Consider the following 288,358-nt stretch of genomic DNA (forward strand, 5'->3'; position numbering starts at 1 on the left):
TGCGCACACGGAGGCAGCTCGGTTTCAAATCCTAATGTAGAGCATCATAAATTAGGCGACCGTGCAACGAAACAACGCACAATTCAAGTGCAAATAACAAACTGTTATTCAAATGTGTTTGTGATTGCTTTATTTTTTTAATACCCTGCATCTTGGATCTGATGATTGTAAAGTATGCAGATTTACGTGGCTAGTAAATCTAGCCCAATAAAGTATGCTTTTTTGGTGAAAAAAGACGAATATGTACATTTCAGCATTCGACAATACATACAATATATAGTTTCTTAAAAATAGGCTATAATAATAATAATAATAATAATAATAATAATAATAATAATAATAATAATAATAATAGTGTGTCTTAACCTAACTTTGCTTCAACTACTCCGAGTACTAATAACAGATATGTATGTTTTAGTAAATCGGACACTTATCTAATATTACACTGTCGATCTGCATAGAATATTTAATAATCATTAAAAGATAGCGGTGCTCATCAGCAGTTGGCAAGGTGTGTATTTTGTGATAAATCCACATGTCATCCAACTACATTTGCAGTAGTAGTAGTAGTAGTAGTAGTAGTAGTAGTAGTAGTAGTAGTAGTAGTAGTAGTAGTAGTAGTAGTCAGAAGAGGAAGAAGAAGAATTTACTCTGTCAATCTGAATTGTACATAAATAATGCAATCTTTTTTTTTCTTTTGGTGAAATAATTACCACAGAGAGGACGGCCATATGAAGTTGTTCAGTATGATAAAACTTAATGTGCTTTCACGTGATGACCGACACACACACACACATAGATATAGATATGTAGACACCCACGCCAAATAAATACAATTAATTGTGCAGTAAATAAATACATAAATGTTTACAGCGCCCCCTCCAAGAATATGCGTTGAGATACAGAGATAGAGAGAGAGAGGAGAGAGAGAGAGAGAGAGAGAGAGAGAGAGATAAAGGTGGTTGCGTTAATTTGAACACATTGAACACAGAGGATATACAATATATATGTAAAACTTTCTAGAAATCAGATTAATACTGATGTAAAATGTGCAGACCAATTAAAAGACCAATTTAAAAAGCAAAACAATCAAACAAACATAAATGCATCAGAAGGAAAACATTTGTTTTGCACCTTAATAGATGACATAGTAGATTGTGAAAGCATACACGAAGACCGATATGGTTTAGATCTCCACCCGCTGTAAACTAACTGAAGGGAATATATAGTGCAATATTCATACAAAATACACTTTTCCCCGTTGGATTCTTCAGTCATTTTAAAACAATTGTTTTGTTACATAGTCAACATGTCACATCGTCATACTTGAAGAGATTACTTTCAACTGTTTGAGATTGTTATAATGTGCGAGCAAACACCCAATAGGATCATGTCAATCACGGGGGATTTTAAGATAAACGAGGATGTTGAGAAGTGAGAAAGATTTCTAGGAAGTATAGTTGGTCGCACTTCGGTGTAGCCTAAATTATTATGATTATTATGATTATTATGATTATTAGTATTGATCTTAATTATTGGTTTTAATTATTGATTAATTTGTAAATTAAGGTGTAATTTCACCAGATTTAAATTTCGTCAATGGGCTTTAACCACATGGCAATTCAATTAAACAGTTGGACAAACCGTGGAAATCCACTTTAAATGAAATAAAATAAAATAAAAAGATTTTCTAAAAAGTAATATTGTTTAATTATATTGCATCAATTTAATTGAGATATAATAGTCCTTCTGGAGTTTTATTTCAGTCGTTTACGTTTTCTGTCTCATTCTGTCTTATTGGATGTTTCTAATAAAAACATTCAAATGCGTTTTCGTCTTATTTGTTTATTAAAAAAAAAAATTTGGTTGATGGTTATTCTCTCCTTCCTTCCTTCATCCATCTATTATCCATCCCTTAATTCATTCATTCATTCATTCAACCTTTAAAGAAAAAAATACATTGAATGTTTTAATCGTCACTACTTGTGAAACAATCAGGTTTTACTGTACTGTAATCCTATAAGTATTAGGGTTAATTTTTAATTTGTCCAGCCAATTTACTAAATCAATTTAGGATCAGCTCGTATTTTAATGACTAAACTATGAATTAGTATGAGAATAAATCAATGATAACTTAAATCGATATTTTATTGTGGACAGACAACCAGTTAAATGACAACACAATACACCATTCCTGTTGTACAGATGTTTAAAAGAATGGAGGAGTAACAGGTTTGTGTTTTGTATCCTTACACACATGTCAAAGTCATATGTAAAATGGTGTGAACATGGAATTGCAGTTTTGATACAATATTCAGATGTGTGCCAGCAAAACACTGTGCCAGGAACAATTTTAAGAATGATTCCCCCCTCCTTCCTCTCCCTTTACACACACACACACGCACACACACACACACACCCTAGAAGTATGGGAACACCGCTCATTACTGGAAACGGTCACCCTGAGCAACAGCAGAAGTCCAACAATGACCAGTCCTGCCCCCACCCAAACAGTCCCTACGCTGGCAAGGGATTCTCCTCCCCTCATCTCTCGGGGCAGTGCCCAGCTGTGGAATGGTTCCAGTGTGGGGGGGGTTGCCTTGTATAAAATACAGCTACCAAAGGCCTGCAAGTCTGGAATTGAGGCCAGCCCATGTTATTGAAACTTCCATCTCCAAGGAATGTGTTGACCAGTCTGTGTTATTTGTGTTTGAATTTTGTGTTCATAATTTTGTTGATGCCCCAGTACAGGTACACCATACAGATAAGAATGGCCTACTGGGTCTCCACTTCGCCAAGACAAACAAAGTGCAACAGACCATGGGGAAATTCTGAAATTGTGATATAACATACACCCAGTACTGCAATCCCTATTCACCTCCAAACCCTGTTATTATTGTCGGTAATCATTCTGTGGCCAACCATACAGCTGCTCCCCATTTTTACTCCTTCACCTGTTAATTACGTTCAAACCGCTTTTGAGAATTCGCCTGCGCGCCTGAACCGTTTTAGGTTTTAGGTATCAAAGAGAAACGGCAATAATAATAATAATAATAATAATAATAATAATAATAATAATAATAATAATAATAATAATAATAATAATAAAATCACTGTGCTCTGTATGTAGTAAGATGACTAGATTAACCTCTATTGTCAGTAACAATCTCGAGGAAAATAGACCAGAGCTCACCCCCCCTTCAAAAACAAACAAAAAAAAACAAAAAACAGGACAGATGTCACCCCTTTCATGTGTGACAATCGTGGCTCAGTGCAGGCACAAAAGCATCCCCTGCTTGTGCTATTCAAGGGGAGCTCAGAGGAACCCTATGTGAACCAAGCTGGGGAGGGACCCTCCAGGGTTTGAGAACAGCTCTGCCTCCTCCCTCCTTGCCCCTGCCCACCTAATTCCTTGGTATATAATTAATAGCTTTCACTCTCAGCTTTTTGCCCCTTTGCCTTTGATTCCAACGGCCATTAACATCTATTAATTTCGCCTCTGGCAATTAATTATATATTGCGGGCCCTGCTGAAAAGAGGCATTAAGCAGTTGGAGTTTTTGTAGACACTCAAGGTGTGAAGCTGAGTTAAAAAGTGACTATTGTCCCCTTCACTGGATCCAGCTAACTGATGTTAAGCCCTTACACAAAAGAGGGCACCGTAATAAGCCAGCGTTAGCTATTTTACTGGTCATGAAAAATAAAAAAAGACAAAGAAGGGGATTAGGAGAATGGATTGGCTGCCATCCTTTTTTTTCTCGCACAATTTAGAGCACTGGAATATGTGTGCTGTACAAAACTGTGCAGAATGCAAGGAACAGCATGGAGATTCGTATAGCTATTGCATTTTGGGAAGAAGGGAAAGGAGAGTAAGGAGGGAGGGGTGGTGGGGGTGGGGGGGTAACTATAGAAGAGGACCAAATAAATGAAACAGGCAAAGTGAGCAAATTCGTATTTTATCAGAAAGGCACGGACAAAAGAATTAGCTGCCTCACGAAGCAACCACCCCCCCCCCCCCCTTACAAAAGGGCAAAATCTTAAACCTACATGAAGTGTCTTTAGTAGAAAGCGCACAAAGGCTGGTAATACTTTAAAAAGCCAAATTAGAGCGAGTGAGGTAAAGAATCATTTCAATTCACATCTTGAATGGCTGCTGATTTTGCACATTATGGGGTATTCAGTGAGCTCCTCACATGAAAAGCTTGTTCTGGGCCTTCATAATCCCATTTTTCATTGTTGTGCGATTATACACAGTAGTTACCCACTCCTGAGGTTGTGTTTGAGGTTCTGCTTGATTTTTTTTTTCTGTATAACTCGCTGCTGTTTACGGGATAACACCAATTGCATGCCAATGTGTTCTGACGCCTCTGTGATGCCTTAGTTCTGTGCATTAAGAGAGCCTTTGGGATTCAATGTTGTTTTTTCTTCAATATTTGAATCTTTTAGTGTTATCAGACACTTCAGACTTTGCCAGGATTAGACAGAGAGAAAAACAATCACAGTATGGATAATACTGTAGGCTTCCATAGGTTACTGCAATTATAGAGGAAGTCTTTGTGTAAAATGTAACCCCTCTGTTGTTTTGATTTATTCTGGATTGGCACACAGCTAATAAACACGTTAAACATCGTCTACACAGCTAGTGTTATGAGTGGGTCGTGTACCCATTCTTCCTGAGAATATAGCGCCCCCTTGTGGATCAAACTAAACGTAAAGGGTGCTTCACGTCGCACAGAGCGCTTCAAACACAATGGCTTTGAAAAGATGGAGTCCTGGCTTCAATCCACCTCTGGGATGAGCCGGAACGGTAAAGTTGGACTAGACTGCAGAGAATGAAATTCAGTCAATTCACTGAACTGAAATACACCGTAGTGTACACACATTACAACAATAAACAAAGACATGAATCACACTTAAAACAAATGTATGCAGTACAAGTACAGTGCAAATAATGATTGCAGCTGCTATTCAGCTATTTTGCTTAATTACACAGGGAACACTGCGGAACACTAACACACAGGGAGATCATTGGATGTCTTAAGAGGTATTACGCTTTCAGATCTTCAAAATTCAACTACAGGACACATTTGTTATCCTCTGTGTTTGTCTTCAGGTCGTTTCAAGGATCTGAAGTTCTTTTTTGTTCAAAAGGAAATGGCATGGGAGTGTTCCCTAAACAGTACAGTCACCCTCTCTTTGTGAATAACCTCCCCAGTTTAGTGCAGGTATCAGTTATACAGTGCAGATCTTCCGTAATCTTTAGTAAACACTGCAGGCACACTTGAAGGAGCATGAGGTATTGAAGCAGATGTGCCTCAATTGTCCGATTGCCTCACAGTAACCCAATACGGAATTGCTCATTTTGTTTCCATACAGATATGTGGGTCATGCACACCTGTTTCCGTCCACCCACAACTTTAAACCTTCCTTTAAAACTGTGTAGGTAGGTACATTTCAATATTTGAAAAAATACATATATTATTGTTGTTGTTCATTCTATGATTTAACCAGTTTTAGGCATGAAACAGTCTGAGGATATCAAAAATAAGAATGATTGGAAATATGATATACATGTAATTATTTATTTATCTGTATATTATCAATATCTATCTATATAGTATATTATCCATCCATCTATTTCAGGAACATAAATAACTATATGTGTCACTCATATGACAAAACACAAAGCCTCAATTTAGCCAGCATGCTCATTTCTATTGAAATGTCCTGATAGCTACAATGGTTTTCATTACCCTAACATAATGATAATCATTATATATAGAAACAATTATTATACAAAATACGAGCATTATTGAGGTTGTATGTATTGTAATGTATTGTATGTTGTTTCCGATTAGTAAGATGACACCATTCCAATTCTTTCCTCAGAATATGCCGTTTTTACAGCTGAAGGGACATATTAGCACTGCAACTGTGAATGTAATGATAGGAGAAATGTTGGTTTAATAGTGCAAATAACAAAAATGGTGAGAGACCAGAGCAACTGTCAGTCAAACAGATCAAACCAGAGTGTGTTTTTGTTGAATTTCACTTTACTTAGATGCTAGGCTAACTAATAGTCTTCCCGTGCCACGTTGACCCTGTCATTATGATTTTTTTAAATGTTTTGCAGATTTTTTTCTCAGCTCAGGTTATATGTTACTCATTTATGTTCTGATATTAAAGTAACGCATTCCCAATCAGTAACAAGGTAACAAATAAAGTAGCATAAATTGGGTTTAAAATCTGCTCGACTATTAGCCTGAAAGCTATAAAGCTATAGAGACAGCATATCAACTTTAAAACTAAATTACTGATTTTTTATCCTGTGAAAAAGATCACACTTCTGTTCTTGTCTTGCACAAACATGAATGCCTAATAATGAATATTGCTAAGTGTAATGCATTTTGCACAATGTAACGGCTGTCAATCTTAAATTCTAAGTGTTACACATTCTAATTTTTCTTTCTCAGCAAGTAGAAAACGTAGTCTGTAAAACCATTATTTTTGTATATTGCATTTGTGTGTGAACAGGATTATACTGTCTTATTTGTACATGCCTATGAAAATATATATATATATTCACAGTGTACTTAAAAGGGATAATGCACTTGAAGCTTGCACATATTAGTTACATTAGTCACATCTTATTGGGTCCTATCTATGCTCTCCAAATGCAATATTCATTTCAAATGGGTGTATGCACACATTCAGAAATATGAAGGTAGAAAATAATATGGAGAATTCTTTAGGGAATATTCATCTGGGAATGTGTATATATTTAATCTATTTTGAAAAGATTGAAATCATCTATCTCGCTCTTCTAAATATAAACTCTCCCCTACAGCCTATACACGCCAGTTACAGCCAAGAATTTCAGCTGAAACTGAGGCACAATGTCAGTCATTGCTTCAGTGCACCTGGCTTTGAAGGAACTCAATACTGTGCTAAGTGAAGTCCGCGATACCTTGAGGGATAGCTAACTGTACCAAAACAGCTCTGCTGTGGCCAAGGGGCAGCTGATGTCTTCATATGAGTCCATACAGAATTGTTGCCTGCCTACCCTAAACAAAATAGCAGCCCAGTGCCCTTTCAACACCTCGGTGACTGTTGACACACTGAAGCGCGTTAAAGCTCATCTGCCCTTCCCTGCTTTTAGCTCCCACGATCAATTACAACCATTAGAGGTAAAGGGGTGGATATCAGCCACATTGGGAAACGCGACTTCTATGAGGTCTATTCATAACGTGTAAAGCAAATATATCAATTCCACTGAGGGACTTAATTCAATTGTAAAGTAGTCAACTACAGATATTGTAAAATAACCGTTTAAGTATTGTCTCCATCTCTAATTGTGGCTATATTTTGTGTGTATGTTTAATGGCATTTATAACTGATCGGTATTTACACCTTGAATTGTACGGCCAGAACTTTTCATTTAACATTTTTTTGGAATTAAGAATGTGATTTTGAAAACTTTGTTCGCGTGAACTGAAACACACTAGTTTTTGATTGTTTGATGCTTTAGGGATTGTCAGCTGCGAAAGTGAGTCAATATAACATCATTACCTGGACCTATAGCAAGGAATTACAAAGTTCCTTCGAGATATTTAGTATTACTGAAAGGTACGACATTGCTATCACATTGCCAAGGAATACAATTATCGACATAAACGACAAAAAAAGCCTAGCCCTGGTCACAGACGAACCCGAGATGTTGAATCCACATCACCTGCCCGGAGCTGCAGGTCCCAGACGCGCATTAGCAGCTGAAAGCGCTCCGGCTGCGGCACATCGGCGCGGTTTCGATCAGGCAAAGAGGTTTCACTCGGGGTGTCGTGGGAAAGGTTTCCCCTTTTCAAAACGATCATAAACGGTCTTTCATGAAAACCAATAGAGAAATGCAATACAATCAAATGCCTCCAAGTTAGCCTAGTAAAACTTGCAAATCTGTCTTTTTTTATAGTCGTGATTGTTATAAAGTAAATGTCCTCAATCCGTGTTATTATATGATTTTTTAACATGTGTAATATAAAAATTAACCCGTTACTAAAAAAAAAGTTAAATTCAATAGTATCTGCGATTAAATCCAATGTATTAATACTGTATTAGCTTTTTCGAGAGACGCTTAAGCTGTCAGGCGCATGTTTGCTCACTTTTATGCATGGTGTTTTGTCTCAGATATATCCCCGCCGGCACTGCGTGTTTGTGGACACCACTTCTATCAGTCACCAATGCAGATCCCGTTGAAATGTCCTAGCCGTGTGTTGATAGTGCATACTTAACTAACAAAGTGTAAGCCTTATGGTTATGGTTAGATATTGCAAGTGGAAAATGTTAATTTACACACAACAGTGAGGGATAATAAATCATAGATAATAAATCATATCTATAAAGAGTTTATTTCTCTATCGAGCTAGAAGACGCTGGTGCTAAGAGTCGCAAAGGGTAGCCCAAAAAGCTCTAGGCCTCCACACCTACAGAGATAACCATCGTGATTTGGTTTGTAATCGCTTGTAAACCACGCAGCTTATCGACTGATAGAACAGCCTTCAATGAAAAAAGTTCTCAAAGTGGAAACATAAAGATGATTATCTTCTTTGCCTTTGTTTTCCTTTTCTGCCTTCAAAGGGATTACAGGGTTTGACGACAAAGAGATGAAAACCTGGATCTACTGCAAAGCCACAAGTCTCACCCTGTTGGGTTGTATTTAGCCGATGTATTGATTGATTTAGCTCTCACAATGCGGAGCTGGGGCGATTGTGAACTCGTACCGCAGGAGCTGCACTGACTGCGGCTGTAGCCTCCAGTAAGCAGTGTAAGGATAGTTTACAGGCTGTATTATAAAACCATTTCCTACACCCATGTTTGGGCGATTTTAATAGTAACCCGTTTTAACTATAGTTATACTATAGTATAGTTAATTTCACCAACAGAATAATCAGACGATATACATACCACTACATCACCTATACACCGCAATTAGCACAAATGAAATATTTTGTTCAAACATATAATGATAAAATCAATAGAAACAATGGATAGCATATATATATATATATATATATATATATATATATATATATATATATATATATAGTCTATAATAATGCACACGACGTATATAATGCTATTCAGTCACTACGTGGTTATAAAACTGTAAAGTGTAATAACTGGAAAATATTTGTTTCCTAATGGATTTTTGTATCGTGCTACAAGCATACACACACATTGTATGTATACAATTACTAGGCTGCATCAAAATAATTGGAGAATATTATTAATGTATAGCGTTTAATATTAAAGATAATTTTATATTAAATGTGTACATTATTTAATACCCACGTTATTATAAATGTATACCTTTGTAAATATGTAATTTATAACATAATTGAATGTACCATGATACTCATTCTGCAAAAAACTAAAACTGCAGGCAGTTGTTCGATTTTTTTTTTTTTTACACATTTTTTTTTTCAATTAAGAGGTAATCCAACAGTAAGCCAAAAGTTTTGTCAAATATATTTTGTTTGCCCGTCATTTAATTTTCCTCCCATTAAACAACTAAAATAAAATTCTACTCAACACAGACATCACCGCTATTAGATAAAGACAAATATTTAGGTGTAGTCTGCTTCCAGGATTAAACATGAATAACACTTACACGTTTTGTCAGTTTAAACTTTTATTTGAAAAGGAATAAGGCAGCGCAAATCCACACAGTGGAAGAACCTGAAATACCCTGTACAGTGAATATACAGTCTTGTTTAACAAGAATTAAGTACATACACTATTTTGCACATAGCATAATAACTGTATGGTTGAGAGAAAAAATATAAATCAACGATATACATATAAAAAAGTCAATATAGAGTGGCTTATAGTCCTGATTTATCCTCTCAAAATGGCCACGAATTGCCTTCATCCACGGAGATGAGCTCGTTTTCTTCATCTTCCCCGCTGACGGCGGAGCTGCTGTCCGGGCCGGGGCTGCTGTCCCTCTCCTGCGGGCGGACACCCTTGTCCTCCTGGGTCTTCCTCCACCTGGTCCTCCTGTTCTGGAACCAGACCTTCACCTGCGTCTCGGTGAGCTGCAGCGCCGAGGCCAGGAGCACCTTCTCCGTGCCCGTCATGTAGCGCTGCTTGCTGAACACCTCCTCCAGCCTCCTGAGCTGCTCGTCGGTGAAGATGGTTCTTATCCTGCGGCAGGTTCTCCGCACATAATTCTTCTTGGACATCAGTTTCCCATTCGGATCATAACCTGAAGAAAACGCATGCAATTGAATTAGTTACAAGCGAAGTCCTGCCCACTGTAAGAACTGTTCATATCCACAGAAAAGCGAGCAGACCTGCTAAACTACATTATGTTTTGTATTGCTTTTGTTAGTTTGCATGTGTTTAAGAATATGTACCAATCTGCGAGATCTGTAAAATCACATGGAATTCCAGCTTGACATCATTATGTAGTCGGTTAAACACAACCGATTAGTGAATATAAATAAATATCAAATAAAGACCCGGCTCACCCTTGCTCAGCAGCTGTGGCTGGTATCCTGTGTAATAGTGGCAGTAGGGCGCGCTCGGCTGGGAGGGTCCCGCTGGAAGCCACAGGGGCAGAGCCGGCGTGGCCGGGTAGCTGTGCCCCCGCTGCTCACCCCACACCGCCGGGCTGTGCTGGACGAGCTCCCGGGGCCCCATGGAGAGGATCGCCTCGATGCTGAAAGGACTTTTGTGCGTCATTCTGGTCGCTGGCACTTTGATGGGAGCCCACGGCGCTGGGTATGATGATGCGTTATGGGATGTTGCCTTCATCCTCCAACCCGGTTTCTGTCCGCCACCGGTTGCTTTAGTCCCTGCGAGTGAGTGCGCCGCGGTTTCCTGTGACCCAGGCTTTATACCCAGCCTCTCGGGCTCTGGAGATGCCCCCGGGGTGCCGCTACAATAAGGGCGACAAATCCCTTTGAAGAGATTAGCGTTAAATTGAGTGGTTTGATTAGAGCGCAGTTTCAGGTAGGCTACTGCTAATGGGTCACCTACGACCTGTTAACCTTTCAATAAAAACTACAGTCGTCAAACTACCGAGGAAGTGAGAATGTGCTCAATTAAAAAAGAACCACAAATATCATGTTTTTATTTTTAGTTTTGGCGATCTCGTTGGTAATGTGGGCTTTTTAATTAAAATTACGGTCGGGGAGTTGATAATCACCCACATTTCTGCAAAGGGTTACATGCGTACACAAATTGCTTGTCATCGTATTTTATTTAAGTAAAAGCTGGAGAAACAAACCTCAGTTATATGTGTGTGTCACAAATAAGGTTAAATTAATATTTACAAATGTATCATTTTAGAACTTATTATATGTGTGTGTGTGTGTGTGTGTGTGTGTGTGTGTGTGTGTGTGTGTGTGTGTAAATTAGAACAAACAGATGCTGTGATAACTAATTCAGATTAATAACGGTGTGTTATTAAACCTGGTTCAGATAATGTGACAACATGGACAAGGCCTAATGTGCTTTGGAAACAAGGGTGATTAGAAGTGTGTAGTCCAGACTTGAGACCACCTCTTAACGATGCAAATGAGGTTCGGTGTCAAAATTGTAAATTGGACAGTAAATGTAACATTGCGTTGCTTGGACAGTGGTAATCCACAACCCTAATGACTGCTTGGGTATTCCGATAGAGCTGTACATTTCAATTTTAGATTTAGTCTTAAAAATAGACCATACGCGTTGATTTCTCAATTTAGCAGTTAATACTTATCTATCTAATTATTTGTAAGAAATACAATTCCAGCCTTCATTATTTTAAGATTGGCACCCCACCCACAGCTATATATTGTATGGTGTTGGTTCATTTATACATCACTTATTTTGTTCATGTCTGTGTGTGTGTGTGTGTATATATATATATATATATATATATATATATATATAATGATATTGGATATTAATATAGATATGTATGTATTGCATGTAGAAATGTATGAATTAGATTTCGATGCAGTCAGAAACATAAAGTATTGGTGTTGAGTACATTAACCTTGCGTATCATAATGTATACGTTTACATTATATTAATCTGAATGGTTATCAACACTTGAAATATAAAATGGCAATTTAAATGAGCACTGTGCCAAAAACATTTGCTATAATTTAATTGGAGATTATCAGAAAGTGAATTCAATAGGATAAATAGGAATTTGATTAAATGGTCAAAGGCAATGTATCACTTAATAACTTAATATATCACTACATATTTATATATATATATATATATATATATATAATTAATTTAATTAAAAGCCTATGTATATCATATTCCTTTGCATTGCCACGAAGACTCTTTGCATTAAACCCAGGCTTCTACCTACTTTATTTTTTAAGAAACAAATAGTGGGAGGCGTATGCCAGTTTCTTATTTAGCACAGGATACAGATTGATTTCCATGACCTTTAATAGAAAAACTGCCACTTCAAATGTTTTACATAATTTCTGACTTTGCCCGCATAAATAAATAACTCGTTTACAGCAAGGAGGTAGAACTTGTTTTTTTCACACCTTATAAAAAAAAAAAGTTGAATGGGTGTCGCAATGTAAACGGCCATATTCTTATTAATGCTGTCCGTCAAAATGTGGACAATAGCCTATCGAGATCAAAGGCTCGTTAAAAGGCTAATTTGCTGCTGTTCACAAGACCATTAGAATTAAACAGACCTGGGACAATAGGCTGCTCAATATGGACCTGAATTTTAGGCTATAAATCCGTTTGCCTTTCTACAACTTTTCTATATTTTGTTTTCTTACCTTACATTGGCGGCTATTTTAAGTTAGTTTCCCACAAAATGTACAATAATTCAGAGTGCAGAGGCCAAAGGGTGCTATTCCTACGTTAATAAACAAAAGTCCATCACATTTATAGAAAGGTAAAATAATGACTTTACATTTTACGTCTCAGACTCTACATATTGTACGCACAATTTTTCGTGATTGGTTTTATTTCTGTGTAACCCCAACTTCTGAGAATAACATAATGGGAACTACACATTTAGTAAAGTAGTATACTAGTGCCATCTAGCGAGTTTCAAGTGTGCTACAAAAACTTTACAAATGAAACTGAACTTTGCATGCAGTGCACAGCGCTTAAAACTAGTCTCATTGCAGACTTCATTAATAGATAGGGAGATTTACCATCTGACATTTTTACATAGAACTTAACCCAATGTGGGTAACTTTGAACATGATTTCTAAATATATATTAGAAAATAAACTAGCATTAGTTCACATTTGGCTTTCTGTCTCAGAAGTAGTATATGATGGATCATTTGCACTAAAGGAAGAAGTGTTTTTGCTTTGTATACATCACAGATTTTGTCCTGCAATTCTGAAAGCTAAAATAAATGCCCTTTACTTCTCCTTTATCTGAGGCACCGGTTGGTCCCAGCAGTACATTCTTGTGAAATTTGCATTACGGTGAATGGGGGGGAACAGCATTTAATCTGCTTTGGAGTTAGAGAAATTAAATTGGCACAATTCTCTTTTCAGGTGATACAGCAAGTTCTGCACCAAAACAATTAGCTCCCCCATATATCAGACCTCAAACTTGTGTCTGGGCAGCGTTCAAACACTGTATGCACACGCTTATACATTTTAATTCCTCCTTGATAACATTGTTGTATTTCACACACTTCCTAAATCCCAAGACAAAGAACTTTTAGAGATTTAAAAAAAGAAGGGTTCATAGAGTGTTCATAATTAAAGACAGCATTTAATACAAAACTATTTTTTTCAAACCAGAAAGAGCACGCACGTCCGATGTCTCAGAAATGCGGCTTCATATAAATACTGTGCAAATAGTCACCGTACCATTTTCTTTCTGATTTCTATCTACCGGACTGATGAAAGCAGAATTGATAATGCCTGGTGTATTTCACCCATCACTCCTGCCACTCTATCCCAGCAGAGGTGCTCTGTGCAAACCTGACAAGCTATGAATCAGAATGTGTGCGTTTTTTTTGAGAGACCAGGAAAAAAGAAAAGTCCACCTTTAACTCTAAAATGAAAATGGGGCATTCGAAGGCCATTTCATTGGGGGAAAATTGTGTTAAATTCAATAATATGCTCTACAAAAGTACTAGGAAAAGCACTCCCAAAATATCCACCATTATTCGCTGGGAAAGAGGGCTTATCACTCCAGGTAAAGCCACTGAAACCAGAAACCCTTACAAAAAGGACACATTAAAAATAAATCTAAACCCTTGTACGATATAAGTGCTATTTTACCATGTCCCAAATACAAAATTCTGCATGTTTGAAGATTTCAAACCACCTATAGAAATTGACAGTCCCTTATTCAAGTCTGTAGATATATAGTTCAGGCAGTTGTAATATATATTGTAATATAACCATAACTTAAAATGTAAAGCGAACAAAACAAAAAAAGTTCAGTATAAATTATAATACTGCGTGTGCCAGCTTCTCTGTCTGACCACATCACTTTGTCAAAGTGTCTGGTATACAATACGCTACAAAAGAGATTTCCTTCGAAGAGCAGGGACCCGAGGGCAATCCGCAGCTCTCCTAAATTAAGTTGCTCTTCGGTTTAGCACTGAGCGCTCCCGTTCATGCTCCCCAATCCCTCTGTCAGTTGAGCAGACACCACGGGGTCTCGGTCTGGTCACACTCCAGGAGAATGTTGATGACGGTGCAGGGGGCACCCCCGATGGTCATCTCCTTTCTGGATTCCACTCTGTATCGCAGATTCGTCAGCCCCCCATTTGTGTCCACTTTGAACTGCTCCTGTTGCCCGAGAGATTTCAGTCTTTAAATTGCACATGCACACAAGCTCTCTAGTAGTACGTTATGGGCAGTGTGTGTTAGTAACTTTGTAGCCTCGGTCCTGGGATAATAAAGGATTTGTAATTTACACACAAACTAAAATTGAGGGTCCTCAGATTCACTCCTTCAGGGATACAAGATCTTCTGGTTTTGTACTGTGCCTGAGGTTTAAATGATGTAACTGAACTGCCTGTTCAGTCTTGGACTAAGCTTGTGTTAGCTGGTTTAAATGTTTAACATAACCCTTCATTTCAATATTTCTTCTTTATTAGACATTTTAACTTGTTTTTCAGTTCATAGCTATACTATGAAAAACTGCTTTCATTAGAAAACAACTATAAAAAACTAATTAAATCAAATCATGATTGCTCAAGGCCTTAATCAAGTGCCTTATAAGCAAAATAAACCCTCTCTGTTGTGTAAGAATATGATTTTAACGAAGTTTTTCACTGCCCACCATTACAGATTACAAACATGAACATATTTAATGTATTTGGTTACTCTTCCTATCTCTCTCTGAACATACTCAATAGAGGGGAACATCCATGAACACCCCAGCCCTTTGTGTTGGTTTATTTGAACCCTTTAAGTTATTTTTTAAAGCTGCACTTTCAAACTGTTATTCCAGGGAGCCACTGCTATACTCTTTCTGGGACCAGGCAGTGGGACTTTCAGTATTACATAACATGCAGGGGTAGTGAATGTGCTGCACATCTCAGTTCAACATAGAGAAGGTGGGAAGATCTTTCTGCTAATGTAATTCCAGACTTAAGGATCCAGTACTGGCTGCGTACCTGCTTCTGGGCGGCCACTCTCTTCTGGTCCCGCTTTCTCCAGGCCGGGTCGTGGATGTGACGGAACGTTTCATACCCCGTCGTAATGCCAGTCGGTCGGAAAAGCTGCATTCAGGAAAGAGCTTATATGAAAATCAGGGGAATTAAGTGTACGGAGACAATATTACAAAGATCAAAAGAAAAGCGTGTGCGTATGTGTGCGTGCGCACATGGGGGCAGAATGGAATCGACATGCGTGTTGACTTTTTTTTTTTTTAAAGAGTGATGTCCCAGGCGAGAATACCTGTAAGCCTGCTGTTCTCAGCCTCCTGTAAAACTCATCGTCTTCTCTCCCCCAGCCCCAAAACCGGTTGGACATGCCATTGCACTGGAAAAGACAGACAACCATCATTCAGTAAGAACACCAAAAGGGAACGAATACATGAACATAGGTGTCCACCTCCCCTGTTCTTCAGTAACATTCTGGCACTCTCCATATGAAAGGGACACAAAACAAATTAAAGTGTATATTAAGGTGGTCAAGTCTCGTACAGTACAGTTTTGAACTGCATGTATACATGTTTTACCATCTGGTAATGCTGCTTTGTCAACAGCAGAATTCCTCCCACGTAGGTCTTGTAGTGATAGATGGGGTGCAGCTCTGGGGAAGCAATGTGGAAGGGACCCGATTCAGGAAAGCCATAATCTAAAGCGATGTTTTGAGGCAGGAGGTCCACATCGTGCATGGCGATGTAATCGGTATCATTCCCGCTCTCTGTGAAGCCGACGTTGATCAGAGACGCTCTGTTGAACCTGGGGGAAAGAACCAGTATGACATTGACCATCATTCTTCATAAAAACTTAGCTATGCTCCAGTTATCGTTCTATAGGGAGATCGCAAGTAAAACTATGTAAAAGAGAGGGGGGGGGGGGGGGAGTCTTGCTTCCTAATATACACCATCTACAATCTAACAAGAGCCCACCTAAGAAAGAAAAAAAAAGAAAAGAAAAACGAGATGTTATTTTCTTATCTTTTGCAAATGTTTATCCTTTTTTCACTTTTTTCACATGCAGGCCTATTATTTTTTGTGTGAAGAATTAATAGTACAGATTTGCTTTTGGTTATTTTTGCTTTGCATTCATTACTCTGATTTTAATGATTGATGTTTCTAAACCATTGATATTTAGATTTGAAAATTGATATTGATATATGCAAGTTTTGATCATTTGAATAGAAAATAAATAATTTTAAACAAAGAAATGTAAAATAAAGTTTTCAGCTCGGTCTGCATCCAGAATATTTAAACAACTCTCACAGTAAAAAGATCCATCTCATTCCATTTTCAAGATATATATTTTTTCTTTACAAGCAACACTTGTAATAAATAAAATGTTCCACACAATACAGAATTTCCTTTCAAAAAGCAGCAACATGTTTAAACGGGTTCAAATGCGGCCTGAAGAAGACCCTATCACCACTGTATATTTTTGGCTACTCCAAAAAAAATGCATTGTGTGAGAAACCAGGTTTATGTTCTGGTGAGCTTTTTGATACCAATGAACAGTTACAATGCACTGCACTTTACCTATAGTGATCCACCTGGTTAATGACCAAGATCTTGTGTCGGATTTTCTTATTGTTCAGGTAGGCGTGCATGTAGGGCACGAACACCAGCAGCTCCTCGAAGCGCTCGCGGAACGGGATGAGGAGGGCCATGCGGTGAGGGCCCCAGGAGGGGTCGTCGGCCGCGGCCACCAGTCTGCCCTGATGGCAGGGCTGGCGGGGCAGGGCGCTGTCCACCACTGCCCTGTTCATGTCTCCAGAGCAACTGAGCTGCAGCCACAGCAAGGAGCCCACCACCACAACCGTGCAGACGCAGAACAGCTTGAAGACCGTGCATTTCCTGGAGAGGAACCTGAAAGGATTGCGGAGTCACTTAACTGTGTTTGCTTGGGGTAAACGCATTGATTTTCAAAAGGACATGCACAGGTTTAGCATTTTAACAGAGTTTTATACTTTTTTTTTTTTTTTTAATTGTATTTTATCATCACAGACTAGCAACCACTGTCTACAATAGTGCAGACACTCCCACAGAAACAACACCAGGCATTGTTAATGATCACTCATGCTTCTCTGTCCACAAAAGCCCTATAAGAACACAAGATGGAAAAGAACTTGACCTGAGAGTTTCGAACGGATCTCCCAATAAACAAACGGACACACCTTTCGATTGTGAAGGAAGGACAATAATTACATATACAAAAACTGAGACTTTCCTATCTGCTCTATGCTCTACTCAGACATGCACTGTAGTCCATACTGAGGCAGGTGCTGTGGGGGAACAAAAAAAAAAAAAAAAAAAACACTGGGGAAAAGCCCCCCTGTGCAATTTTAGCAGGCACAGGCTACACTCAGCACACCATGATCACAAGATCTGAAAACAGTACATGCCAAACATACCTAAGCACTGTCCAACCCAAAGAGACAGAGTTCACAGCAGTTTCCACTACAGAAACCAGTCTTGCCAATCCTGCCCACTTTTTAAGATAATTATTGGTTTGTGTTTGTGCACATGGATCTTGATCTTTCAGTTAGTACTTAAAACACAAACCGAATTTATTCCCGTCTTTATCGATTTTCCAAACATGTCACAGCAAACAACTGTCTGCCAGAACGTGTTTTGACTTGTTCAAGTACTTTAATTTTTGCAAAGTGGTGGCTTTTGTTTGTGCCCTGCTGGCCATTCTTAGATAGGCATGAAACCCCTCTTTAAAAGCGACTATTTAAGAGCCATTAACACCCAATCTACCAATTAAACAGGGCATTGTTTGCTGCGGCAATGACGCTTTCTGAGGAGCTGTATTCATGTCGAACAAACGGAACTTCTTCAGAGAATATCCGTTTAAATCGTAGTGCTTCACAAAAAAAGTACACATCGGTTTCAGATGTCTAGACTAATGTGGGGGGGAATTATATTGACATGCACGGCTTTATTTCTGTATTTCATTTTGGAAATGTTGCTTGGACGCTCTTGTATTGTCAATCAGGCATATAGCTGCTCATGTTACTCACAGACCGTCCCCACGACAAGACTGCGCTGTGGGGGTTTGGGATCTGCTACAAAGAACGGCAGCGTGTTCATTTGAAGGACACAACAAATAAGGGGGGAAACAAAAACACATTACATGTAGTTAAATATATTCTTTCCTGTACAATTACGTTACAACTTGAGAAAATGTGTCCGGCACTTCATTTAAACCGTTCTCCATCGCATACGATAGTGCAGTACAGTGACGTTTAAGCATCATCAATGCTGTAGTACTGGTCGTGGGTGAATAAGGAATTTGTTTATCGATTTAATAAGCATGTACCCCGAGTAAACAATACTGTTTTAATTTCTGGCAATGTATTAACAGATTGCTGTACATTGTCATGTTGTGCAAGTTATACAGCCTACTGAACGTATGTCTATGTCTGGCCATTATAAATATAAATAATGCAATGTAGGCTGTTACCTACCTTCTGTCTTCTTTGAAATACAGCACAGGTTTTCTTCGAGAGGAGTGCATCATCTTGCTGATCTTCAATGTGAATGTATTCGTCTTAGAAACTGGACCACGTCTTGTAATAAAGCACCAATACTATTCCCGAAGCGTACCGGTTATAAAACTGACACTGTCTTTCACTCGGTTTCTAAAGTAACAACAATCCATGTTTTACTTTCTTTTTATTGCCTTTTTCCTTTTACCCGCATCATATTGTCTCTTCTCTTCCTCTTTCTGGCCACGTCATGGTTTTACCGACACTATAGATACGCATCCATTCTGAATGCCACCTTTTTTACTTCGGCGTTTTCATTTTTAAAAGATGTATAATCTACCTCTTAATATCGTCAGGATTGTTGAATCTCTTTTTAATAGCTAATTAAAAGTGGATATTATTTAAGACGCTCGACTTCATATCCACCGTTGACAGAACATACTAATCCACCGACCATCGCCAAATGAGGCCTTTCTGAACATACATACGACTGAACTTTTTTGCTTTTAAAACAAAGCGACTGTTGTTCGTATATTATTATTTATAGTCGTACAAATCCCACATTATCTGGGATAATTCTACACGCTAGCTATTTTCAAGTGGAGTCCGTCGGAAAACCGCCCCCCCCCCCCGGAACACTTGAGACACAGACAAAGGTTCCTGTGTTTGGTAGGACCACATTTGAAGCTGCATCACAGAGAGGAAGTCTGATGCATGATAACTTTCCCCTCAGACTACAGGATGATGCAAATTGAAACAATTAATGCACAGCCGTTATTGTGGCGGGCAATAGAAAACAGAAGGAAAGGCAATCTGTTACTTTAGGTATATTTCCTTAAGCTCAACTCAAATGATGGATTTCAAGTTTAATTGCACATGCATTCTGGCTATTTGAAGTTAAAGGGACGATTGGGACAACAGTGTAAATAATAGCAAGTAATTTACAGATCCTCTGGGAAATTACTGTAATAATACACACAAAAAAGAGGTAGTGGTGCACTGTTAAAGTTGTATGACTGTTTTGAGGAGATTTAATTTAAACAATCTTTTTATGAAAAGGCTAATAGGCTACAGGATTGTACTTGGGATCCCATCATTGTGACTGTCACAATTGTGCCCCATCAGTGGTTAATGTAGTTTTATTCATCTTTTTACTACCCCCACCCCCACCATCAATGTCATAACTTGGTCATGTTAGTGTCCTGCCACTGCTGCACACCTCATCAAAATAGTCAAGTGTAGGCTATCTATAGAGTATGTGTGTTTAAACACAAACATTTTTAAACACTACACAGAACTTTGCAACCATGGTCAATGTAAAAAATATTAATGTCTTAACATTTTGTGAAGTAGACAGTACACTAAATAATGGTTTTGATGGGGACAAAGCAGCTTATTCCAGAACTGTATAAAACACTGGTAAATATGGGTGGTCTTAATTACTTATTTTTAGACACTCTTCCCAAGGCAAATATTTGGTGGTGCTTTGTGAAAAGCATCAACAATCCTGAACTTTATGATTGAGGCAGTCTATATGAGCAGGGTACAGGAAATGAGCTAACAACTTGTTTGCAGTGCATTCCACCACCCGTTATTGTTCAGATTTTTAAAGGGTAGGATTTTAGTGTAACATTGATGCACTTGCAAAAGTTTATGCATGCCGTGTACATGCAATAAACTAATTACTAGGGTGACCTTTCCCTAAAACTGAGACATGATCGTCTCAAGAATTCAAGGGTATAAAAACAATGTTCTAGCAGACAGCTTTCTGGATGTTTATTAAAAAAAAATGCTGATAGGTCTAACTCTCCATGGGGTTTCAAAGCATCATACTGTCAAAGCATGCTGTATCTTAACAGCAACAACAAAGACAAGGGTCTCTTTCGAATCTATAACATTTGACTAATATAGCCATTAACTGAACAGAATGTCAATTTTTAGTTGTTATGGAGCTGGAAGCACTATTTCTAATTTCTTAGGTCTGGGTACAGTATAAGCACATAGTCCCACTTCTTAACCAGCAATACATGTTGAAAAAAATAGACTTGGTCTACTCAAATGTTTTTTTTATACAGACATTAACTTGGCAATAAATGAAAATAAATAACATGAGGCAGTGATCCATGTGCTGGATCTTTGGGCACTTACTATGCAATTTAGTCTTTGAAGGCAAGTTGCCACCCAAACTGAAATCAGGACAGCAGAGTCCCTGTTCACCTTCTGACGATTACTCAAGACACACCTATTCGGACTGTATCCGTATCTTTGCTGATATTCACCAGTTAAATTGCACTTTGTCTAGTTTTCATTGTACTACTTGCTTTTACATTGCTAGTACTCATGTGGTTTATATTGTTTACTCCTATGTCCCCTTCCCCTGGGCTATTAACTATGACTTCACATATTGTCTGCAATTAGTAGCTCACAAATCTAGGATGTAGGAATTGTATAACTACATTTTCTTATGCAATTATGTTATTTTGCACTTGTAATCTGTACTATGCTTTGATCTGTAATTCTAGATTGTATTGCACATTTATAATGCTCTTTTTTTGTAAGTCACCCTGGATAAGGGCTTCTTCTAAGAAATAAAAACTTAATTAATTAATAAAGTCAAACACAAATGTACACACAAGAAAATTAAAAGGAAGCAAATAAGAGAAATGTTTTTATTTAGAAGAGTCATATCACATAAGGAATTGTCATCACCAGAACCTTTTAAGGATTACAGAGAAAATGCGACACCAGGAATGTCACAATCCTCATCCCTAGGCATTCAATGAAAGGTTTTCAAAAACAACTGTTAAACCTAAACTGGACTGTTATAAAGAAAACTAAAAATGTGGAGTTACTCAGCAATAAATTGTATTAAAAACCAATGTGGTTGGCAACAAAAAACTGAAAGAAAAATATGTTTGCAGCAGTTTGAACCATTTGTTCTGTATGAAACAGAACTGTATGAAAATGGTGCTGATGAAACAGAAGCAAATATGTTATTATCTACACACATTGGAAATAATATCCAGCTAGGGGTTAGCTTACATACAAGAACATGCAGCTCATGAAATGTGAAATGGCTCAGACTGTGGTGCAAAGTCTTAGTTCTGCCCATGAAAATTAGATGTTTTAATCCCCATCAATGCAAGCCTAGATATTGTATAACGCATGTAACATTGTAAACTTACAATAAAAATAAAATTAAAAAATGCAGCGATGACGTTTGAAGCACACATGCATAAGACAGGTTTAAACAAATACCTAGCACACTTGTAAAAAGAAGAGAGGAACAGACACAGTCCATGTAAATGTTTGAACTTGCAGATCTCCCTGGAATTTGGATACTTGTTAAACTGCAAGGTTAACAAAAAATGTCAAGGTTTCTTGATTGAAATAAACGTATTCCTTACAACAGAAATTCAAAATATACTAGTCCATACTAAACGTTCAATATTATAGGCCAAGGGTTCCCAGCTACTGGTCTCTTCGGGTACTTATGAGATTTATCATAGCAGTTTCTTTAGTGCCTGAACTCATTGACAATTATATTGATATCAAGCAGCTGGTTGCAAAGAAAGAAGAAAACAAACTGCATTGCAATACAGGTATCATGGTTAGGAAATCCTATCTTGGACTGATCTTAGTGATTTTTAATCAAAATTTAAGTGGAAAAAGAAAAGGGCGAAAGAATACAAATAAACCCCATAAACTTTACAGCAAATACATTCAAACGTTTCACAAACTATTTAAAACTAGCCTTCAAACAGTGCCATTTAGTCCCAGATTGTAAAAGAAAGCATAGAATAGTTTTTTCTCTTTAAATCTTCAGTACATAAAAGATCCCCTGGTCGGTCACAAATTATTTCCATTCAAAATCACACAATGAAGAATCTCCACTATCTGTACTAAAGATCTCTATTTTGCCAGTACGAATAAACCTTCCACTCTCATACTTCAGACCTAAACTGTGTCAAAAAGCAGCACTTAAACCATGCATTACACTGCAAATCAACATAAATTGGTGAAGGGGGGCGGGGGCGGGGGGGACACAACAAAAAGTTACACAAGAAGAACATTACATGTAAACCCAGTATGCAATAGCAACCAGACATAGAATGCTTTAGTAAGGGTCATATCAGTGTTTGTTGATCCTGAATCTAATTTCTAGAAACTACTGCTTAACAGATTCATGAACATCAACATCCATCTCTCCCACTGCCCCACCCCATACAGAGCAGAGTAAGGAGAAATAACACTCCCACCGCCTCAGTACAACTGGATAATAGCTGGAGTCACCATCCCTTGGCTTTTCGAAGTATTTATGTGGTCCATTCTTTTTTCATTTTTCCAGATTTTTCAAAGATTAAAAAGGTAATCCACCTTGTGGAGGAGTACATAGATTTAACTGTTAGAATAAACTGTAAGGAAACAAATTGGACTCCCACTACTCGGGCCTTCCCCAATTTATGACCAACAGGCTCCTCCACTGCTGAAGTTGAAAAACAACAACCTAAATCCACGTGCTGATTTACTTAACAGAAGGGGGGTTTCAAATATCCAGCACCTAGAGTTGACTTAGACAAGATCCTGCAGCTCTTCTCAACAGAGTCTGATCAACCCTGGCCTCCTTAACATGGCAGTTTGATTCTCTGTGCTTGGTATAAGATATGGAATACAGCAATTGCAATAAATGGCAGAATGGCACTCTGAATGAAACTCTGGAAAGCAAACACTTGCAATCATTTTAGCTGCCGCACCTCCAAGATTGTCAAACGAGTCGCATATGGATGACGAAGTCCTCAGAATGGCATTTAAAAACACTGACGTCAGCTATCTCAGACAGCTCCCGGCCACACTGGCATCATCCACAAGAACGGTTTGGGGAGCCGTCTCTTATTTCAAGGGGTAACACATAGGAGCAGATTTCTTGCTGAAGCTCCAATAGTAGCAACATACCTTCAAACACATGCTTTTATTCATCATGAATAGGGCATCGTGATGTACAGTTGTTCTCTTATGTACGGTTGGCTATTCAAACTTTATATACCAATACATCTTTATGAGAAAAAAGAAAAACAACCTTCCCAAAAGTAAACTAGTTGCAACTAACAGTACTGAATTCCATTTCTGCAAACACGTGATTCTGTCTGCCTTTTACAGCACTGTGACAGTGACTTCAGGACACATTGTAATAGTTATAGATACAAAAATCAAAAGTGTTTGTCAACAATTCTTTATTTTTACTTGAGAGGAACAAAACCAATTAATGTTTGCCCACATAAGGGCTGAGGAATTAAGCTTTACTCTCACTTATTTGGGTTCAGTATAATTTCTGGTTGAATTACAGTACTGCAGTGCAATATACCTTGCTTCAATTTTATACATATATATACATACACATACATATACATTATATATATATATATATATATATATATATATATATATATACACAAACACACACACACAGACACACACTATAAGATAAAACTCTGGAAAAAAAAAAATCAATTGGTTAAGCAGTGAAGTTAACCTTTAGAATATGAAAAACTGGGACAGACCATTCAGATCCAGGCAGTAATCAGAAATAACTATCACAGTTGATAAAAAATGGCTTCTAGAGATAACAAAAATAGAGGGGGGGGGGGGGGGGTGGGAAGAAGCTCAAACAAGGTATTTAAAAAATAAAATAATCTGGCAGTTCATACTGACAACTTCCAGTGTAGAACATTAATAAGAGATTTCAAAGTATTTAAGCCCAGAATAGAACAAAAGATATATATACCACTGAAAATGGGAAAGGGGAAAAAAGTCATGAGAACTCAAAGGGGGGGAATCTCATAGTAAAAGAAACTGAACAGTTTAAAGGTTCTCACCACGCCATGCTTCATGTTCTTTGGGAAAACAAGGAACACTATGCTGCCCTTTTGTGTGTTGTACTGCATGACCTGCAAACGCATAAACAGGAAAGAAGAATGCAATCTAGACGAGTTTCTTGGCCTCGAAGAAGCTCTTTAGGTGTTTCATCTGCCAGAAGCCAATGGCCACCAGGATCAGGGTCTGGACGATGGACCACCACAGGACTCTCTGGTTGGTGCTCTCACTGGTCTGTCGAAAACGCTCCTCACGATACTGCAAAGCAAACCGGGACACCCTCACTCTGCTGCTCAACACAGAATTGCATAAATAGCAGAGCCAAATTCCGTTTCTCTCTAGGGATCGTTTGAAGTTGCTCATGGACTCTCTCGCTCTACTGGGCTGAGAGTATGGTTGCAGATCCATGGCCCAGGTATTACTCAATAAAGCAAAAGATAATATTTATTTTGCAAGTCATGAAATCCAAGGACATATTTGTGAGGTTTTAGCAAAACTGGTGACCTTGTGTGATGGATAAATACATGGATGCATATATTTTCAAAAGGTGCTACAATATTTAAAGCATACTCCTTGACTTAAAATTCACAGAACCAAAACAAATATATTAAATGTGAAATTTCACTAAATTCCACTAGAATAGTAGTAGTTAATTTGGTTCCAACTAAAACACAAGCCCAAAGACCTTCAGTTAAATGCAATTCCTAAGCTTCTTGGGTCTGGACCACAGTGCTTTCTGGTTCTTGCACAAACTGGCGCTCTCGATCACTTATTTAACCTAGTTACCTGACCAAACGGACATATATCAAAATGATTAAAGGTCTTTTACGATTCATGTCTTGATTCGAGGTACATCCCTGCCCTGGTAACCAGCTAATATGAGAACTATGTTACTGGGAAGCTGGGTTGGCAGAAATGACAAAAGACCGCATGCTCCTCCTCACCCTCTGGTAGTTCTGCTCTTTTTGGATCTGGTCAACCTGCTCGATGAGCTGTCGAACCCTCAGCTGCAGCTCGGTCAGCTTGTCCTTGGCTGCAATCTCGGCGTAGTTAGTGGCATGTTCACCAACTTGGATATCCAGGTGAACCCTCTGGAGAAGTAAAAAAGAATCAGCATCCAAGTAGTAACCAATTATTTTTTCAATTCCATTTACAAAAAGAGACTATGTGGTTGAGTGATTAAGGGAAAGGCCTAATTATAGTGAGGATCCTACTTCTGCCTCCCTGTGCATTAAGCTTAGCAAGAGACTGTTTTTGTTTCAAAAGAGACGCCAACACAAAGACCACAGACTATCCAACGTATTATTATTACTCCTTCATAGCATTTTCACAACACCTATTTTCAATACACCCATTACACTGGTGCCTACAACAAGAGGCCATCATGCAAAGACAATACAAATATCACACAGGTAGTACAAACCGATAAAGGAAGAACTATGAAATGAATGCAACCTTCACCCAAACTATTTCTTGGGGGACTATTTAATGACAAACATAACATTAAAGCACTGAAAAGTAATGGCAATAATGTGGACATTTCCCCATCTTTAAATCCCTTACCAGCATTCCTCCAGCAAAGAGAGCAAACTTGGAGGAGTTGGAGTGCAGGCAGATCTGGTGCTCTCCAGGGGTGTGGGATGTGAAAGTGAACCTGCCTTCTGACCCATACTGACGGGAGAGGATCACCTGTGATTGTAGGGAGAGAGAGGGGGAGAAGAAAAGATGAATGCAGTATCTACCATTACCATGGAGTACAAATCATTTACCTTGCATCTGCCCAATAATAACTGGAGTAGCAGCCTTGGTGACTGACTAGCAAGCAGGTGAGTAGTACAAACTGTTCTGTTTACCCTGCTCAAAACGGACAGCAGCTGAGATAAGGTCTTATGCAAATTACAATCGACCAGAACCTTGATACAAAACCGATTGGGAGTTAAAAACAGATTATTGATCACATGGAAAAAAAGTATATATATAGCATAACATTTCCGTCTCATTTGGTTACCTTCTCATCTGGGTCTTTAACTTCGACAAACATCCCCAGTCCTTGTGTAGCAGGCATGTACTCATCTCTCTGTTTGTCATAGAGCTGAGTGCGGTAATTTCCTACAGAATTAAAATACATACATAAATACAATTTTGAAATCACTGAGAACAATCCTCAGCCTTCCTGTAGAGCTCAGAAGAGCACTGTTAGAATTGATGGTTGAAATGTCATGGTTTCTCCACCATAAAATGTTAGATCTGTGTATTTTTTAATGTAATTCCAATACATCTTTGACATGATGCAGGCCTTGCTATATTTGGCTGGCAACTTTATACAAGCCGATTTACAGTTAAAACTGTCTTTAGTGGAACATAAACTCAAAGGTGACTGACTGACACACATATGTTTAACAACCCATTGCCCTATGCATACAGATACACCCGGCATACTTCCTTGTTCTTAATGTACAGAATGTAATCCATACGTGGACTTAGACTACATAACGTCCAGCATAAAGATTATGGTTTGTGAACACTATGAATAAAAATAATTAGGGTCTCTGGGTTATTTGATAGTCACCACATATTTCATTTTGAAAAACAAGGCAACCACCGTCCAGTCAATTCAATCGCGCTGAGTGAATTAGCTAATAATAACACTACATGCAATTACAATACTGTTCCTTATCTTAAAGTCCAACCCAATTAAATGCAAATAGTTGTTTCAGGTAACAATTATATTCGCGATTTACACTGAAGTACAAAAGCTGTCGTGCTACGCTTCCGTCCCACTGAACTCCGGAGTTTGGAGATTAATGCTGTCTGGCAGACATGCACAGCTGCTATGCAAGTTAAATACTTTTCCAAACATTACCTATAACCATGGTTTCGTCTGGGATTTCCTCTATGAAACATTTTTTCTCCGTTTCCCCAATGTGAAAATAGAGGGCCGAGGTTAAACTGTAGAAAACGTTTAACAACAAAACAGTGAACACGCTCAACTTCATTTTAGCAGCCATTTCTACAACCGGTTACAGAGCACAGGTAGTACAAACTGAGTCTGCGCAGGGAAATCTATGCCACGTAACCTCTTGGCCAGCGTCGGCCAATCATCACCCGCGAAACTAAAATCAGCTGCATGATGGGAGTTGTAGTTATGTGAGAGATACAGCGCGATAGCAAGCAGAGTACTGAGAGGCATTGAAACGTGTCAAGCAGGGCTGTGTTTGTGGTGTGGGTTGGGCAATGCGGATCTTACAGTCCTTAGAAATACTCTTGGCTTATATGACTATTTGATCTCAACTTTGAACATATTAGGTTATATCTCTCAATTTCCTGCATCTTCTTCTATGCAAAGCCCACCCTTTGCACACACCTAGGCTTTAACTGTATTGTCTGCACTTTTGAGGTAATTGCACAATAATGTATGCTTATTGTATTTTATACTGATTTTTTTACTGCATTGCTTTGAAAAAGTTTATTGTGTAAACTGTAAGATGCCCAGGGTAAGGGCATCTGCTAAGAAATTAATATATGAACAGATATTATATATGTGAAATGCAAAAATTATCATTGCAACCTGAATACTGAGGGTGATTATAAAAGTAAATATATATGATTCACATAACGACCTATGCTCATACAATCCATATCAGCATAATTGAAAACCTCTAATATTACCCCAGCCCCAACCAAACTCTAGACCTGCTATAACTCCCCTCCAAACCAGGACATGTTTCCGGCCTTATTTGTAACCCTGTCCCTATTCATAGTCAATGCCAGTAAATACCTAAGAACTGCAGCATGATGGGTGTGTTTGCACTTCCTCATTTCAATTTTAAGTAAGACTTATGTGGTAGAGTAATGTCTAGAAAGCTGACCCTCCGTTGTCAAATAAAATCAAGACAAGGCTAAAATGGAAATTTAAATTACTTTAATTATGCCCAGAACCATCCAATCTCCATTTCCCATTACATCAACAGCAGATTACTACACTGGGTTCAAAGGAACAACTCAACAAGAAAGGCCTCAAAAGACAATTTCTTAGATATGAAGAAATTCTTTTGATAAAGTGTTATTCTAAGATTTTCACGATAGACATGACATTACATAAACAATCTTTAAAACCCAGCCCCTTTAAAGCCACCATAGTCTTGAGAATACCATCAGTGTTAGGCAATATTTGCAGCAATGTGTTTTAAAATGTATGTAAATCATACGAATGGAAGCTCTTGATTGAATCAATACATAAGGGACACAAATCCTTTCACAATCAACCACATACTTTCTGGATACTGTTCTGTACTACAAAATGTGCTCCATCAACAACTAAAAGATATGTAATTGCAATTAGTAGGTATAGATTTCCAGTAGTAAATAACCATAATTTAATATTCTGCGGTGAAGGGATGGACGACTTCCTTTGATTTTGACCTACAGTTTCAGGTATACCACCACTGTCAGAAAAAATCACAACTTAAAAATCTTCAAAAAGGGACACAAATAATTTAGTAAACGTTCTTGGACAGGATAAAAACAAAAAACTTCCATAACCTTAAAACCAAATTACCAATTGCAGTAAAACCACACAGAGCATGATTCATTATTAGGAATAAGATTCACACTTGTAAAGTTAAATTTTTAAATCTATTTAACTGTAATAAACTAACAAAAACAAAACAAAAAAACAGTAAACCCACTTAAAAATACTGATAACAGAAAAGTGGACAATGCATCTTGCAAACCCAAATAAATAGATTGTTTCTATAATCATTTATCAATCATTTACCAAACTTACAGATTTAAATGTGTGTTAGATTTCAATCAATATCACACAAAAGTAAATTCCAACTCAAATTTCAAATTAATTAAATGTGCAGGATTTTGTTTCAGTCTGAGGTTATTGGAAAGTCTGGTTTAACTCTTGAGATTGCTAGTGCAATATTGCCAAACAAAACTCTGGCAATTGAAATTGAAAAGTAAATAGAAAACATGCATACCACATTCCTCCCCAAGAGGAAAAAACAAACATATACTAGATCTGATAAGGGTTTCAAAAGGAAACAAATATTGAAAACTGCTTTAAAAGTTTCCAGCGTTTTGTTTTTTCTAAACATCAAGAAAGGAAAATACATGACATTTAACACACATCCTGGATATCAATGTATGATTATTTAGAGGCAGGAAGTAGTACATTATCACATTTTACCAGGTTGACCCCTCCCTTACCAACCAATCAAATTATCAACCCCCCCCCCACCACCAAATGTGTTTGAAGAGGTTTTTCTTTTTCAAAACATCAGTTTAAAGGTTTAAAATTCCCCCTTCCCCCCAATTAATTAAAACAGAACCTGCATTAAAAAATAAAACCAGCATTAGTCTTCACATTAGTAGTTCTCAACTGCAATTCCTGGTGAATGCAGACAGACCCAGTTTCGATTGTAATCAGATCAGTTATCATTTTATGTCAAAGTTTATTTTATGTACAAAATTCTGTACAGGTTGTATACAGTTATTTTCGAAGTCATGTTAATGTGTAAATATATAATTTTTTTTTGCATTTCCAAAGTCCGTCACCTCCCAGTTCAAACAGGTTCTGCAGTTGAGAAACACTGCACAAATGTAAACAAGATGGATCATGGACAGTGCATGGATAAAAATAAAAAAAAGGGAAAAAAAAAAACCTGATGAAATTAACGGATTATTCATCTATGCAAGACAAACTGAAGGCAAAGATTCAGAAAGATCTTTGATTTAGTTTCTTAAGTAAATCTCAGCTTTATTCATGTTTTTCAAAAATACATCTTCCTTGAAAAAGAAAAAAAAAGACTTTTTAATCTGCTTCTCACTTTTTTTCTTTTTTAGATGTCACAAAGCTGTCTGGCTCTAAAACACAGCGAGTTCTACCTCATATCAAATATACGCAAAATCCCATAAGTTAATCTCTCGCTCTCTCCTTCCAGCACTTTTACAGATATAAACACTGCGATTTACAGCGAATTTAATAAAATTCACATTAATTTCTTGAAGCGTCGCCGGTTCTGTCCATCAGTAAAATCGCTTGTTTCTTTCTTGACGTTTCTGGAACACAACAGCGCCCACTACTGCACAGACCACGATGCCCAGCAGAGCGCAGAGCAGCAGCAGAAACACTTTCCAGCCAGTCAGAGGGGTGCTCCGGAAATTGCCCGTTGGATCGTCGATGTTGTCTGCATTAAAAGACACCAACCAGTCACTATTTTCATTCCGTGTCCACAGCATTTAATCAGCAACAGAAAATTAGACAAAATACAAAAAATGTTGTACAGAGCTTTCATAAAAAACTAAAAACCTTTCAGGGATCTTTCTTATGCTGCACACTTATGCAATTATTTAGAAGCATTTCTTGATTGATTGATCCTGACAAGGCACAAATCAAAATCAATGTGATACCTTTGGGTGACTTGAGTAGGCTGACACTGGGCTCAATCTTGGTCCAGTCCACACTGTCCTCTTCAGGAGGGTGATCCACCATCAGCTGGTACAGCTTCATAGAGATGATGTCATGGTTATCTAGTAAGAAAGAAACCATTCATTATATAAACTGAGTTTAGAGCAGCCTCAGTTTTTTCTGTATGTAACAAGCAGATGAAATGACCAACCAGCAAGGTCCCCTGTAGCTGCTGAAGACCCAAAATAGTATCCGATGGGAAGCCGGACTCCAGAGATATCAAGGCACTCTTTCCATTCATTCTTGTCTTCTATATCAACCATAACCTGTTTAAAACAGAGCAGATGTTAGTATAGTATTCTAGAATTTTTTTTTTTACAACTTGTATTGTTATACCCATCATATTTCTTTAGCAATCTTGGGATCTAAAATACTATCATATGATCTATTTCTGGTTCCATCACAACCCCTAATTCTGAGGCACAAAGAAGCCCTTGTAGACCGTTTTCAATAGCCAGGTAAGCAGAGCATTGATGGAAACAGAAAATGGCTCCAACAGCACAATGCGACTTTTCAAGGGATTTCAAGTGAAGGCTAGAGAAAATTCAATCCAAATCCTTAGTATGCACCTATGCCTCACTCAGCAGCTATCAATATTGCTCCATTTATTTATTTTAATACAATACCAGATTTTGACAAGAATACACTCCAACAATGATTTTGCTTTACAAGACAGTCATAGTATAACAGCCGTGTGCATTTCTTACTGTGAGTCTACCCTTGGAGTAGCGGATGGCCAGGTAGGTTTCGTGATCTCGGTTCCTGATCTCCGCAGAACAACCCCCGAGTTCGGACATTCGCCCATCCTTTCCATGGTCATACGCCAAGGAGCCATTGTTTATCATGGCGGAGATGTAAGGGAATGAGCGCTGAAGGGGTAGAAACGGGTTAGAATTAATAAATTGTTCCACTTTACCAGGAGTATTGGATCTAGCTGGCGACCACTGACAGTCTTGCTGACCTGTTTTAACTTACCATATTCAACGTATTGATTTATGCATTTTTAAGCACTGATTTCACAAAAGGGAAGAAACAAAAAAACTTCCAACCCTTCAGTCCTGAGAAAGCATTCTTTTAAAGAATAACTGCAGTATTCCATTTCAGCCTTCTCAAGTTCAACATGCATTTAAATCCCATTAAGGTGTGAAAAACAAGAACACACATCACTCTCATAGCCGGCAAACTAAGCTCTGTCAGTTTCAATGATCTCATATTTCTCCATTGAACAGTTGCCTACTGTTTCAGTTACTATTAATGAAGTTTCTTGTTTCCCTGACAATTCATATTAAAAACTAAAAACAAACTAATTTATTTCTTAGCTGATGCTCTTATCCAGACTTTTAAATGTACAACAATTTTTAAGTACCAGAAGAAGCATGTTGCTTTGTTATGCTATGTTGTGTTACATTACACAGCTGTACAACTGGCCTGTAGTCAAGATTTGTAGTCTAATTTCTAAATGTTCTCCTTATACAAAGAGATTCAAATGAAACGATGACAAAATGCAATAAAACTGGTTGTGTAATGTGGAAGTAATTACTTCTTCAAATAAGTATTAAAAGAAGCTGCTATTTTGAAGGGGCAAAGCTACATCTATAAAGAAGAGGCAATGTTTCTTCTAAACTCTCAGAAAGTAAAAGCAAAATAGCTGACAAACAAAAGCTGGTTATGGCAAGCAATACTTTAGTCATATTTGTGTTGATGCTGTATTTATGGAGGTAAGCTTAGAATGCACGCAACATTAGGCAAGCAGTAACAGATTAAAGAGGTTGTTGCTGGTGTTAAAAACAAAAGCGTAAAGAAAGTGTGCTCAGGCTTCTCTCAATGGATTCAGAAGACTTCAGTGAATGGTAAACTGAATTGAATTTGATGGTCAAGAAAGCAAAAAGATTTAATTCACAAACCAAATTAGGAACAGCAATAATTTTCCTCTGTAGACTTGTGGACTGAATTTGTGAGAACCTTCATTAGTGTCAAATATACTTCTGTCCAATTTTAGCCACTTTTTTATGCTTTGGAATTATTTCCCATGATTTACAAAAAGGAATCATTGTGAGCATAGCGAACAAAATGACATTTTCTGAAACCTGATCAACCTCATTATCAGATACAGCCAAGATTATGGGTAATATGTAAAGGACACTTTCAACTCTAGGGTGCCTTTTTTATGGTGCTGTGAGGGGAACAAGAGATGGATTATTTCCAAAATAGCAGCAAATCATTTGAGGTGTATTCACTGTACCCGTAGCCACCTTAGTGTGTGCATTCTGAATCCATTGCTGTAGGAATAAAACCCTTCTCGCAAAAAAAAAAAAAAAAAAAGCCGCAAAGAATCAAATTCTGCCCATCACTCACGTCAGAAGAATCATCATTAGGGTATGTGTCTATAAAAATGGCCAACCCATTGAAGTAATCTTTGCTTCCAAACACAGGCCCTGTAGAGAGAAAAGTTTCATTAGTAAGTCAAATAACAGACGCACTTACATCCATTCCGTGAATGTCGTTGCGGAATGTATCCACAAAAATCCCAAGGCCCACAAAATGGTCCCGGTTTCCAAAGACGGGCCCTGGGTGAAGGCAGAGACAAAAGTCAAACACCATTCTAACAAAAACTTTGGAATTCTTCTGCACATATAGCAACAGTATAAATCAACCACAGAACCGACAAAAGAGCAAAAACCTTGTTTAGTCAACTTTGACATGCAGGATACATTTAAGGGGAGGAAAAATAAACCTGTTCAGGTCTACACAATTGTAATCTGTATGCCAATTTCTGCATTTTGAAAGGTTTAAAATTGTATTGTGCCCTTTAGAAATCAACCCTACTCATAATAAAATCATTATCAAATCTAATTTATCTTAAATGCTTCAAACAACATGTTAATTTAACTTAAAATGATTTAAAGAGTCAATCCACCATATAGCAAGGAATGAGATGCCATGAGCTTTGATTAAAAAACAATAAAATAAACAAACAAAAAAGCATGCATTTCTTTAAACTACAGTCCAGAGGGCTGGAGCTCAGATAAATTACCCGGTTGTAGTCTATCTTTGGTGTACCAGATGGCAATGCCATCACCGTGGAGATTCTTCTTTCCTGACCCATGCACTTTGAACTGAACATGCATCTCCCAGTCCTTCAGGAAACAAGGCTGTAACCACAGGGAGGGGGGAAAAGCACATGTGAAATGAACATAAGTTCAATTAAAAAATATATAATTTCTTTTGCACTGTCTTATTTATTTTTTAAACAATCAATTTTTCAAAGCAATCTCTATGTGATCATACAATTGGCTCTCCCTTCACATTTAAAAAAAAGGTAATTCAACTGGACTTATATTAAAACTAATTTGCACCCTCACTATATAAAAAGATCTATATATTTCAAGTCTATGTCTCTCTACAGAGAGTCGATCTCTCACCACTGTGTTCCAGATGGAGCCCTGCTTGCTTCGCTCATCCGCAGTCAGGCGAACATACTGGCTGGTCACTAACGTGCTTCCTCCAAAATCCCACTGAGCTGATGAGCTTCCCACCCCTACAACATTGGATAAACCACAAAGACATCTGATTAATTCTAAGGGATAAAATAAGTTATTTCTTTCCCTAACAAAGATAGGAAAATATTGAGATTTAAATGTCAACTATACTACATCAAGACTACTTTATTTAATTTTATGGAAATAGATAAAATAAAACATACTTTCTTTTAAGTATCTCAGAAGATCTGTCTGTTGAGCTGGGTTTTGATGGTGGGAGGTGTGTTGAATGATTAGGTACAACTTTGACTTGGGATACGAAAGATTGGAATTAATTGAACTGTGCATGTCACTAATCAGTTGTTTTCGATTAAGAATAAATACATATTGTGCATATACATATAAATGCAATATCTTGACCTTCTTGTTATATGTGCCAGCATCCAGATATTTTATATTTTTACCTTATTTCACAAAATGAGTACTGGCAGACAGGGTTAAAACTATGGTACATGCATTTAGTTTTCTGCTTCCTTATTACCATTTACATATGGGGCTGCAACTCGAAAATCATCTCAAGTTTTTCTATTCCATTCCTTTCTGAATTAAGAATATTTTGGTAATTGTGGAGGAAAATAGAAACAATTTTGTGCTTCTGTGCTTTGTGTGCTGTGACCCTGGAGGTTTCTGGAAGGAACTATTAATGTGCCTGCATTCTTTAAATTAATTATGAGAACCTGTTATTTTCTAACTTCTCAGTTACTCCTTTTTAGTTCATCAGCAACTTACATTCTCAACTTGTTTCTTATTAAAGTTTAATTGTTTCAAACCTGTCTTTGTTATAGGCAAATTACCTTCTAAATGTAACTGGCAATTTAGAGGATATTAATTATTATTCATGAGTAATAACTGTAATAATATTGATGAGATGGGTAGGCTTATTTTAGAATACCAGTGAAGTTACGATTTTAGTTATTTAGATTACCAATCAAACACTGTTTGTAAAATGTCAACCCCCTTGAGAGTATGTCCTAAAATGGGAATAAAAGCTATGCATTTCCTTGAACTCTTCGGAAAAACAACATTATACTTGTTTAATACTTTCTGCTAATACACGTAATACATTCTGATTAGGACTACCGACTCCAGATCTTTCTTCCAACATGGTAATTAAGGCTGATCTCTTTAATCTCTTCCATTACACAGTTATATACTCACGATGAAGACGACAAATAATAATAATGAAAGTGCCGTAACGCTATGCAGTATATAGAGCCCCAGCCAGATCACAATCTCCTTCAATGTAAATGAACCCAATTCTAGAAAAAGTTTAAGTACAGATTAATAGAAACACCGAAGACAAAGTATTTATTTGCATTCACCTAAAGAAAAACAGATACCAACACACTTCATACGAACTGCAGCCACAACTATATCCGGGGGGGAAAAAAGTTACTCACCTTGGTAGGGTTTGATAAGCGAGTGTTCCCGTTTCAGGTGCTCACTATTGCCATCAGTTATGTCGGCATGGACAACAGACACTGGGCACACACCCAACAATAGGAAAATGTAAAATATTTCCCTAAATAAATTAGCCTTGTCAGAAAACAGAGCCCGAAGCCACAGAGAAACTACACTGCTCCTCACCCCCGACGCCATCTTTCAGTCCAGTATGAAAATAAGCACCTTCCTGTGTCGCATTGATTCTAACCGTCCAGAAACATCTGACATTTTTACACACACAAATGTTTCCAGTGCACGTAGATTGGTTTAAAATACAACGACACATACGATTGTGTGAACTTTTGTTTAATTAAATAAATCAGAATTAAACGTTAGCTAAAATATGATATGAAATAAAAAAAATCTTTTATCGTATGCTTTGAATATGTCGCCAATGCTCTATCTGTTATTAAAAAAAAATTGCATTTGTAAACGCATTCCTCAAAATAACCACAGTCACTACGACTTGTTTTCTGTAATTTATATATATTATGTGGTAGAAAAAACTTAGTTAATATAACTTAGTTATATATATAACTAATTAGACATCAATAAAGAGAAGTGTGTTGTAGTACGGAATGTTTTGACTAATGGAACACGCCGCTGAAGCCAATCAGAAACCAGCACATAAGAACGATTAACTTCAAAACAGTCCTGTTGTGTTGGCTGTACTATTTAATTTAAAGGCATTTGTGAAATCTTAAAGGGACATAAAACAAATCTTTAAATGACATTATCGCATGGTTTCAGACCATCATCATCAAAACCTAATAATCATAGTATCAGTAACAGTGTCAGTGTCAGTAGTTTTATTGGTAATGGATTTATAGTAAAGGCATTTGATTTTGATTTACTTTTTATTTTTTACTTTTTGATTTTAACTGACTTATTGCTTTAAATTAACAACAGTTTTGATGAACAGATTTGGTTTAATACAAAAATAAACAGATTAGTAACATAGTAGTATAATGTGATCAGGTCTGCTTATTTTGCAGTTCATATCATATCATATCATATCATATCATATCATATAAAAAACTCAAATTCCAATGCTCAGCACTCTGTTGAAGAATATACTAATACTGTATTGTATACAGAAAGTGAACTATAAATGATGGACATGTTGTGTGATTGTATCCACTAGGTGTTGCTATGAGCCCAGTCAACTGCTAGCAGCTGATCCCCTGAAAGCACCATGAGAGCATGAAGAAGGGTTACATTTGAAGACGTATACAGCGTGATTTTCAAAAGCATTCAGTCCAGATGTTCGTAGTCATTTTTAAAGCCTGTTTTATACCAAATAATTTCATGTATATTGTTAAATATGTAGACTATGTATACGTTTTTGAAGTGACCCGGAAGAGGTTTTAGAGATTACTTGCAAACAGCTTAAAAATGTTAAAAAGCACAAACACATTAAAATGCAATAATGATTACACACATTACATTGTAACCGCATCAGTGTATGGATCTCTAAATGTCTATAGATACTTTTCATGTGTGGGAACTGGGAAGGTATGCAAAGTAGTAGCCTAGAAGTAGCAGTGGCATGATTTAATGTGACCTAGCAATAAATACATGGATAGCATGATTACATCATTAAATGCAGTGCTTAATGCACGCACACACTAGGTTATTTATTTCACTTCAGTGATTTCTTTGGTTAACATGTGACTCCTATGCAGCTGCTCTTCAAGGGTTACATAAAGGGAGTGGTGCAACAGTTGGATATCACATTTTGCAAAGATCACAGAGCAAGTTGGATTCAGGCTAGGTGCTTGTAAAGCACTGAAACCACCTTTGCATTTAGCAACATAGCACCATAACATCGTTGTCTGGTCTGTGAAACCCATCTAATTGGCCTCTCTATGTACTCCTCAAGTTGCCCTGCATGTTAATTGTGTACCTGGAATTGGATGGAGGCGGCTTGTGAATCTGCCAATCTCCGCTGACCTTTGAAGTGGTCACTGGGGAGTAGCAAGATCTCCCAGCTTTTAATCAAATTGAACAAATTTGTGTGTGCGTGTGTGTGTATGTATTTTTGTGTTTTTTTCTGGGAGTTGGTTCCTCAATAGGTGAAAATCCATGTACGAACATTGTGTAACTGGATAAATTAATTGGAATAAGATTTAACCGGCACCTACAACTGATTATTTTGCAATTCCATATTGTACATGTGGCTAAGAGCAATATTGAGAACAGTCTTACTGATTGATTCTAGACAATGTCAAAAATGGGTGGAAGAAAATGTAAAGCTGAGAAGATGACAGAGAGATATCTAAGAATTTAAAAATCACCAACTCGAGACATATAGTAGAGGCTAATTTCCAATATTTATCCTAATACCAGTGAACAGGGCTGGCCCCAGCCTTTTGGGGGCCATAGGCGAGATTTGATTGTGGGGCCCCCCACCTGAAGAACATTTAAGTGGTGCCCATCTTAATGGCGGAGAGAAAATGTTTATGTAAAACTAAAAGACACATAAATAGTGCACATCACAGAACATTTATTACTCTTTAACATACACTGTACATGTTGAAGAAATAGATTTAGTAATAAATACAAATGTAAATAGTGCACCGCACACTGATGTTCTCTAGATAAACTCCTCAGCAACATACACTTATATCCATCATATGTATTTTATTTAGCATACATATCCCTGACATGTGTGTTTTGTTGACCTCACTTGAGACACTATGCTCGAGTCACAGATGAAATGCACCTCTCCCTCTCGGGTTTACATGGGACTGGATTAAATCAAAACTTTGACCCACCTGCTAATAGCAAACTACAAACCTGTACATCATAGCGGTTACATTTCTAATTAGAAGAAAGTGGCATCTTACTAAAAATGAAGTACAGTTCTGTAGTTTTCTGTTAGCGGGTGGGTCAAAGTTTTGACTTAATCCCGGCCATGGTCTTAGTTTATTGCACTAGAGAGGAGCTGCTGTTTACCCGCAGCCACAGTAGGGGTTGTAGCATTTTGTGGTCTGAGGTCCGGACCACAGCGATCGAGTCAAGACCTTGGCACTGTGGTTCAAATAGTGGTCCATGATCTGCCTCCTCTAAACCCATGTTGACTATCACCAAGAATATGGTTTTCATTAAGATGCTCCTAAATTTTCTGTTTAATAATTTTTTCTCACAATTTTACAGGTGATGCAGGTGAGACTGATTGGTCTGTAATGGCTCAGTTTTGTCCCCTTTCTTGTGGATTGGTATGACATTTGCTGTCTTCCAGGCAGTTGGCACATCCCCTGTTCTAAGTGTCAATTGGAATATTTTAGTTAGAGGCCTATAATTATTTTCCCTCATTTCTTTAGTACTTGTGGAAATATGTAATCTGGCCCAGGTGATTTGTTCATAAAACATCTAGCATAAAATGGAACAGGAACAAACACAGCAGTATCTGGTAGCATGACCTTGTGCATCATTTGGCACATCACTGGGATGGCAATTCAAACAGCTGGTGCAGAGATAACTATCGGGACAATAGGACGATTCTGCTATGTTTGAAGGTTGCCTTCTTTCTTTAATTCAGTACTTTATCAGTTTATAGGTTAACCAACATATATATATATATATATATATATATTTTTTTTTTTTTACCAAATTAGTTTCTCATAACACTGTTTTTGAAATTGGCTTTAAATTAGATTTCCCCTTGGAAAAGGAAAAGGCGCAAAAGGAGTCAGACTTCAAATGTTTTGAAATCTCTCTCTTTTTAATTTCACAACGGACATAAGCCACAGGTATCTGAAATATCTGAATTGACAAAAAAGCACTGTCTTGAGTAGTGTTGCCTTTACTTAACTTTCCACTTTAAGTCCTGGCAGCAATTGGTGGTTCATAAACTGTGTTATTAAAGCTGCGGACAGCCAGCATACTTCCCCATATCTGTGTTTTACTCCCAGTGTGGCATCTGTTTTCTGCCAGACAGCTTGGAGTTGTTATCTGTAACCACTAGTATCTCACTCTTGGTTCTCAGCAATTTATTTTTTGCATGTTTTATTTTATTCTGTAAGTGTATACATATATATATGAAGGGATATGAATAAGATAATGTAAGATAATTAAAGATAATGTGGTTATAAAAATAAAAAGTATACAGGACTTTTAAGTTCAAACAACTGTAGGTGATGCTTAAAAACTTCAAACCTCTCTGACCTCCAGTTGCACATTTGCCAAAGCTGGGAACCCCACCATTTGCTTCACACAGATAACTCACACAGAAATAGAAACACATTGACAATGAAGAAAGCATGAATGAAGAATAATAAAGCAGTGCTTACAATGGTTGAAACTTTCGAATTTGTGATTATTGAACTGGAAGGTAAAGCTTTGGAGGAAGTCAGATGTTGTGGCAGTTCGCGTTTTTTGGAGCTCAGTAAGAGACCACTAACCTTGTCTCTCTAATTCTCCACCAATGCCCGCAAACATAGAGGCAATAGTGATGTGATAGAATATATATTCACTTTTTCTCAAAGCCATTAAAATATACATCCATTCCCAGGTGACCACGTTTGAAAAATCTATAGTGTGAAAGTGGTTCTCAAAGCAGCTAAGAATAAATGTAGGCTACATAATTAAAAAACCCAGAATCTGTTACACGAAAGAACAGGAGCTGATCGGAATCAGGGAGCGGATGTGATTTTATACACTCCTATCTGGACACAGGGTATCTGCACCCCCCCCTTTGATTGGCTGGAGGTTTGTGTGAAGGCATTAGCTGGACAGCAGTGGCAGCTGCAGGCGGCAGATAAGGAGCCCCCGGCGGCCCGTCCTCCACACGCCGGGCTCAGACACTGCATTCCCCGAGGCTGCGGCACCGTCGCCCGAGCGCAGACCAGCAGCACACGGGAGATAGAGCCCACGCTGCAGACAGGAGCCGTGCGATGGGCATCGTTTCATTTCACCTTAGAGACGAGTAAATAACACCCATCTGTGTTTTAATAGGGGACTCCAGCTGACCTGTCTTTTATTTTATTCTTTTTTTAAATCGGTGTGTAACATAACAAAGTGGACGCATGTGCATAGAAATCAGGTGATATATAGTTACAGTTGTCTCCCTGGATAGCGTCTGCTAATAATAATAATAATAATAATAATAATAATAATAATAATAATAATAATAGGGCAATTAAATAAACAATGTGCGCCGGTAACACAGGAACATTGAATTCAGCTAATGAGCAAACATGTCAGATGTTCAATGTGTGACAACATCCACGGAGGGAATATATTACACTATAACTATGCATATTACCTTCCGCTAGTCTACTCAACTGCTGTTTCGCCACTGTACTAATCTCTTCAAATAACCTAGCAAGATTTAGTTTCTCAGTCCCCCAGACGCACATATGCCACAGTATAGACAGAGCAAATTGGCCATAAGGACAGCCGTCAAAACAACATTGTTTCTGTTAATTAGGCCTTCATCCGGGATAATAATTATAGGAGAAAAGTCGTCTTACTATATCACTATCACTATAAATTCCCGCAACTCTTTAGCGCTACCGATGTCAGTGATACACCCAGGGCTATGACAAAGTAGCCCACACAGCACACATTGTCTTACACACATTATTAATAATATTAATATTATTATCGATTCCCAGTTTGCGTATCTGTCTATCTGTCTGTTTAATAGTTTATTCTTATTATTACTGTAATTCCTTATTATAATATTCAATACAGACGTATAGAAAGTTCAATGATAACACTAGTCACTCTAGAAACCATATATTATATATAAGATATGTATATATATATATATATATATATATATATATATATATATATAAACTGGATAAAAGGAATAATATTATGTTATGCTGTGCCCATTTGAACTCCTAATCAGGGGTGTTTTGCACCGACGTATATGAACCAGATGTGAAGGTCTGGTTAGAATATTATTTTAGATATGTATTTTTTAAATGCAATTTCCAACATGGTCTTTGAATATAATAATAATAATAATAATAATAATAATAATAATAATAATAATAATAATAATAATAAAAAAACATCTGATTCTGGACACAAATGGGTAAAAACTGGTTCATAATTAGAAATTATTATTATTATTTATTATTATTTAAGTGGAAAAGAACTTCGTACTGAAGAAAAAGAGCCTTTCTTTGTTCATGTATCCAATATTTATTTTCCAGTCATCGAGCAGCTCTTCATAATTAAGCATTTCTCCAGAATAAATATTTATAGGGCCACCCAACACAAATAGGAGTCTTGTACCAGTCAGATGGCGCAACAGGTTGTGAGCGCTGCTAGGGTCGGGTTCTGTCTGCTCAGCAAATCGTAGTTTGTTTGGTAAAATTACACCTTGAAAATGTATGCAGTACAGTACTAAAATAAGTACACCAATAAATAAATACATAAAACTGTCAAATTGTTTATTTTCCTTTCCGTCATTTCGGAATTCTGCAGAATTCCGAAATGACGGAAAGGAAAATAAACAATTTGACAGTTTTATGTATTTATTTATTGGTGTACTTATTTTAGTACTGCATTTTGTTTCTCTGTCGATAAACATGCCTACAACGCGAAAGTGGATTTTATTTCTTGAAAGAATACAATATTTATATGAAGCTGTCAAACACAAAAGGCACGTCAGTTACAGATGGAGGCTTGATCAAACAGAAATAAAAGTATTGCCTGGACGGTTCATAGGTACACTCAGATTACTCGATGTGATACTCCAAGACCGCGCTGATAATACGGCTGCTGTATTCTGCTGCACTGCCTGGTTTAAAAGCGCACATATACAAGCTTATAAAGATCATTCAATCAGGATGCCATGCAGTGACAAACAAGAAAACACACACACACACACACACACACACACACACACACATATATATATATATTGGAAGAAAACTGGGGGGTTATGTAGACGTCACCTGCCAAGATAAGACCATGCAGCAGCAAAGCAAGTGTGTCAAACAGGCAATTCCCCGCAGACACGTCCCTCGGATTGACAGTAATGCTTTGGAGCAGTTGAGTATAAAGCACATGGTTCTCATTCCGCTTTCTGCGCTCTCCTGTTCAGCACACACATGAAACGCAACACGCATAAACACAACGGGGTTTAATTTGTCATTCTAACCGATATTGTCAGGACATTTCTACGAAAAAAAACCCAAAACATAATATTTTATTTTTTAATGCAGCCATGCCTAAGCATACTGCCTATCCAACTATCCTAAGCATTGCTTGTGTACGCTATTGTAAAAAATCCATAACAGTAATATTAATATTAAGCTGTTATACATATAATAATAATATTAATTTGTTCGTGAGTTATAACACTTTCAATTTGGCTCTTTTAAACATTTCATTAATGGGGATAGGGTCATTGTTTTCATTATAAATTGTAAAGTCAATTACATTAAACAAAATAAAGTACACTAATCTACACAAACAGGTAACAGGAAAAGAGGGAGTTATTCTTCCTCCATTTCTTATAATTATTAGTGTTATGCAATTGAATAGCAGATGCATGCAGGCAAATATGTAGCCTACAACTGGTGAATTGTACATGGATACAGGAATCAGACATGGACTCTCATTAACCATTTAATTAAAGTGTGTGTGTACATATCTTATTTTAATTGTAAATCTGCATAGGCATTTTACTATCTTGTTGTTTCCCTTTCATTTGTTTAGAGCTGCTCAACTTAATTATTGGTAGGCTATATGAGAGCAGTCAAAGGCAATTCATGTTTTTCAAATGTAATTGTGCTGTGCAACGCTGCCTTGCCAAAAAACAATTGTCGCCCTGTCAGCTCTGGTTAGTTAGAACTAAAATCAGCCCTGTAAGTCCTTTCTCCAATTATGAAGGACGTTGAACGCCTTTAATTAATCGCATTTCTATCTAGGATTAAGGAGGGGGAGGAAAGTAACTCACAGTGAAGGAAAATCAAAGGTAATTCTTGTGATTTAAAGTATGGTTTTCCACGCTGTGAGGCACCAGTACATTAATTCATGCATTATTATTTTTATTATTATTTATTTCTTATTTACAAAGTGCAATAATACAGTGCAGTTCAAGGCATAATACATTTAACAAATTCAAATTGACACAAGTGTGTACGAGATATACAGTAAACAATATATAATCCTAGATTATAAAAGCTGGTAAGATGTCACAGTCAAGGGCCAAGGGAGAGGGGGCATAGGGGAAATCAAAATAAACAATACAAGTACTAGTAACGCAAAGCTAGAAGTATGACAAAACATTGTATAAGTGCAATCTTACAGGAGAGTAACTTACTAAATTACAAGTAGAGTCTGAAAAGATGCATCTTGAGTAATCACCGGAAGGAGGTCAGGGACTCTGCTGTTTTGACTTATTTTTCTCTCTCATGTCCCTTCCTGGCTCTGTAGAGTATCTAACAAAAACACTGCACAGAAATGTATATCAATGACAGGACTATTTATTTATTTCAATTTCTTTATGCATTGGACTCTCATTTCCTCCGTAGCAGGGATGCTAATTTAAAAAGGTGACCCAAAGTGCAAATACAAGCAGTAGAAAGTATTTATTTCTTAGGGGACAAGAAATACAATCCTTCAGACATAACATCCAAAGGTTAAATTCCATTTAAAAGCACACAAAAAAACACAGAGACATATGACCTGGTGTGCTTATAAAGCTAACTCAGCTAGCAGGATAACAAATCAACGGGGTCTTCCAAACATTAAAACCAGGAATTATGACAACATAGTTTGCCTTTGAGGGGGAGCCATAAATTGCAATCGTTTCTTTGAGGCTACCTTGCAATCAGTTATTATGAGAGCTCTGCTGCAACTGAACCTTGTCACCCTGGAACAGAGGAGACTACATGGGGACTTGATTCAAGTCTTCAAAATCATGAAAGGCATCGACCACATTAAACCAGAGGAGCTTTTCCAGATCAGCAGGGACACACAGACCCAGGGACACAAATGGAAATTGGGCTTCAAGGCATTCAAGACAGAAAACAGGAGACACTTCTTCACACAGAGAGTTGTCACAGTCTGAACAAACTCCCCAGCGATGTGGCTGAAGCTGAAAATTTGGAAACATTTAAAAATTGGATCACTTTGTTATTAATGGACACCAAACGAGCACGATGGGTCGAATGTCCTCCTCTCGATTGTAAACTTTATGTTCTTATGAGTTTCTTATTCAGAGTCTCTAGATAACCACAGGAGATTAGGGTCCCAGAAGTCTTTAAATATCCTAGTCTAGAGGGATTGTTTTTGTTCTTTTGATTTCCCCCAATTTGAAATGAAAGCTTCAACCAATTTAATCTTAATACAAAGGGCCACAACTCTGATCTGGGGCCTGATATAATGAAAAGGGGAAGGAGGTGAACTAGGGAGAAATGTCTTACTGAATTCTTGTGGGACTCTGGGGAGATTCCCTGCTATCCTATAAGGGGATATCTACAGTCAATGTGCAACAATGATGCAGAATTGTTTGTCTTTGTTCATGCTGGGTGGCACATTGCATTCCAATATTCCAATATCAATGCACTATGAACTCATACAGGGTGTGTCTTTGCACTGTCGAGGATTAAGGAGCTGCTGCGCCCCATCCTCCAGCCCCTATCTTTCCTTTCCTTGTGCTTACCTTTCTCATTTAGCTTTTACAGCAGCTGGCTTTCCTTAGAGTTTACATTTTTTATGATTTCCAAGAATTGCTTCTCGAAGAGCGCAAGCATTTCAATTTCATATAAAGTTAATTTCTTACATACACACTAGGAATTGACTTTGGAAGATGGAAAAGGAAAAACATAAGACAACTAAACAGAAAGTCAGATTCCTTCAAACAGCTGCGTTTGGACTGAATCATGCGATCAGGTACCGGTCTGGAAGCGCCCTGCCTTTTTTGGTGAATTGCACAAAGTGGAAAACACGTCCGTTTCACTCTGCAGAGCGTCTGTCCCAGCTTTGGCTTGGGAGAGGGCCACACAGCAGGCAATGCTTATACATGGTTAAAGACAGAACATCACTCTTGACAGAACAGCTTTTCATTAGAAGTTGCCCATCCATGGACTGGCAAAGTGTGTTTTGACCCCAATCCAACATACCATTTCCTAAACCTGCTCCTAAGAATAACAGAATGAGGTGCATCCTCTTGCTTTCATAAGGCGCCAAGCATATATTACATTTTACCTGGAGTAACTGTTTAGCATGTTCAGTCTTATTGATCAAAGCAGAATAAATGCAGTTTATGATGAATGCAAAATCATCTTCAGTTTCATTGAGCATCAATACACAGCCAACTGTGAATGTAAATTCTCTGCATAAGAAAAGAAAAATATTCATCACCACATTAAATCACTTCAGAAAGTCCACCCATGCTCTATACAGTTAAGGAAAGCTTTCATGTGAATAGAAAGAAACCCTGTCAAAGTATGCAGGAGAATTAATTATAAAATACAAAAAAGAAATTCAATGGACTATAAAAGGAGAACTGAAAGAGCTATTAGTTTGTTTCAGGTTTGTGTGGGGTAGGATGCCTACTGTTAGATTCAGAATTGATCTGTTATATCTGTTGATCATGCACTCACCCAGCAATTGTGGTATCGCCTGCATTGTCATGCTTGTGACGCAATTGTCTGGGTGAAATGATTTTATGATACACTACAGCCTGGTGAAAATTGATGTTGTTTAAATTTTCACTGCTGGCTATGAAAGCAGTCTCTGGGTTGACTGCACATTCTTCATTCTGTTTTCTAATTTTAGTCTGGAAAGCTTGTGAAGCTCTCAGTAGGGGCGAGGTAGGCATTCATACAATTCTGAATGAACACATTCTGCCTGGCTGGAGGCTGCATTTGAAAAGCTAAGGGGCCACACATAATCATACTAGCTTTCCACAATATTGTGAATTTCAATTGAACGTGCACCTTTTCGGTTTGCCTCTCATTTGTGCTCATCCCATGCTGGGGATCCTTACACTAAACACAGACATCACCGTCACTTTCCCCTTATTATTCCCACCTCGCTCTTACTTGAAGCTAATTGGGGTAGACAATTCTATCTAGACAGCATCAAATCAGAAGCCTTGATGTAATATGGGAGGGAATATGGAGCAAAGCACTAAGCACAGAAGGGAGCAGAAACAAACAACAGGACCTTGCAGACAAGGACTGCAGCGGAAGCACACGCAGAACATATTTATATGGCAGATGTGATTGCAATGTGGGATAGCTGGACAATTCCACTCCTATGGAGGGAGTTTAATTCAATATGACTGGACTCTGTATACAGCCAAGGTTTATTATTGAAAGGATTTAATTACATCCAGCCTATTTTCCCTTCCACTACACTGGTAGCCAAATATGGCATTTCCCCCTTGCATGATGGAGCTAGGTGGTCCTAATGAAAGTTCACCTGTATCTCCTCCAGCAGAAAGACCAGAGCGCTCTATAGAACAACTGAAACAAAAAGGAAGCATACAGAAACACATACACACAGACAGACAGCTAGCTGTGCATTTAAATGAGGCAAGTTAAACATTGCTAGAAATATGCTCTCTATGTTTTTTTTTTTTTTTTTTAAGACTCCAAATATATTCTCAGAAAGCTGAGAATATTATTATTGTAGTTCAACCACAGTAGGAACAATATGCACAGGGCAGCTAATCATTAATGCATTGAATCTGTTAGAAGCCACTGATGCAGTCTTGTTCTGCACTCCTCAGTGTAAAGCACAGGGGTAAACTGGACCAGGGTATTGAAAATGCTCACCTCAGTTTGATTTGTGTGATTTTCATCTTCTCCACATCAATGCGTTGTCTCGGGAGTTTTGTCAATATCAGGGGTGATTCTAGGATTTTTGAAATGGGGGGGCCATAAGGGGGCCATGATTATTACATAGGGGCCGATACCTGTTAGGGGGGTGGGGGGGCATGCTCCCACGTGAAGATTTTTCTGTAAAATGGGGTTTAAAAACTCAGTTTGTAAGCTAAGATTTAAGCAAATTAAAACGATAAGCTGGGCTTTTCATAACATTTCAGCAAAAAATTATGACCATATTTGCTACCATTTGCTAATGAAAAAATATTTTAAAATCAACATTAACACAATAGACAACAGTGATACCTTATTGTCATTAACATATTGTCATTACCACTGCCTCCCCCCCAAAAGTGCTTCAATATGGACACATCCCTGAGCATTTGTTCAGTGCAAGAGGGAATGGTATTAGTGAACAAAATAGGGTCCCCTTAATATAAAAATAAATAAATAAAATGCCTGATTGGACAGAAAGGGTACACCCCCCCCCCCCCCCAACATCACTGGAATGCATCTTTAACACTGTACATTAAGAAGCCCCATTTAAACCATTAGCTAAAGATTCTGCTCCACTGTTAATGAGTTGAGATAAGGTTTCCATATCTGAGCTTCCAATAAGGAGGACACTCCACAAGGTGGGGGGCTGGAGGTGTAAACAACAGTGTTATGACCTCAAACAAATATTTACATGCATTTGTTTTTTATTACTGTCTGAACAATAATTTATGAGTGTAACATTTAATCCCTGGACCCTTATGTACCATTATATCGCAAATATATAAAAATAGGTAAAATAAAAAACAGCAATTATTTGTTCAATATATGGTTGTATGGCAGAAAGGTGCTAAAATGCTTGACCAAAAAAAAAAAACACTTGTGAGCTAAACCATAATTTATAACAATCAATAACAAGCAATACATAATGTGAACAATTAGTATTGTTGTGTTTGTTTTAGTTAATAAATTAATGTATATAAAAAGTATTAACTTTGCAAAATAACGGAATTAAATGAAAATACTTTTTAACACTATAACAAGGTAATCTAGTACAAATAAAAAAGTATTAACTTTGCAAAATAACGGAATTAAATGAAAATACTTTTTAACACTATAACAAGGTAATCTAGTACAAATATAACTCTGAAGAAACAACTAAATACTAGTGATGTGAGGAAGTGTGAGAATATGTCCAGTCTGCTGGGACCTGCGCCTGTCTCTGCTGTCATCCTTTCTTCAAAGAAAATCTCTAAAACATACTGATGACTTTCTATTCATAATTGACTTTTCTCTGCCTGTCAAACTCTGTCCTCTCACTCACACTCTGCCTTCTCGTCTCAACCGAACTTTCCTTTTGTAGATTGTTAATGCCAAAACTATTTTTTTTATGGGTTGGGGGGGGCACTCAGGGGGCCAGTCAGATTTCAGCAGGGGCCAGTGCCCCTGTGCCCCCCCTGGTCAATATGGCTCATTTCAACTAGTAGGGGTCTGGTCCCCATGGCCAGCTCATCATTTCTTCAGTCAAAGGACTCAAGGCCAGAAATAAATTCAAATCGGTCTATTCCCTGTCCTCTTCCTAGGGGTTACATAAAAACTCGTCAACAATTATATGTTAGTTTATGTTTAATGCTTGAATGAATAAGAGAAAAAGCATCTTTATACCTCTGTAGTCTTCCATTCTGCCAATGTACTGGGATGGTGGTCCTGATTTGGTGACTCTTCCTCTAGATTCAGGATACTGACGGTGACCCTAGACTTCCTGGGCTCTGGATAGTTGACCTCAATTTTTTAGTACATACACTAGACAGTTAACCGAGTTCTGGTAATCTGACTCTGTCTGCCTGGAGAGGAGGCAACCATTAGACCTTGGACACCCAGAGATGTATGTTCTTTTCTGTGAGTTTGTGTTTTTCTCTCCTCCATACCTAAGGGTTTACATCTACTTTACGTCATGTATGCATTGACTTATACTTCATGTAGACATTCCCTGTATAGCGCTTGGTGGCAATTCAGTCGAAAAGGGTGCCATTTACACAATATAGTTTTCCTTGGATAGACAGGAAGTAAACCCCTGCCAGATTAGAATGAGCAGCCTATCCAAAGAGCACCATGCATAAAGCAGGTCTTGTGAATCTTGCAAGGCTAATCTTAGTAAGCTGATATTAGTACCACAGGCAGTGGTAAGTGATTTGGAGATTATAGAAAATTCCAGTAAGTGTGGGTGCGCTTATTCTAAAATGGTGAACTCCATAATCACGCTTTGAAAAATATTTTTCTCCACATGAGGAGCATGGGTGGCTGGTCCTACATTTTCTGAAGAAAACATGAAAGCAGAAGTATGGGTGTTAATATGGCAAGTAATTATAATTGATTTGAATCATGCCCCTTGAGATTTCATCATATAAACCTGACCTAAATGAGGAGCTTACTCAAAACAACAGTCCTACATGTATGTGTGTGTGGGAAAAGAGCAATGTTACATATACATTTGGAACAGTTCCCCCTTTCTTACAAAGGTTGTGAAAACAGTAGATCATTCATCAATGATAGAATCTGAATTTATTTGAATGCCTTGTGCAGTTTCAGATTTCAGAGACGGCTGTAACATAGGTATCATTTCACTGGATGATCTGTGCGTCTGCTGTGTGTAATGGTATAGACGGGACAATTAATCACCTAAATTAACAAGATGTCACTGAGCAAAAATGTGTTTTGTATCTCTACTGCAATTTTCCACCCACTGCGGTTCAGCCACACACTTATCCCTTATTCAGGTGAAAGCAAGTGAAATGACATCACTCTCAATAATAAAACGACCCAGCGCTCCTTTTAGCTTCTTAACATCTCAATTTTTTTAATTTTTGTTTTATTATTATTATTTATTAGAGCTGTCACATAGCAACAGAAAAAAGTAATACACTTAGCTCCCTGAAAGAGAAGCTTTTACATAAAAATACCCATCTTATTCCATTAAAATAAATACTGAAGAGTTACCAAAAAAAAAAAAAAATCCTGTACAATATCTTACGAGATTTACAGTTTGTTCGTGCTGTGAATTCTTGCCCTTTCATGGGGTTAGAGGAAGCTCAGTGGTAGTGTTTGGGGGTGGTGATGGGCAAAGTGCAAGTCAGGTTTGTCAGTGCTTATTTTGGGGATGAATTGTGGTACCTGCAGTTTGTCCAGTTACCTCAATGCTTTTCATTTTTCTTGGAAGGTTCATGTAACTTAAACACATGTTTTGGGCTTTGAAATTGTTTTAGAGAAAAACACTTATTCATATGATAAAATATGTCAATTCTTCATATTATTAATATTAATCTCTTAATATGCCAGATGACTGATTTCCATTTTGTGCCTCTTCACTGTAAGAAAGTGGTACATTTACTCCCAACTGATATGGGCTTGTTCAATGACTCATCTGGATAATCCAAACAAGCAGACGAAGGCCATATAAACCACACTGTCCAATAGTTTCTGAATTAGCCGTAATATAATCTAACTCTTAAATATCCAGAATATGCTTATATGGGTGCATGATTGTCTGATTTCCAAATGTTTGCAACTTGTGTCTCAATTAGCGCATTGTTTCTTGGTTGGCTGGTTTATGCGTCTGTTAGGGAAAGCATCCTGGACACTCACACCTGGTCCTTACAGCCACACAGCCAGCTGAGCAAGGCCGCAACACAGTCTCTCTTCTCTTAATTGGCCAGAGAAGTCTACCAATAAGCAACCGTTTCAAATTCACAGCAGGAACCGAGAAGGCTTGCAATTGACAGTACAGCCCCAGTTAACATGGTTAAGCACAGAAACAGAAAAGTTTACCAACGGTATGGAGAACACCAGAAACAATAGCATTTCTCTCTGTGAGATAGGGATGCCAGGGGACTGGGTAAAGGGCACCAATTGTGTAGAGCAAGGTAAAAAGACAACACAAACCAAAGCCATCACAAGCAAGTCAACTCACCGTGGATAAGCATGTCTGCTAAAAACTATCTCTCCAGGAGTATCTAGTTAAATATTTGTTATTCTTCACATGCATATATAATTTTACTTTTACTTCTCTACTTTTCTATGTTTCCTGCACCAAAGAGTCCAGAGTGTATATGCAGTATGGATGCTTGAAGTATAAACATACTCCTGGAGAGTTTTTGAGCGGAGGAATGGAAAATGTGTGTGCAGTCTGGTTACTCTGATCTTAAGCAATCAAAGAAAGACCCATTTACCTGAATACTTCAACATTATATCAAGTGCTTTCATTTATACTCCTGTTTATAATCTTTTTAAAAATGTCATTAAAAAAAAAATATATATATATATTTATATATTATTCAGCGTGGTGTCCACATCTAATGTACTGTGCAAAACCTGTCTGCGAATTTCGTTACCTTGATTTCTGGTGTTCTGTGGCATGGGCAGTGCAAAAATCTGCCTACTTTAATAGTTGTTAGGGAATTTACATTGTAAGGGACTTTGATTTTAAAATCAAAACTACATAGGTGTTTCTGAATGTTTTAAGTCTTTTTAAAATCTCTGTTCAAAGAGCAGGCTCAGCTAACAACATTGTGAAGCTGTTCATTTGATTCTGAACTTCTTTTGAAGCATGTCTTTCTTTTCTTCATTGAGCTAGTGGGATGTTAAGAGTCTGCATTTCATAAAAGAAGAACAAAGTGTATGCACTACAGTTCAACAGCACAGCACTGGAGCATAAAAATATATCAATATTTACATTGCTTTTGAACATTAAGTCCCATGTTTAACCTCGTATGGTGTAAAGTTAAACTGCTATTATTCACAATCCTCTCTACAAGATAAATATATTACACATCCTTTTACTATTATTATGCTTAAGAACATGACAGAATGTTAAACTGATTGTTACAACAGTAACAGTGAATTGAATTGTTCACAGAAGGCAGATTGAGGTAAGCAACATCCATAAATGGAGACATTTCGAGAGAGCTTTGCATTTTTGTGGCATTAGAAAATCAGAAAATCTTATGAGATTGTATGGTAGCAGGATTCGAAGAAGCTATTTTGTTTTGGGGGATGTTTATTATCCACTATGGAAAAAGTAACCAGACTGCACCATATTGTCCATCAGAGAGTGGATATTAAGGAAATCAATCACACTTTTTCACAAAATCCTTTCCAGTTTACTCACCATAAATACAAGTTACCCTTGCAAAGGCCTCAATTCTACAAATACTTTGTATATAGCCAATACGATGTAGAAGACGTGATAAATAATCTGCTTAGTGCTTTTATTTTGTAAACGAATATATCGCAGACTAAAGGTGATTTTCTGTGATAATGTGCTAAGTAGGCTGTTGTAAATAACCAACATTGACTTTGAATACGTGCTGCTCCAAGTATTTATAACTACTATTTGCAAACCGCAGTACGTAGTACGTGTTTCTAGCCATTTAACGTTCACAAATTATAAACATGATCTTTTTTGGACTTCAGTAAAGGACACACAAGGTAACCATTTTGCCTTAGGCAGGAATATAGAAAAGATAAAAATATATATCTGTTGACTTGACATGGTTTCCTCAGTTAATTACAAAGGCTGTTGCTTTGCTTGTAGGTTATGGTGATTTCTATTAGCAATACTGTATTATCACGTCAGGGGGCTGGAAGGTATGTAGGCAGGCAGAAACCACTTTAATTGAATTATTCAGATTATGTTCCATTAGTGTTCTCTCTTGGCCCCATAAAATGCTTACACTCACCAGAACAAAAAGTGCCAGATAAGTAAAATAAAAATGCCAAAAAATGTAAGAAAAAAAAACCAAACATGTTATATATTACAAATCCTCACAACTGAGTGAAGTCCATGTCCCAATTTCAGAAAATACAATGTGTATTCTGAAGATCCATCCCCTTTCCTAACCAGGACTTTAATGTAATGGATATGACCGTCAAACTGAAAGGCTGCAATTTGTGACATGCCAGGAGGGTGTCATTAAACCACAAGGAAAATGAGTCATCCTATAGAAAAATGTACATTCGCAAAGAGCTTTCCTTCAGGCCGGCGTGAGGGTGATAATTACCAAAGCACTTTACTTTTTAAGCAACAAGGAAGTCTGTACAGTTGGAGGATTTTTAAAAATATTGTTGTTGAACAACTTGCACATATTTTGGACAGAGGAGTTGGGGCGACTGTTTTTCTTTAACAATGCACAACAATATATAATTGTGGGGAGTAGATGGGGGGGATATATAGGACTTTCTTATGAGGAAGAAAAAATAAAATCCACTCGCCACAGATCATACTGTCCATTTGTCTCCCTTTTCCTCCAGGACACCTGCATTTTCAGGTTTTTGTGTCATAGTGTTAAAGTACAAGAAAAGGGCTTTTGAAATGACTGCTTCACTTGTTACAAGAATCAGTTGCCCCCTTAGAAACAAACTGAAACACTGAGTAGCATTTGGCACCTTAGAGCCATTCAGCCAACGTTATTATACATAGAATTAATACTAAAACATCAAAAAATGAAGAAACAATAAAAGGGAGAGCAAAGAATAATAGCTAAGCTTGGATGCAGAAAATCAGATATGGGTAAAAAAAGAGGGTGAAAGGATTTAAATAAATAAATAATAAAACAAAATCAGGCAGTAGGTAGTCTCAATGCCAAGTGGTGAAGAGGTGAAAAAACAAGGCCGAAAGAGTTCTGGTTATAAATGGTGGCACAGATGGCTGTTTTCGGGAGACACTGCTAGTGGGAGTTGGGATGGATTGAAGGGAACGTCAGTCACACCCAGTTGCACATCAAGTGCATGCAGAGCCCTGATGCAGGCAGGCAGGCAGGCAGTGTGACAGAGTTTCCCTTTGGTTTGCATGCCTTAGACCCAGTTAAGGCACTTTGCATTGTGCCACGCTGAATTAGCAGCTCAAAAGCCCAGCCTCACAGGGCAGAGCAGATACAAATTGGCAGCCTGCGTTGAGGTGAACCAATTAGACAAGAAAGACAAATTCAAAATAAACAAAATGGCACTCAGAGCGAAATAAGAAGGCTAAACACTTCTGAGCCACTAGTGTTGCCATTAAAAACTGTACAGACAGACTTTTGTGTCGGTGTCAAAGCGGATTCGCCAACGAGGACGGAAAGGGAAGGAGAGGCTCAAAGCATGAAGAAAAGGGGAAAGAATTGTCATTGTGATGACTCAATGTTGAACCAGCAACCACCAAAAAAATAAAATAAAAACAACAGGTCCTGGTCAATAAATTATCCAAACACAACAGCCAAAAAATTATTATAAAAAAAGAGAAACAGATTAATTGTACATTAGTTTTATCTTGTTCGCTGGAGAAATTACCACATTATATACTCATTTTGTATTTAACTTAATTGACTTAAGAGTTTAACCAAGTCATTTTCCAGAGGATGCCACAAACTCCCTGCAAGATTGTTTCGTTGGAACAAAAAAACAAAAAAAATAGACATATATAGCAGAGGGTAAACAGAGAAGATTTTGGCCTAGATTTGCTTGACTCGGCCATGAGGGCAAGGTCATTGCACCCCCATATGAAATGAGCCAAGGAGCTGCTGCAAAGCTGGTGTTTGGGGTGGAGGAGCCATGGGAAGCAATATATGCTGGGAAGGTGTGTTCATTGCTGGATACTTATGTTTGGGTTGGCAGAAGTCAGGCATGAGGATTGTCCTCCTCCTGAACTTCAGTTAAAGTCCATTAAGAACTAGAATAGTTTTGCTTCAGTTTAAAATAGATGTGAAAATGTAGGGCTACATTGAGCAACAAGGGCACATTTTTGCAGCGCTTGTTCTTAACAGAAAGCAAGCAAATTTAACAGGATAATATTGTACACAGGCTACTTTATCTGAACACAAGAGCAGGGAAAGAATGCAGCAACTATTGAGGATATTTGTGGCACCTCACTCCATTGTGTTTTGGTCAACTACTGATCGTTTTGGTGAGTTTTGATCGTGAGTGAAAGTATTTGCAGTAGACACTGCAGTAAACATTTGCACGAAGAAAAATACTGCTGGGGAAATCAAATGAAATGTATTACCTTTGGCAAATATCATGTAATAGCTCCAGAGAACCAATAAGAGGGGAAACAGAGAGAGGGTGAGGTATAGGATTGGGATTGTATTCGTCGGCATTTGATATATGTGTGTGTGTGTGTATATATATATATATATATATACATATATATATGAATGTTTCCTAATTGTTTTTTTGTCCTAATCAAAGGAAGATTCAGAAACATGTCATGAGTTCTGTGTATTAACTTTTTTTAGCTGCTCATTATATTTAATAGCTTTGGCAATGTCCTTTAAATGGTGATGCAGCTGATGCACCATTGAGATTGGAGTCAGTATCACATACACTCAGAACTGAAATCCCATCGTAGGATTCGAGGGGGGCCTCAGTCTGTGAGCTGTTTGATGTCAGTGGGAGGAATAATGCTTTCCTCTCCGTGGGCACCAGTCTCAAGTCTTCGCCTTTCCCTTCAGCATGTCATCACACTGCAGGGTGGAAATAGCCTTGTGCTCAGAAACAGGACTCCTGGGACTCGGTGTCGTTCTGGAGGGAGAGATTCTCTTGTTCTGTGTGACTGCCGTTGTGGAGCACTGTATACCTGCAAGACAAAGTTCAAGGAAGTCTCAACATCAAGGCTTAAAAGCAGTTTTTAACCACCTCAACCTTAGATAGGTCTAAATCATTCACATTTTGCCCTGTAGTAAACTATTTTGCAAATTACAAGCTGCTCTGTATGTAGTGACACATTCATTTGTTTTTAATTTGTTTGGTCCCAGAAAGAGTGGTCATGGTTGGGCAACCATGTTAAAACTGAGAAATCTCATCAAAATCACCCTGCGTGATCCATTCAACCATCCTTCGAATCCAGTGTAGCGTTATGTTGGGTGTATTTGGATAAGAGCATTTGGGCTCTGAGCTGAAGCACTGATCTAAAGAAGACCTCCCGCCCCCCCAAAGTTATCAGATTTCCTTAGCTCATCAGCTTGGAACTGGTTTGCATCAAAGTGACAGTTTTGGGGAGGATGGCACCGAGAAGAGGCCAAATAGTTTGGAATTCTGCTATGAGATGTCTGGAGAAAGGGGCCTGTAGGTGATAAAAACTCTTTGAAGTGGATGAGAGCCGAAATCCCGATATAGAGCTACGAACCCAGGCCAACCGGCATTTCCAAAAGATGGCATGGATTGACATCAGTCATAAATCAAGCCCCCCTCCAATAGGACACTGGGGGCTGAAACCGAAATCCAATCTCAAGAACTCAGGGACCAATCACCTATTGATCTGACAGACTATAAGGAACAGCGGACAGTCTTTCTCTCTCTCTCTCTCTCTCACCTGAACCAGAAACTCGCTGCCACAGCTCAACCTGTAGCTCTGTTGCCAGAACCGGAACCAGAAACCAACCAAGTCTTTGCCGGCAACAGAAGAGTTCAACTGGGAGAAGGAGATTGAGCCATACGAAGAATTCTTTTAAAGGACTTTATTAAATAAAGAACTTTACAGACTGCGCTGCCCGCCTGTGCCCACCTGATCAGTGGAGTTTTACACCTGGACAATTGACTAAGTCAACTGTATACGAAAGTGTCAGTCATTTAAATAGCTATTTGAGTCTTAAGAAACTTGACCCTTGGAACAAACAGGGCCCTGCTTTCCTCAAAGACTTCGTCTTCAAGTAACTACGGTGGAACCCTGCTTACAAAGAAGATTTTGTTCACAACCTTGGAGCCTTCAAACCAGTGGAAAATCTGTTTGGAAAAGACTCTACATTCGCGAAACCCCAACTTCCAGGTGCATCGACTGAGTGGAAGTTCTTGGACAAAGCCGAACCGGACTGCCTTTGTTCCAAACCACACGGACCTCGTGCCGTGTGCTGTTATCTGAGCCCGAAGACAGAGAGGCCTCTCTGCGACGAAGTTCAGATAAGTTTAACAGTTTGGAGTTTATGATTCATGACATTTGAGAAATCAATTAGAAATGTTAATCTGTGATTCATAACTCTAGAATGTGTAATATCATTTAGTTTTCTTAAATATAAATGTGTGTTGCATTAAACTGTTTTGTTGATAATTTTAGAAATAAAATCTGTCAACGCCGAGAAATATCTTCTCATTCCTGTTTAACTGTTTAGTCTGAAATTGACACACGTTAATAGACATTAGATTATTGGTGGCCCTGCCTATCCTTAATCATTGAATAATAATCAGTTAAGGGAAATTGTGGTAACAAGTAATGATAGGATCTTTCTCGGCACCTAAACCTAAATGAGACTGATATATATATAACGAGAAGTTACCTAACATAAATACTAACCTGCGTAGTTATTTAATGTCTGACTAATAATACTAACGAGAGACTCACCTTCATCTTACTAACCGGTATTGTAGTCAATGTGTTTATAACCTTTTTTGTTTAACGATTTGTGTTATCATATGCGATCCCATGGTCTTTGATTTGGTCATGGAAGTGATCTGTCTTTGATTTGTTGATCTAGAGTTGAATTTTAATTAGTTTCTCCCTTTTGTATAATTAGTGTAGTGCTACATTTAGTCTTTGTTTTGAATAAATTTGACAATTTATATCTTTGGAATTGGTGTCTGCGTCCAATTATTACAGAAATTGAGTTCTACAAGATTCCAGGATTCGTGATAAGGTGATACTATAAATTCACTTCTTTAATTGAAATTTATAAGTGTACCTTACGCTACACCAGGAATGGACTGACAATTTAACCTGCTAATGCTGTTGATCAGATGAGGCTTTGACTGTCTAGCTAAAACAGACAAAATATCCGTAATTAGTGAATTCATGATCATGTGCAGAAAGGGCATTTGAAGTAGTGGGAAATAAATGGTTCTGTTTGTACCACAGCGGTCAGGCCGGTTGCACAGTCAAGCTGGTACTGTGGCACATCCTTGCATTATGTGGCTCTCTCTCTGGCTTTTCGCAAGGTCATCTCTTCTCCATGGCTTCTACTGGTCTCGCATTACATTGGCAATATAAAAGCAGTGCAGGTAATATCAGCACTATTAACCTTCCGCCCAATGCGTTTCAGTAGCCTTCACCTTTTCAAGCATCAACCGATGAGAGGTAATGGAAAAACGCCAGCCCCCGAAATGGAAAATGAAATCAACGTCAATGGCATGTATAAGCCCAGCTATTCATTACCAAAACATCTGTTCCACTGCGATACCTCGGCTAGCTGCCATGCATCATGCTGTTGCCTGTCAGCTTAGGACCCAAATGAAATGAATACGGTGACCTGGACCATAGCAAAGCTACGGCTATTTGTCCACATCAACAAATATCCTCACATTTCAGTGCATGAGAGTGCCTGCTGAGTTTACTAAAGGTACATAAATACACACTTACTCCCTAACCCCCTTTACTAGGTGCTAAAGGAATCCCCATTGATTAGACCAGAAACCAGCTGATCAGAGAAACAGTGACCCTATTTTATAATAACACCAAGCAAACCCTTGGAATTGTAATTTAATTTGATTATACAGCTCTGGAAAAAATTAAGAGAGCATTACAAATTTGTCTTAAATCAGCATCTCTACAGGTATGGCAGCCATTCCATTCCAGTGTCTGTTGAATTCCAGCACAGGCACACCTCATTCTACTGAATGAGCTACTGACTATGTGATCACCTGAACCAAATCTTATAACAAGGAAAAGTATAAAAACACTGCTGTTGTGATCACTATCTTCTTGCAATAGGACCATTGGGATGGCAAAAATAGTGCTAGTAGTACCTCAAAAGTAACTGGAATAAAAAATAACTATTGACCATGCCAAAAGAGTTGAAAAGGACAGTTTTAAGTGAAGTGTTCAATTCTGGCATTACTGGCAGAGGGATACAGTGAGCGTCAGGTTGCTTCCATCCTTAACATTTCAAAGACGGCGGTTCATAAGAACAAGGTCAAGCAGCAGACATTGGGGACAACAAAGCTACAGACCGGCAGAGGGCGAAAACGACTCTCCACTGACCGGGATGACCACCAACTCATTCGAATGTCACTCAACAACCGTAGGATGACATCAAGTGACCTATAAAAAGAATGGCAAACGGCAGCTAGGGTGAAGTGCACTGCGAGGGCGGTTCGAAACAGGCTGCTAGGGGCAGGGCTGTAGTCGTGCAAAGCTAGAAAAAAGCCCTTCATCAATGAGAAGCAAAGAAGAGCCAGGCTGAGGTTTGCAAAAGACCATAAGAATTGGACTATAGAGGACTCGAGTAAGGTCATCTTCTCTGAGTCCAGTTTTAAGCTTTGCCCAACACCTGCTTGTCTAATGGTTAGACAGAGACCTGGAGAGGCCTACAAGCCACAGTGTCTAGCACCCACTTTGAAATTTGGTGGAGGATCGGTGATGATCTGGGGGTGCTTCAGCAAGGCTGGAATCGGGCAGATTTGTCTTTGTGAAGGACGCATGAATCAAGCCATGTACAAGGTTGTCCTGGAAGAAAACTTGCTTCCTTCTGCTCTGACAATGTTCCCCAACTCTGAGGATTGTTTTTTCCAGCGGGACAATGCTCCATGCCACACAGCCAGGTCAATCAAGGTGTGGATGGAGGACCACCAGATCAAGACCCTGTCATGGCCAGCCCAATCTCCAGACCTGAACCCCATTGAAGACCTCTGGAATGTGATCAAGAGAAAGAAGGATGGTCACAAGCCATCAAACAAAGCCGAGCTGCTTGAATTTTTGCGCCAGGAGTAACAAAGTCACCTAACATCAATGTGAAAGACTGGCGGAGAGCATGCCAAGACACATAAAAGCTGTAATTGAAAATCAGTGTTATTCCACCAAATATTGATTTCTGAACTGTTCCTAAGTTAAAACATTAGTATTGTGTTTAAAAATGAATATTAACTTATTTTCTTTGCATCATTCGAGGTCTGACAACACTGCATCTTTCTTGTTATTTTGACCAGTTGTCATTTTCTGCAAATAAATGCTCTAAATGATCATATTTTTATTTGGAATTTGGTAGAAATGTTGTGAGCAGTTTATAGAATAAAACAAAAATGTTCTTAATTCTTTCCAGAGCTGTATATATATATATATACACTCACCTAAAGGATTATTAGGAACACCATACTAATACTGTGTTTGACCCCCTTTCGCCTTCAGAACTGCCTTAATTCTACGTGGCATTGATTCAACAAGGTGCTGAAAGCATTCTTTAGAAATGTTGGCCCATATTGATAGGATAGCATCTTGCAGTTGATGGAGATTTGTGGGATGCACATCCAGGGCACGAAGCTCCCGTTCCACCACATCCCAAAGATGCTCTATTGGGTTGAGATCTGGTGACTGTGGGGGCCAGTTTAGTACAGTGAACTCATTGTCATGTTCAAGAAACCAATTTGAAATGATTGGACCTTTGTGACATGATGCATTATCCTGCTGGAAGTAGCCATCAGAGGATGGGTACATGGTGGTCATAAAGGGATGGACATGGTCAGAAACAATGCTCAGGAAGGCCGTGGCATTTAAAAGATGCCCAATTGGCACTAAGGGGCCTAAAGTGTGCCAAGAAAACATCCCCCACACCATTACACCACCACCACCAGCTTGCACAGTGGTAACAAGGCATGATGGATCCATGTTCTCATTCTGTTTACGCCAAATTCTGACTCTACCATCTGAATGTCTCAACAAAAATCGAGACTCATCAGACCAGGCAACATTTTTCCAGTCTTCAACTGTCCAATTTTGGTGAGCTTGTGCAAATTGTAGCCTCTTTTTCCTATTTGTAGTGGAGATGAGTGGTACCCAGTGGGGTCTTCTGCTGTTGTAGCCCATCCGCCTCAAGGTTGTACGTGTTGTGGCTTCACAAATGCTTTGCTGCATACCTCGGTTGTAACGAGTGGTTATTTCAGTCAAAGTTGCTCTTCTATCAGCTTGAATCAGTCGGCCCATTCTCCTCTGACCTCTAGCATCAACAAGGCATTTTCGCCCACAGGACTGCCGCATACTGGATGTTTTTCCCTTTTCACACCATTCTTTGTAAACCCTAGAAATGGTTGTGCGTGAAAATCCCAGTAACTGAGCAGATTGTGAAATACTCAGACCGGCCCGTCTGGCACCAACAACAATGCCATGCTCAAAATTGCTTAAATCACCTTTCTTTCCCATTCAGACATTCAGTTTGGAGTTCAGGAGATTGTCTTGACCAGGACCACACCCCTAAATGCATTGAAGCAACTGCCATGTGATTGGTTGGTTAGATAATTGCATTAATGAGAAATTGAACAGGTGTTCCTAATAATCCTTTAGGTGAGTGTATATATATATATATATATATATATATATATATATAATCAACATCACCATCAGCCTATATTGATCCAGTGCTGGATGAAGGCTCCCCAAGATGTTTCCACATGCTTCTATCTACAGGTTCTCTTTTCCATGTCATACCTGCAGAGTTTATGATTTCATCTACCCATGCCCGACTGAATATTTACGATAGTACATAAATCAGTATAATCTAAATTGTATCACATTGGTTCAAATGAATGGTGCCAACTCAAAATAATATGAACTTCGTTCCTCTTTTCCAAATTGTTCAATAGTCTTTCATGCTAGATTAACACACAAACTTTTGGAGTATTTTCAAAGCAACCTTGATCAAGCAGCATTGTACCCATTAGGAAACAGAAACAAAGCAAGATCCACTGTGAGAAGATTCAAGCTTCTGTTTGTTTGGGCACGATCACTCAAAATTCAAACAGACAGATTAACCACGGTGCTGTGCTTTAAATTAATTTGTATTGAAAGATACATCAGGGCTGCTGTAGATGTCACGGTCTCCCCCGTTTCCACCTTAGTTCACCACCAGAGGTCTCCCTCGCTCAAATACTAGTCTAGTGCTTTTCCTTTCCTTTGTCCAGTCAAACCAGTCTTTCCACATTCTTTCCTACCAGGTGCACCTGTTCTGTCCTCCTCTCCTATCATTGGTCAATCTTTCATTCACCTCATTCAAACCCTCTCTCCTTCACAGTACTTAAACCCCTCTGTTTCATAGATTCATTGTGAAGTCTTGCTTTCTTTCTAGAATCAATTCTGAGCCTTGTTTCGTGTTTGCTTCTCCGTGTTTTTTTTTTTTTTTTTTTACCTCTTGCTATCGTCTCTCGTTTACCCCTTCTGGATCTCCCCACTAGCCTGTTCGCCTTATCGATCGACCTTGGACTGTCTCTGTTTTCTCTCTCTCTCATTTTGCCCTTATTGAATTATCCGCTTCAACTTCTAGCCTGCACTTGGATTCCTTCCTTTGGTCCTTGTGGACGTGACAGAAGACTTCGCCGTTAACATGGATCCAGCAGCTTTACCAGATGTTGCTGCAGCTTTGACGGCTCGGGGGGCATTGTTGGGTGAACATGACTAAATGTTACGACAGATCAACTCCACTCTGGAACAGTTAATGAAAAGATTACCTGCTTTACCTCTCGAGTCCACCAGTCAGACAATGCCAGAAGCAACCCACGGCCCATCAGCTCCTCCATTTCCCGACAGACCTGTACATCTGGCCATTCCAGACAAATATGATGGCTCACCAGACCGCTGCGAGGGTTTTATATTACAGTGCTCCCTTTATTTCACCCATTTACCAACTTCCTTCCCTTCTGATGACGCTAAGATTGCCTTTATTATTACACTACTTACCGGAAAGGCTCTTCGGTGGGCATCAGCTGTATGGGCTCATAAAGGGGAAGTAACATGATCTCTCTCAGCATTTCTTGAACATTTCAAACAGGTGTTCCATCATCCGACAGCCGGGAAGGACGCTGGTGAACAACTGTTCTCTCTCCATCAGGGTACATCTTCTGCCCCTGAATAAGCTCTGGAGTTACGGACCTTGGCTGAGATCAGTGGATGGGGTGAGCCTTCATTAATCGCTCTCTTTCGTCATGGATTACGTGATTTACAAGCAGAATTAGCTTGCAAGGGAGAAACGCTCGATCTGGAGCAGTTGATACAACTAACCATTAGACTTGACAACCTAATGAGATCCCGAGGCAAACGATCTTTGTCTACTACATCCCGGTTATTCACCAGATCATCTTTCAAGCCTAGCCCTGTTACAGAACCAGAAGCCATGCAGATAGGAAGGACTCGACTACCTGCTGAGGAAAGACAGAGGAGGATTCAACAGCGCCTTTGCCTTTATTGTGTTCAATCTGGTCATTTCCAAAACGCCTGTCCTAGTCTTCCTGGATCTACTTCGGCAACTCCACAGAAATCAGTGAGTACCTGTCCCCTGATAACACCCGCTCAGTGTATGCTCTCGGTATGCATCCAGCTCCACACTCAACACGTCTTTTTGTCTGCATTAATAGATTCGGGGTCCGCAGGAAACTTCATAGACCGAAGAACAACAGAGCGTTTGAAACTTCCCCTCTCACCATTTTTACCACCACTTAATGTCAGAGCAATCAATAAACAACCCATCGGTTCCGGTCCAGTTTCACAGAAAACCAAGCCAATCACCATGTCCATCGGAAACCAGCATTCTGAAAAACTGCCTTTTTTAGTGATTGATTCCCCTGGAGCTGACATAATACTTGGACATCCCTGGCTCGTTCATCATAATCCTGTCATTTCTTGTATCAAGGGGACTATTATTTCTTGAGAGAACATTGCCTTATTAACTGTCTTAATTCACCTTGCAGAGCCACCCACATCGAGAGTCCGTTTCTATCAACCCCGCCCGAATTTCTACCGGAATACAAAGATTTGGCTGCCGTGTTTAGCAAATCCCGAGCCTCCTCTCTGCCTCCACATCGTCCTTGGGATTGTGCTATTGATCTTCTCCCTGGTTCTACTCCACCTCGGGGCAGAATTTTTTCCTCTCTCTCTTCCAGAGTCGCAGGCCATGGAGGAGTACATCAAGGAGGCTTTAGCACAAGGCATAATTCGGCCATCCACTTCACCTGCTGCGGCAAGCTTCTTCTTCGTGGCAAAGAAGGACGGAGATTTAAGACCCTGTATTGATTATAGGGGACTTAATGCAATTACGGTCAAATATAGATATCCTTTAGTTCCTGCTGCCTTGGAACAGGTAAGAGGAGCTCGATACTTTACTAAACTTGATCTGCGTAGTGCTTACAACCTAATCCGAATACGAAAAGGAGACCAATGGAAGACGGCATTTATTACTAACTCTGGACACTATGAATATTTAGTCATGCCCTTTGGTCTGGTCAACGAACCTTCAGTCTTTCAAGCTTTCGTGAATGAGGTGTTACGTCCTTATCTTCATCGCTTTGTGATAGCCTACATTGATGACATTCTGGTTTACTCCTCTACTCTCTCAGAACACATCTCCCAGGTTCGACAGGTGCTGCAATGTCTGTATGTGAATTTCATCGACAGCGAGTGGCCTTTCTGGGATACATCATCGATGCCAGTGGAATTCACATGGATCCTGAGAAGGTGAGAGCAGTAACTGAGTGGCCTCAGCCTCAAACAATTAAGGAGTTGCAATGATTCTTGGGTTTTGCTAACTTTTATCGTCGCTTCATCCGTAACTTCAGTTCAGTCGCATCTCCTTTAACCTCTTTATTAAAAGGCTCTGCTCATCGTTTATTATGGACGGATTCTGCTGAGGTCACCTTCGAGAAACTCAAGTCCCTGTTCACCACTGCTCCAGTCCTCAAGCACCCAGACCCTAATCTCCCTTTCGTGGTGGAAGTAGATGCTTCTGAAAATGGTGTCGGGGCAGTGCTTTATCAAAGACACAGTCAACCACTAAAGCTCCATCCCTGTGCGTTCTTCTCTAGGAAAGTATCACCTGCGGAGAGGAATTATGACATCGGTAACAGGGAACTCTTGGCAGTAAAGTTGGCCTTTGAGGAGTGGAGGCATTGGCTGGAAGGATCCAAACACCCATTTCTGGTACTCACGGATCATCGAAATCTGGAATACATTCGAGCAGCAAAACGTCTCAACCCCCGTCAAATGCGCTGGGCATTATTTTTCACTCGTTTCCAATTCACCATGACTTATCGCCCAGGATCCAAAAACATCAAAGCAGACGCTCTCTCTCGTCAGTTTGACTCGATTCATGAACCCCTATCTGATGATCCAATTCTACCCTCTACCTGTATTGTTGCCCCAATCAAATGGAATTTCTTGGATCAACTTCAAAGGGAACTTTCCTCTAATCCTACCCCTTCCACATGTCCTTCCAATAAGATCTATGTACCTACATCCAAACGTCCTACACTTCTTCAATGGATTCATTCTAATCCTGCTTCTGGACATCCAGGAATCCATTGCACCATTGCCTTGATCAAACAGAAATTCTGGTGGCCCACTCTGGCACAAGATACTACCCAGTTTGTTAACACCTGCTCCATCTGTGCCCAGTCTAAATCTTCACGACATCCCCTCTCTGGTCTCCTGGAACCTCTTCCAATTCCACGGCGTCCCTGGTCTCATATTTCTATTGATTTTGTTACTGACATTCCCAGCTCTCAGGATTATACTACCATTCTAGTAGCAATAGATCGTTTTTCTAAATCATGTCGGCTTATACCCTTACAGAAGCTTCCCACCGCTCTTGAAACTGCAGAAGTTCTGTTCCATCACATGTTCCGCTATTATGGGATTCCTGAAGACATTGTTTCCGACCGAGGCCCTCAATTCACCTACCACGTCTGGTCTGCTTTCTTCAAGGCTCTGAATATTAAGGTCAGTCTCACCTCCGGTTACCATCCACAATCTAATGGTCAAACAGAACGTCTTAATCAAGAGATCATACGCTTTCTTCGTTCATACTATAATACCTCCCAAGATGATTGGAGTTGTTTTTTGCCATGGGCTGAGTACGCCCAGAATTCCCTGACCAGTTCTTCCACAGGCCTCACCCCCTTTCAGTGTGTCTTAAGATACCAACCACCTCTGTTTCCTTGGAATGAGGAGTCTACCGACATCCCAGCAGTCGATGATTGGTTCCGTTGCAGTGCAGATGTCTGGAATGCTACACATGTCCGTCTCCAAAGAGCTATCCGCCGTCAAAAGACCTTGGCTGACCGACATCAACAACCTGCTCCGCAATACCACCCAGGACAGTTGGTTTGGCTATCTACTAAAGATATTAAACTTAAACTCCCATCCAAGAAATTGAGCCCTCGCTTTATTGGTCCCTTTCCTATCCTCCGCCATATCAATCCAGTTACCTATTGTCTCCAGTTACCTCCTCACTACAAGACAGCTTCATCATTTCATGTTTGTTTGTTAAAACCTGTACGCCCCGATCCCTCCTCTCCTTCCGATTCTCCTCAGGACTCCTTCTTCTTCTTCTCCTCCGCCTCCTCCCTTGGATCTAGACGACGGTCCGGCATATACTGTCAGAACCCTGTTACGGTCTCGTCGCCACAGAGAACGCCTGCAGTACTTGGTCGACTGGGAGGGGTATGGTCCAGAGGAACGTTCTTGGGTTCTAGCCTTGGATATCCTGGATCCGTCTCTCATTGCGGACTTTCACAGGGCTCATCCCACTGCTCCTGCTCCTGCTCCTCGGCCTTGTGGCCATCCTTGCCGCCGTCTTCACTGCTCTGGTCCGACCGAGGTCGATTCTGGGGAGGGGGGTACTGTCACGGTCTCCCCTGTTCCCACCTTAGTTCACCACCAGAGGTCTCCCTCTCCCGAATACTAGTCTAGTGCTTTTCCTTTCCTTTGTCCAGTCAAACCAGTCTTTCCACATTCTTTCCTACCAGGTGCACCTGTTCTGTCCTCCTCTCCTATCATTGGTCAATCTTTCATTCACCTCATTCAAACCCTCTCTCCTTCACAGTACTTAAACCCCCCTGTTTCATAGATTCATCGCAAAGTTTTGCTTTCTTTCTAGAATCAATTCTGAGCCTTGTTTCGTGTTTGCTTCTCCGTGTTTTTTTTACCTCTTACTATCGTCTCTCGTTTACCCCTTCTGGATCTCCCCACTAGCCTGTTCGCCTGATCGATCGATCTTGGACTGTCTCTGTTTTCTCTCTCTCATTTTGCCCTTATTGGATTATCTGCTTCAACTTCTAGCCTGCACTTGGATCCCTTCCTTTGGTCCTTGTGGACGTGACAGTTGACATAGTTATTATTCAGAGCTGCTCACAGTGGGCACCCAGTCCTTGCAGCTGCGAACATCTCTGTACTGATTTACATTCAGATAATGGAACAGTGTAGGCTGACTAAGACCAAAGTTATTATGCTTTTGCTGGCAATTAAGTGTACCTCCTAAGGCCTAAATCCCATGGCAGGTGAAAAGCTTTTGATTCATTAAGTTGTGCGGTGAATGTGTAGATCTCATTAAGGAAATTGTTAAAATCCATCATCTTTTTAATTTTTGTTGATGTTCTTTTCAGTGTCCATTTGAAATGTCAGAGGAGGGGGAGGGCGGAAATTATAATACATAGACTATAGCTCACCGGAAACAAACACTTTGCTACTGCTAGGTTGTTCAGAATGATTCAATTAAAATTAAAATCACACCCTCAGAACAAAGGACCACCAGCGATAAAACTGGAGTTCATGAATTTTAAAGAACAGCCAGGGCAATTCGGTTTGTAGAGAATATCTTAAAAAAAAAAAAAAAAACACAAACAATGCACTTCAGGTTTTATACTTAGATTATAATATATGCTTTCTGGTATGACACTGCAGTCTTTCAGATTAATATTAAAAACATTACTTACTACATCTAAGGCCTTTGATCAGTTTGTTTGACTCAAACTAATTTTCCAAACACACAATTAATAGTATTATATAGAGGGAATATAACCCAGACAATATAATACAGATTCAAGATATTTGTTTTGTCAATTTTAGCTGTCATCCAAAATCTTATTAGCAATTGTTAAATATGGTGCACACACACACACACACACACACACACACACACACACACACACACACACAGATATACCCTGGAAAGTTGAGTTATTGCAGCCAATATGAAGATAACACTGGGTTGAAGTAAACATATTTAATCACCATATTGTCTCAAGCCTGCAGGCTGGGCTTATACTGAGCAAGCAATAACTACTAGCTTAATCAAATTGCCTACTGTAACATATTAGGCATAACTGCTTACAATATTGCAGAGGCAGTCGGAGATGCTATTGATATTCATTATGTACATAGTGCAAGCATTATTAAAGTCCTTGTCTCTGTTTCCACTCAGAGGCTTAGTGAGGGTGCAGAATACTTACTTCTTTTTTCACTTCTCGATTAGCACTATGTTATGAGTATTATCACTGTGCCATTGCAATAAAATTGAGAAAGTGCAGATTAGAAACAGTTGCTCGCAATTACTTTGCAAAATGTAGGGGGGGAAGTCATTTTGCTTCTGTCAAAACACAACAATTACACAGGGAAAATAAAGTTTTAGTCCAGAACGTGAATATTAATACCCCTTTTTTCTCATTCTCACAATTTATTTTTTTCCTCCAAAAAGCCTAAGTGCCATTCAGAACAGTGCAGTTGTCACATACTCAGGAAACTCCTTTCACATGCCAGTGACATCAATTGAGGCAGAACATTTTGCTTCCATTCAGTGTTATTTTCTGTGACCGGGGCAGCTGCCTCTAGTCTCAGCCATGCATTAAAACCATTAAATTTGGTTTAGATAAACAAGCAAACCCAGAGACAATTCCTGTGAGTAAATTGGCCTTAAAATTTACCTTTGCAAAAACCAAACAAAAACAGAAAACAAACAAACAAACAATGAAAAAAGGCAAACTAAACAATGCCCTCTGACGATGGTAGAGTAAAAAAGAAATGTGCGGCGTATTTGTAATGTAGCAGAACTCATAATTGTTGCCACATTGCTTTCATTTTAACTCCAAAAACACAACTGGCGGATACTGCGGTGCACTGGGTTAATCTGTGTTCAACAAGAAGGAAGCACAGGCAGATCACACCTTTTACAGATGCCCACTTCCAAACGCTCCAGATGAGTGCTTTGATCAGATCGCCGAATGCTGCCTTTGATCTCATGCAAAAGGGCTTGTGCAATACAGCAGCCATATTGTGTGCACATGCAGAGTATGTGTCTAGAAGCTTGTAGGCAATTCTATGAGTGTGTGTCATGTTGGTGAAAGACATTTTTCAATCGAGAACTGTTTTTTTTTTAAATATATATTTCTAAAGATAGGAATAAGTAATTGAAAGGACTTTGGTAGTGTACTTCTTAGTGCTTTATGTTGGATATTTTCGCAGTGGAATAAAATCACTCGCCTATTTACTGATTCAGTCCGTTTTCATATGCTAAATCAACTGTATACTCGGCACCTTTTGTTAGATTCTGGAGTGTGTAAGATCTTTTTGTATATGCAACGGATATTTTGCGCTTTGCTACTTCCTCGAGTGAGATCCTGCAGTGTATCTAATATCGAAGACAGAAATGACCTGAGAAAAGTTCCAGACTTTTCTAGACTGACATCTACAGAACAAGTGACGGAGTCCTGGAAGATATAGTGTTATACCACACCACCTGACCAAAAACCGTATCAGTTCCCTGCAGTTTTCCTCTACATTAGTCACATCCTGACATGTTTTTAAACAAGGCCAGTACACAACTTTTCAAGATTTTGGCATCCATTTGATATAGGGTCTATGTCCTCAAGGGTATTTTCTGTCTGGTATCACTCACAATTCTTGGGAGACGCACTTAACTACAGTCATGTTCAAATCTTCAAAGTTTGACTGTTCATACTTAACTGGTTTACTCACTGATCTATTCAGGAAAAAACAATGAGAGGATGCTGTCAGGATGAAGAAAACCAGATATGATCACTTCACTGGGGCAAGTAATATACACATATGCAGGATTATTTTACAAGTAGAACATTCTGGGACAAGAAAAAAAGCATTTAGTGAGACTGAGTGAAGACAGGGAGTACATTGCTCATTTATAAAGCAAGAAAGAAACTGCAGAGAGCCAGCAGCAATTCAACTTTGAAAGTAAAACAACTCAGGAAAGCACTGCCCCAGTTCCAGCTGAACCCACAGGGGAGAGCCACCAATTAAAAAGCAATTAAGAGGGTGGTGAGACAGCTGAATTTTTCATTTGTCTATTCATTGTTCACATCCAGTGTTTCTCAAAGTTTAAGTAAAATGTCACCAAAATAATAGTAATCATAAAAAACAACAGAGAAATAATCAAACAAGCTCAGAGTGATTTCTATGGAGATAACTATACATACACATTTATTCATCAGTTTATTGGATGAAAAACAGTGCAGTCAATGTAGTCAATTGTTTTTCAGCACTTGATGCTATTCAGTGTGTGCTCAGATGCCGTATTCAGACTGCCATCTCAGGCACACCTCTGAGTACCCGAACGTCACAAACTCAAATGAGTGGAATGGAACCCCAGCACTCTACCTGCGTAAGGGCTGGCAGCGACCGTCACCAAGTCTGTCTGCCACACCAGCTGCCAAACCTCGTTGAAGAAACAGTGCGATCTGATTGTTTTGACTTCCGCTCCACTGAGATGTTTGCTACCCACTGACTAACATCTCGAGTTAATTAAATTTCAACATCTCTTTTTAAGTTGGCTTCTCAACTGTCTGTAAGTGTTTCAAGTCCGGCCATCTGTAAGACATTGAAGGCACAGACTTGGGCTTCATCCAGAAGGGGTCTGATACAGTGACAGCAGACAGCACCAATTTTGTTATGGCGTGTATATTTCCTTTGCTTTTCTTTTCTTTCTCTCTTATTATTATTATTATTATTATTATTATTATTATTATTATTATTATTTTTGCTTTAATTGAAAATAACAGGGTGAACAAATGTGGGAATGTTAGTCCCACATGTGATCGGTCTAAAAGAGCAAAACTGACCTTGTCTGCACTGAACTCCTCTCCACACTACACCTCGCATGAGCCAAGGGGCTGAATCTGTGACTTGGTCTTTAAAGGGCCGAAGCCAAGCAGCACCTACAAAATTCACTTCAGTTTATTCCTGAAGGGGAAGCTGTATCTGCTCCTAGCCATCCGGACATGTAGATGATAAAATGGCTGGTGATGTAATCTCATAATCTCATGTTTTTATCAGACAATTTACAATGAACTCTTTCACTAGGGATAGCTTTGCTTTCCTTATCCAACAATACTGGTTTTGGAATCAATTATATTTAAAAATGGGTGACTCCAAACAAAATGCCATTGTCCATTTATGCTACTCTGTGGTGTACATATTGGACTTCTAAATGAGTGTCTGGCAGGCAGAGAGCCAAGTTAACATTTAATACTATAGTATAGTATATGTACTATAATACCATACTATGTACTCCATACTATGTTAACATATAATACCTTACTAAACCTCCCATGTGATGTATAAAATATGTCAAAGCTGCCTATTTCATAATGGTAGGCTTCATAGCTGAGAAGGTAAAAGAAACAAAAAGCCATCTCTATCACAGATTTTGACCTGCTGATATCAGTTCACAAGAACCGCTCAGAAGAAATAAATCAATTGACAATCTGAATGTTTTTTGTCAATAACAAGCTTTCAGCTCAAATGTGAATGCACTGTGTACCTGAAATAACATTGTGCAGGTGCTTTATTGCATAAGTTGAGAGAGTGGTCCCCAGCGACCTGTTCTAGACCTGGAAGAATTCAGAGAACCAGCCAACCTAGCAATGCACCCATACTTATGACAGTATGATGTTGTTGTACATAGCTGGGGCTCCACTTATGGGGTGTACCATTATTAGTGGTGGACTGACCTTCCCACTGAGGTCAGGATTGCACAGTACCGACCACCTTCCAGCGATTACTCAAGACACATCTGTTCCGACTGCAGCTGTAATTCTGCAGCCTACATTCCTGGGCTGCTCAGCACTCAAACAACCAAGCAAACAAATAAACAGACAAGTAAAACAAATACATTCAAAATGATCAGGCTGGAGTGCAGACAGGTAAATACCCTCACTTAGTCTTTTTCTTTATTATCTTCTTCTTCGTTTGGCCTTTCCCTTTCACTTCTATACTTTCCCTTAATGTCATTGATGTCTTAGCTGACCAGCCCGCGTTTAACCTCAAAGACAAGATTGCCTTTGGAAATTTAGAGGGCTTTTGTGCTCATGAATAATTTGAGAGGCTTGTATAATAATGGAGAGACCTGTGCAAAACGACTACTTGGTTCAGTTATTAAAAACACCCCATCAAGGTAATTCATTCACACCGAAATTCCTGGTCACACAGGGGTAAGTGGTCTGTGACAAACTGACCCAAAAAGAGAGTGGAATGTTTAACAGTCAGGGGCACCGCAAGGGGGTAGGCAACCTAAGCAATTGCCTGGGGCCCCGGGCTGAACCCCTCTCCCCCCACTCTAACGGGAGAAAACTTATTTTGCCTGGGGCCCCCACATACCCTTCAATCGCCTCTGTTACCAGTGGTAACATACTTTAGATGTTATAAAAACACTATGTAATTTGACAGTTTTTAACATATATGTTAAATATAATGCACTTTTATTATTCAACAAGTTTGCATCTTTCTCTGATTCTCCTCACTGATTCCTAACTACAGCTGTGCGGTCTTTCAAAACCAAATCAAACCAATTAGAATGTTCAGTCTTTTTTTATTTTCTTTCTTTTTGTTCTTATTATTTTCTGGGGGAGAATTGTTCCCTGGAATTTGGATCACAACTGACCCCCTTTTCTAACATTGTACAAAAACATCTGAAGTGCGGGCACAAATATCAACGCCAGAAAATGCGTTGCGGTTCATTAAGTGGAACTGCCGCACAGTGTGAAGTGATTGCACACTGTTGAAACCTACTGGAGAGGACTCTTTCTTTGTAGCATTGTTTTAGTGCTGTGAAGAAACCGACCATATATTTGTGCTAAGAAACTAGATTTTACTAGACTCAGCACAGTGTTATTTTTGATGACTACTTTGGTCACTTCAAATTGTGGTTACATAACCTTAACAGATAAGACACATAGAGTTGGTGTCAAATTCCCTTCTGAATTACTTACTCTCTCTAACATTTTTTATTTTCATTTGTAATAAATGTCAGTCACTTGGCCAACACACACAGCTGTGTGCGGCTTTTGTTCCCCATTCAATTTTCTACTGATATCTGAAAGCATTTCCCAGTGGATTGCAGTTACTCTCGATTCATCATATTGTCATGCTGCAAGGCTGTTATGTAACAAGAAAAGACCTTTAAGGTGAAGGTTGGACTTTTCTTTCCTAGATATTTATTCCCAAATGATACTGGTACTTACAGAACAGAAGCACAGAAAGACGCACTGAATGATAAAACAATGCATTGAGCTATGTGAATCACCGGCCCTTATTCTCTTACACAGGAACTTCTTTTTAAAAAAGTATTTTGGAACAGCTGAGATAGATAGTTATCATACTGAAAGGCAAGCAATGTAAACAGTATCACCTGCAGGTCAGGTTCAATTCATACAACACTCAATCATTTGTGAAGAATCGTCTATTTTCAGATTGCTTACAAATGCTCTAATCTAATCTTCAATTCATTTCCCCACCTCCAGTTCAGTACTTATCTCTGTGCTGTCACTTTCACAATTCTATACATGTGGTACGTGTGTCTGTTTTTATGATCATTATCATGCGGGGGCCTGCACTCAACAAAGAAAAAATGCAGGACATAATTAGTTCTAAGAGGTTAAAAAGCCAACCTTTTAAAATTCTTAAGACTAATAAACACATGGAACATAATTCACTTTCTTTGATGAATGTAGGCATCCTGATTCCACAATTTATTTTTGGGAAGCCGACACTTTGGTTTCAAGGGGTAATTTTAAGGCTGTTATAACCAATTTTTTATATCAAAAGTTAATCTGACTTAATTTCCTGCTTAGGTGAAGCACATAGCACCGTCTCCAGTGCTTTCCATGTAGTTCCAGACATATTATGAATGGGACACTAATTTGCCATCAGCATATTTTGAAGTTTACTTGTATCCCTGTTTAGATCCTTGCAGAAACACCCGTGAATATATACACCTCAGTTTAGACAGGAGCATATAATTGCAATATACCCTGCCGAACTTCCTGTTTGTAACAAAGAATACAGTTTCTTGTGCTGGCAATGATAACCGATCAGGGAGACACATTAGGACACATTAACAGGAGAAAGTTAAACTCATTTTCGGAGGACTTTCCTGTCTGCTCCTTTGCAAGTATGCTGTTGATGAGCCACTTCCCTCAGGAAGTCGCAATCTCAATGGCTTTCACAAATCAAGCCCTAGAGTCACAGCTCAAGAATAATTTCGCCAGCACATGCAGCAACACTCATTGTCAAGGCTAAACTGTCAATACTCTATTATCCAATCTTTCTCCAGAGGGGAAAATTAAAATAAAAATGTATTCTTGTTAATCTTAAAAAAAGAAAAAAAAAAAAAAAAAGACACCAAAGAAATCAACATCCTAGGTGCATCACTGAACTGTAAACAACTGATAACAGATACAAAATTAGAACATTTGTGTAGCTAAATCAATCATGGGGGGATGAAATTGTATTTGTATACAGTGTGCTGCTTTCAGTTCTGATTACACAAGGGAGAAAATGGTTGCTGGCTGCTTGGAACTTTTCTCACTAACTTTGCAGAACTTATTTTAGAAAAAGAAAACCCAGCGGTTTATCAGAAAGCTAGAGGATAAAATCAGCAGTGAGTAGTGTGGATCTCAGTTCCAGATGCTGGTGTCTATGCAAAGTGCTGCTTAAGCAAACTTTTTCCATTTTAAAAAACTGATTTATTTTGACTTTCGACCTACTCGCAACCTCTGCAAATTCCATACTCAAGCAATGGATGTTGGTTGGCAAAGAAGAGTCAAGCAATCTTTCTTTATATATCAATTCATTTTAGAAATTACAAAAAAGAAATGCGAAAAATAGCACTTTTGCTAATTAATATGGAAAACCACAAAAGACAATTTTTTGTTTACATAGTAGTCTTTTTCTGTCAGAAGGATGATAACAGTGCATTTCAGAATATATACAGTTAATATCCTCAAAATTAAACATGAATATACTGTACTTTAGAGTACGTTAAACATTTAATGGCAAGTAATGAACCTGTAGTTTTCATGTTTGGCTAAAGATGGCATTGTGTCCTAGAATATAAACAAAATGACACTCTCCCCACACAGCTGTAAGAGATTAGCCTACAAAATAAAATGAAAACCAAACAAAAGACAAAAAGAAAGTGAAGGATATCATGCTCAATTAAAGGCTTATTTACCAGGATGAAATAAATCTTCTCATGAGCTGAAACACAGCAAAATGCATATGGATGACTTTTTAAAAGACTGCACAATTTGCTTCAGTTTTCATTCCAAAGTTTAGTTTGTTTTTCAAAAAATGTACAAATGGAAAATAAAGAAAGACACAATCTTCTCCATCCTTACACCTAACAAACATTTAAAGGGATATCAAGTGCAAAAATATACACTCACCTAAAGGATTATTAGGAACACCATACTAATACTGTGTTTGACCCCCTTTCGCCTTCAGAACTGCCTTAATTCTACGTGGCATTGATTCAACAAGGTGCTGAAAGCATTCTTTAGAAATGTTGGCCCATATTGATAGGATAGCATCTTGCAGTTGATGGAGATTTGTGGGATGCACATCCAGGGCACGAAGCTCCCGTTCCACCACATCCCAAAGATGCTCTATTGGGTTGAGATCTGGTGACTGTGGGGGCCAGTTTAGTACAGTGAACTCATTGTCATGTTCAAGAAACCAATTTGAAATGATTCGACCTTTGTGACATGGTGCATTATCCTGCTGGAAGTAGCCATCAGAGGATGGGTACATGGTGGTCATAAAGGGATGGACATGGTCAGAAACAATGCTCAGGTAGGCCGTGGCATTTAAACGATGCCCAATTGGCACTAAGGGGCCTAAAGTGTGCCAAGAAAACATCCCCCACACCATTACACTACCACCACCAGCCTGCACAGTGGTAACAAGGCATGATGGATCCATGTTCTCATTCTGTTTACGCCAAATTCTGACTCTACCATCTGAATGTCTCAACAGAAATCGAGACTCATCAGACCAGGCAACATTTTTCCAGTCTTCAACTGTCCAATTTTGGTGAGCTTGTGCAAATTGTAGCCTCTTTTTCCTATTTGTAGTAGAGATGAGTGGTACCCGGTGGGGTCTTCTGCTGTTGTAGCCCATCCGCCTCAAGGTTGTACGTGTTGTGGCTTCACAAATGCTTTGCTGCATACCTCGGTTGTAACGAGTGGTTATTTCAGTCAAAGTTGCTCTTCTATCAGCTTGAATCAGTCGGCCCATTCTCCTCTGACCTCTAGCATCAACAAGGCATTTTCGCTCACAGGACTGCCGCATACTGGATGTTTTTCCCTTTTCACACCATTCTTTGTAAACCCTAGAAATGGTTGTGCGTGAAAATCCCAGTAACTGAGCAGATTGTGAAATACTCAGACCGGCCCATCTGACACCAACAACCATGCCACGCTCAAAATTGCTTAAATCACCTTTCTTTCCCATTCAGACATTCAGTTTGGAGTTCAGGAGATTGTCTTGACCAGGACCACACCCCTAAATGCATTGAAGCAACTGCCATGTGATTGGTTGGTTAGATAATTGCATTAATGAGAAATTGAACAGGTGTTCCTAATAATCCTTTAGGTGAGTGTATTTTGCCAATTTACCAGCCCCTCTGTAAGGGTTGCCCTGCTACATTTTGACATTTGTACATGATGCTCAGTTCAAAGTGGGCTACCAGAGTTAGTCATCTGTATTCACTGTTGTAGTTGATTCTCATTTGATTGGCCTACTACTGTCAGCCTTCTACTTTTTTCTCTTTTAGTAGAATAATATGCTGCAAAAGGTTGGCTAATACTTTATATCGGTCAATGTCATCCAGCTGGGGCAACGCAACCTGAAACAAGCAATGAATCTGGCTAAGCAAGGTTTCTCATCACACATTAAGAGACAGGGCTCAATGTTGTTTGGAGTTACGCTTCACCATTTAGGTCTCTTTATTGGCACGTACACAAATAATAATAATATTTGCCATAAAAGTTATTTTTTGAATATTGTATTCCTTAAGTGTATATGTAAGCCCTTTGGGGAACGTGTTTTTTCTTTTCCGATACAGGCATTGAGGAATTTAGCCTGCATTGCAATTGTCCTTACTGCATATTGTACATAGACACAGACATCCTGTCAAGGCCTTATTCCATATATGACAGATATCTCTCATTTAATGGATGAACTGCTGACCTTCAAACTATATGATGCAAAAGCCTTAACTGTCTTGAAAGCAAGTGCTCACCATGAAAAAGCACTCCATGAAATAAAGGTTGACAGACTGATTGATTGATAGATGAGCCTTTGGCAAACAGTCCTGATCCCTGGATTTATTCTCTTTATATCTGTGTATGCCATTGACCAGGATGGGAGCGTGTTTGATTCACAACTGGGTACCAGTGAAGCCCGTGAATCTCAGTGCGCTCATGGATCTGACCGCCTGGGAACACAATGGTAAGGATAACACCTCCTATTCATTTCAAAATTTCCATTAAACACACTGCTTTGGCTTCAGTGGAACTGTGACATGAGGAACGGCAAGACTGGAGAAAAGGGAGTCCATATCCCTAGAATCTCATTCAATGCCAAGGTGTGTTTTGTTTTGATCTTCTTTCATCAAAAATAATCCTCATTTGTCAAAAGTAAGGTTAGATTTAAACATGCTGATAAAATAAAAAGTATATTCAGAACAAAGCAAAAATAATACATATATGTTGACCCCACCAAGATAATGACAAGATCAAGATCTGTGAAGGTGAATGTCAAGGAAACACAATTTTTCAAAAACTCTTCACAACAACTCTTGAAGAAGTGTTCATGGCTTTGGACTGTGAAGAAGAAAAAGGAATCAAGTTAAAGGTAGAAAAGAAGCACAAAAAGATGTATGCTTGGAATAACTAGATGAGATAAAAAATGAAATCAATGGATCCAAGAAGAAACAGAAATACACAGATCAGTCATAACATTATGACCACCTGCCTAATATTGTGTAGGTCCTCCTTTTGCCGCCAAAACAGCCTTGACCTGTTGAGACATGGACTCCACTAGACCTCTGAAGGTGTGCTGTGGTATCTGGCACTAAGACTTTAGCAGCAGATCCTTTAAGTCCTGTAAGTTGTGAGGTGGGGCCTCCAAGGATGGGACTTGTTTGTCCAGCACATCCCACAGATGCTCAATTTGATTGGATTGATCTGGGGAATTTGGAGGCCAAGTCAACATGTGCCCATTGTAGGCGCTTTCGGCAGTGGACAGGGGTCAGCATGGGCACCGTGACTGGTCTGTGGCTACGCAGCCCCATACACAACAAACTGCGATGCACTGTGTGTTCTGACACTCTTCTATCAGCACCAGCATTAACTTTTTCAGCAATTTGAGCTACAGTAGCTTGTCTGTTGGATCGGACCACACGGGCCAGCCTTCACTCCCCACGTGCATCAATGAGCCTTGGCCGCCCACGACCCTGTCGCCGGTTCACCGCTTTTCCTTCCTTGGACCACTTTTGATAGGTACTGACCACTGCAGCCTGGGAACACCCCACAAGAGCTGCAGTTTTGGAGATGCTCTGACCCAGTCGTCTAGCCATCACAATTTGGCCCTTGTCAAAGCCGTTCATATCCTTATGCTTGCCCGTTTTTCCTGCTTCTAACACATCAACTTTAAGGACAAAATGTTCACTTGCTGCCTAATATATCCCACCCACTGACAGGTGCCATGATAACGAGATTATCAGTGTTATTCACTTCACCTGTCAGTGGTCATAATGTTATGGCTGATCGGTGTACGTGACATCATTGAAAGAGTGAAAATGTTAAAATGGCAATGGACTGGACACATTGCAAGAACAGATCAAAGATGAACTCAGGAAGCTATCAAATGGATCCAAAGAGATTAAAAAAGACCTAGAAGACTACCGCATAAAAGATGGAAAAACAAGATGGGACGGGACACATTTTGCAGGCATTACTATGAAAAAGGGAAGCTATAGACTGATGCAAGAGTGGAATCATCATGGGGAGGCCTTCATCCAGCAGCGGATCGATATAGGCTTATAATGACAATCATGATGATATATATAATAATGAATTTCTGCCCACTCAACTTTCATTCGATTTAGAGTGTAAAATGTACTACAACAGGGTTCATCTTAATGGAATGTTCTTGCATAACAATTCTGTGATATGTAGGGTTGATTTGGCAAGCTATCAAAAGTATGACAAAGCCTGAAGAAAATCTGCCTGTTCCTTGAACCACTTAGCAAAGGTGCTCTGCGTTGTTATCAGGTAGGTAATTAAGCTCTTCTTTTACCATGCTTATAACTAAGATGCTAATGTGTCTCACACCACTCAGTGGAGAACATGTTTGAAAGCAACGACTGGGGTTCAGTTATTCTGCCCACAATGCAAAGCTTAAGGGTATACTTGACTTCACAACTGCACTTCTTTTATCTCGAGTTCAGTTCAGTCAGGCTTACACCATTTTGTAAGATTATTCTGAGACCATTACCCTGTTAGGTCAAGAGATACAAATAAGCAATGTGTGAGACATTTGTAATACAAGGATTATACTGAAGAAAGTATAGTAAGCTCTAGATGGAGTTAGCCAGCAACTCTGATAGTAATTAAAGGCATAATTTGGTTTTAAATCATGTTTACTAGCAGAGTTAAATAGACAGTATTTGCAATGGAAACTGTAACACAAAACAGAAGATTGTCTTCAGGCTAAATACTACTTTAGATTAATGGTTGAATATAAAACACACAAATATGTCATTTGGGCTTAGTTCATATTGCACAGCATTGCATGTTCATTAGAAACATTTAAAAATGAATTATGATTAACAAAGTTTGCTCTAGAGGCAATTTATGCCCATAACAAATTTGTTTTACTAGGTTCCTGCTTTGCAAGCACAGCTCTACTACCCTGAAATGCAATTAACATTTTAAATACTTTTTTAGGACTGCTGAATTTAATATTAATTCTGCATTTCTACAATATCAGGCAAATAGGGCTCCCAGACAACACTGACAGATCCATTTCAGAAAATAGCGGTTCTTTAATAAAGCTGCCAGAAAAATAATGAGAGCCATGTGGAATATTATTGACCCATAAAATGCTGGACAGGCCTCCACAAAATCCTGTTGCTCCATGTTTGTTTCCTTTCATTCCTGCAAAGGCCTGAGCAGGAGATAAACATTGATGAGAACTTGTTGTCATCTGTGCATTTCAAACTGTGAAGATTGGTGTAACTGTAATGGCAGAAAACAATCTGTTGCCATGTTGGCTGTGATATCCTTGTCTATGAAGTGTAACTATAATATATTGGCACAGTAATTGTGGCTGTTGTCCTATTGTTTTCCCATTGCCATACAATAGACATACTTTGCTTTGTCCTGTTTTTCTGTAGTTTAGGATGACTTTTTAGATGGGCTTCCCTATACTTCCCTACCTGGTTCTGCAACGGTATACTATTATTATTATTTAACAGATGCCCTTTTCCGGGGTGACTTACAGTTTACACAAGAAACAATTCAAATACAATACAATCAGTACAAAACACAATAAGCACACATCCTAGCACAATGAACTAAAAAGTGCCAATATAATACAGTAAAGTCCTAGGTATATGCTAAAGGGAGGGGTAGGCATAGGAGAAGTTGCAGTAAAATGATAGAAGTATTAACAATACATAAGTAAGCATAAGAAGCAATACATGTTTCAGCCTCAATTCAAACACATGATATTAACAATACATCTGGTCACTAGTCTTTAGAATGCTCAAGATATTCTAAAACAGTGCGGACAAACTGAACAGATATTCCAGGCCAACCCCAAAAACACCCCAGAGTATTTCATAGTCAAAGAAGCCCAAGCTAAGTTTGAACTAAGATGAAAGATTTGTATTTCTGACATTCACAGAGAGTTTACAGAGCCCTCCTTTATATGAGCAGCTCTTACATGGAGAAAAAGCATATGGGACATAACTCCAAGCACAACATGGATCAGGCTCCAACACATACGCATATTACCGAACCTTTTCATGTAAGGCCTGATGTAAGGCTGAAATTATTACCCCAGGATTGACAGATTTCTATTTATTTTTTTAACATCGTACAGTTTCACTATGTTTGGGGTTGTTAATTTTAATATGGCAGGAATAAGGGTCAATAACAAAGCAAACTTGACAAAAAACCTATTAAAAAAACACATACAAGCATCGAGAACTTTAAGGAGACAGGAAGACTTCAGTTTGTACAGCACAAATCCTTGCCTCAGAAAGCTGAACTGATTTGCCAATAAGGAACACACTCACTGTGTCTCAGGGCTGGTTTGATCAGGCACTCCATTGAGGTGGAAAATGTAAGGCACATTTGGGAGTTAAAATCTTGCCAGTGCCACACTAGGGAGAGACTTTGCCCATTTAAAGGACAGACACTCCTATACAAGCTCCACACTACAGAAAATACATTTGATAAACAGAGAAAGGTTATTGGTAATTCTTAAAATTTGTAGCTCTATCTTGACTTAAATATGTAATTAAATTAAGCACACACATATGCACCATTTATGTGGGTTGCCGGACTCTAAATACAACTGTCAACACAATATATAGCCTGGCGGACTTTGAAAGGATTCCACAATCAAAAGTCTGTAAGTAAATGAATGTACAGTACAGTGCAGTACAGCAGAATAGTACAGAACCATCTTGTAGATACAAGACATAAACTAGGTTCCCACAAACAGTACTCAGTAGCTAGATTGTGGTAGCTTCATTTACCAATAGGCCAGTTAACCTTTCTTAACTGCTTTTAAACACAGTCAATGAGAAAACAACTGATATTTTAAGGAAAAATAAAAATGTAGTACTTTTTTATTCTACAAAGCCTTCATCCTTTCCAGCACTGTGTACCAGAGAAACCAAAAACTTACTGTCTTTTGGTCAGAGACTGGTTTCCTCCATCTAAATACTGCTCTGATAGACATGGCTCTAATAGATTTTCACAAGCCCTACTAATTTCCCATGCAGAGGCTGAGAGCTCATGTAAAGATCATTGGCCCTTCTCAGCACCAGCACCAGCTCACACGGAGAAGGAGCTCTGAGGCTGACGCTCGTTAAATGAATCCGCTGAGGATCTCTACAGCGTGACCTCAGCCAAGAAGAGGGGCTCTAGTTTACCAGGCCACGGCCTTTACGGAGAGACACAGAGGAGCCAGGAGGGAGGGCGGGGGGGTTAGCTGGCATCACTCTATCCGAGACGACTAATGAACTCGGGCCAGGGATGGTAGACTGTCTTTGAATAAATAATCAGATGGGCCTCAGGCATCTGTGTGAATTAAAGCAGCACAAATACCCTTTAAAGACCTCAGTTGTCAATTAAGAAGAATCTCAAGAAAACAGGAAACTCACAGAGACCTTTTGATATACCTGTACCACACTGGTGTGCGTCAGTGCTGACTCTATAGGTAATTATAAATGTTAAATAAAGTAATTTGTCAGTACCAATAAAATTGTGGCCGTTATGCATGTTTTGCTTTTGGTTTAAATGCATCTTTGATGCTTGGAAGAGATCTGTGGGGTATCATTCTGATTCCACGTTTACTCATGTACACACATTTAATTCCAAGCAGGGCGAGAATCAGCATAGAAACAAGTATGCACATCTCCTGCACCCACAAAGGGAACATTTATACCGGAGCTACAGATGACCCAAAGAAGCAAGAAAAAGCCGAATGTGTGGAATAATGAGATGAGACGGAATGCGAAACAAATGGATTAATGTGCAAACAGCAGATCTCAAGAGACAACCAGGTAGAAAACAATAGGAATGGTGGCAAGATGAAAATAAGATGATAAGGATGAGAACAGATTAAGTCAGGTTTGGAGAAACATCTTAAGGATGCTCTTAAATGGATTGCCTCTATCTGTCTCACTGTTTATCTGATTATCCTTCTCAGTCTATCCAGTGTTTGATGAAGGGCTATACATATATATGAACTATTCATATCTCATGAACATGTGCATATGCATACATGTCTGTTTTTTTTATAAACCTTCTTTTCTGTGCCACAGTGAATTATTAACTTAGACATTCAACTACCCATCCCCTTTTTTTGTGAAAGTGCCCGATTGTTTACTTTCCTGTTCTTTTGAACTCAGTGTGATATGTAGAATGAGAAGAAAACTAATCTTGCATTCTCTTTGAAGAAAAATGCCTCAAAGCCTTTCTTTGGAGAAACAAATTGAAACAGAAGTAAATTGATTGTCTCTGGTATTGTTTGGAAGAATACATTTGTGAGTTATAATCACACGAAACGCTGCCTGCAAAAAAGTTTCAGAAGGCGAATGCATGTTTCTATATCTGAATTCAGAAAGAATGGACAGAACTGATTCCCATGGAGTGGCGGTCAAAAGGTTTACACAGCCCCTTTCTCACCACTGTGCACTCAACACATTCTGAACAGCTTTCCTGTAGATCACATCAGTGTTAAAAAAGAATGGTGAATAAGCTTCATGAACAATATTTATTAAAGTAGATAAGGGTGTGAGTTTGTTTACTTCCAACTACAACTGTATACACATACATACATACTAGAGATGGGCATTTGAAATGTTTTCACTATTCAAATAATAACCTCAATTATTCAAATATTATTGAAATATTCAAGATTTTTGTTTTATGCAGTACCATGTGAGGGGTATACCCAACACAGCACATCACCCAGATATCACCATCCCTCTTGTGAAGAATCTTGAATCTGATTGAGAATGTGTGGCAAGACTTGCTGTCCACCAATGATCCCCATCCAATTTGACAGAGCTTGAACAATTTTGACAAGGAGAATGGGCGAATATTGCAAAATCCAGATGTGCAAACCTGGTAGAGACTTACCCCAAAAGACTCACAATATGGTACTACCAAGTATTGGGTCAGAGGGGTGAAAAGTTCTCTATCCAAGGCATTTTTATTTTTCTGTGAACTGTTGTTTCACAATAAAAATGTTCTTGCCTCTTTAAAGTGTTGAGTAGGTTGGTTGTGTAAATCAAAGGGGGTAAAAAAAAAAAACGTACATACATGCATACATAACACAGTGTGAAAACTTGGGGGTGAATAATGCATATATACACTGTGTGTGTGTGTTAATATATGGGAGATACAGGCGCAGCAATGTGACATTTGCAACACAAACAGTAAATCTGCATATCAATCTCAGTTGCTAATAGCTTATTTGAAATTGACCCAGCTGTCAAATTAAACATATGTGGCCATCAGTTTTTCCAAAAGGCAATACAGACTCCCAATAGTGTCAGCACTGCTCTCAATGTACAAATCAATATTTTCAATTACTGATGGAAAATGTACCATGCTGTCCCCCACCTGTAGCTCATTCCAAAACACATCATCATACGGAGAAGTTATGCTCAGGTTACCCTCATATTTATCTGCCTATTATTAGCATTAGCTCTTTTCATTAAATCATGACAGTTTTGGTATAGATTATAGATTGAAAACAAACTGAAATGAATTTTGTGCACTTAGATGAACTCAGTATAAGTCCATTCAAAGTAGAGGGGGGAAAAACACATAAATACCTAGAAATGTGCCTTTTACTTGCACAAAACACATTTTCTATATCTAAATGATCTTTTGCACATGCATTCCACAACCCAAATGCTACGGAATGATTTCATTCATTTCATCATCATTTCATTTAGAAGAGTAAATTTCTAAATTGGAGATCCAACTGATGATTATTTTGTAAAGTCTGTAACTGCAGATGTAAGGCTAGACTGATTTTTGGACTGTGGGCCCAGCCTCACATAAAATTGAGATTTTAACCCCCTGCCCTCAAAGAAAATCCCCATAAAAAACATAGACATACTGTTGCAGCAAGATTGTTTTTCAGGTACCAGTTGGCTCCTAAAAAAGCATGTGGATGAGCATATTTATTTATGGTTCAGCCATGAATTTGGCTTATTCCAAACTTCTCCTGCAGCAGGTAGTATGCATATTGCAAACTAAAAGGTGACAAAATGTAACAGTTTTGAAGTAAAATGTTGTCATTGATGTTGTTTTATCACATTAAGATCACAGTACAGAACAATCTCAAATAAAACATATAGGGTCATTTAGTGTTCGTCTTGACATTCAATGCAAACAATGGCATAAAGAAACATCCATGTAGCTGGTAGGAACACATCAGACTATTGGTGTTTTATTCCTTTCTGCAAAATAAACTTTTGTCCTAGAATAACTTGCTGTATTAATTGGTTTCTGTGCCATGTTCTTAAGGAAAACAGAGAAATTAATCACAGGACTGACTGGCTAGATTTCTGAAAACTGAAAAAACTGTTGCAGTTTCAGCTACTGCAGAGGGTTCATGCTAGATAAACTATGGAATAAAACATAAGAAAACAACTTTCCTTCATATATAGTTCTACTCTCTCTCATTAGTGTTGTCTAAAACTTTACAGCTGGCTTTAAGTTACTCTCACCTTAATTCTATTGATTAAATTCTTACCGACACAGCACAGCCATTCGTTAACATTCATTATTCATGTCACTTTGCACGAGAGGCAATGATTGATGATCTGATCTGAGCAGCCACGGGTTTGTGGCATATAGACAAAAAGGTCAGATTGGCCAAAGATAATTTACCCCACACAGCCATATAGCACCTTAGACAGTAATTGAAGGATACAGTCGACTCCGCCCATCACTTCTAGGGTTTGTAGAAAAGGGCATTTGTCTACAGCTGGGTTCTAAGGTGTTGTAGAAATTCCAGTTTAAAAAAAAGCACCACTTTACCATATAAGAGATGGACGCTAAAGATGGAGCCACTTCGGTCACGCAATGACAACAGCAAAACTCCTGCCATCGTCACTTGGCGAGAGACATGAAAGCTTAAGTGGCCACAATTTTCAGATCAAAAGCCGCCATTTTAGTACATATGGCAGTACCATTCAAAGAGCTATGACAATTATCATGCTTATAGCTCTGTAAATGGCGCTGCCATCTGCACCACTGAAGTCCCGGAAACTGATCTCTGAGAGTGAGGGGGTGTGGGGGGTTGGGGGAGGGGGTTGCGTGAGACAGGACTCTGCTGTCACTTTTGTTGGGAGGAGAGAAAATACAAATAGGTGCAAGACATAAAAAAACCAAGAAAAAAGCAATGCTATCACAAGATTTCCATTGCAATACATTAGGTTGTTCTCACAAAAAAGCACAATTTCACTCATCCTTGTCATTATTATTATTTTTTTATTGGCACTCTATTGCAATTCAACCCTTGAATTTGACCATCATTCACAACCAAATCACTGAGCTTTAAAACAGTGGCTTGATGCATCCACGTATTGAACTACTAATTGTGCATTAGACTCAAGCAACAGAACTTATGAATGAAAAATCCCTGGATTTCCAACAATTGCGTGATATTAAAGAAAAAAGCACCCCCCACTCCACCCCAAATTGTGAAATATCCCAGTTTGTGGTAACTTACTTTCACATTAACACAACTTTAAAAGAACTCTACCATCAATGGCACACATTTTGACAGATGTAAGCGTGTATGCAGTTTGATCATCCGCTTGAGGAATTGAAAGACAAGGGAGATCATATCAATGACATGTGGCAAGCTGTCATCTCAGTCAACTGTTTTGGATCCCAGCATGAGATCCACTTACTCTGAGCTACACAGAGGATTTTAGTAGACCGGTAGCAGTCTTTTTAGCTTCCCTTTCTCCATTTCTCAATTCTTTCCCATGAAAACTGAATGGCTGTACTGGACTTTCCGCAGGCACGGACTAAAATTAGGCATTTTTATTTTTTAAAGAAAAAAAGTAACCTAATACTACCTTGTAATGGAATAAAATCACAAATGAAAAAGTGCTCTGTCACATTTACAAGATTAAAGGACCCAGAGCAAATTAAAGAAAGAAAAAAACACATTGATTCCATCATATTCTAATGTGGCTAGTACAAGGCAGCTGCACATTAAGAATTTATTTTATTTTCAGAACCAATGGTCGTATTTCACTGTGACATACAGAGCGCCAGAAATCAAGCTATGCGACAGAGGAACCAATGGAGGTGTCAGGATGTGTTACAGGGCCTGGAGACAAAGATGAATGATCGTTTATTCACAAGAAAAAATAAATAAAAGATTGGGATCTTCAAGGAAACAAGGGGAATTTGTTTTATATGCTAATTGACCACAAGGAGAGAGCACAGCACTTGCTCTTTTCAAACTGTGCTACCCTTGTACTTTTTTCTCTATACAAACAAATAAAGGCAAGCAGGAATAGAAAAGTAGAAGATCCTACAGTGTAACCACCATGCCGTGTAACCAGGTCAATGCGTGTTGTGGTCACTGTGTCCACTGTCTTCATGTCATGGCTGTAGTGAAAATGCCTTGTGCCCCAGAATGATCCGAAGAACTTCGTATTCAATCAAACACCTGTAGAGGTTTGAATGTGTTTTGATAGTTCTCGTGATGATAACAGCACAATGAAATATCCCTGTCTAACAGACTTTTACTAGATTCTGGGCTTCTTTGGTTTCTTTACTCATTATTTATTTGATTATTAATATTATTATTATATTTCGTAGCAGCCACCTTTATCCAGGGTGACTTACAATTGTTACAATATATCACATTAGTATTTGTGTGTTAGGCTTTACCTTTATGGGTCAATAGTAGCGTGGCTCTTATTGCCCCTCATTATCTGGGGGTTTATTATAATTAACCTGGCAGCTGATGTGCTTATTTCTTAATTCGTCCTCAGATCAGCTGAGGCTTGATCTGCATCGTGAGCTATAGCATTAGAAATCAGGTCAATCAGGTTGTCCTAATTAATTTCACAGAGACCTAACTTGCAGTACCTGCTGATGAACCTCAGTTTTTCACTGGTCCTGTTTATTTAATCACCCAGGGTTTTACTGGGTTTTTACATTTCAACAATAAAGTTCAGTCTGTTGTCCCCAAATACCCTGACAGTTGTAACAACGCATGGACAATGCATCTGTTATAGCTATGGGCCAAGTATCAGCCAAAGATGTCAATGATCAATTAAAAGAGTGACACAAAAGGAAAATATACCGCTGAAGATAAGCAGCCCAGCTTCGAGCAAATTATGCTTCATTTACATACTTCAAATAAATCAGTCATTTACTGAAAATCAAGAGCCTTTGTGTGACATTGATCTAGTTTACTGCTCCAATGTAATACACAGTATATGAATCCTAGAGAATGTAGCAAACCTGGACTACGACAAACAAACTGAAATAATTCAATCATTGATGCACCCATGCAGTAAACACAGACCCCGGCCTGAAACGACTACGCAAGGTGAAAGGAGAAAATGGAATCTGCAGAGAAATGGAATTGCACAATGTCGCACACAGAGAAATATCTGCATTCTGCATCACCACGCCTGAAAAATGAAGCTGTGTGTGAAAGTCTGCTCTTTTGTTTAGTAGTTAGAGCACATCATGCGTGGTCCTATATGAAAGCTACATAGTGTGCTGTGGTACAGAAATCCCTCTGTCACATCTCTCTTCATTCTCCTCAGGATGCAGGGGAGTGAAAACAGCTAATCATAGTTACATCTCTAGACAACAATTCCACAAAACAGACAGCGGTCCGAATCCCTGTGATTGTCTAAATAACCATGGTGATTCTGTGCGCGGTCTGATTTCGTAGAATTGTTGTGCTGTTTTGCTTAGAGGCCAGCACTTTGGGAACTGGATTTGTTGAAATGAATGTTTTTGAAAAGGGCTGGAGTACACCAAATCCTCCCTCTGAACGTCTCAAGGAGAACAACTGAGTTAATGAGCTGGACATTCTCCAGCGACATATACACTGGGCCCAATGTGGGATTTATTTGCCAAGTAATACCACAGTGCATTTTGTTTTACGTTATGTTTACAAAAAGAAACCTGAATGAACTTGCAAACATATGTTAATCACAATTTCATAGAAACTCACCATAATTTGCTGAATGTTTTGAACTTTAAACAAAAAATATGATTCAATTAATTTATTATTATACTACTATACTACTACTACAACTAATACTACTACAAATAAAACTGACAAAGAAAATACTGTATCTTTACACTGTAAATCACTTTTTATAATTCTAACCATGTGTACATTTAATCTGGCTGAGTCTTGGATGGTCTCCATTTGTGTCTATGCTACATGGTGATGCAATGTTTAATATTATGGCATATCTGCACTGTTTCCAGTAAGTCATCTTGCATATTTATGCTGGAAACAAACAAGTGCAGGAGGGATTAACACAGAGCTGTCCTGTGCGATTCATCTCCTGGAGAATGTAACAGTAGGCCTACTGGGGGAACAAAAGGAAAAAGCTGGCTGGTATTTCTAAAGTAAAGCACAACTTAAATAATTCAAAGCCTGACCTTTTTGAAAAATAGCCCCCCAAACGAGCATAGTTATAATAAGCAGCAGACCTGTTCAACGCATTGTTTTCAAATATTTAAATATTTAACAATACTTCAGCATTTATTTACACACAAAACATATTTTGGTTTACACTGACAATATTTATTTGAAATGTTCAAATGTTGTTCTTTATAACATTTGAAGAAATTTGTTATTTTCCTAAGTGGGTTACATAGCTCTAAATAACAGCGTTGGGCTGTTTATGCTAGGTTTGTAGATGAGGAGTTTGTTTCAATATTAGAAAGATGCTTTCAGGATCAGGGACTTTGTTTAATGACAGAGACATGGGGTTGAAATGCAGGCAGAATGACCATGTGTTATTGAACAAAGAGAGAGTTCATCCCCTTGAGGAACTGTTTGTTATGTAACAATCTTCATCCACCTCTGAAAAACACGCTTGTACAAGCCCTTCGTCTCATCAGGGAGCACCGAGCCTTGACCAAGCATGCAAACACGGACCCAATTCCTCTTAAACCTTTCCTTTCTCTTTCCCAGTGAAAACATTGATTGACCAAGCGCCTGATTTTCCAAACGTTGGGAAATGATTCAATCATGAGCAAGACCAGCAGTCTCAATTGAGTTTATTATATTTTGCTGGTTTTCCGATGTCAAATAGGGGCTGCAACCAGTTTGAGTGAGAAGATAAGCTGCAATTATGTTACAGTAACTGTACTAAATCTTAAGTAGATACCACAGAAGTGCAAAACTGGTGCATGATTCAGAAGCTAGCTAGCATTTTTCCAGAGTTTGTGCCACATTACCAACGTGCATGAAAACTGCGGAATGAATTTGCTGCTCTTTGACCAGACATTAGCACTTTTTGCCAATTAGGGTTCACCTCTGCTTGCCTTGTGATTTGTGGAGGAATATGTTGCATCCGTAAAGGAGGAATATCGAACAGACAGAGAAGAAAACAAAATACTATGCAGAAAAGGTACTGATGTAGGTTGAAAAGTTAAAAGGCAGGTATACTTTTGTATCTTTGCCTGAAATTAACAGATACATTTGCCACATTGTCAGATACACATCTCAAGCCCGGGGATTTTCATTAAGATATCAGAGTCTCAGCTAACATGCTTATTTAACTTTTTTTTAATTTATTTTTTATCAAAGGCAATTATTGGCTGTGTAACAGATAACAACCTTCTAATGATGAAAAACAGTGATATCGTTCGACATAATGAGAACCTGAGATTGGTAGCAAGTCATTCCGGAATCAAATCACATTTCCATGAAAACACACACAAGGTATGGCTCCCTAACTCTGTAAGAATGAAACCTAAAAAAGCAACCCAATGAACTCAATTCCTAATAGCAATGCCTGTGTGTCATTGTCAAAATTAGCATGGATATTAGTTGATTAATGTAGAGATTAACCGACTTCTAAGAACCTCTTATGTGGGGGGGTATCTGTTAAGAAGAGATCTAATCGTTCCTTTGCATCTCCTGAGATCAAATTTAAACAGCACCTTTTTAAAAAATGCAAATGTGTAATGAATTCTTTCAGTATTTTCTTTGCTATTCCTGGCTTTTCTGTTGTTTGCTCAGTTCACCAATTAGCGTGTGCCAATGCAGAATGTGTTCATTATATGAAGCGAGCAGTGCACAGGGAACTAAATGAGAGCAAGGGAAGTGAGCAGGTTTCTTTAGGGAAGGAACAGGTAGCCTAGATTTGATTAGGAAGCAGCTGTAGTTTTCTCAATGCCAATTACACCTTCAGAGGCAGGTAGGGAGGAAACGAAGATGGACCAGCAGGCAGGCCTGATTAGTATTAGCGCCCAATGAAAACTAAGAGACACAACACGTTTTTTCAATGAGCTTCAGACCAAGCGGAAACACTATGGGAAACAAGCTTTCACATCTCATAGCTTGAAGCAGTGCTATATACATACACACAGATCACGATGAATTGGACCCAATGTATTTGTTAAACTAGGAGGCCTTGGCTTCCTCAGTCCCCCATTGTGCCATTTTCATCAAATCTGGACTTTAATGAAACTGATTCTGGAGATCACTGGAGTAATTAAATATTTTTCTTGGGGGGGTTTTGTTTTGCAAAGGAACGGAAAGGAGAAGCCAAGTTGCCTAGCTAGGTCTCACTGTTTGAAATGGAAAATGTGGCGGGTGGCCGATGGAAGGTTATGAAGTGGGAATGGGGGCGGGATGGGGGGGGGAGGAACAGACTCACTTGCATGCCTTTTTTGACAGCTCTAGACAGGAACTGGCCTGGTGTTGCAGAACCAGAGCAGGAGTTTGGAGGCAGAGGAACAGCTGCTGGACCAGAGGACAGAGCAAGGAGGTGGAGGGGTGGCAGAGAGAGACAGACAGACAGACAGACAAGAGAGCAAAACAGACAGAGAGACAGAGAGAGAACAGGACGAGGAGGGGAAAGGAAATAGGGAGAAGAGGGAGAGGGGGAGAAAGAAGAGAAGGTTAATCCATAAGATGTCGACCACTTCAAAAGCAAACAGGCCACGCAAATGGCGGTAGGTGGAAACCTATGACAGCGACCATGTCTTCTAGAACAGTTTTCATTCCAACTAAGCTCAAAATTCCTAATACCTTTCAAATTTACTTGCATTTGCATGGTTGGACATACTGTTAAAAAACAAATGGGCAGGGTCAGAAAACACCTTTGACCACTGTTTGCTGTCTTTCTCTGGAATTTAGGATTTCAGTTCACTCTCCAGGTGTCAGGAATTGCAGGCTCAGTACCCCTGAGTGGGTATCACAAGAGAATGGGATACAGAGCAAGTGCCCTCCTGTGTCATTGACAAGTTTCCTAATAACAGTTGTTTAAACAGCTACAGGGAAGCAGCAAATTAATGAAGCAAGATGAGGAAAGGGTAAATAGAGTTCTGTTTTTTAAACAACTTGGTTTTCAAACCACGGATTTGTTTCGCTGAGGCTTCAATTAGCACAGGAAGTGAAGAACCTGGTTGACAACAAAACCAGAAGACAAAGGCTTATGCGAGGTCAGGGAAGCAGTCCATTTTTGATAGCCTGGTCTGGCCAGTCATAAAGCACTACTATAAGTAAGTTCTCCCCTTTTAATTATAAGGGCCAACTTCAGTCTTCAGACTGAATTGAAAACTATTTTTGTTCTCTCTAGCTTTCCCTTTAAGAAGCTATGTTTCACACAGCTATTATGAAATGTTAGTCTTATGCAACTGCCTCTTACCTATGGGGGATCTCATTATTACATCTCATCATTAAACCTTATTTTGTTTTCTAATTAGCAAGTTATTTTGCTTCTAGTAATAAGCTTTTGGACTGAGCCCTGCTATAAACTGAGCCATCTAAATAAGGAGAAACCCTCCATGACATAATAGGGAGCACACACATACAGTATGCAGTGTTCTGGGCTGATCATTACACAGAAATTACGGCAGGGCTGTCAGGCCACAGTGGTTTTTGCTCCAACAGGAGCTCTCAATTATTTAATGAATGTAATTTTCTCAGGTAGGCTTATCTGAGACTTACACATTTTAGTTTTCCAGCTGATAAAAGAGGTTGATTAAATATTGTCCTCACAGAACATTTCAGAGTCCAGAGAGAAGTGTGAAAGTCATACAGTTAATAATTTAATTAGGCCAATTAAGAAGCCAAGAGCTGGACTGGAACAAAAACCAGGAGGCCCTCTAGACCTGGAGTTAGACACCCCTGCGTTATGGGTGTGGAAATGTTAGAGGAAATCAAAAAGATAATTAAACTAAATAAGAAGGGGCTGCTAATATTTGATATGGCAGGGCACTGTCATTTGTATGCTTTGTGATATTCACAGACTATCTCTAGCTCTTCAGCAAACCTTTTAGTAATTGTAAAAAGATGTGGTCAACTGTAAGGCATAGGCGAACTGGCCATGCCCCCCTGGCTAAAAGTCCAGGGCCGTTTTTTGGTCCCAGTCCGCCCCTGCTCTAAGGCAGTGGTGCCTAAAGCTGTCCTGGGGGACCCCATGCTGGTTTTTGTGACAACCGAGCTATCAATTCCTTATATGAAGTAACAATCTACTTTTTTTACTTTTTAAATTGTGTAAGAAAAGAGTTGGTTCTTTAATAAGTTATTTGTACAATTATATACTTAACTTAAAACCCCTACTGTTTAAAATCATTAAAAGTTTAGGAAACTATTAGTTCAGTTAAGGGTTCAATTGAGTAATTGAGAACTCGGTTGGAACAAAAACCAGCAGGGTAGGGGGTCCTCCAAAACAGGTTTGGGAACCACTGGTCTAAGGAGAGCTGGTGAGGCAGGACTTGCTGCATAAAATCATGACTGACAGATCGATATAATCTGTTCAATAAACACCCAACAAAATTATACTTTGCTAACCATCCATTTGTCAGTGTTCTTCTTTCTCTCACTCTCAGCACTGCTTTTTCTTCAGTACAAAAAAAAAAACTCTGCAATCAGAACAAAAGAAAACAAATCTAAATAAAATGTATGTGGTTCAAGAGCGATAGCATCCTTTAAGATTATGTGTTGTTATGAAACAGCTCATGATATTTCCAAATATGGTGCCAATACATCTTATATACATGTAAGCACGCCTCACTTGCTCTGGGAAGATTATTTATTTGTTTATACGTGAAATATGATCCAAATTCATTACACCATGGACCCAACAGTAACTCTCAGAAAGCATAAACAAACCGTCTATCACAAGTTTAGAAATAAAACAAAAATGTTGTTGTTTGCAGTTTTCTATGAATTAGAAATAAAAACTGATTCTCTTGGGCTGAACAAGCACAAAATATGTTTTGCATAGGCTGAAATCTTAAAATTGCACAGGGAAATTTATTTAGAAAAAACAGAGCAATACTGATATACATTGCTGATTTGACAGTCAACATGGACCCAAGACCAAAGGTATTCCACAGAATTTGACAAAAGGCAAATAAATGGGAACTGGATCAAGAGCACAGGTTAAAAATAGATGTTGCCTTACTTCCTTGTGTTTTTGGCTGAAGTAGGGAAGAGATAGCTAATTCTGCGAAAGAATAGAAGAATGCATGGCATGAAAGAGTTGGCCTCTATGAATAAACAGCTTATTTCCAGTCTATCAGCAGCTGGAGAGTTATCAAAATAATGCAGTTTTTGGAGGGTCTGCTAATAGTGTTCGGGTTTGATTTCAATTGCAGTGTAACAAAGTTATCAGAGAGTAGAAAGCCCAGCTTCTCAGACTTCATAGACCAGACCTGTGGCTTGGAGGATAAAAGCCAGACAAATAATTAGGATTATTCAGGCAGGCCCTAGCTGTGGGGTTAACCAGATTTATAGGCTAGTGATTTAGAAACCTGTGTTGTATAATTTTCATTTTCGAAGATAATGTTTGTTTCAGACACCAAAGGAATAAAGATTACCTTATTAAACTTGCATTATCTCAATAATGAGGAAGAAAGAAGTCCCCATGTAACAAAATCCATTACTTTTGTCTGAGCTTATGCATAGGTCATCTCTCAATGCTTTTTTGTTCTGGTATTAAAAACGACAGCCACACAGGTCAGAGAGGAAGTGATATGTAAAATGCATTCAAGGCTACTATTGTGCAGAATAACCAAATAGGACGCAGGGGAACCGGTAGTTAACATCCAGAGATGTGTCTCAGACTGAAATCACACTGTTAACACAAATAGAATATCTATCGTTAATTGCTGTACCTGATACACGCAGAGAGAAAGGGATGGCATGAATGGAAAAAAATCCTAAATATCACATGCTGGTTTGAAAAATACACATTTAGTTTTGGAACTTTTTCCAGCACTTTTATAAATAGTGCACACACTCACTTCCTCGGCAAAAAAACGAAAAATGTTGACCTTGACAATTCACTTGAAGCCCAAGTTGCTCCTAAGATAAGTGGAAAATCTCCTCCAGGAAATCAGCTAGCACACAAAGAAATCACAGATCTGCCGAGTGTCAGCAAGGACATTTAAATATAAGTCACAGTGTTTTTTTTTGCTTTCTTTTTGCAGGAATGTGGCCCCTGTGTAATCTGTTTTTTGAACTAGCCAACCAATTTCCGCCTTTCCAATTCAGACAATGCCAGCAAAGCTACACACACTTTCCTTCCATCCCTAAGACACACTACAGGTAGCTTGACCTCGGTGCCATAGCACTGCCTATCTGCTACAGCACAGTTGTGGAAAGAGCTTCTCTGAGGGGATCAGGGAGCTGTAGTTACAGAGCGGTGCGGTGCTGTCTGTTTCCCTGCAGGGGTTTGATTCATGAGCCAGAGAAGCACACGAAACAGTAAGTGACCCATACGGTACTGTGTGTTGCCTCTTCTGACTCTGGGAGTTGTGAAAACAGAGGCTGAAGGGAGCCCAGACAGCTGCCACAGCGCTGCCTTTGCTGGATCACAACGCACTGATCGTGGCTGCAAACCAAAGCTGCGGTTTCCCAGGCAACGTGGAAAAAAGCGCCTCAGTGTGTGTGTATCTGTGTGTGACTTTTAGAGACAACGTAAGGCCTAAAGGGACCTTCTAGTCTCCGTTGCCCCTTCATAATAATCGTCTTCATTACTGATTTGAACAGTCACTTTTAACTAAATCTTGCTCAGCTGGACCACATGAACACTACCTTTCAAGTGTGGACTAAGAGACAGTACCATTTAAAAAATAATTAAATGTAAATGGAGTATTATATGTGTCACTGCAAGTAAGAACCATGCAAATCAAGGAATTTAAGAATCCTAACTTATTATTATTATTATTATTATTATTATTATTATTATTATTATTTTAAGATAAAACATTAGTCCATCTATCTCAGTTTAGCATGTTTGTTTTTGGTATGGGGCATACAAGCTATGTATTTTGCCTACTAATAAACGGTGATATAGAAAAATCACGACAGATGCCCAAACTTGCACAGGAATTAATATTGGGCAAAATAATTAAAAAAAAAAAAAGGATAATGTTATAAATAGCATTTCTTTGTGCAGCACTGATGGTGCTTTAACGCACTACAAACCCCTTCTGGCTGATTATGGATGAATTAAAACATTGCATACCAGTTTTGATTTTGAAGGCGTTTTCTACTTTTTGCCTCCTGTTTATTCCGGTGCATGGGTCAGCTTTTTTCTTTCACACATTGCCTTGACGATTTGAGCACATACATTGTGATTTAGATAGATGAGTAGTGAGAGTGCAATGACTATTTCTAACACAGCTATAATGAGCTATGCAGCTTTTTTGTTTTTTAATCTGCTACTTATTCTTTCAGCTGTTGATCATTAAATACATCTACAAGATTTTCTGGATTGCAAACCTCTAGGACCAATAGTGCACCATTGGCCTATAGTATCATAGAGCATATTTACACCTTGCTTATTTATTTCTGCTGCTTTGCGTACAAGTTAATTTCAAGACCTGTAATATGCTTTTAGAACACGGACCTGCATTTCCCCAGAAAATATTTATCCTACACTGCTTCCTGTTTCGTTTGACTGCTCATAAGTAACTGGTTTACTCACTGATCTCTTCAGGAAAAAACACTGAGACGATGCTGTCAAGATGAAAAAAAACAGACACGACCAGACTATTACTTCACAGGGCTGAGTGCTACACATGTGTCTGCAGGATTGTTTTACTAGCGAGACATTTGGGTACCAGAAATAAAACATGTTCCCAATGAAAGTGAGTGAAGACAGGGAATCCATAACTGACTCCAACGGCTCACTAATAAAGCAGGCCAGGAAACCTGCACAAGCGAAAAACAGGCGAGTGCCACCATCTGATGTGTGGACAACATGTGCTGGCAAAAACTGGTTCCATAAGTTTAGGTATCTGTCATTTGCCTTTTTCACCATTGACATCCTGAGCTGATTTTTTTGTTTTTTCATATAGGGGGATTGGCAAGTATTTTCTCTACCCTCACAATTCAGAAGGGGGATGTTTTTTAAATGTTCCAAGCCATGTAGCTTTACTGGGAAGATATAGCTTCACAGGATGTCTCTCACTGATAACAATGCAGGCTCACAGCTGAACAGGAAGCTAAAGAGATCGCCAATTGTTGTGCAGTGAGCCAATTAAACACTGGCAGACTCAAGCCCCACCTCAATCCCGGCTGATGCGCGACCAATTGAAGAAAAGTGGCTGTGAGTGATGTCAGACAGAAGCCATTATTATTATTATTATTATTATTATTATTATTATTATTATTATTGTCAATTAGCAGACCTTAATCCAAGGTCACTAACACAGTTTTGCCAACACTAACGTACAATATACTACATAAACACAGCATTACAAGTGTAACAACATCACTGTTGCTCCTCAAGAATTGCTCCTCACAGTAAACTACAGTAAGGTAACACCCCCTGCATATGCAAGCTGAAATCAGAAATACTGAGACTGTGGTGTAGGTATAAATTAGAGATTTGCACAGATGTGGACAGACAAATGAAGCAACACAGGCTTGTTAGTGAAGAAGCTGTAGCAACAGGGGGTGAAGTACAGCAGAATAGATTTCAGAACCCCTATTAGTTGATATTTAAAAGGGTGTTTGTTCTAACCAGCCTGGAGCTTTAGGCTGACGCTTCAGGGGAAAACTGCCTCGCATTTATGGACTCTGACAGGTAGGATTAATTTTCTCTGAATGCCTTGGATGGTTTTAGTTTTATGGTACAATGATTGAGAGTTTGAGGTTTGCGTTAACTGCCTTCTCAGGCGCTGTAAACCAGCGCGCCTCAAAAAAGTGTCTATTTCTCAGTGTTGAGAATATCCAGCTCTCAGATCTGCATGCTCGGCTTATCTGTTTGCCCTTTCACTAGCTCTGCATACTCCCCCTCTTCTATTATCAGGGCCAGTGTGTAATGGATATAATATCATTAGTTTAAGAAATTACCCTTTGGGAGATTAAATTAACCTCATCTTAACCAAAATTAAATGAGGTGTAATTTCGAAGGCAGCACCTGAGGCACAGTCATCACACAATTGTACTTCCTCGCTCCACGGTGGAGGTCCACACACTAACCTCCTGCAATACTACAATGATGCAAAGGAGCATCAACTTTAACGTTTTTTGAGTTGTTTTTTTTTATCAGACTGGCTTTGAGCGAAGGTCAAGACACAATTAAAATTACGAGTCACGTTCATGAATGAAGTCATTGCAAACACGTAAAGCATTGCACTCGAGCCAGGACTGAACACCAGCTATCTCAAGACTGTTGCGATGGATCAAAAAGCCATTTATTACAATTGACCCCAAGACAAATTATCTTCATCAGTCTCTGGAGACGCAGTATTTTGGCAGTTGAGTTCTATGAAAACTTAACCAATCGAACCTCAAGGCAGTAAATGGACGAAGCTGTATTGAATTACTACAGTAGCAGAGACCAGATTGGTTATAATTGCCTTCTGATTGACTAGAAGAAAGGGGTTCTGGTTTGGACGTTAATGAGGAAAGTTATTTTTAGTCTTTTTGATTCAGTTAATCTATTGTTACCCACTCATTTTTTCAAAAGGCTGGTAGGTAATATACCAAGAATACAGACCATGCACAAAAATGCACAAACAATTTTAAACTACTCAAAAACAGTAACTAAGAAGGGTGTAAAATATAGATTAAAATAAACGCCAGCAAACAGAATGGCACTGATCAAACCACAGAGAATATATGATATTTCGTCCTTCAAAAGATTTCAATCCCATACCTCATGTGCTGTGGTTGTATCTTGTACGGTTTACCCTAAAGACTGAGCTTATAATTAATTTAATTTTTTCCCCATGCAAATATTTAGGCTTTTTATTAAGCCAGGTCTGCTACACTAATGAAAATGAATATTGGCTAAGGATTCTTTAACCCCCTATTTTAGTTAAATGGATAAATGTGTTCAATAAAGACATGACAATTTTTTTTTGTTTCTTGTTATTTGATTAATCAGATTATCTTTATCTATTATTATGACTTAGATGAAGATCAGATCACATTTTAGGTCAAATTACTGCAAGAATACAGATAATTCTAAAGGGTTCACAAACTTTCTCTCACCACTGTAGTCAGTCAGTGAGATTCATAACTTAAAATGAAGAATTAACTTGGAAAAACCTGGCTTTGGGAGAGCACATGCATTTAGTGTATTCTATGAAGATCATAGAATGCAAGACTTTTTTGAGTGGCAATAAATCTCTTATGAAGGAACTGGCTGCCTGCAAAATTAAAATATGAATATGCTTAATTTGGCAATCTCCAAATGAAAAGATTTATTTAGATTCTGTACACTCTCCATTTGGGCTAAAGCAGTACACTATTATCTTGGTTTGTGTTTGTTTCTTGGTTTTTCTTTTCGTGTTTATTAGACAGCTAATTTGTATTTAAAAAAATAAAACATATCTGCATCAGATATAAGTAATGTACCCACATTCAAAACAAGTAACTAATTGGACTCTATAGGGCTCTTGGCCAAAGCTGTCCAGATACTTTTACTGCTTTTGAAATGAACCATCTCAAACTGAACAAGGGATGCATCCTATGCCATTACCATTCTCATAATCATTCTCATAATCAATTAAAATCCATTTGCAATGCTCATAATGACACTATTGAGATTGTTATAGTTTCCTCCAATTTGCCCTTGGTAGACAATTGAAATCAATCACACCAGTTGCTCAAAGAAAAATGTATTCCATAAAACAGACACCTTCCTCTGCCTCTGATCAAATATAGTGTTCAATTGCTGTGGGAAGGCAACAAATTGAGTAATAAAAGGTTTATTTACAGGTTGACTTGAAGGCCTATATCAATACAAAGCTTTTGTTATAGAGGGATCCTTACTTTCATACTGAATTATAAACTGTCCGATGGGAAAAATAAAATACAAAATATATAAATACGTACACTCACACTCACACACACACACACACACCCTTCATTTAAATCAAAACGATTCTATGACTCATTAAGTTTAACACATATCTCATTAGACTATAGTGATTTATTCATTTGTTTACAGCTTGCTGAACACTGATACAGCCACATCTATATTCCAGTTGATTTTGACTGCTGCTCTAATGATTTCTAGTGTCTTATCTCAGTTCAGTCAAGAGAAATGTTAACAGTTTCCTCTAGGCTGAATCATTCGTGAAAACATTTGACTATGACCGCACATAAATTATGCTGAATAACATCAGATAATCAGCAGTGACCTCAGACAATTCAACTTCCAATATGGACATGCAAAGCTGGACAGCCCTTTGGTCTCTAAAGATGGTTCAAGGACCCAGATTGTTTTAGCTCAACCACGGCAAAGCGTATATTGCTCTGTATTGGGTCCAGAGTAATCCATCCTTAATGAAATCTTTCATCAATTAAAAAAAATACATATCTATACCAGAAGAGAAGTTGTCTTCTCAAAAAATCAACAACCTATGGATACTTATTTAATTTGAATGCAAATATAATCAGACATCTTTTTTATAATATAAAATGAAATATATACACTGAGTGGCCACTTTATTAGGTACACCAACCTGATTAGTCTGCTCCTCCCATTGACCTCAAAACAGACTGAATTAGTCAGGGCATGGACTCAACAAGGTGTGGAACGCGCGCCACAGGGATGCTGGCCCATTTTCACTCCATTGCTTATTGGCTACTGATGGATCTCTACTCCGAATAGCTCGTTCCATCTCATCCCACAGATGCTCGATGGGATTGAGATCTGGTGACTGGGGAGGCCACTGCAGTGAGCTAAAGTTACCGTCATGTTTCCGCAACCATTCCTGGACAATCTTAGCCTTGTGTCATGGGGTTTATCCTGCTGAAAAATTGCATTTGCAGATGGATACACTGCTGCCATGAAGGGATGCACCTGATTGGCAATGATGTTCAGATATCCTGTGGCATTCAAACGTTGCTCCACTCGAATCAAGGGACCCAATGTGTCCAACGAAAACAAACCCCACACCATCACACCATTTCGCCAGCACCACCACCAGCCTGCATTGCTGACACTCGGCAGGATGGATTCATGGACCTCCCATCAGCGTGAAACAGGAGGAACTGAGATTCATCAGACCAGGCGATGTTTTTCCAATACTCCTATTGTCCAGTGTTTGCGTCCTTAGCGCACTGCAACTGCAGTGTCTTGTTATTCACTGACAGGAGGGGAACTCAGTTAGGCCGTCGGCTGCCGTAGCCCATCCATGACAAATTACGATGAGTTGTGCGTTCTGATACGCCTCTTTCTGCACTACTGCTGTACTCAGCTGTAATTTGACTGACTGCAGTCTGTTACTCCGCACAGGTCATGTCAGCCTCTGTCGGCCTCTTTCACCAACAAACTGTCTTCAACCACAGGATGTTTTTTGGGTGGTGGACCATTCTTGATACACCTGTGAAGGGGGGTGTACCTAATAAAGTGGCCACTCACTATATATGAAAACTCCTTTCCAAGCGAGCTAAACAAGAGAGACAATAACCTTTGTTATATCCTAACCAAACAATAACCTAACACTTTTGCACATCTGAATGTGTTTTGGAGCAATAATTAAACAGGTGAAATAAAAGATGTAGACCTACTACTTAAATGGTTTCTTTTAAAACATTGAAAGAAGTGTTGCAAAGCAAAATGTCAGAAATGATTGAGCTACTTAGTTTGGGCCAGACATAAAGAGCAATTATTGAATTATAGAAAATGTAAAATACAACACATTATAACAGCACATTATAAAAATCCCCTGATGTTCATGTAGGCAGTATTAAAATTACAGGGCCACTTCAAGTAGTGGTTCATAACATCACACCAGTTGTCTTCTCTCTGTAGTTCAATAAAAATAACTTAAATGGTTGCAACTGATGGTTGTGTACATTTATTATAAAATAAGTAATATATAACAATTCACGATCTGGCCTTGACTGTTGCTCTGTGCAGATCCATAATATCGCAGACTTTCTTTGAGGTAAGGTGACATATTTAAACAGGTCTGAATGCTGTAGAACTGGTGGCAGGGTAATCGAGTTAGGATATAATATTCTTCAGAGAGAATGCCATGAATCATACTTTATGGAGAATTAAATGGGTAATAAATCAAACATAACGTTGAGATTCCACGAGCACCTCGTTAAATGCAATGTAATTTCACTTTCAAAAGCACATTCACTTTACTCCTGTAGGCAGCACAATCATTACATTAACTCCAACTGTAATCAATCTGCTGGTGGATAAAGGGCTTCCATCACAGGAGGGAAGTGTTCATGATTTGATTCAGTCATCAGGCTATGGGAGCAGGTCGCAATCTAACCCCAGACCCTGGCAGGTCCAGGTCCAATCAAGCACACTGGCAGATGTAAGAGTAGAGTGGAAATAGTTGCATATTTACAGATTTACAATAGGGTTCAGTAGAAATACTCAAGTATAAGGAGACTTGGAAATATTTATCAGGAAACCATACCTAGATATACCCAGCAGTTATAAAGAACCTCTAAAGAATTTGTTAAAAAAAAGGTCAAAATCCTTGTTTTCCTAAGAGTAAAAAGCAATCTTGGTTTCTTCTAAAGGAGTTTGCATTTAATGCGCAGAGTTTGTCAAAGGGTTCTGAGAGTGACCTTGATTGAGCTGCAAGGGTTGTTCTGTGTGGGCCAGTGAGAGAGGGAACTTGAGATGCTTGTTTTCCAGGAGATCTCCACAGAAATCAAATATCCAATTTGCACGGTGGCTTCTGGCAAGATAGATAAACATCGGTTTCATTTGAGAGCAGTGGAAACCAACACGCCTCAAAGAAAATTTAAACACCACTGCCAAACACACCAACAGCCTATTAAAGAAATTAAAGAAGGTACTCCTCTGCTGGAAAATAAAGCATGGTTTGTAAGCATCTTTTAGCCCATTTGCAGGATCAAAAATCTTTTATTTTTCCTCTTTAAAAATTGCATGATTTGATTTAAGGGCTTTATCTGATCTACAAATGCATCAAGTCCTCCTATGGGCAATTTCATTCAGACTCAGAGCGAAGGTGTGCTCAGATTCCCAGAGTTACAGATGACTTCAAAAGGCACAAATATGATACTGATGGAATCAAAAAGGTCATCTCAGAGTACAGAGAATAGAGATGAAGTGGGCAGACAAACACAGGAGTCTGCATATGATGTGGATGTAGAAGCCAGGCTATTGGCGTTGTCTTGCCCACAGCTGGCTTGCCCACAGTGGTATTGTTTACAGTGCTTACAGGAAGTACAGGGTGACCTGCAAATCCAGGAGAAGCATTACACCCAAAGCACTGGATGGGTCCTGGAGATCACATACTTGAATCCTTCCCATGCCAATAGCCAATCGGGTGTGTGATTATTCAGAGTAGTGGTACATTCTGAGCTGTGACCAGGTTGGGTGGGGTGAAGTCAGCTAAGCAATCCTCTGTCTGCTATGCAACAGCGCCCTCTGTCTCTGCACAAGTTGGGTCAATCAACTGGCTTACAAATGAGCTCTGTTTGCATTGTTAATTTGCAGTGCAGAAACTGCCTGCACTGATGATGGGATCAATTACAAATTTGCAGGCAGGAAACAGCCATTGAATTATTAATACAAAATTTATATTATGATGAAAGTCACAGCAGGGCTTTCTGAAGCAGTTTACTGCTTTTATTTGTGACCACATGATGTCCGTAACAGTATATTATGCAGATTTGATGCTTTGAGATTGGAAAATGGCATCAAAATATTTCTTCCCATAACCTTTGATGCAGCTGCCATTTAATTTCCTTCTGATCCTTCTGCAAGTCTTTCTTGTGTTGGTCCCTTAGTAAAAAGGAATGGGACAACTGGTCAACATTGGGGAGTCACTGCCTGGCCAGGAGACACAGAAGCCATTGACCCACCAAAAACCTGCTTATTCCCACACTGGCTATGAATCCTGACCAAAGGGTGACTCTAGAAATGGGGACGTTGTGCCTGCAGAGGAATCATTTCTACACTGTGTGCAGTGCGGAGGCTGGCGATTGGGAGGGTTGTACGATCTGTGTGTTCCTTCAGACGAGCACGCTGACTGATGACTCACCGCCTCGAATTCTAGGCTTGTTGGCATGGCATATCACGATAAAAAGACTGAAAAACAACAAGGCCTGGAGATGAATTAATCAGATCCTAGCCAGCCACAGCAACAGGTTTACGCATTAGGCTTTTAAAGGTCTCATTTCTAACCCCTGCCTCTATACAATGTAAGTATCTTTGTATTTAGGGTTTTCAAATGTATTCTCAGATCCTGTGGTGCTTTTATTAAATATTATGTTCTGTGGCATGATTGTTTATTTTTTTGGTCTGTTTAGAGAATTACATATCTTGTAATTACACAGGACAGAGAAGAGAGAGTAGAACTGAGAACACAATCTCTCAGTACTGCCACTGCTGGAGATGCAGTTTGTGAGACCGCTTTTGATGATTTAATATCATTCCAAACTGCATTTCAGAACATAATATTTAGCAAAAATGATATAAAAACAAAGACACTGAGATGTTTTTTATTTTTGTCATTTTTTAAGAGGGAGCTGGGGTAAGTGAAAACACCTTTCCCCTTTAAACATCTTTATTATTCTTTCCATCCACTACTCCTGCCTGACCCTGTTGTACAGAAAATCAGAGAGCCGACAGAGGGTTTGAGAGCAAGAGAGAGAGAGAGAGACAGAGAGAGAACACTTCCCTTGATTCCAAAGCTTGTGTCATTTCATGGAAATCCATCATGAGACACTATGACCTGCATCCACAGCTGAATTATTATTATTATTATTTATTTATTGGCAGACGCCCTTATCCGGGGCGACTTACAAAATATAAACGCAATACAAAGTGCAAAAATACTTTGCAAGATAATAATGCAAGAACAATTCAAGAACAGTTGTTGCTGATGTCAACAACCAAGCTCCTAATAATCATGCACAAAAACAATGATGACCGATCTCTTTCCAAACATCTTGAGGAAAGATCTGAACTCAAAATCCATAATTCACTGGAATCAATTTTTGTGCTGGGAAGAATGAGAGATGCTGATCAATTACAAAACAGCATTTGATCTTGTGGTGGAACCTGCAATTTAGACAGACTGTGAAATAGCAGGAGGAACGATTGCGAGTAATAGTGTGATTAGGGAGCCATAAAGTCCTATAAATATCCTATAGGCTATATGTAGTGCAATGGATTATGCCCCCGGAATATTTGAGAAAATCTATGCGTCTCATTCTAATTGTACAAGTACAAAAAAAGAAAGCAGTTTTTTTATTCTTGGTCATAGTTTGATGTCAATACCCTCTGAAAGATGAACTGATGATTTATGTTTTGACATTAGAAATCATCCAGGGTGCACTTACATCAAAGAGGTAAACTGAATGGTGGTAGGGCAAGTGTATTTCTGTGTACCCAGGAGCTGTTTAATATGACAGCTTCTAAATCATCCTAATGCAACTGAACAGTGTAGTTAAGAGTCACGGGGAAGAACAGCAGAAGTCAAGGGAAGTGAAACTCCAGTGACAACAAAAGTACATTCTGACACAGGAGACCATATCAGCATTGATCACCCTGTGAATAAATCTGTAAGGTTGCAACTTCAGTTGAAAAATAAGGTGTGTGTAGTTTTAATTTCAAGCTTATTTTGGTTTGGTGATTTAAGACAAGGGGTGCCTTTTTCCTTGAAGCAGAAAGGGATTGTGTGGAGAAATGCAGATATCTCCTTTCTGTTTCTTTTGCTAATACCTTGTGTTTTTAACTTAAGTGCTGTTCAGCCTGGACATGAGTGTAACTTTATCACGATGGTTACAGTTTAAACCGATGTAACAAAGCACCTTGTTCCTAACCTCTGTGTGGTAGGTCTTGGCTGTGCCTTTATGCCGTCTCTGTGCACCTAAGTCAATAAACCCAAGCCTTTGTCCTTCAGAATTATCTAAAAGAAAGAAAGAAAAAACAGTCTTCACAAGATGGCATTTAGAGCACATCAAACCTTTCCTGACACATCAAATAAATTACAGTGCAATTCACAAGAAACAGATGTAGTTCAACCCAAGTAGGTCTATAGAAAATCGATGTGTCTTTTACTGAAGCAACAAACCAAGGGACTCCTGTATTGAATCAGGGCATTTATTGTGAGAGGAATTTTCTGATCAAAGCTCAGTGTTCAGTGGAAAGAAATATAATAATATTAAGTGGATATTATTCTATTTCCAAAAGCTTTTTTCGCAATACCTGACAAGATCAAGGCTACTTAAGCAACGAGATACAACCTTCACAACACCCAACTTAAACCACCCAAACAAGATTGCAAAGGGGGAATATCTCTGGCGCAGGACAAATATTCAATATCCTGTCATACCCTCTAATCACTGAGATTAATTCTGTATAATAACTTGCTGCATTTCTAGCAATGCTCATCTGTCTCCCAGTCTAAGGTAATGAACACCTACTGGAAACAAAGCTAGAACATTTTTATTCCTGTTTTATTTATATTGCAGACTTCACCTGCCACCAATGAAACCGTACTAATGGAGAATTGAGGATTCCGTGCCATAAGGTACCACTTCCCTCAAGCAGCAGAATTAAACAACCTGTCACTCTTCATTCCAGTTAATTAAACTCCTAGTACAATATCTGTACTGTTTATGAAATAGGCCCTCCATTCTTGTATCTGACGTTGTTAAAATTGGCTGCCCTCTTTGGAGTTCTTCACAATTTAGGCTGACCTTGCATCCATCTGAGTTTTGCAGCATAGAGGCAAAATGCCCATAAAATCCCCAAAACGTTACAAAGGCAACTGAGAGCGAGCTTGAGGTATCCACACTGCCTACGCCTTAAAATAAACGAACATTTGCTGAAAAACACTTCAGCAAAATGGTCAGAAGAGAAAAATGTTTAACTCTTACAGTTCTGCGTAACCTAAAGTGTGCCAAGTATGCAGACCTTGTAGGCCCTTGTTGGATTTTAACAAACAGTTTCAAAACATCACTCCAGTAATCCTTAAAACTAACTGGCCTCCCACCACCCGTTGGGGGATAATTGACTGTCTGCAGACTTTAGACACTGCCTCATGCAGTCTCTGGGCCGTGTAAGCCTTTATCTGTTGGAAAAGGGCAATGAAGTTAGGATCAATATCTGTGTAATTACATGGGAGGAGAGACATATATGAATTACGGCACACTCTAGTAAATGACGTTAAGAACTAAATCCTGACTGTGAACTGAAATGAACTCAAGGTTGCTCCCCCCCCCACAAAATAAAATAAAAATACAATAAGGCTTGATTCTTTTACCAGCCTTCAACAGAGAGCTTAGAGGTCAGCCTATATTTGTGGCCATGATCTGGAAGCCTTCTGTTTCAGTTTTCTTCTAAACTGCTGAGCTGCTTGTACCCTCTGGTTCTTGAAGAGCCAGTGTGACAGGTGATGCCCATCAGTCTGACAGGAAACCACAAAGCATGCCAGCTTAGCTCGACACAACTGACAGAGGGGCTGTCTTCACAAAGGACTCGTCAATACAGAGATTTGGGAATTGACAGCAAATCAGAACTCTGGCACTATGAGCAGACTAATGAAAACTGTTCATGATAAACACATAAAATACATAAATGGCAAGATAGAGCACACAGCTCCTATTGTCCAGGCCATTTTTAAATATTACATACCCCTGTCACATCTTCAAAAGCTCTACTTCTCACATCAGAAACAAATTGCTACACAGCCTGAAAGATTACCGCTAGTCATTTAAATGCACAGTACAAAGCACAGTAGGAAATGATTCAGGTCTTCGGTGCCTTAGGAAGGGTTCATCCACATTGTGAAGCTGCAGCTCAATTCCATTTTATGCACTTATAAAGACTGGAGTTCCACTACATTGCTTATACTATGTTGTCACTACGTTAGTGGTGATTTGACAATTTCAATGGGTTTTGTCCGTGTAGTAATTACTTTTGAGCAAACCCCCGGCCCTGTGAAGTTGCCACTTAAAGTTGTTGAGCCTACTAAAGCAATGTTAACCGTGTGGATAGGATGGCAATGCTGTTCTGAAGTGTGAGTTGTAGTCGTTCATTGTAATTACACCACTTAGGCATCAGGTGGGCTCATTGACAAAGTTATCGCGAAGCCAGGATGAATACTTTTAAGTCTCCAAAAAAAACATGTTAGTCAATACAAAAATATCTACAAATGCATGGGAATACAATGTTTGTATAGTCCTTCTTGTTATATCGCCAGCTTTGGGACAGTCTTTGTTTATGGCTGTATAATTGGTATTATAATGTGGAAAGGACAAAGAGGCACAACTACACATCGGTGTAAAACTATTCAAAGAATGCAGGGCAATATACAAGGATGGTGTTATAAAAAGGGGTACAATGTTTATACTCTTTGGTATATTGACTACAAACATTTTCTTAAATGTCTGTAAAGCTTGATAACCACTGCCTTCCTTTCTCTTCACTGACTCTCATTTTAATAGCTGTCACAAAGCCCATAGTTTGCATTTTTTATTTGTTTTATTTTTAATACCACTTGAAACCAGGAAAACAAGTGAGTTTTGCACGTCTCTGAACTATGACTATTCCGTAGGTGCACATCAATAGAACTCTACAACTGTCTGTTTACGGCTGCATAGACTCTGTCAGCAGGCTACTCAGATTTTAATTAAAGGTGCAGGGAAAAAATGACAATCAGATAGTGAAAAACAGGAGTGAGAGAGAGAGAGACAGAAAGAGAAAGCACAAAAAATACTAAGTGTCTGAAAGAGAGAGGACATGTATATTAAGGTACACTGCTCAAAAAAGGTGAACATGTTAGATTGGATTTTATTAAGAGTGGGCGGACCAAAAAGGAGGGTTTTTAACTGTAATTGCTGCCAGTATGGGTTAGGCTTGAAGCCCTCTTAAAACAACAAGAACAATGCATTTAGGAACGAGCAAGCTGACTCTGAAACGTTTTTTTCTAACAGAATGGAGGCGCAAGGTGACGGCAGAGATTTATTTTTATTTTGACTGTGCTTCAAAACATGAATTATGTACCCTGTTTTTTCTGCAGGGAATGCAGCTAAATGTCACCTTTAATCCATGCATAAATGCGCGAAATGATTATAAAACACAGGCGCATTGCCTTTATGAATAATTCAGAAAATAAAGCCTTCGACAATGAAATATAGATGGCTTTTGTTTTCTTGGTAAGTAAATTAAGAATGTAAAGCATGAAATTTACTAATGAATACAGCTTCATTTAGGATTTAAGCATGTCTTAATTAATTGAGTTAAAAAAACATACGATCTCTGTGTTCATTCTGACGAAAGCACCATACTTTCTTATGCACTTCTTTACTCTTTACCTGCAGCTAAAGCATCCATCAAGGTGATTTAATTTGTATTTGTAATATTTTACTGTTGAGGCAAATTTGCTCAGAATAAATCTCTACTACTTTGAAGGAGGAAATCCAACAAGAGCTGCAGAACAAACAGTAGAAAACAGAAAAACATAATTAAAATCAACTACTGTGCCTGTAATTAGTTTGTGTTACATTCATCACAACTTGATGTGTTTTTAAGCCTGCAAGCTATGAGTTCATAATCAACATATTTGTGGAGGGGGTTTGTCCTCAAGGCTGCTGCCCGTGACGTCACTCATGACTGGAGAAAAACTTTGGAGAGCAGCTTTGTGTGACATCAGTCAGACAGCCATCTCAAAGCTACAAGCCTTGCACAAATACATTCTGGCATTTTGAAAGAAACTGCATTAAACTTGCAAACTTAGAAAGTCATCTGGATGTGAAAAAGGAAAGAAAACACGTCACTATAGTGCTATTAGTTTTCTAGTTACAATTATGTTACTTTAGAAAATCCATCCAGCAATCCAAAAAGTTGAAAAAGTTTCAAGAAATGTGAAAGTTTATAGTTTTCAGTATGTAAATGAATGGCGTATTTAGTACCTATGTATGCTCTTTCTGATTTTTATTTAATATTTGAGCTGAGCTGAGCGCAGTTGGCTACATGACCAAAAGTACAAAGAGCCTGGAAAGCCATCAGTCTTAAAGGAGGCAGCTTGCAGATGTGCAGTGCAGGATTGTTTTCTAATTTATTTGGCTTAACTTGTATAAAGTAAGAAAAAAAAAATGTCCTCCGGAGAATGAAAACAAAAATCTAGTTTATCATTGATTGTCTGGCTAGCGGTCAAAATCAAACTGCATAATGAAATAGATGCATGGAAACCCAGAGCTTACGTGTTCGAGCAAATTGCAAATTATGGATTTCACTGAGATGAAGTGTTCTTTTTAATCATCTGAAAGGAGACTTATAATTACTTTTTCAATATTATTTTCCATAGGCAGCAATGGAGAGATAACAGGTTATTAAGGTATTATTTGGGAAATTGTTTAGATATTAAGCCACGTAATGTGTGATGAAAACACATTTGCATGACATTTATGTGGATTAATAGGCTTGGAAATCTTTACAATTGAATTTGGGGCTTGAGTTGTTAGTTTCCTGACATTTTATTTTTTCCCCATGTCCTTTTGTGCAATGTGCTCTAAAATGACATTTTCAATGGCTTAATGGAGTGTTATGGTTATTAAACAAATAATAAAAGAACGAAAAAATACTTCAAGCAAATGTGTTTACATATTATTTATGTATTGGGCTATCCTTGCAAAGGGTACATAAAGCTGATATCTATAACAGCTTCAATCATAATAAATCTATAATTGAATTCATGATGATAAGTCTTCAATTTAATCAGAAATGTTCTGCTTTTCAGGGTAAAAAATGAAACCTGTGATTTTTTGCATGTCTAATTCTACTGCAAATTGCTTGCATTCATTATGAGTTTGAGCATGTTGCTGGTTACAAAGTGTTGTTTGTTGAACTCCCATTACAATGTCTGACTCAACAGGAAAAAAAAATGCAAATATGAACTTTAAAGAGCCCTGAGAAAGAGAAGCAATTAAGAGCAAACTAAATAGTCTTTATTATCCAAGCATGTGGTCGATTCAACCATCTGTCTAGTACACTTACTGCAGCAATATGAAGTTTTTCCAAAGGGTCACAGAGGTCAAAACAGTATATTTTAGATGAGAAAGCAATATAAGCTTGAGTAATGCAGCACAACGTATGAACAGCATGGCATCTCTGAAGACCCTGTGCTATAGTGACGCAAGCTTGTGTTAAGCAACCCAAGCCCAGGATATCGCCAAAGCCCTGCTGATAACCTCACAAAATTACATATGAAAGGGGCATTGGAAGGCTGCAGACAATAATTAGGCAGGTTTCAGTTTGACGCAGAGCAGGCTGAAACAGTCAAGATGTGTCTCTTTGTCTCAAGTCAACAAATTCCCATAACGTCTGCAGGTAAGCAAGCAAAACAAATCTGACACATAGAGATCTATTTCCCAAAAGTCAAGGCTGAACGACAGGGCAACACAATTTCTGTCTATGATTTAGGTGTTTGGGAAGGTGGCGATAGTGCACAGAGAATGAATTTCAAAGACCACTGAACCGAGAAACAAGGCCATTTGATATAGATTAGTTGCAGGCAGTTGCCAAATACTTTCTAAAATGTGTTGTGGTGTTGAGTCCCATTGCCCCAAGTCTTTATTTTTATAATTTTTTAAATGTACTTAGAAGATTGCCATGTAATGTATAAATGTGTTTCTGTTTTATGTGTCACAGGTTGTTGGCGGATGGGGGGAATGGGTTCAGAAAAAAAATGCATTAGGATCACTATTTCAAAAGGCAGATTTCAAAAAAGTAAATTAATTATTTATAAGCGTTAATGGAGTTTTAAACTAAAGTTCAGGAGGAGGACAACCCCAAATCTCACGCTTGACTTCTGCCTTACCAAGCATAAGTATCCGACAACAAACGCAGCATTCATTGTGTTGCATCCCTCCTCCACCCCAAACACCGCCTTCGCAGCAGCTCCTTGGCTCAGTCCACCTAGTGGGGGGGTATTGATGACCTCATCCTCATGGCCAGGTCCTCGTTACCTTAGTCAAGCAAGTCTAGGCCAAAAGACTCTGTTTACCTTCTCTATTTGCCTTTATCTTTTGGGGTTGTCCACACTCTTAGACAGAAATGTACATCAATGGCTCCTGATTTTAAGTAGGATATTTCTAAATAGCTGAAACATTTAAATTAAACTAAATTAATTCTCCCTAGTAAATACTTACAACAGCACTGCAATAAGAAATACTGATAGAATGATAGCTTGTAATGGGAACTCAGTCCTCATCTGTCAACAAAAGACCAAAAAGAACAGTGAAGAGAAAGCTCTGAATACAGCTCACACAGATCAACAGGACTCTCTATAAAGGACTCTGTAAGCATCTGTAAAGTGATTTGAGAATAAACTCTGGAGCCACACGGCTGGAGCGTACCAGAGGACATAACATGCTTTTAGAGCTGCCAATTTAAAGTGCTTCTGCTCCTGTCAAACAAACGGCCAGAGCACAATGGCTTACACAGCATCTTCTATCCCTGGTCCAAGTACCAAAGGTCGCGTACCCAAACACGTACAATGGAAACCTGCAGCAGCTTCAATACAATGGTAATAACCTAAAGCCCAGAATGTGTACAACTGATCAGTTAACATCTTGTGGAAAAATGGAAGAGAAGTCAGATTTGTAATCAGGCTCCCGTGAACCCCTGTCTCAGGCATGCCTCTGAACATGCTTCACACAACAGGGGATTTGTATATCCTTGACAAACTACTACCCCTCTCACTGTAACATGAGGCCCCCATTCATACTTCAAGCAGGGTGTGTTAAAGGAATTCAGGACACAAATCCCACAAATGCAACACAGAAGGACGGAAGGCGAGTGTGTGGGGCGGCTCACCTCAGCACGTGCGTGGATCCGTTGATCTGGGTGGCAGTGCAGGGGACGTTGGGGCCCAGGATGGAGGGTCGGCGGTATCGCTCGTGGCCGCAGCACAGGATTATGAGGAAGGCACGGCGGAAGGACTTGTTCAGGAAGGCGTAGAGCAAGGGGTTGAGCATGGAGTTGATGTAGCCCAGCCACAGGCAGGCGGTCCAGAGCTTGTCCGGCACCGTGTAGTCAATGAAAGGGTCCACCACGTTGGTGATGAAGAAAGGTGCCCAGCACAGGCAGAAGCAGCCCATGATGATGCACAGGGTCTTGGCCGCCTTGGTCTCGGTGCGCATGCGGTGGTTGCGCTGGTGGTCGGCACTGTCCGAGGGGCCGTTGTTGGCGCCCCCCGCCCGCTGCAGCATGCCGATCTGCCGGGCGTGCTCCCGCGCCGTCACGTAGATCCGCTGGTAGGCCAGAACCATCAAAACCAGGGGGATATAGAAGGCCACCACTGAACAGGTCAGGGCGTAGGGCTTGTTCACCATGAAGACACACAGCGTGACGTTGGACGTATTGAACTTTCTGTACTCTATCTGTAGCCAAAACAAGGGACAATAATGAAACAGACATGTCTTACTCTGGGGTAAAGGGATCTGCAACCTTGGTCCTGGAGTGACACAGATGACTGAGCTTGGATATAGTATAAGTTCACATATTTTGTTGGCCGTTGCTCATTGAACTTTTGAGAGTCTCTGCTAGATGATGAAAAAGAAAAACAAGACAAAAGAGGATGTTGTACATGAAAATGAATATGAAGACGATGAATTCAGCACCTCTCTGGTGCTGTGCCACACACCTGCGTTTGCATTAACAGAAAGAGGTAAATGCCCCACACTGCGGCCTGCCTTTGCACAGCACATATCTGCATTCACCAGAGGAGCATGCGATGTTGGAAGCTAAAAATAGGCTGTGCTCTACAAATGCTTTCTCTTCTAGATCAGAGCCCTGAAAAATCACACTCCTACAGAAGGGAAGCATATTGTTTTCTCGTCGAAGCATTTAAAGAATGATGAGAGACCTGCAAACTCCAAAGCCAATTGCAGATAGCATTTACCATCTCGTAGGGTTTGGTGCATTTATGATTTTTCTTCAGGGGAAATAGGGGGGTGCAGTAAATTTTCAGCAATAAAACTCATTCTGAAGGAATGCCATCCTCTACATCAAACTGACATTACTTAAAATATATTGAGCAGCCACACAGTGTTTACTTTTTCTCTCTGCAGATTCACTAATTGCCTTCTGAACTTCTCCGTTGCACCATTTAATTAGCTCCTTATTAATTCTGCTAGTGCTTTCGGGACTGCAATTAACCATTTCAAAGTACCGTAGAATGGTAGCAATCCCTGAGTTTTATTTCAAATTGGAGAAGTCAATTCAAAGGTCAGGGCAGAGCTTCAACCTACACATTTGCTGGGTGGATCTCATATGAAGTAGGCCAAATTAACCCACTGGTACGATAGCAAGCGACAGTCCATTTGCTATTCTAATGATGGAACCAAAATACATGCAATTCAAAAGGCCAGTAATAAATCAAGAAATCCATAAATACAAATATGTCCTTGAAATATTTTCTTTGTCAGGAATCATTTGTCGATAACTTGAGGCAGACAGAAAGACCACATATTTAAAGGTTCACAGCAAAACTCTGCATTCAACTTTACATAATCTAGTAAAGTAAGTGGAGTAATTTAACTGCTTCTGGATGCAGTCTTTGAGAAGTGCATAATACATGCGGTCATTGTGTAATAAGATGAGAAATAGAAAAATAGATGTCTGCAACAAGCAATCCCAATCATGGTGCTGGAACTGATTTTCTGTGACCCTTCAACAAGTGTCTGAATGAGTCTGCTTGTCAGTGGGAGTAGTACAGATTCATCACGACCTAAACTGCACTACACTACACTAATGGAAATTGTACCAATTTGTGACTACCTAAAAAATAGGAGATTGGGTTCCTAGATTATAAACTAATGAATGGATGTGTTAGACACTCTTTTTACAGTTATTTAAAGTAATTCAATAATATGTTCATGAAGCGGTTCAGGGTACCTACTGCTGCAGCCTAGAGTTTAATTCTCTGATGAACAAAAGATTCCTTTAAGAAATTTAAGAATGAAAAAAAACAAAAAGCACCTGGCTGTGCCACTGTCAGTTCATGATTTTCTGTGAGCTGTAATTAAAAGAGGAGCCAAAAGAGACCCCTGATCAGCCTGTGAAATTAAAGGTTATCTGTTGTGAGAAACAAACTCACTTTATTTTTATCTTGATATAAATCTGCCAACTCATTAAGCTTCATTATTTACTCTTTTCTCAAAATATTCACAAGATAAACAGAAGTGGTGGACAAGTAAAAAATAATGATCTGAATCAAGACAAGAATGTGCAAACAGGACTTCAAGCATGTTTTAAATGGCACTCTAATTCTGTGTGATTCCTGGAAATTTTGAAATTATTATTTCAAATGTCTGGGGGTGTCAAGTTTGTTACCAAGTGTCTGCCATGGACAAATACAAGGGATCATATTTACATTAACGGAGGCATTTTTAATTCCCAGATTAATCTGTTTGGAGCTTCTTCTTTATTTTCTTCAGGTTGAATCTGCAGTTAACTCGTGTCCTCTGCTGTTGAAAAGTGCACGAAAGAAAACCCTCATCCTGTTCTCTGCTTGTCAAAACCTGCTGCGTGAGGATAACACTCTTTCTGTAATGCTAAAAGCACGCTCACACTTACAAAACTAATTAGTTCCTCTGAGTCAGTATTAGGAGAATTCATCCCCTCTCTCTTTCTCATTATCAGACACCTTGTTTACTTTCAGGAAAAAACAGAAAGCCTCATTTACATAATTAAGTTCCTGCTGTAAAATACTTGACTTGCTACATCACCAAGTCATCACATCAGAAATGGGAAATACAGGAGGCTAAGCTCAAATTAATTATTTATGCATGCCTGAAGTAATTCTCTAAGTGGACCCATACATGCTATGAAATTTGCAGAAATTGTGGAAAGTTATTGTTATACAGAAAAGGAAAGAAAAGTACAAGCTAAAGCAAATAACAGTGAATGGATACTACAGTTATTGAGGAGATGGAATAGGGTCTCATTTAGGTCTAGACCAAATCAAAACTTTGACCTACCCAGAAACATAAATAACAACTTGTACCATATCATGTTTTGAGTTATAAGTAGTAGAAAGTGGGTTCTGACAAAGTAAAACGTGATAGGATATAGGTTTATACTTTGCAAATTCCCGGGTAGGTCAACGTTTTGATTTGATCTAGACCTAAATATGCCACAAGGCTTCCAAATGTATTCTTTGCAGATTTCTATTGTACTATTTTTAGCAAATGTATTCTTTAGCCATAGAATGCAACATTAAAACATTGAAAAGTCATCACACATTGTAGTATTCCAATTACTTTCTTCCAGTTCTAATTTGTTGTATTGAAAAGACAATACAGAACAGATTGAAAAAAATCTAATTGCCTAACTGATTGGCGAATTGACACACACATGCACATACGTATATTAAAAAAAGTGGTTTGATTATACAGAACTGTATTCTACTTGGTTATTTTGCGTTGGTATTTGTCTACACTGTGTTTTGTTTAGCTCTGTCTATTATAATTCAGTCCGCCTTCTGAAATGCAGGCGTCCACTGCCTAACAAGTGTGTGATCATCTGTGACCTGCTAAGACTCCTGTATTATAAAGATCAGCGGTAACCCTAAGGTCTACTACATTGACACATAAGAGGAGAGCTTTAGTAGATTTTAGTCTTATAGGTATGTATTTGTATAATATCAAACATGAAAATGCCGAGCAGAGTTTGAAATCATTACAAACTTTATCTTTAGTAAATCTGCAGATGGACAAGGTGTTGTAGTGGAAAGATGTGGAAGTGACTCTGGTGAAGAGTGGATTGGCATGGAAGGGCCCAGCAGCACTGAAAGTACATATTAATAATAATAATAATAATAATAATAATAATAATAATAATAATAATAATAATAATAATAATGATATAAAAGAGATGAACTTGTCTCACACTGGAATGCAGAAGAGGGCAATTTTCTGGGCATTTACCTGCCTCAGTGCCAGCTGCTAAGGGAGACTGGGGGTACTGACTGGACACAACACGAGTACGCATAGCTGAAGCTGGCAACTGATGGCCCAAGAGATGCGATACCAGTTTGCCAAGTGCAATAAAAGGCACAATTTGCACAGCTGTGCCCTTTACAGAAAGGTGGACTGTGAAAAACACAGTACCTGTGAGGATTAAATTCAGAGACTCCAAAAAGTACAGGGAAATATATATGTTCTATCCATCTTTAACAATAAAACATGCTGTGTTGCTGTGCTGAAGTAAAAATAAATAATAATTATATACAGTATATGTTGTTCAAAGTGTATTTATTTACATTGTGTGGTTACACATACAGTGAGGGAAAAAAGTATTTGATCCCCTGCTGATTTTGTACGTTTGCCCACTGACAAAGAAATTATCAGTCCATAATTTTAATGGTAGGTGTATTTTAACAGTGAGAGACAGAATAACAACAAAAAAATCAATTTCAAAAAAGTTATAAATTGATTTGCATGTTAATGAGGGAAATAAGTATTTGATCCCCTATCAATCAGCAAGATTTCTGGCTCCCAGGTGTCTTTTATACAGGTAACGAGCTGAGATTAGGAGCACTCTCTTAAAGGGAGTGCTCCTAATTTCAGTTCGTTACCTGTATAAAAGACACCTGTCCACAGAAGCAATCAATCAATCAGATTCCAAACTCTCCACCATGGCCAAGACCAAAGAGCTGTCCAAGGATGTCAGGGACAAGATTGTAGACCTACACAAGGCTGGAATGGGCTACAAGACCATCGCCAAGCAGCTTGGTAAGAAGGTGACAACAGTTGGTGCGATTATTCGCAAATTGAAGAAACACAAAATAACTGTCAGTCCCCCTCGGTCTGGGGCTCCATGCAAGATCTCACCTCGTGGAGTTTCAATGATCATGAGAACGGTGAGGAATCAGCCCAGAACTACACGGGAGGATCTTGTTAATGATCTCAAGGCAGCTGGGACCATAGTCACCAAGAAAACAATTGGTAACACACTACGCCGTAAAGGACTGAAATCCTGCAGCACCCGCAAGGTCCCCCTGCTCAAGAAAGCACATGTACAGGCCCATCTGAATCTGTTTGCCAATGAACATCTGAATGATTCAGAGGAGAACTGGGTGAAAGTGTTGTGGTCAGATGAGACCAAAATCGAGCTCTTTGGCATCAACTCAACTCACCATGTTTGGAGGAGGAGGAATGCTGCCTATGACCCCAAGAACACCATCCCCACCGTCAAACATGGAGGTGGAAACATTATGCTTTGGGGGTGTTTTTCTGCTAAGGGGACAGGACAACTGCACCGCATCAAAGGGACGATGGACGGGGCCATGTACCGTCAAATCTTGGGTGAGAACCTCCTTCCCGCAGCCAGGGCATTGAAAATGGGTCGTGGATGGGTATTCCAGCATGACAATGACCCAAAACACACAGCCAAGGCAACAAAGGAGTGGCTCAAGAAGAAGCACATTAAGGTCCTGGAGTGGCCTAGCCAGTCTCCAGACCTTAATCCCATAGAAAATCTGTGGAGGGAGTTGAAGGTTCGAGTTTGCCAAACGTCAGCCTCGAAACCTTAATGACTTGGAGAGGATCTGCAAAGAGGAGTGGGACAAAATCACTCCTGAGATGTGTGCAAACCTGGTGGCCAACTACAAGAAACGTCTGACCTCTGTGATTGCCAACAAGGGTTTTGCCACCAAGTACTAAGTCGAAGGGGTCAAATACACGAGGTGAGATCTTGCATGGAGCCCCAGACCGAGGGGGACTGACAATTATTTTGTGTTTCTTGCTGATTGATAGGGGATAAAATACTTATTTCCCTCATTAACATGCAAATCAATTTATAACTTTTTTGAAATGTGTTTTTCTGGATTTTTTTGTTGTTATTCTGTCTCTCACTGTTAAAATACACCTACCATTAAAATTATAGACTGATCATTTCTTTGTCAGTGGGCAAACGTACAAAATCAGCAGGGGATCAAATACTTTTTTCCCTCACTGTATGCAGATGTTGAAATGGCTATGATTTTATTACTTTAATTTGTATTAAACTTGTGCATTTTCTTGAGAACTATCCCAGTGCACCTGATATTTTGGGTTTCACTTGATTTCTAAAAACACACTAAAATGTTAATGTTGTTCAGATGTTTTATAAACAGACTTGTTCTCTGTTGTTTCTCCTTCCCTTATATTACTTTCACTGTTCTGAACACAGTCAATAAAAGGACTACTGTGGGACATCTAAACATTGTGTCTTCTAGTTATAATGACTAAAAACAGAGCTTGAGAACACAATGAAGCACTGCATTAAATTACACAATAAAAAAAAGTGATTTTTGTTAATATTGTTTATACTGAATTCTGTTAATTTGACTGTTAAACAAATATCTGATGTCTGACATTTTAATATTGATTAGTAATTTGGTATTAACAGATTTTTACCAACTGTTAGTCAACAGCTTGCGTATGTTGCATAATTCTTTCCAAAAGCAAAACATTGGCATACATGCTTTCAAATGCTAGGTTTAATTTTCCAGAGAACTTTGTGTTTTGTTTTGCATTTAAACAAGACACTGCTATTTTGTAAAGCATTTACTGGATTTGATTGTTAGCCCAAAAGATTCAACTGAAGTAAAAAAAGGTTGGTGTAGATAGAGATTTCATGAGATTTGAAATAATGATAATATTAAGCTTGAATTCTTAGATTATATCAAAACTATTTAAATGATGCATATCTTGTGTATTTGGTTGTAAGGACTTCTAAATACAAAAAGAAAGCCATACCAACGTATTTTATTTGGCACTGGTTGTTGCTCTGGTTTTGTAAACTGTCAGCATGAGGAAACAAACCTATTTGGGATTTTCAATAAAGACAAATAATGCACTTGTATTTGATTTTATTTGATAAAAAAAAAACTCAGAATCTGTGTCCCTCTTTGACAATACTTTTCTGAAAGCCATGGATCTGTTGATAAGAGTCTACTACTGCCTTTGTTTTGTTTTTCTTTTAAAATTTTAAAAGGCTGGCAAACAAAGCAGGTGATAGAAACATTTGGAAAGTTGTTACAAGCTTCTACTCACCACATCTTTTATTCCGATGCTGTTCCAGCCTTGCATTATGGGTAGGAAGGAAATGAAGGTTGGGATCACCCAGCATCCCCCCAGCATGAGAGCCACCCTCAAAGGTGTCATTTTATTCCTGTAGACCAGGGGCTGGCAACAAATAGCGTAGTACCTGGGGACAGCAAACAGAGAGCCTCAACAGGGGAGTGAAGGAAGGGGGAGAAATTCTGGGTTGCATTCTTGGTAATTGTTTCCACAAAAAAAAGACCAAAACAATTGTTCGGTGCAATTTAATTCAGAGAATTCTGAAAGATGTGTAAAGTTTTAGGATTTAGGTGAAGCATTTATTTACTTTCAACAACATTTTCTATCAGTGTGGTGGCAGCAAGAAGAAACAGCCTCAACAGAGGTGGGGGGGGCGATATTTAAGAAACCACAAAACAGAGCAGACACAAACACATCCATATGTGTCTGCTTGAACCTGTGTATCATAGTGAGTTTGATGAAGACAGTCATGTAGATGTGGGATACTTATAATTGAGTGCTAAAGTAGTGTGGGAATATGAGTCAACTCCAATATATATATGAGCTATGGCCCTGTCAGGTAAAAACTGTAAAAATGGTATGATATGAGAAGACTCTACAGGTATATCTGGTTTAGTGTTTGGAAAATCTGCTAATTTCACTGTTGTCACTCTAGTGCAGCAGGGGTCCAAATATATACATCAGACACAAATTCCTTCGGGCTACAATATCAGTGTGAGACTGCCATGTGTTCATGACGTTCTAGCCCTTTCTGTATTTAGCCACTTCTTCCCTGCCCCCTCTCTCTGCTTCATCTCTCATTGATGTCTGCAGAGGCTTATTAACCAGGACCCCTGATGAGAAAGTGCCCGCACACTTTTTTTCCATGAATATTTAGCCCAAGTCCTCAGCAATAGAAGCTGTATTTTACACCACATTCTGTTTTTATGTCCCCGTTTTGCTGGTATCACTAACATCAGACAAACAAAGCACACAAACAACAGCTGCTTATTAATGTTGTGCAGTTTATCTTGATCCCCAGATGCTGCCACCCCCCTCCTCTCCTGCTTCAGTCTTAGACAGTATCAGGGAGGCTTTCGCTGCGAGAAGGAGCAGGAGAGTCCTCTGTGCTCTGCGTGACTTCTGTCGACACAATGTTTCCCTCACCTTTCCAATTTGCATTCTCAGCCCTTGCTCTGTGAGCAACCTGGCTCCCGAGGTCAACCTTCTGAGCTGCAGATGAATAAATATCACGTGTCCCTGCCTTCTCCTTTTTTTCACTGAATGCATGGACACACGTACACACGCACTCGCACCCAGAGAAGGGAATGTCATCTAATGCATAGTATTCCAAAAATCCAATGAAAAAAATGTATCTTCCACAGTGTATACACTTTTTAACGGTTAATTTAAGTGTCTTCATCCAAGGGTGGCCTGGATAGCTGCTGGGGTCTTGTTTTTGCCAAAGATGGTGTAAAACTAACACCACAGATGGAAATGTCACAAAGAAAGGAAGAGAAACCACGTCTCCACAAGACATTTTGAAGTTGGATGCCTTTATCCACTATATGGCAGTGTTGCAGCAGGTTGATTCGGACCTGGCAAACTGACAGTTGTCAACTTGTGTGTGCAATGGTGGTGGTTGAGAAATGATGTCTTGGCTGAGTTTTTATCGAATCAGACACTCAGCAGCACTGACCTTCCCACCTCGACGGATCCGCACTGTTCTCCATGCATGCCCTTCTCCAACACGCCTCAAACCCCGCAAACTGTGTCTGAAAGCACCTGCCTCAAACTACGCAGATTACTGCGGACTTAAGTGAAACATCGCCATGGCAACATGACCATGGCAACCAGACAGGAATGCACAAAGTAATGTTCCCGTGAGTCAACAGCCAGCACTCACTGCTAACAAGAGCTATTATTGTTAAACATTCATTTAAAGGCAAACAAACTAACAAACAAACAAACAAACAAACATAAATGCAACTGAACAGCATCATTTGTGTCTGCTATTCAATAGAGTTAGGTTAAGTTGTGGAACAGTTGGTTCAGACAGATTTGTCTTTCAAAAACTGTGTTGTGCCAAAATGCATTTATTATTATTATTATTATTATTAGCATATGACTTTTTTTTTAAGCATAATTGTGTGATATAGCACTAGAAGGACTTTTTTCAAATACCTGCAGTGCAATAACATTGCCTTCCCCCCCAATCTGTCATTATGAAGTTCTATCATAAATTGAAATTCACATGCAAAGCCATAATAAAGTCGACCTCCTTCTTTACAAAGGGAAAATAAGCAGAAAGCAATACAAATCTGGATGACAGTAAAACAACACTCTGGTAACTTCACGAGCACCTGGAGTGGGCTGTCTCATAGCTGCAATTTTCATCTCCTGCGCAAAGTTCAAGCAATGAAGAATGAATCATTATTAGAGCAGCTTGGTGAAATTGCTTGAAAATGTCACTCGCAAATAGCTGTCAAATAAAATGCCTTGAAGTTTGTGGCCTAGACACACAACTTAACTTTATGATATTCCAAAAAATACCATAAAATGTATCTACTCATTACAGTGCGTTCAAAGAACATTAGAGCGATCTACATTTGTAATCTAAGCAGATATGATTTAAGAATATAGCAGCCTGTCTAGCCATCTATCAATCCATCTATCCACCTCTCTCTCTAAAAATATACCCCAAACAAATGTTTATTTTCTAAATTACTCAACACAGCACTCAATGTGATTTTAAAGTTCATACGGAACATGACTGTGTTCATTGTTAATGGGATATAATGGCCCTGTAGCTGTATTTGAGCATCCTTGTTTTCTCCATAATTGAGATAAGATGACACTCTATCAGTATAGGATGGACAATTTGACGCCACTCTCGCTGACCTGCTGCCCTGCTGAGCTGCACAGTCCAGTTTATTAGGTGTGTTTTGCCTTTTCGAGTTCTCTAAATTATGCTTCCATTATCCTGAAATGCTTATATATACATTGACCCTAAAGGTGAAATTGCCAAAGTGACTAAGGTCTGTTATGTTGCTGTTGAGTTTAACATTGTTTCCTGCTTTCATTTAATCCATTATGTTCATAATTATGAACAAACTGAACAATTTAAAGCATATATATTTTTTAGCTGGGAATGATAATAATCAAATTATTTTAACTGCTCCAAATCGGACACATTTTAGACACATGATTAGAATAATATATATAATTTTAAGATGAGGAATTCTGCACATAGATTAAAAAAAAAGAAAGCTGTGCAAAAACTGAAGAAATGCAAGAAAAGGTCACGGAACACATCCCCAAACTTGTTAATAATTTCCACTGCTGTCAGTCAGGTTTTGAAAGGAAAAGCTTTAATCAGGTATGACCTAATTTACTGTCCAATTGACATTATCAAAATTATCAGTCTAAGTTGTTAGGAGTGTGGTTCTCAACAAATCATTTAAACAGTTGCTTTGGTATTTTCCAGAAGTCTAATTGAAGATCAAAGTCAACACATGATTCCGGCTGTGGATTTGATTGATTGTTTAAAATATTATCTATTTCAAAAGGAAAAAGTTTTGCCTTGGTGCCATAGATATTTATTACAAAATCCTTTTTTTTTTTTTTTTTTTACCATTTTACATTTACATATATATAACCTCATTCAGCACAGTCTACAGCACATTTTATAAGAGGCATCTGTTCAGGCACAGAACTATATTAGTTATCCATGGAACAGATGGAAGGAGAGACAAAAATATTTTGTTCTCCTTTTCTCACTGTTTATTATTGGTTGCCTCCAACATTTTCACCCTTAGTGTATAGACAGTGTTAGTGTATGTTTGTATATGCACTCCTATGCAAACATATGAGTATAATCTCACTGAAGATGTGACAGACTATTATACTAACAGAAACACAGTGAAATCACTCGAGTCCACTGATGGTTCAACCATTGAAGTTTCTAGATGTTTCCTGCACTCTCTTGACCTGTTGAGCCATTCTACTGGGTAATTTTAATGCTCAGCATTTGAGAAACCCCATTATCCTACACCACAAGAGACCGTACCAACTTAAATTAGGCTGAAGGAGACTGGACATGCTTTACAATCAAGACATTTTCTTTCTCCCCCCTCCATAACATGTGCCTTTTTATTAGTAGACAAGTTTGGTTTCAGGCAGCATTGTTGCATTCTACCCTTCAGAATCGGACCAAATTAAGTTCAATAATAATAATAAACTGCATTATATAGTGTCTTTCACTAGGAGAGAACCCAGGGTGCTTTATTTTCTGTACTAAGCCATTTTGGGATTCTGGTGGAAAGGGAAAGTGCACCCTACTGGTCCCCCAACACCATTTTCAGCAACCTGACTTTCCTCAGAGGTCTCCTATCCATCCCATCCAAATACTGATCCAGCCTCATCAAGATTTTAAATGTTTTCTTCATATATTTCAATGGATTGCCTTCTGAATACCACTCAGAGTTCTCCTGCTAATGTAAGTGAGAGAATACCATTCCCAATTGCAAGTCAAACAGATAGGTATGAAGAAACACAGACACACAGAACTGGAATGTAGATGTCTTTTAATGAAAAGATCTGTGTGCTTAGCTTAGATTAGAAACTGGGGGCATTTACATATGCTACATGTTGTAGGTTAATCATGCCAAAAATAATTCCATGACATTTAAACCTGCTAAAAAAGAAATAGACACAACATACGGGACAAAATTATGACTAAAGCACTACTCAAACCGAGAATAGGGCAGTGTTTCCAATGACAGGATCGCTTTCCCACACACACCAAATGGAACCCAAATTAAAATAAACATCCAATTAAAGTCTGTTTAGGCGTACACAACAAACACACAAAAATGCATGCAAAATAATTGGAAATTGAAGCACACAAAAAAAAGTTCTACGAATATATATACAATTATGTCAAAATATATTTCTGCATTACAGTATATTTCTTGCATATAACTTAATGTGTGCATGAAATGTACACAGCTAGAAATGAACAGATTATAATGATTATATTTTCAAATGTATTTCAATATGTTTTCCGTGCCTGGTTTCTAGTATCAATATTTTGTATAATTTAAAATAGTAAGAAAGAGAAATCTGTTGCAGTAGCACACCAAGGGCAAAGCATGGTGCAGAGGGATCCCAGGGCCCAATGCTTCCTGCAGGTCACAGCTGTTTAGGTACCTGTTAATCAACACACCTCCTGTTCAGAGATTCGCTTCACATTTTCTTACCCTAGACCGAACTACACGGTAAGGACAGCAATAAAGGACAAATCTGTTTGCAATGGGAAAGCAGCACTGCCTACGCAAATGTAGTGTTTCAATCAGTTTGACACACATACATTCACATCAATTGGAGATTAGCGTGTAGACCTTTGACTGCCAGTGTTTACACCCTATCTTTCTTAATTCAGTTCAAGCGGCTTGAATTTTCACAGTAATTAAGAGACGGGATCCGAGCCAGAACCAAGACTGAACAGAATACAGTTTAACCCTTTCATTGTGACCTGAATAAGTACCTAGGTAATTCATTTGAACTGCAAACACATTCTTCCCCAAACAGGCAATAAGGCGTGTTGCCATGAAAAGAGTGATATGAAATGCACTCTAATGCAGAGCTGTCATTTATTAAATGCTGTAGAAACTAAATCCAGCCACTACTAATCCTAGTTTAAAAATCTTACATTGACATCACAAGAAATGTCTATGCCTATCCTTTAAAAACTTTGGATCCTGAAGAATGCACTAATACCTGAGCTGTATAGCAACCACCAGTACTAAATAAATAACCAGCAGGGGCTTTTAACAATGTGCATTCTCTCGCTCTTCTTCCTGTAGTCCTGCCAGAAAAGCAGAGTGGCTGTATTTAGATGTCCGTGTTAAATGCATTACTGTTTTTCTAGCAGGTTGTCCTGGCTATTTCTGGGCCCATTCACTCCGATTCATTCACTGTCTGCTACACAAAGTGAAGTGGGTCTACGGCCTCCAGCTTTTAATGACTCTGTGCTTCTTTCGCTTCCGACTACCATCCATCTGAAAAGAACAGCATCAGCTCCAAATCTCAAGTCTCTGCCCCGTCTACTGCAAATGCTCCTGGAGGACACATGAACTTTTCCAGTCTCAACCCAAACTTCAGTTTGATTAACAACTTACATGCCTTTCATCTACAACACCCTATACAAAAAAAAAAATCGAAATCGCAGTTGATACAAAGCAAGGTAGAAATTCTGACATCACCGTTTCATGAACAATAGCAAGGATACTAGAATCCTAGGATACACATTTGAGATCCTGCTTGTGAATTAGTGCCTATTGATTAATAGCTTAGTGTGATTTAGAGAGGAAGCTGACTAGCCTTTAACTTCCCATTTCCACAATGAAAATTCAATAGGTGATCACGTGTTTTACAGCATTGCCAACCTCTATTGGGAAAACTTAACAGCAGGTCTTTAAACGTTAGCAGGGCTGACATTTCTCTGTGCTTCTGCGTGGAAGGGGTTGGCTCTGGAACACGTCAGGGGTTCAAGTAAATGGGAGCTTCACCTGCAAATTCCTCATGTGGTAACAAAACAACTTAACCCAGTTGACTTGATGGTGTACAAGGCTGATATTTATAAAAGGTGTAGGAGAACTGGGGGTATGGAAGCCACCCCAATTGTGTTTTGTTTCCATATTCTGCAATATGGAGAAGTTCAGCACAAGCAAACGAGATGAGCAACACTGCCCTTTTACTTCTCACCATTTGTTATGTTCTCAAGGAATTAAGTACATGATGATTAGTCAGAAAAGAACTGCCATGGGCACAAGCACCTTAGAGAGGCAGCAAGTACAATTTTAGCCTAATCTTAGAACTCAATCTGGCTCCAAAGATTTGACATTTTCAGATGTAGTCACAGCTTCTCTTGCAGCCGATCAGATGTGCAGAGCTGCCGGTTTCAGGTGCAGAATGACCTTTAAATCTCAGATAACGGAGTGCCCCTAATCCAAAGCTCAGGATTTGGGCATTGATTCCACACCGGATAAGACATGGACCCATCCAGCGCTTGCATTGTGACCATGAGGCCTGATAAAGCCCTTTCTTTATTTACAGTGACAGGTACAGAACAAGCGGCTGAAAGGCTGAAACTATAGAAACGAAGAAATCAATAGTGGCGCTCAAGAACTCCTCTACTTCTAAATCACATAAATATCTTCATCATCATCACAATAATCTTCACCATCACCATTGTCATCATCTCTCTTGCTGTGACTTCAGGTAAAAGTAAAGCAGTCTATAGGAAGCCCACGCAATGAATGAATCCTCTGGCACACAAATGAAAAACACAACAGGGAAACAAACGTCAATTCCACTACTATCATTCAAGTATGAGATGTATTCCTAGTCATGCCCGCTGTACACAGCACTTCAGGACTCTCCCAACAGGTCATTCTCCATGAGAGGGGAGAGGTTAAGTGGGGACAATTGATTTTCCATTTCCCGCTGCTTGCCAATCTCCAGCTGAATTGGTTCGCATTGTTAGTTGATACAACACACTAATTCAACAACTCACTGAAACCTCAATGAGGTGATTCACTGCCTCTTTTCAGATAAGTTTTTGTTTTTAGTTTATTTTTATGCATTGATTGATTGATTGATTGATTGATTTTTAAGTGCAGAACTTCGAAATAGAAGAATGTAGATTAGAACACTGAAAGCAAAGCAAAGCAAAGCAAACTCACAAACACACAAATACACACACACACACACACACAGATCTCAAGCTCACCATGTGGGACAAAAGATACATTCCATCCATAAAACAGAGAAACACACACAAAGGATGATTATCAACGTTTTTAGCAGCAGTGCATGGATGTGCTAAATTGATGATAAGTGAGAAAAAAAAAAAAAACAGCTCTGGAAATAAGTCTGACAGTGTACAACCCCCCTGCAATTGCTTGGAAGACTATAGACAGGCATATTCAAAAGCAATATTTTTGCCTTTTCTTCACCACATTTATTTAAATATTTCTTTAAACACTACAGGATTAAAATTGTAATCGGCAGGTCACTGTGAAGCCAGAACTCCAACTGAATTTATTTATACCTTCAAGCAGAGGACTCTTCAATCACCAGGCAGTATTTATGCTTTGCTTCTCCCAAAGCAATTCATCCAGGGAATTAAGCCTGCATTAAAGCTGGAAAGCAATGACAGAAATATGGAAAGCCAGAGTTGTCCAGAGAGAAGTCAGCTGGCGACCGCTCTGAACTGAGCTGAAATTAAGTGCCACAACTAATAATTTAGTGTTGTGTGTCACATAACTGTCAGGAAGTGATTTTCCTTCATAACGTGTATTCCCCTCCTTGCTTCACACAAACAGCGAATAGGTTTGTAAAAGCCAGGGTAGGAAAACAGGGCTGCATGACTGTAATAATTGTCTAACAAGCCATTAAGCTTGGCGCTGTTAAAAAGTGCAAATTAAAAGCACAGAATTCAATAAAAGACCAAAAAAAAAAAAAACTGTTTATGGAAACCTGCCACAATAGAATGAGTAACCCACTGTACATCTACCTAGTATTATAGTCTTCACCCTAAAATCTTTGACCCTTAAATGCATTAAGTCCATCTAGCAGAAAAGGTGCACTCTGTTTTGTGATTGGCATTTTGCCTGACCGGAACAAACAATAGCTTAGTTATCTTTCAAGTCGAGAAAACTTCCCAAAGGGGAATGGGACATTGCACAGTACAGCGCACAGCCATTCTGCCTCTTTGTGCTGTTCACCAAGAACTCCCATCTGACCTGTGAGCAAAAAGCCTTTTTCTGTCTTAATACTGTATTAATATTAATTCAGTACAATAAGATTACTTGCGATTAGCTGGCAAAGCACTGGACTAAATATTTAATACCTTGTGTATTATTAATTTAATTCCTCCATTACATGGGGTGTGCAGTTTGTTAGCTTTCATTTTGTATTATTGTTACACGTGTATATATACATATCTGTATCTGTATAGTGCTGTAAAAAAACCTTGTATTCCAGAGTTTTTACAGTACATTTTATGGTACATCCTGGTGCAACTCAGTGCAGAACAGTGTACCGCAGTGCACCCTGGTAACGAACCAATACAGACCCAAGGCAGTACTGTAAAATTCAGATGGTTGCATTGGATACTCTGTTTTTTGTGATCTACCAGCGCAGACACCTCCCGCTGCCTGCACCTGACGTTGTGGTGATGTGTTTCAGTAGTTGGAGTGCCAAATACCATCCTGGTGCCACACAGTGCAGTCTCTACGGTTATTAGAATAGTTCATGGTCACATGCACCTCTGCACACGATGCACCCTCTGGTGCAGCAGTTTGATACTACAGGCCTTGTATTGCTTCTAATTTGAGATTTATAAAGCTGTAAATACAGTATATAAGATATATACCTTTATCCCATAATTATTGTGGTTCTTGTATGTTTTAGCATTATAACTAACACACAGACTATAGAATATGCTTATATGTCATAAAATATATATTCTTCTGGCATAGGCATATCTATTGGTCACTGCTGTACTGTTTAACCCTCACATCAACGGGGGTTTCCTTAGGTGAAGCTGTGCGCCGTGGTTCTAACCCAGCAAGCATGAGTCAACAGACTCCAGCCATTTCTTCATATGGTCTATAGTCTGCGGATGCAGCTTCAGTCTGGGCATTGCTTCTCCAGCGCTGCCACTTCTGTTCTTGATTTATCCTGTCTGCCAGCCTCTGTCTACACATCCTGTGAATTGCTCCCTCCCTTGCCTGAATGTTGTTCCAGTTGAGCGTGGCCTTTGGCCCCTATTCCTTATCATGTTTTCAGGTGAGCATGGCCTTGTAGCCCTTGCTACTGATTTAGTCTCACTGCTGGTGCGCAGGCACCTGTAATTCCATGCTTCCCATTCCCTGCTTCTGTTGTTTTCACTTCCCAGTAGAGCTTGGCCTTGTGGCCCCTGCTCCTGGTTTGATTGATTCTTGGTATGCGGGTCTCTGGTGGTTCCCTACTACCCCCCCCCGCCATTTAATTTTCTTGTTTTCTTGTGTTTAGGTCAAGGCCTCATCTCCATGTAGGCTGTTGCCTCAGAGTTGGCTTCCTTATGCTTTGCTGCTGCCCTCCCTCGCGACGACTTGGGCACACAGTATCCCATCCCCCTGGGTAATATTCTTGACTTATGATGATAGGCTGAGAATGCAACCCTGCTCACCTGAAAAAGATAATACAATCCAAAGGCGGCAAGATCCCACATGCTCCTGCAAAAGATACTGAAAAGCAGCGCACTGTACTAGTTAAAGCAGGCAGGGGGAGGGTCTGTCTGAGTGACAGTGCACAGTGGCTTATAGGCAGATTTCTTAGAACATATGTTCCTGAGTTCCCCATGGTAACTGGCAATGTCCCATCCCCCTTTGGTTAGTATTGTCTTTTTCAGATAACCGGGGTTGCCTTCGGAAACTATCAATATAAAACAACGACTTTATAGTTTAGCAATAAGACAAAGTTATCACATCCTCTCCACATTTTAGATTCCCACCTGTTTTTGTAACTGCAAAATATACACTTTTCTCATATGCACACACACTTTAGGCACTAAAAGAAAACACAGTAGCTGCTGTTGTATCCAAGTAAGCATTCACAGTACTGTCAGCTGTACTAAGACAAGCCATTTTATTTTGGGCCCAGTTGGTATCCCTCTACCTCTCTCTTTACATGTGTCCCTCTGACCTCATGAAGTGAGCAGTCTGTTAAAAGGCTCTATCCATAACTGGCAGCACAGAAGAGACTTAAAAAAGCTAAGTGAGCGAGCTCAATGCTCCAAGCACATCTGCTGCAAATCTCATTCTGTAGCCAGCAACTCCGCCCTAATGCTCTGTAATACAAATACTGTAAAAAATAAATGCATATAAAGCTGGGGGGGAGGTGTACTGGCTGATAGCCCAGTTTCAGTGAGGGAAACATAAAACAAATCTTATTCAAAGACAATGCTTGGAAAAAATCAACAAATCCCCTGGTGATAAGAAAATGGTATAAACAAAGACAGAAAGAAAAAATAATTAAATAAGTAGTAAAATCACATATGTTTCAGTTGTCAGTTAACTATCTTTATTATTAATTTGTTTGTTTATATCGTCACTCAATGTTTTCACTAGTGAGAAACTAAAAAGGATCATATCAACACAACAGTCGATTGCTACGCAGCTGCCAGCATGCACTGGGCATGGCAGTCAAGTATTCCTGGAGGTTTCAACCCTTGTGAACAGGGCTTAAGCTAGGTATCTTAATGCAAACAACACCCTTAATGACCTTCTTAACCTTTAAAGACCTACTTAGCACCTACTGTTCAGGTAACTGTAATGCTACACATTTCTACCACATTCAAATCACAGCAGCGTTTAATATGAACTGTGCTGGGATATAAAACCCCAAAACAAAAAAACACAGCTCGACTTGATACTAGATCTAACAATAGAGAAGAAAGCTTAATTATGAACAAGAAATAAAAGATTCTACCCTTGTGTTGTTGTCAGTTCCTATGACGTGATGTGAGGCAATTAATTTGGACTAGTACACAAATGTATAACTCATGTCCTTGGTAATCCCTGTGGAGCCAAGGCTTTCATCCAGCAAACCACGATTATTTTAAAATCTACACTACTTGAAGTACAAAACACTAAAATACCCACCTTTTCTCTCTTGACATTGGAGACTTGTATATGCCACATCAATTATATCACAAATAAATAGCTGTCTGCTATCAAAATCCTGGGCCAGAACCCTCTTTGATTGGGGTACACGCTGGAATTTGTAATGATTCGGTTTGGCATTTCACACACATTTTCAGTAGGAATCATTTTAGCTGACAGGAGAATTAAAAAACAAATGCATTTCATCTGGGTTCACCTGGGGGGGATAAAGCATTGGACTAATACGGTAAAGTTCTATGTGAGTGGTATATATTTATCAAGAAGCACACATCAGTCTGATATAATAATGAAAGAAAAGACTCATCCACTTCAGCTTTCAACACCCAAGCACAAGAATTAACAAAGGATGAGGGCTCTGGCATTTACTGTACTGCAGAAGCTGATTATATGTGACTGATAGGACCCTGTAATGCTCAGCAATTATGACAAAGAAAGAGATATTAAATTAACTGTGATGCACTCCTTGTGTGAATGGCAATCACCATTTTTCTAATTGCTATGCATAATGAGCTTAAACAATTATTTCCCAAAACAACTCCTTCGGTCACAGTGCATATAGCTGTTCCATACTAATTGTCTCATCAAAAGCTACAGTGTACCTTCGAATTGGTTTAGATTTTCTTCAAAGACTCCAAACTCCCAAACCCATGCTTTTGCAAGCTTTGACAAATAAAAATGTGAAGTAAACAACACAGGATAATAATGTGGACAAAGCAAATGTTATGTTAATTTGGCTGAGTCTACAAAAAACCTCCTTTATTTACAAAAAAAAAAAAAAAAGTATACAAGAACTTCACTGGTATTTGGTTTTAAAATTCTGAATTATTAAATACATTTTGTAATGCCAAAACCTTGGATAAATGCCTTGTTTATTTTTGTTAGTTTTTTATTCATAAACTCTACTAGCCATATGAATAAAAGTAGGTCGTATCTATTTATGATTATGGAGGAAAAAGCAATGCACATAAAGTATTGCTTTTGCATTCCATCTAAATGCTAATTAATCATTCATTGATAGTAAAGGTTATATTCTGCATAAATCATGATCATCATCAAAGTCAGAACAATTAATAATAATATTTCTAACCTGCATCTAGCATTGCCATATATAAGGAATGTTATATTGTTTTTGCATTTGTTGGAAGTGTGCATCTCTAACTAACAGATGAAAACATTGTGCAAGCTTAAATTTATATGCCAGCTTAGTTAAAATCAGTTACTCCAAAATTCTTGCAGGGTTCTAAACAGAGTCTAAAAAACATTTCAGATTGGCAACATTATCAAAATATAGCTGGAAAGCTTTGTACTACAGACACCTGCTGTCCAGAATGACCAGTGTATATAGATGCCACGTAAAAACTCGCTAATGGATAGATCCTACTTAGGCAGAAATGTTGCTAGATTGACTGACAGGTAAGAGGTTGTGAGATTAAATCCCCTGCCCAGCAGGCATGGGAAACAGTCCAATTGTCACAGCATTCAGCCATTCAAAATCCTGAATGAGATTGATCACCCCCCGCCAAGACTCCCTGATGCTCAGCAAAGAAATAAACACATGGAGGGAATTGCTGTTCATGGTTTGATTAGCTATTAAAAAATAAAACAAACACAAGAGCTCATTTCGCAACTCTCTCTTGGGTTCTGAGGTTTATCTCGTCTATGTTAATCTTCATTTGTGTGAGCTGGGGAGCATGTGGGTGCGCTGACCTGTCCAGAGAGATGCAGCAGAGATGCAGGATGGAGGCGGTGGTCAGGAGCACATCCAGAGAGGTCCTCACCAGACAGAAAGTCTCTCCATAATTCCAGTTCTGGTGGATCAGCTCAATAGCACCAAAGGGCATCACCAGTACTGAGACCAGCAGGTCTGCAAAGGCCAGCGACACGATGAAGTAGTTGGTCTTGATTTTCCTACAACCAAATCGAAACATAAATATGAATCAGAATCTGTGAAGTGCCTCCAGAGGCATGGAACAATATGAGCCTCCATTACCCCATTAAGAAATTTCCATTTGCTTTTTCAATTCATTGCACTTTATATTACCAACAGCATTTCAGTGGGGAATTGGTGCGGTTCCTAAAATGATGGTTTTATGGTTTTATATGTCTTTATGTTTTGCTTATAATAATTATGTAAGGTATATTTTCTCTATATAAGCAATGTTTAACACTTTCAAATTTAAAACTCACCCGATAATGGCTAATATCAAAAGTTGACGTGTGCTATTTCAGGGATTCAGGATGTGTCATAACTTCCTGGATTGAGGAAACACAGCAGAAAAACTACAGAAGCACTGCATTTGCCCTCCCCATGACAACTCGACTCATTACGTTCAGTGCTGCTTTAGCGTTAACATCTTACCCATCAATAATAATAATAATAATAATAATAAATAATAATAATAATAATAATAATAATAATTAGATTTTTCATTTCACTCAAACTCAGCACTGTAAAAAGAAAATAAACAAAACAAACAAGCAAAACAAAAAACGAATACGGTCATATTGTAGTCATATTTTTGCATAATCCATAACTAACATGATTGTCGTGGCTCAGATTATTATAATTTATACTGTGGCGACTCGAGTCATTATTGTTATCAAGTCAACTAAGTGTTAGGATTTCATGGTTTACTCCTTGATAGTAATTGTAGTTTTCGTAGAAAGCATAATTGTTTCTGTGTCCATGGCTGAGTGAAAAACAGTTATTCTTTTCTCCTTTACAACAACAGAGATCAATGCACAGTACAGATCATTTGTGCAAGAAAACAATCCCACATTCAAAGAGATGAAAAAATCTGCAATCTGCAGTGATCACTTTGATCACAGTACAAAGTATGGCAACATATGTTAAGTGCATGATTTTCAGAATCAGATGTGTTTGCAAAGTAAATTGTATCTTTTTTCCCCAAGTACAATCTAATATAAAGTTTTGTCTAAACTGAAACAAAAATATTCACTGCTGTAGAACAAAAACCACACAATGAACAAGTACCTAGATACTGAATTTATTTGTTTATATGTTAACACAATTGGTAGTTTATATCTTCCACTCCGCATATGTTTCCACATTAAAATAATAACCAGAAGAAAATGATCTGAAAACAATACCTTGTCACAAAATGCAATACCCATTTTATAGTAAGCTGTAAACACATTTTTGGAGATGGCACCTAACAGTGCCCTCTGTAATGCAGATGTGACACACAGATTGCTTTTTAATATTTTAATATTTATTTTGGAAAGAAAATGTTGAGGTTTTTTTTATTCCAATTTTCTTCAGCTACTGCAAACAACCTCAGTCCTTGGGAAAGGTCACTGAAACCTATGATACAGTTCATGCTCAGCATATAATTGTCTTTTTTTACGTTTTACATTAAGTAGAACTTTATTAGGCAGTGTAAAGTATGGAAAAGTCGGATGATAACTGGTACCTTACCAGGTGGCGATATATTGATTTCAGCTTCCATACTTCAAAGACACACCAAGTGAAAGATTGTGATTAACTGTGTGCGTTTCTATTTCTATTTTTAAATTAAGAATCTGAACTTTTGTACATGTATATATTTTCCATTTCTCCAGAACTGCTACAAGTTTACAAAAGACCCTTTTCCTTCCCCAGCTGGTGAAAGATATACAGAAGCTCTACATTTTTGTCCAGATGTCATGTGTGGAAATATTCTATGGATGAATTAATTGTTTTCATCACACAATTATATATTTTTTCTTTTCATGGAATGCGGATATGGTTAATAAATTAAAATGTAATTCACCTTATTCCTGATGACATATGCACTTTCATGAAGCAGCATTTTTTCCTGGAATCTGGGATTTTATTTAAAGAATCTGAATCCATGGATACACATCCATATTTTAGTAGTTTTTATTCTTATTATATAAAAAGTGCCCAACTCCATGCACAAATGGCCAACAGAGAGCTGAAATACTCTGTTGTCTTTCTTAACTAATACTGTATGAAGAATCTCAGAAGCATAATCTTTCGGTAAATTGTTTTTTTTTTATTTGAGTCATTTGATGAGATCTTAATCTGATATCTAGCACTAGATGTGTTACCAAAATGCATTTAATAATCCTAACATTTCATAGACTCGGTGTTCCAGGAACTATATGTGATTTTGGAGGACAGAGCGCCCAATCTTTCGCCCACGCCAGCACACCTTTCCTCCACTTTTGACAGACCAGTAAATGAGGAGGTAGTAAGAAGGAAGAAATCACGTTTCAGTACGGTCAGGGACTTGACAAAGACAAATCTCATTAATATAACGTTTTGGGGAAACAGAATAATAACAAAAATCTAAAACGCGACAATCATGTTAGTTATGGATTATGCAAAAATATTACTATATAATAAATAATTTTAAAGCTAAATTGATTTTTTTTTTTTTTAATTTGGGTTTGGGTGATTTGGAAGGAAAAATCACATTATTGTTATTATTGATGAGTAAGATGTTAATGCTAAAGCTACACTGAATGTAATAAGTCAAGTTGTGGTGCTTCTGTAGTTTTTCTGCTGTGTTTCCTCAATCCAGGAACTTATGACATGACATCCTGAAACCCTAAAATAGCACACGTTGATTTTTGACATCCGCTATTATCTGGTGAGTTTTAAATTAGTAAGTGTTAAACATTGCTTATATGACAGAATCAAACTAGAAAAATAACATTAACTGCAACACATGAAGACACATAAAACAATTATTTTAGGAACTGTGCCAGTTCCCCTTTAGTGTTGACCACACTGCAATCGATTACATTTCTGTATCCTTGTCTCACGGGCGCTGCTTCCATTGATCTAAATCAAGAAGCCTACCTTTTTTCCTCCTTTCCTTATATTGGTTGGATAATGCAAATCTTGCAGGAGATACATTCATAATACTTTTACCACCTGTTTTTCCTAATGAGGAAAAAAATATAGAGATTTGGGAAAGTGTTACATGAATTGCCACAATGCTAATGCTAAAAGTTCTTGAAATTATGCATTTGATGTTCCTCTTTTAAAAATGACAGGTAAACATTACAAGATGTTAAAGTGATGAATGTGGGCCAAGGGCCGAGAACAAATCAAAATTGTATCTCTTCCACTTTTGTCAATATTGTCAATTACATGTCTTATTCTTGACTACTTTTTCGAATATTTCTTCTACTCAATGAAAACTATTGGGATTCTAATATGTGACTGATGGCTGGGTGAAAATTCTGATTTGGCCTGGGCAAATAAAATAACAATTAAAGTTTAAAGTAAAGGAATAAAAAAGTGGAGTAATTTGAACATAGACATCTTTAAAAAGTGTCTGACAAGCAGTGTAAATAGATTACTACCAATAGGTCTACTGCCAGTAGAGTCTTCTTACACCACCGATGGTATTTATTGACTTTTGTGCTCCACTGTAGGAAGGATAAACCACTGAAACCACAATCAATGGAAAGGACGATGAAGCTACATTAACTATCTTGTAAAGAAAAAAATGTGTTTTGTTTATTCTTCTGTGTATTAAATAACTGAATCTTGTGGAGAGACAAAATGAACACATTTTCAAGGTGGAATAGGGAATGTGCATCAATGACCAGGCAACATACAATACCAAAACTGAATCTGCAGCTGAGAATATTGTTATAGATCTGTCTTTCTCAGAGTGCTTACGTCACACATGAAGTGACAGAAACCAGGCAAAATTACTTTCAAGTCAACATTAACACTCACAATGGGTTTCCCATTAAGGTTTCAGTTTATTTTAAAGGAGCTTTGGATAATGGAAATTGTGATGCATTCAGACTTAATTAACTCTTCCGGGCTACAGATAATGCCTTCAAATGGATGCTTCAGTTTTCTGTTTGACCAACAGTGCCATTCCTGCATTAAAGGAAACCTTTACCGAAGCACACAATTCAACTTCTTTAAAACATACAGCAGTGGCAGATACAGCAGGATGCAACAGTACAGTCGGTACTGCTCACTACCTTATTTTACTTTGCCTACTTTACATTTACTTTTATATTGCCTGGTGTTGTAACAAAATCTCTGTTAAAGCACTGAGCTGTTAAAGTGCTCTATACGCCTTTAATTTAACCTGGATTTAATGGCTTTCACACCATGATGGTAGCCCAGTAACTGAAGGCTGTCCTATTCCTGTCCATAGAAGACAATATAATACTAGATCATTCCCTGTGAAAGTATACCTCTCTTTTTTTCTGTTTGATATTGGACACTTCCATCAATTCGATTGCTATGACAGTTTCTGTCAACTCAATGTTTACCAGTAGCAAGGTAACACAGTGGTGCGGGAGATTGCAATCGATATACATGCAGTGACTTCAGAGTACATGTAGGCCAGAAGAAACGTATATAGAAAGAAAAGCATTAAAAATAATAATCTTATTTTGATCAGGCATATTCTTAACAGTGTGCAAGGGAAAGATGAGATTTGGGTCTTTTTTGCTGGAGTTGTTCAGTACTGCTTGTACTGGAGATTCTGTTATACAAGTAATTCTCCCCCAAAATGCCACGATTCACACTCAACTCCCAAATAAAGGCTGTGAATTAAAAACACTGAAGAAGTTGGTCTTTTTTAATCAATGAAAATATCTCACAGCGAGGCTAGGCTGTGCTGCGCCTTTGTTGCGCTCTGCAACTTTGCCTACCGAGGGGGAGGAAAGTTGAGTACACTGAGGTGTAGCTTATGGAGGGAAAAAAAAATTGGCATGAGAGGCATTTCACTCTAGTCATTGAATAGAAACCTAAAAGGATGAATTAAAGATTTGGAGAGGAAATAAGGAGAGTGGAAGACTTTGGCATCTCTCAGAGCAGCCTTGAAATAGACCGTAAAAGCATAGTGTGTGGGGAATAGCTCATTAAAGAATAACAAGAGAGCTGCAATTAAAACGGAGGCCTCTTTTAAAACTGTGTTGTGTCAGAATCGTTACACTCAGTTACAGTTCACAGAACTCCTGGGGCTTTAAGAACAAGTTCAGTCATGTTTTCCCTTATGGATGTTCACCGTGGTACTTTTGCACGATATGTTTGCACCAGTTTTCCTCTTTATCTGATAGTATTTTTCTGCCCTTCCCTGTCGTAAAAATTCTATGTTGGACAACGGTGCCGATTTACAAGGTCAGGGGGATGTGAGGAAAGAGACCCAGGGGGCTTTGTTGCATGTGTGGAGGCCACTCACCTCAATTGCCGGTCCTTGCAGACAGCCACCATGACCAGGAGGTTGCCCAGGACAGTCATGAGCATTACCAGCGACAGGAAGGTGATGAGGACGATGCGCTCCGGCCCACTGTAACTGGAGAGAGCGTGGGACTGCTCCACCGGAACACTGCACAGAGAGAGAGGGATAGAGAGAGGGAGGAACAGCTGTTTGCAAACAAGGTTTTACAAGGTTTCGATCAGCACTTATGAAAAGGAAGTCGATAGGGTTATGTGCAGGTCACCGCCCACTTGTCTTAGCTTCGCAATACTAAGCCACGCGACAGTAGCGGTTTAAGAGCCCAGATTTCTCACACGGGACACACCTGCTTATTGTGAAATGTCTCAATAACAAAGGTCAGGCTTTTGCATGAACATCCACACATGGCAGAGCTTGATAAGGCATAAACAGGTAAGTGTGTGTGCCCTCTCTCATGTGCAGGCTTGGCATTGTGTCTGAGTTGCACAATGCCTATCAAGGCAGGTCATTTCAATATGGATCATACATACTTAAACAAAAAATAATAAAGAAGAAGAAGAAAAAGAAGAAGAGAGTTGAAGTCAATCACAAACATTACTGAACCTGAATGACACAAAGACACAGAGGATACACAGTCAAACATTAGTATTCTTGTGAGAAGTCCCTGAGTGATAAGAATTTAGGGCTCTTAGGTTCCAGGGTGAACGTTCTGAAGGGCTCACAGCCGAGTTTGAGCTTTAAAACAAAAATTCTATACTGGACAATGGTGCTGATATGCTTAATATTAGGCGTTTGCATGCTCATTAATAAGGTCAGGCTGACTGAGGAATGAGAATGGATTTTAGTGCTGCTGTTCGGTTTGGAATAGACTTCTTTCTGGTTCATTAAGTTTATAGCACTCTGGGGCTATGCTGTGGTTGATTAGGTGGACAGTGATAGCAGAATGGTTGGCTTTTATTGTTGCTTACACAAACAACAGTGCTGTGCTGCGATGTAAAACACCCAGCATTTACTTTCCATACATATATTTATATCATTTAGCTCCCTAATTAGTTAGAGGAGTTCATGCTTGGACAAGTAGGAACTGGTAAAATATATATTTTGTAATATGATTTAGGCTATAACATTCTTCCTCTTGTTACCAAGGCTAATTGGCTCTTCACAATGGCTGGATGCTCCACACACACAACTCATTATGGGAGCATTAAGAAAGATAATTACAATCAAGATGTTAAAATTTAATTACAGCTCCATCCCATTTTGTGATCTGTTGGTCGCAGCTCGACTAAAGGGCCCTTTTGTACGAACTCAATGTTCATAATGTAATTGCCTATTAAGGTTGAAATTCCATTCTGGTTCCATGTTGGCTCTCCTTTAATTGTTTTATTCTTCACGATTCTTCACATTTTTTAAGCAAAACCACCTAGCTGACGTTAAGAAAAAGTGTGCATACACAAGTATTTCTTGTTCATGCTAATTTGCTTAGATTGATTCATGTGTCCAAGACAACTCCCATTTTCAAAAGAACTGAACCAAAAACAATTGAGAGAACTAAAATCTTATACCAAAAATTCAAAAAGGGAGGTCATGTAATAAGATAGCAAAAACAGCAAAATGAGAAAGAGGAATACATTCATGCTTAAATAAGAAAGATGTAGTTTGATTAATGTTATAAGTCCTTGGGATCTTTGAGTCATATATATATATATATATATATATATATATATATATATATATATATATATATATATATATATGAGCCAATAAAAAAATAACAAATAATAAAATGAGAGACAAAGTTCTCACAAAGCGTTCTTTATCAGGGTTGGGATGCACTTACAAATTAAAACTGGAAAGATTTTAGAATATGATCGTGCCGTATTACAGTCTCTGGGTCAGTGGGTCACCTTCTTCAGTGCCAAAACTTCAAGTCAACACAGCTGGAGACAAACTCCCTAGACACCTACTAAGCAGAAGTCGTGAAGTGTGAAGGCAACAGGGGACACTTTCCTTTTCATTCTGTAGAGATTTGCTCTCTTCAAAAGTGGCAAAAGGAGGAAAAGAATGCTTAAGAGAACGTCTTCCTAACTGGAGAACTCAAGCAATTGAAATCCACCTTCATTTCCAAAACCACTGCCGAAATAGAAATTACCATTTTTTAGAGTACCTGCATTTTCTGACTTCCAACTTTTGGAAAATGGGTTCAGAAAAATAAGGGATTTATTTTTTGGGCATTGGAGCAACATTTTCTGAAATCCCAACCTGTAGGTCTAGTTCACTATTCCTGCATAAAAATATTAAATGAAACACAAACAAGCAAAGTCCTTTCATAGTCAACTGAGTCCTAGAATCACAGAGCTCTGTTTGCTTGACAGGACAGCATAATCACTGATATCTGACAAGACCCTTTTCAATTCATTGTAGCCGACACTTGGCGCGAGTTTCGGACATGTGGAGTGTAATTTAATCCTTGTTATTTTTAGGCCTGCTCCTAGAAGCACAAACTACAGCTTTGAAAGTAAAAAAGCATTGAAAGAACAACATTTACATTAGGACCTGCTCCCCAGTCATCCGGCATTAACTAGAAAATACTGTAACAAAGAGCGGACTAAGTCTCCTCTTACAAAGCAGTTGTAAAAACAGGCTGCAAGCTCTTCTACAATTTATATACATATACATTCCACAGAATAACACACTTCTATCTTTGGCTATCTTCTTCTAGTTTGCTCCAGCATTCATTTTCTGATTATTTAACTTCTAGTCGAATTAAAAAATTATGTATTCCTCTACCTATCTTCCCCACAACTCCTGTTTAAACTCGAACCCATATTGCATGTTCTTGTTATACCCAACAGACAACATTACATACACATATCTTGAAACAATGTGACAAGCATGAAATACTGCAGACGTGATGGTGGCTTACTTACAAAACGTAAACCTGTGATCTCGCTCAATTTGCAATGCAATGGGGTCTTATTTCCACCTCTGCTGTCACTCTTATTGAGCAGGGAGGGATTTTCCCCAGACACTGAAAAGAAATTAATGGCACAAGCTGCTTGTATAGACATTGATTAAGTTGGAAGGCTTCTTGTGAGCTGTATAGGGTTTACCCCGGTTATGTGTGTGGATTTTCATTGCAGTCCTCACGTGTTCTGAATATGTGTAAAGCAATTACAACCGATCAGTGTAATCACTCCTGGAGAATATTTGCAAATCCAAAACGCCTGTCAGTTTGAGTTGGGGGCCAGGTGAGGTGGTCTGGTCTCACTTATCAATGCTTATCAACATGGTTCTCTTTAAATTCACAGCGCAGCCGCCTTCTTAAACAGACATTAAATTGCTTTGTTGGGTTGATGGAAGGTTGCTGCTCTTAGGGTGATGACCCTGTGCTGCTTCCGTGACCCGTGTTAAATTCGGGAAAGTGGGGAGAGATTACTGTATAGAGACGAATGAGAGCTGTACCGCCACGGATTCTTAAGCTCCTTTATCGGTGTTCATCTCAGGGCCTTTTAGTCAAGATCCAAAAAACCACATTCGGATGTTCTGCTGCGTAAAAAACTTTTATGTTTCACTAGAGTTGCCCAAATTGATGAGGTTTCTACTAGAAATTACTTGTGTGACATTTCAGAACACCTGCCACAGCTATCTGGGTGCCACGTACCAGGCGCAAATATCTGTTTTCTGGACACATTTTTTGGGCACGCAATTACATCAAGAACTGCCGAAGTCTTTACTTCAGTCGTTGCAGGTGCCAACAACATATTAATCCTGGCAAAGTAGGAAACTGAAGCCAAGAAACCTATTTTTCCAACTGAAACTAGCACCTAAACAGATTAGATTTTTCTGTCTAGACTTGTGGGGGGTTTCCTGTCCATTTCACATTGTTCTCTCAGGGAGAAAATAGCCATCATTGCAGGACAGCAGGCATGATAGAGCTTTCACGAGGCATCGATGGGCTCTTTGTAATTGTAAACCATTTTGCTGTTATTTAACACTGGATGTTGATATGAACATGTGCCACACTCTTATTTGAAAGCTGGCAGTGTCAGTAAATAAAGACTAACTTTAAAAGCAAATAAAAAAGTGGGCTTCCATAAATCACAGTGTGTTGCTTTAATTATACCCATACCTATACTTTTCTCACTTTTATTTTCACATCCTGGTATTACTTTTGACATTCAAGTTCAATGCAATCACTTGCAGGTGTGCCTTTGTATTTGATGCGTTTCTGAAGGTTCTTGCAGCTGCTGGGGGAACACTGCCTTTGCATCTCAGTTTCCAGACAGAGGTTCCTTCAGTGATGATGAGCGATGTCACACAGACAGAGCCCTCATCAGAACATGAGCAATGAACAGAAGAATGACTGGTGCGTTAGGTAAAACCATTGACATCAATAAGGGATTTAAATTTGAATAACCTGTCTATTTGCACAATAAAGGAGAGCAAAGTATGAGTTTATCTATGCTGCTCATCATGCTTTACTGTCTAACTTATTGCATTAGGTTTATACTTTAACTTGCATTTGGAGAGTCCATTCTTATCAGTAATACACTACATAACTTACAAGAAAATGTGAATTTACTCCTGCACTTTTATGCAATGTAATTATAAAGTATACATTTTTATATGGTTTTAAGAACATAAGAACATAAGAAAGCTTATAGATGAGAGGAGGCCATTCGACCCATCATGCTCGTTTGGTGTCCATTAATAACTGAGTGATCCAAGGATCCTATCCAGTCTATTTTTAAATGTTCCCAAATGTTCAGCTTCAACCACATTGCTGGGGAGTCTGTTCCTGATTGCGACGACTCTCTGTGTGAAGAAGTGTCTCCTGTTTTCCATCTTGAATGCCTTGAAATATTTATGCAATATAATCAGCTTCTCGAGACAGGAATTATATACTGTTTTGAAAGGTTGAATTAGTTGTGCATAAGTAGCTTAATGATTAAGTTAAAAGTCTTGAAACAGCGATGTGTAATGCGTGTTATTTCCTCCATCTGATTGATTATTGTAATGAAGCAAATCCATTTACAATTTATGTCAAGCTTAAATTGAATGTAGACATCGATAAGACAATGCACCAGGGTCATTCAACTTTAATGTGCAACTTGCCAAGGTCAGACCTAAACTCTTGTGATATGGGGATATTGGGAATGACTTGTTTTTGTGTTTTAAACTATTGATTGAAGAAATTCTGTATCAAATGACTCAAGCAGATGCACTTTTTCAATCACACCTGAGAATGGATATCTGTCAGGCATAATAGATATTGTTTTACTGCATGGCTGTGCCATCATTGAACTTCAACAGTTATTAGCTTTCCTTCTCCAAATCACACAGCATACTAGACATATTGTAGATATTCCCTTGCAGCTTATTGCCCTAATTCCTCATTCTGTTTATTCAGTCTTTTTAAGCCCTTAATAGTTTAATTCCAAATTTTAACTCACAGTCTAGTTTTTATTTAGGTCAGTGAGCTTTCAGCATCACACAGCTCTCAGGATGGTAATGGAAGTTAAATGGAGGACCCACATATTTCAAAAGATGAAGGAGGAGGAACATTTTGTTTAGGGTGATATTTTTTGGCCATTATATTCTGCCAGCTTCTTCTCACTGTTTCTAGTTCAAATGCTCCTGCAACAGCTTGCTATGTACTGAAAATAAACACAGGTGCAGCTAGAATAGTCTATTTCCACATCACATGCAATCAAAATGCATTTCTTTTTCACAGGAAGCAAATGAGACATTAAATCGGAGAAGGTTTAAATAGTTTGAAATGGTTATGCTGAATAGAAACAGTTGAATGAAAGACACAACTCTACTATACTGGTAAAGCAGGGTATAAGAGTCTGACCTGAGTTCTACGTATTTGTCAGTCATGCAGCATACCCCAATAGAGTTGTTATTGCAAATTATGTATTGAACTATTTTGCCACAACAAAAACCTTTCCCTACACTCAAGGGAAGGTATACAAAATGAGCTAGCTTGCTTGAAGTGAGAATCAAACTTCTTATTATTTCCAGCTTAAAAGAGAAATCCTTTAGCACAATTTTATACATTTGAAGGTCTTCTCGTTCTGGACCTTGTAAAAATGCAGGGGTTCAGTGCAATTCTTAGATATGGATTGTCACTGCTACCGATGAATTGCAAGTTGAATTTTAGCCACACAGACTGTGCCCTAATTTACAGGGAATTATGCCGAGAACAATTATATGTGTCTTTTTCAAGGAAGTAATTTAATCTGACTGACAATGGGACATGAGGCCAAAGGGTCATATTACCCAATTTAAGAGAAATTCCAGAGCTTGAAATTATGATTTTCACACAACTCCCAAGAACATAAATTTAAACAGTAAATCTTCACTTTTTACAGTGGCTCTGAGATGTACAACAGTAATTTTTGCACTTTTGCTATTTTCTTGTGGATTATACAGTAATTTAGCCTACGTCCACTATTTGATCTCCTGTGATGTTGCCATACTTCGACAATATGTTACTACTAAACCAGCATTACATAATACCATGACTTCCCCATAGTACAAATGTGGAGAAATTGATGTACAAATGTAGCACTGTAAATCGCCAACAATTTCAATCTCCAACAATAAGCCAAGTGTTTTGTTGGTGCACTGTATCCCTTCATAGGAGAACAGAGATTCACATTTCTTACATTTCTATGCGATCTTCTCTTGAAATAAATACTTTGTCAAGTTCCTCAAGGCTACAAAACGTAACTAAATGGAAAACAACCTGCTTCATTCATTATTAATATATTAAAATTAGTACCTAAAGCAGTCATGGTCTAAACCAGGGGTTCCCAATGTCTGGTTATGTTGGGCCAATTTCCAGAGGTTGCATGGGATGGAGGGGTCACAATAGAAAATTAAAATCCAAATCATACCTTTTTATTTCCTATACATTTCTGTTAGGGAACATTTATGAACACTAATTGTTGTTTTATTATTTTCCCCCAAATTACATGTGCAATTTGTAACAGATTTTTTTCAGAATGTGAAAAAATATAGTAAAGGTTCAGAAAAGGGATGGTTGAAGGTTGGCTTTGGGGGGTTGCACCAAAGATCCTTGAGGGCCGCATTTGGCCCCCGGGCTGCACTTTGGCAACCCCTGGTATAAACATTTCAGGCCCTACATAGTGCAAACAGCTAAGCTTCTAAATACTACAGTGTTTCTGACTCATATTATGCTTGATATTGTGCCACACACTGTTCTTATTAATATGGAGGGCTCTCAAGAAAGACAAACTGTAATGCCCCTTTAAGGTAACAATGCATTCATATTACCCCACATCTCTTGTGGTCTATTGTATACCCCAATATATAATACACCAGTGACAGTCCCAAACGTGGGCCCTGTGAGAGAAAATAATTATTGTGAACTTCAATTAACATAACTCAAATATATTTTTGAAATGATTGAATTAACAATAAAGGGTATGCAGGTGTTTAACAATTCCACACACGCAATACATATTATATTGTGGTATCCCCTAATATAATCTCCCTGAACAACCACACCAGTCAATGTCACCCCATAAAGCAGTCTGGCAGCCCCAGCCTTGGTCTATCCTAATGCAACTGGATAACAGCTAGGAAATCCCACCATACCCATAATCAGGCAGGACAGAGTCATAGGGCACAACTAGGAGAAAAAAAAAACAATCTCTGCCTACTCATCTGTCTCAGCTCATTTGGTGATTGCAGGGGCGTGTGATAGTCCCTGAACTGCGGAGCTGTAATTAAACAGCTGCAGCCAAAATCTGGCCATGGATATCTTTCCACTGTTATCTGAAAGGTACCTGTAATTGCAGACACATGCGGAGCTCCCAATGAGGGCTATGCAAGAAGTCAGTCAACTAACACAGCCACGCTAACAATTTCAAGGATGTCGATCATAAAACTGCCCTCTGACATGACATGACAACACAGCCTGCGTTAATGAACGTGAAACAGGTAGATGTTTCCCTTTTAGTAATCCACAATGTCTGAATGCAGCACTTCCTGGTCTAATAACAAAGCAAGTGTAACAAACAAGTGTAGTAAGTTCCCAAATCATATAACAGCTTCGGAAATGACATCAGACTCTCAGTTCAATAACATAATGGTCAGACCTCAGTGTGGGCTGTCAACAGTGTTGCCAGGTCCTCTCCATAAATTCCCCCCAATCTGATCGTAAAAATCCCCAAAATCACGTATTCCCCCCTGGTCTGGGGGGGGTGGGGGGTGAGGTGAGGTTAGGTCCGGGGAGGGGGGGTGCTGGTGAAATGAGGTCCGGGGGTGGGGGGGAAATCGATTGTGCCGAACCCCTAAATTCCCCCAAGTTCAAAATAATATCCCCCAACATTTCCCCCAAAATTTCCCCCTGGGCTCTTAAAAATCCCCCAAATTTAGGGGAAAATCCTCCGATCTGGCAACAGTGGCTGTCAAGCAGTGCAGTCTATACACAGTCAAGCTGTCTGATTGGTCTATTTCTCAGACCACCACCTCTTGTGTCAACTGATGTAAGCCCATGAAAGCAGGCAGAAAGACCTTTAATACAATCACGCAGAAGTGACCTGAAGTACCACTAAGAACTGTTTTGATGTTGGCATGTCATTTCTCCCTGGAATCTGAAAAAATTACTCTAATTTCAGTATTGTCTTGACAATAATTCAGTATAATTTCGTTTTTACACCTCAAATAACAACTGTTTTCAGATCTCCGAGACCGAAAACTGAGCTCCAGCGTATCTCAAAATAAACAGAATGACACACATGGTCTGCAAACCAACAAGCAAATTGACACAAGAGTGATGATTGCGATTTAGATATGCACAAGATGTTAAGCACAAACTACAACACGGTGTCCCCTGATGATAGGAGTGTGTGTTTTGACATGCACTGCTGTAGAGACACAGCAAGGACAGAACAATATTATATGAACAATGGTTGCCATCAAAGACTAGGTTTGCAGAAAGAGATCAAATTTGGTCTCTCTCTTTTGAGCTTTTTCATTTTTAACAAATTCCAAAGCATTAACTGGGACTACTGTCTGTACGCACCTTAAAATGTACTACTACCATTGTACTACTGTAGAATGCATAGATTATCAAATTAGTTAATTCAAATTCTGCCATGACAAAATCTACAGTTGCAGACACTTCTGTAAACAATTGTGTGTCCATCCTCCATTCAGATTCACATTAACCACCACCCCACCCACAAAAAAACAACAACATAGATTTTTTTAATGATCTCCATACACAAATAAAATGCCCTAAAGAAGATTTTGGAGCCAAAGTTGTCCTTTGGAAAGGAGTGGGCTGCACAAGGAACAGTTGAAAGGAATGATTGATTGATCTGATTAGGAAACCTAATATGAACATCTGAATTGATGGTGGTGAGCTGTGAAAAGGTGATTTATGTCTTGCCAAAATAAAGAGCACAACTGCATAGACATAAGAAACATAAGAAAGTTTACAAATGAGAGGAGGCCATTCGCTCCATCGTGCTCGTTTAATGTCCATTAATAACTGAACCAAGGATCACATCCAGTCTATTGTTTATTTAGACTGTCCAAACATATTCACCATCAAAATTTTTAGGTCATTTAGGTCAACAAGGTCATTAAATACAGTGTTAGATATGTTGTCAACTCAGAGTGTACAACAACATAGCCATTGTTTTTCTCCACCGGCTCCATTGTTCTGCTGAAAGAGGGGTCCCAATTATTTCAATTAAAACAAACAAAATAAAGCCCTGCTGGTTTCATAACTCTAACCCTACCCGAGGGAATCCCAGATCCCTATGCCCTATGGTTTCACCACTGCTGGACAGAGCCAGTCGATGGTTGCCAATGAGGCACTTGAGTGTGTGGTTTGTAAAAGAATTAGGCAAACTTTGAAATGCACGCCTCAAGGACGCCACACAAATGAAAAGCAGGCGGTCTCGCTGCTGAAACTAAAGTGGTGGGATGTGTTCTGTAAGGTTGTAAAAACGGATATATTCTTTGTGACGTTTTAACAGCTAGTGCTTGTCAACACATGCTGTGGTAAGGTAGTAACACTCTATTTGAAAGCCCTACATAGACATGAAAGAGCGGTTTAAACTAAAGAGACCACACTGCACCACACAAGACTGCTTTTGCCCCTGAAAGCTGCCCTACTGCTGCTATGACTGGAATGCTTTGTCGTCTCACAGTGGCATTACAATGCGGTGGAAAGCCGTTTTGGGTGCTCTATATTTCAACGGGTGTTTTCTTCGCTTTGTAATGTAAAACTACAAGCATCCATTGGAGAGGGGAGGGCAATCTGCTTAATTAAAATGGGTAGAAAGCTCTCAATATATACACTGTATTAACCAATATAATGCTACAGGCCTCCTTCTCCCATTATGGAGTCTAGTAGAACCCTGAAAACATCTGCATTTTCCTGTGCGACACCTCTGTAATAAAGTGGAAGGGCAGTATACCTCCGGTCATCAAAAAGACTGCAATAGTCATGAAGGCTAAAGATCAGCCTGCTCTCTACAATAGTCTTTTTTTATTTTAGCATGTTGTGTTGATGCGTAATATAAAGCTATGAAAACCAAATGCAATGCATACAATCTATTTTTGAAGCTAGTTCCAGGACCAATAACATAAAATAATGTATCACCAACAAGGACACAGATGAATGATTTAACTAAGAGTTGCCATTTTCATTTTCAAGATCTGAATGTCTCAATGTTTTCATAAAAACCTGTAACCATATTATTTAGGATCTCTAGAGCCCTGAAGCTTAACTGTATTAAGGAGACTGGGACTCCACAGTGACGTGATGTACACTAGAAGCTGTTTGAGGCGAGATTGTGTCTCTCCTTTATGAGAACTTTGGTTAATAGTTTTTTCTCCCTTTCTCCAACTTATTTTGTAATGTTTATAAAGTCTTGAACCCACAATAGAAAAGCTTGGGAGGGAGGGCTCCGGCATGGCATGGCTCAGATAAAGAGGAATAGAAAGAAATCTGACCAGGAATTGCCCTTGTGTATATAGCTTGGATAGACTGATCTCACTTCACCCAGGTCAGCTCGCTCAGGGTCTTTTTGTGAGCACAGAATGGTTTGGATGATGACGTTCTGACTCCATTCTCTACTTGAAGTGTATCTGCTAAAATCACATTAGCTGGTAAACTCCAATAACGATTAACCACTCAGTGTAAAAATGTTACTTCTCCCTTCAAATCTAAAGCTTTGGACCATATGCTCAGATTTTGCGCTTTACAAAGTGTATTTCCAGTAGCCTCTTAAGAATCTTACATAACTACACTCACCTAAAGGATTATTAGGAACACCTGTTCAATTTCTCATTAATGCAATTTTCTAATCAACCAATCACATGGCAGTTGCTTCAATGCATTTAGGGGTGTGGTCCTGGTCAAGACAATCTCCTGAACTCCAAACTGAATGTCTGAATGGGAAAGAAAGGTGATTTAAGCAATTTTGAGTATGGCATGGTTGTTGGTGCCAGACTGGCCGGTCTGAGTATTTCACAATCTGCTCAGTTACTGGGATTTTCACGCACAACCATTTCTAGGGTTTACAAAGAATGGTGTGAAAAGGGAAAAACATCCAGTATGCGGCAGTCCTGTGGGCGAAAATGCCTTGTTGATGCTAGAGGTCAGAGGAGAATGGGCCGACTGATTCAAGCTGATAGAAGAGCAACTTTGACTGAAATAACCACTCGTTACAACCGAGGTATGCAGCAAAGCATTTGTGAAACCACAACACCTACAACCTTGAGGCGGATGGGCTACAACAGCAGAAGACCCCACCGGGTACCACTCATCTCCACTACAAATAGGAAAAAGAGGCTACAATTTGCACAAGCTCACCAAAATTGGACAGTTGAAGACTGGAAAAATGTTGCCTGGTCTGATGAGTCTCGATTTCTGTTGAGACATTCAGATGGTAGAGTCAGAATTTGGCGTAAACAGAATGAGAACATGGATCCATCATGCCTTGTTACCACTGTGCAGGCTGCTGGTGGTGGTGTAATGGTGTGGGGGATGTTTTCTTGGCACACTTTAGGCCCCTTAGTGCCAATTGGGCATCGTTTAAATGCCACGGCCTACCTGAGCATTGTTTCTGACCATGTCCATCCCTTTATGACCACCATGTACCCATCCTCTGATGGCTACTTCCAGCAGGATAATGCACCATGTCACAAAGGTCGAATCATTTCAAATTCTTGAACATGACAATGAGTTCACTGTACTAAACTGGCCCCCACAGTCACCAGATCTCAACCCAATAGAGCATCTTTGGGATGTGGTGGAACGGGAGCTTCGTGCCCTGGATGTGCATCCCACAAATCTCCATCAACTGCAAGATGCTATCCTATCAATATGGGCCAACATTTCTAAAGAATGCTTTCAGCACCTTGTTGAATCAATGCCACGTAAAATTAAGGCAGTTCTGAAGGCGAAAGGGGGTCAAACACAGTATTAGTATGGTGTTCCTAATAATCCTTTAGGTGAGTGTATATTAAGATGTTTTTGCCTCTTCTTTATTTTTATAATCTGTATAATCTGAGCTATGTAAGTTTATTTTTCTTTCTTTCTTAAACTATAAATGATTGTGGAATTGGAAAAGGGATTGGGAGATAAGAGCTCTATCATGGGAAAGTCTATTTATTTAAAAAACTGGAAAGAAAAGATGAAAAAAAAAAAGTGAGGTTAGGCCCTGAATCTCTTATTATTGAAAAACTTAGAACTGAAATACCATCCACCACATGTAAGTTTACTCTAGGGAACACTATTGATATATCAAAACTTGAGGCATGTGTGATACATATTAATAACTTATTAGGGAGCTTGGATGAGAGCTTGAACAGTGATATTATAAAAATCAGCAGCACTAAACCTTTAACCTTTTATCTCATATGGAGAGCATCTGCTTCAGATGTTTTTCTACCCCACCTGTGTAATTCAATTGCAAGTTACAACTGTGAAATGTGATTATTACAAAATCAGTTTCGATTTAAATGGGGATACATAATTGTCATATGCATGGCCGGGAAGAAAAATCCAGGAGGGGGAATAAAATCTTTACTCAGTGTGTCAGTGTTGCTAATCTGGAAATGCTGCAGTGATTTGAAAGATTTGAACGCTTCCTCCATTTTTCTGTTATACAATTCATTAGCTTTATACCACCTATGAGAAACATTGCAATTTCAAAAGTCCTTTCTTTCCTGTTTGAGTGGCGTTCTTCCCTCCTGTTCAAGTGTCTGAATTTAATCGCTTTAGTGCTTTGCTCTTGTTCACGAAAGCAGCAAAGTGGTAGGAAGTCAGAAGAGAATGACAGAACAATGGCTTGTTAGAAACCCACAGTTTCTGAGATTATCTGAAAGCGATTGCACATCTCCTTTTTAGAAATGCTGCTTTTATGAAGTTTTCAAATTGATCTGAAATGTAAAAGAATGTAGCCTAGCCAACTAATTTTCAAATCTTTTTTCCTTATTATTGCACTCTAACTTGGCTGGGGTTATATGAAGCTGGCTCGGGAACAATATTTTGAGAAAGACTCTTTTTGGTAGCTGTCAGCAGCTGTTTCTTTGTTATGCGCTGTCAGTTAATTTGGGTGACGTATTACATTTCCTCTTTTTTGACAGCTGAATGCGGGACTGAAGAGAATGCAATCCATAAACGGTGACACTAGCACACTACGTTATGTATACACCAAAGGAAGGAATGAAAAAAGAAAAAACAAAACTCAATATCATACTAGTTGTACTGTGATTTAAAAATACAGTATTAATGTGTGTTGAAACTGAAACTGATCATTTAACAAACCAACAGCAGGAGTGCTGACGTTGTTTCCTGCTCTTTTCATTGCTCTGCCTTTTGCCATCTCCATCCCTCGTCTTCCTTTGTACCTCCTTCTCTCCATCCCTCTCCTAGCTCCCTCACCCACCCACTTATCTCCTCTTTCCCCTTTGATATAATACCAGGTACCTAAGAATATTGGAAGTAGGGCACCATCACAGACCAATGCCCAGGAAACTTTAGCACTACTTCACACTGCCCGTTACAAGAAGATAATGTAGAATGCTGTTAACATATGCAAGATTTATAGATGCTCTCAAGACTCAAGTTCCTGATGAATTGTGCTTGACAATTGCTATCCTTTGGGTCACAACATGAAATACCTGTTGATGGTCCAAGCTTTTGATTTGCTGTAGATGCATGATGTGCTAATCTTGTTTTGTGGCCACTGGCTTCAATTTCATCAGCTGTGATTACAGAGTACAGAGACCTGATTTTTACTGAAAGTGCTCTAGAGAATATTTTGCACACACACACACACACACACAAAAATAATGATCAGGGTATGAATGAGAATTGCAAAACAGAAAGGGGAAGAAAATAATAATCATATTTTTTAAGAGCCTAGCTGACTTTGATGGAGATCTTCAAAAAAATAATTTTGTTAATCTAATACAAAAGCAAATAATTAAGCTATACAAACATAAGCAAGCCAGACTCCTATAAAAACAAAGCCTTGAAATATTTGTGTGGCATGTTTATTGACATTCAATGCAAAATATGTAAAGTTAAGGCTTTGTCTCTTCTTAAGAAGTGCAGCCATGAAAGGTTAATAGGAACTCTCTAAATCAATTCCTAATGAAGACGATTTAAGGTCAGATGCCCTCTGCTCTGGTCTGTGCAGGTCAGCTGAGGAAAAGCAGTCAACATTTGAGAATGTCAGCTGAATGAGCTTTAATGCCAGGATGCACTGGAAACTGCGTAATAATGCCTGGAGCACATTGCAAGCTGTGGCATCAAACACAGACAGCGCATAAATAGCTGCCTAAATTAACATAGTTTGAATGGTATGTGATCTACAATTAGTGGAATTTGACAGATTAATTTCTTTCTCAGCCCCTGCTCAAAATTCTTGTCGGAGCGTAAATTTATTGTCATTTTTGGTTGGGCTGTCCAAGATTAGCTCTAATCCAGGTATGTGAAACTAGTGGTGAGTATCTTTTGAAATCTAAACTCCCTGTTACTTGAGTCTTACAATTAAATCCCAATCTCCGTCCTAAATGAAAACAGCATGTCAACAATATTACTGTAATTCAACAAAGGATCTATCAAACATTATAAAACCCTTCCATATTAAAATGCCACCTCAGAACTGGTTTATGGTATTTCAAACAACACATCTAAAATTGTGGTATACACTGCAACATGGCCAAGTTATGTTCTTGTCTGCTCCATTTAGTGCTTGGAGTGTCCCACACAATAATTATCACGGTTAATTATTTAATTTGGGCAGGGCATTGAAGTGTGAGAGGAACATGATAGTGATGTTTGTGACTGATTTCATCCAAAAAATAATTTTGCTTACTTGGGAGCTACAACCATGTTATTTTTTAATTTGCTGAATGTACATTTAAGATGTACAGGAATGCAGGTTCCGAGAACATGCTACACTTGATGAGAATTTTAGAGAACGGGATTCTCTAGCGGTTTCGAGGCTACCAATTAAGACGATAATCGGTTCAATTAGGGATTCATAAGAGTAATTACAGGCTCATTTGGAACAAAGTCTGCCTTGTTAGATTGCTTCTTCATGAATTTGACTTTTACTGGTTATTAAACCTGCTGTACAAACTTGTAAAAAAAAGTACACAGATTTATCATATTTTATAAAGCAACATATAGACAGACTGTAGCTGGTATTCTTAAAGTCACAGCACACTTGAATGGGGATTACCTTCCTAGCAGTGGTTTGCATTTCCATCTGAAGAAGCTTTGTTCCCACATCTTGTGCCATTTCAATATTGCCAATGTGTTGATTGGATCTGCTTTTTAAAACCGCCAGCCAGAACAGCCAGACAAGTGACAGAGGCTTTGACATGTCTTAAATCAGTGTCATCAGGGGATCTTAGTGTCCTTGATACCTGGGACCAGTAGGCCTCAACAGGGACTCAGCACCTGTGATTCAAAGCACAAACAGGTGTTTGGCTATTCACCATCATCTCGTCTACATCAATTGGAAGTCTCATCCTCTTCTAATTATTTCCCGGCATTCTGTTCCACTGAATGGGAACTTTCTTCCTAGTTCTTTCATTTGCTAATTATCTCCTCCATGATGTATGATACACATGCTTTAATTTTACCCTTTCCATCTGTCTTTCTGTTGCCAATATTTGACAATATGAAATGGATACAAGTATTTAATAAATGGGCACTGATCTGATTGACATTAGAAGTGATGGATAATTAGCCATATTAGCAGATTTGCTAACTAAGGGACAGTCACATACAATATGATTTGGATTAATAAAAGTTGGTTGCAAAGGAATTTCTAAATCCCCAGTCAGGTCACATAGTTAACTCATTTTAAAGGGTTTGAGGAAATTGTTTCAGGTAATCACATTCTGCACCTTTAAAAAGTGATTAGGTTACATAAATTACACATCACATGACTTTGCTAGGCTTTTCTTTTCTTACCCCTTTTGAAAATCATACAGATTCAGAGACAGTGACAGGGGTTTGAACCTACACCCTACTGCTGGTAACATCAAAGTTTCCTGAATCACTGGACCAAAATCTGAAACCAAATTAAGAGCAAGATCCCCAACGCCACCGTTTTCACATTAAGGTGTCAACTGTAAATCTCTAAAGCCATCTTTAGAGCATTATAAAGTTCCAATCAAGCAAGAGCAAATGTCCTGTCCCCCCCCTTTCACAAGATAGAAAATGAACTATGCAAAAGGACCAACAAACTTACCTGCAGTACTCTTTCTAAGTTTAGTGTTAGGGAAGCTACTAGTCCATCTCAAGACAGTAAACAGAAAACAGACAATTATATAACAGGGGAAGGTAGCTTTGTAATGGAAAAACAACAACAACAACAACAACAACAACAACAAAAGTGGCTAATACATCTCCTGGGACCTTCCTATATTGGAAAGCACTTCTCGTTGCCACTGGATATGAAGAAAACATGTCCATAACAGAGCCAAGGCCTAGTTTTCATTTTCTGCTGTACACAGGTGCCTGCCCTTTAAATATAAGAGGGGGCAATATTGCAGGAGATTGTGGAAAACATAAGCCCATGTCTATGTATCTATGAGGAAGAGATTAAATAACTAATTTTAATTATTGAAGTTTATTAAAGATCAAGTTTCATAAAGTGAAATAATTCAACTGCACATACAGGGCAGTCCCCTTGGGAACCCAGTCCATGTTAATACAGCAGAAAGCAAGCTCAGACATTTCCTCTCCCAGCACGTGGAGATGAAGAAAATAGCCACATGTCTCCTGTGATGTGCCTTCTCAGGCCATTCCATTCCTTTCATGTTGTGAGTCTGCAGCACAAGCAGCAGAGAGAAGTAGGGAGGAATATGGCAGCTTGGGAACATTCACAAATAGACTGGATAGGATCCTTGGATCACTTATGCCCCGTTTCCACTGGCTAAGTGTCTGGACGCGTCCGTGTTTTGTGGATGGTTAACTATCTGGTGCTAGATGAGTCCGTAAGCGTCTGTCATGCCCACTAAGGAAATATCTCTGCTTCTGAAAGCGAAGATGTGAGCTTGACTTGTAAACAGACAGGGAAGAGATCAGCTACATTATGTCGGAAGATATAATCAGTGCCGTGTGCGATCACGAAGAAATTACAGTTTTATTAGCAGCATGGAGTGAAATCCACGTACAGAAACAATTACTGCTTATAGTTAATATCCGAGTGTATTAAAAACTTGGATTTCACAGGACCGGTGCAGTGCCGTGACTAGTTAAAAATAAACTAAAGGATAATAATCGGAGCGGTAGCAGACGATTTTATTAATGTTTTATGAACAACTGGACGGTGTTTCAGGCTGTCGTTTTGTAAATGGTGTGCAGGACAATCTGCAGAGACAATCAGTAGGAAGGGAACATGATTCAGTTAACGTGTGGCCATTTACAAGTTAAATTAATGAATAAATAAATACAGCAGATCTGGGTTTCCCTCTAAAACATTAAGGACTGGTTTAATAAATGTGTCCATAAGTTCATAAACGCCATGACTGAGATGTGCACACTTTAGTTAAATTATAACCTGCTATATTGTAGCTGGATGATTAATCGTGAAATTTGTGTATTTTGTTTCAACTGTAATTTACCCTGGTTAAGGACGTCTGCTAAGTAAATTATAAATAATATGGCAAAAAGTATTGTTTGCAGTTATAAATCTGCAGAAAGAGTAATAAATTAAGGGAGTCACGCTGTGCCATATAAATACATATCTACTAGCACAAATGATGACGATAATAACAATACATATTTGCTATTTAGTATTATTGTTGCATATGGAAACGTATTGTTATGGGAACGTGCTTTTCTGAATATAATGTTGTCTATACACGTTTAGCTCTTCCTAACATCTCTTAGATATTATCTCCTAATATCTCTCAGAAATGTGTATTTATTATGCTGTTTACAATCATGTAAAGCAGAAAGAATAAAACAGACACAAAAGTCCTCTCCATGTCAGGCTGTATCGCTTGTAGTGTTGTTCTCTGTCTGTTTTTAAAACTAAACACAAACCAAACCCACAATCGCTCTGCTCCTCCCATAAGAGGGATAGACTTCACAACGGCCTGGTTTTACAAAAACAGATCTGGGACGCGTCCGGCACGGCATGGCACGGCACGGATGCTTAAGCCAGTGGAACCGAGGCATTAGTTATTAATGGACACCAAACGAGCATGATGGGGCGAATGGCGTCCTCTCGATTGAAGAATGACAAAAAAAAAAAACTCTCACTGAAAACATTGTAGAGCTCACAGTCGTCTGGTAAGCCACAGGGGTTGCTGATAAAGGGTAAGCTAGCCGGGTTCGAGCTTGTCAAACCCCAGCAGCACTTGGTTAATTGTTGCTTGCCTCTTGGTGGATCCAGGTTTCTTCCAGGCTAAGAAATAGCCTAGGCATAAATTCATGAGTCTTAGAGCAGGTTTCTTGTTTACAATGGTTGTCCTCTGAACCTACTAAAGCTCTTTTAAAAGATGTTTAGGGCATTGACTGCTGACAAACAGATTTGACTTTCTATGCATTCCACCATTGACTATAAATATATCAACATCTAGAAATTTGCGATTGTATCCCTACTGATCTGTACCAGAAAGGGAACAATGTTGATGGTGACAGGAAGGGGGCTAACAGACAACCTTACCTTGTATAAGCTTCTGCCATCACAGGCAGTTGGCCTGGGGATCTCAGATTGAGGTACCCATAGATACACAGTCACCCTGAAAATCGATGAGAATGAGATGTTATTGGGACATTAAGGAAAATGTAGATCATTACAGCTCCCAAAATACACAGCTTTACTCAAACCAAGGCCCAGACAGCACTTGACTTTCACTTGATGTTTAGAAACTGCTGGTTGCGTTTTTAGTGATATTTCATGAAAACAATACCAAAAACATACAAAAAGCAGAAGTAAAAAGTGACTATTCTATGCAGGCCATGATTGTAATTTGAACAGGCACATCTTGAGAAAAATAAAATTATATGATGTGAAGTTGCTTGACATGCCCAAGAAAGCAATACTTTACCCTATTTGTTTGACAGTACTAAAATAACACAGTAGATGTACTCATGTGTTTTTTCTGCTATTCAACACAAACTAAACAAATACCCTCTAAACAGTTATTATTTTTATCAAGGTTTTGTTTAACTTAACTAGAGTAATCTCCACTTAACTATTTTACCAATGTGTAAATAGAGAGCTATGTAAAGAGAGATGAGAGTATCTAGACACTGTCTGGTCGAGACAACGGGAGCCAATAAAGGGAGCAGAGTAGTGGAGTAGCATGTGCGAATCAAGGCAGAGACAACTCTTCTACTGTTGTTTGTTCTTGTTTTTTTTTTACCTGTATGTTACAGTCTGAAGTGTAAAAGTGACATTTATTAAACCATGACTTCTAGACTCCCATTACTGTAACTAAATGGATAATGAATTCTGTAACATTTACATTTTACTTTCTTCTCACTTGCACACTTATCTTTTAACTCCCAGGCAAATCAATAACATTCTCTTAGCCATGACAAAGAAAGGAGAGCATTCGATTAAAGGGGTCATGAACTGCCTTTTTTTTTGTACTGTTCTCTGAGGTCCACTTATAATGTTATCAAGATTTTTACATCAAAAAACATCATAATTTAGAAGTAATAGGCTATTTTCTGTCGTGTTTTGACACCCCTAATCGGAACACAGTTTGAATAGATGTGGCGGATTGTAGACTCGGAAGTAACCGCCCACTGGTATGATTGGCTAACAGTTTTGCTTATTTAAAAATGTTCAACTCCACCGTCAGTACATGTGTGTAATTGTTTTGAAAACTGCATGTATGTTTGACAGCCTACATCCTTCAGAGATGGACGCTGCTGTGATTTAGGTTAAAAACACGTAAATACTTAGTACATATCAAACGATCTGTAATAACCGACAAAGCAATAGTGACCACGTAATAAAAACATTTACTCACACTTGTGTGGTGCGACATTACTGTCGAATCGAATATAGTCGGCACAGCATCGTCTTTTAGTTTCAATCTTTCTGAAAATCCTGCGTCGAATTGTGCCTTGTTTGTAAACGAATCCGCGGTAAAATGAAGTGAACAGAGGACCAAGTTCTTACTGACGCGGTCTGGAACTTCATTAAAAATACAGTTCATCCACTCTTTCCTAATGTTGGGATCAGAAGGAAGCCAATGCAATGACTGTGTTTTTCCACAACTTGGCAATGCACAGCATCTTGTCTTCGGAGCCATCTTTATCCTTTGGTTTCTGCATAGACCTGCGTTTGCCTCTCTGAGCTGTTTTTAGACTAACAAGAAAGTTTTGAGTTCTGAAACTTACAGGATGTTTTTATAGTACAATGACCTCTTATACGTCAAAAGATCAAAGGAATTTGTATTTCTCAGTTCATGACCCCTTTAAAGCAAAAATACCAAACTGTTGGAAAAAATTAGTAAATTGTGGTTTGAGGTAGGAATAAATAAATTTTATATAGATAGTACCATTTCAATTAATTCAATGTATTTACTTATTTATTTTACTTATTTATGTATAGGCCTACTTTATATATGTATATAGATTTTTTTTATTTTTTTATCTATCACCTGTATCACACATGCTTTGTCAAAATCTGAGAGAAAATCATCATTAACCTATCAAATTGCAGCGTTTGGAATTTGGAATAGTATAAACCAGACAAATATGTTGCCTGACTCTTTAAAATGTCAGAAAGTGTTAAGTGTTTTTATTTTGCAGCACTACAGTATGAGGGTGGGTGGTGACCTTACAAGTGGGTCCAGATTTCCTCTTTCAATTGAACTAAATAAAATACAAAACACACAGAAACTGATAGACTGAATGAAAGCAAAATATGACCGAATACCCACCAGCAATATAAACAGATAGGGGTTGCCGGAGTAAGGTCAGAGAAGAAAAACAACAAGCTACTGTGAACAGAGCTGTGGCTTTTTGGGCATTTCCCAGCAGCCTCTGTGCAGTTAGGGCCCATGAGAGGGTCATTTCTGTTCAGGGAAAGGGCAGACCATACACACGCAGGACAGCTGGGGTAGGGTTAAAGGATTTGGGAGGAGGGAAGTGGGGTGGGCTGGCCTACTGAATCTCTGTGGCTATAATTCATGTGGGAAAGACATGACAGTCCAACCAACCATGTCAGGAGTAATGTATTTGTTCCCGCAACAAAAATAACCAACATATTAAAACAGAACAGAAGTGCCAACTTGAACTTGTTTTTATTATTTTACTTCCCCTCTAGATGACCCTCACCCAGCTGCCATTGCCCAGTAAATTGTAGCACTGTCTAGAGCTAGAGAGCCACCTGATCCACAATTAGACAATTGAAATAATACCAGGAAATGAGAAGGAAGTTTATTATTTTATTTTTTATATAGAAGACAGACGTACTGTACATTTTCTCATAAGCAAATGGCATTTTTTAATGTTGACGTGCACATACTACAGTCACATTCAAGCATTTATTTCGAGAATCTACCAGCCTTCAAATACCTCTTTGGCCAACTGCATTATTTAATTGATCTCCAAACAAGTCCATCAGATTTTTGTTCAGTTCATCTCACTCACTCTTTTTATTTGAAAGAGCTTTTCATACCCCAGTGACAGATAGATGGCAAGACATCACAAGTAATTTTATTAATACATTTCTTAGCAGATGCCCTTATCAAGGGCAACTCACAATTTTTATAATATATCACATCACGCTCAAAAGGTACAACAGCAGAGTCCCCCACCTGGGATTGAACCCAAATCTTTCTACTCCAGAGTCCAGCACCTTAACCACTACTCCACACTGTATCCCCAATTATATTTTAAATGGCAAAACAAAAACATCTATATGTGAAAAATAATGAACTCTCCCAGGGAATTATTTGGTAAAATGTTTAGTATTACAGTTTGCTTTGCTGCTTTAATAAGGGTCTCTTCAAACAAACAAAATGGCTTTGTCTTTTAAAAGCCAGGGTGTAATGTCAGGTAGCTGGGTATTCAGTGCGAGTAAACTGACAGTCTGTCTTATTTAAGCAGTATTTTGCTAGCTGAATAAATGAGGTTGCTTTAGTAATATCTGCACTGTAATTATAATTTTCAAAGATAATAAAGCCATATTAAATGCAGCTTTCAAGGCAACTGGGTCAATCAAAGCTAAATATTAAAACTGCATGATCTTAATTGCAAGTATCATGGGTTATGAGAGAGATCTGGAATGGGGGGGGGTCATGGAATATGCTGTTTTTCTACCACTTAATTGCTCTCAGCAAATACTAGGATCTGCAAAATGATCTTCAGGGAAAATGCTAGTGCTGTTATATAAGAGGCCATGTAAGGAGGCAAGCATATCTACCTCTGAGTAACATTACAACACAGAAAATCAATTCAGTGGCGAACAATTACAGCTGGACAAGATGCCGATATCAGTCCAGTGAAAAGATGTCATAGTGTCCTACATTCACAACTCAACCGCACAGCATCTTGTTATAAATATTAAAGCAGTTGTTTTCTTGTACTTTATTTAACATTATGAAAACATATGCAATGCAAGATGCACAAGGGGTGTTGTGTGTGGCAGTGTGATAAAGATTTACAACATGAGTACAGTAAAGCAGAGATTACCTTTCAAAGGGTGAAGTTTTCACATCACTGATTCCAGAGTTAATGCTTCCATATAGTATAATCACACAGACACAGCACTCCATTACTAAAGGCAATGTGGACATTGGAATCAATAAATAAAAAAGCAAAGGCAAGAAAGCAATAACTAAGAAACGTGTCATTTCCTGAAGATAATTTATTCTGGGAACTGCGGCACCTTAAAGCAGAAAAGTAGCACAAAGTAGATCAGTGACCACATGTAGCCCAGGCGTTATGCATTATAAAACTACATGAATGTCTTGGCATCCTTGCACAAATAAGTGTTTCCCCTTCAAGGGATACATTTCCATGAGATTCCAAGCACCAGATATCAGAGTAAGTGACGTTATCAAGCTCATACTATAAGGAAGTTTAAAGTTTAAAGAGTTTGAGTTGCACATAAATCATCCAAAACTGGGCTTCACAGAATGAGGAAGAGTCTGACAAGATCACAGACTCTTCAAAGTCTTAAGATATATGATCCATTAGTGATTGTATTTCATAACTGGAATCAGTCCTTTAAGCTGTGCATTGAGGTAAGAGAAAACAAAGTCAGACAAGACAAAGGTAAATGCATGGCTTCAAATAAACACTTCCTGGAAGTTACTCTGTGAATAATGAGCAATAGACTCATTCGCAATTAATATTAAAAAAAAACACTAAACTAGGAATTAAACTTACAGACCTTAGACTTCACTTTCATCATAGACCTCGAGTAGCAAGAAGTTATATCTGTAGCCTAACAAAGATTTGTTTAACCGAGTAAAAAGAAACAGGAGTTTAAATTTGCCAGACCTGAGCTGTCCTTTATAAGCTGTTAAATAATGTTAAACACTGATGTATTTGTTAATCACTGACTTGTTTGACTTAAGGGATCTATAGGGTTCCAACCCATAACTGCCACTGTCAAAAGAAGAGAAGCAAACTGGAAACGATCTAAGTGGAAATAATTACATTGTATTAGGAAAAGGGTATTTGTGACATGTCCAAATGCTGGAATCTCGTTCGGTTCCTGGAACATTTGGGTGAGAGACAGAGGTCGTATCATTTCATATTCAAACATTTTACTCTTCATTTGCTTGGATAATTGTGAACCACCAGTTAGAAGCTCTCATGTATAATACATCCACTTCCATATTTCCTAAGTGGTGGTAATGTCAGTGTGAATTAGGATATCTTACACTGAAAAGATGAGAGGCTTTCTCTATTGAATTCACAATTTATGGAGGTAATGATTTTCGAAATTCATTCTTTTGAGCATACCACACTTTGCAAACCTCTGTCCTCTGCAAACTCATATACTGCATGTTTCAAGACTTTGGCTCGAAACTTGTTTTTCCATTTACCCAAAAGATTACCAAAACTGATCCTGGAAATTAAGTAATACATGGAGCTTTTCTTTGGAAATGTACATGAGATACTGGCAAACACAATATCAAAACTCTCCCAAGAGAATCCTAATTGCTTTCACTACGTAAAAGATTGCAGTCAAAACCTGTATAGTAGCAGTATAGCGAGTGCATCAGCACACAAAATCCCTTTAGTATCTTACGGATTGTGCCTGTTCCAATCACTCCTGTTTCTTGCAAGTGTGCTTGTATAGTTTACTATTAAACGCAATCAGCACAGATTGATTTGTCGGCAGCTTGGAGATTTTCAATTTGTTTAAGGATGATTCTAATCATCAGCCACGACGTTGCTTTGTTATTTGAAGTTCTTTCTTTTGAACTGTTTGAACGAGATCGTGTTGCCACAACAGGTAAACAAAACGACTCCAAAGATTCATTAAGGGCCCTTCAGTGCACAAAAGATCAGCCGGAGCAGGGTTGGTTGGTAGCATAAACCTTCTTGTATTCTCCTTTGAGACCAGGTCCTTAAAGATCAAAGGTTTAAAAGCCATGGGATATATAGAGGGATGTCTCCAAGCTTTGATTACAGAGATCATTCATCTACATCAAGGTTAAAAGCTTTGTAAAGTACTGAGTACATGTGGGTATTTCATTTTAAAAAGGCAGATAATGTTTGCAAGCTTCATTTCAGTAAACTCCAGGATGTAGCCCCACTTCCAGAAGCTCTGCTATTTGTTTTGTTCTCTTTTGTAACCTGCTGAGACCAGAATATCGATTGAGATCAATGGGGTTTTCACTGTATGTCTGTATGCAGACATTCTTGTAGCTGAATCTCGGAGGAAGATAATCAATAACCAATCTGACAATGCAGAAGTGTACACTTCCACGCTATTTCATCTTTTTATGTAGTTTAAATCCAGGTTTTGTTACAAGCAAATTGAACTCCGTTATGCCAAGAAAATAAGCTACACTAATTCACAGTGATGTCTTCCCCGATTCCCTGTCTAAAATGACATGACAAAGTTGAGCTCAAATTTGCAGAAAATAATGAGTTGGAAGAGTAATTTAAAATCCCTTCTTTATTTCACACAGAAATGTTCCAACCAAAATCAATCTGGAGGTAAATATGAGAAAAATATAAAAGTAGCAGAAACCCTATCCGTCTACACATTATATAAGGACTGAAAAGGCAAAGAAATAACGATTTTCACAACCAATTCAATACTCAGTATAGATGGCCAACTTTTTGACTCGCAATTGTCTTGCCATTCAGGTTATTAGCAATGTGCTATTTCTCTATATTCAATAAACTTCTTACTTCCAACCAAAACTTTCATTGGTGTCTGGAACATGCTATCCACCACACTTCGTGAAATGTTGTTCATTAAGTAAGTGAAAGCCTTAAAAAGGACACACAGTGAAAGATGAAGAATCACTCAAGGCTTTACACTATCAGTCAGGCTGCAAAGAATGAAGTTTGACTTTCAATCTCAAACTGCTTTACTTGCACTATTTATTTTATTTATTATAATTGGAAATCTTGCTAATGTGTACATGTGTTTTGTTTAAAAAACGTTAATATATAATTGAGTGAAGGAATTGGTACACAATGCAAGACTTTTTTCCATATCCACCAATGCTTATGTTTTGTTCTTCCTGAATGAAGCACTCTTTAATATATTTATTAGTTTTTTACCCTTATCTGCCCTAATATATTTCGGGGGGTATGGGGGCTCCCAGGTAACTCCCAATGTACTCTAGAAACACTTGTATTGAGGACTAGCCTTCCATGAATCAGTAAAAAGTCTGACTGGAACTAACCAAAGTTAAGTGCAATCATTCTTCAAGAGATCCATACAGTCCTTATTCATCAGGGAAGTGTAATTTGTTCTTATCCACATGTTCGCTCGATCCATTTCCCGTTCCCATTTCCTTCAAAAGCAAACCCTCTCCATGTGTGGAGACACGTTGTTATTTATTTCCTGTGCATCCTTTAACACTTTTCGCGCAAACATGCTTCATTGAACCTGAAATGAGGAATGGTTTAATCTTTGCGGAAAACAAATGGAGCAATCCCTCGAGCTACATAACATTTAGCAGCTTTACAAATTCTCTCTCTTGTTGACAACAGAGGCATCACTACCTCAGTTTGTGCTACACCTCACCTCACACAAACCGAGCCTGTTCGAGCATTAATACACAAATTAAATCCTTACATTAATTGACATCACTACATTAGTTACAGAAAGTAGACAGCTTAATGGCATATGATTATGGCTTTTATAGACAGACCAACTGGTAAGAAACAGACTGCTGTTTCGGTGCATGATCAAACCCTTAATTTATTTTAACACACAGCATTTTATCAGGCCTGCTTTTAGCCCTGAATTGAATTCATGGGCAAACAGTGCCAATTAGAAGTAAGACTGTTATTATTTTTTCTGCAATTAATTCCCCAAAAATATAAATGCAATCTGAGTCAGCACTACTTATGCAGCATAATTAGCAGTTGTATATCCCTTCACACAAATAAAGAAAGTTCTGCTAAATAATAAACACAACAAACACAATAACAAACTTAACTGTACTAAATGGCAATTCTCTAGATCTCAACAGTATATGGTATATTTATCATTGAAGAAGTATATTATTAAAAGATGAACCTCCAAACTAATTTGAAAATAGGTACACTTTTCTCCACAGCAAGCGCTTGTAACAGAAGATCGTTTTTTGGCAGAGAAACAAATTAGACTCCCATTGCTCAACAGATTGCGTTTCAATTCCAGGTTTCAGGCAATGTAGGCCCTTATGTAAACATAGACTGCTGGAAGTTTCAATTATTGTTACATTATTTAAAGAAGATTTACAGAGACACACATGGAGTTGAAATAATGTGAAATATATGGCTCTTCTACTTCATCCGTAGCATTTGTACAAGACCTTGCCGCGACTCATGAAAATGAAAATGGATCACACAGCAGTGTACTTTTCCCTACAGTATATGGAAGTCCATACCTACCTTAAAAAACTGCAGTCTTTTCAATCATGCTTTTGGCTTTATTCTTTGATCAGACATGTTACAGAGTTGATGGGCTTTATTTACTTGCTTGCCCAAGACAAATAAGAGATGCAGAACAGCAACAATAAAATATGGGAAACTGAAAATGGGATGAAGTTGCACAATTTCTTTCTATTATTATTATTATTATTGTTTTTTTTTTTTACATATACAAATCTAATCATTTTGCACATTAAGCTGTAACCAGATAATAAGGCAATACAAATGTATTTGGCAAAGGGATTTAAAACATTTACTTGAAATCTTCACCCATAACCATTTACACAATGTAATGCTTCTAACATTGGAGTGGGATTAGGGGGACATTTCAACACACTGTAAATACTTGGCTTGAACATTTCCTCTCTTCAACATTACTGCGAAAAAAGACAGATGGACCCGACATTACTTGTGCTGCAGTTGTTGTGTATAGTATATTTACAGAGTCAATTTCCTCAGCTGTCTGAAACATTGTTAATCATCTACTTAGCAATTAAGCAGGGATTAGATATTCTTCTTTGAAATTACTTGTCCGGTGCAATTAAATTATCCGCCGTTTACCAATTACGGCTGTGTTACATATCATTAATTAAGTTAAACAGCAATTAACTTTGAAGAAAAGTTTAACTCTGAAGACTGTGCTCTGTTATTGAGGTACTTTCAGAGTTATATAACTAAAAAAAACTTTTTATGTTTTGAAAAGGAAACATTACAAGAAAAGATAAGATGAAAATGCGGATATGTGTCTAGTCATGCCATCTGATTAAGTTTGTAGAAAGTTGTTCACACAGATTGTGAGCTGGGATGTGACTGAAGTGAGCTGCTGAAATCATGATGAATAGTGTTATTACAATGCAATAGCAGCTTTGATTTTCTTGGCTCTGTATTATAGCTATAGTGAAATGCATCTTTGCTGCTGACACGTATTCTAACAACAGACAAAAATGAAACCAGGGGATGCAACATAAAGTGCTCTGGGACAAGAGGGGCTGCGTGTAGATGGAACCCAGCGAAAGGGGTCATACTGTCAGGTATCATTGAACAACCTAATTTTCCTTGACTGCTGCAATCAACACAACTGTATGAATGGGAAAGGGACCAGGCATTCACTGGAAGCCAACCTGTTTTTATCCCAACCTGTTTGCATCCAGTCTGAATCACTCACTCCCAGTTTGGTCCCTCAGCCAAGCCTGATAAACAGAGCTCAACACAAATTTAGTGCACATCAAACAATCCACAATGCTCTTCCTACAGCAACAAAATGCATGTCTATACACAAAGCCAGTACATGAATGCATTACGTAAGTCTCCAGGCAGCTCTGTACAGACCTGAACACCAAAACGCTGCTTTCCCAGTTCTAGTATTGCTACCATTGCTATACCACTTGAGTGTACGTGGATAGAAATATACACAATTCCTGAGAGAAACCTGGGCAGTATGAATGTTCTGTTTTGATTGATTGTTGAATAGCCATGTTTATTTGGGAGATGAAAGTAGAGCGGCTCATGTTGTGAATAGAAAAAACTCACAAATTGTATCTTCCCACTAATGCATGGAAGGTATGAAGCCTGGTTTTCGACTGCTGTCCTTTGAAGTTGTTTCATTTGAATGTGCTTTATTTTAGCACCACATGCCAGCTCTAAGGTACTCTAGAACAGTGGTTCCCAATTCAGGTCCTGGAGACCTAATGTCCTGCTAGTTTGTGCTCTTTCAATTCCTTAATTAAACTAATAATTGGCCTAATCAGAGCTTATTAAGAATTTGAAACCATTGGAGACGTCAGGTCGAATACAAAAGTATATTAGCTACCCACATTCTCCAACTTTTTTAGCAATATACACCATTAAGGCGATGAGTAGCTTGACACATTATAAAATTATGTTAGTGTGCATTCTGTGTAATAATATAGCACAAATGGGGAGGTGCTGAGTGGAGCACGGGGAGGACGCTATCAATATTGGGGGAATGCATCCCGTGGGTTCCTGAGGTGCGGCCCCCTAAAGCCAACCTTCAACTACCCCTTTTCTGAACCTTTACTATATTTTTACATTTAATGAAAATGTTCTGTTATAAATTACACACGAACTTTGCGGGAAAATAATGAAACAACAATTAAAGTTCATAAATATTCCCTTACAGAAATGTATAGGAAATAAAAAGGTATGCTTTGGGACATATTTTGTTTTCATTGGTGGTTAATTTTCTACTGCGGCCCCCCATCCCATGCAACCTTTGGAAATTGGCCTTCCATCACCAGACATTGGGAACCCCTGCCCCAGCCTATGGACCCGGGCATGCATTATTGGACAATTTAACGTTCTCTCAACATTGGGGGGGAGCCTTCCCTCCCGTCACCTTATGACAACTATGTACACTCACCTAAAGGATTATTAGGAACACCTTACTAATACTGTGTTTGACCCCCTTTCGCCTTCAGAACTGAACTCAGAATTCTACGTGGCATTGATTCAACAAGGTGCTGAAAGCATTCTTTAGAAATGTTGGCCCATATTGATAGGATAGCATCTTGCAGTTGATGGAGATTTGTGGGATGCACATCCAGGGCACGAAGCTCCCGTTCCACCACATCCCAAAGATGCTCTATTGGGTTGAGATCTGGTGACTGTGGGGGCCAGTTTAGTACAGTGAACTCATTGTCATGTTCAAGAAACCAATTTGAAATGATTCGACCTTTGTGACATGGTGCATTATCCTGCTGGAAGTAGCCATCAGAGGATGGGTACATGGTGGTCATAAAGGGATGGACATGGTCAGAAACAATGCTCAGGTAGGCCGTGGCATTTAAACGATGCCCAATTGGCACGAAGGGGCCTAAAGTGTGCCAAGAAAACATCCCCCACACCATTACACCACCACCACCAGCCTGCACAGTGGTAACAAGGCATGATGGATCCATGTTCTCATTCTGTTTACGCCAAATTCTGACTCTACCATCTGAATGTCTCAACAGAAATCGAGACTCATCAGACCAGGCAACATTTTTCCAGTCTTCAACTGTCCAATTTTGGTGAGCTTGTGTAAATTGTAGCCTCTTTTCCTATTTGTAGTGGAGATGAGTGGTACCCGGTGGGGTCTTCTGCTGTTGTAGCCCATCCGCCTCAAGGTTGTAGGTGTTGTGGCTTCACAAATGCTTTGCTGCATACCTCGGTTGTAATGAGTGGTTATTTCAGTCAAAGTTGCTCTTCTATCAGCTTGAATCAGTCGGCCCATTCTCCTCTGACCTCTAGCATCAACAAGGCATTTTCGCCCACAGGACTGCCGCATACTGGATGTTTTTCCCTTTTCACACCATTCTTTGTAAACCCTAGAAATGGCTGTGCGTGAAAATCCCAGTAACTGAGCAGATTGTGAAATACTCAGACCGGCCCGTCTGGCACCAACAACCATGCCACGCTCAAAATTGCTTAAATCACCTTTCTTTCCCATTCAGACATTCAGTTTGGAGTTCAGGAGATTGTCTTGACCAGGACCACACCCCTAAATGCATTGAAGCAACTGCCATGTGATTGGTTGGTTAGATAATTGCATTAATGAGAAAATGAACAGGTGTTCCTAATAATCCTTTAGGTGAGTGTATATTGAAGCACCTATAAATGTCTTAGATGCCAAAAGTCATGCTACAGTGGGTCCCCAAATAACTTCAACATTTCATCGCTCATAATGATTAGAAACCCCCTAGGAGATTTGGCTCATTTAAGGAGTAAATATGAAATGGATAATTTCTATAATTGTTTTGCTGCCAAACCCTTCAGCTCAAGCTCACAGCACTACCTTTCTTAGCCAACTCACACTGCTGAGAGCTGATAATGGCAGAAAAAACTAAGTTTAGGTTCCCATACATACTTTCCACTTCATAAAATGATGCCTGGAGTGCTAGAACAGCAGAAAAGTACAGTGTCATTCTGGCAATCATGCATACCGAGCTGTGAGTAAGTTATTGATCTGTGAAATTCATCAAGCTGTTTCTTTGAAAGAGAATCCAATTGTTTCCAATCATTCCTGAATACATTTATATACATTTATATATATATATATATACATATATATATATATATATATATATATATATATATATATATATATATATACACACACACACATTTTGTTGCAAGTCCTTTGTCACTGTTCTCTTTAGCCGAGTTTTGTCTTGACTTTGTCAGTGTCCTTCAGTCTTCAATGAAATCTGCACAAACTTGCTTGAGTTTGGGGATTCAGGTCTTTTCAAACCAGTAATGCTAAAGATGTCAATCTCAATTCCTGCAGGGCCATGGTATCTCCTTTTTTTCATTCTACCACGGGCAGTGTTTGCATAATTGGTTTGATTGTTGTAATAAACTGGACAAATTCAACTAATCTTTCCATTGGGGACCAGAAGACGTGTAGTGGGCTGCACCTTCACGAACCTTCTGTCAAAATCAACACCTATGGAATATACGTTATAAACACCATGAATATATCCAGCTGAGCAAAGCAATTAGCTCAGTTCAATTAACCAAGAGCTTAACACTAGCACCACCATAGCCGCATTTTGAGTGGCTTTTGCAATTCAAATGCAAATATCTCTGCGTATGTGAATCCCCCCCACATATCTGTTCTAATATGCTACAAAATATATTAATTAAATACCTATACGTCGTTTCAGCTGTAAACTCATCAAATTTAATAAGTTATAAATACTTTCTTCTTAAACCATTGGCAGGTCAAAAAATAAATGCAATTCAAGAATCACACTTGATACAGCTCTCGTCTGTTTGTCCTCTGATCGGCTCAGCAAGTTTCTACCTTTCCTATGGAATTCAATCTTGATCTCATTGCAAACCGATCAATGACATGATCAGTCACTGGCTTGATCATGTATGCAAATTATTTTGAATTAGGTGTAGGGCTGGCGACAGGCTGGCTGATGTAGTGTTTATTAGACTACTGTTTGTACTTCAGTTCAGTATATATTACCCTGACCCAGGCTTCAGCCAGAGCTGCCCACTGGCACAGGGAATAAAGATACTGTTAGGCTGCTAAATGCAGCACAACCAGCCCTGTAGTGTTTAAAAGCATGTTTTCTGCATTGGTGTATGCAGCTGTAATAGACAGACGTATCCATTTCAAAGTGCTTTCACTTTGTATAGGTGGTATATATTAGTTTTAGTCTATTTCTGTAACTGATTGGCCACACCAGTTTACACAGTTTATTGCGTAGAGTTTATTTTATTATTCATTTTTTCATGTTTATGTATATGCACTCATTTGGAAAAATAAGAAAAATACTTTAATGTTCAATGTAAATGCAGTGTTTCTGCCCTGAAAATTGTATGTGTGATGTTCATATGGAAAAATATTACGTTTTATCCAACTCTTTGTTTTTCATTTTCGACACACAGCTGTTTTATAAAGGAGATACACTGTATGCATGTAATATAAGTTCAAACACTTTACTTTTTCATAATAACAGAGCATCTTCAAGGCTGATGTCTGTCTGGCATCTCTCTAATCTGGTTCAAAAAACAGAAAACACACCTTTTCTCTGTACTTTGTTTGAAATGCCAGTAGTTTTAGGGACACCAGTTTCCGTACACATCTAGGGCCATTTCTCCACCAACTGCATTTGACTAGTGACAGACAGCTGCCATGGGTACACAATGCAGCCCCATCTTGAAAATGAATGCAACCAACTATGAAGTTCCAAGTTTAATACCCAAAGGGGGAGGCGGCCTATGTCATTACCATTGGATCTGAGAATGGAAGTTGTCTAACAAAGCTGCCTATAGGTCAATGTACTGTCACTCAAGCAGCTTTCCCTGGCATGTTACAAATAGTGATGTAGATAGTGACTTTTGGTAGCATCATCTTTCTCAGATAACAGAGGTTGCATTTGCAACCTAATGTTTCTTTCAAGTCGAGGATAATGACAAAACAACGCTCTACTGGAATGGATATTATTCCAAATAAGAATACATACATAAATTAGAAGAATGAGATCAGGAACCAACAAAGACCAGCACACCACCCATAAAGAAGGTCTGGAGCAGGGACAGGGTCACACTCTACTGAGAGAAAATCCAGTCTAGGAGCCAGATATGGATGCACAGGCAGAGAAGTTCGCTACCAATCAATCATTTTTACTGAATTAATAATAACATTAAGACAGCAGGCTATCGTTTCACTCACAAGTCCAAAGAGGATGATCCACATTGGAAAAGAAAAAGAGAAACTGAGTCACTGTCTATGTCACTTAATAAAACCAGCAGGGGAAGGCTGCTGGGGAGACAGAGTACAATGGCCTATAGGCAGCACTGTTAGACAACTTCCATTAATAGATCCCATGGTAATGACATAGGCACATCCCCCTTTGGGTACTAATTTCGACAACCATTATTCTCCTCAGATCATCACTCTGATTTTCAAAACACCTGTTGGTGCACGTTTTTATTAATTATCTCTGTTCTCTTTTCAATACCTTTTGAGTGGAGAACCAACACAAGATCTCTTCCATAGGTACAGGAAGAGATTCTACGTTTAAAAAGCAGCTCCCTAATTATGCAAAACACTCTCCACACTTAAAAGATGAATAATTTTCAGATTTCATTTAGATGCTAATTTGAGTTTAATGATGGTTGGTTACACGGCTGAAATGCTAGCACAGGCACTGGCTGCTTTCGTCAAATTAAGCAAGTGCTGTCAGTCATTTCCAGACCCTCATGATCCCAGCTAAACCATACTATAAAGTATGTTTATGAGCACATATTGCAATGTTTTTTTACCAATTGTATGTTTATTTGTACGTCAAAATGGACTGGACTATAAACTGCATTCCACTTAGACATCTGGGAATTGGCAAATTGCTGCTGAAATAATTTACAGAGACCTGTTGCAGTAAAATAAGTAAAATAACCCCCAAGGAGATCTGTCCTTATATATATTGGACGTCTGTGTGATCTTCAGTGTCAGACCCAGCATGATGCACAAGGCTGTGACAACACTTGCTATTGCTTTGTTGAGGTTGTGTCTGTTTTGTGTGAAATACCTTTTTTATTTTTGTAGGGCAAAGATCTGAATTATATTTTCATAATACATTGCATTGATTGTATGCACTGCAGTGTGGCAGTTTTTTGATGTTTTCAATATGAATATGGAGCAATGTAATGAAAACTGATATATTATCTGTCAGTCAGAATACTGATAGTATGTGATTTACTTGTTGCATTTAATATTTCAAAGGCTAACCACAAACATTACAAAATATTGTAATGGAAGCCATAGAGTGCTTCTTTTCACTCTTTTCACAGTGCTGTGTTCCATCACACTGTAACAATGGCCGCCACCTCCATCTGGTATATGGAGAACTGATTCCAAAATGTCACCAATAACAGTGATTTAGGTGGACTGGCCATCTGGCAAATGCCAGATTTGCCAGACCATTTTTTAGTTCAGTGGGCTGGCTGAAGTTGAAAACAATGTATATATTTGTTTGCACTATTTCTTATAACGAGCATTTGGCTGATACTCTATGTGCAATGGCCAGCCCCACAACTAAGATCAATGGGCCAGTCTGGCATTCTGATTGGCTGAGGAGGAGGCTAAGCTCATAGTTATGCAAGTTTACATTCAAAGTCATTTACTCTCATTCATTAGAGGTGGATCGGAAAAAAGGAAAGGTAGTGCAGAAAAAGCGAGAGAGATGAAAAAAATGCTCTTGAGGCAGAAGCTGCAAAATGTGCTACATTAATGAAGTTGTTTTCAACAAAGTTGTGGTTCTACGCTGTAGCAGACAACAGTGCAGTAGTCAAAGGTGCCTGGCACAGGGAGAAAACTGGTGCACATCTAGCGTTAGTTACTGCTGAAGTTAATATGTTGCCTATATTGTTTGCAAAGGCTGTACAGTAACCGTAGGGAGGTGAGATGTTCCTTAACAGCATTTATCATATAATGTGGACAACAGGCTGATTCAGTTTGAGAAGTGTGGTTTATATATTAGCAAATAATGTTACTAAAAATAAACTTCAGTTTTAATACAGTATTTATAGTACATTTTAATGGTAATAATATTTATTGTCGTTTTCATTTTTTCAATAAATAAGAACGCTTATATTTACTGATAGTTTAATCCAACATGGCTGACATGATCAAAACATGTTTTTTGTTCATACATATACATATTTCTAAGGGGTAAGTCACAATTTAGTTGTTTCTGTATTGCATATAACTCAGTTAAGGCAAAATATATAAATATATTACACATTCATTTATTAAATTCAAACAAGTGACCAGTCTAACTAATTAGACTAATTAGGCAATCGAGGATTCGTGGGGGAACACGTGACAGGCAGTAATGCAGTCTCCCATAATGGGTAATGCACTCTACTCATACACACAGACAACTCCTTCCCAAATACAGACAGCAAAATCAAATCAAAGCCTTCATCAGATAACAATTTTCACAATTAATGTATGATCTCTATTCTATTGATCAGACCTGGATTTCAACCTTTATTTTAAGCATTAAAAAGCAACAGTTTGAGGATAGTGCTGGACCATCTGACATAAATTATACACATTATATTGTGCTGTATGCTGTTATCAACTTCTACACTAGTACAACTTGTTGAGAGACATACCATGTTATAGGCCTGGGGTACAAGTTCCTACTCACACTGTCACCCAGGTAAGCCTGTGAGAGGAGCGTCTCCACTCATAAGTTCATAAATAATCGACTCAGGAGCACCCTATCCAGCGACCATTTGGAGGCATTTATGCTGATGGCTCTAGATATCGATCTTGTCATTGACAGAGTGGCAGAGAAGAGTGAACTGCTGCTAAACAGACACACAGACAGACAAAGAGACAGCAGAGGAGGACAAGCAGCACAGACCAACAGGCAGGCAGACAAATTGACACGGAGGAGAACAAGAAAAACATAAACAGATAGAGAGGCACCAACAGACAGAGTCAACAAGGAGAAGCACAGACAGACAGAGTGACAGCAAAGAAGATGCAGGGACAGACAGCACACCTGTAGTGATGAGTAGTCTCTCCAGTTGTTGTAGTGTTTGTCTTAAACATGTTCTAAAAGTGCTGGTCAAAAAAGGAGAAGGACTATTTATCAACAGTCAAATTAAAAGTGGAGAAATCTGTTGTATACTCCCAGGTTTGTGTTAGTAGCATTACCCCTGTGTGTAATATTAGGGGTGGCGGTGTGCATGGTGGGAGGAGGCCAGTGGGGGGTTGGGTATGAGGGGGCTGGTGTGGCTAAAATGCCAGGGCTGAATTTTGGTCCCAGTCTGTCCCTGAGCTCTACAGTGTAGTTCAAAACAGCTTTGTTTTGGCCCGCTTTTTCCCCTTAATGTGACTATTTAATCAAATTTAAGAAACTAACCAATCCAACAGTAGAAAACTCACACTGCTGTTTCCACTCCAGGGCAAGTTTGTCCTAATTTATGACAGAACCTCTCTGTATAACCCACCAGCTGTTTTGATCTGTAAAACTCTGTACAACACACTGAATTCCCACTTACTAGTAATTAACACAGCAGCTCAAACAATGTGAATCAGAGATGACATGGGGAGTGGACAACTGTAATTATTAATAAAATGTAAATTAAAGTTTTTAGATCGAACATCTAAATTAAAATAAATGAATTAACAGAAAACCTACAGCACTCAATACAATTCTTTGGATGATTAGCAATCTTGGAGAAATACTGAAAGTTCAGTCATTAAAGTTTACAGTGTCAGGAGCTGGAAGCCACATACTGAATTATCATTTTTAAATTAGCCATATTTGGAAGCCTCAAGAACCATTAATGCAGCTCATTAAAATGTAATTTAGAGCACGGCAACTGTATCATGAGAAACATCAACATGTTTCAGATCTTTTCTAAATGCACCATCCCACCTCAAAGCTTGTCTGAATGTGTGAACATGCGTTTCTTATCTTGGCGACGCAAAGGAATGAGATGCACTCAGAATACAGTCTTGAAACACAAACCAAAAGGTGACAAACAGGGATTTAGAGATGCAGGGAAGCTAAGAAACAATGCTGTCCTGACATTGCTTGCCCAGCTTTTTGTGTCTACGTGCAAGATCGGTTTCACTGGATGGGTACAAAGCAGAGGGGAGCAATTTGAGAGGAGGCCTGCCTGTTTGACGCAGAAAGCTCTTGTCTGTCATGTCCAAGCCACATGTGCAGCCTGCTGTGCATGCACGTTTTGGATTCAGTACAAATATGTCAAGCGTCTCAATGGAAATTCATCACTGGCAAGGAGGTCTTTCACAGTTAATAAATAACAGATTGAGGCCTTCATCTTGATGGTTCCAAGCACAGTTTAAGGAAGGTAACATGTCATGTAAACAAATGTGGTTTTCCCCAAGGTTGACTTATTTATTTCGATTCTTTTTCAGAACAATGTTTAAACCTGGCAGGCATTCATTTGACGTTCATCTTGTCAACCTCCCTGCAATTCCTTACATCCTCTACTTTTACCTCCCTTTGACCATATTCTCCACATGTATTTGGACCCTGACTCCTAGATCACAGACTATGATGTCTAAGTCGAATAAGACAAAGACAAACTCACTCATGCTAGCAGTTTAGGTTATTCAATCCGCTTTGCAACAGATCCTGTTCAAAAGCATGTTCAACATCAGACTTATCATTAAGTTTGTTCCGTGCAGTACCGTCAATGCTTGCCTGCTGGTGTCATGGACTGCCTAAAGCAATGCAAGTTGCTCCATTTGTCGATGTCTAAAGCTAAAATGTTTTGTTCTCACTGCAAATCAATGTGGCTTCAAAGGGTGTTTGTTCCAGCATTCAGAACTGTATTTTAATAAATGCCTCCATGTCCTCAAAATACATCCCCTAAAGTCACAGAAAAATCCAAGCATTTCCCCCCCACACAAACGTTTTACAACAAAAACAATTTTTTCTTCAAGCAGGAACAACTCACACGCTTACAAAATATAATGGCAATATTAAAGCCTGTATTATTAAACAAAAATCTCAAACTATGACAAATTAAACAAACAGCACACATAATAAACTGCATTGCTAATGTGTAATGTTTAATGATCTGAACCCCATACGCAGCATGGGGTTGGTATTTCTCCATAACATTTTGCAATTAAAATTCTCTTCAAATGACGTTCATAAATGTAGACACAGATCAGAAGATCAGAACCAGACTAGTGCTCTGGCATGGTTATTACAGACTGTTTTTTCCCAGTGTGCCTAGATTCCCTTGCTTTTTACTGTCCACAGATGTATACTAATGTGTCAGACAGAAAACAAACTTGCATGAACTTGCAGTGTCCATCACACACCAGGCACGATATGAATGATAGAAGTCCAAAACAAGCTTGGTGATGTTCTGCTTGGTTTGAAATATATGACATATATAAAACACTTTATTTGGGGTAGCTTTCATAAGGGATTGCTTGATTCTGCAGAATGATTTGGGCGCCCAGTCCATTTGTGAGGCAACTTAGTAATGGTATTTGTTAAAGATTAAAGGGAAGTAGATGGATGCCATTTTCTTAGAGCTGGCTTCCTAAAGCATACACTTCTAAGTCCATTTACAAATCTTATTTAACATTTCTTAGCCACTGCCAAATCCTGGAACAGTTAGTAATAATTCTCTTTTATTTGTGTATATTTGTCTCAAAAAATGCCAGTGCAGTTGAACTTCATTGTATTTTATTTCCCCCCAGTGTATTTATCTTAGTATTTTCCAAATAATTCTACTAGCATTTGGTTCTCGTCTGTCCATGACTAAGGAGCGGCGTTGCGAATGAAAGACCCTCATATGGGGTTTAATTTCCCCCAGTCACGATATGACGCAAGTCTTCACAACACAAATCTGCTGGACACAAAACTGTTGAGGTTAAAGAGAAAAGGCAGTACATTAGGCTTATTCAATCCAAACAATAATTGTGAGAGACAGATACTATGTTTATGTGCAGGACTGCACAAATCGGTAGCTATTATAAAGTCATTACACTAATAAATGACGGCTTTACCAAAATATATATTTTTTTGTTGCTGTTTTTTTTCAGTCTAGTCTGAACACAAGGAGTGGACCCTGATATACTGTTTATTTTTCAACCCCGGACACAACTTATAAACTATGAGGAAGGAGGAAATGAAAGTTGTATGTGAAATGTACTGTAGCTGCAGGAAACATTGTTTAGTCTAAACAATTCTCCCGTGTGAGAACGGTCCTTTCTTCACACTCTGTGTTTTAACATGTGGGTGTTTTAATGTGGTTTCTTTTTATTTAGTAGTTTTAACAGACACTGTGTAAGCATATATTTCTAGTACTCATTTACACACACTTGGGGTCATATATTTGGAAAAAGGGGAGCATTTTGTGGAATACATCGCCTGCTTCTCTTTATTTAAAAATATACATAATGTTTCCTGAATTATAAAAAAAGACAAAAAAAAACTAAATTAGAATATAATTAAACTTTAATCCAATAATAGCAGAAATGTGGTCAAGGACATATTCTTCACCTGTGTGACTACTCTGCCTTCTGTAACATTTTAGGGACCCTTTAACCTAATTTCCCACAACTGCATTAAAATAAATGTAATTTCCATAATCTGAAATGTTGTGGGAGGATATTTAGTCTATTTTACTTCATTGGTCATTTTCCAAATGCTATATTATCTGAAGGAAATAGCTTTTAAGGAAATCATAAGGGACCACATCAATAAAGTCCCATTCTGGGATGAGGGAAAACTGGACATATCTAAATTCATACTATACAAAGAATAGCTGGTAATGAATCTGAAACTGTTCTTCAAGATTCCCGTAGCAATTTTAAAGAGGCATCAATGGATACTGCGACAGGAAACATTACAGCTGCCTCAGAAGAGGCTTGTCAGCATGTTATCCAATATATCCAACAACACAAAAGAAAACAAAATAGGTAATACATTGCAATTATTTTAAGGTTGTCAGTTTCCAGCTGGGTTAATAAAGAAATACTTTTCTCAGCACCTTTTCCAAAAAACACAAGCTCCCTGAAGCTCAAGAAATCAGGAACTTCTTTCACATCTCCACATGGCCATAGGAGTGAGCCATCTCAAATGGTGTCAGTCAACTCCTTTACTTTTACGTCACTATTTCTTCTGAATATTACTTGTACATTCCTTCAGCATCTTCAGGAAAACTATGCCACAATTAAATGTAATACTAATGTTTTACCAGCCAGCCAGGCTAGTTTGTTTCAAATGATTTCATTATATTTCACGTCAGTAATGTGAAAAAAACAAAACAAAAAAAAACACACATTTTGGTATAGATATACATGACAATGTAATGTATCATGTTTATTTTTCAATAAGTTTAGTTAATTTAACTTTGCTGGAGCATGTCAAGACTCAAATTTCACCTAAGACATTTGCAAAGCCACCATCTTAAAAGTATCCCACACTACCTCTCGTTATGACCATGAACTGAGAGTCTCATACTGGGTTCACTGCTTCAGCTGATTTGTGACTGCTGGGTCCAGTGAAAAACACACAACCTGACACACCCCCCAGATCAGAGTAATTTAGTTTAATGAGGAGAGCAATCAATCTATCAATCTATTAATATCTCTCTCATATATATATATATATATATATATATATACACATTCTTTATTTTCAATAGTCAGATCAATCAGCTCATCACGTTGCATTTCAAAATGGTTCAGCTTTGCATTCAACGCAAGCAGCTATAACAAAGCACACAAGTTTTCAAAATAGCTCCAAAACTTTATTTAAATGACTTCTTTAATTATTTCCATGCAACCCATGCCCTGAAAACCATTTTGATGGTTTCATGTGAGTGTTGAGATACCGGGGTGAACCACGCCCATAACCCCGCCCCCGTATGTTAATCTGATCCAGTCTCCACCCCTACATTGTATTTAATTTTGGCACTCTTCACACAAAGCCATCGTGTAAATCAAAACACTGACGCACTGCAATGCAATGTGTGTATTGCATTTAATTCAGTTACTACCATCGCGCTACTTTAAGCAATGCTAACCATTAGTATTACATTTAATTTTGACATTAAAATACTACAATGCTATAAAGCAAAAATACAAACTTGTATTCATTAACAACATGTATATTGCTTTTCATTATGGCATGACAAATTTGCAACATCCTGTAAAGCAATACGCCGATAATTTTTCGATTTCAGCATATGTATTGTTTTCTATTTTGGCACTAGAAAGCTTCCATACACTGAAAACTACCTTAAATTACCATCTTACCATTAAAGTCCATATTTTTTGCTAAATAAAGTCTCTGTTGAAACTTGAAGCACAAAGGAGACACCACGGACAAAATTGCTTTATCCACTCCTGACACATTTCTAAATTTAGCAACTGTCACTTTTCCACCAACAGTAGGTCATTTATAAATGCAGAATAAATGCTCTTATTGGAGGCGCAGTGCAAGAAAATATGTCCCTTTGATGTACCAATCGATCTTGACTGACTGCATTAAACTGCATGCATTCTCACCCAACAAAACCGGCCCTATATTTCTGTGGTTATATGCATCTGATAATATATCATGACTTTTTCTATTCAATACTATGATCTGCAAATAAATGTGTGCTTAAAGACACTGAGTGTTTCGAACTCACGTGGGAAACAGATTGTAAATAACGAACTAAATGTTTTATTTCATTCTCAATTAATATTCTATAATATCAGTCTAAATTCTGTTTATAATGAACAAGGCAGACAATTAATGGCATCTAAAAATGGCAACATTCCGTGATCAAATTATTAATTACATGAAAAAGGTAAGGATTTCACTATTGAAACTATCACATTTATTTCTGTATTTTGTATGCATTCTAACAATGTAGCTATGTTAAAATATGTATTAATATTTTAATTTTAATACAACTGGTTCTTTACATTGAGAAATATAAAAACTTTAAAGAATACTGCCATGGAGGGGAGGGGAGAAAAAAAGCATAATAAGCAATTCACTCACTCTTGGCCCTTCACAGAATTTTCAACAGTGAGTGCAGAGAGATTTCTTTGACATTTCTTTTAGCATGCAAATGGCAGTGTGGATCAGCCCCCTCAGATCACAAAGGGAGGACAGCATGGCATCTCATACCCTGGTATTAAAGTGCTCGCTAACCTGTGCCAGCATAAACTCTAATGATTTCTCACTTGCCCTGCAGCAGAGTAAACACTTTGCAGTTTGCTGTCTGGTTTTCATAGACTCTGCTGTCTATGTATTTTATTTGAAATCCTTCGGTTTCACAAGCCCAAGGAATTCTGACTCTGCACCTTCCATCCAAAACTTAGACAAACTCTCCATCTGTGTGGGACAGAGAAATGAAAACGGTCTTGAGAGATTATGAGCCTGCCTCCCTAAGTGTACTTCATTTGCTTCACTTTCAGTTTGACAAGCACTGGCACAGACGCACACAGCATCCGCAATTTGTATTGGAAGCTGACCTGTCGCAAAATCATTTGTTATGACTTTAAGCTGCCAATAACTCAACGTCACCTGCCCCTCATAAAAATGAGAGCTATAAATGTAAAAAAACGGCAGGAATAAAAACAGAGAACAGAGAACAGATAACACCTGAAATGCTCTGCACCACCTAAAAGTCCCACCGCACTCCCATAATGCCCTCTCTCACGCTGCCCGACACAACCAACAACCAGTGGCGTAGCATTACTTTAGTCCAGGGCGAGCAAAGGGTAAGAAAAACCTAACATTGACATGTCAGTAGGGCTGGGGGGCAGATTATCACATGCAGGACAGGGAGAATAACCGTGCAAGTAAGATTCTCACTTGGGCTCTTCGACGGTGGCGGGGTTCAAATTATATTACAACTGGATCTAAATTTCCAACTGGAGATAATATATTTCTAACTGGAGGACATTAGTTCTGGATTGAAGCGTTCTGCTTGGAGCTGAACTTCTATCTGTGTCAGTACATGACATCATGCTTCCACACCTTTAAAAAAAAAAAATCTATCCGGTTTTGTTTTGTTTACTGTCTACTGTAAGCAAAACTGAGCCAAAACTAGCCATTTAAAGCAATGAGAAATCTCATGACAGAAGCAGTTATTAAATTAGACTCACACACTCTTACTACTGATCTTGGTATTTACTTATTTTTAAACATGGACAGTAATAAAGACTCCCATTTCATAGCGGTTTGATCCAGATAAGGTTTTGCCAAGTTGCAGCCACTTGTGGCAACCACAACTGTGGGATATTCTGGGATGGTTATGATTATTTACACAGCCATAGAGTTATAAATTAGACACTCATCTTCATCATTATTATAAAATAATCATACAATTGGAGTCTTATTCCAAAAACACACAAAATCATTATACTGTAATTAATCACGGCCACAGTAAAGAAAAATCTTGGTCCTCTGGCCCAGTGTGGCATCCCAGTTAAAGGTTCTCGGCAGGCCAGGGAGGACAATCAAGGCCCACCATAATCCATTCTCAATGCTCCCTGTAAGACCCACACAACACCACCTGCTCCTGTGTAAGTCAGGGAATTCCAACTTCTGCTTTTAAAGATAACTTTAAAATTTATTCCGCAAATCAACAGGTGAAATAGTCCATTAACACTTCTTTGTGTTAATCTCTGAAAGACTTTCAGAGGCTTGCAATGCATTCTGATTAGTTTTTTAAATGTAAAATACTGATGCATTTGTGCACAGCGCCCACTTCTATAATTTAAACCAATTATACCTGTCTAAGCATTACCTCCTGTCCCTGTTCCAATGAAACCCCAAGTGTTCCCTTACAAAAAAAAAATATACATATATATATATATATATATATATATAGGGGAAATGAGACAATTAAGCCCACGTACCATATAAGACCACTTGCTTTTTTATTTTGAAATACAAAAAAGACAAAAATATTAGAAGGATGATCTGTATCACAGCAAATGCACAAAGTTGTCACTGTCATTTTACTTTTTATTTGGAGTCAATCACATTTTGTGTTTTTGAGTTATGTATGTATGACTATGTATGTGCTGCCACTGTGCACCTCAAAACGTAGCTTTATGAAGGGTCCTCCCAAGAAGTAATTTTTCTTGAATTTGGTGACAAAACTTGGTGAGTGTTGATAAGAATTGTAAAATTAAGAGATTAATAAATCAAATGAAACCTTATATGATGAATTTGCTTGGTATTTAAAAGCACTATTTTGTATTTCAAAATACAGATTTCATGAGTTTCCGGAGTGAGTGCGGGACACTGGCAGAATGATAGTCACACAGATAGATGCAGTAGAACATCAAAAATTGAGAAAAAATTTTGATGACCATAGTAAATCAAAACATTTTAGAAGTGTCTTCAGATAAAACAATATTTAATGTTCGATCAATTATTATAATCTTAAAATGTAATTGTTTTTTCATATGGGCTTAAAAGGAACAGCGCCCTTGAAAAGCCTATTAGCACATGGCTTTAAAGCAGAATAATTATTTAATCTGTTCTACCAACAATAATAAACATGGTCTAAGTTGTATAAAATAATGTATTTTATTTATTATAAAGATATTACATGTTTACATTAACTCTATACAAAATTATTGAGGTTAATTTCCCATGGATCACTTTTGTTCTTAATAAGCCCACTAAGCCCAGAACCCATTGTACCTCATATTAAAAAAGCCTTAAATGAATTAATATTACTCAGAATACATCCTTTTCATTCATGAACTTAACTACTTACCTTATTTTCATTATGGGGACCAAATGGGTATGCAGAGAAAAAATTATAGGGACTGCAATAACATGAGGGAAGCTTGATGCGACTTTCATGCGGATCACAGATGGACAGAGAAAAATAATTTTCAGTCTCTGACATGGGACTGCCAAGAGTTTACATTTTTGACAGTCATGCCTCAGATATTTCCCTGGATGCACCGATATGAAAATTCGATATCCAATATTCATATAACAATTCATGTAACAAGATCGGCCCATAATTTCCAATTATTTATTGACCTACAGAACAAGAGCATTGCAGTTCATGTGCGTCATTCATATTTTGTTGAGTTTAACAAATCAGATGCTTAGTTAGACACAATAAAAGCAGCACCATCAGACAGAAATATCGGCAAAAATATCGGCCATTTTAAAGCATTCAGCCAATAGCCGATATAATATTTTTTTGCCATAACGTCCCGATACCGATCATTCACTGCAGCCCTAGACAAAAGGTAATGGAGGGAAGAACTGCACTGCCATTCCCGTGTTAGCAGGGACAAAATTTGAAAGGAGGAATTCCCTGCGAAACTAGAGGTGCTTTCCACGGCTCTCAAGCCAGAGAACATCATCGGTGTTTTTCAGAGCACTGGAGTATTCCCTGTGAGCCAGAGCTGGGTGGACAGACAAGTGTCCACAAATCAAATTCTGAAGCACCTGTACAGACTTCCACAGCCCCAACAGCCCCGGCCCCAACCCCAACAACCAGCACACCAGCAGAGCAAACTGCCCCTACAAGTGCAACAATTCCATGTGATGGAAATTTGTCTCAGATAATATAAAAATACAATTTTAATTGGTTAGGTTGGTTATTTGAGGTCTGAATTCATTAATCTATACAATATTAAGTGCTTAATCAATACAATTTGAATAATTTACTGTTAAAACCCTTGTGGGCTTATCTGGGACACATGTGGGCTTAAAGGGTACCTTATAGGCCCACTCTGGACTTCTCACTTTTTCAATTAAATAAGTTAATTTAATTTAGTAAATTTATTACAAAAGTGTTTAGATGAGAAATTAATCTTCGATTTAATACCCACAGTATTGGGAGGAAATTCACATATTTATAAGAAAACATGTAAAACTTAGATTTTGGTGGGCTTAACTGGGTCACTTTCCCCATATCTTAAGATAGCACCGAAAAAAAAAACTGCTTTAATTAATGGCGGTAATCATGTTCAGAAAATTTACATTTAGTGTTTGCTTTTCCCTGCATCAGAAATTTAATTTAATTGCAAGAAAATGTTGCATCATCTCTTGCCAGGGACAGCATCAGAATGGAGATTTAGTCCTGAAACGCTGTCTTTGGTCGAGGTCCAATCTTGTCAGAATTTTGATTTTGAATACATTTTCAAAGTAGAAATTCTACAACCCCACAACTCAGTCTTAAAATAGAATCACCATGACAAATCATGGCTGCCTTACATATTATTCAAATATGAATACATTCACACATTATGGCTGAGTTATGAGGAGTTCTGTGTAAACTAATTACAGTATGTTACTTTTAATTTATCACCCCAAGGGCTAGGTATCAGGCAGCACAATCTGTTTTGTTCATAAAAAAGGAAGAAAGAATGAAGGACGAGAAGAATCACGATTTTCATTTTTATCGTCCCTGCAAATTAAAAGCCCATTTCCATCAGTCATGTTTGCAGGAACATTTAAAGTGACTGGATAGCATATGGGCGAGAGAGAGAAGCTGAAGTGCTTTGACAGCTGCGTCACTCAAACTGGGTTTGTCACTGGTGGGAACAGGAGTGTTACAAACTCCTCATTGATCCTCTGCCTCTGGTCCCAGACGAACCAAAGGTGAATCTGCCAAGAGCCGGGGCACCATGGAGACAGGATAAAGGCACAGGCCAGGGCTCGAGGTAAAAGCGGAGGAGGTTTGCATCACAGAAGCAGGTCTAGAGAATCTGGGAATTGCTCTCATTTAGTCTAAGGGGCGCAGGTTCCATACAAGAGACAATATCAAAAAGTCACATGAGGTTCAGACAGTCGAGTATAAAAGGTCAACAAGAAAAGAGTTTGTGCAAGAAGAGGAAAAGAAGAAAGACACAATGATTTTATGGCATGGTAATCCATGTAATGACGCACAGAAGAGCTCAGGAGGTTTCAAACAAGAACCCCCTGTTTGCTTGGCATCGGGGAACAATACGATATGACCTGAAGATGGATTTCTGTTAAGTGCGTGATTTTTCAAGAGAGGGAAAATCAAATAAAAAGAATACTTCCATTGCAAAGCAGCTGATGCATCCGTCAGGATTTCAGAGATTTTATAAGCTGCAAAATCTAACTGCAATGACGACGCAAGAATGCCACAAATTCACGGTTTGTTTATTTATTTGTGAAGCATTCCTCGTTTGTTTACTCCAGAGTACACAAATGAAGCTATATAGTTATAAATATCCAGCAGCACTGATGTATCTTAATATAAAGTCATACAGCTGAAATGGAACTACTGGTATTCAGTAGCAGCCTTCTTTCCGATCCCTGATTTGTGCCACAACAATAAGGAGGCAGCACGTTAAGGCACTGCATTCCACACTGTAAATCACCTCAGTCGAGCTCAGGAGGTTAAGAGTAACAGTGTTGCCCACCCCTTCAGCCTTGTGTAACCCATTGGCGTGATCTAGTGATTGATTACCACTTCCACATTTTTCTTTTCATTTCCATTTCGAGTGGACCCATCCCGAACTACTCAGAACAGAAATGCATGTTAATATTCAAGTGTAGCTGAAAAACACATTACTTAATTCCAGAGAGTAATGGTAGAAGCCTCTCTCCAACAATGAGGTATTGCACCAGAGGTCATGTGCTATGTACAGTTAGTCTTAAGGGTTACATGACTGGTCCTATGTATAGAGAGAGCTTTCTTATAGAATATATATATATAATAGGAACTTCTGCCACCTTCCGACAAATCCTGGTTCCCACTGTTTGCAATGCATAAGCGATTGATGAAACTACTCTAGATGGTAAACTAATAGCCAAAGACTAAGTACATAAATCAGAGCTTAAAATCATAAAAATAGCCTTTAATATACCCACTTTAATAGACCCCACAAACTATAATACCCCAAGAGGAATTGTTTAAAAGGTCAGCATGGATGGAAAGTGTTTTAAAGTGTTGTTTCCAGCTGCAAAATTACCCAAATCCCTACTTTAAATGTTTATTTTTAAAACGTTAAAAGCAACCTTTAAAGATAATCAGTGTTTCTTGCTTTAGTGGCTATAGCCAACTCATTATGCTGTAAGTATACAACCTTGGCGCATGCTTATCAGGAGAATAAACTTTCTGTCACACACACACATATAAAAACCTTATCTCAGTCCCTCACATTATCATTGCAGCAGTTGATTTCAAAAACATTTATTTGACGTGACCTCTACATTTCCAGTTAACTTTAACAGGAAAGTAATAAATCTTCATCTATTTTTCTGGGTGTACAAGGAAGGGACTGGTAAAGCACAATGAAGCTCTGGTTCTCTGGACCAGAAAAGTAAAAATAAGAAATTCCTCACTTTAAACATATTTTGAGAACTTGGAAAATGTAAAACAGTAATTAGAAGAATAATACTTACATGGTATATAATTTAATCAAGACATGAACACTGATATCAACGTTCACATAAAATATAATAACAGTAGAATGGGTACGCTCCATATCATATATATGGACATGTAATCTGTCTGGGTTTCCTTTTTCCACAAGGTTTCTGTGAATTCATCCGGAACAGAAATCCAGTTTTTTTAGAGGAAAGGAAAAAAAAACACACAAAAAAACAGCAGTGATGAAACATGTAATTCAGATTAGAAACCCTGAAAAAGTCCCAAAGTCAACGACCCGATAGTCCAAACTTGACCCTGACCATTGCAATGTGGCTTTCACAAAGTGCAGTCAAGCAGGGAAGTGGCTAGGGCAGGGCAACACGACCCCCATTTATCAAAACGGTTTGCGTCTGCTTTGGTTTACACACTTTCCCCTTAAAGCACTGGACATATTATTTCATTGCAGGAGGTAAAAACCAGGTAAGAGTTTTCCTCATATGAATCACCGAAACAGTCTCACACTTTCAGTTGTGCACAGAAATCTCATTAACTTCTAAATCTATTAACAAGATCCACTCCAACACAACAGCAAAAAACAAGTGTCTATAGCTAACTAGAAATCTGTTTAGTGGGTGGTTATTCAACAGTAACACAGGGTGAAACAGTGGAAGAGTTACATAAAGTAACATTAAAGAGTGCCATTCACAACCAGTTTTCCACAGCTTCTTAAGTAAAGGAGTTTTTTTTTAAAGAGCAATGCCATAAAGTAATATACATAAGTATATACATATGGAATAAAATGCAGACATAGCCCTACATGTGTGTGTTACATACATGCACACACACTTACTGTATAGCAGTATATGTATTTGCCTTTACAATGTGAAGAGTCATTGTCCACTCTACTGTTACTCCAGTCCTTTTTTTACAGAAGAAATTCCTGCCTGTTCCTTCCCAAAATCAGATGCACATAGTTAAATTGCTGGACAGGACAGGAAGATACCCATTACTGGGATTATGTGTCATTCAAAATACAGCACCAGCCTCCCTGCTACCCATTTCGGTCTTGGCGTCTGGGCGCTGTCAGTTCACAGAACCATTATGGATGTTTCAACAGCCAAGCCAACCTCAGCCTCATGTCTTTAGTTTTGGAATAAGCCCCATACTTAACACAGAAAGCCAAAGATAAACAATTCAAATGCTCATTTTGTTGTGTATTCCCTGCTCACTTGTTATTTTGTTTCTGGATGGCCAAACACAACGACGTGATTTTTTTTTTTTTGTACTAGCACAGTAAATGCCTTACAAGTTTATCCCATACCCCAAACAAACTGTGTGAATCATGGGAACGATTACTGAATCATCTTGTGAATATGGAGAAGGAGAAGGAAAATAAAGAACGTCGAAGAAAGCTTCTCCAGGATGAAGCCGATAAAGAAGACAAAAAAAGAGTTTGCATTATATGACCACAACCTTTAGTTATTTGATTAACTCTGAAGAGGCCCAAAACTGAATCAGAAGCATTCAATGCAGTATGCTATCTGTCAAGGCAGTGTGGCACGTAAAGGTGAGCGACTTAGGCAGAGACCTCCAAGGAAGATGAATGGAGTAACACACAGCAAAGTTCGAGATGCCACCTTCTTGTCAGCACTGCTCAATATCCCATACCAAGCTGTTAAAATCCCACCACTGATCAAAAATGCTAGTTCAAGAGCCTGCGCCCAAATGAAACCTTTAACATCACCTTTGTATTTCTCCAGTGACCTTGCCGAGGTTTCGATTACAACCACGTATGAACCGAGTCTCCTCTTGCCACCCAACTGTCAAATGCTTTGTTGGCACACACGGGATGTAGACCTTGCCCACAGAGAATAACATGCTCATTAGTCAAGTGACAAAGTTCACTTCCCTGTAGCAAAGTAAGAGCTGCGAAGGGGTTTCGCCATTCCAGAAGAAAAAGTAATATTGTTTTTTACGAGTTTAGATCCATAAGACATTTACTGTCAGATTGCTTTCATGCATTGTTAATCAATAATGTATTTATGCAAAAGATTTGCCTAGCAGGAGGACAGAAAAAAAAGTCTCCAGTACTGTAGCCTGCAAACCAAACAACATGTATACAAATATATTAAACAATAATACAGTTATGAATTATATATACTCATTTTGGTAGGGGTAATAGAATATGTATTATACATATTTATATTATGTAAAAAATCCAGCCTTTGTGTGTTCCTCGTCCATCATGTTCAGGAAAATGAAACACTACCGTAGAGTAGGCCACTCAGTACAGTCCAGTCTGAAAAAAGCGTTGACTTAGACACTTCTAAAAACTCTTTTGGTAAAATTAACATACTGCATTTAAATATGCAGATTAGTGAAACCATACAAGAGAATGAGATGATGTCCAGGCAGGGTAAGGCATAGACAATTTGAATATCAAAGTATTAGTATATTAGTAATGAATTAAGTGTAGTTTTACAGGCAACTCCTTCAGCTCTTCAGTGTAACCCTGCTAAATTAGACCGTGTCACCAAGTGTGTTATGACAACTTAAATACAAAGTTCCTTCCTTTATAAATATGGATTGGTTTCCATTTCTCCCTCCACTTTTTTTTAAGCAATTTCTTCCACAATAGTATCAATAACAACTAATACAAAGCTGCTTCACAAGCACAACATATCTGTTATTGGTTTTATTCTGAAATAAAGTCAGTAATGCCACACAAACAGAGCAATTACGTACACTAGGGTATATCTGCAGACTCTCTTAATGCACAAAGTGGCAACATCAATTTCACCTTCACCTCATCAAACTTGTTACTTGCTCTCATTTTCTAAACAAAACAAAGCATTGATGGCTGAAGTTTAGCCTAAATAGATATTCAGGTCTGCCCTCAGTGTGGTATTTTCCTTATTACTTCCTTTTGATCTAATTACGCCATTTACATTCCGTCTCCTCATTTTATCATTTAACTTCATCTCATTTAACTTCATCTCCTTGGATTCAAATGCAAACAGCTTCAGTAGCTGGGATTTTGTCTCCCCACAATTTCAAATTAACAGCAGCCACAATAACTAACAATACTGAGACATTTAATCAACAATAGGTGTCATTTCGTCTATCTGCAATCTCTTAAAGTTTAGTAATGTAAAATAAATAAGCAAATAAGACAATATACAGGCATGACGTCATGATCGGTGTTAAAGTTACTCTACTCAAATAAAAATCACAGGAAGGCAAAACACAAAGAACATGTGTATACAGATATGTATATTACTATATGAGTATTAAAATATACAGCATGACAGCAATGCAATTTAATTTAAACGTTTACTTTTAAGCTATTTGGGCTTAGTGCCATTTTGGCTATGTTTTTACGTACAAAATGAAATACACATTTTTGTGTAACCGGGATACGAAACAGGTGAATAAAAAGATTATAAAGAGCAAGTTCCCAAAGTGATAGAGAACTGTATTTATAGATAGATAGATATAGAAATATACACAGACATATACATTTAAATATGTATATAAATAATAATAATTTAGTGACTTTATTATTATTGTGAACATGGTGCTACTGTTAAGTATAAAGGATAAAAACACGAGTTGTTTCATTATAAACTTTCTTCTCCGTATAAAGAAAATATATCATTTTAAATATTTGACAGTAGCATAACAAAGTTGAAAAATGAAGTATTAAATATATACAGCGCTTGCTCTTGTTTATCATTGTGGTCGATACCATTGACTACGACGCAATAAATTAAGTACGAAATACCTCCGTGCGCAAAATCAAAACACAGTTGTATTCCTTAAATGTGTTGAAAACCCTTTTTCAGTCAAATGCAGACACTGTGAGCATCGCTACTGTCATGTGTATCGGGAAAATAATACTGTGCTAAATGTTACACTTCAATTTAAATACCTTTCCACTGCACTTCTGGGATGCGTTTGACAATTGTGCGTTCATTGTACCACACCAGTTATAGTTTAAATTCACGCATTCACTGGGTCGTAAAAAGTAACATTTTTGGATAAATACAGGGTGGAAAAACAGCAACACTTGCTTTTGCACTCAAACACAACGAATCAATCAATCCAACAAACACAGAAAAGAAAAGAAAAAACATGCAGCTCTTACCATCTCGTTGTGGAGACCCTAGGTCTCAAGATCATGTTAGGGCTCTAACAATCCTCATAGCAGAAATCACAGATGCGCACAGAAAGAGGATACGAGAAGCAACTGGAGAAAGTTACTGTTCAGATCCCCCCGCTCTCTTATGAAATATCCAATGTGTGCAGCTAAGCGGGCAGGGACAGTGTGCCCGGAGTTGCACAGACACAGACTGCAGACGGGCGCACAGAGCAGCGCCAGCAGGCAGACATGGTGCGCACACTTGGAGATGAACTGGCCACTACCTACAGTCCCTCCTCTGGGCCGGGGCTCGCATCTCATTGTGCGCCGACTGGCCCGCCTGCACACCGGCGCGGAGGAGACGAAACGGTGAAAATACATCCTACAAAGTTGTTTTGGGAATTATTCGGAATCTCATTCTTTAACCCGTCAAATGTCGATCTCCACACCATCATGAGGGGATACTCATGATCTGGGGCGCGAAGCATCGGATGATTGCATAGCTATTCCAATTCACTTTGGTTTTTCATTTGGGAATATGTCACGAATTTCCCTTTTGCTTAATATTGGTATTTCCTTGAATTGTATGCATTGGGAAGAACGTTTAACATTGACCCAGCTGAGCTAAACCAGAGTGCACAAGCACAGCTTTTAAAGTTTATTTATTTTTGGTCGGAATAATAATCATCATTATAATAATACAAGTTCTAACATCTTGATTTATAGTAGTGCATCTTCTAGCTAGGGGACGTGATGAATAATAGGTGGTCAACACTGAATTTGAACAATTATTCAAAAGTTGTATTAATACGGTTTATTCGAGAGATTGTTCCTTTGTTGGGAACATGGAAATAGTATTAACAGAGTCAATTGTATTTGTTGCATTTGAATCCGTGGTTTCATTAACCTATACGGTTTCCATGGGAGCACCATAGCCAGCCAGCTTGACTGAAAACATAACATCACATTAGCATTAAGATGAGAAGAGAACATTGAGATTTCACAATTATTTATTCCATAAATGCAGGCAAAGTTAATATTTTCTTGGGTACAATGCATGTGATAATCTTTAGGACAGAATTGCACATCACCGTTCATGATATTATAATTAATGTTGCCTAAAGCCTTTATATAGACAAGCACAGACCTTAACCCAAAGGCACATAGCCTTACTATCCTGAGTAAAAACATCAGCAAAATGTCTAGGAAATGGTAAATAATAATCACTTAATCAATAAAAATAATAATAATAATCACAACACAAACACAGCACTTACTTGAAAGTACTACACATGTCTGAAGGACACCTTATAAAAACACCAATCTGGAATCAATGGCTTTGAACTGCAGTGGAATTTGCTTTTCTCTGTAAACTCAAATGCAGATTAAAAAAAATCCTAGTCATTCAATAATTTCGATAAGCATGTTTCTGAAATGTTAGTTTGCCAAAGGTAATTCAATTATAAATGAACTCACCTGAAATATCAATGGGTTAAGTGCGCTGATACTATTACAGGAGGGTCCGTAATAAACCGAATGCAATCTTTAAGCTTTGTGTGGCTCACACTGGGCAAAAGCAGCTATTTCTGTCAATACAGAGAGCAGGATGATGCAGGTAGTGTTGATCCTTTCTGGTCCTTTAATCCCAAAACTCCCCAGTCAGGGTGGATGAACATAATTGTAACTATATACAAAGGAAATTAAAATGCCACTTGTACTTGTGAGAAGAAGGAGTATATTTCTGAAGTTCAATGGCCCCAGTTCTCATGAGCGTGAGAGAACATTGCTGCTTTTTCCAAAACTCCATAATATAAAAGCTTCATTACACTTAATGACGACATACCTGAAAACTAATTTAGCCATAATCAATCGAATAAATGATCTTGGCTGCCTTAAATTAAAATATTTAAATCCACTTAACTGCTAATGTATTTGCTTCACTTCCAGGCATGTTGGCTTTCTCATCCATATATTTTCCCTTATCATATTCTTTTGAAATACTCCCCTTTATTCATATCCGGTTAAATATTTATCTGTGATTACGAAAGATAACAATTTGTCTAAAACCATGAAATGTCAAGTTTGCATAATATTTAAAACACAAGCTATGGACTTTACATGGTGCAATACGATTAGTGGCGTGTCAATGTTCTTCAAATGTTGTAAAGATTCTCTGTTTAAAAAACCATACACCGTGCCTCTATCCCTTTTCTATATTTTAAAATCATCAGTTTTGACTTTTGACAGCTGTCCTGCACTCTCAGTGGCAGGCTTGATTTTACATGTATGACAAAATCGAAAAACCACTAACAAGCACTAGGGGTGTTGTGACACGGCTGCTTCATTAACATGGAAAACAAAAAAGGACAGTCTAACTCTGACACTGAAGGGCCAATGACTTCCAGCACCATAAGAGACATCTGCCCCATGCATCTCCCACACGCATTCCTGCTCTTGTCAGCGACTTGGTGATAGCGGCAAAGGAACAGCAAAGCTGCGGTACTGTGCCCACAATTAGTGATGTACTTTATCTGACAGAGCCGTCCCCACAGGCCAATCAGTGGGGTGAAAGGTCGATAATACAACCCCCACAGTCATTAGTGGGTCAGCTGTGCAGGGTGTGCACTTTATGGCTTGACAGAGATTACACATTAATAGTCTCCATATTCATGGCTTGCCACTCCTAAGACTAGCAGAAAGTCTTCATCTTTTGGTATCTTATAATCTTATCTGTATGCCTTGGTTGTTCTCATGTATACAGAAAGTGTCAAAGATATTGGGTGTCAGTATCTTCAGAAGGATTTATAGGCTTTTTGTTAAGAGCTGTGTTTTTGCGTATTTGAGATATTTTGGCTTCATTATTGTATAACTTATTGTAAGGAAAGATTCAGGACCAGTTCAAGTCCAGTCCTTGCTATTGACTCCCTGTGCAAGTCCCTGACTTTTGCTCTGTCTTTTGGGTGAGACTGATTGTAAATGATTGTAAGTGCAAGTGGTTCATAGTTCACCCCTCACTCTCTGTATTATCTGCTGTATTTTATATAGCCAATAATACCATCTGCTATAAAATAGATATTATTACTTATCTGCAGGTTATTATATTTTTAAATAATGCACAAAAAATGAAGAAAATACATGGTCCCAAGGTGTACTTGTATTCTATTGTATTTTAACAGTTTATTGAGGAGTATGACTACTTATATGTGGCGCTTTGATTGAGTTGTCGATTAAAGGGCACCTAATATAAGATACCTGGAACAGGGGGATCCTATAGCATATCCATGAAAATGGATCCATTGTCCACTGTTTCTTTAAAAAAATCTTCAACAGTTTGCTGCAACAAGATTTATCTCTAGAGTGGGTGTACTTTAGTAAAAGCATGATTGCACTCCTGTGTGTTATGTCCTCATGTGTTTTTATTGATACTGTAAAAACAATTCACTGTAACAGCTTGCAGGATTAAAGATGTGTGAAATCACCACGTCAAAACAGGACATGTAGGCAGAGATCTATAGCATAAAGTTTCACAAAAGGGAACTCCTATTTGTAGACAAACAGTAGGATAAAGAAATGAAAACAAGCTTGAGCAGTTATCCCAGTCAGAAGGCATTTGATGCTTTGATGCTTTGATGATAAACAAACATTAACATTTAGAGCTGTCTAAGCTGTCTAAAGAAACGAGAGAAATTCTTCATTAGCTGTATTTCTTTATTTTCTTTGTATCGTTGGTTTAAAAAAGTAAATTGAGCAGTGGGCAGTGGTCTTCTATGTTAGTACTGGAGAGCAATAATCCACCACATTTTACAGCTGTGTTCAACCAGACCTTAAACAGTATGTACATCTGGACTAAGAGAGACAAGCACCACTTCAAGCATATAACAGAATTGTATTATTGTGCAATATCGTTGTGGGTCTTTTGTATGTTGTGGAAATGTTATGTGTGGTGTGCTGGGAATACAAAATGCATGTTTTTTTAGCATGATTAATAAACTACTACTGGGTTTGAATAAAAATATTGTTCTCTGCAGGAACTGGATTGTAGACCCCTGATCTGAATGAAAGCATCTGTGTGGAGGAAAGGGGGGGAAAGTAACCAAAGGTTCACAGTTATACCAAAAAGGTGTCAGGAAAACCAAGTGAAAATCCAGTGAAAAGCTTTCCTTCAAAGATTAAATACAAAGCCGTTTCCATGTTTGGGAGAGAGGACTCCCCTTCTTAAAGCCCACAAACTAATAAGAAAGGTTGTTTTGAAGAAAAGTAATGAAGAAGAGAAGGATCTTTAGTCACATGGTATACTTTTTCAAAGAAATGTCTCCAGTTTAGAAGCGTAGCTGGACATGTTTGGTGTTTAAACACAACAGCTGCATGTATTATACTTAAAATTGTTTTACACAGTTTGTGAAATTCAGCAACCGTTTTTTCTGTTTTCTTCCCCCCACATTGCACCATAGTACGTGCAAATGCCATGTTGCAACTTTCCAAAACCTCCAGCTATGTGTAAAGTGGAATGTAGGGTCTTGTTAAATAAACAAAAAGGCAGGAGTACTGAAACAGGTTTGAGATAGTTGATCTATTTTTTTTATCTGTTCATGAAGATGTTTTAAATTGTATTTGATTTTTGCTCAGGTGAAACCAAGGGGAAATAGAAATATAGTGTCTTGCTCACCAGAAGAACAGACACACATCTACACAAACACACACACTCTTGCTCTGTGTCTAATGGCTTGAAATTGCTGAATGTTCCCACTGAATCTTGTGGAACATAGCCACCTATTCCATGTCCCTGTGAATTCTCACTCCCACTCCTCTCATGGCCATGACAAAGAAGAGAAAATTATAAGCCTTTGGATACTTCAACTGATATTGCACATCTTAATGTGTGTGGTGCCTGTTTCTCTCACCAAAAGATGAAAAACTAATGAGCTATGATGATCACTCAATAACCCAGGAAGAAGAATCCTGCCAACCTGTATATAACCTGTAGTTATAGCTAAATATGGTAAGGAACTGGAGAGCAAAAATGTTTTGTAAATGTTATTTTTGAAACAAAAGAAGCAAATGTCTGCATCCATAGAACCTGAAACAATGTCAGATCTCTTTTAGTTCTTTATATTTAAAAACAGTCAACCTCAACTGAGGCCTAGTTTCTGTGAGTGTGGGCATTTCATTCTATTAATTATTAAGCTGATGAGAGTCTATGTCCCTGCTTAAGATTATAACAAAGCACAAAGGTCTGTTTTTATATTAATGTAAAAAAAAAAAAAAAAGTCTTGAAATAATTATTGTATGGTACGTTTACAAACTGAAAAATTGACAGACGGACTGGAGCTACATCCTCTTTTACCAGCGGTTTTATTAGGGCAATTACATAAAGCATGACAGCATTGTAAGCTGCTGCTACATTGTATATCATTTAATACAGTTGTATCACAGCAACTATAGCAAATCAGTAATTAGCACCTGCTGTAAATACTTGTCAACTGTTGCATATAAGGACAGAAAGAGCATTAATCAAACTGGTAAACTGTGCGTTTGTACCTATAGTTTATATCACAGCAACTGCATTCCAAATAGTTATGAGAAATACTGTAAACACACATGTAAACTATGTTATCTGCATCTGAAGTTACAGAACTAAACTAAAACTACACTGACCATAGTTTTTTAAGACTGCAGCTACAATGGAAATGGTTGTATCTAAATGCAATATAGTATTACATTTCCATACAAATGCAGATGCAGAACAGACCAGTTACTTTACAATACAAAATACACATTGACTTGTCTTTGTGGGACACTCAGTCACTCAGATCTTGGCTTTGCTATACATACTTGTGTGTGTGTGTGTGTGTGTGTGTGTGTGTGTGTGTGTGTGTGTGTTTTTTTGTTTTATGAATGAAAACCAATCCCATCAAGTGGGGACTGAAGCCCATATAGTTTGCCAAGTATGTAATGCTGGAAAGAGAAAACTAAACTGTTACTCCACTAGAATTTTGAAACATTTTAATTTGTATTTGTATTGTAGATTTATAGGAAAGGATGTTGTAATTTCTGACAGAACAGAGAAAGCATATGTGCTTTGTCTAAGTAATTAATACATGTCAATCAGCCTTTCATATCTACACCATCAGGTAGACTGAATGTCTTGTAGTGCAGCGGATAAGGGAAACACACCCAATTAATTTAGGAATAAGACTAGTATCTCCATTCCATGCTTCAGTGAAGCTTGTAATGGAAACTGTGGTACCTAGCACAATCACAGTGCCCTTGAAAATAAAGAAATTGAATGTAATCGTGGATGATACTCCTGTCATTTGTAGAAGTGTAACTGTCTAACAACACTCACTGTAAAGAGGATTTTCTCATAAGTACTGTTTAAATTGGCAAAACTGCTTCCCTTGGTATATACCAGTTCCATTAGCACAGGGACTCAAGTCTGAACTGTCCTACAAAGTAGTTTAACTGACAAATGAAAAATTCTGAATACAGTGCCTATAAAATCTTCTAAGACTGTGTGTCGCCAAGAGAAGTGTGTAAGCTACTTTAGACTTCGGTCAGTTATAACTAAATTCACCATTATAGCAGCAGCATTAGTTCCATATTCAATTAAAAGCGACATTTTATGCAGTTGCCATTGCAGCACCAGTGTGCAGCTGTCATTACAACTACATGAAAAGTGATACACACAACACTGTTTGCAGTTCCTTAGCCAACAGCAGACAACACATTAATTCAGAACAGAAAAAAACAAGGTTAAACAAGGGTGCAATTCAGCTTCAGTGCCTCGGTTACCTGAATTGCAATGGTAGGAAATACAATTACACAGCTATACCTATGCTCAAATGCAATTAGGATCACACTGTAAATGTAAAGTTATACGCATTTACCATTACAGCTCTAACTTCCCCGGAGATCGGGTTTTCCTATTGACTAGTCAGTTGATGATTGATTACGTCATTACTCTAATTCCATTTCCTTAATAAATATATTGAAATGTATTCAGTCTGGTGGGTTGAAAAGCAAGTTTAAATCTCCAGACTGGGAATTATAGGTTTTTGGTTTTGTTTGTTTGTTTGTTTGTTTTGTTACCACATATTGCATCAATTGCAACGTAATCCAGACTGAGTGATTAAAAATGTACAGAAAATGACTGCCATTTTAATAAAGACATTTCCTATGTAGCAAGCCATGCACAGTCTTTAAATTAGTCCTTGCAGCACATTTGTAGGAATGAACAACAGTGTGAAATATGTGTGCTATGAAAAACCGGAACCAAAACAAAAGTATGGCAGTTTCCCCTATTCCAGGGCCACAACATCTTCTATGGGTTTTTCTTACACCACCTGAACTCTCCATTAACCAATGTGAGCCATTTTCTTCACTTGACCACTAAAACCTGAAGCCTTACATGGCTAAATTATTGCAACCCTTGCTTTGTATATAGTAACTGTGATTTGCTTTGGGCTGAGCAGCTTCGCGTTGTCACCAGCGAGGATCAGTACGCCTGCAATTTCTCAGAAATGAGGAGAGGTTTCAAGCCACTGTGCAGAGGTCGGTATTCTGTCAGTGGACCCAGAGAGGGAGATACTGTGCAGAGTATAAAAAAGTTCTGAATTCCTGGTTGGAAAAAAAGTTTATTTTCCCTTCTTCTACATCGAGTGACTCAAAGGTTTTATGGCCTATAACAAATGGCATAGTTTCTCATGAAGGACACATTCTGAATGTCATTGGGACCCTGTTTTCTTATCCAGTCGAGCACTGGTCTGTCACACCATGTTTAGATGTTGTCAGTTGTTTTAATAATGTAATACACTGTCAAACCACAGTACATTTTACCCATCAGTGGCAGAATAAGTGTTGTCTTTTCACAGACATATTCACTCAATCATTTGTAAAAAGTGATGAATGCATTTGATTTGTATGCTGAGGTGTGAGAGTCACATTTTGTTTGTCATATATATAGAATTGCGCTCTGTGTACAGAAGTACATATTGTCATAATTTGAGTGTGCAGGGTTGACAGCACACAATACTACTATCACTCACAGAAAATTGCCGGAGTGGCTTTTGGGTTATTTATTTTGAAAGCCTACCGCACAGAAACGAAAATATCAAAGGATTTAGATTTTAAACACTTATAGAAAGTACACAGTAAAGTCAAGTAAGTTGTAACTTCTCTATGTCAAGGTGAATTTGGTTCTGATATTATTTAGCATGATTTCAGTTATAACAGGTATTTAACCCTATTACTATGTGCAATTGTATGTACACTGGTAACCTCTACACCACTCTCAAGATGTTATAGGCAGAAGAGGAAAACCCTTGTTTTATCAAGTTATTTTATTGAGCAAGGACTTAAACCAGTACCCTTCCCAAGCACACAACCAAAGACCAATTAAAACATTTAAAAACTATTTGTGCAAACAGTAATTAAGTGCAACAGATGGTCCAATATAGCAACAATATATTATGTAGCAGCAATTTGGACTAATAGTAATAGTTTTCATTTAGTAACAGTGATTTCCATATAACTGTCCATTACACTGACCATGATTATTTAGGACACACAGATAACATTTTGAGTGTTCTCCACATTGTCAGTTTTTTCCACTGTGCTTGAGTGCTTGCTGTTGTATTGTTAAAAAGAATGGGGAAATAAACGTGACTGTGGTTGGGTAGTTTACCTCATTGTGTGACATTTTGTAAGGTTCTCTTTGTGCTTGAAACATAACACAAGCCATTTCTAACTAAAAACAAGAAAATCCCAAACTCATCTTTATCAGCCCGAAATAGTCTAATTTAAAAGATATTATTTCATCATAAAATATTTAGTAACCTTTTAGTATTAGGACAATTTTACTAAGATATTACTCACTAGCAATGTAACAGATCACAACGCTCTACACAAATCTACACAAAGACACATTGGAAAATACATCTGAAACATTAGGAATATATTGCTTACTATTAGAATCAGTCATGACTTGTAATATACAATTGCTTCAACTATATGGCAGGTTTATTTCAAAGCATTTGCATTCTTTTCTTGGTTGAGGAGAAAGGCTCAACATGTTGTGAACAACTTGAATGAATGTTCGTAACAAAGTGTATTCTGTTCCTGTTCTTAAAGTTGGAAAAATATCTCAATGTGCAAGCCAGAAGTGCTGTAAAATGAGGCATGTGAACCACAAAATCAGTAAAAATTGAATGCCTAATTAAAGTCGTATTTAGCAAACAAAAGCTGTTTGCATCCGTTGAGAAATTGATAATTCACCAGCATATAATTTCAGGCAATGGTCCTCCAGCTGTCATTTTCTCATCTTTTTTAATAGAGATATGGAGAGTATATACATTAATGAGATTAGAATACTACTACTACTACTAATTAAACAACAATACAGGAAAAAAAAACATTGCAAAGAGAGAGAGGGAGAGCTACTCCATGATGTCAAAGGCTTTGTGGATCTTTGCAGATGTTCCAGGAAATTATGCTGCCTTATTTCAGAAGTGCAGAAGATGCTGTTGAGAACAAAGAAGTCAAAAGCAGAACTTAATCTGCCTAATTACAAATGTAATACACAGAACAGAAACTAAAGTGGTTTTAGTTGATGTATTAAATAAACTGCAATTCAACATAAAGATATTTCCAGTGATGATGAATGTAATGGGAAACAAAGTGCAGGATTTAACAAATAGACCCTCCCACACTAAAAAAAGGGAGACCAATTTTACAAACAAAAGTATGGACGCTCTTTGCATACCATGTGATGAGGTAGTCTAATTCTCAAATTGTGCAGCAATTTGACTCAATTACTATAATGTATTCTCTGCTCTTTTGTATAAATCAGGATTGTTTCTGGCCACTTATACACGTGTATGTTTTTTTGAACCGCATGAGGATAACTAGTGTATGTTGGGATTTGTGCTACTTGAGCAGACTAAATGTTTCCTTCAAACACACTGCAATGTGGGGGAAAGCTGTTTCAACTGCTATTGCAGCAGTTCAGATGATGAAATGTGCTCCTTTTTTAAATTATTATTATTATTATTATTATTATTATTATTATTATTATTATTATTATTATTATTATTATTTATGCCCTTATCCAGGGTGACTTACAAAATATAAGAGCAGTGTAATTGAACGTGTAAAGCTGTTCACAAGGTCAATTTTCCATACTGCCACTTAAAAAGCTGTTCATCAAAGCTGCCAGTGATACATGTAATACAAATTCTGAAAACGGAATAATGACTTTCAACTTTAAAAAAAATGCCATTAAAATAAATAAATCACTGCAGCTCTTCATACATTGCTTGGCATTGTTTTTTGTTTTTTTCTAGAAAGATCAAGGGGGAGGACCTGTATTCAAGAATGTCTCATTGCGGTCCTTCAGCTGCACTTTCACCATAGCTTTTCTCCTTTAACTCAAAGTTAATTTTCAACATGAAGGCAAAATCATTCCATAGCCCACCTCCCAGCCCAGTTTGACCCTGGAGTTGGTTTGAACTCAATGGAAATTGAAAAAAAAAAAAAAAACACCATCATAACTTGCAGCATGTATTGCAGGAGATATTCTACTTCCCTTTGCACAGAGTGACAATTACGAGGAGATCACAGCTGAAGCGGCCAGCAAAAGAGAAAAAGGCCTTCAACCTAATGGGAAAAACAGTGGATCACGTTGCTTTGTGTTTAATTAGTGGGAAATAAAACTATATTATACCATGGGCGAAACATTTACATTTTAAAAACAATATAAAAAAATACATTTGATAGTTAAGCAACTACTTCTGGATGGTTCTCAGAGCTGGAATGAATAAGCCCTCATTAGAGTTAGTGTACTGGGTTTCCCATTGCAAGCTTGGCATATCAGATTTCACAACAGTGCCTAATGGAAGACAAACATCCCCCAACTGCGACCCTCTGATTAATATAAATGCTGTTACCTGGCACTTTGCTTGGATTTACTGTTTCACTTAATACATCACTGTGTACAATACACATGTTTGTTAAACCCCCTATGCTACACATCTATTGCACTATGCATCTTTTATAAGTTCCTTGTTAGTTTATGATCCTTTTTGTTGTTGTTACAGTTGCCTTGGATAGAGACTTCAGCCAAATCAATTAACAGACACCCTACATATATATATATATATATATATATATATATATATATATATATATATAATGTACTACAATGAAATACACTGGCAGGGTCCCCACCCCGTTCTATGCAGCAAATGTCAGAGTTGCGAAAGCCAACCTCCTAGCTTTAGTCAGAGCCATCAGACGTCATTTAATTGTAAGCACGATAATCCAACGGAACAGCAGACAAGTGTAGCCATTTGTCACCCTTCCTAATGGCATGCCACACCACGCAGCTGCAAATAAAGCATGTTATGTGCGGTTCCACTCCATCTTTGAGAGGACAGCAGATGATCAGCTTTGATCAGCTTGAAAAAAAACTCACCTCTCTCTCTTAAGGCTCTCCCTCCATACCTTTCATCCCCATCTTTGACACCAACTTCATCAAAGCAGACCAGACACATAAAAGTAAAAGAAGTCGACAACAACAGCAAGAACATGTCATCAAACAGCATGCCCTGCCAACCATTTTCTCCATTTAATTTCTGCATCCTGCAATTTGTAAGCCATTTATGATTCGGCTGTTCCATCTTGGGCACCAAACTGGAAATTGCTAATGTAACCTTTCTAATATATGAACCACTTTCCACTAATCTTGCAGAGATTAAAATATGTTTACTCACCATTTAAAACCTCAAGTGCTGGGTCATGTCAGTTCAGACGCCTGATTAGTTTCGGTTTCATTCCTTCTCACAGCTCTATTTGTTTTTCACCTTTAATTTGGCTTGACTTCAATTAAAAGTTAATAGTATTGACTTTCTCCTTAAGAAACTTATGGATCTGATTTTGGAGAAGTCTAGTGTACCTTATCAGATAAGGATATTCCTTATTCAATAGAATCACAGTTTAGTATAGACAGGTTCTTCAATTCCAGGTCTTGATTGGCCAAATCCACACTATACATTTCTGTATAGGTCTGTATGGCTTTCTTTAAATCATTAGATCTAAGAAAATGATTAAGTTTGTACTACTCACCTGAAGGATAGAGCACTAATGAACTGAAGTAATGCATAGCAAAGTCAAATCAATTCCATCCTCTGTTCTGTTGTGAATTAAATAATCTATAGTATAAGAAAGAAAATGACAGCTTCTGTACAAAAGGTCAGATAGCAAAACAAATCCCTTTATTTGATGAAAAGCCATAAATGGACTTGAGAGGATGGTTGACCCGTTTCCTTCCCAATTAGTGGGTCGGACAGCACAACTCTGTTAGCTGGCATCTGTGGTACAAGACCTTAACATACCACTTTGGAAATAAAGGATTTAAAACACAGACGTGTGTTTATATGCATGCATTTGTGATTATTTCCATTTGCATTTAAATTAAAACGTCCAACAATCAAAATGCATTCTTAGAAATTTATTACTGTGGTTTAAAATCCTCAATTTAAATGCTGGATATTATTTTGCTGGATAATACACAATACGAGAGACAGCTTGACCATGGCATTCTCATGTAGTGGGTCTTGCTTGTTTGTTTCTTGCCTGTGGGCAGGGTGCAAGCTTGAATTTTCTGTATAATCAAAACTCTCTGAATGCACACTAAATCAGCATTGTGTTTGTGTGTGTGTGGGGGGTAGAGTTAAGATACATAAAATAGGCAGATAGACTCTCTGAAATGTGCAAAAAGAAGAGGTGGTTGAGACTGGAGTGTGATTTTAAGGGGGGTGGTTTTGAAAAGGTCAAACCCACATCTTTGTTTCCCTCAAACGCATGCACTTACTGGTCCATTTTGGAGCTTTTGCAAGGAGCGAGCCACTGAGAAAATCTTAAAGACCCATCTTTTCTTCTACTCTTTATTTTACAGTGTTTTGTTGCTGCTGCTGTTTTTTGCATGACACCTAATCTGCTGGCAGAGATTATGGAGTGAAATGGTGAAAGAAGAAATAAATGAATATGAGTCGAGTTTTTCTTTAGCTCACACTGCAACCCATACAAAATTTAATTTGGCACTCTGGAATGATTTTACCCTGCAAAAATTAGCTGCTTTAGGACAGTTTCTTATGGGGAGAGGACCTGCACAATTTATAAATTGCAATAATTTCTGTACATCCTGTCTAGAAAATCAAGAGGAACCATTGAATAAAGCAGGCTTTGTATGTCTGGGTTATAATTTACATTCATTCATAATGCCAATAGCTGCAAAATATTGAAATGACTAAGATAATGTACAGTGACGCTCACTTATGCATAATTGAGCTGGCAGGTGATTGCAAAGGTACTGAAACCAAAAATTCAGCATTGATAAAATAATATTGGCTATTATGAATCACACATAATTCAGAATTAATTCATCATCATAACCAAAACACAGAATTTGAGATGAGGAAAGGACTCAATCCAACAAAACAGGCAGAACATAATAATAATGTGGAATGTCTAATGATGTGTTTTTCCAGACAAATCTAGACTGATTAATAACGTCCTTTTGAAAAAGCAGAACTGAAAGGTATTCAACAAAGGCAGAATGGGAATTATTAATGTGCTTACGTTTATAATAGTCTCACTCCACAATCCTTGGTCCAATCCCAGGTCATGTTCTCTCTCATTTCATGCTTGTTCATACAATTTCAAGCCATTAGCTATGATATCAATACTGAAAAAAGTCATCGTTATTCTAAGGCAAGATTTGATACCATGGGATTCTTATTAACAGGTAAATTAATGCAACAGAAAAATACATCTTGTTACTCATATAATTTGCACCATCATAAGGAATTGATTAGGATAAAGAATAAGCTTTTTTTCTGTTGGGTCCTCCAATTGCATCTTTAAAAAAATATTTGTGTTAGTTTTTTTTATGTATTTAATTTAATGTCCTGTATCATAAAATTCCTTGTGTCACTGTTGTTTCGTAAACTAAGGACATTTCTATTTGTAGCTAATCAAACACATTTTGTTTCTTTTTACATTACTTTTTCTTGGTCATTACTGTACATTTACCATATGCATATTATGCAGCTAGAAAGTGAAGATGTGTAAGACATCTACTGGCCTGTTCTTGCTTATTTAAGCAAGAGTTGTGCTGTGTTTCTCTGTGGGGACTGCCTCTTAGATTATTATTTAGACATGGAAATTGCAGATAATGGTAAATGCTCTCTTAACAAAAATTAAGTCAAAGTATAAGCCATAATCACACTGAGCAGCAAAAATCTACTGGCGTTTGAGAAGAAATAAATAAAGGCCTATTTGTAATTAAAACAAACTAGTGAAGCAATCTCTATATGTCAAGACATTCTGCCTAATTTGCTGTAAAGCACCAAAGCATACAATGTGCTAACCTATCTGGCCCTGCTTCACAAACCTCCAGGCTTTTCCAAAGCAAATCACATCTGAAGTGCTTTATTTTGGAGAAGACTGATTCACATGGCTAATTAAAGTGCAATATTTTTCTTTTTCTTTGGCATCTGGTGGGTACATGATTTAGATCTGTACAAGGCATTTTATTTACCGCTGACATCTGAGTTAATCAGCATGTTTATAAAGAGGAAAGATAACCCTATAAAGCAGACTGTTTTGACTGAATAGGTACGCCAAGTGTGTGGTCCATGTAATGTGTCAAACTGTAATTAAGTGTGCCTAATTTAGCTCCCACAGCTTAAAGGAAAATACATTTGCATGCATTTATATATTTATATTTGAGAGAAGATTTAATTTAATCATTTCTAGAATACACATGGCTAGAGTTATGCACTGCTTTATTGAATGAACCAGAATCATTTTTTACCCCACTTCCGAAAACCTTCACCAAACCGTCTTTAGAAATGAATAGCTTTAACAGCTGTAGACGTTTTTCACTTCCGCACTTTGTTTTCCTTCAAATGGAATTCAATTAAATGTGGCTGAACAGATGCGTTTTCCAAAACTGCCGGCACAGTTCATTTAGGAATCCCCCAGCACTGGCAAAAACTAATACATATATAAGTATCTATAAGACAATATATTTATATATTTATAGCCTATAGCTTTTACAGACTATTGTGTTCTGGGTAGTGCTTTTGAAGGATTTATCAATATGTGACAGAGTGACAGAGCTAAGAGAAGACGCATTGCTACTTAAATGTATATCAGTACAATGCCTAGTGCCACTGTCTGCTCGAGTCTGCAATTTCTGTCTAGTTTCAGAGGTTCAGTACTGTCACTAACTGGCTGACAATGCAGGCAAGTACAGGAGTGACACTAGGCAATTGACTGGCACCTATGATCCACTTTTGTGTATTTATAAATTGTTCCCATTTTGCTACCTAGAACATAATAATGTTCTCCAATGAGTGTTTCATTACATTTAAGATGTATTATGCTCCACTGTAATGAGGATTTATTTCTGGGAAAACTCTACCAGAACCTGTTTGCCCATTCTGTGTAAGATATTTAGTATGACAGACATGACTCAGCTAAACATATTGAATTTTCCCGATTTTGAAGTGCAGCACAATCAGAATGGATATTATGATGCAAATGAACATATGCATGTCTTAAATAAGAAGAGAACAGTTTTATATATTTCATGATGTATTGCCTTATACAGATGTACAGATGTAACAGTACATTAACAATTGTAGTTTATATCTTACATCTGAGTGACCATTCATTTCTCTTATGCATGGGTACCCTGTGTTGTAAAGAATCCAATAAATAATGGCACACCTTGAACAATATTGCTCTGTTTTCAGAACAAGACAGTAGAAGCACAAATCAAACACTTTCCGAAGAGGCAAATTAGAATCCAGACTTCAAAAATGCACTAGGCTAAAAAACCATTATGGAGACTATTTGCTCAACCTCTGCTGGAAGTAGAGACAAACTATTACTATCATAAGACAAACTATTGGCCTTAGTCTTTTACAGACTTTTAAGGCCCAGTGGTGTAATTTTCTAAGCAGGCACAGTGAGCAGTCCAGTGCTGATGTTGCAAGATGTCCACAGAATGTGCTGGCAAAATTGCTGGTTAGGGACATTTCCCAAGGATACAATTAGGCAGACAGTGCAGTGTACATAATTGTGTGAAAGAAAGAGGCAGTGAGAGAATGTTACGTTTTCTATTTCTTCCTTTCCGGATGTATCCTTTTGTTGGACTTCACAGAACAGTAACTGCGATATTAACAAACATAATACTTTTGTAAAAATAAAAAAAGGCTGCTCTGAGGGAAAACATAATTGTGAAGCTAAGGTATTGCATGTTGCACATATTTTAATAAGAGAGCCCTGTGTGATAGGATGATAGGAAATTAACTTTTCTCTCCCCCACATCAGTTCCTCCTTACAAACCTTTTGGATTCCTGAGACATGACTTGATAAAGCAATTCAGGCAAGTCCCACATGCAACAATGCCAAGATCTTGTTCTCAGAGTATAATACAAATGGATATCAAACACTGTGTTTGAGAAGGCTGTTAACAACAAAAGTGAAACATACAGGTCAAAATTAAAGGTGCACTGAGATCCAGCAATAAATGAGCAGCCAAGGGCACTGTGGAGACTTACAGTGAGGGAAGAAAGTATTTGATCCCCAGCTGATTTTGTACGTTTGCCCACTGACAAAGAAATGATCAGTCTATAATTTTAATGGTAGGTGTATTTTAACAGTGAGAGACAGAATAACAACAAAAAAATCCAGAAAAACACATTTCAAAAAAGTTATACATTGATTTGCATGTTAATGAGGGAAATAAGTATTTGATCCCCTATCAATCAGCAAGATTTCTGGCTCCCAGGTGTCTTTTATACAGGTAACGAGCTGAGATTAGGAGCACTCTCTTAAAGGGAGTGCTCCTAATCTCAGCTCGTTACCTGTATAAAAGACACCTGTCCACAGAAGCAATCAATCAATCAGATTCCAAACTCTCCACCATGGCCAAGACCAAAGAGCTGTCCAAGGATGTCAGGGACAAGATTGTAGACCTACACAAGGCTGGAATGGGCTACAAGACCATCGCCAAGCAGCTTGGTGAGAAGGTGACAACAGTTACTGCGATTATTCACAAATGGAAGAAACACAAAATAACAGTCAATCTCCCTCGGTCTGGGGCTCCATGCAAGATCTCACCTCGTGGAGTTTCAAGGATCATGAGAACAGTGAGGAATCAGCCCAGAACTACACGGGAGGATCTTGTTAATTATCTCAAGGCAGCTGGTACCATAGTCACCAAGAAAACAATTGGTAACACACTACGCCGTGAAGGACTGAAATCCTGCAGCGCCCGCAAGGTCCCCCTGCTCAAGAAAGCACATGTACAGGCCCGTCTGAAGTTTGCCAACATCTGAATGATTCAGAGGAGAACTGGGTGAAAGTGTTGTGGTCAGATGAGACCAAAATCGAGCTCTTTGGCATCAACTCAACTTGCCGTGTTTGGAGGAGGAGGAATGACCCCAAGAACACCATCCCAACCGTCAAACATGGAGGTGGAAACATTATGCTTTGGGGGTGTTTTTCTGCTAAGGGGACAGGACAACTGCACCGCATCAAAGGGACGATGGACGGGGCCATGTACCGTCAAATCTTGGGTGAGAACCTCCTTCCATCAGCCAGGGCATTGAAAATGGGTTGTGGATGGGTATTCCAGCATGACAATGACCCAAAACACACAGCCAAGGCAACAAAGGAGTGGCTCAAGAAGAAGCACATTAAGGTCCTGGAGTGGCCTAGCCAGTCTCCAGACCTTAATCCCATAGAAAATCTGTGGAGGGAGCTGAAGGTTCGAGTTGCCAAACGTCAGCCTCGAAACCTTAATGAATTGGAGAGGATCTGCAAAGAGTAGTAGCACAAAATTCCTCCTGAGATGTGTGCAAACCTGGTGGCCAACTACAACAAACGTCTGACCTCTGTGATTGCCAACAAGTTTTTTGCCACCAAGTACTAAGTCGAAGGGGTCAAATACTTATGTCCCCCCTTAACATGCAAATCAATTTATAACTTTTTTGAAATGTGTTTTTCTGGATTTTTTTGTTGTTATTCTGTCTCTCACTGTTAAAATACACTTACCATTAAAATTATAGACTGATCATTTCTTTGTCAGTGGGCAAACGTACAAAATCAGTAGGGGATCAAATACTTTTTTTCCTCACTGTATATTCACAGGCATCTCTTCTAGTTTAAATATATATATACAACAATTTAAATATATATATATATATATATATATATATATATATATATATATATATATATATAAATCACACATTCTTGGCTTATCCCAAAACTGTTTTGATTATTAATATGTTACAGATGGCAAGGTTAGGTTTATGCAAATCAAATCAATGAACTTGAAACATGTTTCCAATCAAGCAGTCAAACACCATATTCATTATGAAGGTCAGCTATAGTTATTCCCCTAGAAGACTGAACAGAGCATTCGTTGTATAGTGCCAGATTACAGATTAAAGTCAAACCTTGAAAATGTTTTGCTCCTTTGTTTGCCAGTGTGTGTGTCTGTGTGATCATTATTTTAAAGATGTTAATGTTATCACAACAGTTGCCTAATGGAAAAGTACTATGTATAAATTGCATTTCAGGAAACACAATCATCAATCATTGAAGATGTTCTATTTCAAATATACTTTAAAATGAACTATCATTGGGACACCACGTTTGTGTGTAATACATTTAAAATTCCCTAATAGCTATTGTGCATATACATCTTTACTCTTTATGTATGAATCTTTATGTATGAATAGTATATCATTACAACCCTAATCTACCCTACTATGTAGCTCTATTTTACTGAATGTATCTATTTTCCAGTGTTTTCAGAATATTTCAGGGGTTTTTTTTCCAGTTGCTAATCTAACAGAATGTTGACAAGGGCAATGTAAACATTACTATATTACAATGAATAAATGCTGTCAGAGTCTACAGTAGAACTGAATGTCCCTCATACTTTCTGCCCATGACTATCAATCAAAGGACTAAGATTAAAATGTTCCCCCGCAAACTAAAAGAAAAAAAGAAGCCCTCTCTAACCAGGCTTTTTATTTTTGTATTCTCTTTGGCAGCAGGTCAAAATCATCTGTTAAAATTTGTTTAAATCAAAATCTTTTTTCTGGGACTAGCTTTTCAGCTTGTTGCTTTTGGTTCCCTTCTTAAAGCCAGGGCTTTCAAGTCAAGGAGTAAATGGCCTGACAAAAATCATCATGTAGAGAGGCTTCAAAAGTGGAAAAGGAGCGAGCTTGTCAGAGCAATATGGAGCCCAGCTGAAACGCAATCTGGAGTTTGTTGACCAATTGCAATCATGTGGAAAATGAGAAAAGACTGACGGTTATTGAAAACTTGCAGGAATTTATCTATTTATTTTTATTGACAAAGTGCCGGCTGCATAAGAAAATCATCAAGAACATAGTGCCATTAGGTAAACACTGCTGCTGATTGATTTCAGACCGATGAACTGTACCAAGAATCTGAAAAGGACCCCAGCTGTCTTTTCCAATAACAGATACCAGACCTTTCATGGATTTGATGAGGACTGAAGAAATAAAGCAAAAAAAAAAAAAAAGGCACAAATAAATCTTGCCATAAGTAGCACAAAGATATATTACCTAAGTTAAAGTTAATACTTATTCTAGGCATGCTCAACCTAAAGAAGAATTTAAGCAAATAAAAATAAATAAAAATGACAATTCCATTGGGCCTGAATGTACAAAGAATCCTGCTGTCTTCCTGACAGTATTTTTAATTCTCTACTGTAATTTTAACCACTTTCACCATACTTGCCAGCAGTTTTCTCAGAATTTAGAAGAATATTAGGCAAATAACAGCACCTTGCAGTTGTCACTTGATATATATTGTGAGTTGGTATGAGAAGGAATTGAAACCCTTTTACCCATGCCAATATTAAGTAAATCAAAGTTTCCATGGACTTGATTTCAATTGCATGACCAATTTTTTTTTTTTTTGTACTCTCACATTTGCTAATGTATACTTACAGCTGTAGTCAGAAATATCCACGACTTGTTTCAAACAATGGTATTTGTATGTATATTGTTTATTAAACTATACTTATCACAATTATATATGTTACATGTTTAAGACTGAAAGCTGTAAACAGGTTAAAAGTGGGGGACTTCTATTACGTGAGCAGCTAACCCCCTGTCAGCCCGATCAACTGGAATCTACACAGTTATCAATATATAATTGATAAATAAATGATTTACTGCAAAATATATGATAAACAATATTAATCTAAATAACATTGTTCCAAATGTAGTGAGTGAATACTCTGGATTGCCAATTTATATTTAGGGATCCACAATTTAATTCCATCACCATTTTTAAGAAGGTGGACTACTTGACATTTTTCTTGACATGTTATCATGTTCAGCTTACAGATATAATCAACTTGACCAAACCATTTACCCATAATATTAACTGCCTATTGCTTTGAGTTTTTTTTTCATATATAAAAACACCCACAGGAACAATTGGGATCAAATTTGCCTCGATCCCTTCTTGGTCTATACAGAAACTAATTAATGTGCCAGGGCAATTATGAGCTACTGTGAAGTGGGCAGTTAAACATGAGACAATGGAGCCATCTACTGAGCATGTGCAAACACCCCCAGATTAACAACACCTCCCTATCACCTCCAAATATTTTCAGCAACACGTTTTAAAAGCCCTGGGAGTTAAATACCAACTCCTACAAGTCCAAAATGAGTTCAGTGCAAAACACCATGATCTGATATCATGAAATTGCCTCATAAATAATCACAAGACAAGCCTTTTATTCAAAGAGGGTTTCCATGTTAGCCCCTATCACTTGATTGTAAAGCCCATTTATTACATCGACCCAGATAAAGTTTTCAGAAGTATCATCTTCATTCTTGCCATTCCCCATACTGCTGTATTCAAGGTTGTATTTGTACAAATACATTCATCCTCCTGCATTCTCAGTGCATTGATGAGAGTACAACCCATAGAATCAATCTAGTTTAACCAATACCAAAAAAAATGCCCCCCCGACCCATTCTCTAAAAAAAGAAAGTCTGTGTTCAAAATAAGACCCCACTGCATAAAACACATTCTTCACAGCAGAAATGCTTTCCTGTAACTAAGTGAAATATCAATATTTTAGGATCCCTCAGGGCAGTACTATTCATAGTTATTTTTCCTTAAAGACCTAGAGAATTGAGTACCTAAGTGCCCCACCATTAAAGCAATTTCTTGTTCCCAGAAAGGACAAAATGAAGATATGATGATTTAACTCCCTTCCATTCATTTCACTTAAGGTCTACAATGCTGGATAACCCAAGAACAGGCTTCTCTGATGTTTTTTTATATTGAAGATCATTAAAGATCACCTTTACAAGGCCAGGCAGCTGAGAAGGGAATTATTTTGCTCTCTGATGAAAGCTGAAGAGATATGAAGATCAAGACACGTTTGCTCATTATTCCGCTTGTGTTTGCTGGAATCAATGTTTTTCAGTATCTTTTTCTTCCTTTCAACTACAACGCCGTGCCGGATCAGGGAGGGCACCGATATGAGAAACTGCGTGACAACACATCCACTGCATCGTAAACAGACTCTGGGTTTCCAAGATTTCTGTTGAATGGATCATAAATCAGAAGGCTTTCAAAGGTAGAGGCCAGCAAAGTATATTCTGATGTATAATATTTGGAATTAACATTCAGAAAGAGCATGCTCTCTTTGCAATGCCACAATGTGGTGGGTAGTGGAACACTGGGCTGAACACATGCAATTGACAACTGCAGGCTGCTACTGCTCTGTTTCTTTGTCATTATCAGATGAAGGGGACTGGAAACGCCTGAAAATCCCATTGCTATCGTGTACACTCAGCCTTACAAAGAATGGGCCCGATATGTTGAGTGTGTCACATCAAAGCCCACTTCTCAGCATCATCTGGTACGTCAAACATCTGAGAGACAACTTAATTGGCCAAGGCTGTGGCTGTGCAAGTGGCTTCAACAGCTCGTGAGAACAGGAAGATGATTACAAACAAGAGGAGGCCACTTGGCAAGATCTTGCTCACTTATAGCACTTTTTTTTTTTTTCACCTTGCAAAAAGAACACAAGAAATACCACAAATGGGAAGAGGCCTTTTGACTCTTTTAGCTCACTTGGACACATACTATTGATCCAAATGTTTCATCCAGCCATTTCTCTGAGGATCCTAGTGCGTTTGCTTCAATGGTATCTGTGTGACATTCCTATAGACCGGTACACTTTTCAGGAAAGCAACATCTTTTATGTAACATTGTGACCAAAAATAAACACAAATTCTCCCACAGGTTGAATAGAGATGCTATATTACACAATGTTCTCTTCTATTAGCCCTGTTTCATTGCTGTCAAATTGAATGAAGTGACAAGATTCTTTTAATTATTATTATATGTATTTATTCCAATACCATTCTGATAGTTGTTAGGTACACTGCATCCCTGCTACATGCAACAAAATGTTTAAAAATGTATCATGAACAAAGCTTTCAGTGAATTGTGCCATTAATGCAGGGGTTTAAATGGATTGCTTCATCTACGCAACAGGACATCCGCAATATGGCTTGTAGACACCAGGAAAACTAAAACGTTTTAATAAGAGCTTTTGGAAATAATTAGTTAATGTAATGCTTACAAGAAATGTAAGAAAATTGATTCATATTCTCTAACTGGTACAGATTTAAATAAATGCTTTTATGTCATTTTTGCACGTTGTTTCTTTTTTAGATTTGCATTTTAGTTATGAAGGAAATGGTGCTGTGTGGCTTTTGCCTGTTTCCCACATTTGCACTGCTGTTTCAACAGGTGTTCTGTTTCTGCATCGCTTCCAAGTGTATGTGTTGCTGATATACTGTTGCCATGGGAATGTGATGCGACGCACACGGGGCTTGCTGATTCCCATCGACCAGCTTCGATCAATCCCAGTTCCGGCGATCTCTTAAATGGTGGCTGAATGGAGTGGGAAAAGGGTGAGCTTGTTGTGCAGATTGCGAGCTGGGAGAGAGACGTGATGCATGTATGTGTGCGTGTGTGTGTGTGCGCATCGGAAATCATCCGGTAGACTGTTTGGTCTGTTTGACATTTCAACAACAAGTGTCGTAACGTCACTCCAGAAGTGTTGTTTTATTGTGGAGTTGTCGGCTGGGTAATGTGTGAGTGGAGTGAAAGCTAACAAGTGTAATCTGTAAATGTATCTCTCCCACTTCGGAAGCTTTTTCCACATTTCCTTTTTAGAATTTTAAACTAACTGTTTGTGTTCAATTTACCTGGTTTTGTATTTTGGTCTAGACTGCAGAATTAAATCATAGTTTGAATACAATGAATCCCCTCATTACTAACCACCAGGTGATCTTTGGCTGCTCACAATGCCCGAGTAGTGATAATAGAAGTGATAAGTGGACAACACCACAGATGCACTGCCTGCTTAATTGTGTAAGTTTTCTGTGTCATTACTTCTGCTGCACCTCATACAAAATAAGCCACCAGGTTTCAGAATCTGCATTTGGCAATAACGAACAAAACCCAATCATTAGAAAACATTTACATTTTAGATTTTTCTTCTTGATTGAAACTGTATGGTGCGGAGCACTTGGAGGAGCACCTGTGAATGCTCGGTTCGAACCTCAAGCAAGAGGCTGCAACCTGCACACGCTACAAGTGCATTTGTGTATAGATAGCACAGGGTGACTTCAGCCTTGAAGCTCCAAGCTTGAGGGGAAAATTATACTTTCAAATGTGTAAGTAAAAATATGTCCCAACAGGACTCTCACCCATCAAGGACAGGAAGATATTGAAGAGAATTAAGCAAAAACAGAAATATCACAAAGAAAAAAGGATAGAGTTGCATGCATTACATGTATTCTTTCTCCATTTCTACACAGGTTGGGTCTGTTCAATGACATTCACTTTCAATACGTAGACCTATGCTAACCTACCTTATTTCAGAACAAAAAGAAAAGGAGAGATTTGAAGGGGTAAGTGGCAATATGTGTTAGGAAAGGCCACTCATTATGCTGACAGCTGCCCTGATCAGGGTTTCTTTAAGAAAGCATGTCTTTATTACATATACTGAAAACGTTGTGCCAACTCCTGCGATCTTTGTGGGAAAACTAAAAATACTTCCTTCCTGTATTTCTGTGTCTTAAGTGTTCCAGTGTGCACCACATAAATCTTAACTAAAAACAAATGACCAAACCAAATACTAACAAAGTCTCCAAGTGTAGCAAAAGCATAGCAATTGATTCTTATCTTCACCCGCAACATTACAGTAAGTAGCATTTTTTTCTTTTAACCACATTGTATTACAGAGCTTTCCCAAGCGAAGGCTGCAAACTAACTCAATAAAAATGATCAAAGTAATCCCTGTAGAGCTGGTCAGGGACTTTGTACGGTTGAGTTTTCTTTCTGACAGTACTTCTGCAAGTTTTTGTTTTAATATCCCCAGAGTAAATGTGTAAATGTGCTCCCAAAATGGAGTTTCAAAATATTTCCCATAGCCTTATTTCCATTAAAAAACCAAACACAATGCAAGCAAAGGATATGTTATGTGCAACCGAAACAACCCAAAACTCCAAGGCTCCCTAGAGGAAACTCTAGATACAAGATTGTCTTTACAAAATTCACTAAATACTTAAATTAATCAATTATATATATTCACAACAGAATTATTGCTCTGGAAATCAGCCAGCACAGAATGTGTAATGGATTAGATGTAGTACTAATACATATATCTCTTATGTCATTTTTTTCTGTACTTGCATTCAGTGAAGAAAACATACATAGTTTTGGTTTTGTTTAGAATTTTGTTATGTCATTTCAGGACACATACGGGAACATTCACAGAAAACCACTGCTTTGTTTTTTTTAGCTCTTTACAGAAGGGAAAGATCCATACAGAACTATTAAGTTAATAGTTAATGAAACATATCTCCATGTGACAGGAACCAAAGCATTTCATGCCTTACATCCATGTGTTTAAGAAAGACAGAAAGCTACGTACAAAAAGGCCCTGAAATTGCATGTTTTTGTTTATTTTGAACCACTGGTTGAGGTGTGTACAACAAGGGCCCTGCACTGAACCATGCTCTGTACAGCACTTACAGCATCATTGCACACTTCATTCCCCATTAAACTGAATTATATACACCAGTGCCAAGCAATTTGACAGTATGAGAAAAAGCATAGTTGTGGGGACCTATGCTGTTGTTGGCTTAAAAGATGGTTTAATAGATAATTTGTTTCACTTGCAATAACTGGTAACTAGATTCGATGTGTGTTTTTAGACAGTCATTTGTGTATCTGTCTGGTAAAAAATGAACAACAACAAAACCTTCTGAAACAGTATGCCTCATAATGCCATATTGTTTAATAACAGATTAAACGTCGGATTCAATTTGTCACCATAATCACATCCATTTGTTTATTCTGCAGGCATGTTAAAAACAAACACCAGTTATTTGAGAGTCCACTTTAATGCCTGTTGATGATATGTTTTCAAGGACTTCACTCTCGTCTATGTGTTACTGTTCAAGAAAATAATCATTAAAACACACACACACACACACACACACACACACACACACACACACACACACACACACACACACACAATAAAAGCTAAGATACTATTTTTTTTTCTTAGCTGTGCACTCCTGTAATAAGTAATTTCTAAAATAAAATGAACAATTTACAATTTAACAACAATTTCTAAAAAAACATTTTAAGATAGATACTGGTCTCACAGGAATATAGTAGATAATACTGTAAATATAGCAGAACAAATGCAAAAACCTGATATATGTTTTATCTATGTGTCTTGGGAGGTGACAAATTGTTTTTATCCTCACTGATTGATTTATTGCACTATTGTAATTTTTCTATTGTGTGTGTGGGTTTATGTATTGTCTTTATTTGCAGTTACTATATCGTTTCCTCCGAATGAGTCTGCCCGATAAAAAGAGATGTGAATTCACCTACAAAGCAAACAGCAAGGCAGCCTGGTCCACTGAGGCTTGTTGCACCTGCGGGGAAGCAGAGAACGAAAGAGTCAAGCACCGAGTGGATTGTAGTGCCGTGGGGTGTTTGCATTTCTGGTGGGGCTGGGGAGAAAACCCCTGCAAATACCCAGCGGAGAGCAGGCGCAGTCACAGGTTTTCATTCTTCTTTTAAGAACTCTTTGGCTGTTTTAGCATTTTAAGTCTTATGCCTTTTTGGATTTTTGTAGGGCTATTTTTTTTTCTTTTGGTACTTTTATTATGCCGAGATTTATTAAAGGCACATTTTATAGACCTTTTAGATAGGTCCTTTTTTAGTTACGTAATCAGTCTACGTACAGACTTCATGCCCTGCCCTTTGAGAATAGGAATAAACCATGAGTGTGAGAGGTCCTCTCCTATTTAATTAGTAAAAAAATGGCATAGTCACATAATCTAAATTGAGTTAGAGTGGTGCCTTCTACACCCCAGGGTGCCTATGTGTCACAGACATATCTATATTACACACACAAATGCCATCTTTCGTCCAAACTCCTGTCTCCGCTCCGGCTATAGAAACTAAGAAATAGAATATACAGTATACTAATGCAGTAATTGGTATCCTTATTTACTTTCCTAAATCACCAAACTAACTTTGAAAAAGCAAATCTGTAGGCAGGCAGGCAAACAGAAAAACTGTGGTGAAGAGATACAGTATTCAAGATAGAAAATGCCAAGCTATGCTAGATACTGCCTTTTGGTGTAGACTGGCTAATTCAGTTTAATGACTTATGGTTTATTGTTTCAGGAGCAGCAGAAATAAGACATCAATTCTGAAGAACAAAAAGCTAAGACAAGAAAGCAGGTATAAAATGCAGCTGTATGTGCAGTTCCTAGAGTAACCCAATATTACTAGACTAGAAAAACATGCTCAGATGTGGAGTTTGACTTTCTCGCATATGTCAACTCCTCCACTTCAACTCAATGCAATGCTCCTAGTAAATGTCCCCATTTCACTCTTTCTGCCTCACAGACAGCTCTCTACTCTATTCAAGTTTCAGATGTTTCCATTTAATTCCACACGCAGTTTCCATCTGTGCGGAGACACACTCTGTCCACAATCTCAGTAGGCCGCTTCAATCAGCCGCCTTCCCTCTCCCCATTTCCATGCACAAAAGCTGTTTATATATAATTGACTGCAACTTTGAATGCATTTGAATCCAATTTCTTTCTTTTTAAACACATTCAATTCCACAGTCTCTCAAGTGTCATATATACACATGTAGTTAGGACATTTAAAATCAAATGTTTTCTTCCTAAAATGCAATATCTGGGGACCCCTGGAACTTCACTTTCTTTAACTGAATTGCTTGTGATACTAAATTACTTGTTTATCTCCCTTCTCCAAGGAATGTTTGAGCCTTTTCCTCCCTTAGGATATTGTTATTTTTTGGCCTGGGGAAAGAAATTTTCTTTCATTAGTATTATGAAGTCAGTAGTAAATAGAGCTAGGTTGTTGCATTGATATTTGTTTTGACCAAAGGCTATTGACCAAACTGTCTTATGAAGCCAATTATCGTGGGAAAAAGGGAAGAACTGGAAAATGATTGGGCACAAACAATAAGTGAGTGCCCAAAATCCAGTGCTGCCCTGTAGTTTCTCTGGGGCAGCTGCAGGTTCAGTTTGATAGCAGTTCCAGCTGTATAAAATCACCTGGATGGTGTAATATCTGGGACTGTGGGCATTCTGGGATTGCAGTGCCTGAAACAGCCAATGGCTGCAAACAATTACAGTTTGAAGGACATGTGTGCCGTCTCATTCCTCTCCGCAGACGCACAGAGTTGTAGCAGTGGGGTGATTGGCGATTGGATGAAATAAGGGGAAAGTAATTGCAAATTCCAAATCATAATTTCAACCACTCCTGGAGGATCAAGTCCTGCAGTTCCCTTAAACTCTGGGGTCTCTAGTCCTGGTCCAGGAGATGTTTTCTGATTTTGCTTCCAACCTGCCCCTTAATTTAAATAATACACTGACTTAAAAAAATTACAATGCATAGCAGATATAAAAACACTTTACATTACCATGATCTGTCAATGTTAAGAGTCCAAATCCTGCATTGTGTTTATGTCAAAAATATTCTCTCCAGTATGGTAATATCGATATTAAAATGTACAATAATGAATACAGTAGAAGTGCCTAACGTCACAATGTCCTTGTGAAAGCATTCTTCAAAGCTCTGCTCCATTCACAACCCTACAGAAACAATTGATTGTTGACAAAAATGGTCTAGAAAAGAAACAAAACAAATAAAAACAATCAAGTGAATCTTTTCTGAATTCCATTAAATCAGGATGTGTTCCAATACAAAAAATATTTGCATAAAAATAGTGACAGATGGAAGTTTTCAGAAAATCATATTTTTTCATTTGTAAATTAGCAATCATGTAGTGATTATAGATATTAATCTGTTGACCCTGGATGTGAAAAACTAGGAGACTATTGGAAACAGCTTCCTTGCTAACTATTCAACCGTAATAACATTCGTACGTAATACTTTCTTAGGTATACCACATCATTATAAAAAAGGGATCCCAGAAACAAAGAGATATATAGGGGTGCCATGGGAGACTTCAAGCAGTGTAGAGAGAGAGAGAGAGAGAGAGAGAGAGAGAGAGAGAGAGATTGGTGCTGAACCTGTTAGAACTGCTTTCTTCTGCAAATAAACCTGTTGCATTTACCCCAATTGTATCTATTATTTGTTGTTTTTATGCAAGCCACCGAATCTAGGTAGAAACCTGAAATGCTGCAACATGTAGAAAGTATTTGTGGAAACCAGACTATGAGTACACAAAAATTCTAATAAAACACAAAGTGACAAATATATGACCGACAAACGTATACAACCTGAAAAGAAAATCTTGCTGCCCCACAGAAAAGGTGTGTAACATATTAAAAGTACAATGTGAATGAAACTTTAAATACCATAGCTACTAGTCTACAAGCAAACAATATGTATGCTCTTCATTAGATGTTATAGTGCACTTTTTTGTTTGTTTTTCTTTTACTATTGTTTTGATTCACTATGACAGGAAGTCTGATTCTAAATATAAGAATGTTACAAAATGTGTGTAGGAATTCCACTTCCCTACACAAAGGCTGTGCACAATGACATTTTTATAATAAAAAGTAAAAAGATATGAACAGAAACAAACCCCTAACCACATACTGAATATAAATATATAGTGTATTATTATCATCATCATCCTATTTGTCACATTGATATTCACTAAATTGAACAGGCAGATTATGTGAATTGTCTCTGAAGAGATATACATAACAATCAAAAAAGGCTCAGCTGACCTTCCAACTCTCCAGCTCCCCTGTGTGCCTCTTTCATGAAGACAGACAACATTTTGGCTGTCAAATCACACATTTCAGGGTTTGTTTCATGAGTTGCAAGACCAGAAGACAATGATAATCAATTGTTTTTAAAAGGATTCTCAAAATGAATAAAATGCAAGTTTGTGTACAGAGCTCCAAATAATGTGACAGCTGTGAGAATAATGAGAGTCAATTATATCTACAATCAATGGCAATTTTCTGTTTGTAGCCTATATCACAGTCATCTAAGTTCCATGAATGTTATCTGTTTTGTTCGTCATAAAGCAGGGATTATTTGCCTCATATTTTTGCTCATATCATTATGTTGAATACATCTATTGAAGGTATGTATTTAGTTTTCCAATTCTTATTGCTCTTACAGAGATGAAAAAAGCAATAACAGCAATAATTATACACTGCTATACACTGCTATACATGTTGCAACAATCAAGCTGCTTCTGGACCTGTCAAATGCATCAGACCAAACCACCAAATTCTGCTGTTTGAGTCTGCTCTGTTTTGTGCTTTGTGTTACACTTTTTATCTCTTCTTCAAAGCTACTGAAACTTACATGGTTTTGATTATTTTTTTCTTGACATTTACTTCTTGACTGATTAGGAAGAAAAAAATGTGGATCAAAAGCAATCAGTTTCAAATGCAAAAAATTCGGTGTGGTCTCAAACTATACAAAAATAGATTAAGGGCTCTTATATATTTTGAATATGGTGAATGCCAGCATTGCACACAATAATAGTGTAAACCAGGGGTGGAATTTACAACTGCGAGCTCTAAAGAAGGCGCAACATCAAACTCCTTCCCTCCAAATGGATTCACACAGTGAATAAGTTAATGCTTATGAGAAGCAGCGAGTCCATCAGGGATTTTTGTAACCTCTTCAGCGCTACATTGCAATCATGACAACTTAACATCATCTGCAGAAAGTTCCTCTGAGACTCCCTGAGGTCAGACTAAGCCAAGCTCTTCCACAGCTTCTACTGGTTCTCCAAGGTAATTGCCTGTGATGGAATATGTTGGGGTTGTTTGTCTTTGGCAGGTCGGCAAAGAAGAAAGTCACACATCGCCCCTCGTCTCTCGCCCTCAGACTCCCAGAGGAAAACCCCATTTTGATGCACGCTGTCTCCAGAACACAATTAATTACAGCCTCGGACTGTACCTGCCCCTGCAAGGCTAGACTGAGACAGCAAGACCTTCTAGAAGAACTCAAGAGAGTGTTTTTCTGTTTCGTCTTTAGCCATCATAATGAGATGTGTGCCTAGCGCTGGGGCACAGAAAGCTAATTGCAGGGAGGAAAAACAGTCGAGAAAAGAGAGCCCTTGATTTCTTAAAGATCATAAATCCTTACTTACCCTTTTTTCTTATGATAACTTTTCTGAGGCCCTAGGAAATGTGTTCAATTACTTCTTGCCAAGGGCAGATTTCTTGATGTCTAATAGGATTTTTTCAGTTTTAATAAAAGCAAGTAATTTGTGACTGCCATTTAAAGAATGACTAATCTGTAATATGATCCTGTGATCAAAAAATGAATAGATTTCATATGGCTCTACTTTTCTTTAGAGTTTATAGCAACACAAATGCCCACACATCAAATACAAAACCACATCCCAGTGTGCATTTTAGCACAAATGAAATGTTCCCCTTGTTAAATATCAAGTATTATCATTAATTGCTTAAGGTGTAATTACTGTCTTTATCATAGGCATTTATTCACACCTACGGAGTAGCCCGCGCACCTGTTAAATCTCTTTTTAATCAGCAGCATTCTTCATAAAGCAGTGTAATTGCTGTTATATGCAGAATGCCAATACATTGCCTTTTTCAGGAATAATAACTGGTGATTAGTTATCAGTAATCTTTGAAATGATAGTGAACTCTTACATAAATCTTAGGTTCTCCATATGGGAGTGAAGCAGGCACATCTGACACAATCTTCAATTCAGAAATACATTTTAGCAGTTGTCTTTGCATACCTGAGTGTGCATTTGGGGTTAAAAAAGAAAGCTTTCTCAAATTTGCCCCACGGTGATGAGCTAAGAGTAAAAACCACAACTCCCACCATATTTTCCAACCCCCTCCTTTATAGCTTTGGATCAAACCAATCAATCTATGTTAAGGAAAACCTAGTTGCTATCAACAATAAGGCAGTAAATAAATAACACACCTTATACCAAATACACATTTAAACTGTATAATTACAAGCTGAATACATAAAACCCATTAATGATATTTAGGTACAATTCTATTACATAAAGCACACATATCAACACGATACCCCCCCCCCCCCCCCCTCCCACATATGAGAAGTGGAGCATGGGTATTTAAACAGGAAATAGTCCTCCTGAGATCTTAATCCACCTCGTATCAAAGGACACTGGAAGCCCTTCACTGCAGCAAAATCATAAAGGAATAACAAAGAGGAAACATTAGCGGAGAGAAGAAAATACACTTACTAGTAAATAAAGGTAAAGGCAAACAATACAAATGCCCTACAGGATTAAGTGCTACAATAAAGGAAAACGCTGCTAAAGACGTGATCCTTATATGGTTTCATGACAGTAAAACCTCCCCCAAGTAACCAAAACCAGATAAATATTGATTTAAATTACATACCGCTATCATAGTGATGTAGTGATGCAATTTTATTCTTTATGCTTGACATGATTGTAATCAGCGTAATAAATACACTTTTCTGTTAAGAGATATTAAGAAGAGCTAAACGTGTATAGACAACATTATATTCAGACAAGCACTACATCACTAAGAAAACTTCCTTGTGCAAGAATAAAATATTCGCTATATTATTATTATTATTATTATTATTATTATTATTATTATTATTATTATTATTATTGCGATCATCATCAAGAGATGTGCTAGTAGATATGTATTTTAAACTACACAACTTGACTCCCATAACGTATTACTCTTACTACATATTTGTAACTGCAAATGACACTTTTGACCTATTATTTTAATTTACTTAGGAGACGCCCTTAACCAGGCAAGTTACAATTGAAGCAAAATACACTTTTCACGATTAATCATACAGTAACAGCAGCTACAATATAGCAGGTTTAATTTAACTAAAGTGTGCACGATTCAGTCATGGTGTTTATGGACGCATTTATAAACCAGTCCTTCATATTTTGGAGGGAAACCCAGATCTGCTGTATTTATGTATTTATTAATTCATTCATTTAACTTGAAAATGGGCACACATTAACTAAATCGTGTTCGGCTTCATGATGATTGTCTCTGCGGGGCTGTTATACATCAGACTGCAGATATTTATTTTGTTGACTGAAAAGGGATTTTACTTAATTTTACTCATGCATATTTTTATGTTGAAAAAGTTTTTTCATTATAATTGTTTTGAATGTTTTACCTCAGATTTGTGAAATGAACCACTGTTTGGCAAGTGTTTGTCATGTTCTGACCATAAAGAATAGTTTAAAACCACAATTAACCATCTGGTTTCTTCAACTTTCAACTTCGGGAGCAAAAATCAGCCTTTAAACTTGATTTAATAATAATAATAATGATTGGGCATTTATCGTGATAAAATTAGCGATATCGACTGATATGATCATTTTTTATCATGATAACATTTTTGGCCATATCGCCCAGCCCTAATGCTAACAGACACATTCAGCAGATTTAACTATGTCCAGAAAGGCAACAGCAAAACAGGTCAAAAGTAACAGTAAAACAAGTGACAATAAAAACAATAATGGTATGAACGGACATTTCCTGCTTAAGAGATGAGAGGCAAAGCTGCTTTATCACAAACAATGCATACAAATCAGCACAACTGTTTTTGCCAGGTAGAAATTATATATTTATCTTTACCTGTTTTAAATAAAAAATGAATGCATAAAAGAGGTTTGGTATTCTCAAAAACAACCTCTCTCTCTCTCCAGTCTAATCCATTGCAGCCTAAGCAGTGGCTAATTAAGTAAGAAATCTAAAATATCTTAATCTCAGTTATTTACAAAGGCAATTTGTAGGCAAGCATATGAAACCATTTCTCACCCAGTAAAAATCAGATCTCGGAAGATTTCCAGATATTGCAGCAGATGTCATACTTGTTTTAAATTTTCTATGTGCAGTATTTGCAATCAATATATAGAGTCTGTGCAGGGGCAGTACATTCTCAATGAAAATTACAAATAGGAACAAAAAAGAACAACCTTGAAAGACATTTTGGATTTGAGTTTCTTCCATAACTAATTTTAGACTGTGTTTCTATATTGAAAATCCAAGTAACCCTTGCCACTTAGACATAATCATCTATCCTTCAGAATCAGCCCTCAAATACATAACAAAAGAGGTAGATATGTACAGTGACTACACCATTATAATTACTGGGCAACCACTTTGCAATATTTCCAATATTCAATCATAGTATTCCAGCTCAGCAAAGGGAAAGCCTTCTGGACTACTAGTTCATCTGTGTAATAGAGAAAGGAAAAGTCCCATCTCTGATAGGTTTACTCACACCTTTGCTCTTTGGTGTAAGCTGTTGGGCAAGCAACATTTCTCAGGACGTGAGTATGTTGTCTTCATCTCTTGGGTGCTGCAATAAGACCTATAACAGTTGGCCAAATGGTTTAACAACTGGGCATTAGAGATGAAAAGCAAGTGTGGAAGCATGTTAGAGTTAGGAAATTATTCCCTCAGTAACAGAGATCAGGTGCTAATATAAACCAGAGACAGTGGCACTCAAAAGCCAATGTTTTCCATCACTACGACTTTAGAAATTAAAAACACAACAAAACAGGGATATGACTTGAACTGTAACCCAGAGAAATGCAGTTTGGTGACTTGGGTTAAAAGGTGATCTATTACATGGAACCACTGAGTAGCCACAAATTTGTTATAGAAAACTCTGACAGATGGACAGTGCCTAATGGGGCAGTATGATCTCTCACATCACATTGGTTTAGTGTAGCTAACACTGCACATTTTATTGACGTTTAATATCTCGTTTTGTTATTCAAAAGCACTGTATATTTTTGTTCTACATTGTGTGCATATTGCTCACAACATTCAATTACACATAATTCATAATTGATTTGCTTTTAGAAATTATAACAAAAAAAGATAAACTTCGGGAATAAAGAAAAAAATGCAATAATCTTGTTGATGAGTGTTAATATAAAGCATAGACTGAGAATCTTTTTCGAAACATAATATACTATACAATTAGTTCTATTAGGAAAATATTTCGAGGCTACAAAGAAAACAAACAGACACAAAATCAGCTTGGGAACTGTAGTAAATCGATATCAGTGCATCATTCCCTTGGGATGCTGTTCTTCTGTAAAATATATCCCTTCTTTTAAAAGCAAGCAATATTTTAGGTCCACTGAACTACATTTCATTGCTTTTAATCAGGGGCATAGGTGTGGTTTTAGGATTGGAGGGTCATGCATTATGAGTCCGCGGGTGGGGGTAAAATAATACTATTATTTTATTATAATAATTTATAGTTATAATGTATTATTATTACTATTATTTTTATGTTTTATTTTTAATAATCAACATCTACTTTACCGCTGGGAAATGATGTATTATACTATATACTATATTGTGTGTATACTATATTATACACTATTCCAATGTATTCATTTTGAGTTAAATACACAATTCCCGCTGGAAAATTAAGTTTACTAATATGAGTTTTCATCTTATTAAAAATACACGTGTGCACCATTGCGTAGACATCAGAGACATAACCAGAAATGGGTCTGGGAACTATTGTATACTAACTTCACTTATATTGCGCTTGTGGGAGGAAGAGGAGAAACAAGAGCACGTGCAACATTTATTTGCACTTGTATTTATTTTGCTTTTTGATCTTCAGACGTTCCTAGTGGGTAATTTAATTAATTCCTGCAATAATCTGCACCTCAAACTAAGTAGAGCTATACTGACAGAGGATGCAGATGCCATCGCTTAGATCTCAAAAGTCCATTCAGTCAATGAGCCCATCGCTGCTTGGATGGGCCTCAATTTTTCTACCAAAGATTGCCTAGGGCTAGGCTGAGATGGGGTTTAAATGCATTTTTGTGTTTAATGTATCAGTTAAAATCAGACAACACATCAGAATGACTGGTAATAGTGCAGAGAGAGATAGGAAGTACAGGGAGAAACTCAACGCAGATCCTAATAGGAGGGAGGTGCTCCTGAGATAGAGACGCATGAAGTAAATGGACAATTTGTTTGAGTGACAACCAATTGTAATTCCTTATGTGCCAGAATAAGTATGAATAGTATTCAGACAGTCATTCATTGTAGTTTATATTTAATCACAATTATGGGGTTTTTACATTTTTCAGTTTTCTTCTGAAATTGTTTACAAATATCATGAAAAGAAAGCCATCCCTAAATTTAACATGAACAAATGATCAGAAGGACAAAAGCAGAGATTAAGAAAGAGATGGGAGAAATGTAAAATCAAGAAAAAGGCAAAAAGAGAGGGAACTACATGATTTGCTGGATTTGACCTCACCATCTATAGAAATCCCTGTACAGGATATTGATTTAGATTTACCCGAAATTAATGAAATGGAAATTTGAGAGGCAGGCCCCCAAAATATGAATGAACCAAGAGCACCACCACCTAAGCCCAAACACCCAAAACAAACAGCAGAAAGTAAATTGAGGAAATAAATTGGAAGACGTAAGAAAGAAAAGGAAGTTCTGAAAAAAAGATGGTAAAAACACAAAAAATGTACGAATGTCTGGCAATGAGAACTCCAAAAGGTTAGTTAAAATTAAGTGAAGATTTAAGCCGAGGTCATTGAAACATATTGCCCATGAAAAAAAAAAAGAAGAATCATTCATCAAGGGATGAAAATAGTCAATTTCTCCCTGGGGAAAAAGATACAGTTGGGAGGAAAATCTAAAATCAAAGACATATCTTATTAAAGTCCCTTCGGGAACTACATTTCAAGTACAGTCAGGAGTTTGGTGGTAGACTTTCCATGTCTTACAGACTATTTGTGAGGTATCGACCAGCAAAGAACAGTGATCGCAACACATGTGCCTGTTGCCAGAATTAGAATGTACATCTTATTATTGATAAACTGTCCCAGAAGTTCAGGATCATTCCAACAAAAAATGCATGGGGCAGCAGTGTACAAAATGCTACTACAATGAATTTGACAATATACCCTAACATTGTGTTTGCCTTTTTTATTGCTTCCCCACATTGTTTGGATGGAGAAAGTGAGGAGTCCACATAGACTCCTAGATCTTTCTCATGCGTTACTTCATCTAGTTCTATTCCTCCCATAGTGTAATTATAATGGACATCTTTATTACCTGCATGTAATAGCTTGCACTTGTCCACATTTAATTTCATCTCTCAGTTGTCGGCCCGCAACTGAATATTATCCAAGTCCCTTTGAATAGCCTGTGCTGCCGAGATTGTATCTGCTGGAACACCTATTTTAGTATCATCTGCAAATTTGACAAGTTTGCAAACTATCCCAAAGTCCAGATCATTAATATAGATTAGAAAAAAATTAAGCATCTTAAATGTTTTATGCTTTTCATGAACCCTATGCAAATGTAATACACATTTACACTGAACAATGACTGATAACTTACTATCATTCTAGTTGGTTTTGAAACTATTTTGTCCAAAGTTTGAACATTTCTTTTCTTGCTTTTTGGTTTGCAAATTCGACCACAAGTTCCTTAAGACACAGCGATCCATCAGTTTTGTTTTTTATTGCCACCCCAGCTAGTCTCTCTCAGGACACTGAAGATCGCACAACTCACCTAACAGTTGAAGATCAATCAAGTAAAAAAAATACCAAACTTCACACGTGTCTGCTATCGCCGGTACAGAGGCACTAAACAAATTAATCTGTCCGCAACTGGATGAGTCATAATGAGTGAATGAATCAAAAAGAAAACAGGAAATATAAAAATATAGACAGTACCAACGTGCATATAATTTGATCACAGAATTTCTTAGTCTATTTAATATGTCAAACAGTAGGCGGCAGAGTCGCATTATTTACATTTTTATCTGAATGCTTAAACACTAACAGTGATTCTTGAAGCACTATCTCTGAAACCATTAACAATGCATTTACCAAGTGTGTGCAAAACTGTAAACACAACTCACTGCTTTACACTCAGTTTGGCTACACTATTTCGCCCATTGCCTTTCCACATTGACACATGTGAAAACACTTGTAAATAATGAGTTCACTTATAAACCAGAGCTTGAGCACAACAATGGAGGCCAATATTGGACACAGAGTAAGAGGGGTGAGAACTAGAGGAGGAGAAGAAGGAAGAGGTGAAGTAGGATGGGGAGAAGGAGAGGACGGGGAAGAGGAAGAGGAGTCAGGAACACAATAACTGATGAAATCAGAACATTTAGAAGAATGTGGCCACTGCAGTGTCAGGTTTGCAGAATGATTGCCTTCCTGGATGAACTCATCCAAGAAGGCTTCATTTGTGAACGTTGTCAGCAGGTTGAAATCCTAGAGATCAAAGTTCTTGATCTTGAGGCTCAGCTTGTCAATCTGCGCTGTATTAGGTATATAGAAGAATTGGTCAATCAGCCCATGAGAGAGATGGTGTGAACGCCAAAACCTAGGAGAGTTGAGACCTTAGAGCAGGACAGTGTAGAGAACTGCTGGGTTACAGTAGGTCGTAACCGCAGAAAAGGGTGTGCACAACCCCTAGAGACACCCCAAGAGCTAGAATTGCCCAACAGGTTCCAACTGCTGGACACCGAGTTGGACAGTGACAGCTCAGAGGGTGATGGGGGGCAGTTGAGCACTAGAGCACCATGGTGCCCACTCCCCCCAGAAGAAGGAGGTAGTTATAGTAGGAGACTCAATTCTTAGAGGTGTAGATCACACAGTGTGTTCTAGTGACAAGGAGACCCGCATGGTATCTTGCCTGCCTGGTGCTCAGGTTGCAGATCTCCCTAAACTAGTAGACGGGCTACTGGCCAAAGCCGGGAGGAATCCACTGGTCATGGTCCACATTGGAACCAATGACATAGGAAAAGGTAGTACAGAGGTTCTGCAAGACAAATTTAAAGAGTTAGGAACAAAACTAAAGAGCAGAACCTCCACAGTAGTTTTCTCTGAAATACTTCTGGTATCATGTGCCAGGCCAGGGAGACAGGCAGAGATTAGAAAGTTTAACATGTGGTTGAAAGCTTGGTGTAGGGAAGAGGGGTTTAGGTTTATGGAGCATTGGTCTTTCTTCTGGGATAGATGGGACCTGTACAAACCGGACGGTCTACATCTAAACAGAAGGGGGGGCTAATTGGGAGAGCATTGGGAGAGCGTATGTGCAGTGAAATTGAGAATCATTTAAACTAGACCACCCAACCCAGATATTCAGAAAGATGTTGCCTTGTACAGTGTAATCAGGACTGCATGTAGCAAGGATGTGGCTGTTATAAAGGGGGGATTTCAATTTCCCAAACTTAGACTGGGAAAGCCCAGTTGGGACTACAGAAGCAGAAATAGAAAAGGTTGAGATGGTAAATGACTGCTTTCTAACTCAATTTGTCAGGGAACCAACCAGAGAGAGATCATGCATTGACTTGATCTTTTCAAATGACCAAGATAGTCAGGGGGACAGTAGTTAGAGAACCAATGGCAAATTGTGATCACAATATGGTTAGCTTTGAGGCATTCTTTCTAAAAAAACAAGGTCCAAGTCTAAAACAATGGTCTACAATTTTAGAAAAAAGCAAACCTTGAAAGTATGAAGCAGCACTTAGAAGAGGTAGACTGGAGCACACTGGATACAGATTCAGTTGAAAATGGATGGGTATATTTTAAGAATATACTACTCGAGGCTCAGGAGCAATTTGTACCAAAACTTAGCAAATTGAGGACCAAAACACATTGGCCAAAATGGTTTAATAGAGGTATGCAATAAAATATAAAGAGAAAGAAAATGTTGTATAGCGCATACAAAAGGGATGGTGACAAAACAAAATACATAGAATATGTTGAACTGCAAAGAGATCTTAAGAAAGGGATCAGGAAAGCAAAGAGGGAAATAGAAACATAGCTCTTGGAGCTAAAACCAATGCAACGAGCTTTTTTTCAATATTACAACAGCAAGCGGTCAATAAAGGAGGAAGTGAAACAGATAAAGGGCAAAAATTGCGGTATCTTGGAAAACGAACAAGATGTGGCAAATGTTCTAAATGAGTATTTCACAGAGGTTTTTACGAAAGAAAAAAGAGATGACATGCCACAGGTTGACAATCAGTCCAGTCAAACCCTAAGAGGAGGTACTAAATTGACTAGCAGAATTAAAAACCAATAAATAACCCGGGCCAGATGGGATATTTCCAACAGTACTTAAAGAAATGAGGGAAATTATTTATAGGCCGCTAACTCAAATATTCCAAATGACACTTAGAACAGGAGATGTGCCAACTGACTGGAAGACAGCAAATGTCATACCAATCCACAAGAAAGGGGACAAAACTGAGCCAGGAAATTACAGACCAATCAGTCTCACCTGCATCACCTGTACAATGTTGGAAAAAATGATTAGACAGAAAATAGAGGAGCATCTTAATGAAAACCATATTCTTGGAGATAGTCAACATGGGTTTAGATGAGGCAGATCATGTCTTACTAATTTATTAGAATTTGTTGAACATGCAACTGCAGCTGTAGATCATGTGAAAGCATATGATATGATATACTTAGATTTCCAAAAAGCTTTTGATAAGGTTCCACACCAAAGACTGATCCTCAAATTGGAGGCTGTAGGCATTCAGGGTAATGTAAGTAGATGGATTATGAACTGGTTGATGTCTAGGAAACAGAGGGTGTCGATTAAAGGAGTCGCTTCTAACTGGAGTGAGGTTGTTAGTGGAGGTCCACAGGGATGAGTACTAGGGCCTTTGTTTTTTCTAATCTATATTAATGATCTGGACTCTGGGATAGTTGGCAAACTTGTCAAATTTGCAGATGATACTAAGATAGGTGGCTCAGCAGATACAATCTCGGCAGCTCAGGCTATTCAGAGGGACTTAGATAATATTCAGTTGTGGGCCAACACCTGACAAATGAAATTCAATGTGGACAAGTGCAAGGTAATATGCAGGTAACAAAAATGTCCACTATAATTACACTATGGGAGGTACAGATCTAGATAAGTAACGCATGAGAACGACTTAGGAGTCTATGTGGACTGCTCACGTTCTCCATCCAAGCAATGTGGGGAAGCAATAAAAAAGGCAAACAGAATGCTAGGGTATATTGTCAAAAGTGTTGAATTTAAAACAAGGGAAGTAATGTTAAGACTGTACAATGTGCTAGTTAGACCTCATCTGGAATACTGTGTACAGTTCTGGGCACCACACTTCAAGAAGGATATCACTGCTCTAGAGGCAGTTCAGAGGAGAGCAACCAGACTCATTCCAGGTCTGAAGGGAAAGTCCTACTTTTGGAGAGACTGAGGGAACTGAACCTTTTCACCCTGGAACAGAGGAGACAACGTGGGGACTTGATCCAAGTCTTCAAAATCATGAAAGGCATCGACCACATCAACCCAGAGGAGCTTTTCCAGATCAGCAGGGACACACGCACCCGGGGACACAAATGGAAATTGGGCATTCAATGCATTCAAAACGGAAAACAGGAGACACTTCTTTACACAGAGAGTAGTCACAATCTGGAATAAACTACCCAGCGATGTGGTAGAAGCTGACAGTTTGGGAACATTTAAAAATAGACTGGATAGGATCCTTGCATCACTTAGATATTAATGGACACCAAACAAGCACGATGGGTCAAATGGCCTCCTTGTTTTTCAACTTTCTTATGTTCTTATATTCTTACACTATGTTCTTTATGAATGTCGTATCAATAGGCCTATGTTACTCAGTGATTATTGGCCAATGTTACAGTAATGTAATTTCATACTGAAAGAAAGTAGATTATTTTATCTTACTGTAACCAATCATATCACATTTGTGCATCTTCTGCATAACTGAGAGATGGCCAGGCCATGGTGAAAGACACAGGCTGTTCACACCAGAACTTGTCTACATTGGACCGTGTATTACAGAGCAACTGAATCCGGATGAAACAGGTCTACAGGGTGCCATTTGAGCAAAACTAAGAGAGGGTTAAAGATCACTGCTATGAATATGTGCAATAAGTACTACTGTGAATTTACTATCATATAAGCACTGTACACACACTACACTGTATCACTGCATCACTGTAATCCAGTGTATTGTGCCACACCATATTGACTGCTCTAGGTATATTTCACATATTGTCTTGTTGTCTGTTTCAGAGAGTCTTGGAGCTGGATGCCACTGCAATTCACCACGTTTATATTTATGTTGATGAGGCTGGCTTCAACCTAGTCAAAAGAAGGGGACAGGGATGGACCATTATTGGCCACCGCGCCACTGTGAATGTCCCTGGACAGCGTGTAGGGAATATCACCATGTGCGCAGACGACCTCCATCACCATGCCGGCCTTGGTCCTTACAACACCGCCCTTCTCATCACAGTCCTGGACACACTACATGGCATCCTCATTCCAGCCGAGCAGAGGGGTGGACCAGAGCAGCCCAGGTATATTGTCATCTGGGACAACGTGAGTTTCCACTGGGCTGCTCTGGTCCGTGGCTGGTTCATCGACCACCCACAATTTATTGTTCTATACCTCCCACCATATTCCCCATTCCTAAACCCAATTCAAGAGGGTTTTTTCGGCATGGAGATGGAAGGTGTATGACCACCATCCCCTTGCACACATGCTTCTTCTCCATGCAATGGAAGATGCATGTGGTGAAGTTGATGTGGGGGCTTTCGGTGGCTGGATCCGTCACTCCAGAAGATTCTTTCTCCCGCTGTTTAGCCAGTGAGAACATCACTTGTGATGTAGATGAGGTGCTGTGGCCAGACCAAAATAGGAGGCGGGATGCAGCCTAATTTCTTTTGTCTTACATTTTGCATGTGTTTTTGTCTTTTTGTGTTTAGAGTTTTGAAAGAGTGAGCCACTTTCATTTTTTACTTTTGTACAGAAACCCCTTTATCTTACTGAATGTTTTTCCTGGTTTTCTCCTGTTGGGTATGGAAAGTGTTACATACAAAACACAAGTGTTCAAAAATACTGCATTTTGGAAATAAATGACAATGTTTTTGTTACTGTATTGCATTTGTGTGTGTTTGTTTATATATATTTGAGAAGGTATACATTACTGTGACAAACCAAAAATGCAAACGGCATAAATCTACTGATGGGATATTCATAGTAGTGTTTTGTGTTGAGCACATGTGTTGTTGCTTGGTACACAGATCTATTCATATGACACGTGTGTGTGTCATTTTGATGCAAAAAAACATTTTGGAAAGAGATAAAACAGTTTTGAATGCAGTGTTTGCTTTTTCTAGAGATTTGAAGAGTTATGCATTTTGTGTTTGTGGTTTTGTGTTTTGTGTTTAGAGTTTTAGTAAAATGAGCAAAGATTCAGCAAACGTGTGTAAACAATTGGGAAAAACTGTAAAAGAGTTTGAAGAGTTTTGCAAGAATTGTTAGCATTTGCAAGAGATGTATATTGCTTTTCTGGTTTGGTGTAAGGTTTTGTGGTTAGCGTGTATAGTTTTGTAAAAATAGCCTATAGTTTCATTGATTTAATTGATTAGTTTTTTCCAGTATAACGACATTGATAACGTTGATATTGAGCACACAAACACAACTGAGATATATAACCAATCTTTTTTAAATGAAAAGACCCCAGCCCAGAGAAAAGAGAAACCCGTTCCCTATAACTTATTTTAAGTGAAAAGAAGTAGGCTACGGAAATATAACAAAAGGGATGTGTAGCGTAGATAATGAAAACATGTTTTAAAGTGACCAGATTGTTTTAAGGTTTAAAAGTTTAAGTGAGTCTAAACAAGAAAAGCTAAAAACTGGACCATTTAAATGATTGTGAGAGAGTTGTCGGGACACATGCAGTTAAATTCAAATCACTGACTGTCCTGGTAAAAACTTATCATCTCGTATCAGACTCTGATATTAGTCCATTTGATATCCCTCCTTATAGTTACTGTAGCAATCTCAATTATTGTATTTGTACTCATATTATTCACACACAGTTGAGTGACCTATGCATTTTATTATTATGCACTGTAGCCTCTAACAGTGTAGCAGCTTATACTCACCCAGCAATTGATCTCAAATGTGTTTTTTGGGGGGAAGGACCAACAGCAATGTTGCAGGGGGTACGGGGCAGTGTGGGTGTGTGTAATATTAGGTGTGTGTGTGGGGTTTTCTTTTATATTTATTTAATTTATTGGTTTGGTTTATTATCTTGGTTTTCTTTCACTTATTACTTTTTTTCACCGATCTTATTTATCTTTATTTCTTGTGTTTTACATTCTTTTACTTTCAATTAGGCACATCTTGCATTCACTATGCACATTCCACGCTGTGGCATGCACACATTCCAAAACACCTCTCCTCACTGTACGAATTCCTCCGGAGCAATCACCAAACACTGTCCAACCAATCACCTCCCTGCTCCAGACTAAAGAACTGGGCTTAAAAGTAGCCAACCTGCATTGTGAGAGAGAGACTGAGGAGAGCAGGAGCAGAGCAAGCAGGAGGACAGGACCTGGTAGCAAAGCCTGAACACGGAGGGTCAGCGGAGATACTGAAGCGGCCCGTGGAAATGGACTGATGCGGAAGCAGTGCATATCAGTTGAGGGATCCACTCCAGTGGCCCGGGAGGGACTTTTTCAGGACACAGAGCGCGGGAGACCGCACAGTACGTGCTTTGTTCTTTCCTTGGACTGGATAGATACACCCGTTTTTATATTGGCCACCCATAGGGATAGGATTAGCTTAGTGTTTTAATTAGCTGTAGCTTTAGATTAGAGGTTGGCTGGACCTATAGTTTTCCTTTTCCCCTTTTTCTATTGTATACAGTAATTTGCCGATATATTAGGCAGTTTTAACTGTGGGTTTAGAACCTGTAACGATGTGGAGGGTGTGGACTTTGTGCCCCATCCATCTGTCTCGGTGTACTGTGTAAATAAACTGTTTGATAACTGTGAACTGGTGCCTGTGCTGTATCTGGGGTTGTCTGCCAGACATGTGTGAGGAGAGTGAGAGGGGTTTAGCGAGTCCCTCCCCCCTCACTTTAAAGTGAACAGGGAGTGGCGTAGTCGTGGTTGCCTCTTGCTGCCAGTGCCACAGAAATGTAACCTAATACTCACACTTTCTGTTACTCGCTGCTTCCTGGCGCCGGACATCTCGGGCAATAACCAAAGCGTCGACATCAGGGACCGGTTTTTGAGTGTTTGCACTTTTCACGATGTCCCCCTTGTGCGCATGCACCAAATCAATCTAGAGCGGTCTGCGCAAGTGCGAAATCAGGGTGATTGCTAGGGGATGCATGATATCCAAGGGGTGCAGGATTCATCATAACACCTGTTTAATGTATTAATCTGAGAGGATTGCCAGCACAACACACAAAACACCCCCCAACTTAACGATACCGTAGAAAAACAGTTGCATAACAAATAGGAGTTCCTTGAGTTCCTGCCTATGTGTCACCTGGATTTTCAGCCCTGGTTTACCCCCTGCGAGGGCTGTCTTGTTCAAGGTGCTTTCAGGCCACAGGTCCCATCCACTGTCGGTACCAGCGGCCTACGGGTTCGGGGGACAGAAGGGAGCTGAGCCACATCCAGAGCCCTCCTTGTTTCATTTAATTGGAACAATGTAGACTGCACCAGTATTAAAATACTGTATTTCATGATTCAATGCATTTATTAAATACAAATATCGCACATGTAAACACAGCTGTAGTCTTGTATTCATCCTTACCAATGTCATGTGTGTTAGTCACAAGGGCTCTACTGCCTTTGAATGTTTTCAAAGCACTGAAAATGTATCCTAAACTACTTCTCAAGGTCAGTTGTCTCTTCACTTCCCCACTCAAATAATGACTGATGCCCCCTGCTCAGCCCTCAATCACAGCATGTGCACCTGGCTGGAAATCCACTACAAGCAGGTACCACTCTCTCTCTGTCCATCAGCTTTGCTTTGTAGTCTAGGACTTTAAACCTCAGCATTGAGAAGTCCCGTCCGTCCCACCATTTCTGGCAATGACATTCAGTGGTTTTATGTTTTTATATTTTGCAGGATTGGAATTTCACCAGACAAATATTCCAGCAAAGAGGTTTGTTGATTTGCTGAGGGCAGGTCCATATCTTGATTCCAGACAGCTGCAATGTGTAAGACTACTGTCAGTGCTTAAGGCAGATGTGCACAACAGAGCATGTGGGCCACTCTGGGCCTCTGGACATCTGTGTGATGTCCTGACTGTCCTGATTCTCCTCCTCATCTGCAGGAGCCAGGATCCTTTACTCCGGAGATCCTAGTGGGGGACAAGCCAGCCTGAACACCTCCTTAGACATGGGATAATTCTGTCCTAAAATTACACTCTTCAAAAACATATGAGTTGAGTGATACCAGGAAGTCCATTCCAGGTGACCTTCGAAGTTACAGTGCTTTTCCTGCGAGGGAAAGCAAAAGCTCAGGATGAGTCTTTTTTAACTTGTGTTAAGATGACAGATTTGGAAGAAACAGCTGTCACACAATCTTGGTCCTGGGAGGCTGTCATTCATTCTCAATCCCCACTTCATCTAGTGTTTTAGGTATGGGTTTAAAAGTTATAGTTCAGTTATACTAATAGTTAATGTTTTTTTTTATCCTATTCATATTTAGTTATAGTTATTGGATTTAAGTTAGTTATCTTGTTCTTTCTTGGTTTCTTTATAATTTTTCCATCTAATTTTCATTTCTGACCACTTTTTTAAACGCATCTCCTCCTACAGTTTTTCAACCATCATGATGACACTGTAAACACTTTTTGTACAATATCTGAGAATGTATGCTATTGTTTTTGGTGCTGATTGGTGGTCCAGATCCTCTTGAGGCCCCCAAGGCCCTAACATTTTTGACATGCTGATAGCTTACTTTTAGCACTATACTTACAATTTAACACTAATAGTAAACCATAGATTATCTTTCTGAATATATATCTGACCTTTGACCCTCTGAGAGCCAAGTACTGCATGTTAGTTATGTTAGAACTTGTTTTCAGATGTTGAACATCTCATTTCTCCTTCCTTACGGGTGGCAGATACAATGTTTGTCACTATAGAACATGTATAGGAAACCAGATGGTCTCTTTCAAAGCATGACCTTCAACTTGACCTCTGACCTTTCCTTTCAGGTCAAAGGTGATTTTTTGGGGGATTTTTGGCTTACAGCTTTCAAAAGTCATCACAGTCATCATACATCATGGCATAAAGTGCCAAATATGTTCTTCTGAAAAAAGTTTGAACCTTGACCCTTCCTTTTGGGTTCAAAGATCAAGTATATGTTTTGCCTTATAACTGCTTTCAGATTGAAGATCAAAGTTTACTGCACCCTTAATCTTGACCTCTGACCTCTCCTTCAATGTCAATCAATGCTTACAATTGTTGATATTGCCCTAAAGAGTGTAGATAGGCTGATGATTGCTACAGAACTCGGCTAGGAACTCATATGAGGTCTGTTCAAAAATGTCCTCCACTGTGACCTTTGACCTCTACTTAAGGTCAAACTGAGAACTAACTCAACTCCTTTCATAGTGCAGTTAGGCTCATACTTACAAAGGAACACATATAGGAACCCATGTATGATGTACCTGAAAATGCCCTTTCTGAGGACCTTTGACCTTCCTGTCAGGTCAAATGCAAAATCCTCTCATAAATCCTTCCAGAAAAAAGCTATGATGCTGCTTTGAAGCTACAATTATTTAAAAGGTATTTAACATGCTGAACTGCTTATATTCATCAGATACTCTTTTAATTGGTCTTAAAACATCCTTTTTCAAATTCATAGCAGTTCCTGTCGCACTGTACAACTATCGAACTTCTGCTCACAATGTCTTAGCGGCGGCTTCACAAACACAGTTTAGTACTAGTCTCTATTAGATTGTATAGGAGGTAGAGAACTCCGAGATTAATGCTAACCGAGGTCGGTGAAATCATCTGAGTCTACATCTCTGATCTACAGTGCACCTCCATTCAATATAGTATAGATATAGATATCCATACTGTTCCCCAGGCTGTACTGACCGTGCTCTATAGATATATATATATGACACCACATACACACTGATAAAGAGTCTTAGTTTGTATCATTTTATTTTGTAGATTAAACAGAAAAGGGAAAGAAATTGAATGATCGTATGTTGATGCTTTCATCTTCGCCAGAGAAGGACTGGTGTTTCTATTTCTAGTGCTTTCACAAAAGTCCCTCTCTTCCTGGCCTGCTCTGCTCTGGCCCGACCGACGCGTGACAGGACACTTTCGCTGAAGTTTGCATCACGTCGGTTGTCCTTCTTGCTCATGAGCTGCTGCTGCACCTTGATCTGCTCATGGTGCACTTCCAGCTCTGCTTCCTTGTGGACCTGGTCGATTGTCTTTGGATCCTGGTCACCCCTCCGGGGCACCCAGTTATCCTGAGGAAGGGGAGAAAGAGTCAGTGACTATTGTACAGAGAGAACAAGAGGCACACAGGGATTTGGCAGGTGGGAAGCTGAAAGCAAGGAAGGTTTCTATTCTCCAAACACTCGTGACTTACTCTTCTCAGGTCCAAGACGTCCTGCAGCAAGAAGCGGATTCGAGAGGAGGTCTTCCTCTCTTTGATGATCAGCTCCATCTGGCTGAAGTACTGGTCCATGCGGGGCTGGTGAAAAGGTCAGACAGAACGATTAGAAAACAGTCCAGACAGCAGGTACAGAAGTAACTTTATACCACAGAGTGAAGCAGCATTCCTTCAAGAAGGCTTCTGCAGATGCTCAGAAACACTTATTCAGACCACTGTCTAGAGGCCCCATCACGTTGCTGATGTTTAGCCAGGGCTCAGTCTGGCATGATGGCCGGACCTGCCTTACCTTGGCTGTCTCGAGGTCCAGGTCTTTGCCGATAGTGGAGAGGAGTCGGCACAGGCACTCCAGGGACTCTTCATGGTTCTTCAACAGCTTGAAGATGCAGGCGTGCATCATGGCCTCTGTCAGCATCTTCACCTTGAACAGCTCCCCAAAGAACTTTATGTGGCCTAGTGAGCGCCGCTGGGCCTTGTGCTTGGCCTCCTGCAGCTCGTCACGTAGACGCTGCCGCTCCTCGCCCTACGCACACAGACAGCACTCAATTACATACTATCATAATGGAGGAATGATTTTTCAAGCATTCCAAGAACTGGAAATCACTTTTGCATTTTCCAGACTTTCAGAATAGCATACGAACCCTGATTATATTTTAAAATAAAAGTCATTCAACATTTTTTACCAAGGATGCATCCAGCATCTTCTGTTTCTTCTTGAAGACCTCGTCTCCATCCTCCTCCATCTCAAACTCCTTCTGGCAGCGGTTTAAAAGCAGAGTGCGGAAAGTCACCATCTCTCCCGGCTTGTCAGTGGTCGGGACTTTGAACTAGAGAAAGGGGAGCAGGAACAACATAAACCCTAAGCAAGATGGAAACCTGCTAAGCATGGTCTGTGTGCCATGCCAGCTTCCATCTTAAACAGGTATCGGAGTGAAAACTTTTTATATGTGCTTCACAAGACAGGCATCTGCTAGTCCATTCAAAACTGAACTCCCACAAATTACAATTCCAGAGCTAAACTAATCTCATCCATGTATTATTATTATTATTATTATTTTTTTTTTTTTTTTTTTTTTTTTTCTCCTAGCAGACACCCTTGTCCAATATAAGAGCAATACAAAGTGCAATAATACAGAGCAGTTCAAGGCATAATAAATGTTACAAATTCAAATGTACACAAATAGCATCTTCACAACCCTCTACCATCCCTTCCCTCCCTCTTTAACTTCACTCTCCCCGTCACCCTCCTTCTCTCACCCTCAGAAGGCAGTGGCACATATTGGCGTATGAGGGGCAAAAATTGGGTTCGGAGATGGCCTTCTCAAAGATGAGCTCCATGACACCCTGGAGTCGCTGCTCCGTGTCGATGGTCAGCTCGTTCAATTGACGCATCAACGGCTGGAACATCTGTGGGGTCAGCTTGTTCAGGATACCGTTCACCCTGCGGAACAGCTCCTGTTGAAGGGAAAGGGGGGAGGAGGGAAGGAAGGAAAAATAGTTAGTTCTGCAAACCTCGGCCAAGTCCGTGTTTTTATTTGTTCTGGAGAGGTGGGTGCATGTGAATGTATTCAGCCCCTCACTTCCTCTTCTCCATCAGTAGAGGTCAGTGGCCCAGACACCATGGCACTAAAAACAGACCATCACTGGGGCTCCAAGTTTACTTACAATCCTCTTTACTAGGCTAGCAAATTATTATTCCCACCCCCACCAAACAAGAACCGTGTCCTCTGCTCCTACATACCTGGGTCTTAATGACCTCGGGGTCATCACCCACTGTGGGAGCCTGCTTAACTGTAGGCTTCCATGCCTTCTCGGCCTTGTTGAGCTGAACCTCATGCGAGAATGACAGGGTGATGACCTTGCGCTGCTCCCTCCTCTCGCCCTGCTGGGAGCGCTGGGGAGCCACTGCTGAGGGCTGGGGGGAGAAAAAGTCAATCGCTGGTCAGGGCAGGGGGCTGCCACTGCGAGGGCTGCGGGGTGAATAGTTTCTAATTGCGCACAATCCCCAATTCGCCTGCTGGAGCTGTATTCCAATGCTCAACAGATACAACAGCGCTCAGCTGAGACCGCTTCCAAGGCAAACTGCACCACTATCTACAAATAGACTTATTGTGAGGATTCTCATTTAAATTAAAGTGGGCGTTGTCTGGAAGTGATATTTCTAAAATGCCCCAAGCCTTTAACCCGGCTTCACACTGCTAGTATTGATTCTATTGAAGTTACATTCGTGACATGATCATATTGCAGGCACATTCATTGACCTTTCCTCAGCTCTGCTGCTGCATATTTTTGATGGAAGTGTTCAGCAGAAGCAAGATCCATTGAACAAGTAAGTAAACGTTAAACCTATGATAACAGCAGTCTGAAGTGATGGGCTCTGAGCCCCCTATTGTGTCCAGCAGTGGATCATCCCCTTACCTTCATGTCATTGAGGTGGAGACACTCCCCAATGATGGACTTTGGTTTCTTCAAGTCAATCCTGTCCAGGCCTTTCTTATCCCCAGCTTCTCTCCTCTCAGAGTGTTCGTGCTGGCCGCGCTCATGACGCTCCGGCCGCTTGAAGAGGTTACTACACTCACCGCCATCCCGGCGAGAGCTACTCCTGAAAACGGAGGAAGGAGCAGCAGAGGACGACTGCTGCAGGGCGGAGCAGCGCTTCAGGGTGCCGGTAGCGCGCCATCCAGTCTCGGAAGCTGTGAAAAGAGTTAGGGAGCCTCTGAAGGAACAGGCTGCGCTGCTACATGGATAGAACTACTGGCCTGAGCGTTTTGAGGGCTTGCAGTGTAGATGACCAAGAATGGAGGCTCACTGCTCCAAACCACAGACCTAGTCCTCACAGTGATGTTCAAGCTTCTTCCAGATGAGCTCATTACTGAATTGAATCAGTAAAATGTAATGAAACGGTTTCCAAATCTTAAAAGTAACTCACACAACCTCAATGGTTTAAGTTGCCAAAAAAAAAAAGTAACATAAGCCATATAAGACTGGGGTCTGGGACCCCCCCTACATAGACATCATTAGAAAATGAGGTGGTGTGATTGGACAGTTTCGGTTGAATTCTCATCTGTGTGCTCTTGAGCCTCACCTGCCGAGCGCGGCCCCCCAGGGCCCCCACGTCGGTTGTCCTTCTTGCTCATGAGCTGCTGTTGCACCTTGATCTGCTCACTGTGCGCCTCCAGCTCTGCTTCCTCGTGGACCTGGTTGATTGTCTTAGGACACTGGTCACCCCTCCGGGGCACCCAGTTATCCTGAGGAAGGGGAGAAAGAGTCAGTGACCATTGTAGAGAAAGAGAACGAGAGGCACATAGGGATTGGGGGGGGTGGGAAGCTGAAAGCAAGGAAGGTTTCTATTCTCCCATCACTCATGACTTACTCTTCTCAGGTCCAAGACATCCTGCAGCATGAAGCGGATTCGAGGGGAGGTCTTCCTCTCTTTGATGATCAGCTCCATCTGGCTGAAGTACTGGTCCATGCGGGGCTGGTGAAAAGGTCAGACAGAACGATTAGAAAACAGTCCAGACAGCAGGTACAGAAGTAACTTTATACCACAGAGTGAAGCAGCATTCCTTCAAGATGGCTTCTGCAGATGCTCAGAAACACTTATTCAGACCACTGTCTAGAGGCCCCATCAAGTTGCTGGATGTTTAGCCAGGGCTCAGTCTGGCGCGGCGGCCAGACCTGCCTTACCTTGGCGGTCTCCAAGTCCAGGTCTTTGCCGATAGTGGAGAGGAGTCGGCACAGGCACTCCAGGGACTCTTCGTGGTTCTTCAACAGCTTGACAATGCAATTGTGCATGGTTTTCTTCACCAGCATCTTCACCTTGAACAGCTCCCCAATTAACCTGATATTGCCTAGCGAGCGCCGCTGGGCCTTGCGCTTGGCCTCCTGCAGCTCGTCACGTAGACGCTGCCGCTCCTCGCCCTGCACACACACGGCACTTAATTACATACTATCCTAACGGAGGCATGATTTTTCAAGCATTTGCAAGCCCTGGAAATCAGTTTTGCATTTTCCAGACTTTTTCCAGACATCCAGACTAGCGTACGAACCCTGTTTATATTTAAAATAAATACTTGGGCTGTCAGTCAATTCAAATATTTGATTGGTTAATCAGTTAATTGGTTGATTAAGCTGCAGATTAATCAGGCACTTATTAAAATAAGTGTAATAGTCTTTAAGTGATTGTGCCACACAGTAATACTTTAATAAATACTAGGCATTGATACTACAGTATAACAACGCTGAATGGGAATGGAAAAAAATATATAAATTAATATTAAAAAAAAAAACACTAAATCATTATAATCAGCAAACTAAATTAAAATCGCTACAGCAAACTGGTGTTTTGCTCACAAATGATACTGTAAACTCACACTGCCCTTGTAGGAAAAGCATTGCATGCAAATTAAACAAAAAACCTTTCCTTTGTCTTCAGTGTTTCTTTACGAATCCAGTTTGAATCCAAAGCTGGACTGTAGTTTTTAGCGGCTGTAACCCTGCAGTTTGTGCGGGGATGCTGTACCATAGCTCTCGTGATGTGATATCTTGCCTGATTTGCCTTTATAATTTATCACTGTAGAAGCACAGGGCTGCTCAGTTTGACCGATTTAATGTGAATTACTCTGTGTTCCTGAATACTCTGTGCAGACCCGTTCTTTACTTTTATTAATATATGTATTAAATATGCCTAAGTAGTGTTTCAGCTGCATAATCGCAAATCGAGTTCAAGTCAGAATCTCTACCTCACCTGTCTAGTCTTGTGTAGCATTACAGGTGTACTCAGATTGAATGATTAAACACTTGTTTCATTAGTTTTGAGTGTGCAGTGTACACGTTTCTAAAACAAAGTGCTTTGATGTCATTTATACCAATCATTTGAATGTTTTATGTTCATATTTACATTTAAATACTTCTCCATTTATGCTAGTTTTATACGATCGTTTGCCTTTCATTATACCACAGCATTAAAAGAGCTATCAGCTCTTGTAGGTAGTTCAAAATCTCTGTGATTCTAGTGTTAACCGTATAATTGACAGTCACTATTATGACTTTTGTTTTTTAAATCTGCAAGATTAAATAGAAAAAATATTGATTGTCAATTCATTCGTTGATTCATAGACCCGATTAATTGATTAATCGAGGCAGCCCTAAAAAATACGTTCAGATGTTCTTACCACCAAGGATGCATCGAGCAACTTCTGCTTCTTCTCAAAGTCCTCATCTCCATTCACCTCAAACTCCTTCTGGCAGCGGTTCAAAAGCAGAGTGCGGAAATTCACCGTCTCTCCCGGCTTGTCAGCGCTCGGGACTTTGAGCTACAGAAAGGGAAGCAGGAACAATATAAACCCTAAGCAAGATGGAAACCTGCTAAGCATGGTCTGTGTGCCATGCCGGCTTCCATCTTAAACAGGTATCGGAGTGAAAACTTTTTATATGTGCTTCACAAGACAGGCATCTGCTAGTCCATTCAAAACTGAACTCCCACAAATTACAATTCCAGAGCTAAACTAATCTCATCCATGTATTATTATTATTATTATTATTATTATTATTATTATTATTATTATTTCCTAGCAGACACCCTTGTCCAATATGAGAGCAATACAAAGTGCAATAATACAGAGCAGTTCAAGGCATAATACATTTTACAAGTTCAAATCTACACAAATAGCATCTTCACAATCCTCTACCATCTCCTCTCTCCCTGTTACTTCACTCTCCCTGTCACCCTCCTTCTCTCACCCTCAGAAGACACTGGCACATATTGGCGTATGTGGCGGAGAAGTTGGGTTCGGAGATGGCCTTCTCGAAGATGAGCGCCATGACACCCTGGAGTCGCTGCTCCGTGTCAATGGTCAGCTCGTCCACTTGACGCATCAACGGCTGGAACATCTGTGGGGTCAGCTTGTTCAGGATACCGTTCACCCTGCAGAACAGCTCCTGTTGAAGGGAAAGGCGGGAGGAGGGAAGGAAGGAAAAATAGTTAGTTCTGCAAACCTCGGCCAAGTCTGTGTTTTTATTTGTTTTGGAGAGGTGGGTGCATGTGAGCGTATTCAGACCCTCAATTCCTATACTCTATCAGTAGGGTTAGTGGCACAAACATCATGGCACTAAAAACAGATCATCACTGGGGCTCCAATTTTACCCACAATCCCCTTTACTAGACTAGCAAATTATTATTCCCACCTCCCAAAAACAAGAACCGTGTCCTCTGCTCCTACATACCTGGGTCTTTATGACCTCGGGGTCATCACCCACTATGGGAGCCTGCTTAATTGTAGGCTTCCATGCCTTCTCGGCCTTGTTGAGCTGAATATCATCCGTGAATGACACGTTGATGATTCGCGGCTCCTTCCTCTCGCCCAGCCGGTAGCACCGGGCACCCTCTGCTGAGGGCTGGGGTGGCAAAGAGCCTGGGCCATGTCCCCCCATGGGCTGTATGCCAAGGTTGGCAAGAGAGGGGGTAAGGTCAGGGACAGAGTTCATCCCTGTCAGCAGACTGGGGTCCAGGCGATGCACAGGGGTATTTATGGCCTGGAGAGAGGGGAGGGAGGGAGAAAGGGTCAGACCAAAGCTGCTATTCCTTCAAGCCATAAAACAATCTTCTGTGGTGGACAGGTAACACACATACAGTTTTCAAACTAACAATCACAATTAGACAGCAGTTGACAAAAACATGCAACATGGTACATAAGTTCAAACGAGAAATGCCCAATATCAACATTAAACAGATCCATCAGAACAATGCAGGTAACCAAATAAATCAGATTTATTTATATATAAAAACAAGAAAATAAAACTCTAGGGTCTTCTAGACAAGCAGGGCTGCATACCTTAGCCAGGACCACATCGCTAATGCGGAGTTTCTGCAGCCTGTCACAGATGAACTGTAAGTCCAGCAGGAACTGCCGCTCATTCTCCTTCTCATCAGGGGTATATTTCCACCTACAACATAATTTTAATGCAACAACATTTGCACAGAAGTCTTGGTTGTGCCGAGGATTACGAAATAATGAAAGCAATACACTTTAGATGTTGGCTAAAAATCTGTTGTTGCGTTTAAATGACCCAGGTTTATTTCTTACTCAACAGATATCAGAAAATATTTATAGCTTAGACAAAAATTGAAAATATTACAAAAAGATAACAAAAACGTTATATGCCTATACACCACAGTCATTATATTCATTAATTTATCTCAGGGAGTAAGACAGTACCATTTCAGCACATACCATATCCATTTCACCATATTTAATATCCTCTCATACAGTAATCAATAAACGAGAATAATGGTTCAATGTGTAGCTACACACCCACACTTAGGAGCAATTCACACGATCTTGTACTGGTGAAAAATACATTATTATTCACATTGTGTCCCGACTTTAACTGTACTGTCATTTAAAAACAAATAGTCTATACATACCCTGCTGCAATGAAAACAAAAATATAGATTAATGAAACGGCCTACTTGAAAGTTGCAGAGTATTCAAGACAAAACTTGAAGTCTGCAATCGCAGCCATATTTTGAATTCAATACAACCAAAAGTCTCTCGTTAAAACTGAAATTACACTTAGGTAAAATCAATCGACTGTACGGCTCCGTCTCCAAACACACTATCAGCTCTAATTAGGCAAAATCCACAGAGCAAACAATCGAATTCCAGCGACTGTTACGTATGCAAATGACAACAACTGACGTCATACCGAACACATATCAGAAAAACATAAAACAGTTTACAAACGAGAGGCCACTGGACCCATCAGCTCGTTTGGTGTCCATTAATAACTAAGTGATCCAAAGATCCTACCCAGTCTATTTTTGAATGTTCCCAAATTGTGGCTTCAACCACATCGGGGAGTTTGTTCCAGATTGTATTAACTCTCTGTCTGAATAATTGTCTCCTGTTTTCGGTCTTGAATGCCTTGAAGCCCAATTTGCATTTGTGTCCAAACACACTGAATCGAGTCACGTCAACGGTGCGCATCGCCCCCACCCACACGCATCGGCCACTCAGCCAGAGTCACATCGCGCACTTTTACAACCCGACTAGGGTCTGAGATGCGCAGCGCGGCTGTCCCTGCATGCGTGTCTGTAGATGCTTTATAGTCACACTACTGGTCATTAAGGATCAACATTTGATCTGCATGGCTCATCACAACAGCACCAACACAACCAGCAACGAGCAGCACAAGTGTCCCTCAGTCCAAGTCCACAGCACACACGAGTATAACCCCCGATCAGCAGCAGAGCTGGCAGGCTGGCGCCCCCTCCTGTACAATGAACGCAACAGACCTATTCATCAATACCAATACAAGGCTGTAAGTCTAGAGAGAGGGCCTACCTTACTCGTGTTTTCCTCTTGATTTTCGTCCGTGCGCTGTGTCCAAACTGCGGTATTACTGTCTCCCAGTTTTTCTTTACAGTAATTGTGACCCGTGAAAGGCTCTCTAGATTGTCATTCTGCTTAGTCCCGCCTTCAATCAGAGAAGCCAACTCTGATAGGAGAGAAGTGCGCCGGTAATCCCATGCATTAAACAGGGACTAATTGTAGTGCCGTCCCCTGGTCAATTGGCGCTGCACAGAGGGGAGCTGCTACCAGCATTTGCATAATGGGATAAAGGCACCCCCCCCAAACACACCCAGGGAAACGGACACTGCACACCCCAATGTGTGCACCTTTACCTGTCTCACCCTTCCTGCCTTTCCCTTGTGTCTGCATCTCTCTCACTGTTCTCAGTGCTCTTGTAAGAGAGAGTGAGCAGTCACTGAAATAAAATTGCAATGCCTGTCCTAAAGGAAGATAATTATTTTTGCTATTAGCCTACACAACAGAGAAAGTGCTACAGGAGAATGAAGGATGGACAGTGGTCAGCAGGCACCAACACCAGCCTAGACTCCCACACCATGAAGCAGACCTCTGCAGGGCCCCAGGGTCCAAAGCAGGGGCCCACACTTCCCCACATCACCCCCTCCACACTCTGTGATCTGGTATATCCACCGCACAGTGCACAATTCATTTAATTGCTGGTAAATTAAATCAATTGTGAGCATAAACTACATATATGTGAACCTTTTCTTGTCCCAAGAGCAGTACTGTTATCATTTCAGTTCCACAGAGCACACACTTTTTCCCTTCTTTTTAAAATATTTAACATTAGAACATAAGAAAGTGTCCAATCGAGAGGAGGCCATTCGACCCATCGTGCTCGTTTGGTGTCCATTAGTAACTAAGTGATCCAAGGATCCTATCCAATGTAATTTTAAATGTTCAATTAAATTGTTGCTTCAACGATATCGCTGGGGAGTTTGTTCCAGATTGTGACGCCTCTCTGTGTGAAGAAGTGTCTCCTGTTTTCTGTCTTGAATGCCTTGAAGCCCAATTTCCATTTGTGTCCCTGGGTCCGTGTGTCCCTGCTAATCTGGAAAAGCTCCTCTGGTTTGATGTGGTCGATGCCTTTCATGATTTTGAAGACTTGAATCAAGTCCCCATGTAGTCTCCTCTGTTCCAGGGTGAAAAGGTTCAGGTCCCTCAGTCTCTCAGTAGGACATTCCCTTCAGACCTGGAATAAGACTGGTTGCTCTCCTCTGAACTGCCTCTAGAGCAGCGATATCTTTCTTGAAGTGTGGAGCCCAGAACTGTACACAGTATCCAGATGAGCTCTAACTAGCGCATTGTACAGTCTTAACATTACTGCCCCTATTTTAAATTCTACACTTTTGACAATAGGGCTGGGCGATATGACTTAAAAATAATATCTCGATATTTTTAGAAGTTTGGGCGATACACAATATATATATATATATATATATATATATATATATACATCGATATTTCTTGTTTTAATCCAATCAAGCTACAAAATAAGACCAAAGACATTTAAACAACAAGTCTTTATTTAATCATTAAATATGCAAACCTTCAAATACCGCAGGCTGTCATGGTAAATATATGCAGAATGCAACACATTACAGCGCAAGTGTTGTGTGATTATTGATTACTATTACATTTGTTATGTTTTTATGGGATAAATATGTACAGAAATACACAGTATGATTTACTGTCACATAACAACAATAACACAAGTAATAGTAATCACCCAACACATGCACCGTAAAAGGTATAGATTCAGGTAGATCTCCCACAGCCGTGTTTATAGTGGCGCAATAAACATCTGCTAGACAGGGACATTTCTTCTCTGACTGTCGCGTCTCGTTTCTACTTACCAGTACAGTTAATACAAAATAATAATAATAATAATAATAATAATAATAATAATAATAATAAACTGTTGTACCACTTCACCGTCATAATGAAACTTTCTGCATGTGTTTGCATTGTATTAAATGTATTAAAATGCAAACCAGATTTATTATGATTTAATTTTATACAAATTATATAATTCTAAATTAGCAGGGATGGGGGGTGCTTGCAGTTTGAGTTTAGCCTGGCGACGAGAGCGGGGCCGAACGTGTGCGCTTGCGCATTAAAGTATCTCTTGGTTATGTTGGTTATTCTGTGTCAGTTCACTCCTCCATGTCTGTCTGTGCTTCTGATGCACATTTCTCACCTGCATCCGACACGTGTGGAAGAAACGGGGAGAACCGAAAGCGTTGTCCAAATGACGAAAAATACTGCCGTAAAGAGTGGGATTTGCGATACTACGATATAAACGATAGAGCATAATATGAAACAATAGACGATATATCGTCCTATCGCACAGCCCTAATTTGAACTAAATGAACATGACCCAAATGAAAAAGAAAAATTGGAACAATGGGAGAAGGATAATGTGACAGTTGGTGATAAAACAATAAAACTGGGTGAAAAAAATCACAATATGGAAGCGTGGGACAACTAATCAGAATTCAACAACCAGCTGGGAGCAATTGTTTGACTACCCTGACACACAGAAGCATCCCCATAGCATGATGCCGCCACCACCATGCTTTACGGTAGGGATGGTGTTCTCAGGATGATTTGTGGTGTTAGGCTTGCGCCAAACCTAGTGCTTAGCATTGAGGCCAAAAAGCTTGGTCTCATCAGACCTTAGAAACTTCCTCTACTTGGTCTGACAAACTCTAGCTGAGCTTTGATGTGAGTTTTTTTTGTCACCCTCAAATAAAGTCCACTTTTGTGAAGCACCTGGGCTATTGTCTCCCAGCTCAGCCATGGATGACTAACTCCTTTAGAGTTGCAATCAGCCTCTTGGTGGCCTCCCTAACTAGTGCCCTTATCGCCCGAATACTCAGTTTTTGAGGATGGCCTGATCTAGACAGATTCACAGTTGTACCATATTCTCTCCATTTCTTAATAATGGACTTTAACTGTACTCTGGGGGATATGAAATAACTTGGAAAATTTCTTATACCCTACCCCTGATTGGTGCTTTTGAGGAACCATATTCCAGATGTGATTTGAATGTTCCTTCGTCTTCATGATGTCGTTTTTGTTAGGAATTGTATAAACCAACTGTGGGACCTCCCAGAGACCGGTGTATTTAACCTGAAATCACGTGACACACCTTAAGTAACAGAGGTGGACTCCATTCAACTAATTACGTGACTTCTACAGACAATTGGTTTCACCACAGCTCAATCAGGTGTGTCATAGCAAAGGGGGTGAATACTTATGCATTCAAGAATTTTCTGTTTTGTATTTGTAATTAATTTAGAACAATTTGCAGATTATATTTTTCACTTTGATATTATGGACATTTTCTGTGTTGATCAGTGGCAAAAACTCCTGATTAAATCCATTCTGATTTCATGTAACCCAATGAAATGTGGAACAGTACAAGAGGAGTGAATACTTTTGAGAGACAGTGTGTGTGTGTGTGTGTGTGTGTGTGTGTGTGTGTGTGTGCGTACATATATATATATATATATATATATATATATATATATATATATATATACATAGTTTAGATTCACATGAAACCAAAAATACCAGTTACACTAATTTATGCGACTTTTGAAAATCTTATGTAATCTGCCTTTATTAAGGTTGCTATTTATGTGACTATTATAAATCATATATGAGAAACCAGCTAATCACAAAGCAGCATTTCCAAAGATTCCTATAACTTGTGTATAAATGTCATCCCATGTAGAGAATTATCAATATTTAAAATATTCTGCAGTTACCAATGAAGTTTTAGGATACTTACATGCTAGTGGTGCAGTTTCATTGGATGTACATTTGTTTTTAACATTTTCACAACACAGTAAAAGAAGATGCTGAATCAAAACATTTTCTGTAGCAGCCAAAACCCAAACTGCACAGGATGACATCTCTTACACAATAAAAGACCCCCTTAACATGACCTATAGAATAGGATATGATCGAGATCATTAAAGAAAGTAGAGTGCAGTGCTAGTGTCATGGGAGGTGACGAGGGTGGATCACATTATTAGTTAATATGATCAAGACATTAAATGGTTTTGTTAAAACCCAGCACCTAGGAGGATGTGTGGTAGTCTGACATGTTGTATTTCCTTTAATGTGTTTTTGTTTTTCTCCTGTTACACTTGGGTATTGTTTTTTTGGGATAATGGGATTAACTCATTTGGTGCAGCTAAACTGAAGGGAGCAGTGCTGGTAAACCCTTACTAACATCTGCGTTCCTGTCTAATAGAAGCTGGCTGTCCTTTAAAAAGGGAGAGAAAGTAACAAGAGAGATGACAGCAAAGAGACAGCTCAAGAAAGGAGCTCTGGAAGCCAATGGAATATGCCAGTTTTGTTCTTTCCTCTTTTTGGTTTGTTGAACAAGACAATACAAAGCAAAGAAAGACTTGAGAATTAACTTGAGAAGGCGCATTGTTGAGAATACAGTAGTTTGCTAAGTCTGGTGAGGAGGCAGGGAGTCCCAAAGCATTTGGGTGCTAAAGAAAGGAAAGCACTGAAGCACTAAAGTGTTGTCTTTGTCTCTGCCTGTCAGCACATCTCTGGAGGCTACAGAGGCTGCAACGGTGCCTAGAGAGAGAAGCTGGATACATGTGATTCGCTCACCTGCTGTCCTGTTTCCTGCCCTTCTCTTCGCCTGCTGGTTGCCTCCGGTCCAATTACAGTTACCGATCCCCTGCGGAGATAACGCTGTGCAGTCAGGTGGGATAGGGAGTAAATGGTCGTGTGTAGTGGCATTGTATGAATGGGATTTTAAATAGTACTATGAACTCTCCCTGGGCCTGGGTGCGTTTTTTACGAGTCTGGCTGTCTTCCTGGGTGGTGTTGGGTCCGGCTCCCGTCCTCTCTGGTGGCAAGATGTGGAGGGGTTGGGAACAGGGCTTTGGAGTGCGAAGCAGAGCTGGAGTGCAGTGCAGCAGGTTTTTGCTCGGAGCTGAAGCAAGGAAGATACTTTTACTCCCAAACTAACTTTTAGCGGGATTCCTAGGAGATGTTTTATGAATACGGGCACAGAAGTGCCTACTTCTGGTGTAAAGCCAGTGTACTCGTCTCACCTGTGTCAAATCCCAGTGAATGAGATTGTAAACTGTCTAATAAAATATGATAATGAGGAGCACGGGTGGTCTGAGTTGGTAGTTTCAGTTTTAAGCACAATGTATTGTCCCTTGCAGCAAATTAATTCAATGCCTACCTTTGAAGGTCGATTCACCTTAGTTCTGTGCTCCTGTGATATGGGCTATGCAAGGTGATTTTTCCAGTCGCAGTAACCATTACTGGTCCAGTTGATGTTTTGGTTGACAAGCAAACATGACCAGCAGTATAATTTGTTAGTCACGGTGCTACCTGTCAGCCATTTATGAACCGCATACCAGGACACCTGAAACTGCCTTGTTCGATTTTCTGCGTTTCTTAAAAACGTCCAGCACAGGTTTAAATCTGCCCTCACTCACAATCACACATCTCTCTTTATCAGACCTTAGCGAAAACAATAGCTGTTTTAGCTCACTTACAATTCATTTTTAAAATGTATAAGAAATACAGCAAACCAATGACATTCTTAACAACACAACTGCCATGTTCAAGTTCTGCACTTCTGCTTCCACTGTACAGAGAGGTATGAGTTACAGAGGGTGCTGCGGGCCACACTGTAGGGTGCCTCACCAAGCTGTGGTTACTGTGGCAACCCCTTCATACAGGACTGCTGGGAGTGGTCCATTGCCATGGTAACCCCACGGCTTGGTGAGGCCTCATGTACCGTTTCTGGCGGTGCGCTTCCGGTTTGACAAGCATGTTTTGAATATTGTCACTACAGGGCTTATAGGGAAGTTATACAAAGAATATGTTCAGTTGCATATAATTTTTTGTGTTTTCTTTCAACAGATTAAAAAACAACAAATATGCGTTATTATTTTTATTATTTGAATGTTTTGGAATTCTAATTCAACCGTTAATGCTTAGTGAAGCCGTGCTTCAGTTGCCTAATCGAACGAGCTGCCTCTGCAATAAAGTGTCTGTATTTAGAACTGTTTAAGGATGTTTTGCGACAATTCCTTGTTTACACCTTTCCTGAAATCAAGAGTAATTAATCTTGGCCTTGAAGTTCGAAAATCCGTCCTAAAACCATTGCTGTCGGATTTACATGCATAAATTAATATAGGGGCAACATGAGATGGCACAATCCAAAGAAAAAGGAAGCAAAGACAATCCACAAGGTGTGGATGAAGGCAAAACAAAAGACGCAATAAACCATTAGTGGAGCATGAACTGATCCAAGGTAAAACAATACCCATAAAGATTCTTGCAACAATCTGCAAGGTTCAATTTGCTGATGGCACTGTACCACAAAGATGCACTATATTACTTTATCTGTTTCTTGGAAGACTGTTGAAACGATTCATTTGAGTTGGGGTACATGTTATTGCCTCTGGTGTGTGTATAAAGTAGTTGTCTTAACAAGTATGCATACACAATTTTCCAAAAGTAATTTACCATTGTATGAAGTGTAAATTGTTCTCTGTTCAAATATACATGACAGTAACATGTCTTATGTGTGTTGAACACTATTTTCCTAATATTGTTGCAAATAAATGGTGTGCAAAAAACAGCGTAGTGTCTGAAGATGGAGATGCACACCGCTGGTGTGTGCTTCTGGTGTAATTTATGCCTGTAATTTATGCAGACCAGGGGTGTAGTGCTGCTGGAGCTTCAAAATCCTTTCAAGGTGTAACTCCACCTCTGACATGGGTGTAGTGGGGCATAGCATTCTTTTCAGCACACATACTTTTTGCAAATCAGTGATATCCCTCTCTTTCAAATAATTATTATACAGTTCATTATTTAATTTGAACCAGAGCATGGAGCAGAGCTGGAGTTACACTAACTGGCCAGAGCAGAGCAGGAGCAGAGCAGTTAAAAAGGTTGCTGTTCCAAATCCCTGGTTTAAAGAGATATGAAGGGAGAACAGTGTCAAAATGTAAAGTGCCTGCCTGAATTGGTTGATGTTACAAGGCAACTCCAGTCCGAGATTTCATGTACAGCTGAGTAATGTATAAAAGTGTGTACAGCTACACCATGTTCTAGACAAAGGCAACACAGGATTACTCCTTTCTTCCACCACAGTCAGTAAGCGGTGCTTGCCTGTGAAATCAGACTGAGTAATCTCATATGAAACATCCCCAGCTAAACTGTCAGTTTTTATACATTCCTAACAGAGGATTAAAAAATACAGTTTTTGTTTGTGTTTCTTGCTGTAGACGTTTTTAACACAGAGGAGGTGATGAGTGAGTCGGGGTGGGGAGCTCATCTCCACAGGCACAGTGACTGGGGGGATTAGCTGCAGCTCCTAGATGAATCTATACAAGACGCTGCAGGGACCCATGGGTTAGGCCTGTTTCCGTAGCACTTCTGATAATTTTCTGCAGGGCTTCGGTGAAATGTCCATATCCAGTGTTTTCATTATGCACTCATGCTCTTGGGTTTTCCTCTGCTTCAGACATTGTGAGGTGCCCCAAAGGATGAGAGGCGACACCCGGCAAACAAATCAAGCACGAGAACAGGCCCTGTCTGTGTAACAGAGTAGTGTCTTGACAATAGCCCATCCAGTCTCCTCTTCCAAAGCCCCAAATGCATACTGACTGCATAAACTATACCCAATGTAAACTTGACAACTTTCAGATCCTCATCTTTTTAATAAGTTTTCTGTTGGCCTCAGATATTATTTGAACTCTGGAGTAGTACTGTAAACACAACTTTTTCCACAGTCTTGTTAGAATTACTTACTTTAGTGAAGAATCCAGTATAATGATCTATATTTTCATTTAGCATTAACAGTAATACTGACATGTTAAGGGTTAAAGAAAATACTGTTTGTACCAGTTGTTTGGCAAATGTCTTGGTGTCCGTTTGTGGTCTTCCTTTTTTCAGCTCAAGGCCCAAGCACAAAGCAGGATTCATCTGTTTTAACGACGCAGAAACCCAAAGGTCAGAGACCTGACCCCAAGGCAATACTTCTTGCGAGTATGTGACTGGACCCTGCTCACAACACCATATGTCATGTTTTCTATAAATGCTGTTACATTCTATTGTTCAAGGAGACTCAACTGAGGTTGGGGCTCCCATGCAAGGAAGCCAATAAATATACTATTCTCTGTAAAACTTTGAAAGCCTTCTTCACTTATTCAAAAGATTCTTAATTTAGTAGACATAAACAAAATTGAGCAAATATGTCAAATCTACCGCACTGGAGACTTGATTCAGGCACTCTTGTACCTTGTAGTCTTCAATGATTAAGATATTATTCAGATATGATTATAATATTATTTCATTATGCTGTACTGCAGGCTAAACTCTCTCTCTGTGAGACCACCCCTCACCAAGAAAGGACTAGGGAAGACCACCAAATATCATTAGATTATGAAGTAAATATGTGATATAAAGTAAGAAAAGGTAAATTCCTCAGAATGTCATGAGATTCCCCCCCCACTTATCTACACACCATATACACCATACCATACTACACACTGTTAAAAGGGAAAACTAGTTTTTGTGAAAAATCTACAGTACTGTGCAAAAGTTTAGGGCAGGTGTGAAAAATTTGAAAAAGGTGTGAATGCTTTCAAAAATAGACATATTAATAGATTATATTTATCAATTAACTAAATGCAAAGTGAGTGAACAGAAGAAGAATCTACATCAAATCAATATTTGGTGTGACCACCCTTTGCCTTAAAAACAGCATCAATTCTTCTAGGACACCTGCACAAAGTCAGGGATTTTGTAGGCATATAGTCAAGTGTAAACAATTATACCAAACAGGTGCTAATCAATCAATCATCAATTCAATATGTAGGTTGAAACACAATCATTAACTGAAACAGAAACAGCTGTGTAGGAGGAATAAAACTGGGTGAGGAACAGCCAAACTCATCTAAAAAGGTGAGGTTGCTGAAGACAGTTTACTGTCAAAAGTCATACACCATGGCAAGACTGATATCAGAATTGGCAGAAAACAGTGGGACCCTAGTACACCGATCTACTGTCTGGAGAAGTCTAGTCTAAAGTGGTCTTCGTGGAACACTTGCGGCCAAAAAGCTATACCTCCGACGTGGCAACAAGGCCAAACGACTCAACTATGTACAAAAACACAGGAACTGGGATGCAGAAAAATGGCAGCAGATGATCTGGACTGATGAGACAAAATTTGAAAGTTTGGGGCTGCATTTCTGCAAATGGAGTTGGGGATTTGGTCAAAATTAATGGTCTCCTCACTGCTGAGAAGTACAGGCAGATACTAATCCATCATGCAATACCATCAGGGAGGCATCTGATTGGTCCCAAATTTATTCTGCAGCATGACAACGATCCCAAACATACAGCAAAAGTCATTAAGAACTGTCTTAAGCATAAAGAAGAACAAGGAGTCCTGGAAGTGATGGTATGGCCCCCACAGAGCCCTGATTTCAACATCATCGAGTCTGTCCGGGATTACATGAAAAGAGAGAAGCAACTGAGGCTGCCTAAATCCACAGAATAACTGTGGTTAGTTCTCCAAGATGTCTGGGACAACCTACCTGCCGAGTTCCTTCAAAAACTCTGTGCAAGTGTACCTAGAAGAATTGATGCTGTTTTGAAGGCAAAGGGTGGTCACACCAAATATTGATTTGATGTAGATTTTTCTTTTGTTCACTCACTTTGCATTTTGTTAATTGATAAATATAATCTGTTAACATGTCTATTTTTGAAAGAATTCTTACTTTCAAATCTTTTGCACAGTACTGTATATAAAGAATATAAAACTGAAATATCATAATTGGATTAGTCTCCACCCCCCTGGAGGAAGCACTTTCAGCTGTGAGTCTGTTGGGATAGGTCTCTACCACCTCTGTTCAAACCCTGTCAGGTTCCTTGGGGAGTGTTGATGGACAGCAATCTTCAAGTCATGCCACACATTTTTCGATTGGATTGAGGTTTGGGATCTGCCTGGCCACTCAAGGACATTTACCTTTTTGTTCCTTAGCCCCTCCAGTGTAGTTTGGCTGTGTGCTTCAGTTCATGGTGAATTTCCATTCCAGTTTCTTGCAGAGGGCAACAGGTTTTCCTCAAGGACTTTTCTGCACATTCATCCATTAATTTTCCCTTCAATCCTTCAAGTGCCCCAGTCTCTGCAAATGAGAAACATCTCTTTAACATTAAGCTGACATGCTTCACAGTAGGGATGGTATTATTTGGGTGTGTGGTGTTGGGTGTGTGCCAAACATAACGCTTTGCATTTAAGTCAAAAAGTTAAATTTTAGTTTTGTCAGAAGTGTTTTTTTCATTTGCATACCTCAACTAGGATTCAAAGTGGGCTTTCTTGAGTACCAGACAGGCCAGATTCGAATAGTGCTTGGGATATTGTTGTCACATCTACACTGTGACCAGTTTTGGTCATAAAAGCCTGTAGGTCTTACAAAGTTGCCATTGAATATTCTGAAATCATGTGATCACAACAGTTTAACACTGTGGAGGCCACTTAACTTGATGCATGGTTTTGAAGGTGATTTAGGATTGCTATGACAAGGGGAGTGTATACTTGTGCAATTAAGTTATTTCAGCTTTTACTTTATATACATTTTCTACAAATGTCTAGAATTTATTGTAGATGGATGTGTAGATTAACAGGGGTGAAACATGATTTTGCTGCATTTTAATTCCAGGCTATAAGGCAACATATGGTGATCTCTTTTAAAGGGAGAGTGACTTTCTATAGGCACTGTATGTGAAAGCAATATCCTGTCTTACTGTTCTATGGCGTATAATTAGTTAATTTCAGTGTCTGGCCCAACTATTACACTAGCCAATTGGAGAGAGTTGCAACATTTTAACAGGATATAAATGGAACACATTGGGAATTTGTAGTTCAAGGGGTATTCATGACCATACATATTGCAGTACATTTCTAAAAAGAATAATTTTCCCACGTCCGATACTGGTATGTAGGGGATTCAGAAATTCTCAGACACTGATCAAAATGTAAGCTAACATGTTTTTTCCAAAAATAATTTAAAAATTAAAGGTTATCCCAGAGTTCTCCTCTCACATGAAGTGGAGTAAAGAACTAAAGATCGTATGCAGGGGAACACTTTTGTATCACCCCAGATGGACATAGGATTGTGGTTTTAACCTATGAAAAGTAACTATATCTTATTGAAATCCAATCTTTCAAATAGAATTACCTTTTGCAAAATATTTTAAAATACAAATTAGCATATGCCTGAATTTATGTATTGCTGTTGTTGTTGTGTATGATTTGTGACTTTAGTGTGCCAGTAGTTTGAAACTGCACTGTGGTTACACTGCTAAATGACATGGGTCAAAAGGTTATTATCACATACAAGTGGTCAATCAGGCAGCTGATGTTCTCGCCACATACCCAAGTTACCAACCCCATAAACACACATCCTTTACACTGCTTCTGCTGATCTAAGAAGCCCAAAGAAAATAACTATATAAATAGATCTCAAACAGAAGATATCCCAAAAAGAAGAAATTACACAGTAATGATTAGGCTACATAATAAACAAAATGATGAACAATCTAAAGAGAATAAAAGTAATAAAAACAATATAAGGAAAATATTAAAATAAGGAATTCCCACTACAGATCTGTATATTTTTCTATCCTGTCCTGGTAATACTTGTTTTTTGTTCTTTTATTTCTATTCGATAAAAAGGAAAGTTACAATGGTCATTCAGCTTGTTTTGTTTGCTATTTAAGCTTATCGCTTCCAACATCAGATCGAGACATTTCTTCAAAGCTTCAAATGAAATGGCTGGGCATTTTTCTCCAGTCACCCATTACCTTTTGTGTAAAGAGAAACACCAAACACAAAAGGGAGCCCTCTCAATCACAATGGATTGCCTTGTCCATTTTGCAGGGGTCTAACAAATTCTATCGATGCAAAAGTGTGTGAAGGGTGAAGCACACAATTCTTTGTGTTCAGGGTAGCAATTTCGAGGTATGTTTTAGCTCTGTATTGCAGGCATATCCAACAGAATCTAGCCTGCAATAGCATCGCCATACAAAGAAGATGATTCTGCAGACTTTCATAGTGATTTTACAAGAACATATTGACAAAGCTGTATCCATAGCAGTGTATATATACAGAATTAACAGACAAAAAAGCTGATCAGAAACGAGTCAATGCTTAAGGGTTAGATACTGGAAATAATATCAGTCTAACAAATGAAGAAAATTAGGACAAAAATACACATGTTTCTGTTTTGTTTTTCAGGTGAGACAAGAACACGGTCTTTCCAAATATAATCTCTCCTCATCTCAAGTCAGCTGTGCAATTTAGAAGTCATTAAGGCTATCTATGTACCTTAAGCAAGCTCAAAAATCTCAACCTTAATCTACTTTGGAAAGCAGTCTATGGCAGCTGTCTGTGCTGCAGGGAGAGGGTGAGGTTCTTTGAAGTGGTCTTCCCAAACATCTGTCTTCGCTTGCCTGCTTTTCTTGCACCAGAGAACTGAAGCACACAAGACAACTCTCCACACTCCTCTCAGATTCTATTCATTGTAAACCTCCAGCATAATTTAAAGGAAAGGTTCCAACTAGTTCTAAAATCACATTTGTATGCGTCTTTATTTGTTGTTACAGTGTAAAAGTTACTTTTAAAAATGTAAAATTAAAACTTAATGAATAATGGTGTAATTCAAACTTCAGCATGTAAGCTCTCTCGAGTTGTGGATGAGTCGTGTCTTAACATCCTGTTGAGTGAAAAAAAACTACAAATCACTAGATTTGTCTTCTTCAAGGCAACTAATATTACACCTCTACAGCTCTATTACAACTCAGTCCACGGGAGCCAAAAAACTCTTACCGCATTACAGGTGAAACCGCGTTATATTGGACTTGCTTTGGCCTTGAGCATTTCCAGTATTAATAGTCAGCAAATATGTTTTTATAACTAACATGGTGTATGTGGGAACTAACTGTTCTACAATAATTACATTGTATTAATTACAATTATTTGATAAGCTTACTTTAAAGATGCAGTGTATTAACAACACAGGTACTAAACAGTACTAAATGCAGCCATGTGGGCTGTTTCAAAATACATCAATGAAAAGGTTAAACTGTCAATGTTAGAACTTTAAGACTTGCAGACAAGACAAATGCAACGAAGATCGTAGTGAAAGTTTAAAAAAGCTGTAAATGTGCTCGGCTTTGTGTTTCGACTTTCAAAACCATTTATGCATTACTATTACATCCGAAGTCTCCAGTGCTCTAATTAAATATCAAAGCCCAGTCTTCTGTGTACAGCTGCAATAGCTGGATGTTGGCCCTGAGAAAGGTCAAAGCTCATCACAGACCTCATCATTTCAGAGTCTGCATCCGAAGCAATGTGGAGATCAGTAACCTATTCACTCACTGCTGCACAAACCACAGGTCCCAGACACATGTGTTAATAGTTTTAATGTCCAAACTTTTAAAGGGGTGTGGGCTGTGCACTGTAAAAAATGAAATTACCATTTGTCCAGCATACTGTGCTTTTTGAGTCACATATATTAGGAATTGTGAATAACTGTGAATCTACATAAAAATACATGTTAGTCCAACAACATTCTGCAAAATGTCACTGCTACATGTTTAACAAAGTTTTCTGGACAAACATTTTTATGTTGAACAGCAATGGTAAGATCTAAATAGTTTGCGCATGCGTGATGAGCCAGAAAATTGCGCCGAATGCACGGGGTTTCCTTCTCAATTTTTTGCTTTAGCTCCTCATTTTATTGGTGCTGAGTTGGAGTTCGCACATTCTGTTTCTTCCTGATGCTTTAGGTAAGTATTAATATTATTTTTAATGTAATGCATGCAGTGAATTGCATATTTCTGAGCTGACGGTGTGTTATTAGATATAGGAATTATTGTGTAAGGTTAAAAATGCAAATTGTTAATAATAATACATTAAAAGACATCAATGGAAGCACCGTTGCCATCAACAAAGATGTTTTATGTAGGCTAAATGCACAAAAAACGGCTTGTGGTCTAACATTTTTTATGTTTGTGTCACTGGTCAGAGAAAGATTAGCTCATTAAAGTTCTCTAGACAGATTATGGTAAATTAGATCATTTATTTTAAGCATTTTAATTGAGTGATCAGGATCCTAGCGCGAATTCAGTATATTATCCCGCTTATATTACGGGACAATACTTGCCAAGTAAATAATTAAATAAATAATAAATAATTGTACACAAATAAAGTTTCAATACAATAGCCAAGATAAACGAAACTTAAATTAGCGAGTAATATGTCTGTTTACCATACAATTTTTTAAGTCCTTTATTGTTAGCTGAGTGTTTTTCGTCTGTAGGTGGCGCTGATTAGCTGATTGAGTATCTGTTCTGCGCGTTTTGAGAGAGAAAGAAGACAGCGGAGAGTTGCGGGAAACATTTAACCGGTGAGGTAGAACGTGTAATGTGTAAATGTTTAATGTGTAAATGTGAAAGCCTCACATACACAATGTATGGATGGATAAACTATTATGTAAATGTATGTTAGCCATTTATATGTGCGGTCTCATCGTTTAAATTTCACACGTACGCATATGTATGTAAATATGTATGTGTGTGTATAGAACAGATAATTATTAAAAAAAATATTCAGAGATTTCATAGAGATGTAGATCATATGATTTTAAATATGGGGACATAAAGATAAAATATGTTCTAAAAGTGTAGAATATGGCTCTTAAAGGAAGGGTGTGCAATCTTTTCCAGAATTTTTTTTGTTATACTGGTTGAAAGTCTCTTCACATCCTGATAGCAATCAATAATTTAAGTGGTCTAAATGTAAAAATATATAAATATATCTTCTGTGGAAGGGACAGGACTAAAAAAGGATCGACCAATCATTGCATTCGGTCCGAATGTAATGATAGGATGTCCTTCCTGTCTGTCAATCTATATTTGCATACCGCCGCGCAAACTTGTTCGCGCAGACAATCACACGTCATCAGCGCGGGAACCTTGACGCTGTGCAGAGCGAGCGCGAGAATGGAAGGCCAACCGTGGCTACTATTTTTAAAAACATAATAACCGTAAATAAGATGTTTACGCTTGTTATTACTGTAATGTCTAACCTATGACTGAGACATGCGGTAATCTGAAACTGTTGCGATCGATTCCACCCACACGTCTCTCCTCCTGGCGCTGAGACTCTGCTCTGTGTGTGCGCATGTGTGGTAGAGGGGGCGTGGCTTTGGAGACGCCTCTGAAGCGAGGGCGGCTATATGCTTTCAAAACAAGCTGCTAACTGCTGGCCTCTCAGGATTGCATACCCTAGCTTTAAATGCATTACATTTTAACTTTATTTTGTATAATAATTTTAATTAATAAAAGGTTGAGATTTTTACAATATAAGGTTCTAACTGATAATTTTCTATTTTCCAGGATGATCCAAGGACTTAATGCAGTGTAAAAACTGCAAATTCAGCAGTTCAAGTGAAGATGTCCTTCTGAAGCACTATCAGCTGCATCACCAAAGACTTTCCAACTGGCCTTGCATTCATACGGAGTGCGTTTGTGTTTTCAGAACTGCAGGTGCTTTAAGATCCCACCTATCTAAATCACACCCCATCAGTGACACAGTCAATCAAGAACTTTCAACATTTAATTTTGAATTGTGTGAATTCCGAGAGATTTGTAATGAGAAACATTTTTAAGTCACCTTTTAAATGCAGAGAAACAGTTCAGTGTCCCTTTAAAGGATGTGGATTTAAAACAAACAATCGACCAACCTTCAGCTCTCACAGAAGCAGAAATCATACATTAAAGGACTTTCGAACTGCAATACGAACTGTCTCAGAGAGTGTTGATAATGAAATGCCGTGTACCTCACAGAACACTTTAGAAAGTGAATTTGGTGAAGAGGATAGAATAGAACCTTTTGAAGATGTAAATACTCAGACACTTGAACGCAAGATCGCTTCACTTTTATTGTGTATGCAAACTGTGTTGCATGTCTCAAAAAATGCTACTCAGAAAATAGTTGAGAAACTTAAAAGTATTTTGTCATTCTCCAAATCTCATGCCCTCCATAGTATAGAATCAATTCTCACAAAGCACAACATTGATAGTACCATAGTCAAAGAAATTTCAGATTCTGTATATCTGACAAATCCTCTTCGCATCTATATCTGAAAAAGGTACTTTGTCTACTGACTATAGAAGAAATGTGTATTTCGAAGAGAACTTCGATGTAATTGAACCTACAGAATATCTTTATGAACATGCTTATAAAGAAGTCTTTGTTCATGTGCCAGTCATTCGGGTGCTTAAAACCTTGTTAAATCAAGACAGTTTTATAGATAAAATTGAATTCACACATGAACATCTACCTGGACAGTACAGTTCATTTCAAGATGGAAAATACTACAGGGAAAGTGGACTTGTTACAGTAGAAGTTACAATAGATGAGTTTGAAATTTGCAACCCATTAGGCACATAAATAAATCTTCACAAAATTACTGCTGTGTACTGGGTTGTTCTAAATTTACCTGCAAAGTGTAGATCTACTTTAACATCAATCCAGTTAGCTGTTTTAGGAAAAAGTGTTGATGTTAAGAAATTTGGTTATGACAAATTTCTGGAACCTTTGATAAAAGAGTTAAAAACTCTGGAGCAAGATGGTGTGTTTATGGAAGCTTTAGGCCATCACGTGAAGCTAACCATATTCTGTGTGTGCAGATAATCTTGGAGCACACAGTCTTGCAGGCCACCAGGAAAATTTTAATATAGATAAGTTCTGTCGATTCTGTTTGATTAGTCATGATCAAATCGCAACTGTCAAAGCAAGTGAATTCCCTTTGAGGACTGTTGCTCAGCATGATTTGTTTGTGGAACAGCTTAAGCAGAGTGACATTCTCCAAAGTTTAAATGGTATAAAGAGTGAATGTGCATTGAGTAAACAATTAAGATTCTTTCATCCAGTTACTGGATTTCCCCCAGGCATTTTACATGATTTCTTTGAAGGGGTTATACCAGTGGAATTATCTTTGTGCCTCAGAAATTTGATTTCGAAAGGTTACTCTTGAAGGACTAAATCACTCCATTAAAACATTTCCTTATAAGCACTTCGACAAGGTCAACAAACCAAAGACGATTCTAAAATCAGGCCTTGCTAAAGGGTCAATTGGAGGGAATGGCCATGAAAATTTGACTTTGTTGCGGTTACTTCCTCTCATGATCGGGAATTGTATCCCAGAACATGAGCTGTCATGGGATATATTAATGGATCTAAAAGAGATTGTTGAAATTGTTTTGTCAAACAGTCTCTCTGAGGAAACTCTGTGTTATCTGTCATTTAAATTGGCTGACCACCGCTTGCTTCTTACCTCCACTTTTCTGGACTTTAAATTAAAGCCGAAGCACCACTTTATCGAACACTACCCGGAACTAACAAGATGTTTTGGACCTTTAGTGAGTTTGTGGACTATGCGATTTGAGTCTAAGCACTCTTTCTATAAGAAGGTTGTGCGTGATACTCATAACATGAAAAATGTGCTTCTTACTCTTTCCATGAAACATCAGCAGATGATTGCCTATCATTTGGATCAACAAAGCCTTTTAAAATCAGAGTTGTATGTTGAAAAAGTGGATGTGGTTAGCATGTCATTGTTGGATGCAACACTGAGGTGTGCTGTACAAAGAAAGTTCCCACATTTGCACATTGTGTCGCTGTCCAAAGATGTTTGTCTGTATGGAACTCTATGCTAAGAACATGGTCATTTCTGCAGGACACTGCAATGGACTGAGTTCTTCAAGATAGAGAGCATGTTGCTCTGTTCTGCCAAAGTGCCCTTTATATCAAAAAGACTCTCCACCTGGTATATAGAGCATTTGAGATCTTACGAACTTGTTGAGAGCAACTATGCTGACATGGTTGTCCTGGATCCTGGTGACTTAAATGATTATCACCCTTTGATTCCATACAGTTTTGGAGAGAAAGTGTTTGTGACCCTGAGGACATATCTGTAGCACTGAATGCACCTATAATGGTATGTAGCAAATTTGTTTGTTTATTTATTTATTTAAATTTTTTTAATTAAATTGAAACTGGATTCTGCTTGATTTACAGGCTTTACTACTGCGAGTCGTCATTTCCTTCACTGAAGCCCGGCGAGTCCAGCTTTCTGAAGTGCCTGAATCAGTGGACTCTCTCATCAGTATTCTTCAAGACAAGCTGTAACTACAAGGACAGTTTTTTCTGCAATTTGAGGACCCTGATTTTGGGAATGCACTTTGCAACCTGTCTGAGATCTCAGAACTGCCCAGTGAAAGAGCAGTTTTGCATATTCAGTGGTCCAAGTCCTCACTTCATGAAACCAACAGCGAAGCATCCGTCTCATCTCTTGATACTGCAAGTCTCGACTCCTCTGAAGGGTCCTCCCACAGCCCCACAGTCTCTGTACAAAGGTATTTACGCACTGCCTCAGTGGGGCCCTTGCCATTCCCCATATCAACTCTCTCATTTGATGTCGAGCTAAAGCTACGACGAGGGAATGAGATGTATGAAAAAAGTAAAATAGGCATTGATGTGACTAGAGACATGAAAATTGAGATTCTTGACAAAATTGTGCAGGCTGTTTTTCACATAAAGGCATATCCTGACAATCAGGAAATTGAATCCATTGCATCTGCACTGATTTCCAAGTACCCTTGCCTTAAGGAGCCTGGCAAAGGAAAGGGTTATGAGGGATGGTTGATCAGCATAAAGAACAAGCTAAACAATTATCGGGCAAAGTTGCGAGTGGCAGGTTGCAATGAAGTTAGTGTGAACAGGAAGCGAAAAGATGATGGAAATGGTTTCATCCTGAAGAAGGCAAAGCGTGGAGAAGTCAGTCATGTCCCTGAACATCCTTGCAACCACACTGACACTTCACTTGAAGAGCAAAGACTTTTATTGGTGGAAGAAACAAAAAAGGCAAAAAGGAATATGTCAGCCATCAGTGAAAAAATGGAACTAACATTTTCCCTCAGGAGAAAAGAAGTGGTCCAAGATTGTAGAGGTTCAGGAGAGGTGGCCTGCACTCTTTTATCAAGAACAGGTAATGCTATCAAATGATATTCTTTTTTTTTTTTTGCTTTCTTAATAGGTGTTCAGATCACAGTAAATAATGTGTACTAATTATTTTTTATAAGTTTCATCAATACAATTGAATTGTTTGTTATGAACAGATTTGTGAGGAATTTCTTCGAATCACCAACAAAGACCTTCTGGGAGTCTTCATGGCAGCCGTTGACATGTACACACCTAAGCTCCTGAAACTTTACAGAGCCAGAAAAGGAGCTTTCGGTCAGGACATGGTTGTGCTCCTAGAAAGACTTGATGAAAGGGTAAGTTCAATTTCAGTGTTTTGATGGTTTTATCTATGTTACTTTGGCTGATAATAAATACAGTTTTCATACTTTGGCTATTTGGTTGTTTCTTTTGTATGTTTTTCAAGACAACAGACATTGTTAATCACAGGAGGACTGCTGCTTTGGAAGGCCTGCCTGTCTTTCTTCGCGAGAACCCAACCGAGCTATTCAAGAAGTGTAAAGTATGTATCAAAGGCTTCAAAATGCTTAAAGCAGTGGTCTCAAACTCAATTCCTGGAGGGCCACAGCTCTGCAGAGTTTAGCTCCAACCAGCTCCAACTCACACCTGCTTGGAAGTTTCTAGTAATCCTGAAGACCTTGATTAGCTGGATCAGATATATTTAATTGGAGTTAAAGCTAAACTCAGCAGCACAGTGACCCATTGAGAAGGATTAGACACCCCTAGTTTAAACCATTTTCAGATTTGGTGTTTTCTGCTCATTATTTACTTGTTCTAGACCTGGTCTTGCAATTCTTTGTGTTATCTGTTTTATTATAATATTCACTTTTGATTAATAATTTCACATTATAAAACTATTTACCACTACAAAGTTGAAAACTAGTCTAATGCATAGTCTGTTCATAGTCTTAAAACATTAAAATACCACTTGCTTTTTACTTTTTAAGTAAATTCTTTTTGAGAATAAAACATTAACAACTTAATTTTAAACTAAAACCAGACAGTTGACGTCCATAGTATTTTTTTTCCTACTATGTAAGTCAATGGCTATCGTCAACTGTCTGGTTACCAGCATTCTTCAAAATATATTTTTTTGTGTTCAACACAAGAAAGAAACTCAAACAGGTTTGGAACAACATGAGGGTGTGTAAATGATGACAGAATTTTCATTATTGGGTGAACTATCCCTTAAGAGTTATATAAAATTCTTAATACAATTGTTACAATTTGCATGTGCTTTAATAATAAAATAAAAGATAAACTGATAAAGGAATAATAAGTCCATGTTTGTCATTTGTAAATAGATAGTGACATACTATATTTTACAAATTCATTTTTTCCCATCCAGGAAACAAAAAAATCAATTACCTCAACAACAGTAATTGTTGTTTCAGTTGCTGTGACAAGAATATTTTTATTAGCAAAATATGACAATCAACATTGCATGAATAAACAAATTTACGTTGGCTAAACAAAGTATCTTTACTGAGAAGTACTAAAAAATAATTGCTGACTCAAAAGTCTTACTGCGTCAAGTTGCCTCATATTTTTACGCTTTCTCAACTATTTATTTTTTACTGTGTGAGTGGGTGGATGGCCTAGCAGAGAAAGCTGCAATCCAATTGGATTGATGTCTCTGATTTGATATCCATTTTCATGTGACATAAAGCAGAAATATAGTCTCATTAAAAACACACATGCGAGTTACTGAACAAAAACATTTAATGTGAAAATTCAACAATACCTAATCAAAGAAACAAATACACATTATAGGATTAAGCACAGTGGATTCTGTGCAGAAATAATGAAACGCACTGATGTGAAAATGTGCTTTTTCCAAGATGCTAGACATATATGAGAAAAGAGGCACATCAGGGTCTCTTAGTGCCTAAAGACACTCATGTTTGTGAAGGGACAGCTGGGATCTGTCAGTGTTTTTCTCTGGAACTTGGCTGAAGCTAAATCAGACTTATTTATAAATGGAAGGAAAATCCTAATGGCATAGGATATAAAGAGGAAAAACAAAACACTGAGAAACAATTTGTGCCCTGAGCGTCCTTGAATAATAGGTAATGGGAGCCTAAAATACAGTATTTTGGCTGCCTACATTTGTTATTTGTAAGCAGAAGAAAAAATAAAACATTTGCAGGATGTATGATAGCAATATCACAGCTGATGCCTTTCTTGCAATATGTCTGTGATCCAAATCATTACATAGCTGCTGTAAAATTGCATGGCTATTAAATTATGACCTGCATATAAACTCTTCTTTGATAAAAATTGAAAATGTCAAAACAAAGCAGTGTGAGGATGGTTTGTCTATGTTAGGCAATTTTAAAAAAAGCATGCAAATATAACTGCACAAATATAACTAGGGCTATTTGTTCCCTAAGTCTCTATGTACATAAACATGTTCACATTACTCTTGCTATACAAAATCAGCACTGTGCATTTAAGGGCAGGGGCGGACAAATCGGTAGTCCCGATGCCTGGGACTACCAAAAGTCGGGACCAGATTGCCAAACTGTATTGTACCAAACAATATTTTTTATAGACTTCTGGTCTTGATTGACGCAACATGTGGGGGCGAGTTCTGTGTTGAATTTGAATTGTGAGTTCGACCCATCATGCTCGTTTGGTGTCCATTAATAACTAAGTGATCCAAGAATACTATCCAGTCTCTTTTTAAATGTTCCCAAATTTTCAGCTTCAACCACATTGCTGGGGAGTTTGTTCCAGATTGTGACTACTCTATTGCCCCGTTTCCACTGGCGGACGCGTCCGTGTTTTGTGGACGGTTAACTTGCTGGTGCTAGACGTGTCTGTAAGTGTCCGTCCCACCCACTGAGGATATGATTCGCTTTCAGAATTGGAGGTGTGTGTTTGACTTGACACAGGGAAGATATAATCTCAAGTGCCGCGTGCGATCATGAAGAAATTACAGTTTTATTAGCAGCATGGAGTGAAATCCATGTACAGAAACAATGACTGCTTACAGTTAATATCCGAGTGCATTAAAAACTTGGATTTAACAGGACCGGTGCAGTGCCGTGACTAGTTAAAAATAAACTGAAGGATAATAATGGGATCAGTAGCAGCCGATTTTATTAATATTTTATGAACAACTGGACGGTGTTTCAGGCTGTGTTTTGTGAATGGTATGCAGGACAATCCGCAGAGACAGTCAGTGTGAAGGGGAACACGATTTAGTTAACGTGTCCATTTACAAGTTAAATTAATTAATAATACAGCAGATGTGGGGTTCCCTCTAAAACATTAAGGACTGGTAAAATAAATGCGTCCATAAACGCCATGACTGAAACGTGCACACTTTAGTTATATTATAACCTGCTATATTGTATCTGGATGATTAATCGTGAAACGTGTGTATTGTGTTTCAACTGTAACTTGCCCTGGTTAAGGACGTCTGATAAGTAAATTATAAATAATACGGCAAAAAGTATTGTTTGCAGTTACGAATCTGTAGTAAGAGTAATAAGTTAAGGGAGTCACGCTGTGCCGTTTAAAATACATATATACTAGCACAAATGATGGCGATAATAATAACAATACATATTTGATATTTATTATTATTGTTGCACATGGAAACTTATTCTTATGTGAACATGCTTGTCTGAATATAATGTTGTCTACACGTTTAGCTCTTCCTAATATCTCTGAACAGAAACGTGTATGTATTACGCTGTTTACAATCATGTAAAGCACAAAGAATAAAACAGACACAAAAGTCCTCTCCACGTCAGGCTGTATCGCTCGTAGTGTTGTTGTCTGTCTCCGTTTTTTAAAACGAAACACAAACCAAACTCACAGTCGCTGCTCCTCCCGTCAGAGGGACAGACTTCACAACAGCCTGGTTTTGCAAAAAAAGCTCTGGGACGCATCTGAGGACTAGTTCTATTCATCTGGTTCTATTCCTCCCATAGTGTAATTATAGTGGACATTTTTGTTACTTGCATGTAATACCTTGCACTTGTCCACATTGAATTTCATCTGCCAGGTGTCGGCCCATAACTAAATATTATCCAAGTCCCTTTGAGTAACCTGTGCTGCCGAGATTGTATCTGCTGAGCCACCTATTTTAGTATAATCTGCAAATTTGACAAGTTTGCTAACTATCCCAGAGTCCAGATCATTAATATAGATTAAAAAATGGAAAGGCCCTAGTACTGATCCCTGTGGAACTCCTCTAACAACCTCCCTCCAGTTAGAAGCAACTCCTCTTATCGACACCCTCTGTTTCCTAGACATCAACCAGTTCATAATCGATCTACTTACAGTACATTACCCTGAATGCCTAATGCTTCCAATTTGAGGATCAATCTTTGGTGTGGAACCTTATCAAAAGCTTTCTGAAAATCTTAAGTATATCATATCATATGCTTTCACGTGATCTACAGCTGCAGTTGCATGTTAAAAAAATTGTAATAAATTAGTAAGACATGATCTGCCTCATCTAAACCCATGTTGACTATCTCCAAGAATGTGGGTGTCATTAAGATGCACCTCTATTTTCTGTCTAATCATTTTTACAATTGACAATTTAAATGTGGAATGTTTCAACAAAACAAAAAACATTTATAGTTTATGTACTTGGGAGTGTTTGTGTTTTTCTGTTCTGAAGCTTTTACCACCTTGAAATTAGATCCGTCTACAATTTATTTATTGGAGAGTAAAATGGAAATGAAAAATGTGGGCTACCATAATTTACCTTTTGGTAGCCCACGACCTTCTCGCAGCTCCTTTCTTGCACAATGTGAGCGAATAAAACAGCTTTCACACAGCCGCTATAGAAAACTACACTACTGTTTTAGTTAGATGCTACTTTGTTAAATATTTTTATGTAAATCCCATGATGTACAGTTTTGTAGTTTGCAATTAGCAGCTGGTTAAATCCCACCCAACAATACAGTGGGAGTGGTCCCATTTTCGCTGTATTAAATCAAGAAAATATCTGTCAATTTTTTCACAGCTCCTCTGGTTTTAGACACTTCGGAGATGTCGAAAGCTTCTTGCGGTTAAGGCAAAGTGTAAAGAAAGCCCGTCCGGCACAGGTTTGCGCAGGCACCGCTGCATGGGTTTATTCACGGGCCTGTGGCGCTGTGTGTTCAGTGGAAATAACTGCTGATCGCTACAGTAAACACAATACAGGTATACAATGCGTGTCACAAATTAGATGTTGCACACAACATCCAAACAAACAAAATGTTGCCTATTGTTCATGCACAGAGAGAAAATATGTTATTATTTAATGACATTGTATATTATGTTTTGTTCAGCATTGTGTCAGGGTTCGTTTTTATGTTTTTTCCGTATTTCTTCATGACTTGTTTGTTTAATTCACTAATTTGTTTATTCTGCTGTTGCTTTGTTCGTTGTTCTGAAAACTATTGAATGTCTTAAAAATGGTTTCCTTCTTAACACATCTTTCGTGGAAGTAGTGCCTACTATCGAGTAAATCCCGACGGATACAGGTTTTTTGGGTCTGATACAGATACCGATAATTGGGGAGCAACCTTTTGGCACCACTGCGCATGAGAATCAGTGTGGAGTTGGAAGTTTCCAGTGGAAACTAAAGCACCATAACAATGTTAAAAAATAATTTTGATAACCATTTCCGTTACTGTAACTCCTGTCAGACGAGTATTCTGATTATTGATACTTTTTTAAAAGAGTAAGAGATTACTGATTACTTATACATCATTTACATGAAAGTGTACAAGTGTAATGGAATCTGAAGGTTTACTAGTGGAAGTACAGGGAATTGTTAACTTTTGTTAATTGTTAGCTTTCAAAGAAAGAAAATGCTACAAATATTACAGTGCAATACAGTATGTGCCTACAATGTAGTGTCTGCTTCCAACCAGACTTATTCCAGGTCTGAAGGGAATGTCCTACTGAGAGACTGAGGGACCTGAACCTTTTCACCCTAGAACAGAGGAGACTATGTGGGGACTTGATTCAAGTCTTCAAAATCATGAAAGGCATCGACCACATCAAACCAGAGGAGCTTTTCCAGATCAGCAGGGACACACGCACCCGGGGACACAAATGGAAATTGGGCTTCAAGGCATTCAAGACAGAAAACAGGAGACACTTCTTCACACAGAGGGTTGACACAATCTGAAGAAACTCCCCAGCGATGTGGCTGAAGCAACAATTTGGGAACATTTCAAAACATACTGGATAGGATCCTTGGATCACTTAGTTATTATTGGACACCAAGGAGCACAATGGGCCGAATGGCCTTCTCTCATCTGTACACTTTCTTATGCTCGTAGGAGTAAACTTAAAACCTAAAAAAAAAAACATGTGGAGGTAAGATTTTATTTTTTAAATGTGTGCAGCTGTAAAACAATTATGCTTCTGTTATACAAAGGTGTGCAACTACTGGAAGTCTGGATTATTCCTTTTAGATTTGCACCGATTGCAATTTTCTTGTCCGATTCTGATTTGTGATTTTTTTGGAAGTGTGACCTGCCAATACCAATTTTTGCTGATTCTGATTTTCTTTCTAAGAACTATAATTGACAGCATATACAAACAAAAATCTACTTTTCTTCAATGCAAAATTTTATTTTCATAATAAAAGAAATTATTAAACATTACAATTTCCCCCAAACTGCACTAAGTTACAGTATCTACTCTCACTTAAACAACTCTCAAAATAAAGTGCTCTGTGACTGGAAAGAGGTAGAAATAACAATTAACTAAAAATTAGTTGCTTTATATAACAAAATAGATTTTTTCCAATATGTTCATAAATTGACCTTTTTCTCTTTTTTACTCATCTTACAAAAGTCCAAAGATTATAAGCCTATGAACAAAACTGAAGTGTACAATACTCTTCCAAATAATAATAGGTGCAGTGGGTAATAATTAAATAAGGCACATTTTCTTTGTTGCCATCATATGTATAGGCAAAATGCTATTACTTGAGCATTAATGGCAAGTTTTTCTTCACAAACAGAAGCATCTCTGCCTTGTCACCTGATAATCGTTTTCTCCATGCCAAACTAAACAAGCACTCACTTTCAACGCTTGTACATGGAGCAGAGAGGTAGGCTCGGGCAAGTGGAGCAAGCGCAGGGAAACAATCTTTGTTGATCGTCCAGTAGGTCAATGCCTTTTTGGCTTCTGTTGCTGGGCAACTCGGAGAGGTAGCTCTGTACCTGCACAGATGAGGGGCTGGCCAGCAGCTGCTCCACCTCAGCATTCTCCTTCAGTATTTCATCATGTACTGAAAAGTAGTAGGCTACATGGCTTTTTGGCTGCAGGTGCTTCTGTGACAGGACTAGGTACTGCAGACGCTTCTGCAACAGGTTCATCAACTGCATGTCTGGTCTCCCCCACTTGGTCTTTAACTTCTGCTGAAAAGTAGTGATTCTTGTACCTTTTGAATAAACAGACAAAGACAGGAAAGATTGGTCAAATCATTTTTAATCAAAGAATCACTACTTTTTCCTAGCTATATTTGAAACACAATCATTTGACTCAGATGCTTGTGTTTCAAATATAGCTAGGAAAACATAAAGCATAACTATAGCTATATAGCTATGTTTATACTCTATGCTACACTCAAGTCTTTAACATGATGATGATTATTATTGGCAATAATGATATTGGTTTTGTTATATTATTATTAGTAGTAAGTAGTAGCAGTAGATGGTAGTAGCAGAAATATTGCTAATAATAATCATCATCATCATCATCATCGTGTTTACAGTACATAGTAACAGTTGGCTATATAACTTACCTGGGATCAATAACAGTGGCCAAAGTATACAGTGGCTCCATTTCAATGTTGCTGAACCGTCTCTGAACCGCCTCCAGCAGTGTGGTATTTGCAGTGCCCACTCCACGATCTGTGTCTGCCCTTCTCTCCAAAAGCCGTTTAAGTGCAGTGATGGCTGGAATGACGTCTGTGGCTGTTGCTGTCGAGGAGCTAATTTCCTTTGTGAGTTCCTCAAAAGGTGCGAGCAGGCTCATGACGTTCTCAATAAGCCCCCACTGATACGTGTTGAGTGTGGCTGGTAGCTCATGATCCGCAGCATATGCCCCCAAAGCACGTCTCTATTCCAACAGCGATTGCAGCATATAGTATGTGCTGTTCCATCTGATCGGAACATCTTGCTGCAGTCTTTTACTGGGCTGATCCAACTGTGCCTGAATGTCATGAAGTCACGAATAGGCGAGGGTTGAGTGTTTAAAATGTCCGACAATCTTCCTGGCAATTGCCACCACATCAGTGATGCTTCGCTGGGACAGCAGACCCTCATTCACAAGCAGCTGTAATGTTTGTGCCATGCAGGGCAAACTTGCCAGGTTGCCTTTGTCAAGTGCTTTGCTTATATTTCTTGCATTGTCTTGAAGCACAATATGAACCCTATTCTTGTCCAAACCCCACCGCTGCAACATCGTGCCAATGTTGCTGCTAGGTTGGCAACAGTATGGGACCCCGTCATTTCTTGACAGTGCAGAAGTAGTTGTTGTCGCTGGAAATATTTGTCCACCCATTGAGCAGTCAGGCTCATCATTGACATAAGCTGACATTAGATGTCCAAATATTGACTTGTAACAGGCTGCATGTGTGACATGACACGAGATTAAACAACTCGGGCAACGCGACGTTGGAAAAATACCGCCTACTCGGTATTGTGTATTTTGGGCTGAGGAAATTTATCAGATTTCTGAAGCCCCTGTCCTCAACTATGGAGAGCGGCTGGTCATCCAGGGCCATGAATTCCATAATTTTCCTCGTAATTGCTTTGGTCTTTTCGCTGCTCATACCAAGGAAAGATAGGAGAGACTGCTAACTTGTGGCTAGCTCTGAGCTCTGGCTAGCTTTAGCCGCTTTCCCTTTTTTAGCTTCTTCAAACTGGTTATGTTCAGCTGGGTGATGGTGTTTTAAGTGTCTAATTAGGTTTGTTGTTCCGAATGTTTTCGTGGTGGTTCCCCCACAGTTTACTTTAGCCTTTCAATTATTACAAATTGCGAACTTTGTTTACATGGGGCTGTGAGTGTGGCTGTGACGTCATTGCCTGTGCTGCTGGCAACAAAACGGACCAGCTCCGAATCGGAAAGACGTGAGACTGACCGGCCAGTCACCGGTCCGGGCCGAGCATGCAGAAAATCGGCTGATTCCGGTCCCTGGCCGTTCGATTGGTGCATCTATAATTCCTTTCCACAAAGAGAATGGACCTTTTAAAAAAATACTTCAAAGTGTACAGCTCAAAGACAAGTTGCTTACACACCACCTAAGCTTGCATAAATCTCAAACCCTCTGCTTATGAAGATTGTTTGATTATTGGATTTGATGTAGCAGGCATGGTGATACCATAACTGTTATTTAACCTAAGAGATCAATCACATTGAGATTAAATTAGCTTTTACAACTGAGATCTAAGAAACACCAGGAACAGCTCTGACAAGAAGAGCGTGACTGAATCTAAAAATGATATAAAAAGTGTTCTGAACCACACTGAAAATGAAGAAACTCTTTGTCCACTTAATAACATATCTATCTTGAGGCCAGTACAACAGGTACCTCCTCTCTATTCTGTTGGAATATCTGCTAGGGGTGATCATAATTCTACCAAACATAATGAAGTGTGACCTTACCAGTCTGGCACTCACTTTCAGTTAACTTCAAGGAGTGCTCTCCAGGGAGCAGAATAACTAAGCAAATATATTTAGAACCTTCTAATACTTATCCTATACCCCACTTCACAAAACCACTGCCAGGTAAGAACTTTCAAAGACTTGCAAGCTCCATTTGTGGGAAACAACTTCAGTATCCAAAGCAAGGGGAAACAATCTGAGGCACAGGGGATTAGGATGCACCTCAGGCTTCAAAGAAAGTATTCAATTGAATTCAGGGCTAGGAGTGCGTGAAGAAGCCTGTGCTCCTTGAAGCAAATTTAACCTCGCAGACATAACTGATCCTGTTTTAGGACCTACATCGAAGCGCAGTCATAATTATTGAAACGTCTGAAGCTGCGTTTAGCACTGAGATTTTGCAACCGGCAGATTTCAGCAAATAAATAACATTATTGGTGTAGACAAATCTGGTTAAGCACAGATAAACAACGTAAATGTGACTTACATTATTTACAAAGATTTGCACTTTCTACTGTTGTGTCTTTATGTCGGGGTGTAGTTGTGTGCGATTAGGTTTTTATGTATGTACATTTTTGTTAATCATAATGTAAAAGCCCTTATTTCTCCAGCACCCCATTGCAGACTGAAGACGACAGGTGAGCATGCTGATGGAGCAGCTCTGCGGCTGCGCAGCGCTAGAGAACCGCCACTCCATAGCTTTAAGACATTTGTTAAAACTCATCTTTTTAAAAAGCTGTTAAGGATCTCTCTTAGTTGCAAGTTTTTTTTTAATATTCTTGAGTTGCTGCTGCGGTGTTGCCTGTTTGATCTTGTCTGTTTTGACTGAATTGTAGCGCTATTGGGTATGAGAAAAGCGCGGTATAAATACAATTGATTATTGGCAAATTATTATTATTATTGTGAGACGTACACCAGTGCAAGAAAGTGGAAAGGTTTTAACGGATCCAATGGGCAATGTCCTTGACGGACAACTTTACGGATTACGGACTAATTAATTGAATGTTAAATTAATAAACCTGTCAGCAATACAGCACAGTATAGTTTTCTGAAAGGTGTATGATTGTATTGAGATGTTCAAACAGCCGCACAGAGACGTATGAGCAGGTGATATGACGAATTCAGTGACCACTAGGATTTTTGTGACCAGGGGGATGTGCGCATGTGCCGGCGCAATCCCTGCTTTCTGCCTACGGAGCTCGTAATCACTCACTCGCGGCGCAAAGTGCGTCATTGTCAATAGAGCATGCGCACTGCTGCAAACTGAGTTTAGTGCTTCTGCACGGCGCATAGCTGACTTTGTCCAATTGTACATGCTGAATGGATTGTTTAAAAACAACAGCAGCTATACAAATTGTCTATTGAGATGTGTATACATTAATTACACTTACTATAGGATGTAATTATATGTACTCTTACTGTAGGTTATCAAACTTTATATACATAGTTAAAGTTGCATTTCTTAGTACTGAAGTTAATCTGTATTTGATCTGCTTTTACTGTGTAATATATATTTTGTCGCCCCGGGTAAGGGGATCTGATAATTAAAAAATAGAACCTAACACAACGGATTCCTGTAGGTAATTCAATTAAGTCTTGTACGACGTACGTGTATTTTTCACACACCTCAACAAACGCCTTGAGACACTCGTTTATATTAAATTCTTATTACTACACAAGTAATACCACTTGTAAACGTATGCAGACATCATACACTGCCGTACGATCTAAATGTTTATTTACTTATTTATTTGTTAGTAATTTAATTCAGGTTTTCACAATGATCACACACACAGGTGAAGCAATAACAGAAAGTTTGAACATTAAAGAAGATTATAATGGTCAATTATTTGCTATCTGAATGCACACTCACACTTTTGGGACTCTAGTGTGTATTTGTTCTCAATAAGGAAGGGGCCACTATTTTTTCCAAGGGGCACAGTTTCTTACAGCCACTGGAAAATGTGTTGACCCTCCTGTAAATCAAGCAGGAGTTCTCCAAAAATGCCCAAACTTTGACTGATAGTTTGTCCCCTTCCAACCTGCATACACACCCACTTTTGTGACTCTAGTGTGTATTTGCTTTCAATAAGGAAGGGGTCACCATTTTTTCCAAAGTGGAAAAGTTTCTTACAGCCACTGGAATATTTGGTGACTCCCCCTGCAAATCAGTTTTTCAATTACTATTCAGATACAGCCACTTTCTTGATGTAATATCAATAAACTATGCACATAACCTGTTCTAGTTTATGATTATAAACCTTAGATAATATTCAGTTGTGGGCCGACACCTGGCAAATGAAATTCAATGTGGACAAGTGAAAGGTAATACATGCAGGTAACAAAAATGTCCACTATAATTACACTATGGGAGGTACAGATCTAGATGAAGTAACGCATGAGAAAGACTTAGCAGTCTATGTGGACTCCTCACTTTCTCCATCCAAGCAATGTGGGGAAGCAATAAAAAAGTTAAACACAATGCTAGGGTATATTGTCAAAAGTGTAGAATTTAAAACAAGGGAAGTAATGTTAAGACTACAATGCGCTAGTTAGACCTCATCTGGAATACTGTGTGCAGTTCTGGGCACCACACTTCAAGAAGGATATTGCTGCTCTAGAGGCAGTTCAGAGGAGAGCAACCAGACTTATTCCAGGTCTGAAGGGAATGTCCTACTGAGAGACTGAGGGAACTGAACCTTTTCACCCTGGAACAGAGGAGACAACGTGGGGACTTGATCCAAGTCTTCAAAATCATGAAAGGCATCGACCACATCAAACCAGAGGAGTTTTTCCAGATCAGCAGGGACACACGTATGGAAATGGAAAATTGGACTTCAAGGCATTCAAAACGGAAAACATGAGACACTTCTTTACACAGAGAGTCGTCACAATCTGGAACAAACTCCCCAGCAATGTGGTAGAAGCTGAAAGTTTGGGAACATTTATAAATAGACTGGATAGGATCCTTGCATCACTTAGATATTAATGGACACCAAACGAGCACGATGGGTCGAATGGCCTCCTCTCGTTTGTAAACTTTCTTATGTTCTTATGTATTTTATGAGTTTACAGAGGATGTGCTTGAAGGCAGACCAAGCAACTTTTCCCCCTAAAGGGAGTGCATCGCCATAATCAGGAAGCCATCATGTAGAAAAATCAGGTATACAGGGTAATAGGACAGTATGAGTAAGTTAATACTGATGGCAGTGATAATGAATCTGTATTGTACTGCACAAATTCGGGGGCCAGTTCTTGATGCTCAAATTCTCAAAATTGACAATACAGTTTGTTAAATCTAGCCATGTTTATTGCATATGAATTGATCATTTAATTGTGCTTTTTTTGGGTTCCAGGTTAATCTTGTATTGTCCATGGTACAGTAGTGATTTTTCAAAATATATATTTAAGTTAAATGCATACATGAACAACAAATTACATAATCTACATTAGTGAAACAGTCTGGTGATGGTGTTCTAACTATTTCTCACATTGCAGTGAAACTGCAATATCTGGTGGCCACTAAGAGGTTGCTGTTCTCGGGAATTATTGCTTTCCAAAGAATGATTAATTGCATGTTTAAAGACAAATAAATGGGCATGAAGAATTTACACATCTATAATATGAGAGGCAGAAGATAAATACATGATAGAGGACAGGTCTAAGAGTATGGTCATGGGCCTGACTATATAATTAAGTTGTGTGTAGTCACAGTGCGAATTATACAATAACAACCTGGGGGGTCAGCAGAATTTGAGACCGCGGGGGGGGCCGGGGCTGGGCGGGGTGGGTGGGTGACGGTCAAAAACTGTGAGAGTGGGCGGGGGGGGGGTAACCATGAGAGAGGGGGACCGCATTTGAACAGAAACAGACTGCATTTTATGTTACGATTTATTCATGTTTCGACCCCCCCCACCCTTCTATTTTTGCCTCTTTCGTGGGGGTCCAAGTCTTAATTAGGGGTGTTCAACCCCCCCAATCCCCCCTGTAATTCGAACCCTGTGTGTAGTGTTTATTGGTCTGTCCTGAATCCCCTGTTTTATCATATACACTACAGAACTTCTAATTAGTCATGACATTTTTCAGGGAATGAAAAGGGCAAAGTCTCTCTTGTGATTCCATTTTATGTTTCATTTGTTGCTTTAATAAATATGTCTGATCACACAAAAAGGTTTTTGATTTTTCAGGTGAGAGAGAGACACACTAGCTGAAAAGTTTGGGCATTTTTGGAGAAAGGGGTGTCACCAAATTTTCCTGTGGCTGTAAGAAACTGCCCCTTGGCAAAAATGGTGACCCCTTCCTTATTGAGAGTAAATACACACTAGAGTCACAAAGGTGGGTGTGTATGCAGGTTGGAGGGACACACACTAGCAGTACAAGTTTGGGCATTTTTGGAGAACACCTGCTTGATTTACAGGAGGGTCAACACATTTTCCAGTGGCTGTAAGAAACTGTGCCCCTTGGAAAAAATAGTGACCCCTTCCTTATTGAGAGCAAATACACACTAGAGTCACAAAAGTGGGTGTGTATGCAGGTTGGAAGGGGACAAACTATCAGTCAAAGTTTGGGCATTTTTGGAGAACTCCTGCTTGATTTACAGGAGGGTCAACACATTTTCCAGTGGCTGTAAGAAACTGTGCCCCTTGGAAAAAATAGTGACCCCTTCCTTATTGAGAGCAAATACACACTAGAGTCACAAAAGTGGGTGTGTATGCAGGTTGGAAGGGGACAAACTATCAGTCAAAGTTTGGGCATTTTTGGAGAACTCCTGCTTGATTTACAGGAGGGTCAACACATTTTCCAGTGGCTGTAAGAAACTGTGCCCCTTGGAAAAAATAGTGACCCCTTCCTTATTGAGAACAAATGCACACTAGAGTCACAAAAGTGTGAGTGTGCATTCAGATGGCAAATAATTGACCATTATAATCTTCTTTAATGTTCAAACTTTCTGTTATTGCTTCACCTGTGTGTGTGATCGTTGTGAAAACCTGTCAGGAATTAAATTACTAACAAATAAATAAGTAAATAAACATTTAGATCGTACGGCAGTGTATGATGTCTGCATACGTTTACAAGTGGTATTACTTGTGTAGTAATAAGAATTTAATATAAACGAGTGTCTCAAGGCGTTTGTTGAGGTGTGTGAAAAATACACGTACGTCGTACAAGACTTAATTGAATTACCTACAGGAATCCGTTGTGTTAGGTTCTATTTTTTAATTATCAGATCCCCTTACCCGGGGCGACAAAATATATATTACACAGTAAAAGCAGATCAAATACAGATTAACTTCAGTAGTAAGAAGTGCAACTTTAACTATGTATATAAAGTTCGATAACCTACAGTAAGAGTACATATACTTACATCCTATAGTAAGTGTAACTAAGTGGTCACTGAATTTGTCGTAACGTATGTTCACGTCAATAGGAAACTGCTGAGTCACCGCCCGCGCTGCACAATAATCGGATCAAAAAATCGGATCAAGGGATCCTGATCTTGATCTGCTTCGTACAACACTTTTCATGATCCAGATCCAGTGAGCCTGGATCCGATCCTGTTTTCTGATCCTGTTAGTACAACTATATTTGTATGTAGTGGATTCATGTCTGTCCAAATATGACCTGCAGCAGTACTTAGCTAGAGCAAAACTTAATAAAGCACCTCTTGCAATAAGAAACTAAACTTATACCTATACAGGGACTCATTAGGGCTTACACTGACATAACGGGGCAGCAATTTGCATCACTCAGTTCAAAAATAGCATGTTAAACTTAAATTATAATATTTAATACAAACAGAGATAATGTGAACAGAGTTATCAAACATTACATAGTGTGTTGCATATACCTTGCATTTGTTAACTGCTCCACAGTACAAGAATGTGCCCAAAAGCAGCTCCAGCTCCCCAACAGACTACCTCACTTCGGGGATGTTGGAGCCTGTAGGCACTGTACAACAATACACAGAAGGGGCAGGGCAGCACAAAATTTAAATGTGGGTAATTGTGGCCCACCTTCTCTTGAGTCACTGGAGCTTTCACTGCAGGAGATAATCTGTGCCAGCTGACTAATGAGCCGGAGCCAAGACCCTGAAAACAACAGCCCCGCAGTGACATCTCTAGGCACCAGGATGAATCACCAACGCAGAGATTCAACTTCCAAATTGCCGAGCACTCATTTCCAACAGCCTAACTTTGTGCTCAGAAAATATGCTGTTCAAGGCCAAATCGAGATAATTATTAGGGTTTCTGAAAGGTATTAATATGAGTGTCCAAATTATGGCTTTCAAATAAAAAGTGAAAAATCCAAAACAAAACAAATTCTCAAGAGTCCTAACTTCTTCCTTGGATTCATTAAACCTAATCATTCTGCTGGAGTATAAACTGTCCATTCCCAGTGTCCGTCTCAGCCCATCGCCCCTGCCTTTTTACAAGTTTTGGTAGCCATGGAAACACTCCAAAAGCTCTGAATCCAAAATGGCAAGAGGCAGATACCTATTTCAGGAATCCAATTTCAGCTCTAAGAATGCAGTGCAAGTAAATAATAACATCTTGGGCATGTCGTAAGCTATTTCTGCCCAAATGGCAGCACAGCCGCAAAATAGATTCAATAGCAACAACAACAGCAACTACAATAAGAATACAACCAATGTGAAAGAATGGTACACTACGTGTATGCCATTTCTAGTATTATTAGAACAGAATGCTGAAGGAAGTAGTAGGCTTTGAAAAGGCTAAAACTTAAGTCCAGCTTTATTAAATAAGCAGTCAATCCCTTCATATTGGCCTAGTGCACATCTGTGGGATAGCACCAAAGGGCAGATTTATAAAGCTGAAGGGTTTCCCCAGTCTCACCCAACAGCATTTCCCCCCTCAAAGCAACACCCCTGCCCCACCAACCATTCAGAGCGCTCATGAAATGCCACACTGTGTTACATTATTGAAAAGAAGGGCTGAACTGGTCCAGCTTTGACTCATCCAAAGACTCAGAATAGCTCTATTTACATTTTCACTCCAGTGGAAGTGGAAACAGCTCGCAATCTTGATTGTTTTCAATGCAAATGCAAGCTATATTAGGGCATTCCCAAATTTTGAATCATTGGGCTAATTATATTATCTTCTTGGACAGCTATTGCATGGAGAATATGAAATATCCTCTTATATTTTGTAAGTCACCCTGGATAAGGGCATCTGCTAATAAATAAATAAAAATAATAGAATATCCATTGGACTACACTAGAGTAAGTTATGTAACTCCTACCTGGATAATGCACACCTCCTTTTGCAATTAAGGCCCTCACGCTGAAAGAAGAAAATAAGACAGAAAAGCACTCTTGATTAAAATTAGAGGTGAAAAAGAATAGTGTGTTTCCCCGCAGGTTTGTCTGGTTAAAACTGGTTCAGTTAAGTGAATAATTAGTTCAAGTGTCTAATTAGATGATCAGGTGGAACAAAAGCACAAGACTCTCAAGGAAGAAGAAACAATAGGACCTATTTGCTGATTCACAAGAATTAAAAAGGTAAATAAATATAATGTGAGTTTACACAGCGGCCCTGAATATATTCTTTTGTAATTATTATGGGTTTTAAGCTGAAAAAGCTGTGATTTGCTGAGTCATTCCTATTTATCACCATATTGTTGTAAACTAGCAGCCCTGCTGCCTTATAGGAATATTTATCAATCGTGCACACACACAAATTTCATTCCAAACTGCCTATGCATATTCTAATGTAAGGAAAGTATTAAATTCTGCAACATATTATTTGCTATTTTTTATCAGCAGCAAACATTGAAAACTCTGCATTAGGACAAATAAAGTATTATTTTTACACAGGAGTAATAAATATGCCTCTGTAGAGCCCAATGTCCACCTATAAATATACAACTACATACCATATAGCTAATAATTATATATACATATACATATAGCATAATTTATTGCTAAACCTCTCTATGGAATGTCTTGCAAATGTTCCACATTTGAATGGTCTATAATATAATTGTATTTCTGTGTGTGTGTCACCTTGGATAAACGTGTCAACCCAATAAATAAACTAATCTTTCATGAGGAAAATTCGTTTTTTTAGCAAATAAACAAACAATTGGTGCCTTTAACCATTTACACTCCGGACTACTTTTCCTGTTATTTTCCTGTTGATTTATCTGTCTGTAGCTCTTTAATAATTTGGGCATTTATCTTATATCAAATTGTTATTGTTTTTGTTGTTTTAATTATAGACAGACCTGTATTAGTCTGAGTACAATGCAATTAAATGTGTCAAATGAATGTAATAATATAGTTCTCTGCTCTTTTGCATGGACTCCCAACATAACACTCTGTTTGGTGAGGAAAATGTGCCTACTTAAATGCATGTACTGAATGTTCTGGTTCAGCCAAAGAGAAATTATCAATCTGATGAGTTCCTGGTCGTCAGCGTAATTCCCTTTTTGATTTTTTCCGGCAATATAGGAGATGACTTTTGCAAAAAGGGCTATCTCATTGAATCAGATTGGAGTTGGTGGCACAGTTTGCTATAATTACAGACTCCCACTGTCAGAGAGGCAGATTACCATATCATTTGCCAATGTCAATATGTCTTCAAAAGACAAATAGTAGCGGGTCCCAGGGGGAAAGGTGGGGGGGTGTTAGAATTTTCCCTGGCATTCTTGGAAATTGAGCAATATAATCTGCCCACCATCTGCAAAATTAGAAACAACAGGAAACCAGGCAATTTATATATAATACAAACAACTACAGATGAATAAATACTGGAACTCCCTGTTCCTATTCAACAACATTAAAAGGCTCATATAACAAATAGATTCTTAGATTCTGAGGTAATTAACCCTCATTAGGCTGAATGGTCATTTGAGACTGGCAGTAGCACAGCTGTCTTGTCATTTGAGCCCCTATAGCCAAAGTAATCAGTATGGATGACTCAGATCTCTCAGTGCTCAGTGAATTAAATGCTGACGGAGCCCTGATGACACCCAAACTGCCAACCAACTTGTTTCATTTTCCACAAGTATGTGAACCTTGCATCAATTTAAGGAAATGGAAATCAACTTGATTGTACCTTTTCACTAAAGGACCAAACCTCCCAATAGGACAAATGAGTCAAAAAAGTATTTAAAAAATGTAAAATAAATCCACCAGTAGTTTGCATTCTGGAGATAAATTAAAACAGACTTT

At 38.6% G+C, this 288,358-nt stretch overlaps 6 protein-coding genes and 2 non-coding genes across 9 annotated transcripts; all 8 read right to left on the reverse strand.

The window, feature by feature from the left end:
- Positions 1–9,661: 9,661 nt before the first annotated feature.
- Positions 9,662–11,098, reverse strand: LOC136762764 (homeobox protein not2). The gene is made up of 2 exons (XM_066716319.1): positions 10,526–11,098; positions 9,662–10,260 (listed from the first exon to the last, which is right to left on the reverse strand). Exons 1-2 carry the CDS (start codon positions 10,809–10,811, stop codon positions 9,899–9,901), a joined length of 648 nt encoding a protein of 215 aa, XP_066572416.1. The 5' UTR covers positions 10,812–11,098; the 3' UTR covers positions 9,662–9,898.
- A 2,645-nt stretch (positions 11,099–13,743) lies between these two features.
- b4galt7 (xylosylprotein beta 1,4-galactosyltransferase, polypeptide 7 (galactosyltransferase I)) lies at positions 13,744–19,785 on the reverse strand. The gene is made up of 6 exons (XM_066716485.1): positions 19,127–19,785; positions 17,193–17,522; positions 16,194–16,419; positions 15,911–15,994; positions 15,628–15,732; positions 13,744–14,794 (listed from the first exon to the last, which is right to left on the reverse strand). Exons 1-6 carry the CDS (start codon positions 19,177–19,179, stop codon positions 14,639–14,641), a joined length of 954 nt encoding a protein of 317 aa, XP_066572582.1. The 5' UTR covers positions 19,180–19,785; the 3' UTR covers positions 13,744–14,638.
- Positions 19,786–21,802: 2,017 nt separating this feature from the next.
- On the reverse strand, positions 21,803–28,058 carry tmed9 (transmembrane p24 trafficking protein 9). Its single transcript, XM_066716486.1, has 5 exons — positions 27,882–28,058; positions 27,027–27,127; positions 26,582–26,707; positions 25,963–26,109; positions 21,803–25,276 (listed from the first exon to the last, which is right to left on the reverse strand). Exons 1-5 carry the CDS (start codon positions 28,024–28,026, stop codon positions 25,127–25,129), a joined length of 669 nt encoding a protein of 222 aa, XP_066572583.1. The 5' UTR covers positions 28,027–28,058; the 3' UTR covers positions 21,803–25,126.
- An 867-nt stretch (positions 28,059–28,925) lies between these two features.
- lman2 (lectin, mannose-binding 2) lies at positions 28,926–36,670 on the reverse strand. 2 transcript variants are annotated; one of them, XM_066716488.1, is made up of 8 exons: positions 36,436–36,670; positions 34,919–35,034; positions 34,531–34,648; positions 33,852–33,931; positions 32,204–32,365; positions 31,648–31,762; positions 31,439–31,558; positions 28,926–31,215 (listed from the first exon to the last, which is right to left on the reverse strand). In XM_066716488.1, the coding sequence occupies exons 1-8, from the start codon at positions 36,632–36,634 to the stop codon at positions 31,055–31,057; spliced, it is 1,071 nt and encodes a 356-aa protein (XP_066572585.1). In that variant the 5' UTR covers positions 36,635–36,670; the 3' UTR covers positions 28,926–31,054. The 2 variants fall into 2 exon arrangements, with proteins under 2 accessions (XP_066572585.1, XP_066572584.1); XM_066716487.1 differs by lacking the exon at positions 33,852–33,931 and adding an exon at positions 33,981–34,063.
- Positions 36,671–51,121: 14,451 nt separating this feature from the next.
- On the reverse strand, positions 51,122–194,132 carry htr4 (5-hydroxytryptamine receptor 4). The gene is made up of 7 exons (XM_066716490.1): positions 193,880–194,132; positions 159,959–160,034; positions 140,757–140,903; positions 135,274–135,474; positions 121,826–121,979; positions 114,600–115,165; positions 51,122–56,887 (listed from the first exon to the last, which is right to left on the reverse strand). The coding sequence occupies exons 2-7, from the start codon at positions 159,976–159,978 to the stop codon at positions 56,800–56,802; spliced, it is 1,176 nt and encodes a 391-aa protein (XP_066572587.1). The 5' UTR covers positions 159,979–160,034; positions 193,880–194,132; the 3' UTR covers positions 51,122–56,799.
- Positions 194,133–241,608: 47,476 nt separating this feature from the next.
- Positions 241,609–249,742, reverse strand: LOC136763637 (eukaryotic translation initiation factor 4 gamma 1-like). Its single transcript, XM_066717769.1, has 15 exons — positions 249,738–249,742; positions 248,871–248,982; positions 248,263–248,571; positions 247,780–247,977; positions 247,212–247,352; positions 245,725–245,958; positions 245,411–245,515; positions 245,123–245,285; positions 244,456–244,730; positions 243,779–243,952; positions 243,295–243,492; positions 242,712–242,864; positions 242,327–242,554; positions 242,014–242,118; positions 241,609–241,891 (listed from the first exon to the last, which is right to left on the reverse strand). Exons 1-15 carry the CDS (start codon positions 249,740–249,742, stop codon positions 241,631–241,633), a joined length of 2,661 nt encoding a protein of 886 aa, XP_066573866.1. The 3' UTR covers positions 241,609–241,630.
- Positions 243,610–243,686, reverse strand: LOC136763803 (small nucleolar RNA SNORD66). Its single transcript, XR_010821113.1, has one exon. It is a non-coding gene; the product is annotated as a small nucleolar RNA SNORD66 (small nucleolar RNA).
- LOC136763804 (small nucleolar RNA SNORD66) lies at positions 248,095–248,170 on the reverse strand. The gene has a single exon (XR_010821114.1). It is a non-coding gene; the product is annotated as a small nucleolar RNA SNORD66 (small nucleolar RNA).
- Positions 249,743–288,358: the final 38,616 nt, after the last annotated feature.

This window comes from Amia ocellicauda, chromosome 11 (assembly GCF_036373705.1).
Source record: "Amia ocellicauda isolate fAmiCal2 chromosome 11, fAmiCal2.hap1, whole genome shotgun sequence".
Lineage (NCBI taxonomy): Eukaryota > Metazoa > Chordata > Actinopteri > Amiiformes > Amiidae > Amia > Amia ocellicauda.

Coding starts and splice junctions, on each gene's coding strand:
- LOC136762764 (XM_066716319.1), bottom strand. CDS start 10,811: ATGAAGGCAACATCCCATAACGCATCATCATACCCAGCGCCGTGGGCT. Junction 10,261..10,525: donor GCCACAGCTGCTGAGCAAGG/GTGAGCCGGGTC, acceptor CGTTTTCTTCAG/GTTATGATCCGAATGGGAAA.
- b4galt7 (XM_066716485.1), bottom strand. CDS start 19,179: ATGATGCACTCCTCTCGAAGAAAACCTGTGCTGTATTTCAAAGAAGAC. Junction 15,733..15,910: donor TGAGAACAGCAGGCTTACAG/GTATTCTCGCCT, acceptor TCCTGAATGCAG/CTTTTCCGACCGACTGGCAT. Junction 14,795..15,627: donor GAGTGGCCGCCCAGAAGCAG/GTACGCAGCCAG, acceptor CTCGGGCAACAG/GAGCAGTTCAAAGTGGACAC.
- tmed9 (XM_066716486.1), bottom strand. CDS start 28,026: ATGGCTGCTAAAATGAAGTTGAGCGTGTTCACTGTTTTGTTGTTAAAC. Junction 27,128..27,881: donor AGACGAAACCATGGTTATAG/GTAATGTTTGGA, acceptor TTAATTCTGTAG/GAAATTACCGCACTCAGCTC. Junction 26,110..26,581: donor TCTTTGCTGGAGGAATGCTG/GTAAGGGATTTA, acceptor TTACTTCTCCAG/AGGGTTCACCTGGATATCCA.
- lman2 (XM_066716487.1), bottom strand. CDS start 36,634: ATGGCGTCGGGGGTGAGGAGCAGTGTAGTTTCTCTGTGGCTTCGGGCT. Junction 34,649..34,918: donor GCTCCATCTGGAACACAGTG/GTGAGAGATCGA, acceptor CTGTGGTTACAG/CCTTGTTTCCTGAAGGACTG. Junction 31,763..32,203: donor ACTCCAAGGGTAGACTCACA/GTAAGAAATGCA, acceptor TGTTTTAAACAG/GTTATGGTTGATATAGAAGA.
- htr4 (XM_066716490.1), bottom strand. CDS start 159,978: ATGGCAGAAGCTTATACAAG. Junction 140,904..159,958: donor ATGGCAGAAGCTTATACAAG/GTAAGGTTGTCT, acceptor CTCTCTGTGCAG/TGTTCCGGTGGAGCAGTCCC. Junction 115,166..121,825: donor GCATCGGAATAAAAGATGTG/GTGAGTAGAAGC, acceptor TTTTGGCTACAG/ATAGAGTACAGAAAGTTCAA.
- LOC136763637 (XM_066717769.1), bottom strand. Junction 245,959..247,211: donor TGCTCGATGCATCCTTGGTG/GTAAGAACATCT, acceptor GTGTGTGTGCAG/GGCGAGGAGCGGCAGCGTCT. Junction 241,892..242,013: donor ACGTCTTGGACCTGAGAAGA/GTAAGTCACGAG, acceptor CCCCTTCCTCAG/GATAACTGGGTGCCCCGGAG.